The sequence below is a fragment of the Pongo pygmaeus genome, chromosome 18 (assembly GCF_028885625.2).
Source record: "Pongo pygmaeus isolate AG05252 chromosome 18, NHGRI_mPonPyg2-v2.0_pri, whole genome shotgun sequence".
Lineage (NCBI taxonomy): Eukaryota > Metazoa > Chordata > Mammalia > Primates > Hominidae > Pongo > Pongo pygmaeus.
Genome location: NC_072391.2, coordinates 81,605,692 through 81,834,460, shown reverse-complemented (window position 1 = coordinate 81,834,460; position 228,769 = coordinate 81,605,692). Strand labels below are relative to the sequence as shown.

General features: G+C 49.0%; 2 protein-coding genes across 8 annotated transcripts; one reads left to right on the top strand and one right to left on the bottom strand.

The window, feature by feature from the left end:
* The first annotated feature begins 62,825 nt into the window (after nucleotides 1–62,825).
* Nucleotides 62,826–94,072, top strand: MEAK7 (MTOR associated protein, eak-7 homolog). 4 transcript variants are annotated; one of them, XM_054452670.2, is made up of 8 exons: nucleotides 62,826–62,912; nucleotides 69,998–70,175; nucleotides 73,047–73,277; nucleotides 82,858–83,002; nucleotides 85,229–85,657; nucleotides 89,532–89,650; nucleotides 91,543–91,722; nucleotides 92,225–94,072. In XM_054452670.2, exons 2-8 carry the CDS (start codon nucleotides 70,023–70,025, stop codon nucleotides 92,336–92,338), a joined length of 1,371 nt encoding a protein of 456 aa, XP_054308645.2. In that variant the 5' UTR covers nucleotides 62,826–62,912; nucleotides 69,998–70,022; the 3' UTR covers nucleotides 92,339–94,072. The 4 variants fall into 4 exon arrangements, with proteins under 4 accessions (XP_054308645.2, XP_063510221.1, XP_054308646.2 ...); XM_063654151.1 differs by having other exon boundaries at nucleotides 62,903–62,970; XM_054452671.2 differs by lacking the exon at nucleotides 62,826–62,912 and adding an exon at nucleotides 64,624–64,788.
* Nucleotides 94,073–104,628: 10,556 nt separating this feature from the next.
* On the bottom strand, nucleotides 104,629–199,342 carry ATP2C2 (ATPase secretory pathway Ca2+ transporting 2). 4 transcript variants are annotated; one of them, XM_054452667.2, is made up of 28 exons: nucleotides 199,160–199,342; nucleotides 169,149–169,259; nucleotides 162,461–162,577; nucleotides 159,233–159,322; nucleotides 157,133–157,168; nucleotides 156,971–157,032; nucleotides 152,292–152,400; nucleotides 145,339–145,488; nucleotides 145,181–145,249; nucleotides 144,590–144,665; nucleotides 141,788–141,854; nucleotides 128,697–128,821; nucleotides 128,462–128,559; nucleotides 127,034–127,135; nucleotides 125,630–125,719; nucleotides 121,885–121,986; nucleotides 119,669–119,825; nucleotides 116,246–116,416; nucleotides 115,081–115,178; nucleotides 114,945–114,995; nucleotides 113,357–113,523; nucleotides 112,086–112,154; nucleotides 111,888–112,004; nucleotides 111,682–111,768; nucleotides 110,491–110,638; nucleotides 109,496–109,594; nucleotides 109,179–109,320; nucleotides 104,629–107,671 (listed from the first exon to the last, which is right to left on the bottom strand). In XM_054452667.2, exons 1-28 carry the CDS (start codon nucleotides 199,256–199,258, stop codon nucleotides 107,553–107,555), a joined length of 2,928 nt encoding a protein of 975 aa, XP_054308642.2. In that variant the 5' UTR covers nucleotides 199,259–199,342; the 3' UTR covers nucleotides 104,629–107,552. The 4 variants fall into 4 exon arrangements, with proteins under 4 accessions (XP_054308642.2, XP_054308640.2, XP_054308641.2 ...); XM_054452665.2 differs by lacking the exon at nucleotides 111,682–111,768; XM_054452666.2 differs by lacking the exons at nucleotides 111,682–111,768; nucleotides 127,034–127,135.
* Between the last annotated feature and the right edge of the window lie 29,427 nt (nucleotides 199,343–228,769).

The window sequence follows — 228,769 nt, the reverse complement described above, 5'->3', positions numbered from 1 at the left end:
TGTGGTCTCATCCCTGGCTGTGAATTAGGATCACTGGGAGTTTTGAAAATACAGATGAGGCTTCTATTCCAGACTAGTGAAATCGGAGTGCCAGACTCAACGAACGCCAGCTTTTCCTTTCCAGACAGCTGCAGAAGTGGCCCCGATCCCGGGCAGGAGGGGCCGGAAGGGAGGCCTGCCTCTCCCTCCATGGGTTCCTCTCGTGAGTGGAATCTTGTTTGTTTTTATTTTGTTAGTTTTGAGACAGGGTCTCACTCTGCCACCCAGGCTGGAGTGCAGTGGCACAATCACAGCTCACTGCAGTCTCCATCTCCTGGGCTCAATCAATCCTTCTTTCTCAGCCTCCTGAGTAGCTGGGACTACAGGTGTGCACCACCATGCCCAGCTAAGTTTTGTATTTTTTGTAGATAAGAGGTCTCCCTATGCTGCCCAGGCTGGTCTCAAACTCCTAGACTCGAGCGATCCTCCCACCTCAGCCTCTCAGAGTGCAGGGCTTACAGGCGTGAGCCACTGCACCCAGCCATGACTGGAATCTTGAAGGGCAAGTGCAGACAGGTTTATTGAGCACCTACTATGTGCCAGGCACTGGCCTAGGTATGGGATTTGATGATGAACAAACTCAGACAGCCCCCACCCTCAAGGAGGCTGAGTCTAGCAGGGATGGTGGATATTAATCAGCTTGTCCCACCAGAGGGTGTGTGTTTCCAGATGAGGATAAGTCTCCTTCAGAGAAAAAAGTCCAGGTTCCATGAGAGCTCACGAGGGCCCTGGATCTGTCTGGGGTATGGGGGAGGGCTTCCCTAAGGAGGTGGTACCTGAGCTCAGAACGCAGGGAAAGGAGGGGAGGAACAGGAAAGCATGGACATAAGCTCCATGGAATGTTTGCCCACGGGTGAGCCAGGGTCTGAAGCAGCTTGCTTGTGTGTCAAGGAGCTTGGCTTTAACTCAAAAACTGCAGCTTGGGCCTTTGCTGGGGATCCCAAGGGCTCATGAGACCACTGAAGGCAGAGAAACCTTGCCTTTTTTTTTTTCTTCTGAGACAGAGTCTTGCTCTGTCACCCAGGCTGGAGTGCAATGGTGCTATGTTGGCCCAGTGTAACCTCCGCCTCCTGGGTTCCAGTGATTCTCCTGCCTCAGCCTCCCCAGTAGCTGGGATTACAGGTGCCAGCCACCACGCCCAGCTAATTTTTGTGTTTTTAGTAGAGACAAGGTTTCACCATGTTGGCCAGGCTGGTCTCGAACTCCTGACCTTGTGATCCACCCACCTCGGCCTCCCAAAGTGCTGGGATTACAGGCGTGAGCCACCACACTCGGCCCTATTTCTCAGCTGTGCCAGGTGTTTATACCCCAGAGGTTATCTGCGGCTGGTGAGGGGGTCCAGGCCCAGGGTGCTGCCCTGGCTGGGGGAAAGTACCCCTGCAGCTCCTGCCCTGAGGATGGGCTGCCCTCATTGAAATCTTTCTGTTCCCCATTTCTTAGTGAACCATAAAAGAGAGAAACAAGAAGCAGAAAATGTGCACAGTCCAAGCGATGTAGAAAGAATTTTTTGAAAGAACCAGAAATGGCCACGGCCACCAGATGAGTCAGTAAGAGACAGTGGGCAGTACAGCCGTGGTTCAGAGCTCAGCCTTGGGCTCAGATTTGAGTCCGAGGTCCGTGGCTCACCCGCCAGATGACCTTGGCCAGTAGTGTCACCTCTCTGAGCCTCAGTTTCCCCCTCTAAAGATCACAGCACTTCCCTCATGCATTTATTATAAGGACTAAGTGAGCTGAGCCTTGCCAGGTGCTTAGCGTGATGTGATCTGTTAGATTCCGATGGGGACTCTGCACAGTCCTGGGGGACCATCCTCGTTTGGAGCAAGGGCTGTGGCCATGAACAGCTCAGGCCTAACCCCGAGGCAGTGATGGAGCCGTCTGATCCTTCTGCCCCTGCTTGTCAATGTCGCCGCCCGTGGGCTGCTGTTACGAATCTAGGGCTTGGCTGGCATCACTTTGAGTACACAAATGTCTCCACCTGGGCAGGGCTTGGGAGGGAGCAAAAGACATGGCTGTTCAATCCCTGTTGGGAAGATGGGGCTGGGACTGGGAGCCAGCACAGTGAGGGGAACGGTTGGAACCCGAGCTCCCCGCCTACAGACCGTGTGACCTTAGGCAGATGCTTGTCCCCTCTGAGGAGTTCCCAAGGTAAGTCACACAGCTACACGAGGTTCAGCCGGGCAGGGATGCACCAGTCTCTTGCAAGGGAGGTCACCAAGTGTTTGTGAAGAGAAATACAGCCTACCACACACTCCTAGGAAACAGCTGAGCCAGGATTTGAACCCAGGCAGTGCCGGATTCAAGCATCTTTTCATGAGGTCATGCTGTAGGATCTCACAGAAGTGAATGAATGAGTGAGCCCTAACATTCTGTGCAATGGAAAGAGACTGGTTAGTCTGCCGGGGTCCTCAGCTGCCTCACGGATCAGGACAACAGCACTCTCCAGCACTCCGTCGGCAGGTGCTCCCTGCAGGCTGGAGGAAGGATGGAGCAGGAATTTCAGTAATCCAGGTTGCTATCCAAAGAGGAGGAAGGACCAGGCGGTCAAACTTCACCATGGCCATGGTGTCCCAACAGCATAAAAACAAAAGCTAGCCAGGCGCAGTGCGCACACCTGTAGTCCTAGGTGCTTGGGAGGCCCAGGAGTTCTGGTCTGCGGTGCACTGTGCTGACCAGGTGGCATCAATACAGTGAGACTTTCTGGGAGCGAGAGAAGCTTGGCCTTGCCCGGGGATTGCTTTCAGCTCCGAGATTCCTCCCAGCCTGACAGATGAGGCACCTGCAACATTCCATTTTTGTTTGAATGTAAATAAATTCCTTTTTTTTTCTTTTCTTTTCTTTGTCTTTTTTTCTTTTCGAAGCAGAGTCTCCCTCTGTCGCCCAGGCAGGAATGCAGTGGCACGATCTCTGCCTCCCAGGTTCAAGGGAATCTCCTGCCTCAGCCTCCCAAGTAGCTGGGATTATAAGCACCCACCACCATGCCCAGCTAATTGTGTGTGTATGTGTGTGTGTGTGTGTTTTGTTTTGTTTTTTGAAATGGAGTCTCACTCTGTCACCCAGGCTGGAGTGCAGTGGCGTGATCGCCTCACTGCAACCTCCGCCTCCCGGGTTCAAGCAATTCTCCCGCCTCAGCCTCCTGAGTAGCTGGGATTACAGGTGTGCGCCACCACGCCTGGCTAATTTTTGTGTTTTTGGTAGCGATGGGGTTTCACCATGCTGGCCAAGTAGGTCTCAAACTCCTGACCTCGGGTGATCTGCCCACCTCGGCCTCTCAAAGTGCTGGGATTATAGGCGTGAGCCACCACACCTGGTCGAATAAATTCTTAAGTAGTGAAACTAAGGGAAAAATATTTTGTAGAGCTTTTTTTTCTTCAGGATTATGCCTTAATTTTGAGCCTTTCCTTGCCCATCAGAACAGTTCATCCTAAATTGAGAAGAGAATTTCACCTTTTTCCAACAGCAGCTCCATGTTAGCTTTTTGCTACCCCTCACCCACTCAGCATCCCGTGGTCAATGGCAAACTTCCGGAAGTACTGGAGGGGCTCTGCGTGTCCCTCTAGCCAGGACCTCGTCCACCTTCCTCCTCGCGTGCCCGCATCCGGGCCCTGACATCCTTCCTCTACTTTTCTGAAGGCTCCTCTCTTTCCCTCTAGAGAAAGACTGGTCTCTGCTGGTCTGCCTCTTCTAGAAGGTTCCCTGTGCCCTGTGAAGTGGGCTGAATGATGGCTCCCAAAAGATTTGTCTGTGCCCCAGAACCTGTAAATGTGATCTTATGTAGAAAAAGGGTCTTTATAGATATAATTAAACATCATCCTGGATTTAGGGCAGCCCCTAAATCCCATAACAGCCATCACAGGGAGATTTGAGACAGAGACAAGAGACAAGAGAGATGAGAGATGAGAGACAAGAGACATGAGAGACAAGAGGGACGGCCACGTGAAGGCAGAAGCAGGGATTGGAGTGAGGCCTCTGCAAGCTTGGAGCCACCAGGAGCTAGAAGAGGCAGGAAGCTTCCCCTAGAGTTTCCAGAGGGAGCATGGCCCTGCCCACACTTTGATTTTTGACTTCTGAGCTTCAGAATCGTGAGAGAATAGCTTTGTGTTGTGTTAAGCCCCCGGTGTGATGATTGGCTGTGGCAGCCATGGGGAATGAGTCCGCCCTCTTCCCTCCCTCCTCCAGTTGCTTCTCCCCTCCCCCACCAACTGTGCGCCTCTCTGGGGCAGGTGCCCCATCCAAGTGCCTGGCGTGAGGCCTTGCACACAGTAGGTGCTCACTAAGTGGTCAGTGAGTCAGCTTCAGTGGAGTTCCCCAGTCTGAAAGGGGAGGAGGTGGGGCCCTGCCCAGCTCTTAGAGCCACACCCAGAATCCATACCTGCTCAGATGGGGCTCGGACCTAGTCTGTGCTGAACTAGGCAATGAGACCAGAGGCCCTTCTGGCTTTCTCTGCCTGGGTGCTGGCTCCTGCCTCTGGTTCTGCCCCAGGGTTGGCCCAGGAGGACAGCTGTCCTGTGCGCCTGTCCACATGTCTGGCTCCTCCAACCCAGCGGCTTGACCCCGTTACCCTGAGTCCTCCTCCCTTTTAATCGTCTCTGAGGGAGTCTTAAGATACCCTACCAGGAGGGGGCTGTGGAGGCTGCCGTGTGCTCCAGGCTTCGGGTTCTGTCAAGTGCTCCCCAGGTGCCAGGTGTGGGAATTTGGCTCCCTCTGGGTGGGGCAGGAGAGGCAGGTGTTGCCCTAAGGCTAAAGGCACACCAGGGAGTCTGGGGCAGGGGCTGTTCTATCTGCCTGTGCTGGGAACGTGTTGAGGGAGCTGCCACTGCAACTGGGGGATAAGCGAGTAAAGGGGCGGTGGCTCATCCCTGCCATCCCAGCATTCTGGGAGGCTGAGGCAGGAGGATCGCTTGAGCCCTGGAGTTCGAGACCAGCCTAGGGAACAATGTGAGACTTTATCTCAGGGGGAAAAAAAATAGAGATGGGATCTTGCTATGTTGCCCAGGCTGATCTCAAACTCCTGGGCTCAATTGATCTTCCAGCTTCACCCTCCCAAAGCGGTGGGATTATAGGCGTTGAGCCACTGTGCCCGGCCGGAGACCCCATCTCTACGAAAAATAAAAATAAAATTAGCTGGGCATGGTGGCATGTGTCTGTGGTCCCAGCCAGTCAGGAGGCTGAGGTGAGAGGATTGCTTGGGTCCAGGGGGTCAAGTTTGCCGTGAATCATGATCGCGCCACTGCACCCCAGTGTAAGCAACAGCGCAAGACCCTGTCTCAAAAAAAAAAAAAAAAAGAAAAAGAAAAAGCCTCTTTGAACTGAAGGCTACAGTCCATGGGTTATTTCTGGTAAACCTGAGAGAATGAGAGAGCAGGCACTGAATTCTTTGCTCCTTGGTTCATCCCCAGCAGTTCCCACGTCTAGTGTCACTGCTGAGGACAGGCCACACCACTGCACGAATGCACAGACAAGACAAGCTGTGATTACGCTGATAAACCCCAGAACATAAAGGCAGGTATAAAAGGCAGCTTACAAAGTGATAGGGGTGCAGTGATAACACTTGTGCTAAATTTCCAAACAAAATCCTAAGACCTTGGTTTTGAGTAGGTTCACCTGAGCAGAGATGCATCGGGCACAATGAAAACGAGAGGTGAGCCCCGGGAGGAGGGAGGGAAGAGGGGAAAGACAGTGCTGGAGTGGGGCTTTGCTGTGTCTTTCTGGGCTCATGTATTTTTTAAAAAGCTGAAGGAAATAAGTAAGATGTTAGCATCCGCGTAACACACCTTACAGATGCATATAGTAAGATGTTAGCATCTGTGTAATGGGTAGGTGGAAATTAGATAATTTTCCCTATTTTTCTGTCTGTTTGGAGTACTAAAGTTAAGAAACGTTTTTTAAACAAAGAAGGGAATTCATGTAGTACATGTCAATCAGAGGGAGGAATGTCAAACTGCTCACCTGGAACAGGTGATTTGGTTTAAAGTACACCTGTTGGAAGAGTCGGCAGGAAGCTAAGAAGAAAGTAATGAGGGTTCTTACAACGGGTCAATTAAGAACAGAGAGGACAGATTGCTGCTCAGTGCACGAGTTCTGAGTATGAAGATTCAAACGCTACCACAGTGCGGCTGGTTGCTGCTGAGAACCAAATTCTTTGTCCGAAAGGTCAAGAGACTGAATGGCCCCCAAAGCTCCCAGTGCCCTCCTGTAGACTGCCTCCCTCAGCCCGGGAGCACTCACTGCCCAGGCCCTCATTTCCTGTACCCCTGTCCCCATCCCCCAGCCTCCTCAGATGCCTTCCACCTGGGGGCTGGCTGCGTCTGGCTCCCCGCAGTCCCCATCGTCCCTAGTAGAGCCCAGGGCTGCAGCAGGCGCATGTCTTATACATCTGTCCAGCTCCTCCAGCTCCTGGCCCAGTGCCTGGCAAACAGTGGGAGCCCAGTAGCTGCTCACTTAATGTATGGATGCCACCTAAATGAGCTCATACCACAAAGAGACGAGCAATCCCTCGATCCCATCTCCAGGTTGGCTTTTAGAGCAGTGCTTCTCAAAGCCTGTCCCCAAAAACCACCTACAGCAAAACCACCCTGTATATTTATGAAAATGCAGGTTCCTGGGCCCCACTCCAGACCCAGTGAGTTTCAGTCTTTGGGGATGGTCCCAGAACTACATTTTAAACGAGTTTACCAGATGAATCTTAGATATTCTTATGAGAATATGTTTACAGAGGATAGAGCCTAATAAGGCTTTTGTTCCAGTGTTTGGAATGCATGGTCTGGGGACCGAAGCACTAGCGTCACCTGGATACTTGCTTAAACAGCACATTCCACAAGACCTATCCCAGGCACAGCCAGGGCAGGTAGTAATCTGTGTTTGAGCTAACTGTCCAGGGCCATGCTGAAATACGTTGGAGTTTGAAAACCATTGCTTTTGGCCACAGTCCTACTCTCTTCCTTTTTGCTAGAAAACAAACTTTGATTTGATTTTAGAGGAATTATTGTTATTATTTTTTGAGACAGGGTCTCACTCTGTTGCCCAGACTAGAGTGCAGTGGCTCAATCACGGCTCACTGCAGCCTCGACTGCCCAGACTCAAGTGATCCTCCCACTTCAGCCTCCCAAGTAGCTGGGACTACAGGCGCAGGCCACCACGCCCAGCATTTTTTTTTTTTTTTTAATTTGTAGAGACGGGGTTTTGCCATGTTGCTCAGGCTGGTCTCCAACTCCTGGGCTCAAGCGACCTGCCCATCTTGGCATCCCAGAGTGCTGGGGTTACAGGTGTGAGACACTGCGTCCAGCCATTAGAAGAATTTTTGGAATGAACTTACATTTTTTAATTTTATAAGTATTTACATGCCGTCAAAAAATATTGAGAAAACACAGAGATAAAGAAGATGAAAATAAAATGACTTTATACCTCTCTGAGGTCACTGTTGTCACATTTGGGGGTGCAGCCTTGCAGGCTATTTTGAAAAATTTTAAGTTCGGGGGTACGTGTACAGGATGTGCAGGTTTGTTATATAGGTAAACGTGTGCCAATGTAGTTTGCTGCACCTATCAACCCCATCACCTAGGTACTAAGCCCAGCATGCATTAGCTCTTTTTCCTAATGCCCTCCCTCCTCTCTCTTTGCAGACTTTTTAATGCAACGTGTACGTCTTTATTTTCAAAAATTAAGATTATGCTCTGTTTATATTCTTGTAATGTGCTTTTTTCACATGTCAATATATGGTGAACACCTTTTCACATCTATGAACGCTATTCACTATTTTTGGTGGCTTATATTGGTTAGTTGAACAATAATTTCTCTAGCCAGACCTCTACGGCTGGATACTTAGAATTGAAATTGGCACACTGGTGACAAGCCAAATTCGGCCCCCTGACATTACAGGACTACACACATCTGGCTGCGCAGTGTGCAGTTTACTGCAGGGAGCACTCCACACTTGAACAAACATGAAACTGACGTCGTCGGAGTTGTGCAGCGCATGACTTGCACAACAGCGCCTGGAAGCCCCAGTCCGAAGTTTGGATTGGGTGCTCACATTTAAAGATGCAAAGGTTTCACCTAAAAATCTAGCTTTCAGCTTTTCTTGACAAACCTGAAGATCCAGTAACCTTGGGTTTACATTCCTGCAGAGTAACAAGGGGCTATGAGTGAGCTGCGGCTGCCTGCGTGGATGGTGGCAGGGGAAGGTGCACTATCCAGGGCCCTCCAGCTCCCAACTACTCACTGAACCTCCCTGCCGTCCTTTCCTTAGCTCCTTTACGTTGTCTGTTCGCTTCCTGTGAGCATTTGTGTTTGCTACCCATGGGTGACACTGTTAAATGTCTGCTGAAGGAATCATTCTTCAAAGTCACAATAGTCTGCAGAGAGAAGTTGCTTCCTTTATTTCATTTAAATAGCCCAGATGGGGAGTTGCTATGGCAACTCTGGGACCATATTGTAGATTGCTTCAGGGAGGATCACAGAGCATCCTCCAAGAAGCAGGCCCTCCTCCCCCGAGCCCGCCTCCCACCCTGGATCCACGGGTAGTAACTTCCAGCATGGATGCCGTCCCAGTTGCTATTGAACGGGGAATAAAGAGGCATGCTTGTAGAACAGAATGTTGGCTCTGAAATGGCACAGGGATCACTGAGTACCACAGGCTCCGGTTCCTTCCCTACAAAGCATTCCTTTTACTATTCACCTCCCCATGCATTTTATATTTTGGGACAATTGTCTTCCAAACAAACTTGATTTAGGAAGCACAGATTTGTTTTCTTATTTAAAAATAAAATCAAAATGAATAGTGGGGCAGCCAATGTCATCATGCGGTTCAGCAAATAGATTGTAATCCCGGCTCTGTCATTTACTTGCTGTGTGACCTTGGGCAAGTTATCAAACCTCTCTGAGCCTCAGTTTCATCACCTTCTAAACGATAATAGTAACAACAGTCCTAATCGTGTACGGTTGCTGCAAAATACCCGATGCACAGTAATGCACGATGCTCTCAGCGCAGTGCTTGGCAAGCAACAGCCACTCAAGGCAGAACAGCCACTAAGATTGTGATGATCAATAATTATCAGAGTGCGAGCTTCGCAGGAGTGAATCTGCTCAGCCACACTGAGGTTAAAGCAGAGAAACTTGACCCCAATACTATGTTTAAAGACCACGAGGTCACCCAGGAAACGTAGACCGGGGACCAGGTCAAGGTGTCAAGGCTTTCGCTGCAGCTGGAGTGGTGAGAAAGTTTGTATGCTTGGCCCTGCTCAAATCTCATGTTGAATTGTAGTCCCCAGTGTTGGAGGTGGGGCCTGGTGGGAGATGACTGGATCATGGTACTGGATTTCTATTTTTTTTTTTTTTTTTTTGAGACAAGGTCCCACTTTGTCACCCAGGCTGGAGTGCAGTGGCACCATCTCAGCTCACTGCAGCCTCCGCCTCCTGGGCGGGGTGGATTTCTCATGGATGGTTTAGCTCATGCCCTTGGTGCTGTCGTTGTGATAGTGAGTAAATTCTTATGAGATCTCGTTGTTTAAGTGTGTGGCACCTCCTCGCCCCCTCTTTTTCTTGCTTCTGCTCACGCCATGTGAGCTCCCTCTTTGCCTTCTGCCATGATTGGGAGCTTCCTGGCGCCTCCCCAGAAGCAGATGCCAGTGCTATGCTTTCTGGACAGCCTGCAGAACCATGAGCCAATTAAATCTCTTTTTCTTATAAAGTATCCAGTTGCCGGGCGCAGTGGCTCACGCCTGTAATCCCAGCAGTTTGGGAGGCCGAGGCAGGCAGATCGTGAGGTCAGGAGATCGAGACCACCCTGGCTAACACGGTGAAACCCCGTCTCTACTAAAAATACAAAATTAGCCGGGCGTGGTGGCGGGCGCCCGTAGTCCCAGCTACTCGGGAGGCTGAGGCAGGAGAATGGTGTGAACCTGGGAGGTGGAGCTTGCAGTGAGCCGAGATCGCGCCACTGCATTCCAGCCTGGGCAACAGAGAGACTCCGTCTCAACAACAACAACAACAACAACAAAAGTATCCAGTCTCAGGTGTTTCTGTAGAGCAGTGCAAGCGTGGCCCAGCTCAGACAGTGAACATGGCGTTGGACCTTGTAACTGGATTCTCTCCTGCCTCCTGGGCCCCAGTCTGAGTTCTTGGCCTCCCGTGGTGTAGTCCCCATCCTGGGTAGTGACTCTTGGTACTCAGCATCCGTTCCCACTTCCTTCCAGGGCTTTCAACACTGCAACCTTAAAATGAATTGCCTAGACTCTCTGACATCCGGGGTTTTGGGGGCACATTTGGTTGTGACAGTTAAGCATGTTCACATGAGATTTGGAAGACAGGAGGGAGGCAGAAGCATCTCTCAGTGGCCCGTTTTCTCTTGGCAGGCAAGGTTGTGCGGATATGAGTGTCCAGTCTCCAGCTTCATGGGTGCCTGGAGGCAGGTGCAGAGGCAGGCGCGGAGGCAGCTGTGGGGCTCCGATCCCTGGGTTGCAGCTCTGAGGGTGTGCAGAGGCAGGTACGGAGGCAGCTGTGGGGCTCCGATCCCTGGGCTGCAGCTCTGAGGGTGTGCTTGGCTTGACAGTCCCTCGGGCAGGTTTCTGATTCTCCATATTCCTGATCATGGCAGCCTTGCTGGTGAGTTGGTTCTGCAGCATCTGGGGGGTCCTTACAGCCCTCCATCCAACCCATCAGTTTTGTCAGCATCAAACAGCTTGTGCTCAGTTGTCTTCTGCCTGAAATACTTCTGTAGGGGAGGAAATTGTTCATTTTCCTCTACCCACCTTAGGTTCCTTGGCTGAGGCCCTGTGAAATGACAAAAGATTGAGGCTGCAATGAGCTGTGATGGTGCCACTGCACTCCAGCCTGGGTGAGAGTGAGAGCCTGTCTCAAGACACATTAACAAGAGAAAAACCAACAGAAGTTTATTAACATGTGTATCACAAATACACCCAGGATCACCCACTGACGAGTAACTCCAGGGGTAGAGAGAACTTGAACTTGCATTCCACCTCAACCAAAAAAGCAACACATCTGTACAGAAGGGACAAGACCAACAGAAAAAAAAAGAAGGTCTTGGGAGTTTCTGGGGCAACAGAAGATTGGGGGAAGGCAAAGATGGGGAAACCGATAGAAGATAAGGGCCAGTTAGCAACATTGGTTACGTAGATTCCTGTGGTGCCATCTGGGCAGTAAGGGTCTAGGGCTGTGTCTGGTGATGAATTTCTGCCCTTCCTGGTAGAAAGATGGCCAGTAGGCACTGTTAGAAATCTATGTCCTGCTTTTAGGGCCAGGCACGGTGGCTCATGCCTGTCATCCCAGCACTTTGGGATGCCGAGGCGGGCGGATCACTTGAGGTCAGGAGTTCAAGACCAGGCTGGCCAACATGGTGAAACCCCATCTCTACTAAAAATACAAAACATTAGCTGGGCATGGTGGCAGGTGCCTGTAGTCCCAGGTACTCAGAAGTCTGAGGCAAGAGAATCAGCTTGAACCCAGCAGCTGGAGGCTGCAGTGAGCTGAGATCGTGCCATTGCACTTCAGCCGGGGCAACAAGAGTGAAACTCCATCTCAAAAAAAAAAAAAAAAAAAAAAAAAAAAGCTGGGCATAGGGGTATGCACTTGTAGTCCCAGCTACTCGAGAAGCTGAGGCAGGAGAATCACTTGAGCCTGGGAGGTGGAGGTTGCATTGAGCTGAGATCGCGCCACTGCACTACAGCCTGGGCTACTGAGTGACACTCTGTCTCCAAAAAAAAGAAAGAAAAAAAGAAATCTATGTCCTGCTTAAATAGGGGAGGGCAGAGCTTTTCCTTCATCTGCTTCTTCTCAACTGTCTTCAGCTCAAAATAATCCTGATGCCAGAATGGCATATTTTGGGGCAGCCTAGTCTGTTACCCTCTGGCAGAATAGAATCATTCCTACTTTTGGCACCAAGCCTGACTTATACCACCCTGCTGGAAACCCATCCCTGCTGCCTGGTGTGTGAGCCCACCTGCTCCATCCTCTCCAGCTCTTGACCCTCAGCCTGACTCCGGTCTCAGGGGTGCTGCTGACCTCCAGTGTGGACAGTCCCTTTGCCCTGCAGCTGCCCGCAGAGAGGTATTTGGGCCCCTCTGAGAGAACAGAGCATCGGGTGTGGTTCCGGGTCCTCACCACACTCTGATTTCTAGACCTCTCACTTAACAATGAGGAAGTTCAAGAGTCACTAAGAAATAGTTCAAAACTGAAAAATAGCAAGTCTGGGCTGGACACAGTGGCTCACGCCCGCAATCCCAGCACTTTGAGAAGCTGCAGAGGGAGGATCACTTGAGCCCAGGAGTTTGACACCAGCTGGGAAACATAATGAGATTCCCCATGTCTACAGAAAAATAAAAGATTAGCCAGATGTGATGGTACGCACCTGTAATCTCAGCTACTTGGGAGGCTGAGGCTGGAGGATCACCTGAGTCCATGAGATTGAGGCTGCAATGAGCTATGATGGTGCCATTGCACTCCAGTCTGGGTGACAGAGTGAGACCCTGTCTCAAAACAAACAGACAGACAAAAACAAAACAAAAGACCAGCCTGGCTTGAGAATTTCTCCCAGTGAGGGGGAGGCCAGTGAGGGGGGACCAGCTTTCCTTCATGAACCTTAAAAATTTAGTGATTACATTGTGAGCTTTTTTTAAATTTAATGTTTTAATCTTTTTTATTTTTTGAGACAGAGTTTTGCTTTTGTTGCCCAGGCTGGCGTGCACTGGTGTGAGCTCACTGCAACCTCCGCCTCCTGGGTTCAAGTGAGTCTCCTGCCTCAGCCTCCCGAGTAGGTGGGATGACAGGTGTGTGCCACCATGCCTGGGTAATTTTTGTATTTTTAGTAGAGACAGGGTTTCACCGTGTTGGCCAGGCTGGTCTCGAACTCCTGACCTCAGGTGATCCACCTGCCTCAGCCTCCCAAAGTGCTGGGATTACAGGCGTGAACCACTGTGCCTGGCCCTTAATCTTTTTAACTGTGAAAGTAATACATATTCAATGTAACTAACTTTAATAATACAGAGTATATAAAATAAAAAGTGAAAATTCTGCTTCATACAACCTCCCTTCTTTGAGGTACTTGCTATTTATAGTTTGGTCTATATTCTTCCAGACTTTTCTTTGTGCATGTACACACACACACACTTGTACAAGTATGCATAGGTTTTTTTTTTTTGAGACAGAGTCTCACTCTGTCGCCCAGGCTGGAGTGCAGTGGCATGATCTAGACTCACTGCAACCTCTGCCTCCTGGGCTCAAGTGATCCTTGTGCCTCAGCCTCCTGAGTAGCTGGGACTATAGGCACCCACCACCATGCCCAGCTAATTTTTTGTATTTTAGTAGAGATGGGATTTCACCATGTTGCCCAGGGTGGTCTTGAACTCCTGAGCTCTGGCAATCTGCTTGCCTCGGCCTCCCAAAGTGCTAGGATTACAGGTGTGAGCCACCGTACCCGGGTCATGCATAGATTTTTTTTTTTTTTTTTACAAAATGAAATTTTATAAATGTAAGTGAAATTGTACATATACAATTATACATGATATTATATATATATAATATGTATATGTGTAGTTTTGCAATTACATCAAGGAAACTAATGAAATTGCATCAGTTATTTGCATGTCATTAACAACGCCTCAAGGAAAATGTTCATATAGAGATATCTCATTTATTGAAAAACTCTCCAGTATTTGAGATTATGGAGATGAACTAGTCCCCTATTGACAGACACTGTTGCAGGCTGACGTCTATAACCCATAGAGGATCCTACAAATATGATGGGGGTATCACTCTGTGATTAGATTAGAGTGTGTTTTATGACGTTGTTGACTTTGAGAATGGGAGATGACCCTCAGTGGGCCTGACCCAATCAGTCGAGCCCTTAAAAGGGCTGGGATTCTTTCTGACAGGGAGATTGTAAGTAGGAGAGGGATTTGACTTGAGGGAAATTCTCCATTGTTGCGGGGGTGGGTCAGAAGGGCCTCCAGGAGATAAGGATGACTCATGGCTCTCACAGTCGGGAAATATGGGAACCTCTGTCTTACAGCCACCAAGTGATCTCAGAAGAGGCCCTTGGGCTCCAGGTGAGAATGCAGTGAGCTGGCACCTTGATTTTGGCCTTAGGATGCCCTGAGCAGAGAATCCAACCGTGCTTGTCCAGACTTCTCAACTGCAGAACTGTGACATCACCAGTGACTTGGGTGTTTTTATGGGGAGGGAAGAGTGTTGTTCGAAGTCATCAAGTTTGTTGTACTTTGTTATACAACAAAAGAAAACTGGTAAGGCATTCCTATGGTTTCCAGCAATTGTGCTTTTAAGGAGCACTTCTGTCTTGAACCTCCTTTCACATACATCTTTATTTCAGAATTTCTGTGGGATGGATTTCTAAAAGATTTTTGGGCTAACCATTTAAATTATCGATGTGTGCTGCATGAGCAGTGGCTCATTCCTGTAATCCCAGCACTTCGAGAGGCCGAATTGGGAGGATCACTTGAGGCCAGGAGTTTGAGACCAGCTGGGGCAACAAAATGAGATCCCCGTCTCTACAAAAAATAAAAAATAAAAATTAAAACATGAAAAAGGAAATTATGGATGTGAATTACCAAATTGTCCTCCTGAAGCCACGTGTTGATTGACATTCTGCCCTGTTTCCCTTGCCTTCACCGACAATGGATATGAGTCATCTTTTTTTCTAACTGTGGTAAAATACACGCGACATAGGACTTACCGTTTTAACTATTTTAAAGTGATCCAGTCCGTTGCATTCAGCACACTCACAATATTGTGCCACCCCCGCTGCTCTAGTCCCGGAACTTTCCTGTCACCCCAAAAGGAAACCTCGTATCCATTAGGCAGTCGCTCCCCACCCCCTCCCTGGCCCCCCGCAGCCACTCATCTGCTTTCTGTCTCCTATCATTAATCTTTTACTTGTTGCCAATCGGATACACAAATAGGGGCATTTATTTCAAGCTGCTCTGATGACAGGATGTGCACACAGCTCTCTCTTCCTGGAGCTCAGACAAGCGCGTGTCCCAGTTGCCGACAGAACGGCCCCACCGCAGGTCAGGGCTCCGGACGCATGGACACATTCTCTTCCTTTCCTGCTTCTCCCAGCAGGCCCTGTCTCTGCCACCTCCCCATCAGCCCCGTGTTCTCCAGCTTGAGACCTTGGCATGTCCTTCCTCCAACCTCCTCCCTCTCCTCCTCCACCCTCTGTATCCCCGGTGGCTGATTCTAAGTGGGCAAGGCCTCCTGCATCTCAGCCTGCCTCCCTGCTCGGTTGAGACTCTCGTCTGGCATGGGGTTGGCTGCCCCGGGGCATCTCTGGGCAGGGGACTGGGGATCCAAGTCCTCCAGGGCCTGGCAAGTAAGGGGAGGAGGGCTGGAGGCTGGGCACCAACGAGAGAACAGGGAGAGGTGGGGACTGTGGCCAGGGGAGGGCACGTGTCTTTCTAAAGAGGGCAGCTGCATGGTGACTGTGTGCTCCCAGATCTTCTTATTTTCTAAAGGAGTCCTAAATATAGATATTTATATAAAAGTGATTGACATTTCATCAAAACAAGCACATTCTCATTACCCTGGCCAACCAACAGGGAGGAGTCGGGGCGGTGGAAACAGGGAGCTACTCGCCCCACAGGCTGGCTCCGTGTGAGAGGCGCGGAGACAGCAGGTCTCCAGGTTGCTGGAGGCTTGAAAGCCTGAATAGACGCACCCAGCTGCATCTCCAGGCCCCCTGGCTCCTGCCAGACTCTTTGTGGATTCTAGAACATTCTCTTCAGCTGTCTGAGCCCCTGTGGCTGTTTCCATGGCCCTGCAGGGTCTGAGGGAAAAGTGAGCCATGTGCTGCTTTTTTTTTGTTTTTTTTGAGATCGAGTTTCACTCTTGTTGCCCAGGCTGGAGTGCAATGGCACCATCTCGGCTCACCGCAACCTCCGCCTCCCGGGTTCAAGTGTTTCTCCTGCCTCAGCCTCCTGAGTAGCTGGGATTACAGGCATTCCCCACCATGCCCAGCTAATTTTGTGTTTTTAGTAAAGACAGGGTTTCTCCATGTTGGTCAGGCTGGTCTCAAACTCCTGACCTCAGGTGATCCGCCTGCCTCGGCCTGCCAAAGTGCTGGGATTACAGGTGTGAGCCACCGCGCCCAGCCGTGTGCTGCTGTCTTTAGAGCCTCTCGAGGCCCCCTTTTTGGCTGAGCACCCCCCCTCCCCACCTATGTGACATGGAGATGCCCCAGGCCTGGGATTGTCCCCATGGATTTACGAGCATCTTGGGCAGATGCTGTGGGAGGGCCTGACCTCTCCTGCAGGGTGAACTGTGTGTGTATGTGTGTGGGTGGGGGTGGTGCTGGGTTATTCCTGGGCTGAGAGAGAGACCCCAACCCCAAAGCCCAGCCTCTGGAAGCAGGCTCAGCCCACCAGCTGTCAGGGAGGGATCCTGGGCTGGGGGAGTTGGAGGGGGCTGTCAGACAGAAGAAAATGTTGCCTCCCACAAGCCCCTGGGGGCCTTCAAACCCGGCCCCTGCTGGGATGTTTTTCTAAAAGGCTCTTCTTGGCAATAACCATTAGGCCCAAAGGTCTGCAGTTGATATGAACTTAGGGTCTCAGGTTTCTTTGACATGTGGAAAGGCATTCCCACTGGGCCTCCATGGAGCCTACAGCCTAAACAGGGGCCCCTGGGCCACAGCACTGCTGCAGAGGAGTTGGCTGGGTCTTCTGGGGGACGGGGCAGGACAGGGGGAAGCTTTCATTTTCACTGGGGACCTACGGAAAAAGCGCCGTAATGGGAACTTTGGTGACATCATTCTCCTATGAGAGAGGCGGCATGGTTAAACCATTTTACACAACAGGAGACTGAGGCTCAGAGAGGCGAAGCTGGTTGCCTGAGGAGGTGGAGGAGCTGGGATTTGAACTCGTCAGTGAGCTGGACAATCTGGTGTTTCCCCTCCTCCCTCCTTGCTTTCCTCCCTTTCTTCCTTTTCTCTCTCCCTCTCTCCCTCCCTCTTTTCTCTTCCATTACTCCCAGAACCATCCACCGTGGCCTCTTTACATTCCAAGCTGGATAGTCTCCTGATCTTTCCAGTTCTGGAGGCAAAACACAAAGTCAACGCTACGCAACAAGGCCAGCTGTGGTTGTGACCCCGATGTCTCCCACACCACGGTCCTCATTTGTTCTGTTGCAGGCCCTCGGGTCTCCTCGCTGGGCCTCCTGCTCACACAGCACCATCCTGCCTCACGGGGACTCCTGCTCTGCCTAGAGCCCACTGACCTCTAAGTTCCCATGCTGGTCCCTCATTCATGCAGCTCCCTGCTCAATGTCACCTTAGTGGAGAGGCTTGCCCTGACCCCATTCTAAAACAGCACCTGTGTCTTTTCCTGAGCCCCACTTATCTTTCTTTGCAGCACTTATCACCACCTGACACCATGTGTCTATTCGCTTGTTCATTGCTGTCTTTCCCCGCCAGAAGCCAGAGTGTAATCTTCAGTAGAGCAGGGACTTCATTTTGATCATCGTTACTTGCTCAGCACCAAGAACAGTTCCAGGCATGGGGCAGGTGCTCAATAAAACTCATTGAATGCGTGACTCTGTATCTGTATCTATGTCTATATAGATAAATAGCTTAGCTTTATTTATTTATTTATTTATTTATTTATTGAGACATGATTTTGCTCTGCCGCCCAGGCTGGAGTGCAGTGGTGCAATCACGGCTCACTGCAACCTCTGCCTCCCGGGTTCAAGCAATCCTCCTACCTCAGCCTCCTGAATAGCTGGGACTACAGTTGTGCACCACCATGCCCAGTTAAGTTTTTCTATTTTTTTGTAAGGAGGGGGTCTCCCTCTGTTGCCCAGGTTGGTCTCAAACGCCTGGGCTCAAGCGATCCTCCCTCCTTGGCCTCCCAAAGTGCTGGGATTACAGATTAGAACCACCACACCTGACCAGCATTGTATTTTTTTAATGCATACAGTTCTGTAACTTTTTTTTCATGTATTAGTCTGTTTTGGAGATCTTTATACTTCACTGCATATAGACTGGCTGTTCTCAACCACTGGCAGTTTTGCCCCCAGGGAACACTTGGCAATGTCTGGATGTATTTCTGGGTGTCACACCAAGGAGGCTGGTGCCACTGGCATCTAGTGGGTAGAGCCAGGGATGCCGCTAAACCTCCTGCAATGCACAGGACACTCCCCCCGCCACAAAGAATGATCCAGCCCAAATGTCAATTGTACCCATGTTGAGAAACCCGGATATAGACATAGCGTTCTTTCTTACGGTAACAGATTCTGTAGTGTAAGTGTACCATCATCTAACCACTCACTTACTGATGAGCGTTTTAGGATATTTCCAATCCTTTACTGTTGCAAACAATGCTGCATGGAACATCCCTGCATAAGCATCCATGCCTCTTCATGCACATGGGCAGGTATTTCCCGAGGACAGAGGGTCAAAAGAGGATGTACACCATTTTTTATTTTTTATTTTTTTTGAGATAGAGTCTCGCTCTGTCCCAGGCTGGAGTGCAGTGGCGTGATCTCCACTCACTGTAACCTCCGCCTTCTGGGTTCAAGTGATTCTCCTGTCTCAGCTTCTAGAATAGCTGGGATTACAGGTGCCTGCCACCACGCCTGGCTAATTGTTGTATTTTTAGTAGACACGAGGTTTCACCATGTTGGCCAGGCTGGCAAACTCCTGACCTCAGGAGATTCACCCACCTCGGCCTCCCAAAGTTCTGGGATTCCAGGCGTGAGCCACCGCCCCTGGCCAGGACATGCACCTTTGACATGCAGAGAGCCTCTGTCAAGTCGCCCTTCACACAGGCTGTAACCAAAGCACACTTCCAGCACAGCATGGCAGGGGTGCCAGCTTCCACCATCTGCTCTGTGGGTGATGGCTTTGAGACCTTCCCCAGGGGCCTCTCAACACAGCGCACTTAATCAGAGGGAGACTTGTCCTGAGCATGGAGCAAAGGCAATCCACTTTTGCTGTTTCTTTCTGTGCCAGCTCCTCCCCACCCTCCTCTGTGACACTGAAGATCCCAGCTCTGCCACTTATCATCACCTCACCTCTCCGTGCCTTAGTTTCTCCATCTGTAAAATGGAGCTAACAATAGCAACCTCTGCTCAAGGAGAGTTGGGAGGATTACGTAAGTTAATACTTGCAAAAACTTTCAGGCCTGCTAAGCAGTCCTCGAACATGAGCTATTATCCTGTGACATTCCTCCAGAGACAGCAGCGTGCATCATCTATAGTGCCGAAAATTGGAAGCAGCCAGGTGTCCCCCCTGTAATGGAAACACCAAGTGCTTTGCACGGCACCATGAAGCAGCGTGATAACCAGGCTTTAAAAATAATCCCAGGATTCAGGCTCAGGGGTCAGCCAGGAGGAGAGGACACCCGAGAATAGTCCCGATGGAATGCAAATCCTGAATTTACCCAGGAATTGGCCAAAGGGGCTTTTGAGCCTGAACAAGGTCAATTATCCTAAAGTGCCACCATTCAGAGTTTTCTACTATTTCATAAGCACATGGAGTGCAGTTAGAAATTGAATTTCATTTTTGCACATTTAAACAAAATGATCCTGGGGACTCTGGGGCACAGAGGAAATGCCCAGATGGTGTGAAATGAGGGTGTGTGCAGCCCCTGATGCCCCCGACCCAGGTTCCAGGCCTCCAGGCCCCTTCGTCTGCTTTATTTTCTTTATAGGAGTCTCGGGCTGCAATGACATGATTTGCTCCTGGTTCTCCGGCGCCGCCTGCCTCCTCTGTCAGATGCTGGTGCTCGGGGGCGGCTTCGTTGGCTTCCTTCCTTCTCTGTTCCAGACCTAAGAGGATGCCTGGGCCCTCGTGGGCGCTCAGCAAACAGATGTTCCGTTCCCGTTGTAAAATATTGGCAGTGTGACAATGACTGCGAGGGAGTGTGGGGGCAATTCCGAACTGTGTGTAGATCAGGCTTCATGACATAAAAACGGGGAAAGCTGAGATGAGCTGTACACAGATTTCTTCAAAGGTCAAACTGGCACCTCCGCAAGTTACGTGTACAGAAGTAACAAGAATCTTTAATAAATCCAGAAAGGGAAGGTAGGGGACGGCTGAGGCCAGGATACCAGGTGAACAGGAAGGCGGTGTGAACGCTGTTTGTAATGAATGTTCCCCTTGGGGACACCTGGCAGGGAGGACCCTGTGCACACATCCCAGAGTGCTCTGGGAACCCCTAGGAATCCATCATAAGGACAAGACGGCTATTTAATTTCCCACGAGTCACATTTTTTTTCCAGTGTTTTTATAAGAGTTAATGTCAGAGGCTAGGCCAGGCGCAGTGGCTCACGCTTGTAATCCTACTCTGGGAGGCTGGAGCGGGAGGATCACTTGAGCCCAGAAGTTTGAAATCAGCCTGGAAAACACGGCGAAACCCCGTCTCTATGAAAAAAAATTTTTAATTAGCTAGGCGTGGTGGCATGCATGTAGTCCCAGCTACTCAGGAGGCTGAGGTAGGAGGATCACCTGGGCTCAGGGGTTCGAGGCTGCAGTGAACTATGATGGTGCCCACTGCACTCCAGCCTGGGTGACAGAGCGAGACCCTGACTCGTAAAAAAAACCAGAGAGTTAACGTCAGAAGGCTTTTCCACGGTTCCTTAGGTTTTGTTCCAAAACGCACATCTAGGCTGTGGTCACAGAGTTGCCGATTTCAACCCTGGGATGACCTAGTGGCCCCTTTACCAACACCACCTTTAGTGACCTCTCATTGGTAGCCTGAAACCAGCCACAATGGAAGTGTTTACACCAGGGAAATTGGAAATCAGTAAAGGCCTTCCCTGCAAGCCATTGTTAAACAGTTACCAGCACACCACTGCACGCCCAGAGGTGTTCTAAGAACTCTACGTAATTCACTCATTTAATCCTTTCGGCCACCCTGTGATATGTGGTATTATTATTATTCCCATTCTACAGATGGGAAAACCGAGGACCAAGAAGTTTAAGTAACTTGCCCAAAGTCACACAACTGTAGAGGACGCAGGCTTTAAACCTAAACATTCTGGATCCACTGTCTGTGTTGTTAACTGCTGAACTGTATAGCTCACTGAAACCCTGACATCGTGGACATTATTGCTTAGAGTTATGCTGAGAAAGGCAGAACAAAAAGTCCCACAGTAGGTTGATTTAAAAAAATATGGGCTGGGTGCAGTGGCTCACGCCTGCAATCCCTGCACTTTTGGAGGCTGAGACAAGAGGATCACTTGAGCCCAGGAGTTTGAGACAAGCCTGGGCAACATAATGAGACCCCTATCACTATAAAAAAAAATTTAAAGGCTGGGCGCAGTGGCTCACACCTGTAATCCCAGCACTTTGGGAGGCCAAGGCGGGCAGATCACCTGAGGTCAGGAGCGGAAGTTCCAGACCAGCCTGGCCAACATGGCAAAACCCCGTCTCTACTAAAAATACAAAATTAGCTGGGCATGGTGGTGCATGCCTGTAGTCCTAGCTACTCGGGAAGCTGAGGCAGGAGAATCACCTGAACCCGGGAGGAGGAGGTTGCAGTGAGCCAAGATTGCACCATTGCACTCCAGCCTGGGCAACAAAAGCAAAACTCTGTCTCAAAAAAAAAAAAAAAAAAAAAAAAATTAAAAATTAGCTGGGCATAGTGGTGCAGGCCTGGAGTCCCAGCTACTCAGGAGGCTGAGGTGGGGGGATGGCTTGAGCCTGGGAAGTTGAGGCTGCAGCCCCCACCCTCATCCCGAGCTGACTGCTGCCTGGACCTAACACCTGAGCTTGGCTTTGCTGGTTTGTTTTAACGTTTTCCACACAGGGTGGACTTTGTGTGTGGCTGCTTTCCCTCCCCATCATGTCTGAACTCCACGCAGGTTTTGGGTTTAGTTGTAAATCATTCTTTCTCAACTTTTGTACAGTTTTTTCATGGTTGGTTGTATACGTTTTGGGGAGACAGAAGACATCAATCAATACATGATTTTCACAAATTTACACCCCAATTTATTCACCCATTCCACTATGATGAGTATTGGGGTGGTTTCTTGTTTGGAGCTATTATGAAGAGAGCTGCTATGAACATTCTAGGACATTCTAGGCCTTTGGTGTGTACATTTCTATGGCGTATATCCTAGGAGTGGACTTGCTGGGTCATGGTAATACAAGCGTCCAGGGAAAGATGGAGTTTTATCTGAAATCTCCCGACTTTACAGTGACAGAGGCTAATGCATATATTTTTTTAAACAACAAAGACTCAGCCAAGCAAAACATTCTTCAGGCAAGTCGGACCTGCTAGTGGCCAATTTACAGCCTTTAGTCTAGATTAGACTTTGCTTTCTCTACTAGCCCAAGATCTGTTTCATTGTTTCATTTTGCTTTTTACATTTTTATAACTGTTTTCATTATAAAAGAACTATAACAGCATTATGAAAAATTCAGAAAATGGAGTAAAGAAAATAAATTCACCAAGAGTTCAGCCCCCTAAAGCAACCACAGTCATAGCTTTGTATATCTTGTTCTAGTGCTTTTTTCCTGTGCATACGTATTTTAAAATAAATTTGCAATATTGCTTCATATAAATTATATAAACTGCCATTTAATGTGATCATTTTTGCATTTGCATGTTATTACACAGTCGTCATATTCTACTACGGTCGGTTTTTGATTCACTTAATTTTCTGAGTAGAGAAAACAATTCCTGTCTTTCTATTTTAGACTTATTAAATCTATAAATAAAAGGCTGCTGGAAAGAGGGTGTTTTCTGCTATAATAATAAGGCTTTATTCAAGGCATAAGGAATGTGGTTTTAAGAGGATGAAGCTGGACACAGTGGCTCATGCCTGTAATCCCAGCACTTTGGGAGGCCGAGGCAGGCAGATCACTTGAGGTCAGGAGTTCAAGACCAGCCTGGCCAACATAGCAAAACCCGGTCTCTACAAAAAATACAAAAATTAGCCGGGTGTGCTGGTGTGCGCCTGTGGTCCCAGCTACTCAGGAGGCTGAGGTGGGAGAACTGCTTGAGCGCAGGAGGCGGAGATTACAGTGAACTGAGATCATGCCACTGCACTCCAGCCTGGGCAACAGTGAGACCCTGTCTCAAAAAAAAAAAAAAAAAAAAAAAAGGATGGAGCCTGCAGCCACACTACTTGGATTCAGAATCCCAACTCTACTCACTCCCCACTGAGTGACCACTCCAGGCCTCGGTTTGCTTCATCTTGAAAATGGAGATGATAAACAGCTCCTGACTCACAGGTTGTCATGAGGATTAAATGAGGTGATACCTGTAATGTGCTCAGAACGGGGGTTGGAATGTTACAAACATATAGCAAGGGCTGGCTATTGATTCCTAGGTACAATGGTCACTATTTTGTTCATCATAGAACGAAAACCCAGCAAGAACCCCTGTGAACATTTGTGGGAATATTCTGCTGGGCTTGTATTAGTGCCTATGTAATATGCACATGCAGACACCAAATGTGCAAATTCACACACGTATACTGTTTTGTTGCCTGTTTCTTAGTGACTCTAAATTTTTTCTTTTTTTTTTGAGATGGAGTCTTGCTGTGTCACCCAGGCTGGTGTGCAGCAGTGCAATTTCAGCTCACTGCAACCTCTGGCTCCTGGGTTCAAGTGATTCTCCTGCCTCAGCCTCCCAAGTAGCTGGGACTACAGGTGCACGCCATGATGTCTGGCTAATTTTTGTATTTTTAGTAGAGACGGGGTTTCGCCTTGTTGGCCAAGCTAGTCTCGAACTCCTGACCTCGGGTGATCTAGCCGCCTCAGCCTCCCAAATTGCTAGGATTACGGGCATGAGCCACCATGCCCGGCCTAAATTTTCTTTCTATGTCATTGTCGGGAGACAGTTCTCCATGGGTCTCTCAGGTTTCTACATGTCTTGCAAGTAGAAGAACTGAAAATATCTTTACAAGGATGTTTATATAGCAAACAACTTTGTTAGATAGAGATAGTGTGTCTCCTCAGATCAAAGGGCAAATTTGTTTTCTGTCCAATATAGATAGATGTTTGCCCCCATGGCAAGAATCAGGATTTCTTATAAGAAATTTGGGCTCCCTGAGCTCAGGGCTCCTCAGCTGTGAGAAATGCGCTGTGTGCACAACACCCACCCCCTCTGGGCCCCTTTGCATGGCCCCTGTGGGACTTGAGGACAAGGGAAACTGATGCAAACATAAAGCTCATGCTACTTGCTGTGTTGCGAGTAATAAAGTCACTTGTCTCTGACCCAGGAGGCTTGTGTCTTCTGCCAGCAGCCATGGCACTGCAGCAGGCTCACCTGGGGGCTTGCACAGAGGGTCAAATCCCAGCTCATCCATGGGCCTTGAGAATCATGAAACAGTCTTCCCCAGCATCACTTCCAGGTTCTACCAGAGTCCCCTCATTTGGCCCCTCTATCACTCTATAGGTTAATCTTCCATCTTTGGAGATGTAGCTTGCTTTCCATTTTGTCACTGTTTTAAACAGTGCTGAAGTGTGCACTTGCAGCTGAGCTTTGTTCTCATGTGACTACTGCGATACTGTAAATCAGAGATTCTGAGGAGTGTTGGCAGGACCCCTGATGCCAGCAAGTTCAGCCTCCTGATGCCCATCACACATTGAGGCCTAGTGGGTCCTGAGCCACTGGGAGTTCCCCTCACCCCTCATTCTCCACCGGCCTCTCTCCCTGGGCCTGTAGAACCTTCCCAGCCTCCCTCATCCTCCCGAGTCTCCCTGGGGGGGATTTAACACACTGGACTCTAATTGAGGGTTCCTTTCTCTCCAGATCCCGAGCTCTTTGAGGGCAGGGACTTCCTCATCTTTGTGTCCCCAGGACCTGGTACATTGGGTGCTCATCCAATGTTAACAGAACCTAAACAGAAACCATCAATAGATTCAAGAGGACATCCAGGCACCTCACGTCACGGCATCGAGCCTGCTGGTTCACTCTCGTACCTCTGTACTCCAGGAGGTATTCTGAGTGTCGCAAAATCACATCTACTATCAGGGAGCTGCAGTCAAAGGAAACTGAGGACTCGGAGGGAGAGTTGCATTGAGGAGGGGCAGAGTCAGCTCCTTAACCTCCCTAAGGCTTCTCACAGTGAGCCCTCTAGAAAGGTTTAATTTTTTTTGCTTTTACTTTTCGATTTGTATTATTTATTTGTTTATTATTTATTTATTTTTTTGAGATGGAGTCTAGCTTTGTTGCCTAGGTTGGAGTGCAGTGGCGTGATCTCGGCTCACTGCAATCTCCACCTCCTTGGTTCAAGTGATTTTCCTGCCTCAGCCTCTCGAGTAGCTGGGATTACAGGCGTGTGCCACCACACCCGGCTAATTTTTGTATTTTTAATAGAGACGGGGTTTCATCATGCTAGATATGCTGGTCTTGAACTCCTAACCTCAGGTGATCCGCCTGCCTTGGCCTCCCAAAGTGCTGGGATTACAGACATGAGCCACCACGCCTGGCCTTATTTTTATTTTGTAAGCCCCCATTCTGAGAAGCAACTGTTACTTTTTATTGAGATATAGTATATACAGAGAAGTGCACACATCTGAAGTGTACAGCTCCAAGAACACTCACACGCTGAGCACAACCATGCAATGGCATTCAGATCAAGAACACACTAGTGTCAGCTCCCAAGCCCCACTTCATGCCCCCTATTGAGTCACCCTCAACAGTAAGCGTGACTCTAACTTCCAACAGCTCAGAACCATATGCCGTGTACGCTGTTGTGTCTGGCTTCTTTCATTCCATATTGTTTGTGAGTCGGCCATATTGTGTGGGGTTTGGAGCCATTCTCCTTTCTCTGTGGTTTTCCATCACTTGGACAGACAACATTTATTTAGCCATTCTACTATTGATCGGCATTTGGGTGGTTTCCAATGTGGGGCTATTGTGAACAGTGTTGCAAAGAACATTCTAGTTCAAGTCCTTATCCACACACATCCCCTTGTTGGGTGTATACACAGTGAAAATGCTGGGTTATGGTGCAGATCTATGGTCTGCTTTAGTGGATGCTCTGAGATTCTTAGAAAAATGTTTATTTAATGAATAACTTTCCTGAGTCAAAGAATCAGGGTGATGGATAAGTTGCAATTACAGCTACAGTTGGGCCTAGCCTCGTGGGTAATTATCTCCCAGGGCAGAAGCCAAGGGCCCTGGACTCAGAAGGGCCTGTGCTTGGGATTTAATTCTTTGAAATTCCTAATAATTTTACTGATGGGACAACAGAGCATGTCCCGATTACCCTCCGCATCCCCCGGTGGCATCGGCAGAAGGCCTGGCTGACACTTATGGCTGAGAGGTTGTCAGTCCCCTGGGGCTGGCATGAAAGAGCCATGGGGGACACAGCCCTGAAGGGGCCAAGGGGTCTCCGGCAGCTGGGCAGCCTAAGGCTAGGGAGTGGCCATTTCGGAGCGTCAAAAGCTTGTGAAATGATCTTGAGGCCCAATTCATAATGCATGAGAGGTCGGGTGGGGGAGCCTCTCTGGACACAGGGCCTTTGTTCCTGCCGGGACTATGGGAGCACTTTCTTCATAATCGTCTCAGAGAGGAAGGAAGCGAAGAAGATTTATCTCCCAGAGTCGAATCCGCTTCCTTGGGAGAGGTGGCTATCTGTCCCTCACAGAACTGAGTGCCCCCAAGAGAATTCTTTGCAATGAGTTACAAAGAGCCAGACTTTGAAGGGTCAAAGATATATAGCTTGCTGACAGAGCCTTAGATAATATACATTGTGTGCATGGAGAGAGAGAGAGAAGCTTCTCCCCACACCAGCCTTTTTCACAGCTGTCTATATTGTTCGCCCTCCCAGCCTCCTTGTGAAGGAGTTTTGTTTGCTTTGCTTTGTTTTTAAACAGGAGAAAGAAAATGACAATAGAGGATAGGATTTTCTCTAAACCCCCAGCACAAAAGTCAATAGCTCAGCTAAAAATGGGCTTGAGGCCAATGGTCAATTAATCAATCACCAAATACATTTTGAGGGCATTTCTAGAAGGGGCGCCCATAGGATAGTCAGCATGAGATGGCTGGGCAGTGAGTTCAGGGCTACTGCAGCGGGTGGGGTGGGGCGTGGCTGAATGTGTTTCCTGGAAACTTCAAGGCGAATCTGTTTTTTGCAAACTGCTGTTTCCTGATTCCATATGGGCGCCAGGTTGGCACTATGGGACCCTGCCCCGTGGGGTGGAGCTGATTGGACCAGGGCTGGACACCTGACCCAAGCTGGGCTAATCAGAGTCTCTGTCTCATGAAATTGCCATTGGGTCTGATATCTGGGACAAAGGAGATGGAGTCTTGGGTGGGGCCAGCAGCCATGTTGTCTCTCTCAGAGAGAGAATAAGACAGAAATGGGCCAGGCACAGTGGCTCACACCTGTAATCCCAGCACTTTGGGAGGCCGAGGTGGGCAGATCACCTCAGGTCAGGAGATCGAGATCAGCCTGGCCAACATGGTGAAACCCTATCTCTACTAAAAATACAAAAATTAATCGAGGGTGGTGGCGTGAGCCTGTAATCCCAGCTACTCGGGAGGCTGAGGCAGGAGAATCGCTTGAACCTGGGAGGTGGAGGTTGCAGTGAGCCGAGATCACGCCACTGCATTCCAGCCTGGGCGACAGAGCAAGACATCATCTAAAAAAAAAAAAAAAAAAAAAAAAAAACCAGAATAAGACAAAAATTAAGCACAAGTAGAGACAGAGGGAGAGAGAGAGAGTGAGCGAGTGCCGGCCTCCTGGACTCTGGTTTTCCAGGCCCTGCTTCCAGCTCTCGCCCTTGGGTTCTCAGAGACACCCCTTGTCCTTCTCCTAAATCTCCCCTTGGTAATCCAAGTTACCAGAATGGCTTCATGCCGGGCCAACTACAGAACTTAGAGGCTTAATGCAAAAGGAAATGGTGGGGCCTTTTGTTCAAAATGTGTTAGGAATTTCAATATGGCAGCAGCAGAACCCGAAACAAAGCATGAAGCCATTCTGAGTGCGAGCCTGTGCAGCCGGTAGCTTGCATGCCCATGGAGGCCGCCGTGGGTTTATGTCGCCTGCAACCAAAAGAACCTTGAGCAAGACTGACCTGTTTGGAAAGGTGGCCTTCCCATGTGAAAGAAAGGCATTGAAATGGCTATGTTGCTGGGGTATATACCCTGGGGTTCTTTGTCTCCTGTGGAGAAAGAATTCAGGACACTGACATATGTGGGTGAGTTAAGGAGTGGAAAGTTTAACAGAAGAAAGGAGAGAGGAGAGCAGCTCCTTGAGAGAGAGAAAGTCTGAAAAAAAAGGGGAGGTGGCGGACCGCATCAGATTTTATAGGCAGGCTGGAGAAGGGGGTGTCTGATTTACATAGGGCTTACAGATTGGTTCGATCATGTATGACGTTTACGTAGTGTACAGGGAAGGCTGGTTGCCCCACCCTAATCTTATTATGCAAATGGGCTTCCCAGTTGATTGTGCCATCTTGCCTGATCCTTTGCACAGGTGGCTGACAAAGACAAAGGAAGATGGAGCCTCCATCTTTAATATGATTGGCACAACTGCCAGTATCTATGTCTGTAGCTCGATTTTACAGGCTGCTGTTTGTCAGAAAAGAAAATAATTTGGGGCTGCTTTTCGTTTAAAAGAAAAGCCTTACTGCGGACTCCCATACCGTTACTATCTGCCTGATTTCTTCTTAACTCCTATATCAGCATTTAGAAATCTTGCCTAGAATTACATCAAAGGGGCAGCTATAGGCAGTAAAACTTCAGAGGACAGAGAAAGTTCGGGATGACTAAACAATATGCAAGAAAAGGCATTCCTGGGGCGGGTGGTCAACAGAGAGCCTCTGGGGGGATGGGAGCAAATGCCTTTAAACTCCATGCTGCTGGCCCAAGAGCAGACAGGGCCCAAGGCCCAGGGATGGCTGTTCGTAGGGCCGATGGTACAGTCCAAGAATTCAAAAGGCACTAACACAGGCAGGATGATGAGGAGGAGTCCAGATTAGATCAGGACAAAGAGACAGAGATCTTTCTCTTCACCAAATGCATCAGCAATGCAGTGAGAGGGGCCAGGCAGGACCCTGGCATTTCTTGGTAATGTATCCAAACACTTGCAGCTTTGGCTATATTATGTTTAATTAACTGGAATTAACTGAATACTGTACTCATTCTCCATGGTGGCTTCAAATACCGCCCTCCAATTCTTTATAAACTCTTGGGTTAAAAGGAAGAAGAAGAAAAGAAGAAGGAGAAGGAGGAAGAGGAGGAGAAAGGGGGAGGGGGAGGAGTGGGAGAAGCAGGAGGAGGTAGGAGGAGGGGGAGGGGGATGGGGGAGGAGTGGGAGAAGGAGGAGGAGTTGGGGGAGAAGGAGGAAGAAGGGGAGGGAGGAGGAGTGGGAGAAGGAAGAGGAGTAGGGGGAGAAGGAATAGGAGGGGGAGGGGAGGAGTGGGAGAAGGAAGAGGAATGGGCAGAGGAGGAGGAGGAATGGGGGGAAAAGGAGGAGTGGGGAGGGGGGAGGAGGGGGAGAAGGAGAAAGAAGATGATGATTTTGGATTGGATAAAACCCATCTGTGTGCGGCAGCCGAGTTGCTGGGGCTCTGAGTGGAAGGGGATCAGTCAGCGGTGACCATACAGGGGGCTGTCTTAGCTGGCTGTGTCTGCCCAAGTCAGGAGCACGTTGCATCTAGGCACCATGCTGAGGGCTGATGTGGCATGGGGGTGTCAGAAATAGCCTGCCTCTCTGCCTCTTTCCAGATCGCTCATTAGACTGTTGGCCAGGACATGCTGAGCCCACAGCCCTGTGACATGTCACCCCCTTGGGTGGCCATCAGTCCTGCCCATGAACCAGTAGGTTCCCATTCAGGGCCATCTTGCAACAATTTGGAACCCACCTAACTGGATTAAATGTCAAGGAAATAATGAGAGACCTTGCCAGCCATCTCTGACATCCAGGTTCACTGTGTCTGTTGCCTTTTCCTGGTTGACAGCCTTTTGTAGCCTGTTGGAAATAGGTTGGTACGGTGCTCTTAGTGTCATGGAGATCAGGCTTAGGTTGTGAACGGGTCTAGATCTGAATCACAGCATCTCCACTTACGGGCTCTGTAGCCTTGGGAAAGTCCTTAACCTGTCTGAGCCTCCCTTTTCCTCAGCTGGAAAATGAGAATAATATTTCTTTATCCCCCAAGATGGCTGTGAGGCATACGGAGATAATTGGATCTTTAATGAATGGAAATCATTCGATAAAGTTGCCTGGCATGTAGTGATGCAAATTACTAATATTATTATTAATTCATGTGAGTTCGTCATGAACATGAATGATTTCTTTTCCAAGTGTTTCCCGCTTTCCAGGTCCTCCATTTAATAATCCATTCTAGAGTCCTGGCTGGGGCTCACATCAGGCTTGTTTGTTAATCACACCTGAAATAATGCTGTTTCCCCCGGCTCTTTAGTGACCAGAGCTCACCTAGTTTTTCAGGCTTGCACAGTAGGTGCATAAAGAGTGAACATCAAAGAGACAATCATGCACTGTAATAAATCACAGAACATCTACCGAAGGGAACCTCACCATTTAGTAAATACTGGTGGGATGCGTGCATGATTTCAACCACTAAAAGTTATGTTATGAGGCTGGGTGCAGTGGCTCACATCTGTAATCCCAGCACTTTGGGAGGCTGAGGTGGGCAGTTCACTTGAGGTCAGTTGGAGACCAGCCTGGCCAACATGGCGAAACCATGTCTCTACTAAAAATAAAAAAAATTAGCCAGTCGTGGTGGCACGCACCTGTAGTCCCAGCTACTTGGGAGGTGGGGGCAGGAGGATCACTTGAACCTGGGAGGCAGAGGTTGCAGTCAGCCAAGATTACACCACTGCACTACAGCCTGGGCAACAGAGTGAGACTCTGTCTCAAAAAAAAAAAAAAATTATGATATCAAGTGAAAAAAAGAATATAAAATTGTATAATTCTGTGTTGCTTCACTTCATATGACAAGATTATAATTAAGATGTATAAATAGTCACAGGTTAAAAAAAGGAAAGAAAGGAGGGCAATTCACAGAACTGCTAGGGGTGGCCGTATTCCAGCTGCATATATGTGGTTGTGCAGACAGAAGTTAGTATAGCAGGCTTGAGACTGCTATCTTTCGGAAGACCTGCTTGCTAGGTTGACTCTTGGCTGCTGTCTGGGAACTTGGCACTTGAGCTGTTTCCTAAATGATAAAAGTGGTTCACTGTGCCTAGACCACAAACAATGTAGTTCATGCTAAACACGTGCTTCCCTTCTGCGAGTCTGGAATTTGGTACCTGCTAAGGAGAAGGTGCCAAGTGACCAGCCCTTAGAAAAACTCTGGGGTGCTGAGTCTCCGATGGGCTTCCTTGGACAGAAGCCTTGCAGACACACAGCTGCATTTTTGTTGATGGGGATGGAATGTGCTCTGTGCAACCCTTCCTGGGGAGGGCAGGGCATGAGAGAGCCTCATATGGACGCCTGCAGACTCCACCTCTATGGTTTCACCTTTTGAGCTGATTGTGTATCCTTACTGCACTGTTGTAAATAAATCTTAGCCACAAATACAGCTACCTGAATATGCTGAAGCCCATATGAATTCTTTTAGAAAATCTATGAATGTGAGTGTGGTCTTCGGGACTCCCAGCATAGTGGTCTTCGGGACTCCCAGCATAATCTGTGTGAGGTTTCTTGCTTCTCTTTTCTGGAAGGTGGTTATGTTACTTTCATAAGGAAAAAAATAAACAGGCTTCTAAATTTTGCCAAATGAATGTGCAGCTATGATGTTCTGACAGTCATAAGGTTGTGTTCCTGGTGCCGCATCCTCAGCGGGAGTTTCCAGTAGCTGCTTAGCTGGCAGCTTCCTTCCCGCCCTGGCCTTGGCTCTAACATCCCTCCTATGGAGATTGTCAGAAGCCACCACTAACTCTCTTCCTACTGGACTGCAGGCAGGAAACGACCCAGATAGCCAGGAGCCGAGGCCTCACCCTGAAAGAGAACCGCATATGAATGCAACAAGACACAAGAACTCCCAAATATGGACATGAGATGTTAAGCAGCCAAGAATGTGCTTTTAGAAATGGTACCAAGTTCCTCAGCTGCTCCTGGGGAATTCCTCGGGAATGCGGAGGCGAATGGTCATTCTTTTCTGGAAAGGTCACTGCTCGTGTTAACATTCACCCTCCCAGTGAGTGCCCTGGCTAAGCTTGTGAATGAGAGAATCAGAATGGAGTGATTTCAGCAAGCAGAGGGGACTAAAGGGACATTTTGCCAAAAATGCAAACCCAGCAGCCAAGATTGCAGTCATTTTCAATAAATGTCAAGCTGCAATACGTTTTCAAGTTGCAATCAGTTTGGAAGTTGGTAACATTTTTGGGTTCCTTTGTTCAGGTTCTGGCTTGTCCGCTTGGAGGGTGCGTTCGTCTGGAGTGTCAAGACTGACCTGGGGGTGGGGGTGGGGGTGGCACGGGGGACTTGTTCACCTGGGAAGGATGCTGCATCTCCCAGCCTTTGGAAAGGAGTGAATGGATGAGCAAATGAATGAGCGCATGAGCAGGCATGATGCTTAGAAACGCAGTGAACCAACTCCGATCCCAAACTGCAGCAGGCTTCATGACAAAGGGAGCAGAACGTACTGGTGAGAACAAGGGCTGTGCCGTCAGATGGACTTGGTTTCCAGACCTGCCTCCACCACACTGAACTTGGACAATCCATGCATCTGACTTGTGTATTGGCCACAGAGATCTTGGGCAAGATCTCTGAGCATCTGTTTGCTCATCTGTCACATGGTGCCCATCATCTCTACTTTGAGGGGCACTGTGAGATGAAATGCAATCATGCATGTCAAGTGCGGGCACTCGGGCAACTACCAGCTCCTCAGGGTTTATCACGAGGGTGCATCAGGAGGAGGGTAAAGTTTCTACCTTCCAGCTGGGTGTGGCTCACACCTGTAATCCCAGCACTTTGGGAGGCTGAAGTGGGAGGATCGCTTGAGACCAGGAGTTAAAGTCCAGCCTGGGCAACATAGTGAGATCCTGTCTCTACAGAAAATAGGAAAATTAGCTGGGTGTGGTGGCACGCGCTTGTGGTCCCAGCTACTCAGGAGGCTGAGGTGGGAGGATTGCTTGAGCCCAGGAGGTTGAGGCTGTGGTGAGCTATGATCGTGCCACTGTACTCCAGCCTGGGTGACAGAGTAAGACCTTATCTCAAAAAAAAAAAAAAAAAAAAAAGTTTCTACATTATGGTGGGGTCAGAAAGGAAGAGTGGGGAAAGAAAATTAACCATTATTGAAATCAAAATGTACCAGAACTTTAAATTTTATTCAATCCAAACAGGAACTCTTTTCAGGTGGGGTTGGCCTTTTCAAAAATTAATGTACACGTGAATTCCTTAGAGATTTCATTAAAATGTAGACTCTGATTTAGCAGGTCCCAGGTTGGGGGCTGACAGTCTGGATTTCCTTTTTTTTTTTCCTCCCTGCCTGGCTGATTTTTAAATGTTTTATAGAGACAGGGTCTCATTATGTTGCCCAGGCTGGTCTCAAACTCCTGGACTCAAGCAGTTGTCCTGCCTCAGCCTCCCTAAGTGCTGGGACTACAAGTGTGAGCCATGCCACTCAGCCCCGCCTGCATTTCTGTCAAGCTGGAGGGTGATGCTAATGCTCCTGGTCTGTGACCACACTTTGAAAGACAAGAAGGTAGGCAACACTTACTGTGCCCATTGCATAGATGAGGAAACCGAGGCTCAATGAGGAAACCCAGGACTGTCTGGCTCCAAAGCCCATACTCTTTCTCTTGTGTGACTCAAGGTTTCTCAGTGGCTGATGACTGTCCGATGGGCATAGCCATCAGGGAAGGGTGACACACCCAGAGGAATGAAGAGTCTCTTCAGAGAGGATGGGCAGATCAGAGGGACCAAAACAGGATGCCAGAGCACCCAGCAAGCTGCAGCAGGGGTGAGAGGAGAGAATGACGTCTCTGGAGTTTGCGAGCCAGTGACGCAGCATGGAACGAGGTTTACGGACAGGAGCCAAGACCATAGCAGAAGAATGGAGCCACTGCCTAAAGCAAACCCAGTGTGAGTGGCGCTGAGGGGAGGGTGACAGGTGCCCTGGCCTCTGTCTCCTGCCAGCCTCTGAGCTCCTGCTAGTGCCTCCCACTGGCCAAATCCAAGGGAGCCCAGGGGACGAGATCCTAGAGATCAGCTTTCTGGGCTGGAGAGCAGAGAAGAGAAAGATCGAGAATGGGTGGGGAAGGGCACACAGGAAGTAGTTGGCATGTCCTGGAATCCCAGATCTGCTACTTACTAGACACGTGGTCTTGGGCCAGACATTATCATCTCTGAGCCTTGGTTTCTGTCATTGCAAAGTAGAGCAAATAATAGCACCTTTCCCACAGGCTTATGGCAAACATCATCAAGGTAGTACACGTCACCGCTATTTGTAATAACCCTGCTGATCGGGAAAGAAGTTTTGGGAAAAGAAACTCAGATGCCAAGAGCTAAAGACACAGTGGTTCTGTTAAAAGTGTCAAGAGTTCAAGCTGGAGTTCTGCTTTCCAAATAACAAGACCTCCAGGCCCTCTGTAATGTAGCGGTGGATCAGTCCCGAATCACCAGCACTCTGCTCAAGCATAGCAACTGTCTCCGAATTTTGTTGGTTTACACACAGTGCAGAGGCTTTGAAGATGCTACTTGATGCAGCTTTGGCTGCATCTGATGACTCTGGTGGAGAAACAACTGAGTGGACAGGGAGCTGCAAAACAACAACCCGTTCCTGTCACTGTCTCAATGAAGGACTCTGCTACATTCCCAGGTGCACATTCCAGAAACCCAGGAGGCATCTTGATGGCACCGAGTCTAGCTCCTTTCCACTTCCAGCCCTCTAGTCAAAGCCCCTGCCATCCTACACCTCCTCACTGGGTTCCGCTCTTTCCATCTATTCCCATACAGCAGCCAAAGTGGTCTTCCTACAATGCATATCTCAGCATGACACTTACTGCTGAAACTTGTGAGCACCTCCCATTGCTCTGAGAACACGGTCCTACAGGCTCCTCCTGAGCTGGTCTTGCCCACATCTGTCCTGGCTTGCTCTTCTCCAACGAACACCTGCTTCCTTTAGACTCTCAACATGGCTCTTTCTCCTTCCCCAGGCCTCCCTATAGCCTGGACTGATGTCCATTCTATCCCCTCATCCATCTTCTCCTCTCCATCTCCCAGGGCTCAGCTGGTCTTTCGCCTCCTCAGGAAGCCCCTCTTCTCCCTGAGTGGTTGCCATCCAGCTGTTATATACCCTGTGGGCCCTGTGGAGTTTTTCTCCTCAGCACTTGTGACTAAGGGATTATGTGCATAATATGGGGTTTGATGATATCTTCCCTTTAGAGTGGCAGAAACCGTGTCCATCACCACAGTTTGGCAGTGCTTAGCCTAGTGCCCAGCAAGGAGTAGGTGCTCCAGAAACATTTGTTGAATGAGTGAATGAGAAAATAAAGAAATGACAGCCAGGTGCGGTGGCTGTCATGCCTGTAATCCCAGCACTTTCGGAGGCCAAGGCGCGGGAATCACTTGAGCCTACGAGTAGCCAACATGGCAAAACCCCATCTCTACTAAAACTACAAAAATTAGCCAGGTGCGGTGGCGCATGCCTGTAATCTCAGCTACTCGGGAGGCTGAGGCAGGAGAATCGCTTGAACCCGGGAGGTGGAGGTTGCAGTGAGCTGAGATCGGGCCACTGCACTCTAGCCTGGGTGACAGAGTGAGACTCTGTCTCAAGGAAAAAAAAAAAGAAAGAAAAGAAAGAAAATGAAGAAATGAGACATGCTCTCCATAGGCACCTTCTGTCTCTAGCTCCTAAATCTTCACACTCATGGTTTCAGCACGGGAGGAGCCGAAACACTAGTTCCCTCTTTGAAGGCATGAACATCGAGGGTTTGGGTGTCCAAGTGAGCGAAGTAACCCGCAGAAACAGTCATGACCCCTTTATGACCTTTACAAAAGCCATAGGCAGAAATCACAAGCCCCCTGTGGCCCATATATGGATGGTGCTAAGTGAGCTTGACAGCTTCTGCAGGCGGTGCAGCATCCCTGCAAATTCACTCCAGCTTGCAAGGAGGGGTCAGGTGGGGGTGGTCTGGCAGGTGTATGGAAAGGGCAGAAAGACAGGCCTATGAGAGATGTTCTGTTGCGCCCTTAGGAAGAGCGGGCACTGTTCTGGGAGCACTTGTTCGTTAGGTGCCCAAAGTCTGAAGCAGGTGTCGCCACCCACGTCTTACAGATGGGGAGAGTGAGGCTAGTTAGATAGCTGGCCCAGGTCACACAGCCAGTGGGTGTGCAGAGCGTGGCTCCTTGGCCCCAGCTCTTTGTCCCCATGCTCTGCTGCCTCTGGCTGATGGGGAGCACTTTACAACAAGCTGCCCCACGCACAGGCCTTCAGGATTTTTGCTCTGTCATGTGATTCAGTGAGTTTGACCTTGGGCATCAGCCCAACCCACTTCTCTTTTCTTTGTGTCTCCTTTCTGTTCTCTGTGATCTAGGGCAGTGGCTGAGGACATCAATTCTGGAGTTAGATCCGAGGTGTGAGCCCCCAGCTCCTCCCCTCCTGTGTGATTTGGAGCAAGTCAGTCCACCTTTCTGTACCTTGATTTCCTTGTATGTAATATTTGCATAATACCTGTGCTCGCTTCATCGAATTGTGGAGATGATGACATGAGTCACTGCTGGTAAAGGCCCTAGAATAGTGCTTGGCACATACAGCAATGAGCATGCCTGCTATTAACATATTTTAAGGTAACAAATCCACATTTGCTCAAAGAACGGAACTTTGTTGGAAAATTCTCTTAATCTGTTCCTGGGTGCCCTGCCAAGCAGTCTGCTCTGCTTAGAGCCAGGAGGCTCAGCTGGAGTCCCTGCCCGCCCTGCCCGGCCCGGCCCCCCCTCGCTGTGTGCCCTTGGGCAAGTTGCTGCTTCTTCCTGAGCATCCATTTTCACACCTGTGAAATCAGGCGTCATTCTCCGCAAGAAGCCTCTGAGCATTCAAAGAAATACTGACTCAAAAGCAGCAAGTAGCTGAATCTGAGAGTCTTTTCTCTTCCTTCTAACCACGTCATCCAAGATTCACACAGGCACATCAAACATCCCAGGCCTCACCCTGCTTCTGTGAGCTTGGCCTCCTGCCACCATTGGAAAGCCCTCGGAGTCATTAATAACATAGTCTCAAAAATAATAGCCACTGTCTTTTCCTGTTTTCCAGCTTGTGGGCTGACGAGGGGCTGGAATTGTCATCTCCACAGTGGGATTGGCAGGGGGACTGGAAGGACTTTGGGAACTCTAAGTCCTAACAAAGAAAACAGTCCGCCCGGGGCTCTCCGAGGCTGTGGCCTCCACTGTGGGCGTGTGCTGAGGCTTGGACCTGTTTGCCCCTTCCCGAGGCATCACATGACTCTCCTGAGCGGGAGAAAGGTCCCCCTTCCTTGTTGTGTGTGCAGGGGGAGCCCTTGCCTGGTTGTGCTGACCGGGTGGATTTGTGCTTTCTGACGGGGATTTGCACGAAATCTGCTTAGACCCTTAGCCCGGCTGGTGCCGCCAGACAAAAGGCAGCAGCAGAGGCTGGGTCCACGTGGCTGCAGGGAGGCTGGGAAGGAGGTGGAAGAGCAGAAGGAAACACCCCTCCTCCAGTCTGGAGCGGAGACACTGCTCTGCACACAGGGCTGTGGTGGGAGGCCTGATCGCTTGCGGCTGTCGTGATTTTCAAGGATAGGCTCAGGGAAGGGAGATGGGGTCAGAGAGCCTTCGAGGCAGTCTCTGGAGGCAGGGGCTCTGGAAGTTCCCCCCTTAGGTTCTTCTGAGCAAATGGCCACCCGTTCCCTGGACCTTCATTTCCACAACAACCAAGGGATGCTTAGTACTAATGCAGAAAGTGAGTTGTGAGGGTAAAGGTATCTTAACCATTACGCTGGTGTCCTTGGTCAGGGACAAAAATATTAACAAACAGGCCAGCATGGTGGCGCACACCTGTAATCCCAACACTTTGGGAGGTAGATGTGGGAGGATCACTTGAGCCCAGTTCAAGACCAGCCTGGGTGACAAAGTGGGACCCTGTTTCTTTCTTTCTTTTTCTTTTTTTTTTTTTTTTGACTTGGAGTCTCGCTCTGTTGCCCAGGCTGGAGTGTAGTGGTGCAATCTTGGCTGACTGCAACCTCTGCCTCCTGGGTTCAAGCGATTCTCCTGCTTCAGCCTCCCGAGTAGCTGGGATTATAGGTGCCCGCCACCACACCTGGCTAATTTTTTGTATTTTTTAGTAAAGACAGGGTTTCACCATGTTGGTCAGGCTGGTCTTGAACTCCTGACCTCAGGGGATCCACCACCTTGGCCTCCCAAAGTTCTGGGATTACAGGCCTGAGCTATCACACCTGGCCATAACCCTGTTTCTAAAAAACCAAACCAAAACAACAACAACAACAACAACATTAGCTGTGTGGTGGCATGCACCTGTAGAACCAACTACCCAGGAGGCTGAGGCAGGAGGATCGCTTGAGCCTGGGAGATTGAGGCCGCAGTGAGTTGTGATGGTGCCACTGCACCCCAGCCTGGGTAACAGACCAAGACCCTGTCTCTGAAAAAAAATGAAAAATTAAAAAATTAAAAAATTAAAAAATTGAAAATTAACATGTCTTCCATGTCCTTCTCTGAGCTTCCAAGTAGGGCTGATGAATGGATGAATCCTGGTGGCTCTGATCAGGTAATGGGTTATGTTGACATCGGGGAGAGTGCCGCGGAAAGATCCATGGAAGAGGAGGTCATGCACGCGTGAGGAAGAGGTGTTGGAGGTCCACACTGGGCGGGTTGCTGCTTGGCGTGGGCCTCTGGGGCCATGTGTGAGCACGGAGGACACTTGTCACATGTCTCTGGAATCCCATTCCTAGATTTGGGGGCAAGCACACATTATGAGTTCTGAGCTAGAAACCACGTTGAACTGTATGCCGGTTCCAGTCTCATGGGAAGCAGATTCGAATACCGAGTGGGAGTTATATGTGCCAGCAATGTACTGAATGTAATGCCCGTGCGGGTCGAGGGGCTGGGGAGAGGAGTGGGTGCTGAAGGGCTTCAGCCGTGGGACGGGTCTGACACTGACAGAGCGGAGGGGGAGGGAGGATGGCAGTTTGGGAGCAGGGAAGAGCCTCAGCCTGCAGAGCGGCAATGAGAAAGTCGGGGAGCCCAGAACAAAGAGGACTGAGTGGAGGGGGCGGAGTAGCCGGGCTCTAGGAGAGGACTGAGCGGAGGGGGCGGAGTGGCCGGGCTCTAGGAGAGGACTGAGCGGAGGGGGCGGAGTGGCCGGGCTCTAGGAGAGGACTGAGCGGAGGGGGCGGAGTGGCCGGGCTCTAGGAGAGGACTGAGCGGAGGGGGCGGAGTGGCCGGGCTCTAGGAGAGGACTGAGCGGAGGGGGCGGAGTGGCCGGGCTCTAGGAGCCATGCCCTGCTCTCACATTGGCTGGGAGCAGGGACACCGCCAGATTCAGTCTTGCAGGGAGATCTGAGCCGTGCACCGCCGTGGCCACCACAAACCCAAGAACACAGACACAGTAGCCCAAAAAGAGGGATGGATTCTGTTATTGGAGCTGGGGTAAGGTGAGGAGGGGTCCCAGGCTGAGGGCTGCAGGGGGCCCCATAGGATGGAAGCAGTTTCAACACTGTTTCAAACAGGCTCTGCCGTGTGGCAACCACCTGGACCTGCAGGTTCCTAAAGCTGCCCTTTGGTGCCACAAGGCCCCATGTCTTCTTCCCAAAGCTCCCGCTGGGAGCGTATAGTTATATGCTCCCAGCTTATAGTTATAAGCTTATAGTTATAAGCTTATATGACAGCTTATAGTTACACACCAGTGGTTCTTGGTGCCACTGAGCATAGGAACCCCAGGTGCCTGCACCCCATCTCCCAGAGCTTGCCACTCAGCCGGTCTGGAAGCAGCCCTGGCAGCCAGGCTTGTCTAAGCATCCCACGAGATCCTGGCAGCAGGGCAGCGGGGCTCAGGGCTGCTGGCCGCAACAAGAGCAACAGGCGGTCTGATCTTTTGACTCAACTAGCTGTTGGCTGCAGTAGACAGCGTGTGCTATCAAAGTGTGTGCATCCATGCGTGTGTCTCAGCTCAGGCGAGCTCCGAGGCTGCCTGAAGTCTGCTCACCAGGGCCATGGACCCTCCCATCCTATGGGTCTTATCAACCCAACCCCCAGGTCCCTTAGCGTCGGGTGTTAGAGGTTTCAAAAAGCACAGCCAGATGAACATTCTTTTTTTTTCTTTTTTTTTTGAGACGGAGTCTTGCTCTGTCACCCAGGCTGGAGTGCCGTGGCGCAAACTCAGCTCACTGCAAGCTCCGCCTCCCGGCTTCACGCCATTCTCTTGTCTCAGCCTCCCGAGTAGCTGGGACTACAGGCGGCCGCCACCATGCCTGGCTAATTTTTTTGTATTTTTAGTAGAGACAGAGTTTCACCGTATTAGCCAGGATGGTCTCGATCTCCTGACTTCGTGATCCGCCCACCTTGGCCTCCCAAAGTGCTGGGATTACAGGCGTGAGCCACCGCGCCCAGCCAAATGTTCTTTTATTCGGGGCCAGGTCATTTCCTGGTGGCCTCTCCTGGGTGTTGGTGCCCCAGATTAGTCCGTGAAATCTGCAGGACCGCGGGTAGGGCTGTGTCTGAAGGCCAAAGGATGTCCCCCCAGTTCCGTGGGCCATCCGGCTGTGGTGCCCACATGGTGTCCTTTCGCCGGGGGAGCTGCTGAGCCCCAGCCCCCTGGCTGCCCCTCTCTGCCTTCTGTTTCCTGGTGAGTGTAAAAAGCTGTCACTGAGGTTGTCAGCCGGTCATGGGAATGCACGCAGCCTCCCCTGCCAGCTCGCAGAGGGCTGAAATCTCTTTAAAGGAGGACACAACCTTTCTTCCTCCCGGAGGAGAGAAGAGACCAAACAGATGTAAAACTGCCTGGAGAACAGTGACTTAAATACTCACAGGTGTGAGCCGCAGAGCAGGCCTGTCATGAATTGAATGGCGGACATGTCCAGTCCTAAGCCCTGCACCTGTGGCGTTATTTAGACAGAGGGTCTTTGCAGATGAGATCATCCTAGATTAGGGGTGGGTCCTAAATCCAACGACTAGTGTCCTTCTAAGAGGCAGAAGAGGGCCGGGTGCAGTGTCTCACGCCTATAATCCCAGCACTTTGGGAGGCAGAGGCAGGAGGATCACTTGAGCCCAGGAGTTTGAGACCAGCCTGGGCAACAAAGTGAGACCTTGTCTCTACTAAAAGTGAAAAAAAAAAAAAAAAAAAAAAAAAATTAGCCAGGTGTGGTGGGGCACCTGTGGTCCCAGCTACTCAGGAGGCTGAGGTGGGAGAATCACCTGAGCCCAGGAGGTTGAGGCTTCAGTGAGCTGTGATCATACCACTGCATTCTAGCCTGGGTGATAGAGTGAGATCCTGTCTCAAAAAAACCCAAAAAACCCAGCCAAAACAGAAGAAGCAGAAGAGAAGAAGAGATGGACAAAGCAAAGGCCACGTGAAGCTGGAGGCAGCGATTGGAGCAATGTGGCCACAAGCCAGGGACTGCAGGCAACCCCCTGAAGTGAAGTAGCGGAAAGGCTGGGCAGATTCTTCCTCACAGTGCACAGAAGGAACCAGCTCTGTGGACGCCTCGTTTGGACTTCTGGCCTCCTAAACTGTGAGACCAAAGACTTTTTGTTGCTTTCAGGCACCCAGTTGGTGATACTTTGTTACAGCAGCTACAGGAAACAAATACAAGATCCATTCCAGAAGAAATCAAGCTCTAGCCCCGGAGCTTGAGCTCTGATACTGGTCCCTGAAGAAGGGGCTGGGCAGATGGATGGCTGGGAGTGCCCACACCCGAGAGCACCAAGGGTCCCCTCATCACCTCCAAGCCTGTGTCAGGGACATCCCTGGGCAGCGCCTAGTCAGCTTTAAGGTGCTCATGAGTCTCCCAGGATCTTGTTAAAATGCAGATTCCCATCCAGTAGGTCCTGGTAGCCAGAGGCTGCCTTCTTAACAGGATGTCTAGCGACGTCAGCACTGCTGGTCCCGGATCGCCCTCTGAGCAGTGAGGTCTTAGATTGGTGCTTCTTCCTGGGTGTTCCCTGGTCCACATGTATCAGTGTCACCCAGATGCTGGTTAAAAATTGGAAAATCCGCTGGACGTGGTTGCTCATGCCTGTAATCCAGCACTTTGGGAGGCCACGGCGGGCGGATCACGAGGCCAAGAGATCGAGACCATCCTGGCCAACATGGTGAAACCCTGTCTCTACTAAAAATACAAAAATTAGCTGGATGTGCTGGCACACTCCTGTCGTCCCAGCTACTCGGGAGGCTGAGGCAGGAGAATCACTTGAACCCAGGAGGCGGAGGTTGCAGTGAGCCGAGACTGTGCCACTGCACTCCAGCCTGGCCACAGAGTGAGACTCTGTATCAAAAAAAAAAAAAAAAAAAAAAAAAAGGAAAATCCAGAGCATCATTCCTGACCTACAAAATCGGGCTGCTTGGGACTGAGCCCCGGACATTTGTGTGTTTAACCACCTCCCAGGACAGTCACATAACTACTGAGGTTTAAAGTATTCAGGGTTGGGCTGGGTGCAGGGGCTCATACTTGTAATCCCAGTGCTTTGGGAGGCCAAGTCAGGAGGACTGCTTGAGGCCAGGAGTTTGAGGCCAGCCTGGACAACATAGTGAGACCCTCATGTCCACACACACACAAAATCAAAACAATTAGCTGGGCGTGGTGGTGCATGCCTGTAGTCTCAGCTATTTGGGAGGCTGAGGCAGGAGGATCTCTTGAGCCCAGGAGGTCGAGGCTACAGTGAGCCATGATCACACCACTGCGGTCCAGCCTGGGCAACAGAGCAAGACCCTGCCTCAATTTTTAAAAAAAGCACTCAGGGTCTTGAGAACATAAAATAGACATGCCACATCTTTGTGGGTTTCTAGGATGATCAAGGCTGAGACAGTGGCCTTTGGAGGAACCTGAGCCTTTCTACTGGAAGGGGCAGGGGAAGGAACCACCCACGTGTTTAGAGCTCCTGTGCTGTGCCAAGCCCTGTGCCTTACATTCATTAGCGTATTTCATCCTCAGAGCATCCCGTGAGGCAGGTCCTATCCTTACTCCCATTTTACAGACGAGGAAGCTGAAGCCCAGAGAGACAAAATGTCTACTCAATATTGCACAAACAGAGGTGGCAGAGTCAGCCTTCCAGTCAGCTGCCTGACGAGGCACCACTGCCAGCTTCACAGTGTGACCCCTGCCCCCTTGCTTGGTATAGCTCTGTTTAAGCTGGTGCTTCTCAAACTTCAATGTGGACGTGAGTCACCTGGTTAAAATGCAGATTCTGGCTCCAGGTGATGCCAGCCCTGTTGGCTTGGGACCAGGCGTTGGTTGGTAGGGGGTTGTGAGCAAGCGTACCACTCCACAAACCCTCAAGAGGCACCTATGATGGAGTGGGGGCAAGTCCTGACCTGGGCAGCTCCATCCTGTTTTCCAGCCATGGTAACACCTGGGTAATAGGAACCACTTTGCCTTGGAATTGCAGAGCAATTGGCATTTCATAGGGCCGAGAAGTTTATTTGCTTGATGAGCACCTGCTAACAGATTTCTTTGAAAACCCAACAGCTGTCCAGTGGCCTGATGGTCTCATTAGGCACCTGGATGGAATTACCTTCTCCAAGCACCCAATGAGAATGGACACGCTCACTCTAAATTAGAAAAGCCTGGGAAATCAGGGCGGTATAATTGCAGACAGGATGGAGGGAGGCGGGAGGAGTTCCTCTTACAGAATGGTGCCCTTGGGAGGCGGGAGAGGGAGCAGCTGCAGCCGGTGGGGGCTCGGGCGCGCTACTAATCTCATCTCCCCTTTTCCTTTGAAGAACCGTGTTGGAGAGCTGCAGATCCCTGGTCACGTGAGAAAGCGATGTGTTCACTTTGGTTTTTTGAATCTGTCTTTTCCAAGGTTTAGGTTAAAATGACTTTATTTTGTGAAACAGGCAATGATAAAGGGTATTACTTTTTTTTTTCTTTTAAATGTCCTCAGTGGATGAAATAAGAGACAGCTTTGGATTAGTCTCTTGATGTTTTAACTTGCCTATGAAACCCACAGTCTGGAAACAATATTTAGCCATCTGTATGTAGGAAGATGTGCTTACTAGGATGTTAAACAAGTGTTGTACATAAAAGCAAAAGACGGAGCAGCCCCTCAAAGGGAATTGGCTCGATAAATTATTATCGACTTAGACAGTGGCAGGTTAGGAAAACGTAGATTGGTGTGAGCTCCTAATATATTGTTAAACGAGAAAAAAGTCAAGGTATAAGACAGTCATCTGCTTCCAGTGTGTCCATGTTTAAAGGCTGTAGGTGGACGTGAATGTGCACCTCTAGAACTTTGGGAAAATCCACGGGAAGTTTCTTGTGGCGGTTGCCTCCAGGGAGCAGGTCTGGAGGAGGTGGAGAGGAAGTTTCCTTTTTCTTAAGTCTTTAGGACTTTTTGAAAATGTTACTGTGTTCGCGGATGATGAAGGAAACTCCCAGGTCAGGGGCTGTGGTTGTGGGATTTTGTTTCTTTACACCTTGTCGTAGACAGAGCTGATCACACTGAAATCCCTGTGGGCTGGTCTGGGGGCTGGCTGAGTGCACGCAGCATGGGGCCTGCACTTCTTCTCCACGGGTCAGGCTGGGGTGGGGGTAGGGGAGAGGGGACTGAGGCTCAGATGTATCTCATAGACAAGGAACGGATCTATTCTCTAGCTCGGAACATGCATCCAGGTGCATCTGCCATCCAGGGTCATCCCCACCTTCTCAGGTACGCTTCAGTGACTGCCCTCAGGCGCCCTACACCATCCGGCTGCTGTTTCGTGGTTAACCAGGAGAGCAGCTCCGTGACTCCAGGCTGGCCTTGCCTGCAGTGTAGTCTCAGTTTTAAAAGCACCCACGTCTGAGCCCCGCCGAGACCTGGGACATCGGAATCGTTAGTGTGGGCTCAGCCGTGGGTATTTTTAAGAAAACCACAGGTGAACTTTGGATAGGGACTGTGGATTCATTTCCTAGGTCAGCTGTACCACACACTGCGGGCAGGGGGGTTAAAATCACCAGAAATCGACTTCCTCACAGCTCTGGATGCCACAAGCCCAAAGTCAAGGTGTCAGCAGGGCTGGTGCATCTTGAGGCCTGTGGATGCTGTCTTCCTGTGCGACTCTTGACAACACCTTCCCTCCGTGCATGTCTGTCTCTGTCCAATTAAAAAAAAAAGGCCACGCATGGTGGCTCATGCCTGTAATCCTAGCACTTTAGGAGGCCGAGGCGGGTGGATCGCCTGAGGTCAGGAGTTCAAGACCAGCCTGGCCAACATGGTGAAACCCCATCTCTACTAAAAAAAAATACAAAAAAAAAAAAAAAAATTAGCTATGTGTGGTGGTACATGCCTGTAATCCCAGCTACTTGGGAGGCTAAGGCAGGAGAATCACTTGAACCTGGGAGGCAGAGGCGGCAGTGAGCCGAGATCTCACCACTGCACTCCAGCCTGGGCAACAGAGTGAGACTCCATCTCAAAAAAAAAAAAAAAAAAAAAAATACCAGTCATACTAGATCATAGGCCCAGTACCCTGGTGTGACCTCATCTTAACTAATTCCATCTGCAATGACTCTATTTTCAAATAAGTCACATAGTCACATCCTGGGGCACTGGGAGAAAGACTTTAACACATAAATTTTGTGGAGGGACAGAATTTAATCCAATGAGACTGAATATACTGTTTGCTTCTGGGCTGGGCGGAGCAGCTCACACCTATAATCCCAGCACTTTGGGAGGCTGAGGTGGGTGGATCACTTGAGTCCAGGAGTTCAAGACCAGCCTGGGCAACTTGGCAAGACCCAGTAAAATAAAATAAAAAAAAATCAGCCAGGTGTAGTGGCACATGCCTGTAGTCCCAGCTACTCCAGAGGCTGAGGCGGGAGGATCACTTGAGCCCAGGAAGTGGAGGCTGCAGTGAGCTATGATTGCACCACTGCACTCCAGCCTCAGTGACAGTGAGACCCTGTCTCCAAAAAAGTAGTTTGCTCCTCCAACCATCATGAGTACGTGAAGGACTCGGACCTTGTGAAGGTGCGATTCTGATTCAGGAGGTCTGGGGTAAAGCCGGAGACTCTGCATTACCAACCAGAGTCCAGCAATTGACTCTCAGGTTCTATGATGAAATGATTGTTAATGTTGTTAGATGCAATGACAGTTCTGTGGTTAGTACAAAGGTATCATTTTTTAAAAAATGCGTCAAATATGTTGAAAGCTCAAATGTCAGAATTGAGTCACTTTGAACATTCCAATGAACAGTAGGAAAAGGCAAAATGTTAACAATGGCTGAATCTGGGTGGTGGGTATAAGAGGGCTTGTTTTTTTAGTCTGGTTTTCCGCATATTAGACGTTTTTCATAATCTCTTTGGAAAAGCTCTCCAGCACCTGGGGCTGAGTACCTCTGGGATGGGCCCTGGGGGATGGGTCGCGTGGGGCTTGGTATCAGTTCCCAGCTGGCGGTCGAGTTCTCTATGGGAACAGGGGCTGTGTGTAGCAGTATTTTTATTATTTTTCAACCGCAGTCGCTTCTTCCTGTTGCCCTCTGGGTACTGGGAGGCACTGGGGAAGGGCTGGGATTCTGGGATCCCCCAGTATGGTTTACCTGCTCTGGGGCAACAGGGACAATTTAGGTTTCTAAGCAACATTCTGGCCGGGTGCCGTGGCTCATGCCTGTAATCCCAGCACTTTCGGAGGCCAAGGTGGGCAGATCATGTGAGGTCAGGAGTTCGAGACCAGCCTGGCCAACATGATGAAACCCCATCTCTACTAAAAATACAAAAATTAGCTGGGTGTGGTGGTGGACGCTGGTCATCCCAGCTACTTGGGAGGCTGAGGCAGGAGAATCGCTTGAACCTGGGAGGCGGAGGTTGCAGTGAGCCGAGATCATGCCACTGCACTCCAGCCTGGGCGACAGAGTGAGACTCCATCTCAAAAAAAAAAAAAAAAAAAAAAAAATTCTTTGTTTCTGCTGTTTATTTGCTGACAGTGCATGCGTTTCTTTTCCTTACCGTGCGTGGGCAAGTCTGTGCCATGTTCTTAAGTCCTCTCCCTTGCTGTTTTTATTTAACCCCTTCTGGGTCCCCACCCTGCCTGGTGGTGCTGGTGGACTGACGCTTCTCACTGCCAGCCCATGTGTGAGCCTTTATGGGGCATCTCCTCTCCCTCTGGAGGACACGGTCTCTCTCGCTGCCTCCTGTGTCCCCTGCCCTTACGTGATGCCCAGCACATTACAGGCACTCAAGTGTGCCAAACAGTGACTCTTACAGGTCTGGTCTACTCCCACGGAGCCTAGCTTGGGGAGGTTAATTAACCCATCCAAACAGCCGAGCTGCGGTCTGAACTTCAGAGCCAGTGCTGTCCAACATCCAAATACAGACAATGGAGGTAGAACACAAGCCCTGTGTGCGATCCTAAGTTTTTCAGTGTTCATGTTTTAAAAAGAGAAATGGTAACATTAATACGCTTTGAACCTAATATAGCCAAAATACTATTTCTACATGGAATTTCAATTTCACAATTATTTTGGGGCAACATGGAAGAGATCATCGTGGTGATGGAATACTTCTGTATCTTCAGTATAGATGGAATAGTTGTGTTTTGTAGTGATGGTCACACGAGTCTACTACCCTCGTGGGGAAATGACAGAATTGGACACACACATTGTACCAATGTCTATTTCCCAGTTTGGATTAGGTGAGACAGAACCACAGGGAAACTTGGTGAAGGGTATATTGGACCTCTGTGCACTGTCTTTGCAACTTTCTGTTGAACCTATAATTATTTCTAAGTAGTAGTTTATTCTTTTGAGATGGAATCTCACTCTGTTGCCCAGGCTAGAGTGCAGTGGTGCGATCTCGGCTCACTGCAACCTCAACCTCTTGGGCTCAAGTGATTCGCCCTGCCTCAGCCTCCGGAGTAGCTGGGACCACAGGTGCCCACAACCACGCTTGGCTAATTTTTGTGTTTTCAGTAGAGACAAGATTTCGCCATGTTGGCCAGGCTGGTCTCGAACTCCTGACCTTGGGTGATCGGCCTGCATCAGCCTCCCAAAGTGCTGGGATTATAAGCTTGAGCCACTGCTCCTGGCCATAAAATAGTAGCTTAATATTTGAGCTTTTAAAATTTAAAAAAAATCAACCAAGTCTTTGAACACTGCTATGTCTTTCACTCTTTTAGCACATCTAGGTTTGGACCCGAGACATTCAAGCAGCGGGTGTGGCCCGAGGCCACAGTGTCAGACAGCCATGTCCCTTGCTCCCTGCCCCAGCACAGCGTTCTTGAGCTGGGATTGCAGGAGGCCTGCACTGTCTCTGCCATGGACTGGTTGCCTGGTAGATAAGCTACTGTCCTGCTCAGAGCCTCAGTTTGTGTATCTGTTAAGTGGGAAGGATGACAGTGCCTATCCCAGAGTGCTGGCTGCCAGGGTTAGGTGGGATGCTGCGTGTTCAGCACTGAGCATGGGCCTGGCCCATGGGTGGGCGAGTGTGAGCCTACAATTTGGGATTGTAATCATATTTACAATCCCAAACGGCAGCTTCATCTGGTTGTGCCTAGCGTTAGAAAGCCCTGCAGCCTCCCTCTGTTAATCTCCCTGAGACAGTCCATTCCTGGCCATCTCTTCTTCTCCTTTGAACTGCTGGGCAGGAAGCAGAATGACCTCTCTGCATTTAGCCTGGGCACCGAGTCCCTGGTTGCCCTCGATGCCTGGTGACTTCTGGAAAGGTGGCTTGCTGCCTGCCTGCCTGCTTGGAGGCCAGACCTTCTGTAAAGATCCGTGCAAAGCCTCTTTCGAAACTGAGGACTTCTGTCACCAGCCCTGGCTGCACGTTGTCACTGGGCCTGTTCACCATATAAGGCAATCCCTGCAGAGGCAGGGACCCAGGTAAGCAGGCGGCCCCACAAGCCTCGCTCCACTAAGCCACAAAGGCTCCGCAGCTGAGTGTGTGCACAGAGGACTTCAGCAACTAGGAGATTTTGTCACCTTTTATGGTGTTAGAAGAAGCAAAAGACCTGTGTACCACAAAAGCAGAAACACAGCCTTAGCGCAGTGAGAACTGTGGGTTGAACTCACAGCGACTCTTACTGCAAAAGCAACGTTTTGTGAGAGGCCCAGGATGTAGCTAACTCTGCAGGGTGCCTGGTGCCCAAGATAAAGTGACTCGAGCTGTGAGCCTGGGGTTCCTGTGCAGTGGCAAGACAGCAGCTGCAGGAATCAGCTGCAGAATTTAAGTTGGTGGGGCTTTTGGATGGGGCATAACCCTCCCCCACGACCCCTCCTTAGCCTTGCGGCTCACCCACGGGGTCTTCGCCCACACCGACCTCCCCCAGATCAGGCTTCCCCACTGTCCTTGAAGCCTGTACTATTGTCAAAGAATATCACCTCCCTCCACCCCCATTATTTTCATCCCAGTTCTGGGCTGGGGTCATGTAAGCCAAGGTGGGGTAGAGAGTGGGTGGGATGATCTTGGGGACACCTGAAGGGTGAGGGAGGGAAGAACATGGGGACATGTGTTCCAGGCAAAATGGAAAGGCCGGGGTGAAGGAGTCGAGCTGGGCCATGCGCGTGGGGAGACACCAGGCCCAGATGGTGGGGGCTGAGTGAGAGGTCAGCCTAGGGCAGTGGGCAGTTGAGGAAGGGTTTTAAAGTAGGTGAGAGGCAGGATCCCTTTTACCTGGGGAAATTGAGGGGGGCAGGAGCAACCAACCGATCATTTGTTCATTCGGTAGCCATTTCTTTTTCTTTCTTTCTTTTTTTTTTTTTGACTGGCTCTGTCACCCAGGCTGAAGTGTGGTGACAGAATCACAACTCGCTTTAGCCTTTATGTCCTAGGCTCAAGCAATCTTCCCACCCCAGCCTCCCAAGTAGCTGGGACTAGAGATGTGGGCCACCACGCCCAGGTAATTTTTGACTTTTTGTAGAGATGAGGGACCTCCCTGTGTCGCCCAGGCTGGTCTTGAAATCCTGGGCTCAAGTGATCCTCCCATCTTGGCCTCCCAAAGTGCTGGGATTCCAGGTGTGAGCCACCACTCTCGGCTGAGCAGCTGTTTCTTGAGCCCCCGCTGTGGGCCAGACCAGGCCCAGGTGCAGGGGACATAGATATGACGTCCCTGCACTCAGGCTCTGTGTCTCGGTGGCACTTAAAGGACAGGGTGACAGTCTCCCTCAGCCTTTTGGAAGCTGCTTTTCCTTGGCTGCCTTTTCCTGGATTTTTCTTGTTATCCGAAAGACCACCGGGGTAGCTAAATGGTAGAAAGGAAAGCTTGGCGGGGGTAATAGTTTGCAAACCGGAAGAGACGGTCTCCAATGTGTGCCAAAGATACCCTCTCTTCAAAGAGGGGAGGAACAGGCTGGGTTTTATGCCTCACAGGGCCTGCAGCCCACAATAGTTATACATATTCAGCAGGTTCGGGGGGAAGTGATATATATTTATGAAGGGAGCTGAATGCATGGGCAGTGGGTAAACACATGTAACATACATATAACATACATCACATATTCACGTTGGAGTGAGGTTAGCATTAAAGTGAGATGGAACTGGCTCTTTGCGTGAAAAGGTGAACTGTAGGGCACACAGTCTGTGGGTAGCTTCTGTAAGCCGCCGAAACAGGCTTAAGGTCTGTAATTACTTATCGGAAAAGAATGTAAGTCCATTCCTTCATCCGGTCAGAGTTGTAGCGGTTGGGATTGTAAATCAGAGTTAGGATAATTTGCCTGATAGCTCCAATTATTAGGGTGTTTTGCAAATGTGGTTTGTTTTTTTTTTCTTGCAGCCATACGGATTTTAAAATTTGCCATGCCAGGCCAGGTGCAGTGGCTCATGCCTGTAATACCAGCACTTTGGGAAGCTGAGGCGGGCGGATCACTTGAGGTCAGGAGTTCGAGACTAGCCTGGGCAATGTGATGAAACCCTGTCTGTACAAAAAAATATAAAAATTAGCCAGGTACGGTGGCACATGCCTGTAATCCCAGATTCTTGGGAGGCTGAGGTGGGAGAATCGCTTCAGCCCAGGAGGCAGAGGTTGCACTGAGCCAAGATCGTGCCACTGCACTCCAGCCTGGGTGTCAAATAAATAAATTTGGCCAGGCGCGGTGGCTCATGCCTGTAAACCCAGCACTTTGGGAGGCTGAGGCGGGCTGATCACGAGGTCAGGAGTTTGAGACCAGCCTGGCCAACGTTGTGAAACCCCGTCTCTATTACAAATACAAAAATTAGCCGGGTATGGTGGTGCATGCCTGTAATCCCAGCTACTCAGGAGTTGGAGGTGGGAGAATCTCTTGAACCTGGGAGGTGGAGGTTGCAGTGAGCTGAGAGCACGCCATTGTACTACAGCCTGGGTGACAGACTCCGTCTCAAAAAAGAAAAAAAATTAATTTCCCATGCCAGCTGGGCCCTGAACCTTGAACCCTGGAACTACGGGTAACTTTGTTTCCTTAACCTTATGGTCTATCTTAGCTGATAGAGAGGCATCTATTTTGGTCTCTCAGGTCATACTTCCTATCACCTCTGAAACGATCCTGACTTAAGTTTTACCTAGGTAATTCAGAGGTGGGAAGAGGCAAGAACCCTAAGTTACTATTTTGTGCCCTAACTTTGAAAACCGCTGGGCCCTTCCCCCCGGTTATAAGTTTCTACTTTGTTCTCACACCATGTGACCAGCACCCTGTCCCCCAATTCTCAACCCTACCTGCACTGTCCTAACTGAATTCAGTGCTCCAGTAGCCAAGCGGTCAGGAAATGGTTCCCAAAAGCAAAAAAACGATCCAAGAGTACAGAATAGAAGCGGAGTGGAAGGGCAGCCTCATAGCAGGAGAGGCGGACAGGCGCCACCTCAGCCAGGTGCTCAAGGGCGACATCGACGGCCTTGACCACACTGATAGTTCTGGCCCTTGACAAGATGTGACGAGAAGGGCCACTTCACCTCTGGGGTCTGTCTCCCAGACCCATAACCCCCGTCCGATCACGAGGAGACCATCAGCCAAATCACAATAGTGGGGGACACTTGACTGAATCCCTGACCAGGACTCCTCAAATTGTCAAGAGCATCAGAAACAAAGAGTGTGAGAAACTGTGAGAGGCAGGAGCAGCCCAGGGACACCTGATGGCTAAATGTCTCGTGGGACCTGGGTTAGGAAAGGACATTAGGCAAACACGAAGGAAGAGTGAATAAAATGCACGACTTACTAATATATGAATTGGCTCCTTCATGGTGACAGATGGACCAGAGTCATGTCAGATGTTAAGGCGCAGTGGAACAGGGTGCGGGTTACACAGGAACTCTGTATCATATTCTCAACAGTCCTTTATGTCTAAAACCATTCTAAGATTTCTTATTTAAAAACCACCACCGTAGCAATGTGTTTTGCAGTGATCGCGAACGCCCCCTCGTGGACACAGGACAGCATTGGCCGTGACCAACCTCCCTGGAAAGGAAGGAACAATTGCAGAGGATGGATGAAGGGATGAGCCGCTGTGATTGATTCCGGTCTTGGGAAATAGAAAAGGCCGCTTCCTGCCCTGCGGTGGCTCCCAGTCCGGTGGAGGGAAATGGTGCAAGGCAAATTCAGGACTCCTGGTCACACAGCCAGCATCTGTTCCATCTTTACCTGGGGTTAGGGACCAAGCTGACGGATCCCATCTTAACTCGTCCAAGGCAGCCTGGAGGGGTGCCACAATGCTGTCAGCCTTGTTTCCTGCTGCCCCTCAAACCTGCTCAGTGGGAATGGGGGAAGAGGGCCGCCCTCTTGTCCCTTCTTTCCCCGCTATGAAAAGCCTAGACCTTTCCCGTGATTTTTTTCTGTCTATTCCTAGGGAATTAGTTCCTGGTATCACTTTAGATCAAAAGCAGTCTCTATTCATGAATTTAAAATGTTCGGTCCCAGGTAGTAAAATGTGGACGTTGACTTACCATTAGTTTTCCCCCATGCCCTCAAGAGCCTACTGGGGCAGCAGGGACTGTGGTTTTTCTCTTCCCTGCTACCCTCCTTCCATGTAGCTGCTGTTTTTGATGAGGATTGCCAGATAACAGGATGCCAAGCTAAATTTGCATTTCAGATAAACAGTGAGCACTTTTTTAGTATAATTATGTCTCATGCAATATTGGGGTCTTTTTCTACTAAAAAAAAAAGTATTTGAAACTCAAACTTTGCTGGGCTTTTTTTTTTTTTTTTTTTTGACAGGCTCTCACTCTGTTGCCCAGGCTGGAGTGCAGTGGTACAATCATAGCTCACTGCAGCCTTGACCTCCTAGGCTCAAGTGATCCTCCTATCTTAGCCTCCCAAGTAGCTGGGGCCACAGGCTATTCATGAATTTAAAATTCATGCACCACCATGCCAGGGTAATTTTTGTCTAAGATACAAGGTCTCAATATGTTTTCCAGACTGGTCTTGAACTTCTGGACTAAAGCAATCCTCCTGCCTTGGCCTCCCAAAGCGTTGGGATTGTAGGTGTGAGCCACTGCACCTGGTCACTATCCTCTTTTTTTTTTTTTTTTGAGACGGAGTCTGGCTCTGTCACTCAGGCTGCAGTGCAGTGGCGTGATTTTGGCTCACTGCAAACTGCCTCCTGGGTTCAAGCAATTCTCCTTCTTCAGCCTCCTGAGTAGCTGGGATTACAGGAGTGTGTCACCACGCCTGGCTAATTTTTGTTTTTTAGTAGAGAAGAGGTTTCACCATGTTGGCCAGGCTGGTTTCGAACTCCTGACATTCTGATCTGCTCGCCTCGGCCTCCCAAAGTGCTGGGATTACAGGCGTGAGCCACTGTACCTGGCCACCTACATTTTTATTTTTGGTGTCTGACTGCCTGATTTGTGACCCCCTTCTGGCTTGGTAGGAGGGATAGGGCAGGGAAAGTTTTCACTTGCCTGGTGGGGTGAGATGTTGGCTTCCCATTGGTGCTGTAACAAATTACCCAAAAACTCTGGCTGAAGACACATTAATGGGCTCTTACAGTCCCGCAGTCAGAAGCCTAAAATCAAGGGGTCAGCAGCATGGTGTCCTCTCTGGAGGCTCTAGAGGAGATTCCCTCCCCTCTTCCATCTTCAGGGTGGTATCGTGGCACTGTCCAGTGCCTCCCGCCCCCACCTGCTTCCCTACTTCCATCACTGTCTCCTCCCAACCCTGAGCCTCCTGTCTTCCCCCATTAGGATTGCTGTGGTTGCCTGGGGCCCACCTGGGTAATCCAGGATAATCACCTCATTTCAAAGTCCTTAACTCAGTCACATCTGCGAAGTCCCTCTTGCCGTGTCAGGTAACATATGCGCAGCTTCTGGGGATTAGGGCGTGGACGTCTTTGGGGGCTGTTCTGTGTCCCACGGGGGTAAGCTGGCTTCAGGTGATCTGTGGCCCATGTTTCAAGTTGACTTTGAGCTTGTGGTCACTTGTGTGGATGTCCTTTGAGACTCTGCTAGCAGGCTGTGCCTGCTGTAGCCCTTAGCTGGGCAGTGCCTGGCCTTTCACCCTCCTGGTTCACCCTGGGTCCTAGCCCCGCAGCCCCTCACCGCTGGGCTCCTGGTGCTCTGCGGAAGGTCTCCTGTGATGTCTCCAGGCTGCTGTGGCCACCTGTCCCAGATGCCCCACCTCTGACCTGCTGCTGGGAGGCAGGGCAGTCAGTTCCTGGGAACAGACCTTGCTCTGCTGCCCTGGCCCCTCAGCTGCCTCATGTGTGACATGGCCATTGGCTGGAGCTCTCTGAGGCGGGGCCACTGAAGCCCCCGAGCCCTGAGAGGCTGACCCTTCACTCACTCTAAGGGGAAATGGAACTCGGTCCTCTAGCAGGTCTCCACAGCCTTGACCCTTTCACACCACCATCTGTGTGAGGCCTCAAAAGATTGTGCACTTTCCTTGAAAAAAAAAATCTTAGTATGATTCCCATTGCATAAAATTAAGCATATTGAAGTATATAATTCCATGACATTGAGGATAATACATTCACAATTGCTGTACTATTGCCTCTGTTTAGTTCCAAAATATTTTTATTACCCCTGAAGGAGACCCCAGAGCCATTATTAGCAGTCACTCCTCGTTCCTCGCACTCCAGCCCTGGCAACCGCAATCTACTTTCTGTCTCCAAATTTGTCTTTTCGGAACATTTTACATCAAAGCTACAATACGTGGTCCTTTGTGTTTGGCTGCTTTCACGTAACCACAGATTTTTTTTTTTTTTTTTTGAGACAAAGTCTCACTCTGTCACCCAGGCTGGAGTGCAGTGCGCGATCTTGGCTCACTGCAACCTCTGCCTCCTGGGTTCAAGAAATTCTCATGTCTCAGCCTCTTGAGTAGCTAAAATTACAGGCGCCCGCCACCACGCCCGGCTAATTTTTGTATTTTTAGTAGAGACAGGGTTTCACCATGTTGGCCAGGCTGGTCTGAAACTCCTGACCTCAGGTGATCCACCTACTTTGACCTTTGACCTCCCAAAGTGCTGGGATTACAGGCGTGAGCCGCTGCGCCCGGCTGTAACATCAGATTTTCAAGGATTATCCACGTTGTAACGTGTCAGTGGTTCATTCTTTTTTTTTTTTTTTGATTGCCAAATATTATTCCATTGTGTGGATATACCATATCTTGTTTATCCATTCTTCAGATGGGCTTTTATCTTTTTTCCACTTTAGGCTATTGTGAACAGTGCTGCTTGAACATCCAGTACCAGCGTGTGTTTGAATACAGGTTTTCAGCTTTGTGGTGTGTGTATCTAGGTGTGGGACTGCTGGTCCTATGCTAACTCTGTTTAACTTTTTGAGGACTGATTTCCCCCATGGCTGAACCATTTCACCAGCAGTGCAGGAGGAGAGAACTACCTCCTCTCCAACACTTGTTGTTTAAAAAACTTTAGCCCTCTTAGGCCGGGCATGGTGGCTCATGTCTGTAATCCCAGCACTTTGGGAGGTCAAAGTGGGAGGATCGCTTCAGCCCAGGAGTTTGAGACCAGCCTGGGCAACATCGTGAGGCCCCATCTCTACAAAAAATACAAATAGCCTGGTGTGGTGGGGTACGCCGGTGGTCCCAGCTACTTAGGAGGCTGAGGTGGGAGGATGGCTTGAGCCTGGGAGGTTGAGGCTGCAGTGAGCTGAGCTGTGATTGCACCACTGCACTCCAGACTGGGTGACAGAGCAAGACTCTGTCTCAAAAACAACAAAAACGTTAGCTATCCTAGTGGGTGAGCCATACATTTGTTTTTGATTTTCGATTTTGAAATGTTGCATGTGGTCCAGCAAGCACTGCACAATACAATAACTGCCTGCCACACGTGGCCATTCAAACTGAAAATGAGAATAAGTTCAATAAAATGAACTTGACTTCCTCTGCTGCACAAGTCAGCCGTGGCTTCTGGCTCCATGCTCACGGCACAGATGGATCGTTGCCTGCCTCACCGAGTGCTGCTGGAGGCTGCTGGTGGCGCCTCCTTGGGGCACAGCTGCTCCTGTGTTTGCTGCTTGGTGGTGGCCTCCTAACAGCCTGGCCCAGAAGGTGGTCCATGCAGCCCAAACTTGGGTTCCAGAGATGGGGAGTCGGGGGCAAGAAGCACATGGGGAAGAGAGAGTGGATGCTCAGCCACAATGGGGGCCCGGTGGTGGCTCAGCCTTTCTATGGAGGTGTCAAAGCTGGACGTGGAAAATTGGGCAGGGATGTCGCTAGCAGAGGCACCGCTGTGGATGGCAGGACCAGCCTGGTCAGGACCCCTGGGAGCCAAGGAGGGTTCAGTGCCCAAAGTCAGCATAAAAAACAGAAGCTGGTGCCCAGGGGATAGCTGGACAGCCCATGGACATTCCAGGGAGCAGCAGCTGGTTGAAATAGCATGATGTATATTTTTAAAAGAGACAGTCTCACTTTATATGCAAAATGTCAAGTAATATAAATCTCTTATTTAAAAAAATTGAGAATAGCCACGGGCGGTGGCTCATTACTGTAATCCCAGCATTTTGGGAGGCTGAGGCGGGTGGATTACCTAAGGTCAGGAGTTCGAGACCAGCCTGGCCAATGTGGTGAAACCCCGTCTCTACTAAAAATATAAAAATTAACTGAGTGTGGTGGCCCATGCTTGTAATCCCAGCTACTCGGGAGGCTGAGGCAGGAGAATCGCTTGAACCTGGGAGGTGGAGGTTGCAGTCAGCCGAGATTGCGCCATTGCACTCCAGCCTGGGCAACAAGAGTGAAACTCCATCAAAAACAGAAACTTTCCAACCAGGCAGGTGGGCAGATTGGAGTGTAGGCTGTTTCTGGAGGGTATGGCCACGAGGTGGCGCCACTTCGGTCGCTCTCAAACAGCTCCGCTCCGCATTTGCTCCTGTGGTTTTCTGGGGGATTTTGTTTCACCGTTTTAATAATAAGATCTCACTCTCCTGCCCAGGCTGGAGTGCAGTGGTGCAATCACGGCTCACTGCAGCCTCACCCTCCCAGGCTCAAGCGATCCTCCTGCCTTAGTTCCCTGAGTAGCTGGGACTTCGGGTGTGCCATACCACACCCGGCCAAGTTTTTGATTTTTTTTTTTTTTTTAGAGATGAGGTCTCACTATGTTGCCCAGCCTGGCACATCGGCTCCTGTTCGCTCCTGCGGACCCCCATTTCCTGCACCTGAGAGGCCACCATTGCTGTCCACCCCTGGTGTGCCTCAGCCTACAAAAAACGGTTGCTCTGTCAAAAATGCCACTACCTCGGATGGCACTGAAAAAGACACACCTAGTTGATGTGTGCAGGAAGTACAGGGGTGTGAAGGATGGAAACAGGGTCCAGTCCTTCATGTCTAAAGGCCCATGTGTCTTGGGCATCAGGAGTCTTGGCTGCAGTGACAGGCACCTACTCTAAGAAGCCGAGGTGAAGAGCTGGGGCTACTCACTTGTATCACTGGCGTCCAGGGCTGGGGGTACCCTGGCTGTAGATGCGTTAGTCTGTGGAGCTGCTTCTCCTAGGACATCGGCCTCGGATCTCAGAACAATTTCTTGGTGGGGGGCCCTACTTTGTGCACTGTCACCAGCCAGGCCTGCTGCCCTCAGGCAGAAAGCCTTCTATTTTTGTTCCAGCTTAAAAAATAAGAGGTGACCAGCCGGGTGCGGTGGCTACCCCCTATAATTCCAGCACTGTGGGAGGCCGAGGCAGGCAGATCACCTGAGGTCAGGAGTTCGAGAACAGCCTGGCCAATATGGTGAAACCCCATCTCTACTAAAAATATAAAAATTAGCTGGGTGTGGTGGCGGGTACCTGTAATCCCAGCTAATTGGGAGGCTGAGGCAGAAGAATCACTTGAGCCCGGGAGGCAGATGTTGCAGTGAGCCAAGATCGCGCCACTATATTCCAGCCTGAGCAACAGAGCGAGACTGTCTCAAAAAAAAAAAGATGCCTAGTTGGCAGGAGGTGAGGACACCTAGATGGGCAGTACATCCAGTCCTGATCAGCCGGTGTTGGAACCAGGGAGCTCCCCAAAGGCTGGCACAGCTGGGTGGGCACATGACAGGTGCTGTCATCCTGTGTCCCCGAATCGGGGTGGCAGGCTGAGACGCCAGCCTTCCCGTCGTTGGCTGGAATTCACCGGTTGAGCATGGCCACACTCACTGTGGAGCTCTTCTTGGCAGGTGCTGATGCTGCTGTTGCATAATCAGGCTGGAGTCGAAATGACGTCACTGCGAGTGGCCACCCTATCCTTTCCTTCTTGCAACGGATATTTATTGGCACCCACCAGGTGCCAGGCACTTGACTCTGTTAAGATAGACCTGGTGGGTGTGTTTATTAGGAGCCTGCATTCTGGGAGTGTGGTGGGGAGAGGAGGAAACAAACACAGCAAAATAAAACAATGGCGGAGAGCAGGGAGGGCCACGAAATCCGATCAGGGAGACGTGAGCAGGAAGCAGGCGGGCAGGGCGGCCTGAGGGTGGTGGAGACAGGCCTGCGGGAGAGCACGTGGTGAGCCCAAATCTGGAAGCTGAGAAGGGTGGGGCCAGGCCACAACCTAGCGGTGCCCCGCCCAGGGAGGAGTGAGCAAGAAAAGGCTTCCCAGAGGAGAGCACCTCCCGGTGAGATTAGAAATCGGGCGGCAGGTGAGATTAGAAATTAGGCAAGGCCTTGTGAACCATGGCAAGAAGGCTTTGAAGGGCTTTCAGAAGTGGGGTAATGTGATTTTCTGTTACTCTAGTGACCGAGTTGGAGAGAAGCAGGCAGCGAGTGAGGCAGCCGTGGAAGTCGGAGGCCAGGGGTGGTCCAGGCAGGCCACCTGTTGGCGGGAGAGGGAGGAGGCAGAGGGTAAAGACTCTTCCCCACCACTTCCTCACACCAGCTATGAAGCCCTGTGCCAGCATCACCTTACAGCGTGGTGGCTTCATGGAGTCCCTGTCAACCGGCACCTGTGGGCTGGAGGATAGCCCGTACCTACTCTGATCACCCGAGACTTCCTCTGAAATGAATTCTTCCCTGGGGCCTCTTGGGTTCCCCCTGCAAGTACAATGCCCACTGTGGGCTGACCCTGTGGGGTCTTTGAAACCCAGAGGCTCCATTCTCCCATTGCACAGAAATGGCTGCGGAATGATCAAACCAGGTTACTTCCACAAAAGCGAGTGTGCCACACCGGGAAGAGCCCCAGACTCAGACTTGGGGCCCAGAGTCCCTGCACTCTAGCTGTGTGTTCCTGGATAAGTCACTTAACTTCTCTGAACCCCACTGTTTTCATGATGGGAACAATGCCTCCCTTCCAGGGATGTTGGGAAGGTGGTGCAGGATTCTGATGATGAAAAGGCTTGGAAAGGCAGCAGACCCTTGACGCAAGAAAGGAAAATGTTCAGATGGCCCCTGAGTTATTTTCAAGCCTGGAGGTTCCTGTTTGTATCTTTAAATCCCACCTCTCGCTTTGCTGGTAGCCTCACCCTCAACCTTTCCGTGTCCTTGTTTTTTTCCTTATCTAATCCACAGCCATCCCCTCCCTAACCATCCCTCTCCCCTCAATGTACCCGTCATGCCCCACTTCTTTGGCAAGCGGAGACTGAGTGCTAGAGGTGGAGCATGCGAAAGTCAGAGGTTCTTGCTCACTGCTGGGTCACCGCTGCCTGGCATAGCACCTGGCACGTAGTAGGTGTGCAGTAGGTATTTGCAAGCCGTAGAGACAAATGCTGCCCGGTGGTCTTACAGTTGTGCCAGCCCAACTAGCCTGACACCACCAGGATGGAGCCTGTAGTCTGACAGTCAGGCCTGCTCATCTGTGGCCCCAGGGAACCCTGGGCAGCTCATGGGATACAGGTAAAGAGAGTGTTCCTAGGATCTTGTGGAAGGTTGGAGCTCAGGTGACGTTTAGATGAGGCAGCATTTTTTTTTTTTTTTTTTTTTTTTTTTTTTGAGACAGAGTCTTGTTCTGTTGCCCAGGCTGGAATGCAATGGCACAATCTCAGCTCATTGCAACCTCCACCTCCAGGTTCGAGTGATTCTCCTGCCTCAGCCTCCCAAGTAGCTGGGATTACAGGCACCCACCTCCATGCCCAGCTAATTTTGTATTTTAAGTAGAGACTGGGTTTCACCTAGTTTTACCAGGCTGGTCTGGAACTCCAGACCACAGGTAATCCACCCGCCTCAGCCTCCCAAAGTGCTGGGATTACAGGTGCCTGTCACCATGCCCGGCTAATTTTTGTATTTTTAGTAGAGACAGGGTTTCACCATGTTGGCCAGGCTGGTCTTGAACTCCTGACCTCAGGTGATCCACCTGCCTTTGCCTCCCAAAGTGCTGGGATTACAGGCGTAGATGAGGCAGGCTTCTGACAGGCTCAGAACAAGGCTAAGTGCGAGGCGGGCAGCATCAGGCCTGGTCGGCAAAGAGGCTCCGGTTTTTTTGGGAGCCCCCAGGTCATGATAGTTACGGAATACTGCACCTGGAAGTGGACTGTGTGGGACTCTTCCTCCAGGTTGGAAACCCAAGCTGCTTGAGTATCAAAGTGACTTACACCCTCCAGGGACGAGCAGGCTGTTTCCTTCTTACTGATTGGATTTCAGATAGCAAAGTTCTTGCAAATCAGTGATTTGAGAGAGCAAAGTTCTAGGTGAGTAGGAAAGCTGTTGTCCCTCAAAGACGGGGCGGGGCCATTGTGACATGTGCTAACTGCTGCAGTATGTCCTTGAAAAACAGGGTTCCTTGTTAACTTTGCGACTGGTTTTATCTGAGCCTGTTATTCCAGCTTGATGAGTGGTCAGGTGGACTTTTGTTGTTGTTGTTTTGAGAAAGGGTCTCACTGTGTCACCCAGTCTGGAATGCAGTGGCACAGTCACAGCTCACTGCAGCCCCAACCTTCCGGGGTCACGTGATCCTCCTTCCTCAGTCTCTTGAGTAGCTGGGACTACAGGTGTGCACCACCCCACCCAGCTAGTTTTTTTGTATGGATGGGGTTTTGTCATGTTACCCAGGCTGGTCTCCAACTCCTGAGCTCAAGCAGTCCGCCTGCCTCACCAGGTGGATTGTTATAGTCCCACTGTGGGGGATGAGCTGCAGGAAGGAAGGAGGCCATTACTGCCTTCCAGCCTGGACCACGGGCCCTGGGGACATGAAGGAGAGTGGGCAGATGGAGGGTACGTCCTGGAGGTCAGATGTGAGCACTCAAACATGGGGAGAGAGTAGGGAGGCTGTTCCACAGTGACCCCGGGTCTCTGACTCAGGCTGTGGAAGGGGAGATGATGCACAGAGGTAGGAGGTAAACTCCGTTCTGGAGGAAAGAGGCTGAGTTTGAGGCACTGGTGAAACAGCCTCGTGCAGATACCTGATAAGTGAGTGGACGTTGGCGGGCGAAGTCACGGTTTTCCAGGCTGGAAAACCAGCAGGTCGTGTAGGGGAGGGAACCGGTACCGCGTACATGCGGGAGCTGAATCTGCAGGAAGGTAGACCCCAGGGAGGATGCGTGGGGTGGAGAGAGTAGGGAGAAGCCGAGAAACTCCAGGGCAGAAGCCAGAAGGGCCCAGGGAAGACCACCAGGGACAGCGAGCGAGCCAGGGCCAGGAATGGGCGCCGGGGTGTCCAAGACAGAGGTCTGATGAGAGCATGATCACCAAGCGCCAAACGCTGCCTGCGAGGACCCAAAGCGCCCCTTGGATGTAGTGACCAGGCCCCCCGGACCAGGTTTCGGTGGGTTTGAGAAGGAACGCGCTGAAGAAGTGGGGTGACAGGTTCAGACGTCTTGGGGTGAAGGGGGACCGGCTGAAGAGGCGCACGTGGGGTGGAGGGAGTCTGTGTAGCCAGGCTGTGGAGCTGGCGCCTCATGGCTGCCGGGAAGGACCTGGTGCCAGGGAAGAGCCAGGCAGGGGCGGCTGGCAGAGGGAGGCCCGAGGGGAGGCGGACCCGAGGCTCTAGGCCAGGACCAGCAGGCCGGGGAGTCAGGGGAGAGTTGCCTGGGGCCCAGGAGGCTGCACTGCGGAGGCCTCTGCTGGGGAGGGTCCCGCCTCCTCTCGGCTGTCTCCACATGGGCCACTCTCCTCCCCCGGGTGTCTTCACCCCCAAGCTCAGCCTCTCCCCCAGGATCTCCCACACCCTGGCTACTCCGCTCCAGCGCCCAGTCCAGACACCCCTTCTCCCCAGGTACCACTGCTGGCCCTAGGTGCTGCCTGGCCTGAGTCATTGGCCGCCTTCTCCAGGCGCCTCCTCAGTAAGCGCGCGGCGGGACCGGCTTCCCGGGCCTGCAGCCGCTCCTCCCGCAGACCGCGGCCCCGCCTCCAGCTTCACCCTCCAGGTTCGGCCCACCGCCTGTGAGGTGCGTCACCATTGGCTGACTCCTCTCTTGGGTTCCGCCCCACACCTCCGCTACCACGATTGGGCCAAATGACTGCCCCTCAGCACTGTTGCCTGGCAACGGGGAAGGGGCGGCTCCCGAGAGGAACCCGTGGGCTGCTGGACCGGACCAGACAGCACCAGGAAGCCCGGCAGGGTAGGTACCTGGGCTGGGGGCCGCAGTGAGCTGACCCGGAGGCGCAGGCCCAGCTGAGGTGGGGACTGGAGCAGCCGGGTCCAGAGTAGGCCTGGGCCCTGCCCCTCCCTGGCCTCCCACGCCTCTCCAGGCCCTTGGGTCTGGGGAGGGAGAGGTGAAGGCTGCAGGGAGGTGAGGGGTGGGGACAGCTGGGAGGGATGGAGGGAGGGTTTCCTGGGGGGATCAGAATCATCCTGTACCTCCCGCTATTCATGTGGTCAAGGTAAGAGGGTGGGGAGGTACCTTCCCCAGGGCCAAGGCCAGCCGTGTTGAGGGGGGATTCAGAGCCTGTGTAGATGCGGAAAGGGAGCGGTGCCTCCGCGGAGGAGGCGAGTCTAGGGTAGACACTGATGTGTGTGTGGAGGGGGTCTTCCTTCTTGTATTCTGACCACACGCATCTGGGCTTTTCCAGGACAGTGAGCTGATAACTGTTCCCAGGCCATGTAGGTGGCCAGCTCAGGACAGGTCACCTTCTGGCCCGTGGGAACTTCTTGCCCAGGCTCAAGCTGCCCCTTCGCACAAGGGCCTCTGGGCTCTGAGACACAGACAGGACTTTGAAGCCTGTCCAGATGAGGCAGTTGGAATCTCCCCAGCTTGTGGGGGTACAGAGGGCCCCTTGTGTGGCTCTAGGGATGCGGGGCCCTTGGAGTAGAGAGTTGGGGCTTGGCAGGCAGGGTGGGAAGCAGCCATGTAACAGCCTGTTGGAGAAGCTCTGAGCAGGAGGTGACTGAGCCATTCCTAGGATACTAGTGGGAACCTTGGGGGCCGTCCTGCAGACAATCTGTCCGTGTCCACCCCTCCATCACGGAGGCAGAGCAACCTTCCGTTTCTTCCAAGCAGGACAGTTTCTCTTGTTCTAAGACGAGAACTCAAGGAGCCATTCTAGCCATTCTCTGTTGTCTTGGGCCCATTATTCTGTCTCTGACCTCCAGTAAGCAGATCAAATGCTCTGGGTTACCTTATGTAATCTTCTCAACCTTATGTTAAAGAAATTACTTAATGATGCTTATTAAAAGCACATTAATTATTCAAGACCATTGCAATGGGTATAGGGACCACAGCAATGGGATTTTGTAGTAAAGGAGAGAGATTGGGCTCAACTCTGATTATAGCATTGGTAAGTGGGAAGCCAGGGAGCAGGGTGGGGGATCAGTGGATGGAAAATGACTGAGGAGACATCAGGGTGCTGAGGTGGATTCTGGGTAAGCTGACCTAGCAGATTCTTACTGAAGGCAGGCCAGGGTGATCAGACGTCACCTAGGCAAGCTCGTCCAACCCGTGGGCCGTATGTGGCCCAAGACGGCTTTGAATGACATCCAACACAAATTCATAAGCTTTCTTAAAACATGAGTTTTTTTTTTTTGCCATAAATGTAGATATATGCGCTTATCAGTTATTGTTAGTGGGTTTTATGTGTGGCCCAAGGCAGTTCTTCCAGTGTGGCCCAGGGAAGCCGAAAGATTGGATATCCCTGACCTAAGTGTTAAACCTGGTTAGATAGCGAGTGAACAGATAATGGTGATCAGATATCAAGGATGGGTGGTTTGGTGGTTTTTGTTTTGTTTTTGCTAAAACCAGATTTTACAAAGAAGTACACAGATGGGCCCAGGAGCCTGACTAAAGTCTGGTCAAACAAAAAATCTTGGTCACTTATTATGGGCTGCTGGGACTTTTGTTTTTGTTTTTATGAGACAGGGTCTCGCTCTGTCACCCAGGCTGGAGTGCAGTGTTGTGATCTTGGCTCACTGCGACCTCTGCCTCCGGGTTCAAGCGATCTTCCCACCTCAGCCTCCTGAATAGCTGGGACTATAGACACTCGCCGCCACACCTGGCTAAGGTTTGTATTTTTGGCAGAGACGAAGTCTCACTGTGTTGCCCAGGCTAGTCTCAAACTCCTGGCCTCAAATGATCCTCCCAAAGTTCTGGGATTATAGGCTTGGTGATGGAAAGCTTTCAGTCCCTGGCAAGTTTTCTCAGTGTCTTGGGACTTTCAGAGTACACCTGGGTACATGGGGTGGCCTCTTCCCTGCAAAGTTGTGCATAACACAACCCTACATTGGCCTCGAGACTTCTCTGGGTTCCCTTGTATCAAGTTCACTTCCATTTTGTTCCACTGCCCCACATCCTCAGAAGCCAGGTTTTCTCACCTTCAGCCCTACCGAAGTGTGGGGTGGACACTTCCTTGTCGTGAGACCATCCTGTGCACTGTAAGATTTTTAGCAGCATCCCTGGCCTCTGCCTGCTAGATGCCAGCGGCACTCCCCTCCCCGAGTTGTGACAACCACACACTTTTCCAGTCATTGCCAAATGCCCCCTGGGGGACGAAAGTGCTCCAGTCGAGCTCCGCTGGTACAAGCAACCTTGACGTGTGTTCTCAGCCTCTCAGCACCAGCACCAGCGTGCATTGTCTTTTTTTTTTTTTTTTTTTTGAGACGGAGTTTCACTCTTGTTGCCCAGGCTGGAGTGCAATGGCACGATCTTGGCTCATTGCAACCTCCGCCCCCTGGGTTCAAGCGATTCTCCTGCCTCAGCCTCTCAAGTAGCTGGGATTACAGGTGTGCACCACCACGCCCGGTTAATTTTGTATTTTTAGTAGAGAGGGGGTTTCTCCATGTTGGTCCGGCTAGTCTCGAACTCCCAACCTCAGGTGATCCACCTGCCTTGGCCTCCCAAAGTGCTGGGATTACAGGCGTGAGCCACCGTGCCCGGCATGCATTGTCCTTTAGGAGAACTTGATACAAGGGAACTCACAGAAGTCTGGAGGCCAATGTAGGGTTGTGTTATGCACAACCTTGCAGGGAAGAGGCCACCCCATGTACCAAGGTGTACTCTGAAAGTCCCATGACACTGAGAAAACTTGCCAGGGACTGAAAGCTCAGGAACTTGGATTTAGAGAGAGATAAGAATGCATTAAAGGCCTTCATGCCTTCCTCCAAGTTAATTAGATGTCTGGCCTGGTGAAAGAGATTGAGGTGAGGATAGATGAACTGTGGAACACTTTGTATTATTGCCATTTCTTTTTTTCTTTTTCTTTTTTTTTTTTTTGAGATGCAGTTGCCCAGGCTGGAGTGCAATGGCACTCTCGGCTCACTGCAACCTCTGCCTCCCGGGTTCAAGCAATTCTCCTGCCTCAGCCTTCCGAGTAGCTGGAATTACAGGCATGCACCACCACGCCCAGCTAATTTTGTATTTTTAGTACAGATGGGGTTTCTCCATGTTGGTCAGGCTGGTCTCGAATTCCCGACCTTAGGTGATCCGCCCGCCTCGGCCTCCCGAAGTGCTGGGATTACAGGCGTGAGCCACCATACCATTGCCATTTCTTTATCTTGCCTGGCACGGGGCTCTCAAAGTAGACGGGCTGTCCTTGAGCCGTTCTGAGACGTGTCCCTTCACCAGCACTCTGCAGGCACTAAGAATGGCAGTACCGGGAACAGCGCTGTGTTCTTAGGGGCTGCCCACCTTCCCACCTCACTGGCACCAGCCCTGGGGTTCCTACTGGGGGCTCCCACGCACCCTCCTCTCTCCTGCTTGAAAAAGTGGCGTTGCCAGCCTGGCCCTGCGTCCAAGCCTTTCCTGTCATCTCCTGGGCCTGCGCTGGTCTGCGCCGCTTCTGTGCGTTTCTGGGCTCCTGTCCTGCCTGTTGGCACTTGCCCAGCCCTGCACCTTTCTCCTGGCCGTCTGCGGATGGTGAGGGCTGGCCAGGCTGCACCCTGCTGCTGTTCTCTGACCACAGTGGGGGAGTCTGTTTCTGGCAGAAAGCTGGAGTTGGGGTGGGGTGGAAGTGAGGGGCTGGGTGGAGTCAGGCCAGGGCCCCCTTCTGCTGCAGCCCTCTGCTGACCTCCCCCATGTGCCCCAAGTTCCACCCTTGCCTCGCGATCCCGACGCTCTTGCCTATGCCCCGTGCATGCTGTTCCCACTTCTTGGTGAACCACCTGTGAGTCTCTGAAGACTCGGCTGAAATGTGACCTTTGGGACCTTTTCCACTCTTGACTCTTCTTGTTACACCCCCAGGCCACACCCATCTCCATGCCCTTGTCTCTGTTTCCCCTCTTTTTTTTTTTCTTTTTTTTTTTTGAGAGGAGTCTTTGTCGCCCAGGCTGGAGTGCAGTGGCGTGGTCTCGGCTCACTGCAACTTCCGCCACCCGGGTTCAACCAATTCTCCTGCCTCAGCCTCCCAAGTAGCTGGGATTACAGGTGCACAGCCCCATGTCTGGCTAATTTTTTTGTGTTTTTAGTAGAGATGGGGTTTCACGTCGTTGGCCAACCTAGTTTCGAACTCCTGACCTCAGGAGATGGTGTGGCCCACCTTGCAGGCTCTTCGAGTTGATGCAGAGGGTGGGTCTGCTTTGTTTTGGCTGCTTGGGCTGTGTCCCTGCAGTGCCCAGACTCAGCCGGCGCAGCCCCTCTGTTTCAGAGCTGGGGACAGCCCCCTGCCGCTGGACATTGAGTCCAGGCTGGAGGTTTTCCTTCTGGGCTCTTCTGCTGCTGCGAAACTTGAGGAGTGGAAGCGGTGAGATCAGGTGGGGCGTGGGTGAGAACCCAAACGGGGTCGGGTAAGCCCTCATTTCCAGCCTGTCTCTGTGAAGTGCACCCCTGTCCCCTTCCAAGGAGCCCCCCACTGGAGACTTCCTGCACAGAGGGCACATTAGCAGTGAGGCCTGTCAAAGGCCCATCCGCTGCGAGGATGGCTGTCATATAAAAGGTGGAGAAATAACTCGCTTTAGTGGGGGTGTGGAGAGGTGGAAGCTCATGCTTTACTGATGAGAATATAAAGTGGAGAGCACTCTGGTGGCCCCTCAGAAGGTTAAACAGAATTACCATGTGACCCAGCAAATCCACTCCTAGCTGTCGACACTGGAAATTGGAACAGGGGGACTCAGGTACTCAGATGTTCATTGCAGCACTATTCATGATAGCCGGAAGGTGGAAACAGCTCTGGTGTCTGTAAGCTACTGATGGATAAGCAAAATGTGGTCCATCCATGCAACGAAATACTAATCAGCCATAACAAGGAGTGGAATGCTAACCCATGCTACAACATAGGTGGGCCTCAAAAACACGATGCTGAATGAAAAGAGACAATCACAAAAGGCCACACATCATATCATTCCATTTATTATTTTTTTAGAGACGGGGTCTTGCCCTTTTACCCAGGCTGGAGTGTAGTGGCACGATTGTAGCTCACTGCAGCCTTGACCTCCTGTGCTCACGCGATCCTCCCACCTCAGCCTTTGGAGCAGCTAGAACTGTAAGCTCATGCCACCGTGCCTGGCTAATTTTTAAATTTTTAGTAGAGATGAGGTCTTGCTATGTTTCTCAGGCTGGTCTCAAACTTCTGGGCTTGAGTGATTCTCCTGCCTTGGCCTCCCAAAGTGCTCAGATTATAGGTGTGAGCCACCGCGCCTGGTCATATAATTGCATTTATATGAAACACTCAGAATACAGAAATGCGTCAGGACAGAAAGTAGACGGGTGATGGCCAGGGCATGTGGGACGGAGGAATGAGAGGAGATTGCTCATGTACAGAGTTTTCTCTGAGGGTGATGAACATGTTTTGGAACTGTGAGGGTTGCACCATATTGTGAATGTACTAAATGCCACTGTACACTTTAAAATGGTTAATTTTATGTGAATCTCATCTCAATGAAAAGAAAGATGCTGACTACCCTGTTATCTCTTGAGGGTTTGAATTGTCAGGGCTTGGTGCAGACCATGACTCATGCTCCACCCTAGTAGCATGGCCTTTCCCCCTTGGCTAAATACCTTGGGGGATAATTTACTGCTGCAGTGACTTTGTTTATCCAGGTGCCTCTGCGGGGAAGGTCGTTTTCTCTCCAGCAGTCTCATTGACACTGGGTTTCTGGAAAAAGTCCAGGGCCAGGCATTAACAGTCACAGCACCTTACCTCTTGAGAGATTTTTTTTTTGTTTTCATTTCCAACCATGCTTTTTTGTTTGAATCCCCTGATTTCTTGGCGCTTGCCTTTTCCTATAATGAGGTTTGTGACAGTGAACAAGGTCCCAGGTCACCTGCTGTTGGTGCCAGTCTCTGTTAATGCTCCTCCAGCGCCTCAAACAGATGAGGCTCGTGGGCCGGGATCATACAGGCACTGTCAGTGCCAGGCAGGTCTCGGGCCTTTGCTTTGTTGACTTGGTTGATAATCACGGCAATCTTCTGAGGCTGGGCTGTGACTCCTCCTGCTTTACAAATGGGGAAATTGAGGCAGAGAGCGTTTTAGTAGCTTGCCCAAGACTACACAGCTAGGAGGAGGCAGAGCCAGGATCACAAAGGAAAAACTTCCCAACTAGTGTGTAGCAGTATTCTCAAGGTGAGTTTATTCAAATACATGTGATTGTTCAGCCTTTGATATATATTTTCTAACTCTGGTTTTAAAGAATGAATATTTAGATTGATTAAAATACAGACATTTTGTCCTGCCTTTGATTATATTAGCTTGGGCACTATGTTCTCAAACCCAGACTTTTTGACAATTATGGGTGTGTTTCAGTAGGTCATGGGCGTCAGGATGGGCTTTTCCAGCTTTATTTGTATCAGCTATTAATTTCTGTCACATCGAAACAATATTAGCTAGTCACGGGGGTTCACATCTCTAATCCTAACACTTTGGGAGGCTGAGGCAGGAGAATCACTTAAGACCAGAAGCTGGAGACCAGCCTGGGCAACACAGCAAGACCCCATCTCTACAGAAGACAAAAAAAAAATTAGCCAGGCATCCTGGTGTGGTCCTGTAGTCCCAGCTACTCAGGAGGCTGAGTGGGGAGGATTGCCCGAGCCCAGGAGGTTGAGGCTGCAGGGAGCTGTGATGGCACCACTGCACTCCAGCCTGGTCAGCAGAGTGAGATCCCGCCTCAGCAACACAAAACAAAAACAAAACCCAAAACCCAGTATCATGTAGCTCTGATGTGTTTTAGTTACAATTTGTGGCTAAATCAATGTATATTAACTTGACCATATAATTATCAACATTTATTTTCTGTGATTATTAAATTTTGATTTTTCTAACGTTGTGTCTTTTCCTTCTGCAGAGAATTCTGCCAGATATCAGGACAGATGGGGAACAGCAGAAGCCGTGTGGGGCAGAGCTTTTGTTCACAGTTTCTTCCTGAGGAACAGGCAGAGATTGATCGATTGTTTGATGCTCTGTCATCGGATAAAAACAGCCCGAATGTCTTGTCCAAATCCTTCTCTCTGAAGGCACTGCAGGCAAGAGTAACAACCCGTGGTTCATGTTTAGTTGGGAGCGGGGGTCTGCAAACTGTGGCCCTCGGGCCAGAATCTGCTTTCGTGTTTTTGTAATGCAATGGATGGCAACACTAAAAAGTTGGTTTTCTGTAAAGGGCCAGATATGACCTAGTTTTGGCTTTGTGAGCTATGTGGTCTCTGTTGCAGCTCCTCTGCTCTGCCGTTACTGTGTGAAAATAGCCATAGACAGTGTCTAAACACATCCCTCCCCCTTTTTGAAATCAATAGTCTCTTATCTGTACTAAAGAAAGGAACCTGGAGTAGATAATGAATGATTCACACGACGTTTTGGGGACATTTCTAACTTGAGATGAACATCAGAGGAGATAGCCTGCCTCCTGTGTCTCTTGAACCACGTCCCTCCTGACTGTCCTCCCAGAGATGGGGAGACAGACTGGGTGACGGGTCTGCCCTCCTGGACTCGTCGGTCCAGGAACCATGACGTGTCAGGTGCACCTTTGCCTCTAGAATGTGTACGTGTTTGATGGCTAGGAATTTCATGATATTCCTAACAAAATAATTACATTTTGGATTCAAGGTTCATCTTGCAGGGAGTTAAAATTGCCCATTTGCCCATGTTTTTCCCCGTTCCATGGGGCTCTCAGCTGCAGGTTTGAGTGCTCAGACTGAGGCAAGACACTGACAAGGAGATGCCGTCAGCTTATCTTCCTGGGACTCCAGGCAGCCATCCTAGCAGCCTCCTTCCTCTTCTGGAATGTGCAGCGTGGGAGCAGATGAGGAAATTGGCCAGGGAGTTACATCCAGTGAGCTGTGATTGAGCCACCACACTCCATCCTGGGTGACAGAGGGAGACCCTGTCTCAAACAAACAAACAAACAAACAAAAAAAACCTAAATTTAAAATTTAAATAAAAATGAATGAAAAATGCATATTGAGCCCAAGGAACATGGACAGGAAGTAAAAGCTAGTATATTTGGAAACCCCTAATATAGAGACACACAGGCGTGTGGTTGTGTGTGCATGTGTTGTGCACATGTGTGCATGCGTGTGTGCAGCACCACTAGATGAGAAGCACCCCGGGAGGCCTGTGGGAACAAGCAGAATCAGCCAGGCCCATTTCAGACTTGACTGTAGAGTAGGTGGTAATGTTCAGATAAATACAGTTAAGAGTTGACCAGAAGACCTTGGTGATGGAATTAAGTTTCCTTGTGGAAAGGATGAAAGGTTGCTTTTCCAGTAGAACTTTGCAGACACTGACTGAAATAGGAGTGCTCTTTTTGAGCGGCGAGGGCAGAGGCCTGCCTTACAAGAGCTGCAGAATATTGATCCTGGAACAAGCAGTGTCCGCCCAGCTGGTTGTTACAGGAGAGCCCAGCTCGCAGACCCTGCTGTGCAGGATGTGATTGGCTTGTGATTTGCTCGCTCTCTCCATTTAGTTGTAAATCCAGGAGCAAAGCAGATTTGATGCTGGAACCAAAAAGGAAAACAATATTTCATTAGAATGTTATCGTCCAGGCATTAAGAATTAAATTTGCTGGGTACGGTGGCTCACGCCTGAAATCTCAGCACTTTGGGAGGCCAAGGCAGGAGTATCACTTGAGCCCAGGAGTTTGGGACCAGCCTGGACAATACAGCAAGACCCCATTTCTACAACAAATACAAAAATTAGTGTGGTGGCATGTGCCTGTAGTCTCGGCCACTCAGGAGGCTGAGGTAGGCAGATCAGTTGAGCCTCAAAAAAACCCTAAATTTAAAATAAAAAATGAATGAAAAATGCATGTTGAGCCCAAGGAACATGGACAGGAAGTAAAAGCTGGTATATTTGGAAACCCCTAATACAGAGACCAAATTAGCTGTACACAGACATATGTTACATGTGTTAATAAATTCCGACATGCAAATGGCAGCTGCTAGAATCTAGAATGAAGATGATGTTCAAAGTAGAGTGAAGCTCAGATGGTGACCAGAGGCAGGAATGATGAGACAGGAGAGTTTGGAAGCAGGATGGGAGCAGATTGTGGGAGAGTCTGATGGCCAAAGTGAGCTACACCCAGGATGCTTAGGTGGTGTGAGGCCCTTAGGTGAGAGAACGTCCTGCATCCTGGTGATGCAGGAGCATTTGGGAGCTGACAGCAGCATTGTGAAGTGGCCGAGGTTGGTCTGGGCCCCCTACTTATTTTCTTGTGATACTACTGATACGGCTCACGATGAGTGGAAGAACACCAGCGTTCTTGGTCCTCATGCCAGTTTAGATAAAATGACATGGACACACGTGGAGTGGCTTTAGGGAGCGGAGAGTTTAATAGGCAAGAAGGAAGGAGAAGGCAGAAGGAAGAGGCTCCCCTGTACAGAGACAGAGGGAGGGGTAGCTCCAAAGCCAAAAGAAGAGGTCCTCAAGTGCGGTGGACACCAGCCAGGTATATGTGCAGAGGCTGGAGGAGGCGATGTCTGATTTGCATAGGGCTCAGGATTGGTTTGACCAGGTATGTCATTCATGTAGCCCATGAAAAAGCTGGCCCTCACACCCTAGCCTTTTAATATGTAAATGCAGGGCACCATGGATGTTCTACACACATGGGGATATGTGGAGGCGGCCATGTTGCCAGGAACATGTGGGGAAAGGGCAAGAAAGCTGTGGGAACCACGGGGTTGGGTGGACCCAGTTTCTAATGGCCCGCATTTGCATATCAAAGGTTGCCGGCCTGGCTCTAAGAGACAGGGCTTTACAAGAAACTTGTTCAGAGATGCTTTAAAAAATGAAAACTTCCCAAGGACCCGTTTTCCTATCTGCCTAAAATAATTTAATAACTCCTAGTAACCAAGTTCAACTCATGCACTGTCTAACCATTTTTTTCTGCTTTTCCCCGGCAGAACCACGTCGGGGAAGCTCTTCCCCCAGAGATGGTCACCAGGCTGTACGATGGCATGCGGAGGGTCAACCTGACAGGGAAGGCGAAGGGACCCAGTGAGAACGTGTCCCAGGAGCAGTTCACAGCATCCATGTCCCACCTGTTGAAAGGAAACTCCGAGGAGAAGAGTCTCATGATTATGAAAATGATTTCTGCCACAGAAGGTCCCGTGAAGGCCAGAGAAGTCCAAAAGGTAGTGAGGCCGCGAGGCTCTTTGCAGCCTCCTCAGCAGTCTTGGTGACCATCAGTGGGGGGATGGAGGCCAGTTACACGGCAGACGGAGGTGTAAACCAAAAAGTATTTGAGATGGGTTTCAATTAATTGAAGTTTATTTTGCCAAGGTTAAGGGCATGTCTGGGAGAGAGGCCTGTGCCTTTCTCCAAAGATTTTGAGGGCTTCAGGACTTAAAGGGGAAAAGCAGACTGCAGGGGAAAGAGGGAGGGTCTGGTCCCATTACTGAATCCACATTTTGTAAGAGGAAGGGAGCAGGTAGGGAAATAGTCAATGTGTGTTTGTCTTGCACTGAGTAAATCAGCACTTTACATATGATCAGGTGAGCATAGTCACTACCTGTGGAGATTTTATTTTATTTATTTATTTTTTGAAATGGAGTCTTGATCTGTCACCCAGGCCGGAGTTGAGTGGTGCGATCTCGGCTCACTGCAACCTCCGCCTCTCAGGTTCGAGTGATTCTCCTGCCTCAGCCTCCTGAGTAGCTGGGACTACAGGCACGCACCACCATGCCCAGCTGATTTTTGTATTTTTAGTAGAAACGGGGTTTCATCATGTTGGTCAGGCTGGTCTGAAACTCCTGAGCTCAGGTGGTCCACCTGCCTCGGCCTCCCAAAGTGCTGGGATTACAGGCGTGAGCCACCATGCTGGCCACCTGTGGAGATTTTAAACCTTTTATCTGTAGCTCTCTGCTTAGAAACAAAAGGAAAGGCAGTTTCTTGCAAGACTCAGCTTTTAGCTTAATTTTTCCTTTTGGCAGAGTGAATTGGAGTCCTGAGTTTTTATTTTTTCCTCCTTTGTCTTTCAAAAATCTTTTGGAGAAAGGATTTTAGAGGAAAATGAGTCTCAGGGCTTGGGTTTTGTCTGATCTGTCATGTCCAGAATGGTTTATTCCTAGTCATATAGTCCCATGTTTTTAGGTAAGCTCATTTTTAGCAGGTTGTGAAGTCTCATGTCCCATGAAGAAAAAATAGTGGGGAAGGAAGAGAGAAAAACAACAAACAAAAAAGGGAAGACAACACTGGAAAACTGATACAGGCCATATTATTCTGAAGTCCATATATCAGCAGGCAGTTATGAAAATGGTTCTGTATATAAATAGGTTGCAGTTACTCCAGAGTTTAAGTTGTCTAGCTTTAGTTCTCAGAGCTTTAAGAAGAGCACAGCTTATTTTTTAATGATTTCAAATCAGAAAAATGGGGGAAAAAAAAGGAATAGAAGGAAGGAAAAAAATTGGAATGTTATTTTAAAGACTTGTAGCCAGGAAAAAATTTTAGGATTCAGTCCAAATTGTAGAAAATAATAAAAATTGAAAAACACTGGTCAAGGCTAGAATCTAATAACAGGTGTACTATGGTTTATTTTGAAACATTTTTCTCTCTTCAATTCCCCACTTTTATTAAAGACAAAATCATAGTAGGACCAACTTATTTGGAAAATAAGTCACCCATGTGACTTGGGTGAATTCCTCTTTTTGAGGTCTCAAGAAAACTTGGAGTATTTGGGCCTGTCAGAAAGTGACATCCTTTACTTACAGGTCAGGACCCTGTAAAGGACAGTGTGAGGCCAGTTTGTCCAGTGGCTTTTATCAGCTCTTATCGGTCAGCTTTATTTTCTCAAGGTAATCTGAAAATGCTATTCCAGTCAAAGCCTTCATGAAATAACCAGTGTTTCCAATTATGTCCTGTTATAAAAGAAAATAGATTTTTATTGAATGTATGCAAATAATTATATTGCCATAAATTAAGAATACTCACAAATAGTTTCCAAATTGTGGAGAAATTAGGTAGAGAGAAAGGGATTATGTTTTGAATTTTGCTCACTAGAGTATATTTTAATTGTTAAAAGCTGTAAATAGCTTAAAAGAGAAAGCTTTCTTGACTCTTGGAAAAAAAAACACCTAATGTTGTAAACAAAATGTCGTAAAAGATTATTTCGGTCGTCTATTAGTTCGGTCCACGCAATTAACTTCTTGCTTGCTTGATACTGGATCAGCAATCCTTATGAATACATCAGCCCCCTATGAGTCCTGGAAGTTTTCCTTTCTATTCCAACAGCACAATCTCTAAAGTTATCAGAACTGATATTTAAGAGGAGTACTCAGAGTTCTATAGCTGATTATAAACTTCCCTATGAAAGGATCAAAGTAAAACAATTGTGGATGTCAAAAGTCTTAGAACAGCCACGGTTAAAGACACAATTGACAAGGAAATTTGGGTACTTCTCTGGCATACAGCAACTTTACATAATAGTAATTACTACTGATAACATATACTAAGACACATCAGAATCACAGGAATCTCATACAATTTTGGAACACGTACTAATAACACACTTACAAAAATGTGGTCCAAAGATGGTTAAACACCATTTCATATTTGACAGTGCTTCCTGTATGATTGTATTATACCAAGTAAGCCCAATATGTCTCCCTTGGAGCTCAAGGGACCTAATATCAAAACAATAATTGAGGTCAAAAGGACTGAATTTTGAATTTGATTCTGGAAAGTTTGTCAAATATCAGAAGTTTAAAACACTTGGTATAGGCCAGGCACAGTGGCTCACACCTGTAATCCCAGCACTTTGGGAGGCTGAGGCAGGTGGATTATCTGAGGTCAAGAGTTCAAGACCAGCCAGGCTAACATGGTGAAACCCCGTCTCTACCAAAAATATAAAAATTAGCCAGGCATGGTAGCACACACCCGTAGTCCCAGCTATTTGGGAGGCCAAGGCAGGAGAATCGCTTGAACTCAAGAGGTGGAGGTTGCAGTGAGCCAAGATTGTGCCACTGCACTCTAGTCTGGGTGACAGAGTGAGACTCCATCACCAAAATAAATAAATAAATAAATTAAATTAAGTAAAACACTTGATATCACAAAATAAGATCACAGGTCATTGTAAAATAAGTCATTTAGCCAAAGCGCTAACTCAAAGGTTTTGAAAAAAAGGCTAAAAACCTTTATTTTTTTTGAGAGAGGAGACTTAATTTCCCAAACAATAAGCCCTAATAAAGACAGTATGAGGCCACTTAAATCTCTGTCAAGTCTTATAAACAAATCTATTAAATTTTAATCATCTTGACCGTACGATATAATTTGTATAAACCTTTTTATAACCTTTTATAATTCTTTAAATTAAAAAGTGGGTTATGCTCCAAGAAAACCTTGTTAATCTGACACAAGGACCCAGATGCTGGTGTTGATCAGTGTATGTTTGATATTAATATTTAATTTACAGAGAACCTGTGAACTAATTTTCTCTCTCAGAATCGGCCCTTACAATCTCATACATCCACCTCTTCCACAATAGTCCCTGGGCCTGGAGGGGTTAAATATTTTAAATTTCAGGGCCTGTGTCTCGTGAACACAGTTTGATTGTCATCTTTTCCTGGGTCTCAAGATGAGGTTTTAATTGTTTTCAGTGTTGAAGATTTAGCAGGATTCAAGTCTCTTTTAGCCCTAGGAATCACAGCCCTGTAACTTAACAGCAGAAGGACTTTAAAAGCAATACAAAATGTTACATGGATATGATAACCTTAATTTAAAAAAATTTAAATCTGTTTTCTTTTTTCTTTTTTTTTGAGGCGGAGTCTTGAGCCTTTGCCCAGGCTGGAGTGCAGTGGCGCGATCTCATCTCACTGCAAGCTCCGCCTCCCGGGTTCACGCCATTTTCCTGCCTCAGCCTCCCAAGTGGCTGGGACTACAGGCGCCCACCACCACGCTGGGCTAATTTTTTGTACTTTTAGTAGAGACGGGGTTTCACCATGTTGGCCAGGATGGCCTTGATCTCCTGACCTCGTGATCCACCCGCCTCGGCCTCCCAAGGTGCTGGGATTACAGGCATGAGCCACCGCGCCCGGCCATTTAAATCTGTTTTCTAAGCAAATAACTTAATAATGGGATGGGAAGTATTTCAGTAAAACATAAAATCTGGCCAGAGGCGGTGGCTCACGCCTATAATCCCAGCACTTTGGGAGGCCGAGGTGGGCGGATCACAAGGTCAGGAATTCGAGACCAGCCTGGCCAATATGGTGAAACCCCGTCTCTACTAAAAATTACAAAAATTAGCCAGGCATGGTAGCACACGTCTGTAGTCCCAGCTACTCAGGAGGCTGAGGTAGGAGAATCGTTTGAACCTGGGAGGTGGAGGTTGCAGTGAGCCGAGATCGCACCACTGTACTCTAGCCTGGGTGACAGAGTGAGACTCCTTCTCAAAACAAAAACAAAAACAAAAAAACAAAAACAAACAAAAAAATCTGTTTGTTAGGCGAGTTACCTAAAGGCACAGAACAAAAACAAAAACAAAAAACTTTCTTGGTGTAATTGCTTTGCCTTATGGGGAGGGAGTCTATTTAGGTAACCTGCAAAACTAATGAAAATGGTACTTGAATTAATCAGACATAGGAAGAGTGTGTTCTGGGTCATAAATAAAGGTTTTCAGTTTCATAGAACAATTTAGACATATTTAAAAAAGGCAAGAGCACAAAATGTTACATTAGAAGAAAACATTTCTTTTGGATTTTTAAAAGGAAAACATTTTTGGCATCAGGCCACAATAGCAGTTAGAACTTGAGGGGAAAAAAGTTCAAGAGCTGACAGAAAAAGTTGAAGGAGGGAGTTATTATCTCAGGTCTTCTCAAAGAGAAAACAGCTAGATGCAGTAAAAATTGAACTTTTGGGTTAAAAAAATTAAAACCTCTTGTGATTTTATTAATCAGTATCTTAAAAGAATCTTGTTTTAACGAATTCTTTAGTGTGTTAGTGTATTTTTAATATCTAAGCCTAATTTCTAGAAAGACTTATAATTTCCTTTTAATTACAGCCAACTTGATTACAAAAATTTTTTTCCCATAAATCATCTTTTTTTGTTGTTGTTTGGGTGACGGAGTCTTACTCTGTTGCCCAGGCTGGAGTGCAGTGGTGTGATCTGAACTTAATACAGCTGCCGCCTACCGGGTTCAAGAGATTCTCCTGCCTCAGCCTTCCAAGTAGCTGGGACCACAGGCGTGTGCCACCATGCCCAGCTTATTTTTGTATTTTTAGGAGAGACAGGGTTTCACCATGTTGGACAGGCTAGCCTTGAACTCCTGACCTCAGGTGATCTGCCCACCTCACCCTCCCAAAGCATTGGGATTACAGGCGTGAGCCACCACGCCCGGCCATGATTTCAGTGAATCTTAATAAAAAAGATGGTTTTAAAATTATTTGTAAAATAAAATTAGAAATGTCTTTAGAATTGTCAGCATACATTATTGTTTACGTTTATTGGTCAAGCAGTTTTATACTTATCTCTGCTAGACATTATAACATGTCTACTAAAAATACAAAAATTACCTGGATATGGTGGCATGTGTTTTTAATCCCAGTTACTCAGGAGGCTGAGGCAGGAGAATTGCTTGAATCCGGGAGGCAGCGGTTGCAGTGAGCTGAGATTGCACCATTGCACTCAACTCCAGCCTGGGCAACAAGAGTGAGACTTGGTCTCAAAAAAAAAAAAAAAAAGAAAAAATCCACTCAAGTCATGAACTTGAAAAGGCATTTGGGCTTAAAGTTTCCATTTTTCTGATAAAGTATTTGATTTAAGCACTTTTGCTTTTTTCTTTAAGTCAATTAATTAGAGCTCATATTTTTGGTAGTGGAACATTGTATACACAACACATAATTGATTAGATACACAGATAGACGTAGATCTTATAGATTCATAAGAACCCCTTTTATTTTATTCTATTTGAGACTTCCAATGTCTTGATAACCTGTTTCATGACTCCAGGCAATTGTCAGCTAGATAGCCCTAAATTTGCACATTAAAGGAACAACTCAGGTGAAAGATAGTGAAATTTATATCTCAAAGTAAAGAGAGAGCGATAGCGTTTGTGGGTGTGTTAGAAGGAGATTTAAAATGGTTGCCGAGCCAAACATCAAATTATAGAAATCTACCATAGGATTTTATAAGAAGACCAATTTTATTTAGATAGGTAGTTTTCAATTTAGTCTCTTTCTTTTTCTTTCTTTCTTTCTTTTTTTTTTGAGGTAGAGTTTTGTTCTTGTCACCCAGGCTGGAGTACAGTGGCGTGATCTTGGCTGACTGCAACCTCCGCCTCCTGGGTTCAAGCGATTCTCCTGCCTCAGCCTCCTGAGTGGCTGGGATTACAGGCACCCATCACCACGCCCGGCCAATTTTTTTGTATTTTTAGTAGAGACAGGGTTTCATCATGTTGGGCAGGCTGGTCTTGAACTCATGACCTCAGATCATCCACCCGCCTTGGCCTCCCAAAGTGCTAGGATTACAGGCGTGAGCCTCCATGCCCAGCCTAGTCTCTATCTTTTAACTGGACCTTGGAACTCTGGGAGGAGCCCACATTGAAATCTGGGTCTCCAGAAAAAGATCATGGGCTAGGCCACGTAATGCATTTACGGTGCATTTTGTAATGAAGACATTTCTGTACGTGTTTAAGCTGCGCCCTTATCTTAAACATGCAAGGTGCCGGTTGCCCAGCTGCTCTCTGAGATGAAGCTGCAAGGCAAGTGTGCGTATACTCGGTGATTTAGACTTTGTGCCGTAGAGTGGTACCTGCTGTCTTCATTACTGTAGCTGTATAGTTAAGCTTTGAAACCAGAAAGTGTGAGCTCACGAACCTTCTATTATGTAGTTTGTTGGTATATTTAAAAATAATCCTTATTTTCCCAAAAGCAGTAATGATGTCCCCACTTCATTTTCTTTTCTTTTCTGTTTGTTTTTTTTGGAGACAGAGGCTTGCTCTGTCGCCCAGGGTGGAGTGCAGTGGCGTGATCTATAACCTCCACCTCCTTGGTTCAAGCAATTCTCCTGCCTCAGTCTCCTGAGTAGCTGGAACTACAGGCGTGTCCCTCCATGCCTGGCTAATTTTTTGTATCTTTAGTAGAGACAGGGTTTCACCATGTTGGCCAGGCTGGTCTCGAACTCCTGAGCTCAGGCAGTTCACCTACCTTGGTCTCCCAAAGTGCTAGGATTGCTGGTGTGAGCCACTGCGCCTGGCCCCCACTTTTATTTCTTTTCTTTTTCTTTTTTTCTTTGTGTGTGTGTGTGTGTTTTTTGTTTTTTGTTTTTTTTGAGACACAGTTTCGCTCTGTCACCCAGACTGGAGTGCAGTGGCACAGTCTTGGCTCACTGCAACCTCTGCCTCCTGGGTTCAAGTGATCCTCGTGCCTCAGCCTCCTGTGTAGCTGGGATTACAGGCTCCCACCACCACACCTGGCTAATTTTTGTATATATTTTATTTAGTTAGTTATTTTTATTTTATTTTATTTATTTTGAGATGGAGTTTCACTCTTGTTGCCCAGGCTGGAGTGCAGTGGCATGATCTCGGCTCACTGCAACCTCCGCCTTCTGGGTTCAAGCGATTCTCCTGTCTCTGCCACCCGAATAGCTGGGATCACAGGCATGTGCCACCACACTCAGCTGATTTTGTGTTTTTAGTAGAAACGGGGTTTCTGCATGTTGGTCAGGCTGGTGTTGAACTCCCAACCTCAGGTGATCCGCCCTCCTTGGCCTCCCAAAGTGCTGGGATTACAGGCATGAGCCACCGCACCCGGCCCTATTTTATTTTTTTTTAAGACAGGGTCTTGCTCTGTTGCCCAGGCTGGAGTGCAGTGGCACGATCTTGGCTCACTGCAACCTCTGCCTCCCATGCTCAAGTGATTCTTCTGCCTCAGCATCCCAAGTAGGTGGGATTACAGGTGTGTGCCACCATGCCTGGCTAATTTTTGTGTTTTTAGTAGAGACGGGGTCTCATCATGTTGGCCAGGCTGGTCACGACCTCCTGACCTCAAGTGATCCTCCCGCCTTGGCCTCCCAAAGTTAATTTTTGTATTTTTAGTAGAGAGCTAGGTTTCACCACGTTGGCCAGGCTGGTCTTGAACTCCTGACCTCAAGTGATTCACCCGCCTCGGCCTCCCAAAGTGGAGGGATTACAGGCGTGAGCCACTGTGCCTGGCCCCCCACTTCAATTTCTGATTTGAATAATTTGAGTTGTCTCCCTTTTTTCTGTTAGTCTAGCTAAAGGTTCTTCAAATTTTTGTTGATCTTTTCAATGAGCCAACTTTTGGTTTCCTTAAAGAGTAGCCATGTAGTAATAACTTTTTTAGACAAAAAAAAAAAAAAAAAAAAAATCAGATAACACAGTAGAAAAGCAAGCAGCTTAAGAGCTGAGAGGAACTGGTCTGTTTATACTTTTGGGGTTCCATAAAGAAACACAAATTTCCCTCAGAAATGAGTGTGGCACCTTCTCTGTTTTCTTTAAGGAATCCCAGACTGTTAGACATTATTTTAGGTCCTTCCTACAGCGGAGGGTGCAAGAGGAAGGAGAGACGCGCAGAAGCAAATGGGGAAGACAATTCAGTCAACTGAGAGGGAAATAAATCTTTTTTTTTTTTCTCAAAAAACACCCTAGGAGAGACAAAAAAGCATTATGTCCCTTTAAATATAAATACACACACACACACACACACACACACACACACACACACGCACACATATCTTGGATATTAGCTTTTAATTAAGCTGACTTTAACCATTGAGCTCTTTAAAAAAATCATTTTAAATCTCTTCCTACCATCAGTTTGGGCCTGGCTAGCAAAGGTTATGTAAATAAAGCCCCTCAGGCAGTCAAAATCTTTTTTTCCTTTTGCTGGTCTTGTTCTTTCCTTCTTTTTTTTCCCAGCTGTGGGAATTTAGCCAATTCAGAGGCCTTGTTTCCCCCATAATTTGGAACGTTCCCGCAGATTTGACCAAGTCAGGTAGAGCTGATCAATCCAAATGGGAAAAAGACTGAAACAACAAAAACAGAAACCACAAATAAAAACAGTTCAGCAAAAGAAACACGTGCTCACACAATTGGTACAATTACTGAGTGCTCTAATGGTAAGCAGAAATGAAGACCAGTTGGTTGTTAATCTTAAGTTTTAGTCATCAGGAGAATTTTTAAGACAAAACCCCAATTCAGCTACTTTCCTAGGAATGGGGCGCAGGCTGCAGACCTCCCTCTGCCATCTTAGAAGCAGGAAAACCTCCAACTCCCCTTCCCTGTTGGAAGTGAGTCGCAACTCCAGAAAGCCGTTGCCTGCCCTCTATCATTATGGAAACAGGAAGACTTGCCTTCCTTTTTGGAAGCAAGTAAAACTCAGCAAAATAAACCTTAGATCTCAACCAAACTTGGGGAGATCAGGGATTTTCTGGAGGGGGTAGCCCTGGGCCTCAGCAAATCATCCTGTTGGTTTGAGCAATGAAGACAGCAGGCATTGTGGAGCTGTCCATCCTCGGGGAGTCCTAAACCCCAATACTGTTGGGATGAGGTCAGAACTCCTGGACAAAGGCTTTGGGAAAACTTCTAGGCCAGCAAAGTGCATCATTAGAAAAATGAGTAACTACATACATTGCACGCCGTTTCCCCACATTGCGGCCCATCATAGTTGGCGTTAAAGAAAATTGCCCTTCTCCATGTGGACATGACATAGGACTCAGGATACGGTGGAACTGTTTTTAATGGTAAAATTGTGATCTTAAAGTTTACAGAGGATCTGGTTGGCTCTGTGGTGCACGTGCTAAGCCACAGACAGGAGCTGAGAGGCTGGACTGGGAAGGAAGCCCCAGGGCCCACCCCCCGGGTGCAGGTGCTGGCTGCTCAGCTGCTCTCTGAGATGAAGCTGCAAGGCAAGTGTGCGTGGACTCGGTGATTTAGGTCTTTTGCTGTAGAGCAGTACCTGCTGTTTCCATTACTGTAGCTGTGTAGTAAAGCTTTGAAACCAGAAAGCGTGAGCCCTGGAACCTTCTTCTAGGTTTTCTAGTTTGTTGGCATATTTTTAAATAATCCTTCTTATTTTCCCAAAAGCAATAGGGATGTCCCCACTTCCATTACTGATTTAAATAATTTGTGTCTTGTCCCTTTTTCCTCTTAGTCAGTCTAGCTAAAGGTTTTTCACATTTTTGTCGGTTCTTCTTGAAGAACCAGCTTTTAGTTTCATTAATTTTCTGTTGTCTTTCTGGTTTCTACTTTATTTTCCCCTAGCTTTTATTTTCTTCCTTCTGTTTGCTTTAAATTTGTTTGGTCTTCTTTTCCTAGTTTCTTAAGATAGAATATTAGGTTATTGATTCGAGATCTTCTTTTTCAAATAAGCATTTACAGTTGCAGATTTCCCTTTCAGCACTGCCTTAGCTGCATGCCATAAGTTTTGATAGGTTATGTTTTTATTTTCATCGATCTCAATATTTTCTAATGTCCCTTAGGATTTTTTCATTTGGCCTATTGGCTATGTAACAGTGTGTTATTTAATTTCTCCATGCCTGTGAATTCCTCAAATTGCCTTCTAGTATTGATTTTTAATTATATTTCATTATGTGTAGAGAACATACTTTGTATTATTTCAATCCTTTAAAATTTGTTGATGCATCATTTATGGCTTATAATATGGTCACTTCTGGATAATGTTTAAAGCACATTTGAGAAGAATGTGTATTCTGTTGTTGGGTGAGAAGCAGTATATATTTAAATTTAATTGGGATTAAAAAAACACCTTGTGGCAAATCACTTTGCAAAGCAGACTTACTTTATAAATATGTTGCCCTTTTGTTTTAAAGCCAGATTTTAAAGTACAGCTTGAAAATAGGTTATATTTCAGAAGTTAGTTTAGATGAGGTATTTGGAACTTGGAAAGAATTTTAAAAGTAAGTATCAGTAATTCATCTTATGGGTAAACTGTTCATCCATCTAGAATTAGTATGTTTTAAAAGAAGAATCATGAAAATAAAAATTAAAGTTGTCATTGAAGTAGAGAAAGTTAATTCAGATGATTAAAATTATCCTTAACATTTCAAGTAATATATAGGTAATGAGAAATGAAACTGTTTGAAAAATAAATAGAAATGATAGGAATTTCGAATTATCAGAAGTTGAGAGTACTTTTACATTTCCTGCTTAATAAAATGGGCCTGAGTTAGACAAAATGTTATTTCAGCTTAGTCAAATTTTCGCTAGGTTGGGAATTATAATCTCTGTAAATGGGGCCTTTGTGTCAGCAAGAGCTTAAGACATAAAAGCTCCTCTGGTCCTTGTAGTAACTGAGCGGGGCAGGTTCTGGCCTTACCTCCATTTTACACCTGAGGAAACTGAGGCACAGAGGTGCAGACCTTGGCAAGGTCATGCTGTTCCTGAGCTCGGGTTTGAAGCCAGCTGTTGGAGTCCCAGGTGTGTGCTCCCATGCTCTTACTGTCACCTCCACTCCTAGTGGGTGAGGGATGGAAAAATAGGACTCCAAGTGCTGTATGATTAAGCCTGATTAGTGGCGAATGAAACCCGCTCTTCCCAGATAAACTGCAGGAGTCCCAGGAAGTGCCCTACCAGCCCCTTGACTGGCTGGGAACAGTCCCCTTCCAGTGACCTTGGCAGGACCGACGCCCTCAGATGAGCGGCTCCAGGTGTAGCTCAGGCATTTATTCCAGCCCCATTGCCAGGGCACTGCCATCTCGAGGGGCTCTGAAATGCTGCTTGGAGAGGAGAGAAAAGTGTTGAAGTCGATTGTTTAGATCAGTGCTGGCCAATAGACAAAGCAAGCCCCATGTGAAATTTTCACTTTTCTAGGGACTATGTTAAAAGAGTAAGGAGAAACGGGAAAACTGATTCTAATACTATGTCCTAAATACAATTTTGAAATGTAATGAATATTTAAAAATTGAGATATTTTACATTCTTTTTTCATACCGAATCTTTGAAATCAGGTGTGCCTTTCACACTGACGGCACCTCTCAATTCACACGAGCCCTGTTTTGTGTGCTCAGTAATTGCATGTGACTCGTGGCTCCCACACTGGTCAGTGTGGGTTTAGATAGTAGCTAAACAGTGACATAACAGCCCCGCTAATGCTGACCATCCCCTTCCCCTAGATGGCAAGAGGCTTCTGGGGCCCCAGTGGCTGGACTGTGATTGTGACCGAGCCGTGATCGAGGACTGGGTGTTCACGGTCCCCCATGTGGCCATATTCCTGAGTGTGGTCATTTGCAAGGGCTTTCTCGTCCTGTGCCCGTCCCTTGATCTGACTACCCTGGTCCCCGAGCGTCAAGTGGACCAGGGCAGGGGTTTTGAGAGCATCCTGGATGTCCTCTCTGTCATGTACATCAATGCCCAGCTGCCTCGGGAGCAGCGGCACCGCTGGCACCTGCTCTTTTCATCTGAGCTCCACGGACACAGCTTCTCCCAGCTCTGTGGCCACATCACTCACCGGGGGCCCTGTGTGGCTGTCCTCGAGGACCATGACAAGCATGTGTTCGGTGGGTTTGCCTCCTGCTCCTGGGAGGTGAAGCCTCAGTTTCAAGGTAAGACTTGGTGACCTGAACCTTGACGAGTGGCACAGCACGGACAAAGAGCTCTGGAGAAAGGGAGAGGGCGAGGGTGCTAAATAGGGCTCTCCCATCTTCTCCAAGTGTTTCTCTAGACGCAGTCGGGGCGATAGGAAAATTATGCTGCTCTGTGGTGTTTATCACATCACATTTCTTCAGGATAGGCCGTGTGACCCCCAGTTTTCAGGTGAGGACATGGGCCCCGTTATTACACGGTGCCGGATCTATGGGGCGTGGGAGAAGTCAAGCCACAGATGCCTCGGAGGGGACCAGGAGATGCTGATTGGTTCAGATCAGACATTTTCCTTCCCTGGGCCTTCCTGCCCCTGCCCCCACTGCCATGCGTTTGCTTGTTGGAATTTGGAAGCTTTGTGCATGATGTTGAATGCACTGGATGAAAAGCTCTAAGTAAATTCTTCTCCTTCCCTCAAGGAAGAATACTCTGATGAAAACGGTCCTTTAAAAATATTGAAAACACAGGCCAGGTGCAGTGGCTCACACCTGGAATCCCAGCATTTTGGGAGGCTGAGGCGAGAGGATCGCTTGAGCCCAGGAGTTTGAGACCAGCATGGGAAACATAGTGAGACCTTTTCTCTATCTTAAAAAAATAAAATAAAATAAAATAAGGCTGGGTGTGGTGGCCCAAGCCTGTAATCCCAGCACTTTGGGAGTCCGAGGCAGGTGGATCACTTGAGGTCAGGCATTTGAGACCAGCCTGGTGAACGTGGTGAAACCACGTCTCTACTGAAAGTACAAAAATTAGATGGGCATGGTGGTGCACGCCTGTAATCCCAGCTATGTGGGAGGCTGAGGCATGAGAATTGCTTGAACCTGGGAGGCGGAGTTGCAGTGAGTCGAGATCATACCACTGCACTCCAGCCTGAGCAACAGAGCGAGACTCCATCTCTAAATAAATAAATAGATAGATAGATAGATTGATTGATTTTGAAATGTTTACAGATGTGTCGCCCATCAGTGGGCTGTCCTCTGTACTTGAGAGTGGGCCACCATCCCCAGGATTTGCCTTCGTCATTCCCCCGTACATCCTGTATCTTACCCCGCACCTCTGGAATCGTCATCTCTCCACCAGGCAGAGGTTCTGAAGGCCGGGAACTGTGTCCAGGGGGAGTTGCCCTTGTGGGAGAGCTTTCAGCAGAGGCTAGGTGGCATCTGGCTGGGACAGGTAGCAGGGGTCATCAGGTTGAGGGTTGGGCACCTCTATCTCCTAGATCGCATTATTTCTAGGGTTTGATTTATATCTAGGTTTCAGGATGTTCTAGATCTTTATCTTAGTCTGGGAATGGTGGGAATTCTCCCCAAATCAAAGTTTCCAGGTGCCAGCCCAGGGCCGGCCCTGCAGGTGGGCCTTTCTAGAGACGGCAGCCTCAGCCTTGCCACGGCTAGTCTTTTCTGCACACCCACCTTTCCCTGCCTCTGTGCCACAGGCATAGGGCATGTGCCCACTAGCCCAGCCTCGGGCTCCGGGGAAATTACACATTGCTCTGCCTCACTGCACAGCTGAAGGCTCGGCTTTAGGATATGAAAAGACCCTGAGCATCATGATCAGGGTAAAGCTGCTGCTCCCTCCAGTGCCTTTAATGTTAATTTCAGATGGACTCTGCTGGATCTTTATGTTTTATTAACAAGCAGACTTAATTTTGCTGAAGCATGTGGGAAAAATGCAGTGGCCGTGTTTTCAACCGAGTTTATTCTATTGCAGTAAGCGTCCGTACTCACAAAATAACAGCAGAGGGCAGCCTCACACCACGCATGGTACAAATCCATGGACCGTGGGTCAAGTTCAGAGAGCGTGCTGTCCACTTGTCCTGGAAATAATGACCTCTAATATCTGAGCCTTTAAGTGATTTAATAGCTGTGGGGCAAACAATGAAGGCAGATGCTGGGGAGGGTGGCCCCCTCCTTGAGTACGGAGGATCTTTCACTGCGGGGCGATGCGGCTTCCTAAGCATTTTTAAAGGACTGTTTTCATCAGAGTATTTTTATTTGAGGAAAGAAGAATTGATTATACTTATAGCCTTTTTGCTTGTGTTTTCTGTGCAATAGTTGAAAAGGCCTAAGGCTTTGGGTTGAACACAGGATTTTGAGTCCCAGCTCTGGCCCTGGGCAAGGTGATTGATTAATTTTCTGGGCCTCAGTTCCTCAGAATTACACGAAACCATGCTGTGTGGGCAGGCAGCTCCTCAGCGGCCGAGCATCAGGTGGTGGTGGCCGCATGCTTGAGTGTTGTTTTATGGGAATGAGATGAGGAGTCCTTGCTGTTGGCGTGACTTTTTTTTGCAGATAATCATAACTCATCAGGTCCTTGCCCTGTATCCTGGGGAATGATGCTTCCCCCTCCTGGCCTTCCCCATGGAGAACAGCCCTTGTGGGTGGACTAGGATCTGGGCCCATCGCAGCTGAGGCCTGAGCTCTGTGGCCCTGCGATCTTGCTCCGCAGCAAGACAGGCTCAGGATTGCAAAGCAAAGGGCCGCTTACCTGAAGTCCACTGCGGGAGGGTGGGGCGGGGGCAATGCAGACAGGCGTGACCGAGCTGTTCATGGCGGTGTCTAAACCTGCCCTCAAGCCTCTGGGGCTGTGGAAACCCAGTGAAGCAAGCCTGAGTCTGTAGTCCAGAGTAAAGCCCTTCTCTTAGCTGGTTCCAGTGGAACTTTCTAGCCTAACTATCCTCCTTCCTCCATCCGACGCTCTCAAGCCCCACTGTTCCCTACCTGTCCCACACCTTGTCCTCATGGGATCCCTTCTCCATGGGGGCTCTTGCCCCAACCAGCTCTGTTTCAGGGCCTGCCTCTTGACCTCGGAAGCTGCCTCCCAGAGCCTGATGGCAGAGGCCCCCCGGGGATCTTTCTAGATGGGAGGCCTTGGGCAGTGTCAGCCCACACTCTACAGACCGAGCCCTGTTGGCTTGCTCGGGGCCATCATCCTCTTCCAGCCTCCTGGTCTTGGTGCCCCCTTCTTATCTGTGTTCCGTCATGGTGCCTCCAATTTGCTTCCTTTGACTTCTTTCCCACCTGATGAATAGCCCAACCCCAAATTCCCATGAGCTTGTTTCTCTGCAGCCTTCAGGCTTGTTGTGACAGTTGTGTATGCTGGTGTCGAGGCGGGCAGCCCTTCCAGCTAAGTCCTCAGAACATGGTGGGAAGTGCCCCTCGCTGGGAGCTCCGAGGACGAGGCCTGGCCTACGGCCCTCTCCCCAGTGCTGAGGTGCTTATGGAGTGAAGGAGTCTCTGAGACTGGGGACCTGTAGTTTCCAGAGTTTTGACTGGTACCTTTCTTTTAATGGCCTGTGTGCCCACCCCATGCCTTTGGGCGAGGGTAAACTACTACCTTTCCTAGGCCGTGCCCCTGGGGACAGCTCTGCATCTGCAGGTTTTCTCTCTCTGCATGGTACGTTCTTTCAGGCCGGGGTCAGCACTATGCAGCATCACTTGCCTGCTCAGGTAGGCTGTGCTGGAGGCCTCAGTCTCTACAGAGTGACCACCTGCCCGGTGCTCATAAGCTAAAGGAAGCCTGCTCTTTTCTGGCTCGGATGTGCTTGGCCAGCCTGAACTGATTCCAGCAGACAGTGGGCAGAGTTCTGATCTCTGCTCCCCTGGCCAGAGCTAAAAGATGTCCCATTCCTTATTAGCTGTCCCTCTAATCCCTGCATCCCCAGCTCATCCACCTGGGTCCCTAGCAGCTTGTCCCAAACCCTGATCTGCTGACACCTGGACATGGGTGAGAAGGGTCTTGGCCATGTTGCTTCCTGAGCTGCAGCTTACTGGCATTTCCAGCCCTGTGGGACCAGCTCAGACACCGACCCTGTTTGTTTTGTTCTCTGGCTACTTTCAGGGGACAACAGATGCTTCCTGTTCTCCATCTGCCCCAGCATGGCTGTGTACACACACACGGGCTACAACGACCACTACATGTACTTGAACCATGGACAGCAGACGATCCCGAATGGACTGGTGAGCCCGGGCAGAGCATGGTGGTCTTGCCTTGGTGATGTCCCCCAGCGAAGGTGTCGACCCCGAGGCTCAATTCCACAGATCAGGGCAGGGCGCGTGGCATTCAGCTCCTCACGCACGCCGTGTCCAGTTCCTTCTGCTTCCAGGGCCGGTGCTGGGGGCAGTGACAGCTGGGCCAGGATTTCCCTTAGAGAAGGATGTGGCCTCTGCTGGGGCTTCTCAGTGGTTTGTGTGCAGATGGCACACTTGGCCCATTTTTCTGGCCCTCAGATGATTGGTTTGTAGCCTTTGTGGCTAGGCATGGTGTCAGCACCAGACCCTTCCCTGCGCGTCACTGGCCTGCCTCATACCTGGGAGTGCTGGACCAAGGGGAATGGACGGCTGGCAGCTCATGGGACAGCATGTGGGGCCCCAGTTGGAGTGACTGTGGCTCCTGTCCAGCCCTCGCTTCAGCTTGGTGACGTGGCACAGGAAGCAGGGGGAAGTGGGGGAGGCCTAGGCCGGGAGGGGGGCGGGGCGCGCAGGGAGCAGATGGGCACAGGTCCAGGCAGGCCTGAGGGCAGGAGCTGGGGCAGCATCCACGCCGAAGCTCAGCTTGCTCCTGCCAGCTCCCCTGCTGATTTCTTTCCTCTGTTGCTTGACAGAAAGCTCTTTTTTTTTCTTTTTGAGATGGAGTCTCACTCTTGCCCAGGCTGGAGTGCAGTGGCGCGATCTCGGCTCACTGCAAGCTCCGCCTCCCAGGTTCACGCCATTCTCCTGCCTCAGCCTCCCGAGTAGCTGAGACCACAGGCACTCGCTACCATGCCTGGCCAATTTTTTTGTATTTTTAGTAGAGACGGGGTTTCACCCTGTTAGCCAGGATGGTCTCAATCTCCTGACCTCGTGATCCGCCCGCTTCGGCCTTTCAAAGTGCTGGGATTACAGGTGTGAGCCACCGCGCCCGGCTGACAGAAAGCTCTTGTTGGGAAAATCCAGCCCTGTGTCTGCAGAGCTGAGGGCAGGGAAGGCTGGTCTGCTAGAGGGGCCAGTGTCCTTCCCAGGCTCACCACACTGCTGCCCTGGAGAGAGGGAGGGGCGTGGCCGGGTCACCTAGAACACCTGGCACCTTCTGGAAAGGGCGGTCTGGTGGCGGCAGGAGCGAGGGTGCCAGCCTCACAGGCAGCACCCGGCAGGCCCCGTCATCGCTCGTCATTGGCCCTGAGGGACAGAGCGGCTCCGAGTGTCAACTCTGGACAGTGTGCTCGGGTCTCTGGTTGCCCAAGGTCAGAACTAGGGCGTGCCAGGTGTTCCAGTCCTACCAGGGACCAGAGGAGGTTCTCGGCAGGGCAAGGTTGAACAGCTCAGAGCCCAGCCGTGTGACTGGGGATGGAAGGCACAGGGATTTGCTTCCGCCTCCGGGTCTGCCTCCGCATCCTGTAAGCCACACACTCAGAGCTGAGTTTCCCAGCCTGTCTCAGGGTGAGGATGGCTGCCCGGAAGCGGAGGCACTGGGGCCCCGACATGGGGGGTTTGCAGTATCAGCTTCTGTCTTCACCTCTCCCCTTATCTTAACTGGGCGGAGCCCTGGGCCCTAGAGGTCTCTTTCTGTATATATATTTAACATTTTTAATTCTCTGACGTCACTTGTGCTTTCAGCCAGCAAATCCTCTTGAGAAAGAGCCATGGGGTGGGTGTCTGGAGACATAGATGACTGTTCTAGTAACTTGGCATGGGATGCTTAAATGGCAGTAATTGATATATTTCACAGTTAAGGAAAACAAGATGATGGCTTTCACCACTCACCCGCCCTGTCTCAGGCTGGTACTTAAGGCGAGAGGCTGGCTTGTGGTATTTGATGTCCGCAGACCCTGAGGAGTCGCTGATGCTGTTCTCTGTCCTGGCTTCCTTTGCAGGGTATGGGGGGTCAGCACAATTACTTTGGGCTTTGGGTGGATATTGATTTCGGGAAAGGACACAGCAGAGCCAAGCCCACGTGCACCACGTACAACAGCCCGCAGCTGTCGGCTCAGGAGAACTTCCAGTTTGATAAGATGGAGGTGTGGGCGGTTGGAGACCCCTCAGAGGAGCAGTTGGTGAGTGGAGCCGTCCTCTGCATCCCAGGATGGACCCTTGAGCCTGGGCGCCTTTCTGCATTTTCTTACCATTACCCCTTTACTCTTCTGTCTGTAGATAGTTTATCCCAGATTTGATCCTGGCAGCCGATGCTGGCTTGGATGCCAGGAGATACATGGCTGGAAGTCTTGTCTGGGATTTGTGGGTGGCTTAGTAGAGCAGCCCTGGGAAGGGGGAGTCCCCAAGTGCGAGCCCAGGTGGCCCCTCATTCTCTCTGCCCACCTGCAAGAGGAGGAATGTCTGGGGTTCCTTGTCCTTCCCTGGTTCTGCGCCTGAGTTGCTGTTGGCCCCTGAACCTCTTGTAATACCTCCTACCCACCCAGCCATTGAATCCCAGAGTGGGAGGGCCCTTAGGGGGAACCGGAGCCCGATTCCACCCAAGGAGGCTGGACAACTAGCAGGAAGCTGCCGCCTGTTGTTGGGCCATCATGGAACACACCCACCCTTTCTTCTCTTCTCAAGGCCAAGGGCAACAAGAGCATCCTGGATACAGACCCTGAGGCCCAGGCCCTGCTGGAGATCAGTGGGCGGTCGCGCCACAGTGAAGGGCTCCGGGAAGTCCCGGACGATGAATGAGGAGCCGCCTGAGCCTTCCTGGAGCCAGGACCTGGATTCCTCTGGGTAGAGGGCACCACCTGCAGCCCCTCTTCCCTCCCGAGTGGTCTAACTGTAATAGCGTGCTGCACAGGTCACAGCCACGTAGTCCCAGATGTGCCAAGAGGACGCCCTCTGAAGCCATGTCCTGACTGATGGGTGGATCTCCCAGAAATAGATGTTTTTTAAATTTTCTTTTTTGCCCTACAGGGTCACTCTCAGGATCTCTCCGAGAAATCTTAAGTGTCAAATTAGTAACTCAGTCTTATACTTTGTTCTTTTTTACCAATGAAATCCTAAGCAGCTGAGACCTTTCAGACCCCCGCTGGCATTAGGGAATTCCGCTGGCATTAGAGAATTCTGCTGGCATTAGCGTTGCTGGGAGCGCAACTTCTCTATTGAGGAGTGGGTTCCTCCCGCTGGGTTTCACATGGCCTCACTCAGGCCATCCCTGTTAGAAGCTGGTACCTGATGGTCTGTTCTGACGGGTGAGGGACAGAGGCATCTGGATGAAAATCTCGACACTTTCTGGGAACAGCTTCCAGTGGCATGGTAGTTCTGTATTTAAAAGCATGAACTGTGTATAAAATGGGGAAATGGAGGCAGGAGACTTTGAGGTAACATGGTTTCGTGGTGGCATGAGTCCTCAGAAGGTGTTTGTAATTAAGGTTCCACACCCAGCTCTCTCAGCTGTTTTTAAATGAATGTGTGTGATGAACAGATGGGAAAGTTGGGAGATCTGTCTACAGAGAAGCAAAGTTGTGGTTCTCTTGCTAACTTCAGGGTGAGGGACACCGGGCACACTAAGTTTGGGAACTTGGTTGATAAATACGTATATGGTCCCTTCCATAAATCAGTGGTGAGTGACTGGCCTGGGTTCTAGACCTCTGGGAACCAGCACCTGAGTCACAGCTGTCTAGGCCTCGGTGCTGGCCTGGGTTCTAGATCTCCGGGAACCAGTGCCTGAGTCACGGATGTCAGTACAGCTATTTGCTCAGGGCTGCTCCCAAGGGGGTGATGGGAAATTCGGCAGTGTGGACTCACTTTAAACAAGCTCCAGTGATCCTGAAACGCTGAAGATCATGTAGGGGGGTTGTGGGGTCAGCAGAGCTGCCATCTGCCCACGTCTGGAAAACAATACACAGTGAGTCACCGGTTGGCCACGAGAACTCCCCACTTAAAGGTGCTGTGAGCTTGTCTCTAAGATACATACCTCTTCCTTTTGTCTTTTGCCGTAAGCTTTGACCTTTTGCAGATCTGATGAAAATACAACCTCTTATTGTATAGTTTGCCTTGATTATAAGCCATAGTAAATCTAGCTGTTCGCGTTTTTGCAGGCCCTGCATTTTCTACTAGGAGGTTCATCAAACCTTCCACTTAGCAATAGCCCTGACTCAGGCAGAATGCCTCGTAAATTAGCCTTCAAAAGAAAAGTGCGCGCTCAGACAGTGTGTGGAGGGGCAGGAGCATGATGCAGACAAGGACTTAGTCATGACTGATTTTCCTTAGCCAGTTTTTTTAACGGCTTATGGGGAACATTGTGATCGTCCTACCTGACGTGTTAGCAGATGTAGAATATGAGGATCCTCAAGCATCTCTACCATAAGTCTAAGGAATTTAGGTCCCTATTGTCACTTTGTTTTGGAATGTTTTTTATAAAAATGCAATTAAATACCTCACTATTAAACTGCCATGATGCCTCAGTTAAAAAAAAAATTAAATGTCCGTCAGTGTCAGTGCCTTGATGACCATTCACTGCTGCTTCTGCCGAGGCCGCCGCCAAGGTTAGGACTTGGTCCACTCACATGCTTTCCACCCTGAGCTTGCTCTAAGGAGAGTGCAGATCACGAGTGCACCTGCTTCCAGGCGGTGCACTTAGAGAAAGGGCACTGGCTCGGGCTCGGGAGCCTGGGGGATGCAGCTCTCTCCGTGGGCTTCTCTTGGTGCACGGTTCTGCCTCTGGACGCTCAAACCTTTTCAGGGTGTGTGCAGGGCTGGGGCCAGTGGACCTGACAATACCTTACCTGGCTCTGAGAAACTCGCAATCCTAGTTTGCACACATGAATAGTTCGTTCTTTTGTGAAACCAGAATGAGAATTCAGGTTCTAAGGACTGGAGGTCTCCCTACAAATGAAGACTTACCAGGGCCCTAGAAAGTGCTAGAAGGAAGAGGTTAAAAAAAAAAAAAATTGTCCGCGTTGCAAACTATTATAAGTGATTGCCACATTACAAGCTATTATTTTTTCCCACCATATTTTTTAATTAAAAAAAAAGGCTGGGGCCGGGTGCGGTGGCTTATGCCTGTAATCCCAGCACTTTGGGAGGCCGAGGCAGGCAGATCACCTGAGGTCGGAAGTTCGAGACCAGCCTGACCAACATGGAGAAACCCCGTCTCTACTAAAAATACAAAATTAGCTGGGCGTGGTGGCGCATGCCTGTAATCCCAGCTACTCAGGAGGCTGAGGCAGGAGAATTGCTTGAACCAGGGAGGCAGAGTTTGCAGTGAGCTGAGATTGTGCCATTGCACTCTAGCCTGGGCAACAAGAGTGAAACTCCGTTTCAAAAAAAAAAAAAAAAAGGCTGGGTGTGATGACTCATGCCTGTAATCCCAGCGCTTTGGGAGGCTGAGGCAGGCCAATTGCTTGAGCCCAGGAGTTCAAGACCAGCCTGGGCAACATGGCCAAAACCCATCTCTACAAAAAAATACAAAAATTAACCAGGCATGGTGACACATGCCTGTGGTCCCAGCTACTTGGGAGGCTGAGGTGTGAGGATCATTTAAGCCTGGGAAGTTGAGGCTGCTATAAGCTGTGATTGTGCAACTGCACTCCAGCCTGGGCAACACAACAAGACCCTATGTTTAAAAAAATTGTGTACCTGGTTTAGAAAAAAAAGATAAAAGGATACAACTTAAAGTCAGTCATCTTCCTGCCTCTTCTCCAGCTATTTTCCCTCCTGACAGGCAAAGGCACTGATGCAAAAATCACTCAGGTCTCCTCCCTGTGACTTGGTGCATACCTGAGCATCACCGTGTTTTACACACTGATGTGTCCCTCGCTTTCTTTTTTAAAGGGAGGTCCGTAACCACCCACCTGCCTCCCTCTTGTGTTTATGGACTGCGTGATGTCCCACCATATGGATGCTCTCGGGCCTAGCAGTCCACCCTCCGCAGCTGGGGAACATTTTGTTTGCAGCTGATCATTGTCATGAATATCATTTATGTGTGCCTTGGTGTGATGGTGTCTGTGGGATAAACTCTTAGAATTGGAATTGTTGGATTGAGAGGTATATGCCTTTTGTTTAGATATAGATGAATTAAAAAACCTCTTGAGCTCAATTTATACTCAATATACCGGGGTGCCTGTTTGCCATGTTTTCAGCAACACTATATTAAAATATGTTTTTTTAACCTGATAGACAAAAAACTATGTTTCGTTGATACATAATATTTACATACTTATAGGGTACATGTATTCACTACATACATAGACTGTAATGATCAAGTGAGGGTATTTGGGGGTGTCCATCATCTTGAGTATCCTTTCCACATTCCAAGCATTTCAAGTCTTCCCTTGTATGTACTGTGAAATACACGGTGTATTGTTGCCGACTATGGTCACCCAGTGCTGCTATGGAACATGAGAACTTATCTCTTCTAACTGTATGTTTGTACCCACTTGTGGGGCACCTGGTTCTGTTGCTGTTCACGGTGCAACTAAGTAAGCCCCACAGACCTAGGGGGACTGAACAAAGGGGGCGAACACGGGAATAAAAGACGAGACAAAAGAGTATATTTGGAAGAAGGGGTCGGGGGCACCTTGCCTCTAGTGGACAAGGCCCTCCGTATTTATTATGCAAAAGAGATAGTGAGAAACGGAGTGGAAGAAGGGGTCAGCTGCTCAGTCCGGAGTAGGCTTGCAAGACTGCATTCCTCAAACAACAGGCTCTAGATGTCGCAGTAGATAACCTCGGTGACAGGGAGTGATGGCCTCCAGCAAACCTTCTGTCAGCAGGCGCAGTCGTGAGTTTGCTCACATCCTGCATTCATGATAAACAGTTTGCTGTTTGATCATATAGCCTCCAGTGGAATGCTGAGTTGGTCACATCCCACGGGCCTTCGGCTCCCTGTACCCACTAGCCAACATCTCTTGCTCCCTCCCTCCCACCCATACATCCTTCCCATCCTCTAGTATCTATCGTTCTTTTCTCTACCTCCATGAGATCGCCCATTTTTTTTTTTGTTTGAGATGGAGTCTCGCTCTGTCGCCCGGGCTGGAGTGCAGTAGCGCGATCTCGGCTCACTGCAAGCTCCACCTCCCGGGTTCACACCATTCTCCTGCCTCAGCCTCCCGAGTAGCTGGGACTACAGGCACCCGCCACCACACCCGGCTAATTTTTTTGTATTTTTACTAGAGACAGGGTTTCACCGTGTTAGCCAGGATGGTCTTGATCTCCTGACCTTGTGATCCGTCCACCTCAGCCTCCCAAAAGGCTGGGATTACAGGCATGAGTCACTGCGCCTGGCTGCGTTCCTGTTTTTCTACAACCTCATCAGCATCTATTGTTTCTTGACATTTTAATAATTGCCATGCTGACTGGCATGAGATGGCATATACCACGTTTTCTTTATCCGTTCATCCATTGATGGATGTTTAGGTTGTGTCTGCATCTTTGCTATTGTGAATAGTGCTGCGGTAAGTGTGGGCATGCAGATATCCCTTTGACACACTGATTCTTTTCCTTTGAATAAATACTCAGTAGTGGGATTGCTGGATTGGATGATACTTAGTGATGTTGAGCTCTTTTTTTTTTTTTCATATAGCTGTTGGCCATTATATGTCTTCTTTTGAGAAATGTCTATTCATGTCCTTTGTCTACTTTTTAATGGGATTGTTTATTTTTAAATTGTTGAGTTCCTGAAGTGTTTTCCCTGTTTTCTTCTAGTAGTTTTATAGTTTTGGGTCTTACATTTAAATCTTTAATCCATCTTCATCTGGTTTTTGTAGATGGTGAGAGGTAGGGTTTTCATTCTTCTGTGTATGGATATCCAATTTTCCCAGCACCATTTATGGAAGAGACTGTCCTTACCCCAGAGTATGTTTTTGGCAACTTTGTTGAACATAAGTTGGCTATAGATATGTAGATTTATTTCTGGTTTCTCTATTCTGTTCCATTGGTCCATGTGTCTGTTTTTTTTTCAAACCAATACCATGCTATTTTGGTTACTATAGCCTCGTAATAGATTTTGAAGTGAGGTGGTGTGATGTCTGCAACCTTGTTCTTTTTGCCCAGGATTGCTTAGGCTACTCGGGCTCTCTTTTGGTTCCATATGAACTTTAGGATTTGTTTTTAATTTTGTGAAAAATGACATTTTGATAGGGATGGCATTGAATCTCTAGATGGCTTTGGGCAGTATGGTCATTTTAATGGTATTAGTTCTGATCCATGAGCATGGGATGTTTTCCATTGGTTTGTGTCCTCTTCAATGTCTTTCATTAGTGCTTTGTAGTTTTCCTTGTATAGATCTTTTACTTCTTGGTTAAATTTATTCCTAGGGTTTTTTTTTTTTTATAGTAATTGTCAATGGGGTTATTGTCTTGAATTCTTTCTCAGATATTCCATTATTGGTATGTAGAAACACTACTGATTTTTGTATGTTGATTTTGTATCCTGTAACTTTACTGAATTTATGAGATCTAATAGTTTTTTGATGGAGTCTTTCTAGATATAGGGTCATATCATCAGCAAAAAGGGACAACTTGAGTTCCTCTTTGCCACTTGGGATGCTTTTTATTTCTTTCTCTTGCCTGATTGCTCTGGTCAGGACTTCCAATATTACGTTGCATAGGAGTGGGAAAAGTGGGCATCTTTGTCTTGTTCCAGTTCTTAGAGGGGAAAGGCTTTCAGCTTTTCCCCATTCAGGATGATGTTAGCTGTGGGTTTGTCATATACGGTCTTGATTATGTTGAGGTATGTCCCTTCTGTCTAGTTTGTTGACAGTTTTTTTTTCAGGAAGGAATGTCGTATTTTATCAAATGCTTTTTCTGCATCAATTTATTAATTGATTATATCTGATCATATGGTTTTTGTCCTTCATTCTATTAATGTGATGTATCACATTTATTGATTTCTGTATGTTGAACCATCCTTGCATAACTGGGATAAATCTCACTTTATTATGGTGTATTATTTTTGTTTTGTTTTGCTTTTTGAGATGGAATATTGCTCTGTCACTCAGGCTGGAGTGCAGTGGCACAATCTTGGCTCACTGCAACCTCCGCCCCCCATGTTCAAGCGAGTCTCCTGCCTCAGCCTCCCAAGTAGCGGGGATTACAGGCACCCACCACCACACCTGGCTAATTTTTGTATTTTTACTAGAGACAGTTTCACCATGTTGGCCAGGCTGGTCTCGAACTCCAGGCTTCAAGTGATCCACCTGCCTTGACCTCCCAAAGTGCTGGGATTACAGGCGTGAGCCACCACACCCGGCCTATTTTCTTTTCTTTTCTTTTCTTTTTTTTTTTTTTTTTGATGTGCTGTTGGATTCACTTTGCTAGTGTTTTGTTGAGGATAGCTTGCTTGGATGCTAAATGGCAGCAGTGGGCCAGGTGGCTGGGCTCTTGGGCCCCTGGGCAGCCAATGTGGCATAGGAGATGGCAGTGGCAGTGGCAATGGCAGGGTAACCCTCTGGGTCCCTAGTAGTGTACGCTGGTAGTGGTGGTGGCTGTGATGAGCTGGGTGGGCCAGTCTCCAGGCCCACAGGTGGCACATGCAGGTAGATGCCAACTAGTGCAGGTAGTGGCAGGGTGGGTGAACCCAACCTCAGCAGTCTAGGAGGAGTGCTCAGGTACCAATAGTGGTGGCCTCGGCTGGGCCATCCACAGTCGTCTAGACTGTGTGTTCCAGCAGAGGGTGTGTGTATTAGTCCGTTCTCATATGCTGCTAATAAAGACATATCTGAGCCTGGATAATTTCTAAAGGAAAGGAGTTTAATTGGCTCACAGTTCAGCATGGCTGGGGAGGCCTCGGGAAACTTACAATCATGGCAGAAGGGGAGCAAACACGTCCTTCACATGATGGCCGGAAGGAGAAGTGCAGAGCAAAGCAGGAGAAAAGCCCTTTATAAAACCATCAGATCGTGTGAGAACTCACTAGCATGAAAACAGCATGGAGGTAACCACCCCCATGATTCAATTACCTCCCCCACCCAGCTCCCTCCCATGACACGTGGAGATTACGGGAAGTACAAGATGAGATTTGGGTGGGGTCACAGCCAAGCCATATCAGCATGTGTGGCAAAGCCAGGCTGGGCAGGCTTGTTCTGAGGTCCCTCGATGGCATACGCAGGCATTTCCTGTGGTAGGTGGGGAGGGGGCAGTCCCCAGGCCTCCGGTGGAATGCTTGGGTGGGAGGTAACAGCAGTTGTGCTGTGACCTTGCCACTGGGGAGGGTGAGGCTGCCTTCAGTGGCAGCAGCCCATGCCAGCGAGTGGGAACACGCACCCCACTTGCACCTTGGCAGTGGCAGCCCGCACTTTGCTGTGCCTCTGCCCTGGTGCTGCTGAGCCCCAGGCTGGTGTGCAGTCTCTTGTGGGCTGGGCTCCCATATGGTGCCTTGCTCAAAACTGTACCGTTTAAATTTTTCTTACAAGTGACAATGAACAGCCTCATTTTCCAAAAGCTTTCTGTATCATCTTTTTCTTGGTTTTCTAGGGTGTGGGTCTTTTTCTTATCGATTTGTAACAGTGCTTTTAAAAAATAAAGTAGAAATGAGGTCTCAATGTGTTGCCCAGGCTGGTCTTGAACTCCTGAACTCAAGGGATCCTCCTGCCTCAGCCTCCGAAAGTGCTGGGATTACAGGCGCAAGCCACCACACCCGGCCAGCAGTGCTTTTTATGAATGAAGTAGCATTTCCCATGTATGGTCAATGTTTTTTACAGTTTATTTGACTTTGTGGTGTTTTTCTGCCCATAAATTTTACAGTTTCTGTCATATTTGCCAGCATTTCTGCTTAAGGGTCTTAGGATTTGCCATTTGTTTAGGCAGTCTGTCTCTACTCTGAGTATTAAAAATATCATTTTCCTCTACTGTGGTTTCTGTTTTTACCTCTTAAATCTTTTATCTATTCAAAAGGCATTTATATATATATATGTGTGTGTGTGTATATATATATGTATTTTTATGTGTGTGTGTATATATATAAAAATTATATATATGTGTGTATATATGTGTGTGTGTGTGTGTGTGTGTATATATATATATATGTATATATATATAAATTTATTTACTTTTTGAGATGGAGTCTCACTCTGTCACCCAGGCTGGAGTGCAGTGGTGGAATCTCAGCTCACTGCAACCTCCGCCTCCTGGGTTCAAGACATTCGCCTGCCTTAGCCTCCCGAGTAGCTGGGATTACAGGTGCGTGTCACCACACCTGGCTAATTTTTGTATTTTTAGTAGAGATGGGGTTTCACCATGTTGGCCGGGCTGGTCTCGAACTCCTGACCTCAGGTGATCCTCCCATCTTAGCCTCCTAAACTGCTGGGATTACAGGCATGAGCCACCATGCCTGGCCTTCAAAAGGCATTTAAACATATACCCCTATCTTAGCCCAAAATAAAGTCCCATTACCTTGTATATTAAGTGGTTTGTCTTTTTCCCATTGACTTCTAATGATACTTTCTCATCAGCTGAGTTTCTGTATGAATTGAGGTCTCTTTCTCATGTTGTAATTGCTGGAGTTTGGTGATAAAAATATGTAAGAGCTGTTTTTCTCTTACTACTGCTTTTTGGAATTTTTCTGCAAATGCTTGGCTGCTTATTTTCTCCGACCTTGGCACTGTGACCACTTCTAAAAAATAGGATAGTACTTTCCAAATGGTTCTGCGTATGTTAATGTATATTTAATGCTGACATTTGGCTAATGTTGATGCTTCTATCCAAGAACAGGGACATTGAGCTTCTTAGGTAAATTTTTATTGTCATTTCTGGGACTGTCAGTGGACATTTTTCCCTAAGTGATGGTTATTTTAACATAGGAAGCTCTTGATTTTTGTAGTTTTATTCCCAGTTACCTTACTGAATTCTTTTTTTTTTGAGATGGAATCTTGCTCTGTCATCCAGGCTGGAGTGCAGTGGTGCAATCTTGGCTCACTGCAATCTCCGCGTCCTGGGTTCAAGCAATTCTCCTGCCTCAGCCTTCCAAGTGGCTGGGACTACAGGCATGCAACCACCATGCCTGGCTGATGTTTTGTATTTTAGTAGAGGTGAGGTTTCACCCTGTTGGCCAGGATGGTCTCAATCTCCTGACCTGGTGATCTACCCGCCTCAACGTCCCAAAGTGCCAGGATTACAGGTGTGAGCCACTGTGCCTGTTTTTTTTTTTTTTTTTTTTTTTTTTTTTGGAGACAGGGTCTTGCTCTATTATCCAGGCTGGAATGCAGTGACATGACCTCAACTCATTTCAACCTCCGCCTCCAGAGTCAAGCGATCCTCCCACCTCAGCCTCCCGAGTAGCTGGGACTACAGATGTGCACCACCACTCCCAGCTATTTTGTGTTTTTTGTAGAGATGGTTTCGTCACGTTGCCCAGGTTGGTCTCAAACTCCTAAGCTCAAGCAATCCACCCACCGCAGCCTCCCAAAGTGCTGGAATTCCAGGCATGAACCACCGTTCCAGGCCTCTTACTGACCTCTTTTATCCAATAGTTCTCCCCCCTTGAGCATGCATCAGATTTGCCTAGAGAGCTTCTTAAAATGCAAATTGTGGGTCTGCATTCCTGCTTCTGATGATGTAGGTGAGGATGGGATTAACTCTTGACAACCTTATTCATTTGTTTTACCATTGGATTGTTTTAAATCTCTGCTGGAAGTCTTCAAATTACTTTATGTAATATTGACCCCAAAGTATTGAAACTCTTTTGTAGTTATTTTTTTTTTTCCTTTTCTTGTGTTTTCATTTTCCTAGATTGGATTCAGTTACTAATTTTGCTTTTATATTATTTCTTCCTGCTTTTCTTCAGTATTTTTTTTTTTCAGTTTTTTGAGTTATTTTACTAAATAAAAAATAATGGAAGTAAATGAATACATAAAGCTATTACTTTTTTCTTGGGCCCTGAGTTATTTTGCAGTATTGTATAGATACTGATAGGTGTGTGTTGATCATAAGCTTCTAGATTTTCTGTGGCCTTCATTTTGATTTTCTCTTGTACCCAAGAGTTTTTAAATTTTGGTATGCTAGAGAATTTCCCCTAGTCCTGTCACTCGTCTTTAATTACACTGCATAATGATTAGAGATGTCATCTGTATTATTATTTTTTTGAGACAGAGCCTTACTTCATTGCCCAGGCTGGAGTGCAGTGGCATGATCTCAGCTCATTGCTACCTCTGCCTCCCAGGTTCAAGCGATTCTCCTGCCTCAGCCTTCTGAGTAGCTGGGATTACAGGCGCCCACCACCATGCCCAGCTAATTTTTGTATTTTTAGTAGAGATGGGGTTTCACTATGTTGCCCAGGCTGATCTCAATCTCCTTACCTCAAGTGATCCAGCTGCCTCGGCCTCCCAAAGTTCTGGGATTACAGGTCTGAGCCACCATGCCCGACCAAGAAGCCATCTATATTAGATGTATTCTTTGGAATCACTTTGAGGTTTTGTGGCCTTTCATGTGGTAAGTTAATCTCCTAATGAATTTTCTGTATCCTTTGCCTGAATTTCCCATACTGTTTCCTCTTTAAATTTGAATGTCGTGTTGGTACATAGTCTGGCCTATGGATTTTTCAGTGGTGATTATAACTTGTTAAATTTCCTTCTTGGTCTCCCTTAATGCTTTTGGCCTTTCTTTTAATCTTGTCTGATTAGACTGTGTCACCTTGGTCGTGTGTGGTGTTTGCCTTTACCTGGTGTATTTTTGCTCTATGAGTATATCTTATCTTCTTATACACTTTGAAATAATTTTAGATTCATATAGACTTACAAAAATTGTACAGGAGTTTCTGTCACTCCATGAGTGAGTGGATAAAGAAATTGTGGTACATCCATGCAGTGGAATACTAGTCAGCCATGAAAAAGAACACACACAAAACAACTTGAAGGGACCTTACAGGTATTATGCATAGTGACAAAAGCCAGTCTTAAAAGGTTCTATACCATGATTCCATTTATGTAACAGTATTGAAGGAACAACATTATAGTGATGAAGAAGGGATTAGAGGTTGCTGGGATTAGGAGGGTGTTACTATAAAAAGTAAGGAGGAGTTTTTCAGGGGCGATGGAAGTTTTGCCTCCTCATCGTAGCAGTGGTTACCTGAATTGATGTGTGTCATACAATTTCATAGAACTTGTGTTGTGGGGGGCAGGCAACCACCCTCAGACCCAGTGATTTGCTAGAAAGATTCAGGACTCAGAAACCGTTGAGCTCAGAGGGAGAGGGTGACCAGTCTCTGCAGTTGCAGCCCTGGGGCTGTTCTAATCTGTATCTTTTCCTGGTAATAGACATGGCTGTGAGCATGACAGGTGTCAGTGAGCTCTGTGTGCCTCATCAACGAATCATCCAACCTGAAGATGGTTTTGGGAAACTCTTGGACCTGCAGTCAGTATCAGAAGGCCTGGGCAGACTTGGCCAGCCACCTGGAGCACTGTGCCCTTAAACTCTGGTTTGCCTAACATCAGGTACTATGTAAAAACCAGTGAAATTGAAATAGGTCTGCTGATAACAATATCATACCAAGCTTGTTAGAACAAGTTTATCTGTGTCTTAAAAAAAAAAAAAAAAAAAAAAAAAACCTGGGATTTTGATGGTAATTGTGTTAAACCTAATAAAACAACCTGGGGAGAATTGATAGTTTTGAGACAGGCAAATAGTATTCAATTTTAAATTTCAGTTTCCAGTTGTTCATTGCTAATGTATAAAAATATGACTGCTTTTTGTGTGTTAACCTTGTATCTTGTGGCTTTACTAAACTCATTAATTCTAGGAGGGTTTTTCTTTTTTAAAAAGATTTGTTGGGATTTTCTGTGTGGACAATTATGTTATCTGTGATTTTCTCCTTTCCAGGCTCTTTTGTAATGCCTTTTAACTTTTCTTGCCATATTACACTGGCTAGGACTTCTAATACTATGCTGAATAGGAGTGGTGAGGCTGGTCACCCTTGGACCTTATCCTGTGGGGAAAGAATTCAGTTTTTCATCATTAAGTATGATGTTAGCTATAGGTTTTTTGTAGATGTTCTTTATCAGGTTGAAGAAGTTTCCTTCAATTCCTAGTTTGAGAGTTATTACAAATGGAGATTGAATTTTATCACATGCCTTTTCTGCATCAATTGATATAACCATGTGTTTTTCCTTCTTCAGACTATTAATATAGTGGGTTATATTGGTTTTTGAATGTTGAACTTTTGAATGTTTGAATTCCATTCCTCAATTAACCTCACTTCGTTATGGTGTCTTATATTCTTTGTACCTGGCTAGATCTGATTTACTAATATTTTGTTGAGGATTTTCGTGCATATATTCATAAGGGATGTTGGTCTCTAGTATTTTTCTCTAGTTTTGGTATCAGAGTGATTGTTGACCTCATAAAATGAGACGTGCTCGGTCCCCTTTTATTTTTGGAATACAGTGTATAGAATTGACATTTCTTTACAAGTTTTAGTAAAATTCATCAGTGAAATCACCTGGCTTCAGAAACTGCCTTCTTTGGAAGGGTTTCAAATTCAGCTTATCTAGTTCATCTTCAGTGAGTTTTGGTAGTTTTTGGTTTTCAAGGAATTGGTTTATTTCATCCAATTTGTTGAATTTAGGTACTTAAAGATGTACATAGTATTATTTATTATTATTGTTGGAATATCTTGAAGGGTTTGTGGTGATACACTTTTTCATTCCTGACATTGGGTCATTTCTCTTCCCTTTTTTCTTTGATAAGCTTATTGCAAGACTGATAGTTTTATTGATCGTTTTGAAGAACTAGGTTTTGATTGATTTTCCTCTATTTTTGCTTTTTCATTTGATTTCTGCTCTTTATTTTGATGACTGTTTCTATGCTACTGTGAATGGGGTGTTCTACAAGTGTAAATCAAGCTAAGTTGCTTAATGGTGGTGTTCAAGTCTACTGTGTCCTTAATGAAAAGAAGGTCTTAGTTTTATTGTAGTCTAATTTGTTTTATTGTTAGCATTTTGTGTCTTATTACAATTTTATCCCTAAAGTTTTACATGGTATAAGCAAGAGTTAAGAGTAATTTTTGTTGTGATTGCAAATATCAATCAACCCTGGTTTTTTGATTACTTATTTTTAAATGGGAAGTAAATTTCTTGGGCCAGCAGTGTGCCCAAGGATCCTGTAAAGTAGAGCCGGAAGTCTCCCTGACTCAGGGGGAGGCACTCCTTAGCAGACTGTGTAAGTGGCACAATTCAGCCTTGACCTGTTAGTGGTTCCAGGGGTGGGCAGCTTCTGGGAAGACAGCCCCACGGCTCGAAAGGTTTCTTCTCCAGCCAGCCCTGTGTCTGTGTCTCACTAGGAATGGCCTGTCTCTGCATCTCCTCCTGTGGCCCTGGTGTCACAGGTTGGGCCGGAGAGGGGCTTCTTCCCAGGCTGTGAATCCTACCATGGAGGACTTTGGACTCTGCCTGGAACCCTGGCGGGGGTCCACTCTGACCTTCCTTATCTTGGTCTGACCCAGCTGTTACCACCCCCGGTTAGCCCTTTTCATAGCTACTGTGGCTGGGTGCAATGGTTACTTTTATCTGACAACTTGGCCAGGCCAAGTTGATTTTTGTCAAACACTGGTCTAGCTGGTGCTGTGTAACTAACATGTAAGTCCGTAGACTTGAAGTAAAACAGATTATCCTTCATAATGTGAGTGGGCCTCATCCAGTCAGTTGAGGACTATAAGAGGAAAAGTCTGAACTCCCTTGAGGAGGAGGAAATACTGCCTCCAGCCTGCATCCCCAGCTCTTCCCTGGGTCTCCAGGATGCTGGCCTGCCCTCAAGATGTTAGACTTGCCAGCCCCCAGAATCCTATGAGCCAGTTCCTTAAAAAAAAATCTCTGCATCTCCCTGCATCCTATTGGTTCTGTTTCTCTAGTGAGGCCTGACTAGTAACTGGGGGTTCTAGCTCTGGCCTCATTTCCTGAGAGATGGGGACGGAGTTCCCCTTCTGGTTCTCTTTGGTGGTTCTAGTGTGGCTTCAGGCAGAAGAACAGCATGGAGACCTCTCTCCTCTGCCATCTTTCACGTGGAAGAGCAGATCGGTTTTTGGAAGTCTTTGGGGCAGTGGGAAATCAAACTTGTCTGCAGGCAGCAGGAGATACTGCAGTTTCTGGTTCTGGAGAGAAGGGCCACTTTTTGAGAGAGAGTCTTGCTTTGCTGCCCATGCTGAAGTGCAGTGGTACAATCTCCGCCTCCTGGACTCAAGCTGTTCTCGTGCCTCAGCCTCCCGAGTAGCTGGGATTAACAGGTGTGCATCATCACACCTGGCTACTTTTTTTTTTTTAATTTTTAGCAGAGATACGTTTTGCTGTGTTGGCCAGGCTGGCCTCAAGTGGTCCTCCTGCCTTGGCCTCGCAAAGTGCTGGGATTACAGGCGTGAGCCACCAGGCCCAGCCCTACTCTTTATCTCCAAAAGCCGAGGCCTTCCTGTAGGCCATTCACAATGGATTGCTGCTTACCCCACGTGGCCATTAACACATGGCTGTGGGTTTCCAACCTGGCCCCTTGTATGAAAAACCCTAGGTAAACACATCAAAATAATAATTAGTCCCCGGCATAGCACTTTATTTAAAAAGCCCTCATTTTATGATGAGGAAATGGGGCCTCCAGGAGGACAATGGGCAGAGTGTGACCATCCTACCCACTGCCTCTCAGGAGCCCCTTGTATCTGCCACGACTGGCCTGCCTCACTGCAAGCTGTGGCACAGATACGTAGATAGACATGGTTAATAAAAATCACTGTGATTTAATAAATAGTGTGATGTTTCTGTACAGGCCCCTCCCTGTCTGTCCCAGAGCCAGCGGGAGTGCTGGAGGGATGTGGGCCTGGGTCCCTGGAGCCCACGAGATTCCTGCAGCTTTCCCAGGAGGAAAAACAGATCCGGTGACAGAAGGCTGCGGCATCCTAAAAGTCTCCCCTGAAGAGTAGACACGGCAGGGCCCACAGCCACATCCAGATCGAGATGATTAGGGAGGGTGCCGCAGAGCGAGGGTCACTACACATCTTCAGGATGCGTCTGGACTCTCTTGGTGCTGCAACAGTATTTTTCACATAGTTTGAGGAGCTCTGACAAAATGAAGACGGATGAGGCCAATCCAGTTAAAAACAGCAAATCTGCCAAAGGGGAAAACAGAAAAGAGTCAGGACATGCTGCAGCTGTGCTGCGCCAGCAGGAGGTGCCTTCCCTGCCAGTCCTCCTGATAAAGTGAGAGGGGCGGAGGACCAGCCCTTTTCATTCCCCTGAAGGCAGGGAGATCTTCCTAACCCAGGATCCAAAATGCTGCAGTTCCAGAAGGGCTTGCCTGTCGTTCCAGGCAAAGGCCAGGCAGCTCCAGAGCACAGGGTGGGTCTGGCAGGCAGCTGGGAGCATGTTATGGACTCGGGCTGGAAGGGGAGTGAGTTTCCTTTCCTGACAGCAGCTGTCCCAGCGCTCTGCTGCTTGCAAATGGCCCGAGTGACCAGTCCGGGCTCCCTGTCCTGTGCACCCCGACACGTTCCGTGGGATGAATTCCCAGCGTCTCCGTCTGCTCCTGTCACATGCTATTGTGAGGAACGATCCCTGGCTCCCTGTTGATGATTCCTGATGTACGGGCTACCCAGGCACAACCCCTTCAGCCGTGGGAAGCCTACTTCCTTCCCGGCGGGTGGAAACAGCCAGTGAGCAGAGTGTTTTGGGGGGTCCTCTTGTCTGTTCCTACAGGGCATTCACTGGTGACCCACACTGACACTGCTTTTTGGAGGACAGGGCAGAGTTGACCATCCCAGTCTTGCCTGGAGGTCATAGGACCGTTGTCACTGCAGCCTCAGGCCTGATGGATAATCCTATGACCCTCCAGATCTGAGCCACGACCCACTCTGGGCCCTGCCGTGGGGGAGGCGGTGGGCCCGTGGGGGCTGCCTCACTGGCCTCCCTCGTCCTCTATTCCGGGGTGGGGGTGGCTCTCAGCACCCTGGGGAAAAGGGTGGGGTCGATGACTTGTCCCTGGCTCCCTCTTCCACCCAACCCTCCCCTCACCCCATGCCTGCCATAACCGCAGCTTCAGAGAAAGGTGCCACACTCGCTTGGCTGACAATGTCGGGGAGTCCCCTGGGCTCCACACCAGGGCGTGTGCCGTTGGAAAGCCACAGTGACTGAATCATGTCCTTTTCAGCCAAAACTGGAAGACAGCCCAGCTCCCTGTCTTCAGGTGACCAGATCTCTAAGTCACACTACTGGCCCCAGGGTCAAGTCCAGGCTCCCCAGCTGGGGCATATCCCAGGCTGAGTCCAGGCCTTGCACAGCTCCCTCCTTCCTCCCTGCACGTGCTCTGAGCCTCCAGCCCGATGCCTGGGATGCCGATGCCCCTTGGGCCCCAGACCCTACTACTCTTGAGTGACAGGCCTCTTCCTGGGGGTTTCTGTGTATCCTCTGTGCATCCCTCACATCACCCACATTAGAGTCCCTTCCTGTGAGGACAGAAGGGCCCTGAAGAGAGAGCTGGGCCCTGCAGAGAGAGCTGGCCCCTGGTGAGCTCCGCTTTCCTGCACTGACCCCTCCTGGGCTGCAGCTTCCCACCTGGCAGCTGCTGCCCCCCACGGCCGTGGTCCGAGGTCACCTGTCGTTCCTGTCCCCGCCACTCACCAAGCGCTCCCAGGTTCTCCGTCTGGAAGACCCTCTGTAGCGGGGGGATGTAAATGACTGCCAGCTGCCCCAGGATGGACCCAAGGACGGAGTAGAGGAACATGTGGTTCCTGAGAAAGCCGATCTCAAATATCAGCTTGGTCTGCGGGGAGAAGGTCACACAGGGGATTGTGTGCTGTCCACACCCCAGGTACAGGCAGGGGAGCTCTGGCTGCCCGTGCTGAGCCAGAGCTGCTCAATGCTGTGGGCAGGGCCGGGGCATTGCTGTTGAGAACACGCTGCAGCTCTGCAGCGAGGAGGGTCAGCCCGGGTCTCACCTGAGAGCGGCAGCTCAAGGCGTTGAAGAGATCAAAAAACACAAAACAAGTGAACGTCATCGTCGTGGTGCGGGGAGTGCTTGCTCTGTCTTCAGGCATCTGGAAGGTGAGTACAAAGGTGAGAGGTTAGGCAGGAAGAGCCATCCTCCATCCTGAACCAAAGGGCACATGCCTCACTGCTCCTGGGGCATGGCTGGGGGCCACTTATAAGCTCATGAATCGATCACACAGCTTCCTCCAGGTGTGAGGTCAGTGGCTGCTACCCCAGGGTCTCCCCAGCACATGCCACCATGAGGATGGGGGCAGGGCACCTATGGGTGGAGGAAACACCACCTCCTCCAGGAAGTAACTGTCTCCCAGGAAGGTGATGCCACTCCAGTTAAACCCAGAGTGAATGTCATTTCCTACAAGGAAGGCTGAAGGATGGCCTTCAGTAGTAGAGGGAGAGCTGGAGGGAAAATGGAGGCAGGGTACCCGGCCAAGGTCCCCTCCCGCTTCCTGCACATGTGCGATCTGCGGTGCAGTCACATGGCTCACCTGCCTCATTTCCCACCTAGGTCATTGCCCGTCCTGGCCCAGAGCTCCCTGAACCTGCAGGCCATGAAAAGGTGACCCAGGCCTAGATCCAAAGCAAACAATCACCTCTAGAGCGTAACACAGGAGGATCTTTAGCAGATTTCAAATTGTTTCCTGGGACAAGGGAACAGGGGGTAGCCTGTCCTCATGTACATTTCAACTCCCGTCTCGGCAAAGTCATCCCCACCCCGCTGGCCTCTGCAGTTCCCAGGCACACACCTGGTGACCTCCCTTCTTTCAGTGGTCACCCAGTCCCTTTGCCTCACGCACCCCACCCCTCTGATGGCATCACATTGTCCGGTGTCTGTACATGTTTGCCTCTCCCAGATGTGAGCTGTGGCAGGAGGGCAGGGACTGCAGTCCCCAGCGTCTGCACCGCACCAGGGCTTAGAGAACAGGCCGGGGTGGCCCTCGCTCACCTCCTTCCAGAAGATAAAGAGGGTCCCGCTGATGATGACGGCCGCAGACATGAGGATCTTCAGGATGAGGGCTCTGCTGAGGATGGTGTCCTTCACACTCCTTGGTGGCTGCCTGAAGGCGTCTTTGTCAACGGGCTCTACCCCCAAGCTGCTCCGAACAAGACATGGACACTTTGAAATGAACCAGGAATGAAATAAAAGACCCTTGAAACAGCTGTGCCTGAGCCTCCCAGGCCAAGTTGGCACAGGTGACAGGGCCAGGCATTTGCTGAAAGCCCCCAGGCATCGCACCTGCCCTCCTCGGCACCTTCCAGAAGCCCCAGAGCCTGGGTCCATGGGCAGCTGTGCCCCTCCATCTGTCTGGCAGACAGTGAAGGAAGACCACCCGGTAAGGCCAACCACACACAGTTCCTTACACCCAGGTGATCTTCATCACCCCGAGGGGACCCCCCACGTTGAGCCTGGAGAAACAGGCTCCAGGCTCCACCCTCCGCAGGGCCCCTCATTGGCCGAGGGAGACCTGCCTCCAACCAACTCCACACAGCAGGGTTGAGGCTAGACCAGCAGTGGGCGGTATGGTGGGAGCGGCCGGGTGAGGCCCCACTGCTCAGACACAGCTGAGGCCAGCTTCGTGGTCCCACTTCTGCTCCCAGGGAGAGCTGGCAGGAGAGGTAACCCTCACACTTGACTTTGGGGACACAAATGAGGACTCTTTCCCTTGGCAGCTGTCACTGGTGATAGCAGCACTGAGCTCCAGCGGAAGCAATGGCTCTATGCTCACACGGTTACGCACGTGTGGCCAGATGGCTCCCCTGACTTCAAAGCGCATTCCTTCCCCCACACCACTTGGCCAGCTTGTTGAAGGGGATATTAAGTCGCGGAGCGGGTAGACTCCTGAGCACCTACTGAGTGGCAAGCCTTTTATCTCTAGACATCAGGGATGAAACCACAAACTCCGCCTCCATGAAGCTGATGTTCTAAAGGGGGGACAGATCACAATCAGATCCATAAGGAAAAGTGTGTGTGTATCTTCCTCTCTAGGGAAAAATACAGCAGGGTGAGGGGAGTGAGTGGGAGTGCAATCAGGGAAGACTTCCTGAAGGCAGTGACTGGAATGAAGAATGAGAATGAGCCATGCACGTTGCCCAGAGAGAGCATCCAGGCAGAGGGAGCAGAAAGTTCCATCCTCGCCAAGCTCTGCTGGTCCAGGTACTTTCTCCTCTGCCTTCTACTCCCAGTCTCACTCCAGTGCAACACACTTCAGTTTTCTGGGAACTCCTAATGGAAAGTGGCTGTATTTGTTCATCCCTATAGCATTGGGGCACAGCCAGCAGCCCCTGGAGGAAGCCCCGCAGGTGGGTAAGGAGACACAGGGCTCCCAGCCGGCCCGGCCTCACCTCTGTGCTGGTGGCCCATCCATGATGATGTTGATCCACAGGATCTGCATGGCGTTGAGGGGACTGGGCAGGTTGAACACGGTGGACAGAGTGATGAGACTCAGGGCAGAGATGCTCCTGCGGGGCACACGCAGCCAGTCAGCGGCCGCCCGCCAGGCGTGGTGCTTAATGACACTTGGAATGCTGGCCTCTACTTACGTGCTCAGCTGGAATCGGACAAAGTTTTTGATGTTGTAAAAAATCCCCTTGCCTTCCTCCACTGCATTCCTGCAAGAGAAGAGAGCCATTTACTCACGGAGCGGGCTTGCGGGAGGGCTCAACCAGTGCATCGGTTGCTGCAAGGGGCAGTGGTGACTCGCCCAGATGGACGTTGTACTTGGGACCCTGCTGGTTCCCCTTGCTGGCATTCTTGGGGACACGTTTGTAGGAGACGGTGGTGTTCCAACAGGTGCCCCTCAGCCACTGGGAACTGATCCTCGAGCCATGTTCGCCCTTCTGTGCCAAGGGTACACTTGATGCCTCCAATTAGACCATAAATTACTCCTGCCGAGCCCAGGGACCCCATCCCTGCCCAGACTCCCGAAGCGGACCGTGCATCTGAGCCATTTACCAAAGAGAAGAGAGAGACACAGCAAAACCAGTCAGGCCTAAAAATGAGGTCCGGAGGACATTGAGGAGGGAGGGATGGGGAGGCCGAAGGACATCGCCTGCTTCTGTCTCTAGAAGGCTCTTCGCGGAAGCCCTTTTAAACCTTAACCTGGGGTCACTAATGTAGAAAAACCATCTATGCACCGCACCCGCCCTCGCCGCCAGATTTTACTAAAATATTTTGCAAAAGAACTATAGAGCTGATATTATGACTTTTTTTTCTTTCTAAGTGTGTTAAGGTTCCTATGGTGAATCAATTGTGGAGACACCTTTGTAAAGTGCACGATCACACCTAGCCTCAATATTTGTTCATTTGGATTTTTTTGTATCAGGCTTAAAAAAGTTTTCCCTCACCCCTAACTAATTACTGCGATTTGCTTATGAGGAGAGTCTTAGAACTAATTGAAGATGTTCATTTTAATCCTTTCTCACCCCACACTCAAGTGCGAGCACGTATTTGGCCACAGGTTTTCCATACAGACTCAGCTGCTGCCCACCAGCCCGAGCCAGGCAGGCATTCCCGATAACACATGAAATGCACCCACAGGCAGCAAATCCCATCTCTGCTTCATGTCCGTAACATTCCCCTGGGGGCAGCATGCGACTAGCCCCAGGGGTCATGGACCCCATGACCCTGCTATGAGAGGCTCTTGGTACTTGGAGTTGGGGTCATCTGCCACACTGACTAGCCCCCAAGATTCAGCTCTCCCTGGGGACTCTGCGAGACCCCCCCCCCTCTATCTCCACAGTAGCAGGTTCCAGGGAGAAGCTGGTGACCCAGGCATTTTTGCAACTGAAAAACTACCAGAAGGGCAGCTTACATGATGGCTGAGAAGTCATCGTCCACCAGGATCATGTTGGCAGCCTCTTTGCTGACGTCCGTCCCTGTCTGCCCCATGGCGATCCCGATGTCTGCAGACTTCAGGGCCACTGCGTCGTTCACCCCATCCCCAGTCATGGCCACGATCGCCCCTGACTCCTGCAGAGCCTTTGGAAAGAACAGGCAATGAAGGCCTGCAGCCTGAGGACCACGTCCCAATGCCCGGCCACGCACACCCTGTGGCCAGCCACAGAGACCTCTGTCTGGAGGGCACCCAGAGTTCGAATCCCAGCTTCACCCACATTAGCTGTGGGAACTGGGCGAGCCCTTGACCCTCTCGACCTCACTTTCCCCATCTGCAAAGTATGAGCAACAGTTTCTTCTTCCCAGGGCTGTTGTGAGGCCCAAACTGAGATGACGGATGTGACGGTGCCCAGCATGGTCAGTAAAGGCTCATAAAGGTTATCCAGTCCCAGTAATAAACAGTAATCAACAATGCAGCCCTGGAAACCATGAGGTACCTGGTAAGTATTACTACCTTCTTTGAGGAGTAACTCACATAGGGATTTACTCTGTAGAGCTAAAAATAACAGGAAAGAAGAAAACCCATCTACTAAAAGACCTCAAGAGCAAACTTTCAGAGCACAGGTGAGAAAACCAAGCACATTTTCTACCTTTTTTTCGTATTTAGAGTCAGAAAAATCACATCAGCTCTTTACTGGGCTCCTGCTGTGTGCCAAGAGATTCATGGGCCTGGCTTTGTTTAGTCCTCTACCCAACCCTGTGAATTAGCTGACGGCATTAATAGTTCCCCCATTTTACAGATAAGGAAACAGAGGAACAGAGTTGAATAACAGGAATAAAGCCAAAAAGCACCCAGCACTTTGGGAGGCCAAGATAGGCGGATCACCTGAGGTCAGGAGTTTAAGACCAGCCTGGCCAACGTGGCGAAACCCTGTCTCTACTAAAAATACAAACATTAGCCGGGTGTGCTGGTGCACACCGCAATCCCAGCTACTTGGGGAGACTGAGGCAGGAGACTCGCTTGACCCTGGGAGGCAGAGGTTGAAGTAAGCCGAGATTGTGCCACTGCATTGCAGCCTAGGTGACAGAGTGAGACTCCATACCTGCAACCCCCTCCCCCAAAAGAAAAAAGATAGCTTCTGTTGTAGTTTTCCCCTTTCCATTATCTAATTACAGCTCCTAGTTTTCAGTGTAGGTAGCAAAGGTCCCCTAGTTCTCCCCTCTTCCTTAAAATGACCCCCAGGTTTAGTGGGGCTCGTGTCTGCCCAGCTAGAGATGACACTTCCCAGCATCCCTTGCAGCTAAACCTGGGCCCGTGACTGCGTTCTGGCCAAGGGGCTGTGAGCGCAAGTGATGCTGGCAACTTCAGAGCCTCGTCCTCTCCAAGGGAGCCGCCCATGCGCCCCTGTTCATCCTCATCCCCTCCCCCTGGGGCAGCTGCCCTGGACCTAGAGAAGGAAGCCACCGTCGGGCCCTACACTGTCACCCGACAGACGCATGAGCTCCTCGAGCCACAGTGTCTCTGGCCCCAGCAGCGCAGCCTGTGCCCGCCTTGCCCAGCGAACCTTGATGATTTTGAGCTTGTGCTTTGGGCTGGTCCTGAAGAACACGGACACCTGGACATGGAGACCGGGAAGACAAAGAATCAGATTTCAGAGCTGCGACCCAGCCCCGCCGCCAGCCGAGCCTCCGGGGACCCACCTTCCCCACGCGGTCGGCCAGCTCGCCCTTCTCCACTCCGTCCACCTCCTCTCCGGACATGGCTTGCAGCTTCCCGTTGCACAGGCCGATGTTTCTTCCTTCAGAAGAACCTGTTCTGAGGGCCTGCTCCGAGGCCCCCATCCCCACCCCTCACTCCCGGCCCTACCTCGGCCATGGGGAATACCAAGAATAAAACCATGCTGGAGACTGTTTACTGAGGACCTACCATGCTGCATGGCCTCGGTTCTATCCACAGGATTAACTTACACCAAACGCCTCATTGTCCCCACTTTAAAGATGGGGAAACAGAAGTGACTTTGCCAAGGACACACAGCTGGTAAGGAGTAACACTGGAACCTGACACGGCTCTGATTCCAAAGCCCGTGAACCTTTTCCCAGCACCAGGCTGTGACCACCCATATAATAGTAACTAGAGGGGCTGGGCGCAGTGGCTTATGCCTGTAATCCCAGCACTTTGGAAGGCTGAGGCGGGCAGATTCCCTGAGTTCAGGAGTTCAAGACCAGCCTGGGCAACACGGTGAAACACTGTCTCTACTAAAATACAAAAAATTAGCTGGGCGTGGTGGTGGGTGCCTGTGATCCCAGCTACTCAGGAGGCTGAGGCAGGAGAATTGCTTGAATCCAGGAGGTGGAGGTTGCAGTGAGCCAAGATTGCACCACTGCACTCCAGCCTGGCCAACAGAACAAGACTCCATCTCAAAAAAAAAAAAAAAAAAAAAAAAAAAAAAAAAAAAAGTCACTAGAGGAGAACGGCTGCTAGCCCTGTACTGATGAAGAGACTGAGGGTCAGAGTGGTTCAATGGTTTGCCAAGGGTACACAGCTAGAGGCAGAAGGCAGACTGAAACTGTACATGGCCATGATGCTGCCTGTGAAGATAGTGGATGAAAAGCCCCTGACACACAGTAGGTCCTCAGTATCCATGAGGACTTTTTCCCTTTTGCAGAACCTGCCAACATTTCAGAAACAGGAACACCTCAGAAATTGGAATGCTGGCCCACGAATACTCGGCATCTTTTCTAAGCCCATAGGGCTAGGCTTGAGCACTCCTGACAGAGTTTGCTGAGTCTTCCCTTTGGTAGCAGCCCCCCATTGTAAAGGATGGGTGGGTCCTTTCATCCTCACCCCCGACCCTGTCCCGGTTACCTATGGCCAAGGCCGTCTCCAGGGCATCTCCCGTTATCATCTTCACGGACACGCCAGACTCGGAGAGAACCTGGACTGCTTCCTTCACGCCAGCCCTCGGGGGGTCGATGATGCCCACAAGACCCAGAAACGTCAGCCGCCCCAGCTCGGGCCCAGAAGCCAGGGCCAGCACTAAGGAGAGAGGGGGAGTAAGGGGGGGTCACCGGGGGCTTAGGGGCCATCGTTTTTTTGTTGTTTCTTTTTTTTTTTTTTTTTTAAGAGAGAGTTTTGTTCTTGTTGCCCAGGCTGGAGTGCAGTGGTGTAATCTTAGCTCACTGCAGCCTCCGCCTCCTGGGTTCAAACAATTCTCCTGCTTCAGCCTCCTGAGTAGCTGGGATTACAAGGCATGCACCACCAGGCCCAGCTAATTTTTGTATTTTTAGTAGAGACAGGATTTCACCATGTTGACCAGGCTGGTCTCCTGACCTCAGGTGATCTGCCCACCTCAGCCTCCCAAAGTGCTGGGATTACAGGTGTGAGGCAACGTGCCCAGCCCTTTGTTAGTCCCCAGCCAGCCCCCACCATGGCCCAGATCCTCCTCGGTCTGCAGAGGGCTCGGGCAACAAGTCCCTAGACTGAAAGGGAGGGCAGAGATGCCTCTAGCGGCTCTCAGGCCTGCGCAGATGCACAATAGAGAGAGAGGCCAGAAACAGCTGCGTAGCGGAAAATACCACTGCTGTCCGCTTGATATGGTATGGCTGTGTCCCCACCCAAATCTCATCTTGAATTGTAGCTCCCGTAATTCCCACGTGTTGTGGGAGGGACCTAGTGGGAGATAATTGAATTACGGGGGTGGTTTTTCCCATAATGCTCTGTGGAAGTGAATCAGTCTCATGAGATCTGATGGTTTTATGAGGGGTTTCCCCTTTGGCTTGGCTCTCATTCTCTCTTGTCGGCTGCCACGTAAGACGTGACTTTCACCTTCCGCCATGATTGTGAGGCCTCCCCAGCCACATGGAGCTATGAGTCCATTCAACCTCTTTTTCTTTATAAATTACCTAGTCTCAAGTCTGTCTTTATCAGTAGCATGAAAATAGACTAATACACCACTCATGGTATAAGACCCACCCCACTTCCCAACAAAAGTGGCCGCAGAAACCTGTGAGCTGGCCCAGAATGGGACATGTGAGGGGCATTTCTGACAGTTCTTGCCCCCATTTGCTCTGTGCTAACTCATCTTGTCATCTCCAGCAGACTTGGTGGGGCGGTTCAGAGGTGAAGAGAAATTGACAGGGGAGCAATCCAGCTGAGGGGACTCTTGCTGTGAGCTTGCCCTGGGCCTTGATTCTCTTCTGGTGGCACAGAAGCCAGGCCCAGCTCCTGCCACCTGCGTGATCTGAGAGGAGGTGGTGTACTTGTCACCTCACTGACACCAAAGACAGGGCTGGCATCCCTCCTGCAGTCATGATGCTGCACCAATGACACTGGTGCCCTTCCTCCCCTTTTCCAAGGGTTCCCTCCCCTCCCTGAACCTGGGCTTTGCCAAGCCAGGAGCATCCCCTGCTTCTAGTGGCCATCTAGCAGGGCTCTATCCCCAGAGGATACTCCTGCCTCCGTGCTCCCCTCACCCTGACTCTCCTTCCCGCTCCGTGGGGTTTGTCATCTTCCCCTGGATGCATGTGGGGTGGAGGGTCTCAAAGCCCAAGACGGGATTCACCGACTCTTCCAATCCCCACAGCAATCACTCCAGGGGATCTAGCAGGTTGGGGGCTTCTCCAAGTCACTCGGGCACTGCCCCAGGCCTGCCAGGCAGCAGGCATCAGTTCACGGTCACCTGCTGAGGAATAACATCCCTTCTATTCTCAGACCAGACATGGGTTAGAAAAACGCACAGGCCTTCTCTAAGGCCAGTTCCCAGGTTGTAGCTTTCCCAGCCACAGGTGGGAGACAAGTCCATTTGTAAACACAAAAGGACCTGCATGTGGACTGGGGGAGACAGGAAAAGGTCTCACTGCTCCTCCGCCACTGACCCGTTCTCATTACGCTCTCCCGCAAGGTCTGGAGCAAGCCCCTGGAATGCGTCATCATGCTCCGCAGCAGACATCCGGGCGAGGGCGCTGGCTGCACTAGGTGGGGCTGTGTCACCTGGGCCGGCTCCTCTGCCCGGTGGGGACTGAGGGTGTGGCCTCACACAGGCACTTAACCTGGTGCCCAGCACGCAGGTGGGGCCCAAGTGCCAGGAGCAGATTTAGAGGCCAGTGCCACGCGGGATGTTTACTTACTAACGTGTCCACTCTTAAGTGAGCCGTTTCATCGTCAGCAGAGGCACGATGTGACCCGAACAGGGAGCTACTGAATGGCTTGGTCGTATCAACCATGACGAAAGCAGCTGCCACCCACGTGCCAGATTGTCTCCCAATCCCTCCGCTGTGCAGGAGGGATGCCACAGCCCCGTCTCTGGTGTCAGTGAGGCGAAAAGGACCTTCTTACACCACCCGCTCTCAGATCACCCGGCTCGCAGAAGCTGGGCCTGGCTTCTCTGCCACCCAAAGAGAGTCAAGGCCCAGGGCAAGCTAAGATGGGATTCACCGTCTGTTCCAATCCTCACAGCAATCAATGAAGTCACTGCTCTCGTGCCTTCCTTACGCATATGGGGAAACTGAGGCACAGTATTTACCTGTAAGCCTATTGTAGACCCAGCGCTACACAAACCATTTGGGGGGCAAAGTGCCCATGCTTTGGGGAACGCTCCCCTCACTCGGGAAGAGGGGACACGTGCTCGGCGCTGGCTTCACCGTGCCCCAGAAAGCCGCAAGGGTCTCGCCCCGTACACCTCTGAGCAAGCTTGCCAGCAACCTACAAACTCTGTTCCCCGAAGGGGAAAACCAAGGCTCCTGAGCCAGTAAGGCCAGCCCAACGCCTCTCACTTTCCCCCGAGGGAACATCAGTGCTCAGAGCGCTTCTAAACACTTCCTCTGTAACTGGCCAGGGTGACAAATGACACCAAGGGAAATGTGAGATTTAATGTTCAGCCCATCAGGGCAGGCACTGGCTCTGCTACAGAAAATTGAAAATGGCTAAGGGAGAAAATATGTTCCTTGACTGAAAAGAGCTTCGGGTTTTCCTGACGAGGCAATGAGCAAAAAGACCTACTGGGAAAATCAATGTTTGGGGTGCAGCCCATTCACCTGCCTTAGGAAACTCAGCAAGGGAGGGTCCCCCTCTTCTCTGGATTAATGGGGGTCACTGAGGAACTGGGATGAGGTGGGGACCTCTCTGCTTTTCACGTGACCATCAGGTTCCAAGCACACGTTATTGCCGTCAGCATGCTGCCTGACTCCTTGGGATGGGTGACCTCCTTGACTGGGGACCCTGCTGGAATGCACTTAAAAGTCAACATTACATGCAAGCTTAAAGCTCTGGGCCGGGACCACAGGCACTGACCCCGCAGACCGAGTGACCCCATCCTCTTCTCTTCCTGCAGGCAGAATGACCTCTGCTGGGGCGTCAGCGGCAGGGAGATGCCTCCGTTGTTGTACATGGTGCAGTAGCGGATCACCTCTTCCAAAGCCCCTTTCATGAAGTAAATGTCTTCCTGATCCTTAGAAAAGACAAAGGGAAGAAATCCACTATCACTGGAAGCCTTGGTTCATAGTGACCATCACCTCACTCTGCACAAGGTTACAAAGACACACACGGGGATGTTTGCAGCAGAGTTATTTATAGTGGTGGGCTGGTGCTGTTCACGGGTGCTGGACAGGTTCACTAAGTTCTAGAATCCATCCATGGAATGTTTTGCAGTCCAGAGAAAGAACAAGGCCAATCTTCAACCTGTACCACCTTGTTCTTTTTTCAGTTCCCTTGTTACGGTCACTCAGAGCGTCTTGTATGTTTCAAGCACGGGAGGTATCATCCCACTTTGGACTATGCCTTTCGGGGTGTGATTAACTGGGAATATTTCCATTAGACTGTTGCCTCCCTAGGGCAGCACCAAGTCTATTTTGTACCCACCCCCAGCACTTGGCTTGTAATAGTGAACCCACATGAGTAGCTGATCATTTTTCCTGTGTTTCTGTTAAGCTCTGTATGACAAACATGTAGACTATAAGCTCCATGTGGGGAGGCCCTGGGTCACTGACAGTCACACTGTATCCCTAGCCTCAATACCGGACTCACCTGGCTCACGTGGGTGCACAGTGTGAATATAACACTGTTATAAAATAACATAATATTAATTATATATGTTATTAGTTAATACATTAATTATGATACATATGTATTGTATTATATGCATGTATATTATTTATATGTATTATATTACATTCTATTATTTATATGTATATTATGTTATATATTATATATTACATATAATTATTATATATTACATAATATATATTAAATAATATATGTAATATATGTAATATGTATTACATAGTATATAATTAATATGTTAATATAACAAGCTTATATTAACCAACACAGGCATCTAAGACATAATATTAAAAGAAAATCTTAAGGGGAAAAAGCAAATTACACACACTGTAAACAGTGAGCTTGTTTTGAAAATACCATCCAGATGTTGTCATTTGCATATTTAGAATGTGCAATGCTCCATCCCAGACTTAAAACAGAATTACCTCTGGGTGGGTGGTGGGGAGGGAGGGAAGAAGGGTGGAATGAAAAAAGCTTTCATTTTTATGTCATATTTCTATACTTTTTCAATGAGAATATATTACCATTGCCTTGCAGGGAAAAAGATTTAAAGGTCTAAAAGTTTTTTGAAAATCTATAATCCCTTCTAAGCCCCTGAAATGTACATGTGACCATCCACGTACAGCAAGGGCCTGGCACGAGCTGGCTGAGCTGCCCATAGCCCTGAGTGGGAGCTGAGCAGTCTGCATGGGCAGACACGGAAGATTCTAGAAAGAGTGGGAGGGAAGAGGAGGGGTGGAGAAAAAGCTAGAAGGCAACAAAAACTTTAAAAAATAGCTTTTAAGGAAAATCTGAAAAGCCACAACAAATCTGAAAAGAAAATTTTAAAAATCAGCTGTAATGTCCACCCGAGGTGGCCATAGCTTGGTATGTGTTCCTCTAGTCAGGGACAACATGTGTGCACACGCTGATGCACCACGCGGACACGCCTTCCGTACTGAAGGATTTGCTCCCCAGTATGATGGGGAGATGAGCTAAGAAGTATAAAAAACTTAGCACAGGGCTGCAAAGAGAGGACTGGCAAGTTGGCGACTGGTGTTAGCAGCAGGGCCTCAGTCATTGGATTGGATTACAGGCTGGTCAATCTCAACATTCACACCTGCATCAGAATCCGCAGAAAATGAAGATTACTGGGTCCCACCCCTGGACCATCCGACTCAGGAGGTCTGGCATGGAACCTGAGATTCTGCATTTCTAATAAATTCTCGCGTGATACAACCGCTACTACTCCAGGGACCCTGCTTTGAGAACTTCTGTTTTAAACAAAAAGCCAGAAGCAGACCCAAGAGAATCAAAGGTTTGATGGTGACTAAGTTTTTCCATGTATTTGGAATGTCACAGAAGCATCCAGGAACTTTCAAATTATCCTTGAAGTCTGCATTTTGCTTTATTTCTGGGTGGGGGCCCGGGCAGAAAGAGAGAAGAGGCTGAAGATTGAAAGGTCTCACCTCAGTCTTCAGACTGCATTTCACCGCCATCCACTTCTGCTCTGAACTGAATGGAATCTCTTTTTTTCTTATATATGAATTTTTAATATCACTTAAGTCCATCTAGCATAATAAAATGACACATTTTTAGTGAGTCATCCAAAGCCAATTTCTATACAAAGCTCAGTCCATTTAAATTATTCATTGTTCAAACCACCTCTGGCAGATAAGAAATCCTAGCATTTAGCACACAGAAGAAAGGCCATTTCTCTTGGAATGTCCCACCTGGAAAAAAAAAAAAGAGTCTCTTCTCTTGGCTGAAGGGCAGACCCGACGTCTTTGCAACAGCCTCTATCTGAAATCTGCTTAGAAACAAACCTGCAGTGTTTCTGCTGGGAGGAACGTTTCAGACTTGAAGGTGTAGCAATTTCTCAGAAGGAACCCCCTGAGTCAGTGAGACAGCCCTGCGTCCACAGCCTGGGGTCCTTGCCAGCCCTGCCGTCCACAGCCTGGGGTCCTTGCCAGCCCTGCCGTCCACAGCCTGGGGTCCTTGCCAGCCCGGCCCTTTGTTGCTCTTTGATGGCTTTTGGATCAGTGATGTGACAACTCAGAAGCTCAGTTTCCCCAAGTGTAAACCAGTCATGGCCCATGCATCCCACAGGGGGTGAAAATGGGGTGCAGCAGGGGCACAAAAAACTACTCCTTTTACGTATAAAGTACGGATATGCGTACAACACTGTATCTGCAGTATTAAATTTCAGGGGGAGGGAGTGGGGTGATTAGGGAAGAAATGCCTAAAACATCTCCTTAGTGGGGTTGAATTGTACCCCACAAAAGATATGTTGAAGTCCTAACCTTGGAACCTCTGAATGTGATCTGATTTGGAATAGGACCTTTGCAGATATCGTCAATTTGAGGCTATTAGGGTTGGCCCTAAGCCAATATGACTGGATATAAGAGGAGGAAGGCCGGGCATGGTGGTTCATGCCTGTAATCCCAGGACTTTGGGAGGCCGAGGCGGGCAGATCACAAGGTGAGGAGATCAAGACCATCCTGACTAACATGGTGAAACCCTGTCTCTACTAAAAATACAAAAAGTTTTAGCCAGGCGTGGTGGCGGGCGCCTGTAGTCCCAGCTACTCGGGAGGCTGAGGCAGGAGAATCATTTGAACCTGGGAGGCAGAGGTTGCAGTGAGCCGAGATCAAGCCAATGCACTCCAGCCTGGGCAACAGAGCAAGACTCCATCACAAAAAAAAAAAAAAAAAAGAGGAGGAAAACGTTGCGCATAGCCATGGCGGGGAGCACCTCGTGACAGAGACAGAGCTTGGTGTGAGAAGCCAAGGCAGGGATGCATCTGCGAGTCAAGGAACGCCCGGGCTGCCAGTAACACCCAGAAACTGGGAGATGGAGCCTGGCCCTGCTCACACCTTGATTTCAACTTCTGGCCCACAGAGCTGTGTTTCAGTGTGTTTTGGTTACTCTAAATCACCAGCCAGTGGTGTTTTATTTCAGTAACCCCAAGACCGTAATCCAGGAGCAATAATGGAAGAAAAGTTGGGAACCAGTGGCCTGGCCTCAGTGCCATTTAGAGCAGGCGAGACAGGTAAGAACCACGAAGTGCTTGCCCCATGCCTGTCACACAGGCAACACTTCCTACATGCCTGTGTTTGTTCTATATTCCAAAATCTTAAGCCAGGCCCCAGGGAAGAGGAAAATTATAACACATCAAGGAAATCTCCCAGCTTCTGGGTTCTGGAACCTCTCTCCTCTCTAGGCTGCAGGGATGGCTGGTGGCGGGAGCAAGGTGACACATAGGTGTCATTCCTGCCAGACGGTCAGGCCGGCACCTTCCCTTCTGGGCAGCAAGGAGTTGTTGAATGGGGCGGACTCAGCACTATTTTAAAACGGGAAACAAGCTCCATTCACTATTACAGACATTGCAGAGGGAATTATCTTCTGTGAATGGAAGAAAAATAATACGATGTCATGATTTCTGTTTGTTTTTTTGAGACGGAGTCTTGCTCTGTCACCCCGGCTGGGATTCTCCTGCCTCAGCCTCCCGAGTAGCTGGGATTACGAGTGCGCACCACCATGCCCAGCTAATTTTTATGTTTTCAGTAGAGATGAGGTTTCACCATGTTGGCCAGGCTGGTCTTGAACTCCTGACCTCAGGTGATCCACCCGCCTCGGTCTCCCAAAGTGTTGCGATTACAGGTGTGAGCCACTGCTCCCAATCTTTTTTTTTTTTTTTTTTTTTTTTGAGGCAGGATCTCTGTCATCCAGACTGGAGTGCAGTGGTGTGATCATAGCTCATTGCAGCCACAGACTCCTGGGCTCAGGGGATCCTCCCGCCTCAGCCTTCTGAGTAGCTGGGACCACAGGCATGCACCACCATGCCCAGCTAATTTTTATATTTTTTGTAGAGATGGGGTTTCGCTATGTTGCCCAGGCTGATCTCAAACTCTTGGTCTCAAATGATCCTCCCGCCTTCGCCTCTTAAAGTGCTGGGATTTGAGCCACTGCACTCAGCTTGTAATGACTTTCCAGCACTCTTAAGCTGCGGAAAAGCACCTGATCTACTGTCATGGGGGCTTAAGAGAGGGCGACCACCTCTCCCCCACCCAGCACCAGCTTCGGGAAGGCAGTGGTGTGGGAGGTCAGAGTCTTGCACTTGAGGGAGGGACAGGTAAGCTGATAACAGAAGGCAGTGAAGTGAGCCCGGGATGAGAGGTGTCTGCTGGGGTGGAAACTGGAGTGAACTTGAAGAGAAAGTCAGCGCTCACCAGTGAGGACAGGCAGGAGTGGTCAAAGCCCAGGAGGAAGCAGGAAGGGGGATGAGTGAAGGGGCCAGGCTGGGCGGCAGCAAGGGGTCAGTGCTGGGGGATGAGTACCCTGAGTCGGGCTTTTCCCTTGACCTTGATGGAGAGGGGTCTGATCAGACCCGAGTCAGAGACAAGTCACACAGCAGAAAGCACGGAGCGGGTTGGGGAGAGGAGCTCCCACAGTGTCCAGGGGAGCCCCAGCTCTGGCTGAAGAGGAGGGACCCAGGCCAAGTGGCCATGGAAACAGATGTGGGAGCTGACCGGGGCCACCTTCCTCCTTCCTTTGTTCCCTCCTCTTAACCTCTGCCGGCCCCTCCTTTCCCATGTCCTTTGTCCTCTCTTCTCCTTGCTTTCCTGTCACCTGCATTCCCAGCCCATGTTTTCTGCTTCTCCTTCTGCTAACTTGTCCTCTTGAGCATAGAATGCAGCAGGCCCCCATCAGCCCCCACCCATCCCCTCCACACTGCAAGCAGCCACTTGGTACCTGGTGCTGGGTACAGAATGGCCTGGGGCAACCCTGCACAGCCACAGAGCTCAGGGTCTAACACTGAGCCCCGGACACAATCGAATGCATTCCCAGGAATCAGCCCCTCCCAATGGTGCCTCGGTGAGCACAGGGTAGTGCTGGGCACATAGGGAGTCTCGTTCCACTGTCTGTCGCCCCAACACCTGACCAGGGCCTGAACCACAGGTGAGCTCATAGGATTCTTTTGGAATCGCTGGTGGAGGGATTACAGACCTGCAGAACTTGCTGCAGTCCCGTGGAATCTCAGAGCTCACCTCCTCCACCACCAACAGATGGCCCAAGGCCAGCTTGGGCCATTTTCTTCCATGATTACCTAACATCTCCAGTCCTGTTAGCTCAGACAGGAGCTGGCTTTCTACCAATGAATCCAGCCCCGAGTGAAAGAATTCCCCGCAGAGACACCCCAGGACCTCCTACCTTCATCGCCAGGGCCATCAAGGCACCCTCGGTGGGCTGCCCCATCACGGCGTTCTTTCTGATGACTGCGTTGTTGGCGACACAGCCCGCCTAAAAGGGGATTGTCCGGACATCTGTAGTTAGTACTGGGCTCATGAAAAAGTTAGACACTGTAGGCTTGGCCCACTTTTACAGCTGGGGCTGTGGGGACAAGACTTGCTCTTTAAAACAACTCAGCGTCCCGGCTTTTTAAAAGAAACATCGTGACTATTTCTTGGCTGTGCTGAATGTTGGTTCCCACAAAGTTATCATGAGGGAACCCAGCAGGGAGGCACACGGGTGGTGACAAGTGTGGGGTAACAGGGAGTGACCGATAATGGGGATGATGGCGTTTCCGCTTGGGGTGACAAAGTGTTCTAGACAGTGGTGAAGGTTGCACAACTTGTGAACATATTGAAACCACTGAATTGTGCACTTTAACGGGGTGAATTCATGGTAGATGACTTCTATCTCAATTTAAAAATAAATATTTAAAAAATGAAATAGAGACAAGCAAAAAGAGTGGGATTCCCGGCACTCTTCCTTCCCGGCCTGGTGAGCCTGGACACTCGCATTACTTCTCTGCCTGTTTCTTTTATTTTTTATTGATACTAATTTTGCATATTTTTGTTTCATTTATTCATTCATTCGAGACAGAGTCTCAGTCTGTCACCCAGGCTGGAGTGCAGTGGCATGACCTCAGCTCACTGCAACCTTTGCCTCCCTGGTTCAAGGCAATTCTGTCTCAGGCTCCTGAGTAGCTGGTACTACAGGTATGCGCCACCATGCCTGGCTAATTTTTATATTTTTTAGTAGAGACGGGGTTTCACCATGTTAGCCGGGCTGGTTTTGAACTCCTGACCTCAGGAGATCCATCCACCTTGGCATCCCAAAGTGCTGGGATTACAGGCATGAGCCACCACACCTGGCCATATTGTTTTTAATCTGCAAAACCGAGACAGTGTTCGCTGTGATATTGAAGTAGCCCCTGGAGGCAGGTCCTTCGCAGGCAGCGCTCACTGAATGGTACAGAGGAAGAAGGGTGCATGCTACAGAGGCTTCTAGCTCTTCTTTTTAAATAGTTATTAAAAAACATAATAGAAACAGGGTCTCACTATGTTGCCCAGGCTGGTCTCGAACTCCTGGCCTCAAGTGATTCTCCTGCCTTGGCCTCCCAAAGTGCTGGGAAAACAGGCATGAGCCACTGTGCCCAGCCTAGCTGTCCTCTTACCTCTGATGTCTCCATCAGTTTTGGGGCCATTTTTTCAGTGCTGTGACAGCCTCACCCCTCACCAGTAGGTTCAATGGCTGTTTCCCTTTTCAGAGAGAAGCCCCAGAAGCCTCAATGTAAATGCCTATTTCCCCCATGGCGCTTTTGACACCTACCTCCACTAACTTTCCCACTGAGACATTGGAAAATTCCTTAATGACTTCCTTGGATGGTAGAAGACACACAGTCCCTTGACCGTCATACCCAACTCCGCTGACCTGCAGGGCGAGGCAGAAGAAAGGGTGTTGCCAAGAGTCAAAAACATGCTCCCCCAGTTGGCCCACAATCTCTGTCCTGCGGATCCATTCCAAGGACATAATCCTAAACATGGACAGGGCTTTCAGTATGAAGATGTTCTCCGAAAGATTATTGATTAATTGGATACGTCACGGGTGGACACAGCGCCGGGCATTAGTAAATTGCGGCAAGTTGACTCAGTGGGATACTCTGCAGCCAGTACAAGTGATGGTTAAGAAAACTAAGAACTAGCATAGAAGAGTGCTTCTATTCTAAGAACAGCACTGGGCAAACGTGTTAGCCTTTGCAGCCCATATCACCTTTGTCGTGGCTACTCAGCTCTGCCGTTGTGGCACACTGAGGCATGAAAGCAGCCATTGGCAACATGTACACAAATGGGTGTGGTGGTACACCAAGAAAACTTTATTTTCAAACAAGCACTGGCCCATGGGCCATCATTTGTTCACCCCTTGCTTTGGCCAGTTTTGTAGAAAAAATATCAGGATAAAAAATTGCACATTCAGGGAGCTTCCAATCGCACCAAGCGCACAGAAGACACTGAAAAACACGCGAGGACTTGGGAGGCTGAGGTGGGAGGATCCCTTGAGCCCAGAAGTTAGAGGCTGCAGTGAGCCATGATTGCACCACTGCACTGCAACCTGGGCGACACAGCAAGACCCTGTCTTAAAAAACAAAACAGGCTGGGTGTGGTGGCTCATGCCTGTAATCCCAGCACTCTGGGAAGAGGCCAAGGCGGGCAGATCACCAGAGGTCAGGAGTTTGAGACCAGCCTGGCCAACATATAGTGAAACGCTGTCTCTACTAGAAAATGCAAAAATAAGCTCGGCATAGTGGGGCATGCCTGTAGTCCCAGCTACTTGGGAAGCTGAGGCAGAAGAGTCGCTTGAACCTGAGAAGTGAAGGTTGCAGTGAGCCGAGATCAGCCACTGCATTCCAGCCTGGGTGACAGAGCGAGATTCTGTCTCTCAAAAACAAACAAATCACAAATGGACTAATCATGGTTAATCATGGGAGGTATGGAAGATTTTTTCTAGGTTTTAAATTTTGTAATGTGCTTATAATTAATAAGCAACTAAAAGAGGAGGCTACCTTAAATTGGTCATATCTATTAAAAGGAAGTATGGGATGATTAAAAACAAAATCAGTCATGCTAGCAAGGAGATTGTAAGATGACCCCAATTTATTTCTTCCTTATTGTGTTCTAGAAGACATTGTGTGCTTTGTCTAGAAAGGAGACAGCCTGGCTGGGCGCATCTTTAAGGCTTGTAAATTCCTTTGGGACTCACCTCGGCACGAAGCCCATCTGACGTTACAAGCTGGGTCACTGTCATTTCATTGGCAGTCAGAGTCCCCGTCTTATCAGAACAGAGAACGCTGCAGCAACCTGGTACAACAAACATCAGTTTATAGAAAAGAGAAGTCATCACCCTCAGGCTTGTGAAACCCCAGGCTGGACTGCCCTGACAGCCAAGCCCCCATTCAATTCCACGTGTAAGAATTCCACCAGCCGGAGTCCCTCACCTAAAGTCTCCACGATGGGTAACTTCTTCACGATGACCCGCTTCTTGGCCATCCGCAGAACTCCCAGGACCAGCGTCACCATGACGACGATGGGCAGACCCTCTGGAATGGCCGCCACAGCCAGGCTGGATCGAAAGGTCAAATGAGTCCCCTCTAACACACATTTAAGGAGTGTGTGACTCTCAGCTGGGGCTGGCAATGCTTTTGGCTGGTGAAGCTTGTCTTAGGTGTCCCCAATGTCCTGGTTCTATTCTCCATTCCCAATCCTAAGGTGCACCTGCCTCCTTCTTCAGCACCCACTGTCCTGAGCCCTCCCCTGCAGACCCTGCTCTTGGGAAGCGACCTCTCCTGTCAGTCATCCACACCTTAGTGTGAATTAGTCTGTCAGCAGTTTTGCCTCTTTAAAAGTATTTTGTATTTACATTATTCTCATTTATTAGAGAGAAAAGGCTTTGGGTTCCATAAAAGGAATTCCCAAAATCAGACAATAAGTGGGATTAAGAGTTTTTGGTTCCAAGGGTCCTCGAGAGTCCCTTGAATTTCACTTTTCATGAGTGTAGGGTGTAGACACTTCCTATGGGGAAGCCAGACAAGGAAGTCCAGGTCGGGTGAGGTGAAGGGCCACAGCAACACCCTTGCCTGCTGCGTGGATCTGTTTCGGGGTGTCTGCTCACTTCTTTCTTACCCCTCCAGTTCTCCCTGTACGGCACGACCCCACTCTCCCGTAACCAGGGTTGACTGGATTTGAGGGGAGCGTGTGACCCAAGCTGAGCCGGTGAGATGCTCTCTTGGAAACGAGACTGGGGCTGCGGCACATGGATGCCCCTTCTCTGGGTGTGTCAACAGGTTAGAGCATGTGTAGAGGGGGCTTTTTTGTCCCTTTTGGCTGAGACTCCACAACATCGGGGCTGACTGGCCCCACATTCCACGCTCCTGAAGTGGTGGAAAAGTATGATGCCTGGTGCCTGGTGTCCAGTTTGACATAGCCAGGGGTGGGCTGTAGAAAGGGCAAGAGTGTTTGCAAGTGGGCCACTGTTGAAGCTGGGTAGTGGCTACACAGGTGTTCACTTTATCATCCTCTCTGCTTTTGTACATGCTTGAAATTTTCCTTTAAAAAATGTAAAAATAAACATGAAGAAACCATGACAACCCAAATGTCCATCAGTGAACAAATGGATGAGCCAAATGTGGTCTATCTATACAGCAGAATACGCTTTAGCCAAAGAAAGGAACGAGGCACTGGTACACGCCACCATGTGGGTGAGCCCGGAAAATGTGCTGCTGAGTGGAAGAAGCCAGACATAAAGGCCACTCAGTGTATGAGTCCATTCAAAAGGGATGTTCAGAATGGGGAAATCTACACAGAAAGGAAGACGAGTGTTTGCTTAGGACTGGGATGCGGCATAGGCGGGAATGTAGAGTGATAGCTAAAGGGCACAGGGTTTCTTTTTGAGGTGATAAGAAAATGTTCTAGGCCAGGGGTGGTGGCTCACGCCTGTAATCCCAGCACTTTGGGAGGCCCAGGTGGGCAGATCACCTGAGGTCAGGAGTTTGAGACCAACCTGGCCAACATGGTGAAACCCCATCTCTACTAAAAATACAAAAATTAGCTGGGCGTGGTGGTGTGCACTTTTATTCCTAGCTACTCAGGAGGCTGAGGCAGGAGAATCACTTGAACCTGGGAGGCGGAGGTTGCAGTGAGCCAAGACTGCGCCATTGCACTCCAGCCTGACGACAGAGTGAGACTCCATCTCCAAAGACAAAAGAAAATGTTCTAAGGCCAGGCACAGTAGCTCACACCTATAATACCAGCACTTTGGGAGGATCACACTGGCAGATCATTTGAGCTCAAGAATTCGAGACCAGCCTGGGCAACATTTTTTTATTTCTACAAAAAAATATATATAAAAATTAGCTAGGTGTGGCAGTGTGCACCTATAATCCCAGCTACTCAGGAGGCTGAGGTGGGAGGATCACTTGAGCCTGGGAGGTCAAGGCTGAGGCTGCAGTGGGCCGTGATCATGTCACTGTGCTACAGCCTGCGTAACAGAGTGAGACCCTGTCTCAAATACAATAAAATAAAATAAAATGTTCTAAAATGGACTGTGGTGATGGCTATGTATATCTGTGAATACACTAAAAACCATTAAACTGTATGCTTTAAATGGATGAATTATATATGTGAATTATATCTCAATAAAGCTGTTTAAGAAAGAAAAAGGCCGGGTGTGGCGCCTCATGCCTGTAATCCCAGCACTTTGGGAGGCCGACGCGGCTGGATCACCTGAGGTCGGGAGTTCGACACCAGCCTGGCCAACATGGAGAAACCCCGTCTCTACTAAAAATACAAAATTAGCCAGGTGTGGTGGTACATGCCTGTAATCCCAGCTACTCGGGAGGCTGAGGCAAGAGAATTGCTTGAACCTGGGAGGTGGAGGTTGTGGTGAGCTGAGATGGCGCCATTGCACTCCAGCCTGGACAACAAGTGTGAAAGTCTGTCTCAAAAAGAAAAAAGAAAAAAAGAAAAGCAGCCTTGGCTGGCGATGGGGAGGGGAGGAGAGATTTTGAGCAGGTGAGGGAGGCTGGCCGGATCCTCCCCACCAAGCCTTCACCCGTGGCCAGGCTGAGGAGTGGGGAGGATGTGACTTAAATGGAGCTCCAAGTGCTGTCACTGCATGGAACCACTCTGTACAATTTCTAGAAAGAGACTATTTAGGGAACTAGAATTGATGAGGAATTTCTGTTATCTGAAATACCAGAAACATCCTGGAAGAAGGGGGCCACTGTCTCTCACCACACCTGCAGCCCACCCACAGCCACTGCCAGGGACCCTGCAGAAGCCCCTCGAGACAGGTCCAGGCCCTGGGGCCAGGCTGCCCAGGAAATACGTGAAATCGGCCAGGGTGAGCAAGACCACGTGGCGATCCCAGAGCCCAGGCCCTCCTCTAAACAAAGAGCCACCACGAAGTCACCAGGGACGACAACAATGCACAGTGCTGCCGGGCCTCCCATGCTCCCAAGAGAAGCTGGAAATCCAGTATCTTTTTCATGCAAACTCCCAATTTTTAAATGTTGGCAACAAATTCCAATGAAAAAGATACAGTTCAAACAAAACACATTTTCTGGCTATATCGCACAAGGGTGGCTGGGTTTGTTTGAGATGGAGTCTTACTCTGTCCCCCAGGCTGGAGTGCAGTGGTGCAATCTCAGCTCACTGCAACATCCACCCCCCACCTTCATGCAATTCTCCTGCCTCAGCCTCCCGCATAGCTGGAATTACAGGCATGTGCCACCACACCTGGCTAATCTTTGAATTTTTAGTAGAGATGGGGTTTCACCATGTTGGCCAGGCTGGTCTTGAACTCCTGGCCTCAAGTGATCCACCTGCCTTGGCCTCCCAAAGTGGTGGGATCACAGGCGTGAGCCTCTGTGCCTTGCCTGTTTTTTACTTTTTTTTTTTTTTTTTGAGACAGGTTCTTGCTCTGTTGCCCAGGCTGGAGTGCAGTGTCGCCATCAAGGCTCACTGCAGCCTTGACCTCCTGGACTCAAGCAATCCTCCAGCCTCCGCCTCCCTGGTAGCCGGGACACAGGCATGCACCACTATTTACTCCCTAATTTAAAAAATTATTTGTAGAGACAAGGTCTCACTATGTTACCCAGGCTGGTCTTGAACTTCTGTGCTCAAGTGATCCTCCCACCTCAGCACTCCCAAGTGCTGGGATTACAGGCATGAGCCTCCAAGCCTGGCCAGGTGGCTGTTTTTATCCTCTGCATTAGAAAACCCAGCAGAGCAAGGAGGTATACATGAAGAAGTGGGTATAACAATGCTTAGGCCTGCGCTGGCCTAGCACACAGAGAGCGCTCTACCTGGGTTGGCTGATAGTCAGAACACCTGGTGAGAATCCATTCAACCAGGATCACACAGGGAGACCGTATTTCATCAGAGCTAAGATAGTTGACTGTGAGGGGCACCATTATTTTGTGCAGTGCTCAGAAAAGAAAGAACACTGCCAATTAATCAGTAACACCATACTTTCTAATTACATCGCTTATTAGAAGTGATCCGATTTCAGCGGAGTTGAAATGTGAAAAACAATGTACATCTCAGAATCAAAGAAATACGGTACATTAAATGTTGGCAACAAATTCCAATTACAAAACAGGCAGTTTGAATAGAATGGTTGTGAATGGTGACCTTTCACCCAGGGACAATAGAACAGGCATGGACAAGTCATATAAACCAAGATTACAGAATTTGATCAAGGGGCTGTGCCCGGTTTCTACAGTGACAGCCAGAAGGCTTCGTTGGTTTTATGGCACAGGCTGTGAAGACCAGCTAAGCAAACATTTATGGAGGGTTACAACGGGGACTTTCATCCCATATGGCAGGGGAAGGGCATCTTTGTATTACTTGGATGAATTCATAATAATAAATTAATCCACAAACTAATAAAGATTAGAAAGGGCCGGGTGTGGTGGCTCACACCTGCATTCCCAGCACTTTGAAACGTAGAAGCGGGTGAATCACTTGAGGTCAGGGGTTCGAGACTAGCCTGGCTAACATGGTGAAACCCCGTCTCTACCAAAATACAAAAATTAGCCAGGTGTGGTAGCGAGCACCTGTAGTCCCAGCTACTTGGGGAGGCTGAGGCAGGAGAATCACTTGAACCTAGGAGGCGGAGTTTGCAGTGAGCTGCGATCACATCACTGCACTCCAGCCTGGGTGACAGAGCGAGACTCCATCTCAAAAAAACAAAAACAAAACAAAAATTGATTAGAATGGACCAGGAAAAGCAAGTGCCTTGGATCATCTAGAATGTCACTTAACATATAGGGAATTCTTTTTTGTTTTTTGTTTTTTGAGATGGAGTCTTGCTCTGTCGCCAGGCTGGAGTGCAGTGGTGCAATCTTGGCTCACTGCAACTTCCGCCTCCAGGGTTCAAGTGATTCTCCTCCCTCAGCCTCCCGAGTAGCTGGGACTACAGGCGCCTGCCATCACACCTGGCTAATTTTTGTATTTTTAGTAGAGACGGGGTTTCACAATGTTGGCCAGGGTGATCTCAATCTCTTGACCTCATGATCCACCCACCTCGGCCTCCCAAAGCACTGGGTGGGGAGAGAATCAGCGGATTTGGGGCTTGAGCGCAGAAGCCTTTTTTGCTTTTTCTTCTGGAAATATTTAATCGTCTTTCTTGCCTCATGAAGCTTCTCATGGCTTATAAGACAGGGATTGGATGCACCATTATTTGCAGGAGGGTGTGTGTTTGTGTGCGTGTGTGTGTTTTGTTGTTGTTGTTTGTTTTGTTTTGTTTTTTGTTTTGTTTTTGAGACAGAGTCTTGCTCTGTTCCCTAGGCTGGAGTGCAGTGGTGAGATCTCGGCTCACCACAACCTCCACCTCCCGGGTTCAAGAGACTCTCCTGCCTCAGCCCCTGAGTAGCTGGGACTACAGGCGTATGCCACCATGCCTTGCTAATTTTTGTATTTTTAGTAGAGATGGGATTTCATTGTTTTGGCGAGGATGGTCTCAAACTCCTGACCTCGTGATCTGCAGGAGGTTTTTTTGTTTGTTTGTTTTCTTTTGTTTTTGTTTTTTAAGATAGGGTCTTGCTCTGTTGCCCAGGTTGCGCAGCGGCAAGATCATGGCTCACTGAAACCTTGACTTCCCAGGCTCAAGCAATCCTCCCGCCTCGGCCTCCCAAGTAGCTGGGGCTACAAGCATGCACCACCAAACCAGGCTAATTAAAAAACATTTGTTTTTGTACAGACGGTCTCACTATGTTGTCTAGGCTGGTCTCAAACTCCTGGGCTCAAGGAATCCTCTTGCCTCAGCCTCCCAAAGTGCTAGGATTACAGGTGTGAGCCACTGTGCCTGGCCTACTTGGGGAAGTTTTTAAGCATTCTGTTTTCTGAGAGTCCTGTGTTCTCTGGCAGCCTCCTTGAGGCTCAAATGTCTCCCTCCCTGCCACCACCCCTGCCTCCAAAGGCTCAGTCACCTGAAAACGCTGTTCAGGTGTCTTGGCCTCTTTCCTGGTCCTGTTCTTGCTGGAGCCCACTCTCGGGGGATAGTGTCGAATCACAGCCTCACGCTCAGAGGGTGCTCCCTGGACCAGCTGTGTCAGCACCCTTGAGAGCTTGTTAGAAATATGAGTCTCAGCCAGGCACAGTGGCTCACACCTGTAATCCCAGCACTTTGGAAGGCAGAGGCAGGCAGATCACCTGAGGTCAGGAGTTTGAGACGAGCCTGGCCAACATGGTGAAACCCCACCTCTACTAAAAATACAAAAATTAGCTGGGCGTGGTGGCGGGCACCTGTAATCCCAGCTACTTGGGAGGCTGAGGTAGGAGAATAGCTTGAACCCAGGAGATGGAGGTTGCAGTGAGCCAAGATCGTGCCACTGCACTCCAGCCTGGACAGAGCAAGACTCCATCTCAAAAACAAGCAAGCAAATACTGCATGTTCTCACTCCTAAGTGTGAGTTGAACAATGAGAATACATGGACACAGGGAGGGGGACATCACATACCCGGGCCTGTCGGGGGGTAGGGGGGAGAGCATTAGGCCAAATGTCTAATGCATGTGGGGCTTAAAACCTAGATGACGGGTTGATGGATGCAGCAAACCACCATGGCACATGTATACCTATGCAACAAACCTGCGCGTTCTGCACATGTATCCTAGAACTTAAAGAAAAATTTAAAAATAAAAAAGCAAACAAACAAAACAAAGGTGAGTCTCAACACATTGGGTACAGTGTACACTGCTCAGGTGATGGGTGCATGAAAATCTCAGAAATCACCACTAAATAACTTATGCATGTAACGAAACACCACCTGTTCCCCAAAAGCCTATTGAAATAATAAAAAGAAAGAAAGAACTGTGAGTCTCAGGCCCCACCCAGCCCTGAGTTGGGGGAGTGGCCATCCAGGTTTACCAGCTCTCTCAGCTCAGTCGGAGACCTCGGCTCTCCGGTGCCTGCTGCTGTAGGTGCTATTCCACTGTCCCCAGCACAGCTCGGCGTCCTGCTCCAGGGCCCCCTTCCTCCCAGCCCCCACTTCTGTAATAAGCTGGGGCTCCCACCTCCCACTTCCTTCGGCCTCTAAATCAAGGGTGACCAACACTTTTCATCTCTCTGCTTCCAAAGTGTCACAGAGACGGCCTGGCGTGGCGTATTGGGAAAGGCTCTGATGATGAGGTTAGGAATAGGAGAAGGGGCCATGAGTTTCCCCATGATCTAAGCCACTCCATCATCTCGTTCTGCTCACAGAACTCAGCTGTGGTCCCCCCCCAAATGGCCCTTGGACACGTTCCCACCCCCAAACCTTTGCCTGTGCTGTTCTCCCTGCCTGGCACACCCTTCCCGCTCATCTCCTGACTCCTCAACTCTCCACCCAAAACCCTCCCTGGCCACCTCTTCCAGTCCATCCCCTTCTACCTTCCTTTTTTTCTTCTCGAGACAGAGTTTTGCTCTGTTGCCCAGGTTGGAGTGCAGTGGTGAGATGTCGGCTCACTGCAACCTCTGCCTCCCGAGTTCAAGCAATTCTCCTGCCTCAGCCTCCCTGAGTAGCTGGGATTACAGGTACACACCACCATGCCCGGCTAATTTTGTATTTTTGGTAGAGATGCAGGTTTCACCATGTTGGCCAGGCTGTTCTTGAACTCCTGATCTCAAGTGATCTGCCCACCTCAGAGTCCCAAAGTGCTGTGATTACAGGCGTGAGACACCACGCCCAGCTGGCTTCTACCTCCCTTTTAATCTCTTTCTCCGCAGTTGTTTCTTTGTAGCACTCATAAGTTGTAATTATTTTTATTAATGTGTGCTTAAATTGTTAACATTCACTTTTCTCCCCAGCCAGAAAACTCCAGGAGGGCAGAGATCTACCTGATCCAGCTGGATCAGCACTTCTGATGTAAACAGAGAGTCAACAGATGCCCAATACATATTCATGGGGCAAACAAACTCGAGCCCATTGACAATGGCTGCCAAGGATAGGGAGTGAGGGGCAGTGGCTGGCAGCAGAGTCCCCATCCTGCCGAGTGTGGGGGGCTGGGTTGCTGACAAGGAGCCCGGTTTTGGATCAGGCTTCAGTGGTTTGAAGTCTGTCTCTTCCATGCCCTGATCCCATAAGTTGTGTTAGCCTAAGCCTGTTTCCCATTCTGTAAAAAGGAGGCCAGACTTACCCCATGGGCTGTGTAAGGATGAACTGGGATCACATGTTCTACTCCTGCTCCTTCTCCAGCACCAACAGACCCTGGTCCCTCCTTCTTCAATTCCTTGAAGTTTCTAGAACTGACTTTTTTTTTTTTTTTTTTTTTTTTGCGACAGTGTCTCACTCTGTTGCCCAGGCTGGAGGGCAGTAGTGTGATCTCAGCTCACTACAACCTCTGCCTCCCGGGTTCAAGCAATTCTCCTGCCTCTGCCCCCCAGTAGCTGGGATTATAGGCACGCGCCACCACGCCCGGCTGATTTTTGTATTTTTAGTAGAGATGGGGTTTCACCATGTTGGCCAAGCTGGTCTTAAACTCCTAACCTCAAGTGATCCGTCTGCCTCAGTGTCCAAAAGTGCTGGGATTACAGGCGTGAGCCACCGTGCCCGGCCCAGAACTGACTCTACTGTGTCCACCTGCAGGCTACTCTTGGCAACTTTGCCATTCGCGTAGACGGGTCTTCCCAGCCCTGGCTCAGGCCTCTTTGTCCTCATCTCTTTCAATGAGCTTGTTGTCCACCCACCCCCCTCTCCCGGCAGCCCACTGCTTGCTGCTAAGGGATTGAATTGTTTCCCTCCAATAAAATATGTTCACATCCTAACTCCTGGTACACGTGAATGTGACCTTATTTGCAAATAGGGCCTTTGCAGACGTCATCAAATAAAAATGGGGTCATTAGAGTATCCATCCTAGTCCAATATAACTGGCGTCCTTATAAAAAGAGAAGAGATGCAGAGACAGAGGAGGAGACCATGTGACAGACAGAGACTGGAGGCAAGATATCTATGTGCTAAGGACTGTCTGTGACACCAGAAGCCGAGAAGCATTCGGCTGATTCTCCCCCTAGGGTCTTCAAGAACAGCATGCTCCTGCCACACCTGGACCTCGGACTCCTGGCCTCTAGAATGGTGAGCATAAGCTTCTATTTCCAGCCGTGCAGCCTGTGGTGCTTTGTTTTGGCAGCCAAAGGAATCTGCACACCCAGTCTCCTTCAAGGCCTCATCGCATCAGCCACAGCTCCTCCAGATCTCAGCTTCACGCTCCCTCTCCCACCTGCCTCTGCCTCTCTTCCCATCTAGCCCTTGATTCCCATCGATTCTCCATCCCCACTGAGACCTACAATCTCTGAAGGTGGGAACCATGACTGTCTTGTTCACAACCTCCCCCAGTCCCAACACTACATGAACATGAAAGGGATTCAATGAGAGTGATACAAACAGATCACACAGTCACGTGCTATATACAGTAACACTGAAGGATAAATGCCCCCCAAAAGCTCCACGAAGGCTGGAAGCGTTGGCTCACACCTGTAATCCCATCACTTTGGGAGGCTGAGGCAGGTGGATCACCTGAGTTTGAGACCATCCTGGCCAACATGGTGAAATCCCATCTCCACTTAAAATTTAAAAAATTAGCTGGGCTTGATGGTGCGCCCCTGTAATCCCAGCTACTTGGGAGGCTGAGGCAGGAGAACTGCATGAATCTGGGAGGTGGAGATTGCAGTGAGCCAAGATCGTGCCATTGCACTCCAGCCTGGGTGACAAGAGTGAAACTCTGTCTCAAAACAAACAAACAAACAAAAATGCCATGAAGATCGTTCTGTTCAGGATATTAAGCCAGAAAGCCCCAATTCACTAGAGATCAAGACCATCCTACATTCAATAGACCCCCTTGGGTTTCATTATCCAGAGCCTAAGATGCCCTTTCGCAGGGCCATTAGCAAAACAAACCGAGGACCTGGGCATATTCTTAGGGAAAAAGGGCTGCAACCCAGCAAAGACACCTGTACAAAACCACTGCATCATTTTCATGGTTCCAAACAGGTCTGGGGGGAAAGTCCAAACCCTGGCATTCGTCTCCGCTCATTTATAGGTTGTTTAAAGCTAAAACCTAAAGACTATTATCTATTAGTACAGCTTTTTTTCTTGTTCTTCTTTTCCTATTGAAAACTATCATTTAAGGGTATTCTGATGTGGTTTGAATGTCTTGTGTGTCTCATTACAGGATTTTTTTTTAAGGGAAGAGATGAACTTATTATGGCTTAGAATTTATCTGGGATGGGGTTTTCCAAGTGTCTGTCATTTGTATTTTGCTTTTATGATTTTATCACATCTGTGTGCCCACATCATCACATAATATTCCAACTCCTGTTTTTTTTGTGTGCTCTCAGCATTTGGTGTTACTAAGATTTTGTTTGTTAAATACACCGAGTGACAAAGTATCCAAAGCCAGACACAGTATTTCCAACTCCCATTCACTCAAAAAAGTTATTGAATGCTTTTGTCATTGATTTTACCGCCTGCCCCTCAATTAATGCGTACCGTGCAGTGTCGTTGAAAAAATAAGGCATTTGGAATCTCTTATACTACAAATTACCAGATAACTGTGTACATTCATGTATATACAGGCAAGCCTGACTATGCACCAGAGCCATGTACACCTGATACTATGTACCTGATACCATGTACCAGACCCAGTACGCTCAATCCTTAAAGCAAGATTCTCTTGCCCACACTGGCCAGCAGGACAAACCTCTGTGTCCCAGCACACACTGGGATGCCTCAGTCCACCAGGAGTTTGTCTGTGTAATTCACTGTAATGATTATTATGGCACACGTTTGCAATAATGGTTTACTCTTCATATATAAATTAGAAAGGCTCCAAGGACCCTTTCAATAACAGCATTCTTAGTTGCCTGTTCTATACCTTTCTGGTTTCTTTATTGGTATATAATTTGTATATGACAAAATCCACTCCTTTAACATATATAATTGAATGGTGGTTAGTGTATGCAGAGTTGTGCACCTATCCCCACAATCAATTTTAGAACATTTTCTTCACCCCCAAAGGAAACCCCATAACTGTTAGTAGTCACTACTCACTCCCCAACCCCAGGCCCTGGCAAACACTAACCTACTTTCTGTTTCTATGAAATGACCTATGTTTTGGTTTGTTTCTTTTTTTCAGACAGTGTCTTGCTCTGTCACCCAGGCTGGAGTGCAGTGGCGCAATCTCTGCTCACTGCAAACTCCACCTCCCGGGCTCAAGTGATTCTTCTGCATCAGCCTCCCGAGTAGCTGGGATTATAGGCGCCTGCCACCACACCCAGTTAATTTTTGTATTTTTAGTAGAGACAGGGTTCCACCATGTTGGCCAGACTGGTCTAGAACTCCTGACCTCAGGTGATCGTCTGCCTTGGCCTCCCAAAGTGCTGGGATTACAGGTATGAGCCACCGCTCCTGGCCGAGTGACCTATTTTTGAATATTTTATATAAATAAAATCATATAACATGTGCAACTGGCTTCTTTCACCTAGGAAAACGGGTTCAACATTAATCCATGTTGCAGTATGAATCAGTACTTCATCTCTTTCTGTGGCTGAAAAATATTCCACTGTACCTAAGTTGTTTATTCTTTCTTGAGCTGACGGACATCTAAGTTTGTTTACATCATGGGTTTGATGTATTAATTACATATATATACATATGAAGAGACACTACAATAATTTTCCACACATCACCTAAAAGCATCTTGCAGACAGCAGCTACATGTGTGTTACCATCTGGGAACCAATGGGCCTGACGTGAGCCTAGACATGGGTTGGTTCCTCCGTGTCCTGGAACAGCCCCTAGCCTCCCTTCCAATGGAACTTACCCAGTTAGTGACAATCCCCGGCCTCTGCTTCCCTTGCCCTTGGCAAATAGCTGTGGAAGAACTACTGACAAAGTCACACCGCTGCACGATGCTGGGCTGCCCGTGCCTCTCCCTGTCTCGGCCACCAGGACCCAGGGGCTTGGGATAACTTATGAATCACTATGTAGAAGAAGGGCGGGTCCCCTCGGCTTAGCATCATCAAGTGATGATGACTCCCAGCCCTGGTGTCCCTGTGTGGCCTTGGGCTCTACATCCATTGCTGCTGCTCTGATAGCCTCCTCTGTAAAACAAGGGCTTGGATCAAGTTCTAAACCAGTAATAAGAGCCAACGCTCACTATGCCCTGTGCATCATGTGGGTGCTTGCACAGACTAACTCCTTTAATCCAGACAGTCACCCTAGGAGAGGGTATACGAGCATTCCCATTTTTCAGAGGAAACCGGGGCACAGAGAGCTAAGAAACGCTGGAGGTCACAAAACCAGCAAGTGGCAAGTGTAGAATTTAAACAGAGGCAGGCTGGCTCTGGGGTCCTTGCTCTTAGCCAGAAAGACCCAAACCCACAGGCAAACAGTGACAAGAAAGCTGATACAGTTTGAATGTGTGTCCCCACCCAAACCTCATGTTGAAACATAAGCCCCAATGCTGGAGGTGTGAGGAGAATGGACGATGGGGTGGATCCCTCATGAATGGTTTAGCGCCATCTCCTTCGAGCCGTTCTTGCTAGAGTGAGTTCCTGAGAGATCTGATTGTTTCAAAGCATGTGGCATCTCCCCTTCCTCCCTCTCCTGCCCCTGCTCTTGCCATGTGACATGCCTGCTCCCCCTTCCCCTTCCGCCTTGATTGGAAACTTCCTGGAGCCTCCCCAGAAGCTGAGCAGACACCATGCTTCCTGTACAGCCTATAGAACCGTGGGCCAATTAAACCTCTTTTCTTAATAAATTACCAAGCCTCAGGCATTTTTTTTTTTTAGCAATGCAAGAACAGCCTAATACAAAAGAGACCCCCTCCCCCGCTGCCCGGATCATTTGCTGTCATTCATTTTGCAAGCATTCACCGGGCACTCTGTACCTGTCGGAGAACGTGCTACTGGGAGGCTGGAGTTTGGGTGATGGGGCTGCACGTTTCCCAACCCTTCCTGTTCTACAGCCTCCCCACCTTCTCTTGCTGCAGGGAAGGGCTCAGAGCCCATTGACCACCCTGGCAAGGCAAGGGGCGGCCACTGCACTCTTACCTGACCCCGATCGTGAACATACTCAGGAGCTGTTTCCCTTGCAACCAGCCAATGAGCATGATGAGACCTGGGGAAGAGAGAAAAACATCCTTATCTCCATATGCACTACACACGCCGATGCCTGGAGGGATTCAAACCCACTTCCTTAGAGAGTTTACAGGAATGCATGCACAGAGGAATGCCTGATAACCTCAACCACTTTCAACCGTCTCTTCTTTTTTCTAAGGGAGATACGTTTATACCTACCAAAAACTGGTTTTACTTTCTCAGGAAAGGTCCAAGCCAAATTTAAGTTAAAGTCTCAATCAGTTTATTTTGGACTGTTTGCAAGCATTTACATCTTATTCCCAAAGTTTACCAAGTGCTATGTGTATCCAGAACATCCCCCCATGTGGTGTTTGGTGTGGCAAATGCAGCTGCTCCTGTGATAGGCAGATGGGTCACTGTTTTTTCAAATTATTTTATTCTGTGGTACTCATGATTAAATATACTCCATTTCCATTTTCCTTCATTAATAATTTACCAAATATTTACTGCACACCAGTTACTGCACTAGGTGTACGAGACAGGGAGGTGGTTACGGATAGACCATCAAGGCACAAATGGCAAGAGCTGCCCTGGGGCCTGTGGAAGTTCATGAGATGCTCTGGCAACAGGGAAAGGTGCTCGGGTTGCCTGGTGCAGCCTGCGTCTCCTCATCTGTAAAATGGGGCTCATGGCCGTGCACCCCTCAAAGAATAGTTCCCTGGTTTAAGGTGTGACAGTCTGTGCTCAGCACACCTCCCGGACGACAGCAAACACAAGCCTAATCGTTAACTCTTGTTGCCATCATTATCGGAAGGAGTGAGTAGGGACTGGGAAGGTGGGTGGTGTTGCCAGGTGACACCCTTGGAGAGCTTGCTAAAGAACGTTAACTTTGCTTTGCAGGGGCCAGGGGGACAGGGATGTTTTCTGATGGGTGGTAGTGGGGTGTGTGTGTATATGTGTTGAGGGGGGCAGCTGCCACAGTATCTGTTAGTTTTGTTTTGGGCATTCTACTATTGGCTACTAAACTCAGTCATCAACTGAAATCTTAGCTAGAACCCAAATGAACTCAAATGAAATAGATTAGCAAGGGGAGCTCTATCGGAAATAGGGGTGAGGCAGTGAGCCTAGAGCCACCCCCACTAGGAACTTACTCCACCCTTGTGGCATTCCCACAGTAGAAGGCTGGAGATTCCTCACAGGAGCTCACAAGAATCAACTAGGTACATCTCTTCCGAAATCCATGTTCAGTGTCTATACATTAGTGGCTTGAAAACGGCCACACTGAGAGTATTTGCACCATGGGAACTGGCAAATGCTACTTTCCTCTTGAAGCACTGACCAGCATGGTGTTGCTTCCCTGCACCTGCCCCTTGGGCCTTCTAGGGGGTCCATGGGACTGAGTGTCAAAACTCTTCATCTGCTAGAGCAGTTCTCAAAATGTTAAAACAAAACAAAACAAAACAAAAAAGCCCAGTGTGGTGGCTCATACCTGTAATTCTAGCACTTTGGGAGGCCAAGGCAGGCAGATCACTTGAGGCCAGGAGTTTGAGACCAGCCTGGCCAACATGACAAAACCCTGTCTCTACCAAAAATACAAAAATTAGCTGGGCGTGATGGTGCATGCCTGTAATCCCAGCGACTCAGGAGGCTGAGGCAGGAGAATTGGTTAACCCAGGAGGCAGAGGTTGCAGTGAGCTGAGATCACGCCACTGCACTCCAGTCTGGGCAACAGAGTGAGACTCCATCTCAAAAAAAAGAAAGTCTGAGTGATATCATGGGTCTTGCTGTGGACATGTCAATTTAAGTTCTAATTTAACTTAAGAAACATGGGCTTACATAAGCTGTTTCTCTCAAGACTGTTCTCTGGCTCCGCAGTTCTGGCCACACTCACCAGCACCTCCGTCATCACTGGATGTGCTATAGGCAGTGGCTTGTTGGTTTATTCCTTGATTAAGTTTTTCACTCAACAAATACTTACTGAGAATCTATTAGGGGCCAGGCATGGGTTGATCCTAAAGGCTGGAATAAAGGACACAGAAGTAAGGCCAGAACTGGAAAGAGCAGGAAGAAGCCGGTGAAGGGACCGGGATAGCACTATGGGGATGTTAAGCCTTAAGATCTAGATTCAGGACTGCAGCATCATGTCAATGCTGTTTGTTGTGTTACCAAAGGTCAGGAAGTCCCAGTCCAGGCACAGGCTGCTTAGAAGCATAGAAATATGGTTGGGTGCACAGTTAAACTATATTTCTCAGTCTCCTTTGCAATTATGTAGGCCATGTGACTCCATTCTGGCCAATAAAAGATGGTCAAATTGATGATTCCACTTCCTGGTCCATGCCTTAAAAATGTCCCCCACAAGCCTCCATGTTTCCTCTTTCACCATCTGCTGGCTGAACAGAAATACGGCCTCCAAGGACCCAGAGGAAGATAAAGCAGCAATATAACAGGGGCCTGGGCCCAAGTCACTGTTTATCGGCGAGCTATCCAGGAGAGCCACTGGACCAGGAATACACCCACGGATTCTGGACTGTGGTGTGAGCAAGGAACAAGCGTTTACTATGTTAAGCCAAGAAAATGTAGTGGCTGCTTGTTACAGCAGCCAGCCTGGTCCAACTCTACAGAAAGCTCTTGTTGCTTTTGGAGAGCCTCTGATCCCAATCCCCAAGCCTTATGCAGCTGAGTAGCAAGATATTTGAGAAACGGCCATGGTGGCCCCCCTATGGTGGCTCCCCTCCACCTGCAGAACGAACCCAGCATGGAAACTGCTTCACTCACCAATTATGCCAAAGGAGAAGAGTGTCAGTTGCTTTCCTAGCCTGTCCATGCTTTTCTGCAAAGGAGTTTTAGGTGTCTGAAAGGGCGAGCACAATGGGTTAGTTGGACAAGATCCTAGCTTCTGCCTGCCTTTGTTCAAAATGTCTTCACTTTGCCATCCTACAGCTTCAGTGATGATTACACAGGGGTACACATATGTCAACATTCATTGACTTCTGCACTGAAGATCTGTGCGTGTTACTGTCTGAAAGCTGTATGCGAACATCATAAAAGCTGTTCGCATTTATGAAAATGTGAACAAATGTCTTACACGTTTAAAAAGAGGCCAGGTGTGGTGGCTTACGCCTGTAATCCTGGCACTTTGGGAGGCTGAGGCAGACAGATTGCTTGAGCTCAGGAGTTTGAGACCAGCCTGGGCAACATGGCGAAACCCTGTCTCTAATAAAAAAAAAAAATTAAATGTTTAAAAAGTATACTCATATTAACCACATGCCACTCATTCCTAAGGAGTAGGCAGGGCTGGTATTATTTGCCTGTAATAATCTCAAACTCCAGCTTACAAAAGTCCCGAAGCCCCCTCTTGCCCCTTACCTCTTCAGCCTGCATCATCTTAAACACTTCTCCGAACTGAGAGCTTTCCCCTGTTCCAATCACGACCCCCTGTGTCCAGGAGAGAGAGAAGTATGACATCTAAGGGCTGGGAGCCTGTGGGTTATGGGAGCCCAAGGCCTCGGTGCTCCAGGGCTTACCTGGCCCCTCCCATACTGCACCAGGGTCCCCATGAAGACGATGTTGCTGAGGGTGGTGAGGTCCCCACCGCCTGTCAAGGGGCTGTCTGTTTTACTGCATGGCTCGGCTTCCCCGGTGAAACTGGATTCATCCACCAAGAGGTCCGTGACCTAGGAAAGCAAGGGGAAAATGCTGTGGAACCTCCCTGTCACCCTGAGAATTGGTGTTAAAAGCACAAAATGGTACCAGCACCTTCATGGACATGAACTCAAGAGCGCAGTGAACCTACAGAATGAGTGTCACAATGACGGCCTCTGGGGCCTCCAGGATCAGAAAAGCTTTGAATGAGTGGCCTCTCTTAAAAACATTGAAGTCTCATATCTTCGCTTAATATTGTTTGAAATTTTGATACAATCTAAAAAAAAAATGAAAGTGATGGCTATTTTAGGATATACCTTTCAAAACACCTGTGTGAGTCTCCACATACGCAGTCCACTCTTCACCTTGGAGATGCCTGTACAATCTGTATGGTTCCCACACAATCCCATACAATAACCGACCCAGGTTATTCAGTGAGAATCTAAGGCAATAGTAACACCAGAAACACAGACAGGGACGCAGAGACACTCACACACCCTGGCAAGGGGAAGGGAGGTACTGACATTTGTAGAACACTGACTATGCACCAGGCCCTGTGCGCAGCTCCCCACAAGGCTTAGCCCTCAGACCTCAACACCCCCAATGGAAGACTCTACTATCTTCTCCATTTTGCATATGGGGAAACTGAAGCATGGAAAAATTAAGTAATTTGTTCAAGTTTCCATAGCTAGTTAGTGGCAAAACAGAGATTTGAACCGAAGCTCTGGTTCCAGAAACTATACTCTTAACCATCTCGCAAAACCGCAACTTGACCTCAGACTTAACACATCTCACTCCCGAGGTGAGGCTCCCAGGGCCAGAACTGTGCCAGACACCTCTGAGTTCATAGAGCGGGGCTGGGTGGGCCTATCCCTAGGGACCTGGTCATGTAAGCATGTAACACCAAGCTAGAGAGAAGCCTTCTTCCACAAACCACCAGAGAAACACAGCTAGATAAATGATTCTCAAACAGGGACCTGCGACTTCTCTATAATTTAAAACTGTTTAAATTTAGTAGTCATCTTTTAAAAATATGTGCACTGCCATAGGATCTCAGTCCCCAAGAACAACAGCGGCCACCACTCACCCAGGTAATGCCCGTCTCCCCCCTTCCTTCCCAGTGGACCCCACAGCATAGGGAGGCGAGGCCTCCTGCTGCACTACCACATTTCCGCCTCCCCGTGGCTCCCGCGGCTCCAGCTCTGGACAATGAAGCATAAGAAGTCACTGAGTGATGCTGGGGAAATCTTTGAAGGAGGCTCGAAGAAGATTCTGGAAAATACCTGGCTGGGGCTCCTCAAAACTGTCAAGGACAGCCGGGCGTGATGGCTCACGTCTGTAATCCCAGCACTTTGGGAGGCCGAGGCAGGCAGATCACTTGAAGTCAGGAGTTCGAGACCAGCCTGGCCAACACAGTGAAACCCTGTCTCTACTAAAAATACAAAAATTAGCCGGGCATGGGGGCAGGCGCCTGTAATCCCAGCTACTCAGGAGGCTGAGGCAGGAGAATCTCTTGAACCCAGGAAGTGGAGGTTGCAGTGAGCCGAGATTGCCCCACTGCACTCCAGCCTGGGTGACAGAGAGAGACTCTGCTCAAAACAAAAACAAAACCGAAACTGATAAGGTCAAGGTCAAAAACAAGGAATATCAGAAAGTGTCAGAGCCAACAAGAACCTCAGGAGACATGACCACTAAATGTCACTTGGGATCCTGGAGCAGAAAAAGGACATTAGGGAAATCTATGGGGATCTGAAAGTGGCACGGACTCAAGGTAACAAGAAGGCATCAATACGGTTTCCTTAGTTGTGACTGATGCACTCAAGTGAGCTAAGGCATTAAAAACAGGAAGGGAACCTGGGTGAGGGGTAGATGGAAATCCAGAGCTGAATTTTTCTGCAAATCTAAAACATTTTTAAACAATGAAGTCCTTCAAAAAAAAAAAAGAAAGGGAGAGATCAAAGGTGACCCCCACCCCCGGAAGGCAGCTAGGAAGAGAAAGAGGAAGGAGGAGGAGGCGTTTGGAAGAGAGGAGGCACATGGGGTGGGGAGTGAGTGTGGGTTTGGACAGATTGGAAATCTGCCCATCCATATCCTCCGATAGGCCAGGGACTCCTCTGGTAGGCCAGGGACTCCTCCGGACACTGGGAATACCGCAGTGAATCGGATACAGTCTCTGCCTCAGGAAGATGATACTCCATGGAGGGGGCAGGGGGGAACTGACGATAAACAAGCACTGGATCCAACACCAGGGTGTACAGAGCAGGGAGGGAGGCCCCTGAGAAGAGGCTGCTGGGGGAAGGCCTGGGAGCAGGGACACGGAGCGGAGACCTCTGGGATGAGATAGGTTAAGTCACACGTGGTGGGGGAGGGTTTTAGGTGCCCCCATGGCGGTTGAAAGCAAAAACTTATCAGGCTTCTTGGTCAGCATGAGACAAGTAGCTTGGGCCTCCTTTGCCTAAAACGGCTGTTTTGCGCCAAAAGCTGCTGTCTCCAGGAAGCCCTCCCTAACTGCACCAGGCCAGGCAAGTCTCTCCCATTTGGGAAATCCAGGATTCCCAGTACTTCCACTCATGGGTCCCTTAGCAGTCCTGGAACAGTTCTTGTCACTAGTAGATTTAGGTTAGTCTATCACTCTGGGCTATAAACTCATGAGTCCAGGGACCAGGTCTGCTTCCTACGCAGTGTCCTCGGCACCCAGCCCAGGGCCTGGTACGTAGTAGGTGCTCAGCAAACACTTGTTGAATGAATGAGTGATGGGGATGGGGAGTGGGGTGGGGGGCCCCAAGGCAGGAAGGGAGGAGGGAGGGGGCCTGGAAAAGGGCCGGAGTGTGGCCCGCTGAATAACGTCCCCCCGCCCCCAGCTTTCCCACGATGTCCGCATCCTAATCCTCAACTTGGGAATGTGTTCTCTGATGTGGTGACAGAGACTTTGCAGACGTGACTAACTGAAGGGCCTTGATATGGGGAGAATATGGTCTGGGTGACCGGGGTGGGCCCAGTGAGGTCACAAGGGTCCTTATAAGGGAGGGGAGGAAGGATGGTTGATGTGTCTGACGTCAGGGAGATGTAACAGGAGCAGGTGGTGCGGGAACATGGAGCCACAAGCCAAGCAATGTAGGCAGCTTCTAGAAGCTGGGAAAGGCCAGGAAACGGCTTCTCCCCTGGAGCCTCTGGAGGAGCATGGCCCCGATAGCACCTTTTTTTTTTTTTTTTTCAAAGATGGAGTCTCACTCTGTCACCCAGGCTACAGTGTAGTGGTGCAATCTCGGCTCACTAAAACCCCTACCTCCCAGGTTCAAGCAATTCTCCTGCCTCCGTCTCCCGAGTAGCTGGGACTACAGGTGCACGCCACCACGCCTGGCTAATTTTTGTATTTTTAGTAGAGACAGGATTTCGCCATGTTGGCCAGGCTGGTCTCGAACTCCTGACCTCAGGTGATCCACCCACCTCAGGCTCCCAAAGTGCTGGAATTACAGGAGCGAGCCACTGCGCCTGAACCCTGATAGCACTCTTGATTTCCACCCAGTGAAAACGATTTCAATTTTGACCTCCAGAAGGTCAGACCATACCTTCACCTTGTTTTAAGCCCCTAAGTAAGTGGTCATCTGCCACAGCAGCCATAGGCAATGGATACATGGAGGAAACTCAGGGGGAGAGGCAGTGCCAGGAAGAGTCTGAACAGCTGCTCACAGGGAGAGAGAACATCCTGGGGGTAAGGACACGGGCTGTGGAGCCAGAGGCCCAGGGTCACGTCCCCCTCTACCACCTACCACCGTGTGACTGCGCAGGGCCACGCAACCTCTCCGGGCTGCTGTGTCCGTATAGTAAAATAACGCAGAGGAAAAATAACAGTGCTGGTCTTTTAAGAGTGTTGGGAGATGAAATGAAGCAATTTTCATACGGTGGTTAGCATAGACCTGATATACTGAAAAATATTTGTTGTCTTCATATGACAAAAATAAAGGCAGGTATAAGATCAGATGGCACCTCCGGACCAAGAAGGAGCGAAGCTGGTTGTGTGTGCATTCAGCAGGTGGGCAGGAGGGGCTTCTCGTGACCTCCCAGGCTCCCAGGGCACAATCTCAGGTAAGGGACAAGGAGGGGTGAGGGGCAAAAATAGAGTCGGGGGCACAGAACCCATGGCCACCAAGGAGGCCGCGGGCCGAGCCTGAAGACAGAGGCACAATCGCGGGCTCACCTCCTATCTCCCACACACAGGGCTTATGCCCACCCGGTGCCTCCACCTCCAAGACGAAGCGTCACTTGGAATCCCGTCACCTCCGACCCAATTCCCTTTTTCTTTTAGACATGGTTGGGGAGAAAGAGTGACCCAGGCTTGCTGGCTGTACCAGCTCAGCCTCTGACTGAGGGCTTCCTCTGTTTTAACTCTGGGAAAGGGAAAAGAATGTTCTGGGACCCCCATATACTGTGCAAAAAGGTCTATTACTTTAAGAGTTTTCTTGAACTTGCTGCTTCCTGCTGAACCTGCTAGACCGAAATGGTTTTAAAGTGTACACTTGAAGTACTCCTGGATCTCAGAGCTTACTAGCTGATAAGGATTTTCCACTGAATAGACAAAACTATTGATCGTTTAATGGAATTGCAAAGTACCACCAGGAAAATCCATAGAGTGTTCACAGCCAGTAGCCTTAAAATAACCTTCGTGGTATCAATACACAGGTACAATAGTTTTTGTACAGATGGGGTGTCACTATGTTGCCCAGGCTGGTCTTGAACTCCTGGGCTCAAGCAATCCACTCGCCTTGGCTGCCCAAAGTGTTGGGATTACAGGTATGAGCCACTGTGACCAGCCACAATTTAATTTAATATAAGCAGGGCAGAGAGAAAGCCAGCTGAAGCAGTAAGGAAGTTATCTGGGGTCTAAAAAGTTGTTTCAAAGAACTGTTGTATAGACCGATGATAAAAAATAAAAGCAATCACCAGTGTCTGGTGACTGTTTACCCCACGAAAGGCACGTGCTAAGCATAGCATAGGTCACAGCTTGTTTCAACTTCACAATAACCCTGTGAAATGGAAACCAACATCAGCCCCTTTTAGAGATGTGGAGATCGAAGCTCAGAGAGGTGAATTCCTTCCCCGAGTCACATCCTAGGAGCTACAGGGCCCGGGGTTCTCTGACTCCCAACACACACTGCGGTAACGGCAGCCCCCACACTTGCCTCTCACTCACCTGTGCCAGGCACCGTTCTGAGCACTTTTGGCATCTCTGAAGATCTGTAATCTTCACAAGTACCCTATGGGCATCACCACCCCCCATTTTGCAGATAAGAAAACTGAGGCACAGAGAGGTTAACTAACTTGCTCAAGGTCGCAAGGCTTTAAATGATGGCCCCAGGGCTCAAGCCCAGGCTAATGCCCAGCCCCAGGTCACTGGCCACCTCTCATACGGCCTTTCTCTGCCTCTGCACCAGCCCCTGTGGTGGACCTGGGTCCTTCTCACGGGCTGCCTGGCATCTGGAGCATCCCCTGTTAGGACCCCCCATCTCAGGAGAAGGAAAATGTGGAAAATGTGAGACCAGCTTCCCCAGTCCTCCTTGCAGGCGGGGATTGGCCACAGACAGTAGTTCCTCTGACCGGATCCATGCACCCCAGACTTGGGGTCAGACGCTGACTGCTGGAGTTGAACACGGGGAGAGGCGGGGGCCACAGAGGATCTATTTCTGGTGTTACAGAGGGCACCAGCCTGAGCCCGAGGGTGAACCCTCCTTTACTTTGGTACCTGAACATCTCCCACCCTTATCCCTGCCCTGCCTGGAAATCTGAAGGTCACGGCAGAGAGGTTCAATGTCCGAGTGGCCACACATAAGCCCTGGCCCCTGCCTCCTATTTCACAGACAGGCTAGGAATGTTGTAAACACAGGTCCCAGGGCATAGCTTCCAACCCTTTGTGCTCCTCTCCATCCCCTTCCCTGATGCTGCCCTCTTAACAGCCGGTCCTTGATCCTACAGTTCCTGAGAATGCACCCTATCAGTAGATAAATCAGGCAGATAATCTGTGTCTAATTCTTTATCATGCAAAGCTTTGAACAGTCCTTACACATTATTGGAAGGATTCTTGAAATAGATTACTCACAGCAACAGATCGTGTTGAACTTGATGGAACCTCTCGGGAACCCAGGATAATCTCAGCACAGTGCCTCAGGCATGGCTCTGTGAAGCTGTGACACCCAGCGACCCACGAAGCTTGCCCCACAGCCAATATCCCCAAACCTCACTACTCTAAAAGCGTGTGCTTTTCACTCTGTTGCCCAGGCTAGAGTGCAGTGGCATGGTCTTGGCTCACGGCAACCTCCGCCTCCCGGGTTCAAGTGATTCTCCTGCCTCAGCCTCCTGAGTAGCTGGGATTACAGGCGCATGCCACAACGCCCAGCTAATTATTGTATTTTTAGTAGAGATGGGGTTTCACCATGTTGGCCAGGCTGTTCTTGAACTCCTGACCTTAGGTGATCCACCCGTCTCTAATACCACTTCTTTCTAACACTTGTGTGTCTGTTTTGAGAGGCAACTCTCACATCATTCCCCAAGCCCACCTTGGTTTAATTTGTTATTACAGCCTGCTTTAAGCTGGAAAATCATATAGCCAAAAGTTGTTAGGCTTAAAGTGAGAATGACAATTTATGAAATATGGTTTGAGGGGCTCTATGCATAGAACACGCTTGTCTGCTAACTTCCTTCCTGTCTTGTGTGCATGCATGTACATGTATGTTTGAGCATGTGTGTATGAGAGAGACTATAATGCCTACAATAAGCTAAGTGTCTGCTCCTTGACCAGCCCCATCAAATACCCCATTGACAAGGGTTTGGAACCACTCACCTCAGTGAGTCGGATGTCTGCAGGGATCCTGTCTCCGATCGAGAGAGATACGACATCACCAGGAACCAGTTCTCGAGCAAGCAAGTGCTGGAGTTTTCCTTCTCTTAGGCTGCATTTGACATGGTAAAAAGCAAAAGCATCCATGCTGACATTCGTTTTTATGCACTTTGATACATTTGAACAAGGAGAATAGAAACACACTTTTCTCTTTTAATACACACCAACCCTGTGCCTTTAGGGTGTTATTATTTTGAAATTAACATATCCTATAAGACTTTAGGAAAAGTATGTGGTTTCTGGGCATCCCCGGGCCACATCTGAAAGGTGATGCCATTGCTGTTTACCCTGCCTGGAAACCAGGTGGACTTCATGCCCCAGGGAGGCTCCTAGGGTCAAGGTCAGCAGTTCTAAAGCCTCCAAATGCAGCCGGCAGAGTTTTGCCCTCAGAGCACACAGCACTCAGGGTGCAGGGTCTGTCTCAGGAAGTCAGGGATGGCAGAGCGTTATCACAGCTGGGAGGAAGCCCAGGACCTCCGTTCCCGCAGGGCCATGACCAGCTGCCCTCAGACTACGGATGTGCTTCCGTGCAGGCTCCAACTGGAATCCCCCACACCACCGCCCCTTGCCTGTCCCAGCTAACTCCGACCTCCGACCTGGCGCTTTCAACCCATCCCGCATATGGCAGCTGGAGCGCTCTTAGAACCCCAAACCAGATCCCAACTCCCTCCTGCTCCAAACCCTCTGATGGCTTTCCCATGACCTTGGTACCAAACTCAAAGATCTCCTCCGGGGCAGGCCAGCCTCCTGCAGCTCCCATCTCATTCCATCCAGCCCCCTTAAACACACGGGCTCCTTCTGGTCTCAGGGGCTTTGCAGACCTCAAATGCAAGAGCAGAAATTCCCCTCTTCCTTGTTAATGGAATTTGATCTTGTTCAGGTATCCACCCTCTCCCCATAGCCACGTGCTCTGGGGAGTGGGTCATGCCTGGCTAAGACCCCTGCCCTTCATTGGCTTAGGTATCAGCACATCATGTAACACTGGCCTGAGAGACATGAGTGGATGTTTGCTGGGGGCTTGTGGGAAAAGATTTCCTTACTGTACGTGCGTGTGCATGCACACCCCCACCCCCCCTTCTTCTATAAGGCGTTTGTGTGTTTGGCTGTGATGCCTGGAGCTGTGGCAGCCATCTGGGACCATGAGGAGAGCCAGCCAAGAACGAATGCAACCCCAATGAGCTCAAGGTGGCAGGGTAAGGAGGTGAAAGGGCCAGGCCCTGGGTGCTCTCCTGAATTAACTAACCCCCACGGCTCCCACCTCAGATCCCTGGCTATGAGATAATATACTTTTCTTGGGGTTTGTGCAATTGGACTTTCTGTTCCTTGTAGCCAAGAGCACCTGCCAGAGATATACCTGTTGCTCCCTCAGCTCCTCCCATGGCAGGCTCCTCTTCCTCAGGCCTCAACTTAAATGTCACCTCCTCTGTAAATGTCAGCCTGATCGACAGCTATTTAGGGTTGTCCTCACCCTTCCACCAGCCACTATTACATCTCAGTGGGGTTTTTTATTTGTTTTGTTGGCCTTGGGTATTTTTTGGCTTTTGTGTACCTGGACAATTCCAAAGTCATCTTGTTTCTTCACTGGCTTATTATGTACTCCCTTGGTAGGAATGTGAGGTCCCCAAAGGCCAAGGCCTCCCCATTTCTTCCACTTGTATAACCTCAGTGCCCTTTCTCCAGGCATACAGTAGGTGCTCAATAAATATTTGATGCCTGCACCAGGGATGGAGTAACACAGGGAGGGGGTCCCGCACGGCAGGGTTTCCCCTGACTTGGAAATGGGTCTCAGAGACTCAGAGGGTGGGCTTCACCTCTTCAGCGCTCTTTCAACTCTACTGGGCTGCCTGACACCGCTGCTTTTGTACATAAAACCGTCTTTTAGAAGTGACCTCCCGGGAGACATCAATAATGCATGCTATTCACCTGAAAGGCCAAGACTTGATATTTAAGCTTAAGATCGGATCATCAAATCACATAAATCATTTATGCTTCCGTTTGCTCAGTTAATGGTGTCACATGTCTGGATTTCTGACAGCGTTGTTCGTCTGACCAGTGAGCCCAGACGTTTCCACTGCTCCTGTGGTCTTTCTACAATTGACTCACCCTCTGTGATGTAAGTCAATTCTGTATCATCCTCTTCTTGTCCCTATTTGGTCCTTCATCATTCTCCGCCTTGTATTATACACACACACCCCTTGAATGCTGACTCTTTGAGATGCGGGACCGTATCTCACTAGGGCTTTCTATCCCAGCCCTATGGCTCAGTTGCACAACATGTGCCTGGGATATATACTAAAGCTCTCCCTGAAAATTATCCTTCAGAAAATATGGACTTGCCATATGTTGCCAAATGTTAGAAATGGGTCTTGGAGACTCAGAGGGTGGTCTGAGTTGTTCCCAGTCACCCCAGATCATGAGATACTTTTTTTTTTTTTTTTGAGACGGAGTTTCGTTCTTATCGCACAGGCTGGAGTACAATGGAGCGATCTTGGCTCACTACAACCTCCACCTCCAGGTTCAGGCAATTCTTCTGCCTCAGCCTCCCAAGTAGCTGGGATTACAGGCACCCACCACCATGCCCAGCTAATTTTTAAAAATTTTTAGTAGAGACACTATCACCATGTTGGCCAGGCTGGTCTTGAACTCCTGACCTCAGATGAGCTGCCTACCTCGGCCTCCCAAAGTGCTGGGATTACAGGTGTAAGCCACCGTGCCTGGCTGATCACAGGATACTTTCTATCACTTTGAGCAGCCAGGTATGTTCGGGAAAGACAGATCAGCCTGAAACAACCTCAACCAATGTTAGCAGGGATGGGGAGAAGACTTCGGCCTTTTTTGAAATCATTTCTTCTTCTACAAGGAGAACGAGCTTATGGACCACTGCTATGCTAAAAGTTAAGCTTAGAATGAGCTGTTTTCCCAGCCTGAGCAACATAGTGAAACCCCGTCTACACACACATACACACACACAGACACACATACACACACGCACATACAGATACACACAGATACACACACACGCACGCACAGACACACACATGCACACACAGACACACACAACATACACACACGCACACATACACGCATACACACACAGACACATATGCACGCATGCACACATGGTCGCACACACGCAGGCACACACACGCACACACATGCGCACACACGTGCACACACATGCACACACACAATCAGGTTTAAAAAATAAAAATGCAAAAAATGCAATAACTTTTGTAGCAGCTGATACAAAAAAGTAGTCAGGTGTGGTGGCATGGCATGCACCTGTATTCCCAGCTACTTGGGAAACTAAGGCGGGAGGATCACTTGAGCCCTGGAGGCAGGCACAGGTTGCAGTGAGCCGAGATCCTGCCACTGCACTCTAGCCTAAGCAACAGAGCCAGACCCTGTCTCAACAACAACAAGAAAGAAAGAAAGAAACAGAGAAAGAGAGAAAGGAAAGAAAGGAAAGAAAAAGGAAAAAGCTGTTTTCCCTCCTGGGCTTGTCAGCTTCCTCCACCAATGGCAGCTGTTCCTAGAAGGGCCCCCGCAGATGTTCTAAGCTGAGCTGCCCAATATGGTAGCCACTAGGTCCATGTGCATGTTAAAATTAAAATTAAAATTAAATAACATTAAGAATTTAGTTTGTTGGCCGGGCACAGTGGCTCACACCTGTAATCCCAGTACTTTAGGAGGCTGAGGCAGGCAGATCATCTGTGGTCAGGAGGTCGAGACCAGCCTAACCAACACAGCAAAACCCCATCTCTACTAAAAATAAAAAAATTAGCCAGGTGTAGTGGTGCATGCCTGTAATCCCAGCTATTTGGGAGGCTGAGGCAGAAGAATTGCTTGAACCCAGGAGGCGGAGGTTGCAGTGAACCGAGATCGTGCCACCGCACTCCAGCCTGGGCGACAGAGCAAGACTCCATCTTAAAAAAAAAAAAAAAAAAAGAATTGTCAGATGCCATATTGGACAGGGCAGATGATATTAATAGAACATTTCCTGCAAGTTCTATCGCACAGAGCTATGCTAGACAGAAGTGGCCATGTGGTACTGGCAGACGTTTTAGTCTTTTCTCTTTCCTTGTTAAACGTCTTTGGTAAGAGCCGTGCAATAACCAATGGAAAGCTCTGGGCAGGAAAGAGTCTGTTGCAGCTGCTGAGTAGTTACTCAAATTCACTCTCTCTATACCCTATGCTGCAGCCAATGTTCTGATGGCTCCGCTTGTTAAAGACCTGGATCTTACTCTCCTGAGTCCATTCATTGAGAATTCAAATAAACCTCCAAACCCTCTCCCTAGAAAAAATGCACAGTTCTGCACACTATTTCACAGGCTTTGTGGGCTACCCTCTTCCCAGAGTCACTCCTGCTACCTGTGGCCCTCAGGCTAGGCACCTGATTTAGACACTGATGATGGAGCTGAGGCCCAGAGAGGTTGAGTGACATGCCCAAGGACACACAGCAACCTGTTGGCAGGCGGAGACCAGGCCTTAGAACTCCCAGTGAGATGTGGTTCTCTTGTCCGACACTACCAAGGATACAACTTTCACCAAACATTTGCCAAACTCTCCAGCTCACTGGCTCCTCCAGTGAACCAAAAAGTCCCAGGGAGGCCCTGACTTACCAGTTACATTCTGGAGGAACCAGCTTGGTCAGCTCTTCCAGAGATTTCTCCGACCTGTACTCCTGGCAGGAAGCACATCAGATGTGCTGTTCAAAGGTGGGGACTCCATGAAGCTCCTGTCCTGCCCGGGTTACCCTGACTGGGACCTCAGGAAATACTCACCTGGATGAAAGCCACAGTGACCACGATGAGCACTGCCTAGACAGCAAACGGAGGAGGGTGTCAGTGCCAGAGGCTCAGTGGGTGGGGGGACAGGGCGGGGCAGGCTAGGGGCTTGTCTTTAATGATTGATTTCCTTTCTTCTTGCAAAATAAGTGCACAGTACAGAAATTTAGAAAATATACTAGCCAAAAGAGCTAGTATTGACACTATCTGTTACTGCCCAGAGGTGCACATTTTGGAGCACCCATCTAGATTTTTCTACGTAGACATACTTAAGGCACCGCATCTTTTAATACAAATATATTCTTTTACAAACTGCCATTTTCACTGAACATGCTGCAAACACCCTTCTCCATAGCAGATATGGATCTTACCCCAGCCTTTTTTTTTTTTTTTTTTTTTTTTGAGATGGAATCTTGCTCTGTCACCAGGCTGGAGTGCAGTGGTGCAATCTCGGCTCACTGCAACCTCTGCCTCCCGGTTTCAAGCGATTCTCCTGCCTCGGCCTCCCAAGTAGCTGGGACTACAGGCACACGCCACCATGCCCTGCTAATTTTTTTTTATTTTTTTGTAGAGACAGGGTTTCACCAAGTTGGCCAGGATGGTCTCGATCTCCTGACCTCATGATCTGCCCCCCTAGGCCTACAGGCATGAGCCACCGCACCCGGCCTACCCCAGCCTTTTAATTGGAAGTAGCAAATTCCATCGTGTGGAATGAGTCTGTGTTTGTATTTTAAAAGACCAGCTGGAACGAACAGAAAGAAGTGGGGAATGACAGCCATCAAAAGGTGCTCAGGCCAGGCACAGTGGCTCACGCCTATAATCCCAGCTACTTGGGAGGCCAAGGCAGGTGGATCACCTGAGGTCAAGAGGTCGAGAACAGCCTGGCCAACACCGGGAAACCCCATCTCTACTAAAAATACAAAAATTAGCAAAAATTAACCAGGAGTGGTGGCGGGCACCTGTAATCCCAGCTGCTCAGGAGGCTGAGGCAGGAGAAGCAGAGGTTGTAGTGAGCTGAGATTGCGCCACTGCTGTCCAGCCTGGGCGACACAGCAAGACTCTGTCTCAAAAAAAGAAAAAAAAATGTGCTCAGGAGAAGCCAGATACGAAAGGTCATGTATTGTCTGAATCCATTTTTTTTTCTTGTTATACTTTAAGTTCTAGGGTACATGTGCACAACGTGCAGGTTTGTTACATAGGTATACATGTGCCACGGTGGTTTGCTGCACCCATCAACTCGTCATTTACATTAGGTATTTCTCCTAATGCTATCCCTCCACCAGCCCCCTGACCCTATGAAAGGCCCCGGTGTGTGATGTTCCCCGCCCTGTGTCCATGTGTTCTCATTGTTCAACTCCCACCTATGAGTGAGCTCATGCGGTGTTTAGCTTTCTGTCCTTGTGATAGTTTGCTTAGAATGATGGTTTCCACCTTCATCCATTTCCCTGCAAAGGACATGAACTCATCCGTCTGAATCCATTTCTGTGACATATCCAGAATAGGTCATTCAACGCACAGAGATAGAAACAGATTGGTGGTTGCCAAGGGCTGGTAGGAGGGGAGACAGGAAGTGACTGTCTGGTGAGCAAAGGGTTTCCTTCCGGGGTGATGAAAATGTTTTGGAACTAGGCAGAGGTGGTGGTTGCACCATGTCACGAATGCACTCAATTTCACTGAATTGTTCATGTGAAATAGTCAATATTTTATTATGCGAATTTCATGTAAATAAAAAAAAAAGAGTGCTCAGTGGTTATGTCTGGGTAATGGATCAAAGGTGTTGTTCTTCGGAAGGCAAATGTGCACAGCCCAGGCTCTAGTCCCCCCATCCCAGGGTCACGGGAAAGGAATTCCCTGCAACACTGCTCTAGCAAAGACCCAGAAGCACCTGTGTGTCCACCAAGCAAGCAGTGGCCAAATAAACCAGGGCACCTTGATATTAGGGTAAAGAAGGACGTGGATTTGCTTTCCTTTCTTTCTCCTGTATGTTCCTTTTTCCCCCCTACAGCAAACTCTTTTTTCTTTGTATACAATAACAAGCAGAGACTCAGCAGACCCTTGGCTGCCCGCCTGGGAGCCGAGCGCTGTCAGGGAACTCACCGTGGCGATGCTGATGGCGTCCTCATACTCCTTGGTGAGGACACTCACCAGGGCAGAGCCCAGCAGCAGCAGGATCAGGGGGTTCTTAAACTGAAGAGGAAATAACAGGGTGGGGCACGTTCTTTAGTCTCAGGAACCAGAATGGGTTTCTTACTGTGCAGAAGCTTGTGTGACAGGGGTCTCAGTTCAAGGCCAGGCCTCCAGGTCAACACCATGGTGACCAAGGGCTGGGGAGGCCACCCCCATGCAGTGGTCCTCCTCTGCCTGGAACTCCACCCCATTGACCCTCCCGGGTCCCAATACTGACCCCCTGAAGACACCGGCCTCGGCCCTGCCTTTGAGTTCTTGGTCTCGCCTCTCCACATCTCCATGATGCTCCAGGCCAGGACTTCGGCAAGATGCCAGTCCTGGCTCAGAACAGCCAAGGATCCTCTCTCACCACACCAGCTCCCCAAATCCTGCACATCCCACTCAGCAAACTCAGTACCAACCTGCTCCTGTAACAGCCTCTAGGGACTGCAATGATGTCCCTCTCTAAAACAGCTGTTCCCAAAACTTTCTGAGAAGATTTTTACTTTATTTTATATATCTGCCCTTTCATTTCAGAGACATCTCATGGTAGCTCATGTTACAGAGGATTGAAAAGAAACACAAACACATAAAACCGGATTCAGAAGGCAGACCAAAGATCAGGATAAGGAAGAGAGCTAAAATATCAACAAGGGCTGGGCACAGAGGCTCACACTGTAATCCCAGCCCTTTGGGAGGCAGAAACGGGAGGACTGCTTGAGCCCAGGAGTTTCAGTCCAGCCTGGGAAACACAGCAAAACCCCATCTTTATTAAAAAATGGAAAAATTAGCTGGGCATGGTGAGGTGCACCTGTGGTCCCAGCTACTCAGAAGGCTAAGGCAGGAGGATCACTTGGGCCTGGGAAGTTGAGGCTGCAGTCAGCCGTGTTTGTGCCACTGCACTCCTGCTTGGACAGCAGAGAAACCCTATCCCAGAAAAAAAAAAAATGCACCAGGTCTGGGCACCTTGATTCCCAGGCTGCCAGGCTCCTGTCCCCTCAGGGACTTCTGCACCCTGCCCTCCAGCGACGCCCTCCATCCACATCCTCACACGGCTTCTTTTCTTATTTTACTCAGGTCTCTGCCCAGATGCCACCTCCTGAGAGCACCAGCCTAGTGCCTCCCTGCCATCCCATCCAGAGCCTTAGGTTGTGCTAAGGTAGAAGTCCTAATGGTGACACTCCCGAGACAGAGAAACAGGGCTGCCTTGTAAGGTGATGAGTTCCCTGTCACTGGGGGAAAGATAGGAGAATCGCAACACTTGGCACGCAGCAGGAACTCAACACATGTAAGGAATTAATAAGGGAGTGCAGACAGAATCTGTATATGCAAGGGCAGGAAAACTCAGCCGTCAGGAGCTCCCGTCCAGTCCTACAAGGATTCCCACAGATGCATTGCTGAACCGACAAGCTATAAGATGAATGAGCAGGTCCTCTGCTCTCAAGAAATTTAAGAGATTTCATTCTGGGGAATACCCTGGCTGGAGGCTGGAAGAGGATCCTTGGTGTGAAGGAAGATGTTCACGGTGGGTTTTGACAGGAATAAGGGGAAGGAGGACAACCAGGGGAAGTGGGGGAGCAGGTCCTAGTGGAAGGGGTGCAGCGCAGAGCAAAGAGACCTCCAGTCGCAGAGGGGAGCTCCTCCTTTCCTGAACCCCAACTTCCGGGAGCCTCCACTGCCTCTTCTCAGCCCTGCAGTTTTAGGAAGCTTCTGGGCTAGCCAGAACCACCTACATACCCAGAAGCCTATTTTGGTGCCAAAACGCATCGATGAATAACATTCCCAGAACACTGAGAACTGAGCCGTGATCAGGGAGGGGACCTCAAGGAGAGTGGAGACAGAGGATGCTGCACGGAGGACTGTGATTGGTTCTGGAATCGACCAATGGAGGAAGCTGTAAACATAGAGCCAATAGGAAGGCGGCTGAAGCCTGGGGCAGCCCAGGGGCCAGAGAATGAAGAAAGGGATGTCAGGGATGGGGCCAAGAGCATGCAAAAGGCTGGAAAAGGGGATCTAAGGCCATCTAAATGCCCGCAGGCACCTGGAAAATTCTGCCTGTTCACTGGGCCTTTCTGAACTGGTCCTGCAAAGGTGGCGGGGACTGCCGACTTCTAGAATGGAACTTGGAGCCACGTCAATTGCAGTTTTTTCTTTCCTCTTCTTAGTGACTTCCAGGCATTTGATTGTGTGCCATTCATTCAGCACCGCACCAGCACCGACGGCAGCAGCTAGCAAGGGAAGGGGCTCTGGGTGCAGCTCCCTGGCTGCACTTCTCTGCACTGCTCCTCATGGCTATGTGACTTTGGGCTCAGGTTACAGATTCTATAGGACACCCAGTTAAATCTGAATTTCAGATAAACAAGGACCTTTTTTTTTAAGTATAAGCATGTCCACTGTATTGGGACACATTTATAATAGAAATTGCTTCTTGTTTATCTATCTGAAATTCATTTTGTTGTTGTTGTTGTTATTGTTGTTGTTGTTGAGACAGGGTCTCACTCTGTTGTCCAGGCTGGAGCACAGTGGCACAATCTCAGTTCACTGCAGCCTCCACCTCCCGGATTCCAACAATCCTCCCACCTCAGCCTCCTCAGTAGCTGGGATTACAGGCATGCACTACCACATCTGGCTAATTTTTATATTTTTAGAAGAGACGGGGTTTTGCCATGTTGGCCGGGCTGGTCTTGAACTCCTGGTCTCAAGCGATCCACTCGCCTCAGCCTCCCAAAGTGCTTGGATTACAGGCGTGAGCCACCACGCCCAGCCTGAAATTGAAATTTAACAAGGCATCCTATATTGTTATTTGCCAAACCTGGCAACTCTGGGGAAATCTTTCAACCTCTGCACTTCTCCTTCCTCATGTGCAAAGCCGGGATTAGGAGGAGGATTAGTAAGTGCATGCTTACCTATTCACTTACTCATATAGCGTGGGGCCCGGGGCCTGCTCAACTGTCTACGAAAGTGATCACTGTTTTTCCTAATCGCGGCTGCCTGGGAGTTGGTGATTTGCTCATGATTGATGCTCAGGCTGGCTGGGGCAGCGCAAAAGGGGCGGGAGCTGTCCAAGGATGCCTTCCATCAACACTGAAAGATGGAATGGCTGCCCCACCCTCCCTGGATTATGCTTGTTAATGCAAAGAATGACACCTCTGGTCCTACCTGATCCAGGTATTTCTTCCACACAGGTTCACTGTTGTCAGCAACAAACTCATTCCAGCCATGGGCCAGCCGGCGCTGCGTCACCGAGAACTCCGACAGCCCAGTGTGTAAGTCCACCTGGAAGGAGAGGTCAGGCACAAGCTCACCGATGGGCACAGCAAGGAATGAGGCAACAAGGTACAGACTCCCACTCTGAAAGGCAGCGGCTTCCATGATGGGCCAGGGACATCGGCTTGTCCACCAAGATGCTGGGACTTGTTCAAAGACCCCGTGCAGATGGGGCAGAGAGAGGAGGAAAAGGCACAAGCCAGTGACCGTTATAATTACCGCAGAAAAGATGACTCTGGTCTTAAATTTCAACAAATGGAAATGCAGCATAGACTTCCAGAAATGCAGAAACACATCTTTTCTTCTTAAAAAAAAAAAAAAAAAAAAAGGTCTTGGGAATGTAAAATGGTGCAGCTGTTATGTAAACTGTGTGGCGATTCCTCAAAAAATTAAAAAGGGAGCCACCAGATCCAGCAGTTCCACTTTGGGGTATATACCCAAAGGAACTGCTAGTGGGGCTCCAAGAGATGTTTGTACAACCACGATCGTAGCACTGTTCACAAAAGCAAAAATGAGGAAACAACCCACCAATCTGTTGAGAGATGAATGAATGCATGAAACGTGGTGTACACACACAATGAAATACTATTTAGCCTCAGAACGAAAGAAAATGCTGACACGTGCTACAACATGGATACACCTTTAAGTTGAACCTTGAGGATGAAGTAAAATAAACCAGTCACAAAAAGACAAATTCTGTTGATTCCACATATGAATTACACAGACTAGTCAAATTCATAGAGACAGAAAGTAGAATGGTGGGTGCCAGAGGCTGGAGGGACAGGGAATGGGGAGTGTTTAATGGAGACAGATTCAGTTTTACAAGATGAAAAGAACACTGGAGATGCTAATGTAACCCGCTTTGCTGACTGTGGGTCTTAAGACCCTCCCACGAGAAGGTCCCACCCTATAATCTAGGGGAAGGAATGATGTCATGAAGCTTCCCTAAAAACCCAAAGATAGGATTCAGTGAGTTTTCACGTAGCTGAACATGGGGATGTTCCTGGAGAGTGGCATCCAGGGAGATGTTTGAACAACCGTGTTCATAGCAACATTGGGCACGGAAGCTCTGCACCCCTTCCCCCATTACCTGCCCTATGTGTCTCTTCATCGGTATCCTTTGCCTTTATAATAAACTGGTAGGGCTTGGTGTCTCAGGCCTATAATCCCAGCACTTTGGGAGGCCAAGGCAGGCAGATCACCTGAGGTTGGGAGTTCGAGACCAGCCTTGTCAACATGGCGAAAGCCCGTCTCTACTAAAAATACAAGAATTAGCTGGACGTGGTGGCATGTGCCTGTAATCCCAGCCACTCAGGAGGCTGAGGCAGGAGAATCGCTTGAAGCTGGGAGGCGGAGGTTGCAGTGAGCTGAGATCGTGCCATTGCACTCCAGCCTGGGCAACAAGGATGAAACTCCATCTCAAAAAAAAAAAAAAAAAAGAATTCTGGAGATAGAGAATGGCGATGGTTGCGCAACAGTGTGAATGTACTTAATGCAACTACAATGTACACTTCAAAATGGTTAAGGCCAGGCACAGTGACTCACACCTGTCATCCCAAAACTTTAGGAGGCTGAGGTGGGGAGATTGCTTGAACCCAGGAGTTCAAGGCTAGTCTGGGCAATATAGCACGATCTTGGCTCTATAAAAAAATTAAAAAAATTAGCCCATTGTGGTGGCAGACTCCTGTAGTCTCAGCTACTCAGGAGGCTGAGGCAGGAGGATTGCTTAAGCCCAGGAGGTGGAGGCTGCACTGGGCCTTGATTGCAGCACTAGACTCAAGCCTGGGCAACAGAGTGAGACCATGTCTTGGAAAAAATAACATGGTTAAGATGGTAAATTTTATGTTGTATATTTACCACATATCAGACATTTTTTTAAATAGGCCTGTCTTAAGAAACAAGAGTATTTTTTGAAAAGATAAACAAAACTGACAAACCTTTAGCCAGGCTAAGAAAAAAAGAGAGAAGAACCAAATAAGTACAAACAGAAATGAAAAAGGAAACTTTACAAATTATATCACAGAAAGTCAAAGGGCCATTAGTGGCTACCAGGAGCAACTATATGCCAATAAATTGGAAAATATAGAAGAAATGGATAAATTCCTAGACACACAGAACCTACCAAGATTGAACCATGAAGAAATCCAAAAGCTGAATACACCAATAACAAGTAATAAGATCTAAGCCATAATAAAAAGTCTTCCAGTTAGGAAAAGCCCAGGACCCAGTGGCTTCACTGCTGAATTCCACCAAACATTCAAAGAAGCGATACCAGTCCTATTTAAATTATTCCAAAAAATAGATGAGTAGGGAATACTTTCATTCTACGAGGCCAGTATTGCTCTGATACCAAAACCAGACAAAGACAAATTTAAAAAAGAAAACTACTGGTCAATATCACTGATTACTATTGATGCAAAAATCCTCAGCAAAATACAAGCAAATTGAATGCAGTAACACATTAAAATGAAAATTCATCATGACCAAATGGGATTTATCCCAAGGGTGCAAGGATGGTTCACGATACACAAATTAATGTGACACATCAACAGAATGAAAGACAAAAATCATATGATCATTTCAATTAATGCTGAAAAAAAGTGACAAAATTCAACACCTCTTCATGATAAAAACCCTGAAAAAACTAGGTATAGAAGGAACATATCTCAATGTAATAAAAGCCATATATGACAGACCCAGGGCTAGTGTCATACTGAATGAGGAAAAACTGAAAGCTTTTCCCGTAAGATACCCACTTTTACCACTATTATTCAACAGAATACTGTAAGTTCTAGCTAGAGCAATCAGACAACAGTAAAAAATAAAGGGCATCCAAATTGGAAAGGAAGAAGTCAAATTATTCTTGTTTGCAGATGATATGATCTTATATCTGAAAAAACCTAAAGACTCCACCTAAAGCTATTAGAACTCATAAACAAAATCAGTAAAATTAGAGGATACAAACTCAAATTATAAAGATCAGTAGCATTGCTATATGCTAAGAGAAAGCAATCTGAAAAATAAATCAATTAAGTAATCCCATTTACGACAGCTACAAATTAAATATCTAGGAATTAACTTAAAGAAGTAAAAGATCTCTACAATGAAAACTATAAAACATTGATGCAAGAAACTGAAGAAGACACAGAAAAATGGAAAGATATTCCGTGTTCCTGGGCTGGAAAAATCAATATTGTTAAAATGTCCATACTACCCAAAGCAATCTATAGATTTAATGGAATCCCTATTAAAATAACAATGACATTCTTAACAGAAATAGAAAAAACAATTTAAAAATTTATATGGAACCACAAAAGACCCAGAATAGCCAAAGCTATCTTAAGGAAAAAGAACAACACTGGAGGAATCATATTACCTGACTTTAAATTATACTACAGAGCTTTAGTAACCAAAATGGCATGGTACTGTGATAAAAACAGATACAGAGATCAGTGAAACAGAATAGAGAACCCAGATATAAATCCATACATCTACAGTGAACTCGTTTTTGACAAAGATGTCAAGAACACCCACTGGGGAAAGGGCAATCTCTTTAATAAATGGTACCAGGAAAACAAAATCTCCATACACAGAAGAGTGAAATTTCACCCCTATCTCTCATTATCAATAAAAATCCAATAAAAATGGATTAAAGACGAGGTGGGCAGATCACCTGAGGTCAGGAGTTCGAGATCAGCCTGGTCAACATGGCAAAACCCCAGCTCTACTGAAGATACAAAAATTAGCTGGATGTGGTTGTGCATACCTGTAATCCCAGCTACTACAGGAGGCTGAGGCAGGAGAATTGCTTGAACCCAGGAGGGGGAGGTTGCATCGAGCTGAGATTGCACCACTGCACTCCAGCCTGGGCAACAGAGTGAGAATCCATCTCAAAAAAAAAAAAAAAAAAAAAAAAAAAGATTAAAGACTTCAATCTAAGATCGCAGACTATGAAACTATCAAGAGAACATCGGGGAAACTCTCCAGGACATCGAACTGGGCAAACATTTCTTGAGTAATATACTACAAGCACAGGCAACCAAAGCAAAAATGGATAAATGGAATCACATCAAGTTAAAAAGCTTCTGCACAGCAAAGGAAATCATCAACAAAGTGAAGAGACAACCCACAGAATGGAAGAAGATATTTGCAAACTACCCATCTGACACGGGATTAATAACCAGAATGTATAAGGAGCTCAAACAACTCTATAGGAGAAAACCTAATAATCTGCTTTTAAAATGGGCCAAAGATCTGGATAGACATTTCTCAAAAGAAGACATATGAATGGCAAACAGGTACATGAAAAGGTGCTCACCATCACTGATCAGAGAAATGCAAATCAAAACTACAATGAAGTATCATCTCATCACAGTTAAAATGGCTTTTATCCAAAAGTCAGATAATAACAAATCCTGGATATGAAGAAAAGGGAACCCTTGTACACTGTCGGTAGGAACATTAATTAGTATGACTCTGGTGAACAGTTTGGAGGGTTCCTCAAAAAACTAAAAATACGCTGGGCGCGGTGGCTCATGCCTGTAATCCCAGCACTTTGGGAGGCCAAGGCGGGCAGATCATGAGGTCAGGAGATCGAGACCATTCTGGCTAACACAGTGAAACCCCATCTCTACTAAAAATACACAAAAAAATTAGCCAGGCATGGTGGCGGGTGCCTGTAGTCCCAGCTACTCAAGAGGCTGAGGCAGGAGAATGGCATGAACCCGGGAGGCGGAGCTTGCAGTGAGCAGAGATCGTGCCACTGCACTCCAGCTTGGGCGACAGAGCAAGACTCCATCTCAAAAAAAAAAAAAAAACTAAAAAATACAACTATTATATGATCCTCAATCCCACTCCTAGATACATAACCAAAAGAAATGAAATCAGAATATTGAAGAGCTATCTGCACTCCCATGTTTATCGAAGGAGTATTCACAATAGCCAAGGTTTGGAAGGAGCCTAAGTGCCCATCAACAGACAAATGAATAAAGAAAATGTGGTACATATACACAATGGAGTACTATGCACCCATAAAAAAGAATGAGACCCTGTCATTTGCAACAACGTGGATGGAACTGGAAGGTCATTATATTAAGTCAAATAACATAGTGACCTCCAGACGCAGAAAGGCAAACTTTGCAGGTTCTCACTGATTTGTGGGAGCTAAAAATTAAAATAACTGAACTCATGGAGATAGTAGGATGGTTACCGGGGCCTGGTAAGGGTAGTTGGGAGCAAGTGGAGAGGACTATGGGTGCAAAAAATATAGATAGAAAGAATAAATAAGACCTAGTATTTGCTGGCACGACAGGGTGACTGTTGTCAAAAATAATTTAATTGTACATTTTAAAATAACTAAAAGAGTGTAAGTGGATGACTTGTAACACAAAGGATAAATGCTTGAGGTAATGGAGACCCCGTTTGCCCTGATGTGACTATTACACAGTGTATGCCTGTATCAAAGTATCTCTGGAACCCATAAATATACACCTACTATGTACCCACAAATTAAAAATAAAAAAGAAACAGTAGCTAAAACAATTATATTGTGCTCAACACCATTCAAGCTCTTTCTGTAAACAAATTCATTAAATACAGCTAATTTATGAGTCAGTCATAATGGAAGGAAACTTTGTTGCTCTTGTCACAACAAAAGTGTCCTTGTTTTTAAAAAGCCAATAACAAGAAAACTGTACTTGCTGGTAGAGGAGACAGGGAGAACAGAATTGATTTGTAGATTCTTTTGAATAGTGAAAGAAAATCTAGCTCATATTCTAGGTAGGGATAATGTTCAGGCAGAGAAGAAATACTTCCTCCCCCTCTCCAAATACTAATACACAGGACTTGAATTTAAACAGACTTGAGTTATTCTCAAGAAAAGACACTGGCTTCCAACTTCCTGAAATTGTTAGCATGTGCCCTTTTCCTGGGGGCTTTTTATTTGCTCTCCCAAAGTGTAGTGGTTATGAGTGTGCACGTGCACACACGTGTGCACACACACACTTGTGTGTAATGCAAATGTTTCTTGTCTTGCACTGGCCAGGAATTAATTCATACTCACTTGAGAAACTTGGGAGAATTTGGTTTTAGTACCTGGCAACTCCACGGATTATAAAAGACGACGGTGGGAAGACTGGATGATGAAGAGTTTGGGCTTTGATGTGAAACAGCTGGACTCCACGCTGGGCTGTGCTACCTCTAACACTGGACTGTGCTACTTTCTGTGTCTCAACTTCATCTTCCATCCCTTTATGTTTTTGCCAAGAAATGTGAGGCTGAAGAGAAGCAGCGTACACAGAGTGTCTGAAAGGACGCCGTCTTCCAGTAAGGGCCTGGTGAAGATGAGCTCTACTGACAAGTACTGATATTCTACCTGTGGAATCTGAACCGTTCTCTACTGACAAGTACTGATATTCTACCTGTGGAATCTGAACCGTTCAACATCAACAATATTTTCCAACCTTGATGATAAAATTGATTATAACACAGAATTTCAAAGCACTGTTCAGGGCTTTGTGTTGCTTTCTTTTAAACATAAAACCTTATCACAATTAGCACCAGATGCAAATTCAATTCTTACACAAAACGCTTTGGCCAAATCCTCTTTCTGGCACTTGCATGCTTCCCTGGGGGGCAGGGCTGTCACCTTCTTCTCTTTCTCGATAGCTTTCAGCTCACTCTGTTCATCAATCTGTGAAAAGAGCAGGGTTGCTGTTGAGCAGATTGAACTTTTGTACTGATGCATTTTTAAATTTATTTATTATTTTTATTATTTTATTTTTTTGAGATGGAGTCTCAGTCTGTCACGCAGGCTGGAGTGCAGTGGCATGATCTCAGCTCACCACAACCTCCACTTCCCGGGTTCAAGAGATTCTCCTGTCTCAGCCTCCCAAGTACCTGGGATTACAGGTAAGCATCACCACACACGGCTAATTTTTTTTGGTATTTTTAGTAGAGATGAGGTTTCACCATGTTGGCCAGGTTGGTCTCAAATTCCTGACCTCAGGTGATCCGCTTTCCTCGGCCTCCCAAAGTGCTGGGATTATAGTTGGAGCCACTGCGCCCAGAGGCATGTGTTTTTTTTAAAGCATAACACACACACAAAAAGTGTGCATACGTGTACAGCTCACAAACTAACCCTTATAACCAGCCCCCAAATTAAGAAACAGATATGACTGATCCCCTGATGCTCCCTCGGCCAACCTACCTACCTGAGGGGTAACTGCTGTCGTGGTTTCAATCCTCATAGATTAGGTTGGCCAGGGTTTGAACTTTATGGAAATGGTGCCATGCAGTATACACTCAGACATGCTTTCTTGTCTGATTTCTTTCACTCAACATTGTTAGTGAGATTTATACAAGATATTGCGTGTAGCAACAGTACGCTAATTTTCACAGCAGCTTAGTATTCCACCGTATGAGTAGATCACAATGTATTTGTTCTCCTGTTGATGAATATCTGGGTTCCAGTTGTTAGTTGTTGGCTAATACTGATGCATCTATTTTTAAGCAAGTTGTTGTGTTTTTTTTTGTCACCCAGGCTGCAGTGCAGTGATGCAATCATAGCTCACTGCAGCTTCAACCTCCCAGGCTCAGATGATCCTCCTGCTTTAGCCTCCTGAATAGTAGGACCACAGGTGCATGCCATTGTGCCTGGCTAATTTTTTAGTATTTTGTAGAGACAGGGTCTCCGTATGTTGCCCAGGCTGAGCAAACTTATTTTACAGAATTGAAACTTGTAAGTGGACAGAGTAGGGCAACAATATACATATTTAGAATCCTGAACCTCCAACTTCCAGGATTCTCTATCAAGTATGCACCATATTGCAGAGAGTGCCTCCTACTGATGATAGGTGGTATCACAGCCTGGTTCTATGGGACATTTTAAATAACCCAAGAAAAGGGAAGGGGAAACACAACCAAGTTCTGGAAGTCCCAGCACTCTGTGTTGAGACCCACGGGCCTGGAAGGAAGCCACGTGAAACACCTGGAGGCTTCAGGAGGCTTTGCTAACACAAAGGAGACCTCAGAAACAGGAAAGTGTGAGGTATTTTTGCAAAACCATTCCTAGCATCCTGATACCCAGGATGTGATAATCATCTTTTCCTTTTCCACCAGGTTATTGGAAACTGGGAAAGAGGAAGCAGGAGAGGTATTGAGTAACTTCCTCCTTTAGCTGTAACAGAGATTGCAAATCCCACTTTTCCTTCTTGCCAGTGGCCCTCCCCAACCCCAAACCATCTCCTCCCAAATGCCTGTTTGCTTAGAAAAGCTGTGCTAGCCACCTCGGTTTCCTGGGGCTGCTTCTCAGTCATGCCCAGTGCCCAGGAGCACAGCAGCGATTACGCAGATCTTTAAGCAGGCTTAGCCATCCATTGGGAGCCCTCCTTAAGTCAAGATTGCATTCTTTGTAGAGTTACTTCAAAGAAAAATGTGGATTGCACGAGACTTTTCCCCCCATTCTCAAGATCTGCTTCCATTGTACCAAATAAAGTGCTTGATTCTTGCTCACACCACAGGTAGAGGCAGGCTGGGGGCTGGGCATTCCCCCCATCCCCCACACTCCCTCAGCTGCCCTCAGCCTTGCCATTTCTGACTCACTACATCGAATTCACTTTTCCTTTTTTTTTTTTTTTGAGATGGAGTCTTGCTCTGTCACCCATGCTGGAGTGCGGTGGTACGATCTCGGCTCACTACAACCTCCTCCTTTGGGGTTCAAGCAAGTCTCCTGCCTCAGCCTCCCTAGTAGCTGGGACTACAGGCACGCACCGCCATGCCTCGCTAATTTGTTTTTGTATTTTTAGTAGAGACGGGGTTTCACCATGTTGGCCAGGCTGGTCTCAAACTTCTGACCTCAGGTGATCCACCCACCTCAGCCTCCGAAAGTGCTGAGATTACAGGCGTGAGCCACTGCACCTGGCTCAAAACACATAAATCCCATCACACACACACACACACGCACACACACGCACACACACCCCATGCTTCAAAACACTTGCAGAGATTCCAGTGCTCTCAGGATAAGAGCCCAATTACCTTCAATGTGATTGCCCAGAACCCACACATGCTACAACATGGATGAACATTGAAGACATTATGCCTGGTGAAATAAGCCAGACCCGAAAGGACAAATCCTATAGGATTCCAGTTACAGGGGGTCCCTAAAATAGTCAAACTCACAGAGAAAGAAAGGAGAGCAGAGGTTACCGGGCTGGGGAGTTAGTGTTTAATCACTACAGAGTGTCTTTGGGAAAGATGAAAGAGTTTTGGAGGCAAATGTTAGTGATGGTTGCAAAACAATGGGAATATACTTAATGTCAGCAAGCCATACCCTTAAAAATGGTTAAAATGGTGAATTTTATGTTATGTATATTTTACCACAATAAAAATCCAGAAGAAAAGCGCCAGACACTGTGGCTCATACCTGTAATCCCAGCACTTTGGGAAGCCAAGGCAGGCAGATCATCTAAGGTCAGGAGTTCTAGACCAGCCTGGCCAACATGGTATTTCGTAAAAATACAAAAATTAGCCAGGCATGGTGGCAGGCATCTGTAATCTCAGCTACTTGGGAGGCTGAGTCAGGGAGAATTGCTTGAACCTGGAAGGCGGAGGTTGCAATGAGCCAAGATTGTGCCACTGCACTCCAGCCTGGGCAACAGAGTGAGAATCTGTCTCCAAAAAAAAAAAAGGATCAAAGTCACCCATTCCCTTGCCTTTGAGGGCAGGACTAGCATGTGCCCCCAACCTTTCTCAGGTGCTCTGGACATTTGAAGGCCCAGGGCTGTCCACCCACATGTCCCTGGAGAATGAGCTAGGTGGATTGAGGAGGTCATGGGGTGACAGGGTACCATGCTGGAGTGACACTGGAGGGGAGACGGGGTTGGCTGCAGAGACCTCCCTCACTCCCCTGTGTTTTGTGACTGGGGAAGCAGAGTCCAGAGCACAAAGAAGAGAGGACCCAGCCTCTGACTTCCCTCTGTGAGTAAAAGCCACCTACACACTCCCAACTCTGTAACCAAGGGTACTGGATACAGGGACTCTGCTCACAGCAGCACAGTTCACTAGACCCAAAAGTCAGACACTGCCCAATGTCCATCCTTGGATTATGGAGAAGCAAAATGTTGTCCATCCAGACAGTGGAGCATCAGCTCAGCCTCGAACGGGAATGCAATATTGATGCACGCGTATGTTGTTAAACTGTGGCCTCTGCAAAACCGTTCTTTGAAAGCCTAACACCTGGTACACAAGAATGTGACTTTATCTAGAGGGGGTCTTTACAGAAGTGATCAAGGTCAGATGAGGTCAAATATGAGCGAAGTTCTTGCAAAAAGGAGAATTTTGCAGAGATAAACATGCACACAGGGAAGTCCATGCGGAGACACAGGAGAAAACCCTGTGATGATGGAGGCAGAGGCTGGAGTGACGTGTCCATCGGTCAACAAATGCTGAGGATTGCTGGCCATGCCAGAAGCTTGAAGAGAAGCGTGGAACAGATTCTCTCCTGGAGCCTCCAGAGAGAGCACAGCCCTCCTGACTCCTTGAGTTTTGACTTCTAGCTTCTAGAACTGTGAGACAATACATTTAAATTTAAGCCACCACGTTTTTGGTACGCGGTGACCACAGCCCTGGGAAACACACTTGCTACAACACAGATGAACCTGGAAGACATCCCGCTAAGCGGAAGAAGCCAGACACAAAAGGCCACACGGTATATGATTCCACTCACAGGAAATGCCCGGGACAGGCACACTCATAGGAGCAGAAAGCAGATTGGGACTGGGGAAGGGGGAATGGGGAAAAACTGCTAATGGGTACAGGGTTTCTTTCATATGTTTCAGGACTGAATAGAAGTGGTGGTAACATGACAGTGTGAGTGTACTAGATCCCATTACAATGTTTACTGTGAGATGGTTCATTTTGTTATGTGAATTTCACCTCAATAAAATAAGAATTTTGTTTTTTGTTTTTGAGGCAGAGTCTTGCTCTGTTGCTCAGGCTGGAGTGCAGTGGCGTGATCTTGGCTCACTGCAACCTCCGCCTCCCAGGCTCAAGCAATTTGATTCTCCCACCTCAGCCTCCTGAGAAGCTAGGACTACAGGTGTGTGTCATCACACCAGGCCTTTTTTTTTTTTTTTTTTTTTTTGTATTTTTAATTGAGACAAGGTTTTGCCATGTTGCCCAGGCTGGTCTTGAGCCCCTGGACTCAAGTGATCCACCTGCCTTGGCCCCCTACGGTGCTAGGATTACAGGTGTGAGCCACCACGCCCAGCCTTTTTGTTTTTTTAAAGCCATTTACAAGCTACAGGCAGGAACTCCCTCCACCACCTAGAAACTGTCCTCCTGACTCTCTCCTGGGTCCCACCTGTGTCAGTCACAGCCCCCTCCACCCTCACTCCGCCCACACCCATAGCCTCTCATCCACTGGCCTCCCATCCTCTAGCCTCCTCCCCTCTTCGCTGGCTCCTCCCATAAACATCTCCCCATGGGTTTCCACTCTAAACATAACCTCTTTTCTTAGCCTTACATTGGAAATACACACGCTCCTTCTTCATTTGCTAACATCGAGCTTTTGAAGGAGTGTCTACACTTGCTGTCTCTATCTTTTCATTTCCCATCCACTTCTCAACCCACTTCAGCCAGATCTCCAGGTCATTCCGGTGTTTCAAGGCCACCGGGACATAGCCCTGGACCCAATACACTGTGAGTGAGGGCTTGCTCTGCCTCACTCCAGTATCATGACTCTCAGGAAACAGAGCCCCTGGGTTGGTGACTGAGCTCGTAGATTCTGCCACTCCTCGCCCTGCATTTGGGGGACTCCTACCTGGGATGCTCACCTGGGCACCCCCCTCATCTCCTTCAGAATGAATAGGGGTCCGGGGGCCTAATCTGCCCCAGGTTGATTCCAATCACACAGCTCCGTAATCTAAATGGCACTTAATGTATCCTCTGTTGAAAACAAGATTGCCCACTCTGTTTCCAGAAACTGCAGACTCAGGTATGGCCCCCATCCCTGTAGCCAACCCCAAACACACACTCACTTCTCTCCAAGTGGGCCCATGCCCGCTGCTGATCAGGACATTGCCATGACCCAGAATGGCCCACCTTGAAGCTGAGGCACTCAAAAACTGGAAACAAACTCAGGGTAAATTGTGAGGAAGGTTGATCAACCATGATGCACCTACGCTGTCAGGCAGCCAAAAACATCCCCTGAGTTGCACCAAGCCTCCCGTCTAGGCCCACCCACCAGTTTACAGGAAATACTGGAGATAATAGACACATTGAATGACACCATGGGGACATGATCACTAGACTGTGGGAACTGTGGGACACACAGCCCGGCCTCCCCAGCATGTAAACTACAACAAAAACACAAGAATGGTCCGGGCGCAGTGGCTCACGCCCGTAATCCCAACATTTGGGAGGCCAAGGCAGGCAGATCACCTGAAGTCAGCAGTTTGAGACCAGCCTTGTCAACATGGCGAAAGCCCGTCTCTACTAAAAATATAAGAATTAGCCGGGCTTGGTGGCGGGCACCTGTAATCCCAGCTACTCAGGAGGCTGAGGTAGGAGAATCGCTTGAACTCAGGAGGCAGAGGTTGCAGTGAGCCGAGATCACACCACTGTACTCCAGCCTGGGCAACAAGAGCAAAATTCCATCTCAAAACAAAACAAAACGAAAAACACAAGGATGAAACGTGCAGACGCAGAGAACCATCAGAGACCCCAGCCAAGCGCAGGCTGGGACTTCACTTGAGTCCTGATTTGAATAAACCAGCGTGAAGCCGTGTTTAGGAGCCCACCAAGGGAACCTCAATATTGGCCAATATTTGATTTTCTCTAATTGTTAATATTTTATGATATGCTAATGGTAATTGTGATATTTTAAAGAGTTCTTATCTTTAGCCATATATATGCAGAAATATTTATAGATGAAATGTTAGGAAGCCTGAGATTTGTGTCAAAACAATCTGGGGTAGCAAGGAGTCAAGATTGGCTCCCTTCATTGGCACTGGGTAATAGAGTCATGTGGGCTCATTCCGTTATTCTGTCTATTTCTGCATATGATTGGAATTCTCCAATACAAAATACAAAATTAAATGGTATAAAATTAAAGAGAAAAGAGGTGTTATATGATTTGACCTAAGAAGACATCACTGATATGTCATCAAATTAAAAAAAAAAAACCTTTTGCAGAACAATCGTCATAATATAATCCTAGTTTTGTTTAAAAAAAAAAAGAGGAAGGAAGGAAAGATGAAGGGAGGGGAGGGAAGGAAAGTCACATAAAAGAAATTGGAAACAGTTTCAATTCAACTTTGTGTGTGAGTTTCCCATGGCTGCTTGGTCTCCAGGGCTGTAACAAACAACCAACACAAACTGGGCGGCTTAAAACAACCGAAATTTATTCTCTCAGTTCTGGAAGCTAAAACTCTGAAATCAAGATGCTGGCAGGGCCACGTTCCCGTTGAACTCTGCAGGCAAGATCTTTCCTTCCTCTCCCCGTTTCTGGCGGTGGCTGACAATCTTCCGCGTTCTTGGCATGTGCACGTATCACAGCAGTCTCTGCCTCCGCCAGCACTTGGCTGTATTCCCAAGCGTCTCTGTCTGCTCTTCTTATAAAGACCCCAGTCATTGGGTTAGGGCCCACACAACTCCAGTGTGACCTCATTTTAATCTGACTGCATGGATAAAGACCCTATTTCCAAATAAGGTTGCATTCACAGGTACCAGGGGTTAGGGCTTCAACATGTTTTTGGGAGGACACGCCTTGACCATAACAGCACGTATGTGCGTCCACAGAAGACGGGAGAGATGGCAGTAGCTGCCCCGGGGCTGTGGGGCTGAAGGGTCCGAGGCTGTAGCTTCTTGTAACTTTGTAGACAACAGTCCACTGTGAATCCCAAGTGTTCCTTTTGTAATGAGAGTGGCACATCCTGGTAAAGGTCGGAGAGTGTCCCTAATTCTCCCGCTCCACACACCTGATTTGGGCAGAACCAAACCTTCCCTTCTTCTTTTTTTTTTGAGACTGAGTCTCACTCTGTCACCCAGGCTGGAGTGCAGCAGTGTGATCTCGGCTCACTGCAACCTCCGCCCCCCGGGCTCAAGCCATTCTCCTGCCTCAGCCACCCGAGTAGCTGGGATTACAGGTGCCCACCACCACGCCCGGCTAATTTTTGTATTTTTAGTAGAGACGGGGGTTGGAACATGTTGGCCGGGCTGGTCTCAAACTCCTGACCTCAGGTGATCTGCCCACCTCGGCCTCCCAAAGTACTGGGATTACAGGCATGAGCCACTGCGCCCGGCCCCCTTTTCTTTTGTGTTTCCTTTTTTTAAAGCTTTTTATAGGATGAAATCCACATAACAAAAAATTAACTGTTTCAGAGCATAAAGTTCAGTGCATCTAGTACCTTTGCAATGTTGTGCAAGCACCACGTGGAACTCATCCCCAAACACTTTCACCGCCCGCCAGAGGAAATCCTGTGTCCAGGAAGCAGGCGCTCCCCACGCCCTTTCCAGCCCCCGGAACGACTCATCTGCTTCCACTCTCTGTGGACATCATGGTCCTGCCTACTTCACATCCATCTTCTGTGTCGGTGCCTCCTTTGGAACCCCCAAGATGTTATTTGCCTGCTGCAGACAGACCCACACGGGCGATGGTGAGCGGAGCCTCCCTAGCCCCAAGGAAACGGCCTAGAAGAAAAACGCTTCTGAAAGAAGCTGCACCAAACAAGCGTAGCTCAGGACTGATGTTTAACCTACCAGAGGCTCCCGAGGGGACCACGAAGTGCACATATGGCCCTTGCTGAAAGGTGAGTTGGAGCTGTGAGCTCACTCCAGAGCCAGGGAGCCAGCGGCACCTCCGGACGAACAGCCTCCCTCAGCACAGCCCCGCTGTGACGCCCTCCCGTCCAGCCCTGGGATTCCGTCCATTGCGAACTTGGACTGCGTTAGACCCTAATGATGTTCCCTGTTAGAGGGCTTATGCAGACATGCATTTCTTCAACATATTTGACCAAAGCCTAGCCCGTGCCTCAGTTTCCTCCCCTGGAATGTGGGGGGCTAAGGGTATAACAGCCGGGGTCCACAGGGCTGCCGTGGGATAAAGGAAAGTGAGACTGGGCATGGTGGCTCAGGCCTGTAATCCCAGCAATTTGGGAGACCGAGGTGGGTGGATCATTTGAGGTCAGGAGTTCGAAACTGGCCTGGCCAACATGGTGAAACCCTGTCTCTACTAAAAATACAAAAAAGTTAGCCAAACGTGATAGCACATGCCTGTAGTCCCAGCTACTCGGGAGGCTGAGGCAGGAGAACTGCTTGAACCCAGGAGGCAGAGGTTGAAGTGAGCTGAGATAGCACCACTGTACTCCAGCCTGGGTGACAGAGCTAAACTCCGTCTCAAAAAAAAAAAAAAAAAAAAAAGGAAACAGTGAGAGTGAAGTTTCCAGCACAGTGCGTAGCACCAGGGAGCACTGAGGGCCTTAGGGTGACAGCAGTGACCAGAGGTGGCGACGGCAGGAGTCCTCGTCCTTAGAGGACACCAAGGGGCCCGAAGAGGGCTGCCACATTTAAGAAACAAAAATACAGATGCCAGTTACCTTTGCATTCTAGATAAACACCAGATGATTTTCCAGTATACACACACACACGAGTACCGCGTGGGACATGCGTGCACTAAAATTATTTTTTGAAATTCAACCACGACTGTGTGTCCTGTGTAAATCTGACAACACCAGAGGCATGAACAAGCCGAGAGATGCTCAAAACTCGCGTGGTGGTGCCCTGCTGGGGTGCAGCTAACCACGAAGGAGATGGGTGGGCCCCAGTGCAGATTGCAGGGGATCTAGAAAGGTACCCAGGAATTGTGAGAAAGCGGTTGAGAGAGGTACTGGAGTGAGGGGGGCTTCTGGGCTGAGGGAAGAACAGGCGTGAAGGTGTGAGAAGAAAAAGAAAATGGCTCATGTGGGAATCGCAAATGCCTTAGGTTGTGGAAAGCACTTGGCCCCTGGGGGTTTCAGAGAAAAAGAGGCAGAGAAAGCCCTGGGCCTAGTGAATCCTCCAGCCCCAATCCTTCAAGAATTTCACAATATAGGCCGGGCGCGGTGGCTCATGCCTGTGATCCCAGCACTTTAGGCGGATCACGAGGTAAAGAGATCGAGACCATCCTGGCTAACATGGTGAAACCCCATCTCTACTAAAAATACAAAAATTAGCCGAGCCTGGTGGCGCCCACCTGTAGCCCCAGCTACTCAGGAGGCTGAGGCAGGAGAATCGCTTGAACCCAGGAGGCGGAGGTAGCAGTGAGCCAAGATTGCACCACTGCACTCTAGCCTGGCAACAGAGCGAGACTCCATCTCAAAAAACAAAAACAAAAACAGAAACAAAACAAAACAAAAAAGAATTTCACAATATAGGGCATGTAATTATTGGGATCGATGTCTTTGGAGAGAATCAATGCAAGAGTCACAATCACACGAGAACAAAACAATCGAGTGGGCTTCCTGACAAAGGTGACATTGGAGACACACACCCAAATAAGCCACACTCAGGCAGATGCTTCCTTCTTGCCAAGGCTCCTCTATCCTTCTCTCCCAAGGCACAGATCTGGGTATTCTCTAGTTTTATCTTAGTCCAGGATTCTCAGAGTATGGGCCTCAGGCCAGCATCACCTGGAAATTGTTAGAAATGCAGAAACTCAGGCCCTACCCTGGGCCTACTACCTCAGAAGCCCTAGGGGTGGGCAGACAGTCTGTGTTCCAGCAAGTTCTATAGAGGGCTCTGACTGATGTGTTCAAAAGTTGATACTAGTTTTTCTTTCTTTCTTTCTTTCTTTTTTTTTGAGACAGCGTCTCGCTCTTTCACCCAGGCTGCAGTGCAGTGGCATGATCTCAGCTCACTGCAACCTCTGCCTCCTGGGTTCAAGCCATTCTCCTGCCTCAGTCTCCTGAGTAGCTGGAGTTACAGGCGCCTGCCACCAGGCCCAGCAAATTTTTGTATTTTTAGTAGAGACAGGATTTCACCGCATTGGCCAGGCTGGTCTCCTGACCTCAGGTGATCCGCACACCTCGGCCTCCCAAAGTGCTGGGATGACAGGTGTGAGCCACCGCGCCCACCCGGCCAAAAGTTGCCGCTGGTTCTTATAAAAACACATCTGCTGTGGGCTCGCCCAAGACCAGCAGAGGAGTGAGGCCATCAGCGCTCCACAAGCCCCGAGGTGCTTCTATTTAAAAAAAAAAAAAAAAAATAGGGATGAGATCTCACTATGTCACCCAGGCTGGCTGGCCTTGGACTCCTGGGCTCAAGCAGTCCTCCCACCTCAGCTTCCCAAAGTGCTGGGATTACAGGCATCAGCCACCACACCCAGTCCCCCAGGTGATTCTAATATTCTAAAATGTACCCAGAGCTGCCTGAGACGGGCTGTCTTGGGAGATGCACTCAAGGGCCAACCCAGCAAGGTCCTATTCTTGAGGGGCTGCAACCTTGGAGAAGGGAGAAGACCGTGAGCTTCACTGGTGCCTTTCCATGAATAACTGCCACTCATTCTCTTTTGTTGCTCTATAGTATTCTAAGTATGCTGCTTCATGGCTACACCACAGTTTATTTAAGTACGTGCACGTGGCTGGCATTTTGTGTCCAGTTTGATCTTTTTTTTTTTTTTGAGACGGAGTCTCACTCTGTCGCCCAGGCTGGAGTGCAATGGCGCAATCTTGGCTCACTGCAACCTCTATCTCCCTGGTTCAAGTGATCCTCCTGCCTCAGCCTCCTGAGTGACTGGGATTACAAGCACCTGCCATCATGCCTGGCTAATTTTTGTATTTTTAGTAGAGACGGGGTTTCAGCATGTTGTCCAGGCTGGTCTTGAATTCCTGAGTTTAGCTGATCCACTTGCCTCGGCCTCCCAAAGTGCTGGGATTACAGGCATGAGCCACTGCGCCCGGCCCAGTTTGGGCTTTTATATAGGACACTACTGCGGCCATTCACATGCACACCTTCCAGGACATACGAGTGCCCAGATGTGCTCAGAAGTGGAACTTAGTCTGGGGTTAGCTCAGTCTCGGGTTCTCAGAGCGTGGCATGCTTGTTCAGTGATAGTCATCACTGCCAAACAGTTTTTCCCTCAGATCTGCACCCCCAACCCCACTGCCCACAGATGAGTGGTGACAATCAAGCTGAAGACCATGTGTGAAAATGGGGAAGAACACTGCAAGAGAACTCAGAAGGGCCTGCCTGAATATTTTTTAATGTTAGGGACAAAAAACAAACAAAAAAATCCTAAATGCAGCCAACAGAGTAGAGGAGGCATCACCAGGCCCAGACTCGGCCTAGTCTGGCTGCCCCCACCTACACTGTGTGACCCTCAGCAAGCCCCTTGACTTTTCTGAGTTGCAGTTTCCTCCTCTTTAAAATGGGAATGATGATACCTCGCTCCTAGCATTGATGTGAGGAAGGGCTTCTGAAATTTCAGCCTCAGGTCAAGAGGGGCTTCAGAGATGTTTTCCAGCCCCTGAAGTCCTTTCTAGGTAGTATCTGTGTGCGTCTGTGTGTGCATACGCAGTGGGAGTGTGACACCAGTGAGCAAGGAGCTAGCAACAGGACAAAGTGAGATACTTGGAGCATGAACCTTGCTTAAGGGTGGCCAGTGCATTCGGGCCAAGAGGAGACGGCTAGGCAGAGTGGTGGCCAATGCAGTTGTTGGCAAGGTGAGGAGATGGGTTACATACAGGGAAATTGTGCAGTAAGGAAATATACTAATGGTAATGGTAGCCGGTGTTCTTACTGTTGGTGAAAAGAGTTAAAAATATACAAAGAGCTGGCACAACCCCTGTGGTATTTGTTGGACTGGAAGAGATGGAGATATAGAGAGAGACAGATATAAAACTAAATATAGATCTTGCAGCATATGCACACTTACACCCCCTCCACTGAGAGGGCCCAGGAGCCATGGCACCCAGTAACAATGAACACATACTACCAGATCTTGCTTTCTAAATATAATTCTTCTGGTAAAAAGAGCCAAGGATCCTGGGAGAAATGGCTTTTTCCAGGGCCAAGGTACAGAAAGTACAAAATGAAGCTGAAGTTTCTCATTATGCCAGAAAGGGAAGTGCTCAAAGGATAATGTAAAAAATGTCAAGAGGACATGGCAGCCACCTTGAAGGGGTTCCCATTGGCCAAATTAAGGCAATCAAGCATCAAAATAAATATTGATAGTAACAAATCATAACATATTTAATCAACCAGGACTCTGATATGGCCTGGCTCTGTGACCCCACCCAAATCTCATTTTGAATTGTAATGTGAAGTGTAATCCCCGCATGTTGGGGAAGGGACCTCATGGGAGGTGATTAGATGGTGGGAGTGGTTCCCCCATGCTCATGATAGTGAGTGAGTTCTCACAAGATCTGAGGGTTTCATATGGGGCTTCCCCCTTTGCTCAGCATTCATTCTCTCTCCTGCCGCTCTGTGAAGAGGTGCCTTCCGACATGACTGTAAGTTTCCTGAGGCCTCTCCAGACATGTGGGACTGTGAGTCAATGAAACTTCTTTTCTTTATACTCAGTCTCAGATATTTCTTCATAGCAGCATGACAGTGGACTAATACAGAGTCCTTGCGTTCCTACTGATATCAATGAATAAATGACCAAGTTAACAGGGAGAAGAGAAAGCTCTTCCTTATAGAAGACCATAAATGAGGGAGAATGATGATGATGGTGATATGGTTTGGATCTGTGTTCACCCCCAAATCTCATGTCCAATTGTATTCTCTAATGTTGGAGGTGGGCCTGGGGGGAGGTGACTGCATCATGGGGGCATATATCTCATGAATGGTTTAGCACTATCCCCTTAGTACTGTCCTCACGATTGTGAGTTCTCATGAGATCTGGTCATTTAAAAGCATGGAACACCTTCCGCTGCTCTCTCTCTTGCTCCTGTTCCCACCATGTAAGACACTTCACTCCTCCTTTACCTTCCACCATGATTGGAAACTTCCTGAGGTCTTCCCAGAAGAAGCCACTGTGCTTCCTGTACAGCCTGCAGAACCGTGAGCCCATCAAACCTCTTTTCCCTATAAATCACACAGTCTTAGGTATTTCTTCTTTTTATGTGTGTGTTTTTTGAGACAGAGTTTTACTCTGTCACCTAGGCTGGAGTGCAGTGCTACAATCTTAGCTCACTGCAACCTCCGCCTCCTGGGTTCAAACTATACTCCTGCCTCAGCCTCCCAGGTAGCTGGGATTACAGGCATGCATCACCAAGCCCAGCTAATTTTGTATTTTTAGTAGAGACAAGGTTTCACCATGTTGGCCAGGCTGCTCTCGAACTTCTGACCTCAAGTGATCCACCCACCTTGGCCTTCCAAAGTGCTGGGATTACAGGCATGAGCCACCATGCCCGGCTTCAGGTATTTCTTTATAGCAGTGTGAGAAGGGACTAATGTAGGTGGAATTAGAAAATCACCATTCAGCAAACATTGTGATAGTAATCCATTCAGCCAAGCATTGTCCATGCATGCCGAACTTAATGAGTGAAAATAAAACAAGAATCAGATACTGACACAGTCTCAACGTGTCTCTGTAAAATACTTAATCATTACAAGGGAGAAAATAATAGCTTTAATTAAGGGAAACCTGGCAGACGTTGTCTTAACCAAGGGGCAAAAGTTACCCCCACCAGTAACGAGACAAACAGCTGGATGGGCCTCCCAATACGATGTACTAAGGAGGACACAGTATCGTGCCACAAGGCTTTCTCCAGAAGTACGTAACCTGAGCCAAATCCCAAGGAAACATTAGACAAACTCAAATCAAGGGACATCCTATGATGTCCCCGAGCCTGGAATCTGAGCCCGGAATCTCTAAAAAGGTCGAGAATACAAAAGACAAGGAAAATCCACAGGAGTATTCCACACAGAAGGAGACCAGGGGGATGTGGCAACTAAGAGCCACATCCTTTCCCTGTTACTGGGACAACGCTGATTGGAACTTGTGGACTGGATGGTCATGTTGCATAGATGTTCATTTCCTGATTTTTGGACTCTGTTGTGATTAATGAAGACTGTCACTTAAAGAAAATAGGCTGGGCACAGTGGCTGACACCTGTAATCCCAGCACTTTGGGAGGCTGAGGTGGGAGGATTGCTTGAGCTCAGGAGTTTGAGACCAGCCTGGGCAACAGGGTGAAACCCAGTCTCTACAAAAATACAAAAATTAGCTGGGCATGGTGGCACATGCCTGTAGTCCCAGCTACTGGGGAGGCTGAGGTTGGAGGACCGCTTGAGCCTGAGAGTTGGAGGCTGCAGTGAGCCGAGATTGCACTACTGCTCTCAGCCGGGTGCCAAGAGTAAGATGCTGTCTCAAAAAAAAAAAACAAAACAAAAAAAAAAGCAAAAAAAATCAACACCCCACCCCCAACACACACACACACACACACACACAGACACACAGAGCATCATGTCTGCAATTTATGCCTAAATGGGGGCGGTGAGGCTGAGGACAACGCAGCCATTGTCGAAATATACTAACGATGCTGAGAGACCCTGGAGGAAGGATGTGCTAAAGTGTTTGTGCTAAAGTGTTTGTGCTATCATCTTCCTACAACTTTCCTGTCCATTTGAAATTATTTCTAGACAATAAGTGAAGAAATGATTCCAGAATAATGGTATGGCTGGGAAGAAACAGGTTCATTCCTATATTCAGGTTCAACCTGCACTGGCTGAGCACGTACTACGGACCAGACATGGCTGCTTATCATCACGCGCACCTTCGCTCCTCTATCTGACCAAAATTCAAGTTGGCAGGTGTTGTGCCCATTTTGTTGGATGGGCAAACCAAGGCCCTGGATTTGAGAGCTTTGCCCAAGGTCACGGCAGGTGAGTGTGGAGTGAGGGTTTGATGCAGGTTTTCCTGGCAGCCCACCTCTCTGCCTCTAGACACAGCTGGGCCTCCTTGGCACTGATTCACACTCAGTTTTGGGACAGTGAGGCTGGTTCCTAGTGGACCTGCTTGTGGCCTGAGCAGCAGAAAGCAGTAGGCCACTGAGCTGTGCCCAAGATGACAAGGACAGTGGCTCCCAGGAACCCCCTAGCTTTGCTCCAGGGCAGGCCCAGCGCTAGATCCCAGCATGTCCCTGGGAGAGGAGGCACACCTCTGTCTCCAGCTGTAGACTCTTGCCTGTCTCTCCTAAGGCTGCTTTTGCCTGGATGGTCCAGGGAGAGGGGCAGCTCTTCCTCCTGGCTTGGCCATTTCTTTCTTTACTTTTTTTTTTGAGATGGAGTCTTGCTCTGTCGCCCAGGCTGGAATGCAGTGAAAACATCTCAGCTCACTGCAACCTCCGCCTCCTGGGTTCAAGCGATTCTGGTGCCTCAGCCTCCCAAGTAGCTGGGACTACAGGCGCCCACCACCATGCCTGGCTAAATGTTTCACATTTTTAGTAGAGACAGGGTTTCGCCATGTTGGCCAGGCTGGTCTCAAACTTTTGACCTCAAGTGATCCTCTCGCCTTAGCCTCCCAAAGTGCTGGGATTACAGGTGTGAGCCACCACATCTGGCCATGGCTGGGCCATTTCTATGGTCAGCCTTTGAGCCCTGGCTGCAATGGTGTTGAGCTGAACAGATCAGCCTCCATGCCAGGAGGAACCTGGCTGCCCATCCTGTCCCAGGACTGACCCTGAGAGACGGCAAAAGGCAGGGGATTGGGAGGCATGAGTCAAGTCAATCCAACTGTTCTTAAAAGGGGTTGGGGAGGTTTCTGTGAAGAATGTATTTGAAGCTCAACAATGATAGACTGGATAGAGAAAATGTAGCACATGTACACCATGGAATACTATGCAGCCATAAAAAAGGATGAGTTCATGTCCTTTACAGGGACATGGATGAAGCTGGAAACCATCATTCTCAGCAAACTAACACAGGAACAGAAAACCAAACACCGCATGTTCTCACTCATAAGTGGGAGCTGAACAATGAGAACACATGGACGCAGGGAGAGGAACATCACACAACGGGGCCTGTCGGGGTGTGGGGCTAGGGGAGGGATAGCATTAGGAGAAATAACTAACGTAGATGACGGGTTGATTGGTGCAGCAAACCACCATGGCACGTGTATACCTATGTAACAAACCTGTACGTTCTGTACATGTATCCCAGAACTTTAAGAAAAAAAGAATGCATTTGAAGCGGAGGTATTCCTAACACTGACAAGGAGTCCAGGGGGCTCGAGCTTAGAATTCAGGCCGCCCTGGGTCCATTCCATGAAGAGCTGTGCGACCCTGGGCAAGTTACTTCATTTTCTAAGCCTCAGATTTCTACAGGGATTTTTGTAAGGATTCAGAACAATGTGGTATAGCCATATATGTTCATTATAACATTGTTCTAAAAATCAAAAAAGGAAACCAACTAACTGTCGGCAGGAAACGGGTTAAATACGAATGCCTACACCGCCATTGAAGATGTGTTGACCCACATGCACTGCAGGAATATGGGAGCATGGAGTGGGCAGAATCGTGTGCCAAGCATGAATCAATGAGGGAAAAGACACTTATGTAGTTGTATAATTTTTTTTAAATATTTTTTCTTTTTTTCAAGACAGAGTCTTGCTCTGTCGTCCAGGCTGGAGTGCAGTGGCATGATCTTGGCTCACTGCAACCTCCGCTTCCCAGGTTCAAGCAATTCTCCTGCCTCAGCCTCCTGAGTAGCTGGGATTACAGGCGCATGTCACCACACGCGGCTAATTTTTGTATTTTTAGTAGAGATGAGGTTTCACTGTCAGGCCTCTGAGCCCAAGCCAAGCCATCGCATCCCCTGTGACTTGCACATATACATCCAGATGGCCTGAAGTAACTGAAGATCCACAAAAGAAGTAAAAATAGCCTTAACTGATGACATTCCACCATTGTGATTTGTTTCTGCCCCGCCCTAACTGATCAATGTACGTTGTAATCTCCCCCACCCTTAAGAAGGTACTTTGTAAGATCCACCCCTGCCCGCAAAACACTGCTCTTAACTTCACCGCCTATCCCAAAACCTGTAAGAACTAATGATAATCCACCACCCTTTGCTGACTCTCTTTTCGGACTCAGCCCGCCTGCACCCAGGTGAAATAAACACCCATGTTGCTCACACAAAGCCTGTTTGGTGGTCTCTTCACACGGACGCGCATGAAATTCACTACGCTGGCCGGGCTGATCTCAAACTCCTGATCTCATCATCCACCCGCCTCGGCCTCTCAAAGTGCTGGGATTACAGGCGTGAGCCACCACGCCCAGCCTGTAGTTGTATAATAATAATTACGTATAATTAAATAATTATTGCTAATAAAAATCACCATGATCAGGTGCTACCCTACGTGCTTGATACGTATTAAATGACTCCATTCCACAATAGACCCCCTGATGTATGTACACTTAGTTACTACCCCATTGTACAGAAGAACAAACAGAGGCAGGGAAAAATTAAGTTTGCCCGAGGTCTCACAGCTGGCAAGTGGCAGAACTAGAATTTGCATCCAGGCAGCCTGGGCTGTAGACTTCTGTGCTCTTAACCACAATCCTGCAGCCTCTCTAGACGTGCACATAAAAGGGGCCAAGAACTCCCAAGCAAACAGTGACCTGAATACCGCAAACTGATCAGAAACAAACAGGACCTTCCTCCCTCCGCCTCCCCCAACCCCAAGTCAAGGGGAAAATAGGATCCATAAAGTAGGGGAGTGAAGGAGGAATTTTAAATTGTGCCAATTTTTATTTATGGTTTATGAGAAAAAATTAAGACAAGTTTAGACAGGAAAAGAAGGAAGGAAAAAGGGAAAGAAGAAAAAAAAACCATACAATTCCCGGTTCACACAAGATAGTAGATAAACAGCAACTACTATTAGCAGAGTTCAATAATAAGTGAAGGCAAAACTGTCACTCAAATTTCAATATGCTGATATCTGGGGGAGGGGGTAGAAGGAGGAGAAGGCCTGGTGAGATAGGTGTTGCTGAAGGAGACTGGCTATTTATAGACTTTCCCTGGGGAACAGGCACCTCCCAGATCACAGGGAAGGGAGGCCAGCTTATCTTTCCTGAAATCTCCTGCAGGTCAGGCTGTAGGCTCCAGGGTGCGCCAAATGTGGCTGATATAAAAAATAAAAATAATAAATGCAGGAGCACGTGTAGCCCAAATGCAAGGCTTAGTTCTCTGAGTTCTTACCACCTCCTCCAGGAAGTCTTCCCAGATGGCACTGGACTTTAACAGTAGCATTCCCACCCATCCCCCACACCCAGGCCATGCCTACCTTCTTTCTTACATGCTCTGCTTTCCTTCCTGGGGTTTATCTCAGTGTGTAATTATGTACTCACTGGAGGAATTATTTGACAGACATCTTCTTTCCCCACCAGAACATGAGCCCCACCCAGTAGGATCAGCGCTTTGCTCACTCTTTTTTCTCTAGTATCTGCAAGAGGGCCTGGCAAACAGGAGGATGGATCTGAGACACGCAGAGAAGCTAATCATCCAGAGCAGCAGTGCTCAAACTCCAGGGAGCCTCAGAACCCCCCGGCGGGCTTGCTGAGTCTCAGATTGCTGGGACCCAGCCCAGAGTTTCTGATTCTGTAGTTCCAGGGTGGAACCTGAGATTCTGCATTTCTGGCAAGCTCCCAGGTGATGCTCACGCTGTTGGTCCCCAGCCCACACTTGGAGGACGTGATCAAAAGAATCAGCCAGGCACAGTGGCTCACGCCTGTAATCCCCACACTTTGGGAGACCGCGGTGGACAGATCTCTTGTGCCCAGGAGTTCAAGACCAGCCTGGGCAACTTAGCAAAACCCCATCTGTTCAAAAATTAGGCAGGCATGGTTGTGTGCTTGTATTCCCAGCTATTCGGGAGGTGGGAGGATCACTTCAGCCCAGGAAGATTGAGACTGCAGTGAGCCATGATTGCGCCACTGCACTCCAGCCTGGATGGCAGAGTAAGACCCTATCAGGAAAGGAAAGGAGAGGAAAGGAGAGGAAAGGAGAGGGAAGGAGGGGAGGGGAGGGGAGGGAAAGGGAGGGGAGGGGAGGGGAGGGGAGGGGAGGGGGAGGGGAGGGGAGGGGAGGGGAGGGGAAGGGAGGGGAAGAGAGGGGAATGGATGCTGGGCTTAATTCCTGGGTGATGGGATGATCTGTGCAGTAGACCGCCATGGCACATGTTTACCTATGTAACAAACCTGCACATCCTGCATGTGTACCCTACACCCTGAAACTTAAAAGTTGAAAAAAAAAACAGTAGGTGAGGGCCAGAGGAGTGCCTGGAGTAGAGGCTGAAAAAGAGAACCCCAAACAGCAAGAGCTCACTGGTGTCTCCAGCCAGGGACCTCGCGACGGTGAGCCCACCAGGGCTGGCTCCACGTTCATGGCTTCGTGTGTCCACGGCAGCCTGCACTTTGCTCAATCTCTGCTGCCCCCTTTTTGGGATTCGTAGTCATTTTTCAAGGAGGGGGCCATTTTGCACTGAGCCTGACAATCACGTAGGCGGTCCTGCCCCCACCACTGAGCGCTTTCTATGGACACAGTGCCTAGCACATGACCCAAGGACAAAGCAAGACAGGGCTGGATTCTTAAAAACAAGATCATCTTGTGAACAAGGCATTGTGCAGAGAGTTTTAAACATCTTCCCTCACTTACTCTTTTTTGATTACTAACATTCACTGAGGGAGGCGTAGTGAGGGGAACTTTGTAGATTGCTTAGATCTGTTACCCAACACAGCTTCCAGAAAAAGCCAGGGGGAGGAGGAACCTAGCAGTCAGAAGGGAAATCCAATGCTGCCCTCCATTCTTGCACCCAACACCTCCACTTTCACACCAGGACACATGAACGTGGAGAGATCACACCTGCCTAAATCCACGTGGCTGGCGACAGATGGGCCCTGTCTGCCCTACACCAATGGCTCCTGGTTAAGAGTGGCCACTCAGGCCAACACTCCTTCCCCTACACCCAGAGCCCCCAGATTCGGTCCAGCTGGAGAGACAAAGACAGAGAGGGTCCTGAGAAGTGCATGGGGGTGAAATAAGCAGTTCTAGTTAGCCTGGGAGTCGGTGTCTGTGGTTTGGCTTAGGAAAGTGAGGTGCAGTGCCTGCCTGTCATCTCTGCCCCCTGGGTCTCTGGAATCACAGATCTTGGGCGCTTCTCTTCCCTGTCTCTGTTTGCACTTGAGTTTCAAGTTGGGCCAAACAACACATCCTCTGCTGAGCTCTCTTCTCTCCAACAGGACACAGGGAGGTCTTAGGGAACGTCATAGGAATATGACCCAGCTAGGGGGCACCATGCCTGCATCTCCTGAGGACTTGGGGCAGACAGCAGAGGTGATAAGCATTTCCAGAGGGGCTGCAGCCTCAAGACACAATTACACATTTTCTCCTGGTGGCCCATAGCTCCTCAAAGAAAAAAATACCTTTCAAGTCAATTTCTACACAGAACATGGTGTTGGACTAAGTTGTCCAACCCCCCTACCATTCCCAGGCTGAAGCCCTAAACCCCCCATCCCATATCCTCAGAAAGTGACTGTATTTGGAGATGGGGCCTTTAAAGAGGTCATTATAGCTAAATGGTGTCATTGGTGGGGCCTTAATCCAATACGACTGGTGTCCACGTAAAAGGAGGATATTAGGACGCACACATGCACAGAGGACAACCGTATGAAGACACGGGCAAGGCGGCCATGTGCAAACCAAGCAGAGAGGCCTCCGGAGGAACCAACCCTGCTGGCACCTTGCTCTTGGAGTTCTGGCCTCCAGAACTGAGACAATGAATGAGGTGTGAGGAAGTGGAGTCTCTAGCAAGGGCAGCTGGCTGGACACCTTTGGGATTCACATTCATTGACAACAAAGATGCCTCTCCGGCCCACTCCACCTTCCAGGCAGGGAGAGGGAAGACAGGTGATCTGGACTGAAAGCTCCCACCAGCTCCCGCTTACCACATGACTTCCACTACTTGCTAAGACTTAGCACATGACTTCCACTACTACTAGGACTTAGCACACAACTTCCGCTACTAAGACTTAGCACACGGCTTCCACTACTCGCTGAGACTTAGCACACGGCTTCCACTACTCTCTGAGACTTAGCACACGGCTTCCACTACTTGCTGAGACTTAGCACATGGCTTCCACTACTTGCTGAGACTTAGCACACAGCTTCCACTATTCACTCAGTCTTAGCACACGAGTTCCACTACTAAGTCTCCCGTGTTCTTATCACCATCATGTGAGATGCCTTAGAGACCAGAGGTGCTGGGATTATTAGCCTCTGAAGTGTCCACAGATCCAGGCTAACCCCACGACAACTCAGAAGAATCGCTGACAGTCCACAGGGGAGGTATCAATTGGATGTTTCCTCTCCGACAAGAACCCTTCAGCAGGGCTAGCCTCATGGGCATGAGGCCAGCACAGTTGCACAGAGATCCCCATGCAGGACAGGTATTGGGCTTGAGGCTTCATGCTCCACAGCTGCCATCTTGAAATGCATAATCATTGGATCTGAATGTGTATGTGGAAATTTAGCCCCATGGGACGATGTATGCCCGGGGCTTGGCATCTCCCCCCCTCCACCCAGCGGCCATGACTGCCCTCCCCAATGGGGGATGCCTGGCAGGGTCTACACAGGGGTGTCCAATCTTTTGGCTTCCCTGGGCCACATGTGAAGAATTGTCTTGGGCCACACATAAAATACACTAACGCTAATGATAGCTGATGAGCTAAAAAAAAAAAAAAAAAAAAATTGCCCAAAAATCTCATAATGTGTTAAGAAAGTTGATGAATTTGTGTTGGGCTGCATTCAAAGCTATCTTGGGCTGCGGGTTGAACACGCTTGGTCTACACTCACCCGGTAGTAATCCCTTGTGTGATGGAGACCAATAATCTACAGCAAGTGGAACTCACCAGGACAGTTGAGGGAGAAATCATAGAAGACAGAAGCAAGTGTCTTCCTGCTACTGGCAGTCTGCCCCATGAATTCTGTAGCCAGTCCTGCCCTCATGGCAACCTCATCGCCTCACCTGCCTTCCTTGAACCAGAGACCTTTCCTCCCTGTCCTTGTTCATTCCACACTCCCCTGTGGAAGTCTCAAATGTGCTCACCCAAACTACTTATCTCTGTGTTGGGAAGCCCCAGGGGGTTGCGGGAGCCCCCAAATGGCCATGTACAGACCCCCGTCCCATCCACCTCTTTCTCCCACTGGCGCCCGAAGCGCTGGGCTGGCACCGCTCATACACCGCCACCCCTGGGGATCTGGATTCTTAGCTAATAATGCTGTTTACAGTACCACTCCCACCCAGCTACGCCCACCCAGCTACGCCCACCGAGCCCAGAAAGGCAACACAGACCTAAAAACCCACAATCCTTTCTCTCCCCTTCTTTTGTTCAAACTTCCTCTTTATTTTTCACATCTCCTTTTTTTCTGGCTACAAAATTAAACCATATTTGTGGCTGGAAATTTGGAAAATGCACAAGATTACAAAGAAGAAAATTTGTCATCCCAAGATAAAAATACTGCTCAAAATGATCTTTTTCCAGATTTTATTCTCTGCACATTGTAAAAGTTTGTTTTCTTCCAAAAGAAATTACGACCACCTGTTTCCACTGAATGAGGCATCATGCGGGGCAAAGATGGCAAAAGAATCGTGGAATCCATGTGGGTGAGCGGACAGCCGTCTAGTCCTTCTGTTTTTCTGTATGTTTGACATTTTTCTTTCTTTTGTTTTTTTTTTTTTTTGAGACAGATTCTTGCTGTCACCCAGGCTGGAGTGCACGGACATGATCTTGTCTCACTATAACATCTGCCTCCCCGATTCAAGTGATTCTTCTGCCTCAGCCTCCCAAGTAGATGGGATCACAGGCACGTGCCACTACGCCGGGCCAATTTTGTATTTTTAGTAGAGACGAGGTTTCACCATGTTGGTCAGGCTGGTCTCGAACTCCTGACCTCAAGTGATCTACCCACCTGGGCCTCCCAAAGTGCTGGGATTACAGGCATGAGCCACTGCGCCAGGCTGTGTTTGATGTTTTTCATGTTAAAAACATTAGATAGAATCATAGCCGTCCACTGTGTCATTACATATGCTTCTACAGCAACTGTTTCAGTGTCTGTGAGAATTCTGCTATCTAGATATCCCAGAATATGTGTAAACAAACCTCTACTCATGGGCATTTTTTAATATTTTGAATATCTCATTTCTTGTTTTAAAGTATTTGTTTTCATCATACCTGATACGAGACAAGTCCTTTTTACCAGGTGTCTATATTAACCCTCAAACAACCATCCAAATACCATCCTTCTCAACATCTGACTTGGACAGGTTCATCTAAATACTCTATGTGATTTTTGAAGTCCCTGAATAAGCTTTCTGCTAATTCCCTTTCTCTCCTTTTTGATAGATTATTAGGTGGGGTGGGAATAAAACCCAAACTCTTGGGTCTTTCATAACTTGTATTTCTTTGTCCCTGAAAGAGAAATAGCAGCTGAATGTCAACCCTTGAAGATATAGCAGCTGCCTGTGTTCTCATCCAGATGGCCTCTGCTTTAGGAGAAATACCAAATCTACAAACAACTTGTGTGCATACAAATGAAAAACAAAGGACCCCCTATCAGCTCCCAGTCCCCACCCCTAATATGATGGCCACCAAGCAGCAACCATTTAACACACTGGAAGTTCCTTCTAGTTTCCTCTCCCTAGGAGTTTGGGACTCTAGGATTCTTTATGATTATTTAAAAAAAAAGCTTGTGACATTAGGATTGGGGGCAGGGTTTCCGGGATGCCATCTTCAGACGTATTCTCAAGAGCCTTCAAGTTTTCTGAGAACTTATTAACCTTGAATGTATGTCTCAATGACTGTCTGATCAACACAGACCCTCCAGGGTGGGGGGCAACTTACAACTAAGGACTGTGACATAACACCAGTGTGCATATTTGCATCCATGACAATGATCACAGCACACACTGTAGTGTCCCAGTGAAGGCTGACACACACTGAAAGCTTCAATGGCTCAGAGAGAAAGGTTAGCAGGAGAATTGAGTCATCACACAGCGCACAATTGTGGAATCAGTGAGAAAACTCTAAGATACCTAAATATTGAGAAGTGTAGTCACGGTGCAAGCAGGTGCCTTACATGAATCCAGTCTTTGTACATAGCAGCTGGCACAGTCAATGAGCACTAAGCGTAGTAGTAAATACAAATAGATACCAAATGAAGAAATATTCTTTCAACAACGCCCAACACTAACATTATCTTCAAGTGAACGAGCCAGTTCTACGGTTATCAGATGACAGCCTTAAAATTGGCATTCGCAGGCTGCTTGCTGGCAGTTGGACTTGAGTTTCAGTCTGATTATCCTAAACTAGCAAACAAAGTCCTGACAAATGTAAATGTCATTTTGTACATACACACGTTAGCAGACATTCTTAGCATCAGTATTTTCAAAATCAAAAGTTCAAAAGAGTTTAAAGAACAGAACTCATGATGAATGAAAACACTAACAAAACTAGATAAGTAATGAGCAGATGACATGTCAGGTGTGGTTCTAGGGTTTTTTTTTTTTAACGTGAATGACGTCATTTAAGGAAATATTTCTTTCTACTATTCCAATGGGCAGCCTTTAAGGCAGTCCCCAGCCATCATTCCTTCCCAGTACCCATGGCCAGTGGAACCCCTTCCCTTTGAGTGTAGACTGGACCTAGACTTGCATCAAATGAATAGAATATGGCAGAGGTTATGAGATCTCATTTCCGAGATGTGATTCAAAAAAGGCTTTGGTTTCCAGTCTCTTTTTTTGTTTTTTTGAGATGGAGTCTCGCTCTGTCACCCAGGCTGGAGTGTAGTGGCGCAATCTTGGCTCACTGCAACCTCCACCTCCCACATTCAAGCGATTCTTCTGCCTCAGCCTTCTGAGTAGCTGGGGTTACAGGCACCTACCACCACACCCAGCTAATTTTTTGTATTTTTAGTAGAGATGGGGTTTCGCCATGTTGGCCAGGCTGGTCTCGAACTCTTGACCTCAGGTGATCCGCCTGCCTCGGCCTCCCAAAGTGCTGGGATTATAGGCATGAGCCACCGTGCCCAGCCTGATTGAGTTTTAATAGAACATCACCAGTATATCAAAATAAGTTTGTTCTATTTGTACTTTATAATTTTATTATAAATTTGACTTGATTTTTTTTTTTTTTTTTTTTTTTGAGAGGGAGTCTTTCTCTGTCTTCCAGGCTGGAGTGCAGTGTCGTGATCTTGGCTCACTGCAACCTCCGCCTCCTGGGTTCAGAGGATTTTCCTTAGCTCCCCCAGTAGCTGGGATTACAGGTGCCTGCCACCACACCTGGCTAATTTTTGTATTTTTAGTAGAGAGGGGTTTCACCATATTGGCCAGGTTGGTCTTGAATTCCTGAACTCAAGCGATCTGCCCACCTCAGCCTCCCAAAGTGCTGGGAAAACAGGCGTGAGTCACTGCGACCAGCCTAAATTGAACTTGATTCTATAGTTGAGTTATAAGCAAACAGTTATGTTTATTACAAGTTTTATGCTTATACTTACTTGAAGTCACTTTTGTACAAATCATTTAAGACAACACTGGCCAGGTGTGGTGGCTCACACCTGTAATCCCAGCACTTTGGGAGGCTGAGGCGGGCGGATCATGAGGTCAGGAGTTTGAGACCAGCCTGGCCAAGATGGTGAAACCCCGTCTCTACTAAAAATACAAAAATTAGCTGGGCGTGGTGGCGGGTGCCTGTAATCCCAGCTACTCGGGAAGCTGAGGCAGGAGAATCTGGGAGGGGGAGGTTGCAGTGAGCCAAGATCGTGCCACTGCACTCCAGCCTGGGTGACAGGGTGAGACTCCGTCTCAAAAAAAACCAAAAACAAACACAAAACAAAACAAAACGCTGTGGGGTTGCAGTACATTTAAGAGGATGCCCACGTGTTGCTAAATTCTGAGAAACACTAATGATTTGTGAGTTTCGGCAAGCCTTGGGTTAAGGTTGTGTGTGCATGAGCTTCAGAATTCCCACGCATATACTCTTTTCCGGTAACCGAGTGTAATCTCTTAAAAACACAAATCTGACTGTGCCTGTTTTATCACAGTTCTAATGTTTGGCCCATCTGGGAATAAATGAGTGACTGTCATGTCCTGACTTAAAACCCTTCAACGATCCCCCACTGCTCCCGGGATAAAGCCCACACTCTGACAAGGCTCCGTATGACCCTCCTCTGCAGCCTCGTCCTACCAACCCCAACGCCTCTACCTCTTTTGTCTAGAACTTGCTGTCAACCCCCGCCCTTCACCCAGCTCACTCTTTGCCACTCCTATTCATCTTAAACATCACGCCTTTCCCCCAGCTCTGACACATCGGCATTAAACAGTGAACCGTGACCTGTTGTTGGGTGCCTGTCTCTGCCTCCCGGATGGGATACCTGAGGGCAGGAAGCTGCGCATCCTTATCAGCCCCAACTCCAGCAGGTAGCACTCACTTGACACACAGAGGGAGCCCCCTCCGTGAATCTAGGTTGAATGGATGGGTGGCCACTACATGCGTCTGTTGGGATCCAAGCCTCACCCTGGAGAGCCCAGAAGGATGAATCTGCTCACCAGCCAGGAAGGCAGTGGGCTGGGGGCTATACCTGCCTCAGTTAAGAGATGGGAGCCCTGAGGGTCAGAGACAGCTTCCCCCAGAGTCGGCGCGGAGTCACCTGGGAAGCAGGAATTTCTGGTCCAATCTCTTCCTTACCTTAATGTTCAGGTCAGCAGTGAGAAGCTTTTTCTAGTAACTAAATTAAGGAGGCCTCTCAAAGCCTTTTTTGTTGTTTTGTTTTGAGACAGTGTCTCCCTCTGTTGCCCAGGCTGGAGCACAGTGGCATGATCACAGCTCACTGCAGCCTTGACCTCCCAGGTGCAAGCAATCCTCCTGCTTCAGCTTGGTGAGTAGCTAGGACCACAGGTGCACACCACCACGCCTAATTTTTAAAATTTTTTGCAGAGATGGCACCTGGCTATGTTGCCCAGGCTGATCTTGAACTCTGGGGTTCAAGCGACCCTCCTGCCTCAGTCTCCCAAAGTGTGGGGATTACAGGCATGTGCCACTGCGCCCGGCTCAAACACCTTTCTTTCCATTCCTGGAAATGCTGAAATCCAGTCTCCAGTGCTTCTAACATGGGGTCGTCTCCAGTTCCCCTCTCAACCACCAATCCTCTGTCTGGTCCTCTACTCTTTGATTCTCCAGTGCACCTAAGACCACTGGATCTCAAATAAAGCATCTCCTGGTTTCTCAGCTGACCATTGGCCTCCTTTATGAACTTTGTTTTGTACACATCTGTATCCTCAGTGCCTGGCAAAACTGGCTGTCAGGAAATGCTCACTGAGCAAACGAACGTGGCCCCACTAGGAGCCTCACATCCTCGTTGATCACATGACGAGAGTAAAACTTACCTTGGAGGTAAGAGGCCCAAGAGAAGACACAGCAGGTTCTCAGTAACAATCACTATTAGAACTGGGGTAACTGGTCAAAGTGGCTGGGGGAGGGGAGGGCTTAGAGGCCTCCTACAGGCATCCTGGATGTGGCATATAATTAGTGCTCATAAAAAACGGTTCTATTGAGGAGTGAAAATGGAACCCCTAAATAAACTAGTATGAAATAACGCAAAAAAAAAAAAAAAAAAAAGACAATTCCAACTATTGTAGAAGTGATCACCTCAACACACATTGCCTCCTTTCCAAACCCTGGGAGAAAGGAGTTCCAACGAGAGGACATGAGTGTGACAGCAAAGGAGGTGTTCAGGTCTCAGCCAACTTGGCAGGAAGTGAGTGCCTCGCCCAGCCTCCCGGCCTCCCCACCTCCCTCCCTCCTCACACTTCCCATCGATCTTCATTGTCATTTCCTGGGTTTGCACAAGGCTGCCTCTGGAGACAGCATGCCTTCTTTCTCAGCTGGCCTTTGGTGCCAGTGCTGGTATCACCCGCCTCCTGGCTCTGCACACTGCCCATGATCACGCACCCAGGGCCTCAGGACGCTGCTGAGAGCACCCCAGTCCACAGTCAGGTGGGAGAGCACACTGACAGACCGGCTGAACACCTGTCAGACCTTTGAGAACTCTTCTGCAAAGCTTTGGAGGGATGAGTCCACCTGGCACAGAGATCAAACTCTCCCCAGCATCTCCCTTGAGGTTACATCATCCATGCACCTGCATTCCTGGACATCCTATGAAACCTGATGGTAACCAACTACACATCAGGAGTGTTTGAAAAATACCTGGCCTGATGCAAAAATCGAAAAATGGAAAGGAAAAAACAGGAATGGCAACGTAGGAAAGGCAACCTGTGATGGCAAATGAACTTCAAACTACTTTAGCAGAACGTATCACACAAGCAGAGAAATGGATCACAGCAAATTAATTGAACTCTATATCCTATCAATATTAACATGTCACTTCAGAAAAATCGAGATTGTTCAAAAACTGCTAGTTACGTGGTCCTGTGGCCTACCACCCTAACACCAGAATTCTTACATCAACAGGGATGTATAAAACACTATTTTTAAAAAGCACAAAACACTATTTTTAAAAAAGCATGAATACTTAATCTCACAAACAAAATGTTTTGGCCATTAGTATTCTTTGGGAGAAAAAAATAAAATTAAGTCAAATATTTTTTCAGCTAATTTTTATTTTTAATTAAAAGGTAAGTTTACCTTTGAAGTTTCCTTTCACTGGTCAAAAGACCATCGCCAATTCATATTTCTCATTAGCAACCCAGGGGACTCGTTCAGAAATGTTATTTTTGAATGACTGCTTAAGCGTAAATGAAAAAAAAAAAAAAAAAGTGCAACGACCCTCTGGCATGCAGAGAAACGCTTCTGCAGAAATTCAGTGCCTCCCTGACCTTAAAACATGCAAGGAGTTCTGTTTGCGAAGCCAAAAAGAAGGGTGTTGGGTCACCCTCAAGCCTGGCTTCACCCCTGGCTTCCAAGAATCCAAGGAACAGGAGGGGCTTTATTTGACAGCTTTGCCACTTTGTTCCCTCACGAACCGCCCTGCCCTGGCACCCTGCTGCTTTATCCCAGAGGGTCGGTTGCAAAGCAGGCATACAGCTCTGAGTGGCTTTCTAAAAGTGCCTGACTGTAGCAAGTGAGGCTGGGAGGTCCCTCAGCTCCAACTTTGCTTTCTATTATTGCTACAACATTTCAGCAATCTTTTGTTTTTTGCAACCCTCTAATTTTATTTTCCAATTTAAGTTTTAAAAATCCATAAAGCAGCCCAAGTCTGGAGACCCAGAATTTTAATTCTTTGGAGTCAGAGAAACCTAGGTTAAGTTCCCAGCCAGGTCACTTCCTAGCTCCGTGCCCCTTAGGGAATATACTTAACCACTCTCGGCCTCAGTTTCTCATCCGCAAAATGGGTTCACGTGAGGGTTCCATGCTGAGCTCCCCGCGCCAGAGCGCAGATGAGAGCGTGGTTGCTGTGAGGACGGCTTCTTTCCAGAGCCAGGGGAGGACGGCGAGTTCGCGGATCGCAGCGCGAACGCGGGGTCTCGGGTCGGGGACGGTTACGACGGAGGGGATGGGGGGTCGGGTCGCACGCCCGGCGCGGGGTCGCCCGGACTCACCAAGGCTTCCTCCTCGTCCTTCTCCAGCGCCTGGTACTGGCGGCCCCCGCCCGAGAAGCCGAGTTTCCTCAGGAACTTGGAGACGCGTCCCTCGACCATGGTGAGCGGGCGCAGGCGCTGCCTGCGTCCCTCGGTCCCCGGCGAGGCCCGGGGTGGCTGCGCGCGCCCAAGCCTCCTGGGCCAGACCCGGTTACCAGGTAGCTGTCTACCTGCCCGCGGCAGGTGTGGCCCCGCCTCCGGGGCGGGGCTGCGCACAGGGAGGTGCCGGCTCACCCGGCCCCGCCCCGCGAGCTCGCCTGGGACCCCAGGGCCCCTGGGGACAGCGCCGGCTGGCCATGGAAGGCCCAGGGAGCGGCTGCGTCGCCTCAGGACTTGGGCTGTTTCCCAAACTTGCAGATCCTAAGAATCACCTGGAGTGGGGGAGGTGGAGGAGCAAATGCTGGTTTAAAATCCGGATTCCCACACCCCTCCCTGCCCAGTCACTGGGTTTGGAGCCGCCGGGAGCTGGGTTTTTAAGGAGCCCCAGGTGATCCTCTTGAGGAACCCAGGGTGGGCCGCTCTAAGGCGCCGGGAGCGAGGTGGCTGGAGCTGACTAAGACTCACACCTGCGACTGTGCACTCTGGATGGGTCACGTGGCCTTTCTGAGCCTCGGCGACCTAGCCTGTCTTTGAGCGGGGAGCAGCAGAAGGCTAAGACCCCCACTCCAGGGCCCTGGGAGTGAGTCCAGGAACAGGAGCCACTGAGAGCCCTGCTGCCTTTGGCGCTTGCATGATCTCGGATGGTCAGGGCCCCTGCCCTCGACTGCAGGATGAGCGCCGCTGTTGCTCATCCTGGGACCTGAGCAGGTTTCTTACATTTTTTGCGCCTTGGTTTATTGCTCTGCAGAATGGCCACCACGTAGCGCCTCCTTCACAGTGACATTGAGAGGCCCCAGCGGACAGTGCTGTACAGGAAGGTCTGGAGCAGGGCTTGGCGTAGAGAACATGCTGGTGTCCCCATGACACCATCCTCCTCCTCATCATCATCAGAAGGTGCTGGGCTCAAATGGCTCCCAAAGTATGTGAGTCCATACGCAGTGTAGACAGTTGCCAGCCGCCAAGTGGGTGCTTTGAAGTGCCAGGGCTTTCTTTGGCTTCAGGTAGGACTAGATCCGTAACTAGACCCACCACTTAGCAGAGGGGGAGCTCTGGGGAAGGCCGTGCCACCCGCCTTTCCACTGGCTTCCTCATCTCTACGGGGAAGTTACTTACCGGCTACAGGAGGTGGCCTCTGCATTTGTCCATGAAATTCAGCCACCCCTTTTGAGCAAATATTTGCCACCTACCTCAATTGCTCCCGAGGGTTGACTCCAGCCCACGAAAACCTGCAGGGCAGTTCCAGTGCCCCTTCTTGTATCTCCTGCATCTTCCTCTTTTCAGGAAATAAAGGCTACGGTATCAGCCTGCCCCCACTCCCCAGTTTCAACAAAGGTGCAGGAATAATGGTAACAGCAAACCTCTGATGTGAGTGAGTCCAGATTTGAATCCCAGGAATGTTCCTTTCAGACCTTGGGCAACTTTCTTCACCTCTCTCCACCTCAGTTTACTCATCCATGAAATGGAGATGTCACTACCTACCTTTATGAGTCAGGGTCCCAGTAGGAAACAGTAATTTGAGGAGAGTTTGAGAAACAGACTTTTTACAAAGGTGTGGGTATGATGTAGAGAAACCAGATGCGCTTGTGCCATTAACGAAGACTAGCAAAGAGTGAGAAGTGGCTTTATTCCCACCCAAGGCCTGAAGGGCCAGATGAGAGAGGAGTTACCTGGAGGGGGGAGCTCTGGGGGGGCTGATAACTTCTGCAGAGGGCAACTGCTTAGATCAAAAGCCAGAGAGCAACAGAGCCAAGGATGCAGCCTCCTGGGCAGAGAATCCAAAGAAGGGTGGAGAGTGGTGTAGAGGAAGCTGGGCAAGGTGGCTCACACCTGTAATCCCAGCACTTTGAGAAGCCAAGGTGGGCGGATCACCTGAGGTCAGGAGTTCAAGTCCAGCCTGGCCAACATGGGGAAACCCTGTCACTAGTAAAAATACAAAAATTAGCCAGGTGTGCTGGCGTGCACCTGTAATCCCAGCTACTTGGGAGGCTGAGGCAGGAGAATCACTTGAATCCGGAAGGTGGAGGTTGCAGTGAGCCAAGATTGTGCCACTGCAGTCCAGCCTGGGCAGTAGAACAAGACTTCATGTCAAAGAAAAAAAAAGAGTGTTGTAGAGGAACAAGGAGGAGACAAGGAGACATCCCGCAGCCCACCTCAGCATCCTGTGGTTCAGGCTGAGTGAATGCTTGCACAGGTAGAGTACCCAGTAGTATGACGTAGTAGTACTCGACATTGCAGGCTCTCAGGCACTTCTATATTATTAATATAAAAGAACATATGGGAACTTGGCTCAGTTATTTCTCAGGTCCTTCCCAACCGGCATTCTGTGATTTTAAGATGATGTTGGATCCAGGGAAGAAGAATGCCTTGTTGGCATCTTCATGTTTTTCCAAGCTGTTAACCAGATGTAATCTCTCCAGGCAGATCAGCATCCCCGGAGCAGAGGATTTGAAAGCCCAGCCTTTCAGATCCTATCACCATGGCTTCCGCTCCAGCCCAGAGATGTCAAGGCTGGAATTCCTGGGCTAGGTTGGAAAATGCCCAGGGCATTCCAGAAGGAAACTCTAGGTGGTGGATATATATATGTACATTTTAGAGACAAGATCTCACTCTGTAGTCCAGGCTGGAGGGCAGTGGCGCGATCATAGTTCACTGTAGGCTTGAACTCCTGGGTTCAAGCAATCCTCCCTCCTGAGTAGCTGGGACTACAGGTGCACAGAACCACACCCAGCTAATTTTTTAATTTTTATTTTTATGTAGAGATGGGGTCTTTGCTATGTTGCCCAGGCCTATAAATTAGATTTGTGGTGTGTAAAATTAGGTAAATTAGGCTCCACCAGTGTTGGTTATGGTAAATGATGTGCCTGAAACATGGCAAATACTCCAAAAATTTTTTGAATGTCTCTCATAAACAGCAGATCATTAAAATTTATATTTAACAGAACTTTCATATGAATGATTTGCTTTATAATAGGGAAATGTAGGCCGGGCACAGTGGCTCATGCCTGTAATCCCAGCACTTTGGGAGGCCGAGGCAGGCGGATCATGAGGTCAGGAGATCGAGACCATCCTGGCTAACACAGTGAAACCTCATCTCTACTAAAAATACAAAAAATTAGCTGGGCGTGGTGGTGGGCACCTGTAGTCCCAGCTACTTGGGAGGCTGAGGCAGGAGAATGGCGTGAACCCGGGAGGCGGAGCTTGCAGTGAGCCAAGATAGCGCCACTGCACTTCAGCCTGGGCGACAGAGCGAGACTCTGTCTCAAAAAAAAAAAAAAAAAAAAAAAAATAGGGAAATGTATTGTGTCTACATTGTTATAGTTGTCATTGTTAGATTGACTTCTGTCATCCTCTTTCATGTTTTATTTCTGTGCCTTTTGAGGCAAGCACTCAATTTGCTGTCAATTTTTACTTTGGTTTTGGAATAAACATCTCATTAAAAGTTCTATTGGGAGCTACCTGAAAACACTTCAGAAATACAGATGAGTATTTACAGTCTCTTTTGGTTTCCTTTTCCAAATTTAAAGAAATTTTCCAACTTTAATTTTTGTTTTTCTAACCTCTGCATCCTTTTATATTCTAAGTAATTTAATTATCCAAACTCTCCATTCTTTTTTTTTTTTTTTTTTTGAGACAGAGTCTTGCTCTGTTGCCCAGGCTGGAGTACAGTGGCACCATCTCGGCTTGCTGCAACCTCCACCTCCCGAGTTCAGGCGATTCTCGTGCCTCAGCCTCCAGAGTAGCTGGGACTACAGGCGTGCGCCACCATGCCCAGCTAATTTTTTTTTTTTTTTTTTTGGTAGAGACAGGGTTCTGCCACGTTGACCAGGCTGGTCTTGAACTTCTGACCTCAAGTGATCTATCGGCCTGCCTCAGCCTCCCAAAGTGCTGGGATTATAGGTTTGAGCCACCATGCCTGGCCCAAGCTCTTACCTTCTGAGTTGGTTGTTGTTGTTGTTGTGTGTTGTCCATTTCCCTGTCAGTTACACCTGCTATTTATGTTTGTCTTAAACGACCTTTCTGAGCTCTGTCACTTTGTTTGGATTCCGTGATCATCCCTACAGACTTCAAGATTCTGTTTTTCCAAGTTTTTTGTTTATTTTTTCTGCCTTTAGCCTGTAAAATGCTAGAGCCCACTTGCAAAGAATCTAACAAGACAGTTGGCTGGAGAACTTTCTGGGGTTTGCAGCTCAACACCTCAGAGTGATTCTGCCACATTGGCCAACGACGAAAGCCAAGGGTGGGACCCAACCAAAGGCATCCAGCCTTTCTCGAAATGTCTGCTCTGGGTGCCTTGAACAATGAGGCCATGCTCTGCAACTCCCATTCACTCTCTATATCAGAGTGGTGTCTTTTCACTGCCCACAAATTATCCCCAGCAAAGCGCCCTGCTGGGAGCCATGGTGCAACCTCAAGGCACCTGTATTTTGTTTGGTAACAGACTTCACTCAGAAGTTCTCTAAGAGTGGCATTGAAGACATCCTTTTTGGAAAGGGTACACTGTACAAAAGTATATTTTGTACAATTTGTTTCTAATGTTAAGAATTAGGTGGAAGTTACGGTTCCTTGCATAAACCCTCGATTCTGTTTGTTTTGCAATAGCTGTGCACACAGGCAATAATCATTTTATAGACGGGAACATTGGGACTTGGAAAGATAAAACCATTTCGTTCACTTAACAAATATTTTTCAGCACCTGCCCTGTGGGAACACAACAGACTCTTTCCCTGCTTTCCTATATCTCATCTAATGGTGGAGACAGGCTGCGGACAAAGCCATGTGGAATGCAAAATCAGGCAGTGCATGTCGTGGGTTGAATAATGTCCCCTGCAAAAGATATGTCCATGTCCTAACTCCTGGAAACTGAATGTGACCTTATTTGGAAAAACATCTTTATAGATATAATTAAGGATCTCAAGATGAAATCATCCTGAATTAACTGAGTGGGCCCTAAATCTAGTGACTGGTGGCCTGATAAGAGACAGAAGAGAAGGCCACCTGAAGATGAAGGCAGGGATTTGACCACAAGCTGCAAAACACCTGGGTCCATGAGAAGCTGGAAGAGGCAGGAGGAATCTCCCCACACCTATCATGGAGCCTCCAGAGGGAGCACAGCCCCCCTCACACCTTGATTTCAGACTTCTGCCTCCAGAATGGAGAGAGAATAAATTTCCACTGTAGCCACCCAGTTTGTGGAGCTTTATTGCAGCAGCCCAGGGAGACTAGGACAGTGGGTGACACTAAGAAGAAAAGTGAGGCCAGGTGCGGTGGCTCACGCCTGTAATCCCAAGACTTTGGGAGGCTGAGGCGAGTGGATCACCTGAGGTCAGGAGTTCCAGACCAGCCTGGCCAATACGGTAAAACCCCATCTTGACTAAAAATACAAAAAGTTAGCCAGGCATGGTGGCGGGTGTGGTGGCCTGTAATCCCAGCTACTCTGGAGGCTGAGGCAGGAAAATCGCTTGAATCTGGGAGGAGGTTGCACTGAGCTGAGGTTGTGCCACTGCACTCCAGCCTGGGTGACAGGGCGAGACTCAGCCTCAAAAAAAAAGAAAAGAAAGGAAAGAAATGAGCAGGATGGGGCCTCTTGTAGCTAGAGGAGTCAGGAGAGGCAAGAAGGGACCTCTGTGGGTACAGGGGGAGGAGGGAGTATTCCAAGCAAAGAGAAGGGCAGGAGCTAAGGCCCGGAGGGGGAAACAGCTCTGCTGCCACCACAATAGTCAGACCCCCTTATGTGAACTGGTCTATGCATTTGCACCAAAATGAGGGTCACGCTCACACGCTCCCCACACACAGCCTGTTTCCAGGCACTATTCACGTCTTACTTTCACTGTTTCATAGCCATTATTTGCTGAATGACAGGCAAACGTTGGTTGAGCACTTCCTGCAGCTGTGGGCACTGCTGGGCTTCTAAAGGGCTTAATTCCAGCAGAAGCAACAAGGCACTGCCCCTTGGAACATGACACCAGGTGCCAAATGAACACGGCTCGGGACTTGCTAAATTCCAGGAGGTAAACACACAGCACAGATGCCTCTGCTCCTCCTCCCTCTTCTGACACCTGTAGCAGGCATCAGTATTTGGTCACCGGGCAGCATTTCCCCCTTGGCTGGGACAGGCCTCCGAATCCTCCTTATCAAACTTCAAGTAGCCACTGACAATTGTTTGCACCTGGCAAATGAATAAACCCATTTACCAAAGGATTTTCAGAATAAGGAATGATGGGGACAGGGAGGAGTTATGGAACCTTCTAGAAGATAGTGGGATGGCTGAAGGAGAGGCTCTGTCCATGTGGAGAGAAAAGTCAGGTGGGGAGGCAGAAAGAAGACCCAGACGGAGAAAGACTGACCTCAGAATTCCCAAACTTCAAGATCTTTACTCTCTCTCTTTTTAAGCCTGCCTGCTTTAAAAAAGAAGAAAAAGTTTTTTAAGAGACAACTTCTGACTGTGTTGCCGAGGCTGAATTCCGACTCCTGGGCTCAAGGGATCCCCAGCCTCAGCCCTCTGAGAGCACCCCCACACCCGGCTCTTTTCTTTTAATTTCTCCAAGATCTCTTTTCACAATTCTTTCCCAGGCCAATGGATGGTTGTCCAGTAGGATTTTGTCTACCAAACACCATGGCAGTTATTAAGTATAAAACTGACTCCTTTTAAAACAAACTTTGGTTTTGAGAGCAGAAAAAATTGCACAGAAAATAAAGAGTCTCCATGTGTCCCTTCTCCCAGACCCACTCCCACCCCGTGTCTCTTGTGACTAACATTGTGCATTGGTGCGGCACATTGATACCACTGATGAGCAAACATTGATTTATTATTAACTAAGTCCCTTTTTTTTTTTTTTTTGAGACAGAGTCTTGCTCTGTTGCCCAGGCTTCAGTGCAGTGACGCGATCTCGGCTCACTGTAACCTTGCCTCCTGGGTTCAAGTGATCCTCCTGCCTCAGCCTCCTGAGTAGCTGGGATTACAGATGTGCATCACCACACCTGGCTAATTTTTTTGTATTTTTAATAGAGACAGGGTTTCGCCATGTTGGCCAGGCTGGTCTTGAACTCCTGGCCTCACATGATCCAGCCACCTCGGCCTCCCAAGGTGCTGGGATTACAGGCATGAGCTACCGTGCACGGCCGGTCCATTGTTTACAATAGAGCTCACTCCTGGAGTCGTACGTTCTGTGGGTTATGACAAATGTATAAATGACATAATGACACAGGTCCACCATGGTGGTGTCATGGAGATTAGTTTCACTGGCCTAAAAACCCTCTGAGTGCCATTAATTCATCCCCTACTTCCCTAGACCCCTGACAACCACTGATCTTTTTACTGTCTCTATAAGTTTTGCCTTTTTCAGAATGTCACACAGTTGGAAATGTGACTCCCTTTTCAAACTTACTCTCCTTTCAAAAATTCAAACGCATCCAGGCCTGTCACTCAGAGTCAAGAGAACTGCGATCCAAAGCAAAGAGGCCCAGGGCCTTCCATGTTTAAACTCACCAGTTTGTGCCTGCCATGGTCACTCACGGAGGTAACCACCCTGATTTGGCCAAGATGGTCCCAGTTTTACTGTGGCTGTCCTGGTATCTTGAAACTCACAAGAGATGAGGTCATCCCGTTGGTTTAAAATCCAGACTCCTTCATAGGCCACACCAGGGCCCTGTAGCCCTGACGCCTGACTCTCTCTCCATCTCTAGACTTCCGCCATTCTAAACCTCCTTCCTTGTCTAGGCCCCAGGTATGTGCTCTCTCCCTGCCAGCCTCTGCTTGACCTCTTCCCTCTGTCTGGAACACGCCCCAGAGGCCCCAGCACCCCTAAATCTCACCCTGCCGACTCCTGCGCATCCTTGAAGTTGTAACTGAGTTGTCGCTTCTCCAGAGAGGCCCCTCCTGATCCCTGGACCAAATGAGATCTCCTGCAGTGGGGAGCCCCACTGCACCCATGGTTTCCCCAAAGTGATGGCAACTTTATCAGTTATGAGTTTAAAAGAGGGCGCTGAATGCAAACAGCGCTAACGTCCAACAGAGAGCAGGTGAACAGCACGTGGCATACCCAGAGGATGGGACAACGTTCAGCCATAGAAAGGAATGAGACACTCATCCACACGACAGGATGGATGGGCTTGGGAAACATGATCCACGTCAAAGAAACCAGTCACAAAAACCACATCCTGTGTGACACCACTCAAGTGACCTGCCCGGAACAGGCAACTGCACACAGACAGGAAGCCGATGAGTGGTCGTCAGCGGCTGCGGGGAGGGGGCATTGGGAGCTGTTGGTGTTTCTTCTTTGGGTGATGGCAATGTTCTGGAATTAGAGGGAGGGTTTGCATGACCTTGTGAATATACTAAAACCACTGAATCACGCTTTTAAATGGTGAATTTTGTTTGGATTGTGTCTCGATACAGATATATTTTAAAATAGGCCCTGAAGACATACTTGTTGAATGGAAAATGAATGAATATTTTTAACTGGGAAGCCTGATCAGAAGTTAAATCTATGATTTTTGTTGGCTTTTGGATACAATAGAGTTCAAAGTTCCCAGTTTCTCTCTTTGCAAGTTCCTAGAACCCTGGGTTTCCCAAGTTAGGTTGTGCCTGAAGGGGTGAGGTCAGTTCTCAGGAAAGCAGCTCTTAGAAATGCAGGAGGGGCGGGGTGGACAGGGGGTCTGCGGCCGGATCTTCCTTTCTCCTCATCTGGTGTAGCCTGTTCCCTAGACTCAGTTGCCTGTTGAGGAATTCAGATGGGCTTGGGATCCCCTCCAAGCAAGGGCACAGGGTGGTGGTAGCCTCCCCTCCCACAGTCGATTCTCAGTAACACAGAGAGGTGGTAAAAATGAATGCCAGAGCACATCCCTCCCCATCTCAAGCCCCCCATAGCTTGCTGTAGCAGAAGCTGCTGCTCATAGCCCCTCTCCACTCACCCTCAACAAGGTCTGCTTACTGAAAACACCTGAGGCTCTCTGCTTGAGGGATTTTATTTTGGCACCTGGGCCAGAAACAAGGCCATGTTAACTACCCCCTCCACTTCCAGGCATTCCCCCTGACTGACCCCAGGGGATGGGTAGACGCCCCAGCTTCCGCACCCCTGTGAAGTGAGGTGCCTCCCTTCCCCACTCCTCTACAACTGTTTCCTGGGGTTACCTTGGGGAACCCTGGGAACGTGGAGAACCCGAGCAAAGACCTTGCCATCACCCTTGTAATACAATTAGATTTCTTATTCTGGCCCCAAGAGGCCCCATCTGTCAACTCCCCTCCTCCTGCCCCAACCCCAGTCTCCTGGCTATTTGTCAAACGAGCTGAGCTCAGTGCTGCCTCCAGGCCTTGGTGCTTCCTGCGCCCCTTTGCCAGGCACGCTCTGCCCCCAGCTCTTCCCTGCTACCCTCCTTTCAGGGAGGCCTTCCCTGAGCACCCCACATAAAGTGCACCCTCCTACTGCCCTGCCGCTGTGTTCCCTTTGTAATAACCCATTGAGCGGAACTTGCAGTGTGTGTACTTTTCTCTAGGTAAGTTTCGCTTCAATTAAATGCTCTGAAAACAAAGCAGGTCAAAGTTTAATGAGAAACAGGATATTTGAAGCTCTCAAAGTATGTCCCTACCAAAGGCTTATTCATTGCAAAGGGAAAACAGTCACTTTACAGTGGAGAAACGTGGCAGACACCAATCAAGCCAGGGGATCAACATGACCGTCACCAGGAATGGGACAAGCCACATCATGTGCCCCGATATGATTCGCAAACGAGGACACGGTGCCGCATTTGGGGCATTCCTGCAGAGGCTCAACCTGAATCTCATCAAGACGTGCATCACACCCAGGTGCAGGATGTCCTGGAGTTTGACTGGCTTGGATTCTTCAAAAATAACCATGCTAGGGAAGTCAAGGGAAGGCTGTGGAATGTTCCAGATTAAAGGAGACTAAAGGCCAGGTGTGGTGGCTCACGCCTGTAATCCCAGCACTTCGGGAGGCCAAGGCAGGTGAATCACTTGAGGTCAGGAGTTAGAGACCAGCCTGGACAACATGATGAAACCCCATCTCTACTAAAAATACAAAAATTTATCCAGGCGTGGTGGCAGCTGCCTGTAATCCCAGCTACTCGGGAGGCTGAGGCAGGAGAATCGCTTAAACCTGGGAGGCGGAGGTTGTAGTGAGCCAAGATCACGCCACTGCACTCCAGCCTGGGTGACAGAGTGAGACTCCGTCTCAAAAAATGAAATAAAATAAGGCCAGGCGCGGTGGCTCACGCCTGTAATCCCAGCACTTCGGGAACCCTTTGAGGGGGGTGGATCACCTGAGGTCGGGAGTTTGAGACCAGCCTGACCAACATGGAGAAACCCCATCTCTACTAAAAATACAAAATTAGCCGGGTGTGATGGTGCATGTCTGTAATCCCAGCTACTCAGGAGGCTGAGGCAGGAGAATCGCTTGAAGTCGGGAGGCGGCAGTTGTGGTGAGCTGAGATCACACCATTGCACTCCAGCCTGGGCAACAAGAGCAACACTCTGTCTCAAAAAGTAAATAAATAAAAATAAAAATAAATAAAAAAGGAGACTAAAGGGCTCCCTGATGACAATCAAATGCAACTTGCAATTTTGGGTCAGATCCTGGATTGGGGGAAAAAAGGTCTTTCTCTTTTGCTGCAAAGGACATCAGAGGGACATTTGGTGAATTTGGATAAGGTCTGTAGAGAATTGTATTGTCTGGTGTGAACTTCCTGATTTTGATCACTGGACTCTAGTTATGTAAGAGAATGTCCCTGTTTTTTTTGAAAATGCACCCTGAAGATTTTCAGGGTAAAGGAGAGGGAAGAGGAGAGGAAAAGGGAGGGGGAGAGAGAACACACAGACCTGGGGAATCCGGTGAAGAATATATTCAGATCTCAAAAGGTCACATACCATGTGATTCTACTTATATACCATGCTTGAAATGACAAGATTATAGACAAGGAGAACAGATGAGTGGATGCTGGGGTTAGGGATGGTGTGGATGTGACCACAAAGGTTGTGCAAGGCAGACCTAGGCGTGATGGAATCGTTCTCTTCCCTAGCTCTACTGGTGGTCACATGAATCTGTGCAGTGATAAAATGATTAAGAAACCATACACAGTGGCCCTCCCTGCATCCGAGGTTTCTGAGGAGCCTGCAGATACTGGGAGGGCTGACTGGGGGACTTGAGCACCCTGGGATTTTGCCATCCTGGGAGACAGGGTCCTGGAACCAATCACCGTGGATACCAAGGGACTGCTGTGCTCACATTGTAGCTGTGCCCGTTTCCTGGCTTAGATTTGGCACTGTGGTTATGTAAGATGTAACCATGGGAAGAAGCCGAGTGAAGAGTACCCTGGACCACATCCTGGGAATCTGTAATTATTTGAAAATACAAAGATAAACACACCTCTGTCCCTCTCCATTCCTTACTCGGCTTTATTTTCCCCCAAAGCCCTTCTACCACCGAGTTGGTCTGTTTGCTTTTTGCCCGTGCCCCCTGGACTGCCAGCTCTCTGAGGTCTGTTATCTTTCCTGCTTTATTCCCAGCACCTGGAAGTGTGTCTGGTACATAGTAGGGGCTTGAATGGAATGTTTGTTGTGTTGAATGAACAAGAGAGCCCCAGCCCGAGGCAGCAGAGTGCCTTGGCCCCAGTGAACCTGAAGGGAGCCAAAACCCAGGGACAATGACTACATTCAGGCGCCCACCCCAGGAAGCCTGGGGAGCCCCCAGGGCGATGGGACTAGATGCCGCAGCTGGCTCTTTGCATTGGGTCTGCCTGTCATTTTTACCAGCCAGCCTGGACACAAAGGGACTTTTGATCAACAGTTTGGGCGGTACAGGGGTGGGCCCCATGAACCCAGTTAAACCAGTAGGAAAGCTGGTTAATTCATTCAACAAATATTTAATGAGAGCCAGAGGAGCTTGTGGGAGGATAAGAATAGTCCAGTGTGAGCAAGTGATACCGCTGACCTGCCCCCAGGCCCTGTGCTCAGATTTTGCCCTCACTTCATCCTTGTAACAATTTGCTTGCGCTCAGCAACCCCATTTTGCAGAAGGGGAAATTGTAGCCAACAATGTGGTACCCACCCAGATCCCCTCAGACCTCTTTTTCCCCATGTGGTGCCCCCCTCCCTCAGTGTTGAGGCTTCCTCAATAACCCCCAGCACCTACAGATTTTGAAGGCCAGGTCTGGGCTCCTGGGCTGCTTTGCCTGGATGTGCAAGACTGGAAGTGCCTGGAAATGTTCTCACCCCCAGGCAACTGGCTAGTGTGAGGCAGGAGGTTCTAGCTTTTGGTGCGACAAGGCAGAGTCATAACTCGCCCTTCACAGCTCCCAGTGGGGTGAGGCCAGGCCTGGGACTTGGCCTAAAACTGCACCCATCCACACTGTGTTCCTGCACTCCCTTGCCGGTTTCTGTTGCGGCACTTCCTTCATAAATCACTGGCATGTGGCCTGGGATGGTGGCTCACACATGTAATCCCAGCACTTTGAGAAGCCGAGGCGGGAGAATCGCTTGAGCCCAGGAGTTCGAGACATGCCTAGGGAGAGCCCATCCTACAAATAATTTTAAAATAAGCCAGGTGTGGTGGTGTGCTCCTGCGGTCCCAGCTACTCAGGGGGCTAAGGCAGGAGGATTGCCTGAGCCCGGTAATTCCAGGCTACAGTGAGCTGTGACTGTGCCACTGTACTCAGCCTGGGTGAGAGAGTAAAACTCTCTCGGTGGGTGGGGGGGAAATCACCCACATGTGAGTCTTTGTCTCGGGATCCGCTTCTGCAGAACCTGACCCGAGACACAATCCGAGACACAGGGTGGTTGAGTCTGTTGATCACAGCCACACAGCTAAGAGAACAGGAAAAGCCAGGTTCTGTGTTCCTAGAGTCAGATGCCCAGGAGTCAGATGCCAGAACCTGCACTGCTATCATGCTGCACTGCCTCCAGCTAGACCACCCGCCCACCCACCTGTGTACCCACCCATCCATCCATTCATCCATCCACCTACCCACCCACCCATCCACCCATCCATCCACCCATCCATCCATCCAGCCACCCACCCATCCATTCATCCAACTACCTACCCACCCATCCATCCACCCACCCATCCACCCATCCATCCATCCACCCACCCACCCATCCATTCATCCATCCACCTACCCACCCACCCATCCACCCATCCACCCATCCACCCATCCATCCACCCATTCATCCACCCATCCATCCACCCATTCATCCACCCATCCATCCACCCATCCACCCACCCATCCACCCACCCATTCATCCACCCATCCACCCACCCATTCATCCACCCATCCACCCACCCATCCACCCACCCATTCATCCACCCATTCATCCACCCATCCATCCACCCATTCATCCATCCACCCACCCACCCATCCATTCATCCATCTACCTACCCACCCACCCATCCACACACCCATACACCCATCCATCCACCCATCCATCCATCCACCCACCTACCCATCCATTCATCCATCCACCTACCCACCCACCTATCCACCCATCCATCCAGCCACCCACCCATCCATTCATCCATCCACCTACCCACCCGTCCACCCATCCACCCATCCATCCATCCATCCATCCATTCATCCACCCACCCACTCACCCATCCACCCTCCCCTCCACTCCTCCACCCACCCACCCACCCATCCACCCACCCAACCACAAACTTATTTTGACCAGCCCCTACTGCTAGGCATGGAGGAAGGCTGGGGATCAGGACAGATGAGGGCGATTATGACTCTCAGGTCCCTCCCTGGAAGCTCTCAGCCTACTTAGGAAGGAGACTCAACCTCATCCCTCTGATCACTCACTGACTCAAAAGTCATGGACTGAGTACCTACTGTTTGCCTGTGCCACGCTAGACGTCAAGCAGAGAGATGACTTAGGGTCTCTGCCCTCTAAGAGCTCTCAATCCAGAGGAGGTGCAAAACCACATGGTACATGTTATGATGACACCATGTGCAGGCACAGTGGGGACACGAAGGGAACCTGTAGGTGAGGCTCAAGGAAGGCTTCCAAAGAGGTGATTCAGAGCCGGCGCTAAAGATTGAACAGAGTCCTGGCAGGAGAAGGGGGTGGAGACATGCTGCCTAGGAGAGCAGCAATGATTGCATAACATTCGGGGTTCCTGATTGATGCTGAAATGAGGGCTGGGAATTGCAGCAAGCTTGCTCCTGGCCCAGCTCTGCAGGCAACGCCTTTGGAGGTGGCCCTCTGCCTGTCCTGCGACAAGGGTCTTGAGTCACACCCTCCCATGGGAAAGCTTTAGTGTGGGGCTGAACTCCAGGGCCCTAGTTTGATCCCTTCTATGCTTTGGGACCTTGAGCCATATATCTTACCCTCAGAACCTTGGCCTCTTTCATCTCTAAAACGGGTCAGTTACACGTACCTTACAGGCGGTCATGAAGGCTACACAAGTATTGCCTGGCTCCAAGGAAGTGCTGGATAGATCCAGCGGGGCCCAGGTGTGCTTCGGCAGGTTGGTGGATCTCTAGGGAGTGCCACTGACACGGTTGTGATTTGCATATGCTGATGGCAGAAGATGGGGCCCCCTTCTCCAACCTGCACAAAGACACTGAAGGGGGTTGTGAGTGCCCATGGGTGCACTGCTGGGGCCTGCCTGGGGAGGGGGTCCTTGGTGCCCACATGGGAGTCCCGCCACTGAGAGCTGTTCACCAGAGCCCAGGAGCTTCAGGCCCCTCCATGGGTCCTTGGGGCCAAGTCAGGTGGGGGAGAACACAGGGTGGGAACCCTTTCAACAGAGGGTAGGTGTGGACATTTAGAAAACTAAATTCACTCTGGGTCAATGCTTATTTTACCTGTGACTTCTGGGAGTTCTTGACAAATTGCCTCACTCCCTGAGCCTCATTTCTTTTCTTTCTTTTGAGACAGTTTCGCTCTTGTCGCCAAGGCTGGAGTGCAGTGGCGCAATCTTGGCTCACTGCAACCTCCGCCTCCTGGGCTCAAGCAATTCTCCTGCCTCAGCTTCCTGAGTAGCTGGGATTACAGGCGCCCACCACCATGCCCAGCTAGTTTTTGTATGTTTAGTAGAGACGGGGTTTCACTATGTTGGCCAGGCAGGTCTCGAACTCCTGACCTCAGGTGATCCACCCACCTCGGCCTCCCAAAGTGCTGGGATTACAGGCATGAGCCACCACGCCCGGCCTCATTTCTCACAAGTTGGAATGGAAGGAGAATACTGCCCCCCACTCAGGGCTGCTAAGGACTGAATGGGCCCAGAATACACGAGGTCAGGTGAAAACTCCCAGCCTAAGGCTGCTTACGACCTCGAACCCGAATGCTGAACTGGGATGCCCAAAAACAACCCCTTCTCCTGCGAAAATTCTACCCTCCTGAAGTTATTGCATTAGTTTCTTTATTTTGTTAATGTTTTAAGTGTTTCATAAATGTGTTTTCATTTCAAAATACAATTCCATTTATTTCTCAGGACCTGGCCAGCATCAGATGATATAACTTTTTTTTTTTTTGAGATGCAGTCTTGCTGTGTCGCCCAGGCTGGAGTGCAGTGGCATGATCTTGGCTCACTGCAACCTATTCCTCCCAGGTTCAAGCAATTTTCCTGCCTCAGCCTCCTGAGTAGCTGGGACTACAGGTGTGCACCACCACGCCCTGCTAATTTTTGTATTTTTACTAGAGGCAGAGTTTCACCATGATGGCCAGACTGGTCTCGAACTCCTGACCTCAGGTGATCTGCCCGCCTTGGCCTCCCAAAGTGCTGGGATTACAGGCGTGAGCCACTGCATCTGGCTGAATAGAACAACAACAACAACAACAAAAAAAAAAACCAAAAAAAGTGTTTCTCTCTTCTCTCGTGATGAACTGTACCCCAGCTGATCTTCCTCCAGGCTTTGGGACTTTGGGCCATGTACTGGAGCCTTGGCCTCTCTTATTTCTAAAACGGTCACACACACCTTACAGATGGTGATGAAGGCTACGTGAGTATTACCTGGCCCCAAAGAAGCCCTGGATAGATAGAGTTTCTCCACATTGGAATTGTGTCTTAGCTGTCAGGACACTCGATGCTCTATTTAACATTCAGTACCTGCTGAGCTTCACGTTGCAGTATCAGTTAGAAATCGCTTGGTTACAAGCAACAGAACTGACTGTGGCTCTATTAAGCAAAGCCAAAAAGGGAATTTAGTGGAAGGATCAGCACCTCACATAATGAAGAGGAGAAGGGCAGAGGTTCAGGTTTGGAAATTGGGAAGGAAACAAGGGAACTTGAGGTGAGGGTGGCCAGAAAGCCAGAAGCTCCACCACCCTCACCTGGCCAGCAGCCTTGTCAGGACATAGGGGCAGGGAGAGGAAAGACCTGTCTTTCTCAACTTCTCTTTTTTTTTTTTTGAGACAGAGTCTCAAACTGTCACCCAGGCTGGAGTGCTGTGGCTCAATCTCAGCTCACTGCAACCTCCGCCTCCCAGGTTCGAATGATTCTCCTGTCCCAGCCTCCTGAGTAGCTGGGACTACAGGTGCATGCCACCACACCTGGCTAATTTTTGCTTTTTTAATAGAAATGGGGTTTCACCATATTGGTCAGGCTGGTCTCGAACTCCTAACCTTCGGTGATCCACCCGGCTTGGCCTCCCAGAGTGGTGGGATTATAGACGTGAGCCACCACACCTGGCCTTTCTCAACTTCTCTAATGGGAGGTGGGTCACTGTCTTTCATCCATCCACCTGCCCATCCAGCAAAATAGTTACTAAGTGCCCATCAGGTGCCAGGTACTGTGGGAGGAGCTAGGGATGGGGCGGTGGTGGCGGTAGAAGCAGCCAGGTAAAGGCCACAGAGGTTCTCTGTGACTAGGTGTTCTATATTAATCATCTGGCTGAGTGCGGTGGCTCATGCCTGTCATCCCAGCACTTTGGGAGGCCAAGGTGAGAGGATTACCTTAGAGGATCAGTGAGACCCTGTCTCTACATATATATATATATATATATATATATGCATATGTATGTATATGTGTATATATGTATGTATATGTGTATACACACACACATACATTTATATACATATATATTAACCATCTCCTCCCATCTTATTATACTTTTAGTGCCTTGTTTTGGGTTCCCCAGAGGCAAATCCTGAGAGGAAGATTTGAATGCAAGCAGGTATATTTGGGAGGTAACCCTGGCATGAATTATGCTCCCCACAGAGGGAGCATCACTGAGCCCATCACCACTATGGGCAACAGGAGCTCAGTCTTGTGGGGGAAGTCTGTGAGATGGTATAGAACACAGAGTTATCCCTACCAAGGGGTGGGGAGCCTGGGGTATTGATCCCCAACTTCCATCCCTCCCAGGTTGAGGGCTGCTCCTCAGGCACCGCCTCTGGTCTGCCATGAGGTACACGGGCTGGGCCTGCTTCTGCAGCCAGAAAGGCACCCCTCAGGCAGGGAGTCCCGGTCTCATATGACCTCAGGAGGCCGCCTTCTTTTTTTTTTTTTTTTTGAGATGGAGTCTAACTCTGTCGCCCAGGCTGGAGTGCAGTGGTGTGATCTTGGCTCCCTGCAATCTCCGCCTCCTGGGTTCAAGTGGTTCTCCTGCCTCAGCCTCCCGAGTAGCTGGGATTACAGGCACCTGCCACAATGCCTGGCTAATTTTCTGTATTTTTAGTAAAGATAGGGTTTTACCATGTTGGCCAGGCTGGTCTCAAACTCCCGACCTCAAGTGATCCACCCTCCTCGGCCTCCCAAAGTTCAGGGATTACAGGCATGAGCCCCTGCATCACCGGCCTGGAGGCAGCCTTCTGCAAGGAGAGATGAATGGGTGCGGGGTGGAGGGGGTGCCTGGCTCATCTGACACACTGGGCTTTACATTTTTACGCTGGGCTTTTACAAAACATTGCACACCCCATATTCCATTTGGGGTGAGCCTGCTCTGCCCACTTCTTTGCAGAATGTAAGTCATGAGCTCTGAAGACCGGCCTTTCTTTTCTCTCTGCACTGATTCCTGTGCTGTTGCTGCTGCTGCTGCTGCTGCAAGAAATCTCAGATCAGAAGAAAATGTTGCTGCTGCTTGTACAGCTGCAGAGAGAGAGAGTGAGAGGTCCTATTCTACACCCTAAAACTGTCCTTGCCACGATTACGATTTTTACCTTGTTAAATGTAAAATCAAACAGTCATTGGGAACACCCCAAACAAAGGTGCAGCTTAATGAACCCTGGAAGCCAGCAGCCAGGACAAAGAGGAACTTTGCCCCCATCCCTGCAAGCTCCCTGCAGGCCCTCTCCCTGCCCCGCAGCCTGCACCCTCCTCCGAATGTGGCCATTCTCCTGACTGTGACATTCACATGCTCATCCCTTCCTTGCCTGCCTACACACTCTAGTTTGGCTGTGCCTGTTTTGTGAATTTGCCATGTCTGTTACTTGTCTTTAGCCTATAGGTTTCCCATCTGTCTTAGTTTCCGTTGCTGCTGTAACAGATTATTAGAAATTTACTGGCTTAAAACAACACAAGTTGGTTGTCTTACAGTTTCAGAGGTCAGATATCCAAAACAGTCTTACTGGGCCAAAGTCGACGTGCAAGGTGTGTCAGCAGGGCTGTGTTCCTTCGGGAAACTTGAAGGGGGGGGAATCTGTTTTCTTGTCTTTTTCTGCTTCTAGAAGCTGCCTGTGATACTTGGCTCATGGCCCCTTCCTCCATCTTCAAATCTCTCTTCCTCCCTCTCTCCCTCCCCCAATCTTTCTGAACTCAGTTTCTGTCACCCCCTCTCCTCTCTGACTCTAACCGCCCACCCTCCCCACCCACAACCCTTATAAGGAGCCTTGTGATGACATTGGACCCACCTGGCTAATCCAGACTCCTCTCTCCATCTCAGGATCCTCAACACAATCGCACCTGTGAAGCCCCTTCTACCCTGCAGAGGACACATTCCCAGGTTCTGGGGATTAGGACATCGACATCTTTTGGGAGCCATTATTCTGTCTAACACACCATCCATCTTTCTTGCTTACAGTTTATCTGTGGAAGAATCCTGGCCGTTTGACCTGTGCACTCCTACAGTCTGGATTTTTTTTTTTTTTTCGAGACGGAGTTTCGCTCTGTTGCCCAGCTGGAGTGCAGTGGTGCGATCACTGCTCACCACAACCTCTGCCTCCTGGGTTCAAGTGATTCTCTTGCCTCAGCCTCCCAAGTAGCTGGGATTCCAGGCGTGTACCACCGAGCCCGGCCGATTTTGTATTTTTAGTAGAGATGGGGTTTCCCCATGTTGGTCAGGCTGGTCTCAAACTCCCACCCTCAGGTGATGCGCCCACCTTGGCCTCCCAAAGTGCTGGGATTACAAGTGTGAGCCACCATGGCTGGCCACAGTCTGGATTTTTCTGGTTGCATGTTGCCAGTGCCGTTCTGCCTATCCCTCTGTCCTCACTATTCCCTGCAAATTGGGATCCAGAGGGTTGCCCAGCCTCTGGATGGATGGCTTTGGTTCTGTGCTCCTGCATCAGGAGACTCAGGATGCCTGGGGAGCGTCTCTTTTTATAATGTACTTGTTGTTGCTGAAAGCCTAGATTCACTAACTCATTGGGGATTGCAAAACTGTACTACTCCACCATTGCTTTTAAATTTATTGATTGGAATACTTCTATAAAGAGAGGCATTTCTTCATCTGCAATTTTGTTACCGATTGGTACAGGAAAGGCAGAATAATTGCTGGATTCCTTCCCTTTATTAGCCACTTTTCAAGATAATGTGTTGGTTTCTCATCATCCTCTGAAAGTGATCAGATAGTCTTTATATTTTTTATTTATTTTTCTTTTTTTAATCACATGTACATATGCAAGTTTTAAAAATACATTTGTGAACTCGTGAGTTTAAACATAGGTGCATTTCTATCCATTGCAAATATTATTCATATTGAAGCTCACACGGTCACACAGCTTTGGCTGGTGGGAATGTCTTCAGATTGGCCCTGAGTTCTTTGGCATAATTCTTTGCTATCTGGTGTAATAAGATAATCCAGCCTTGTCTTGTACACTGGCTGGCACCTTTCCAGTCCTGGAGTCAGCTATTTCTCCAAGACACCGTGCTTTTTAATTTTAGTGTTTCAAATGAGAAATGGCATTTCAAGACCATAATTTGTGTGTTAGGCTACTGAGGCGACTACTTTTTCTAGGCCTTTTCGGTGGTCAGGGCTACCTGATATAAATATAAAATAAAAATTTTTTAAAATAAAATATCTTGAGCGAGTGCAGTGGCTTACACCTGTAATCCTAGGAAGCCAGGGCGGAAGGATCACTGGAGCCCAGGAATTTGAGACCAGCCTGGGCAAAACAGCGAGACCCCCCGTCTCTACAAAACATAGAAAATTAGCCATGCATGGTGATGTGAACCTGTAGTCCCAGCTACTTGGCAGGCTGAGGCAGGAGGATCGCCTGAGCCTGGGGGGTCGAGGCTGCAGTGAGCTTTCCTCACGCCACCGTACTCCAGCCTGAGCGACAGAGTGAGACCTTGTCTCAAACAAACCAACCTCCTGAGTTCATATCATGAAGCTCTGAAATGTCTGCATTTGGATCAGCCGTCTCATTTCATAACTCGTTGCCTTATTCAGTTGGAATTTCTGTCCTTCCCAAGGTGTAAAGCCTATGAGTTTTCTTTGCTAAGACGGACAACTGGGGAGGTTTCAGTGTCTCCCTTGTGCATGGGTATAAAGGAGACAAGGTGTCTATCACTCTGCTAGACAGAGTTTGAGAGCCCATGTCCTTTTTATTTATTTATTTTTTATTTTGAGACAGAGTCTTGCTCTATTCCCCAGGCTGGAGTGCAGTGGTGCGATCTTGGCTCACTGCAACCTCTGCCTCCCAGAGTCAAGCGATTCTCCTACCTCAGCCTCTCGAGTAGCTGGGATTACAGGTGTGTGCCACCATGCCTGGCTAATTTTTTTTTTTTTAATTAGAGACAGGGTTTCACCATATTGGCCAGGCTGGTCTCAAATGCCTGACTGCAGGTGACCCACCTGCCTTGGCCTCCCAAAGTGCTGGGATTACAGGCATGAGCCACTGTGCCCAGCCCCATGTCCTATTTAAATCACAGTACACAACTGGTTTCCTGAGGCTTGGGGACAATCAAACCTGGGACAATGGTGGCACTGGGGTTTGCTCAAAACCCAGCCCTGACCTCCTGACCCTCTGCCTTCCCGGGTGTCTGGGGCACCCCACTCTCCTCAATTGCTTGAGTCTCTCGTCTCCCCACTGGGCCTGGGGAGGACAGAGCCTTCTAGAGACTCCTGGAGGCATTTCGGCTCTTCCAGCTAGTGGGCCCCCTCTCGTCCTCTCCGGGATTTTGGGAAGCAGGTCCCCAGGAGTTGCTTGTGGGGCATCTCAGGAGCATCGCTCCGGGCAACCCAAGCTCAGTCCTCGCCACCTCCTGCCAAGTCACCACCTGCAGCCTCCCCACCTCGGAGATGCCTGCTTTGCCTGGATCCCTCAGGTCGAGGGCACCCTTTGAGCCCCTCTTTAATCCTGCACTCCCCAAAGCTGTAAAAGAAGCCCCTAGTCTCCTTCTGTTCTCTCCCAGCCCCTCCCTTGCACGACAGACTCCTAATCACTTGCTGTGACCTCACTCCCGGGGTCCTATGGCAGCCTAGAGATCTGGCCATCTCCGTTTTGGTAACAGACATCCCCGTTTTGGTAAGAACAGGACATCTTTGCCTTAACGAACACTTTCTATGCACTAGGAACCATTCTAAGCAGTTCCGATTCCTTAGCTGGTTTGCTCCTCATGAGCAGCGTGTGAAGCAAGTGCTATTATTCGCACACATTTTATGAAAGAGGAGACCAAGGCACAGAGGTCACCTGGGTAATGAGAGGAAGAGTCAGGTCTTACTTGCTGACGGTGGGCTCCAGGGCCAATGCATCTAACTGGAGGACAAGACTGCTCAGGACTAGTCCTCAGCATCCTTTGGAGAAGAAGCCAGAACAAGCACAAAGAATAAACTGATTGAGGCCGGTCATAGTGGCTCATGCCTATAATCTCAGCACTTTAGGAGGCTGAGGTGAGCAGATCACTTGGGGTCAGGAGTTTGAGACCAGCCTGGCCAACATGGCGAAACCCCATCTCTACTAAAAATACAAAAATTAGCCGGGTGTGTTGGTGCGCTTGTAATCCCGGCTACTCTGGAGGCTGAGACATGAGAATAGCTTGAACCCTGGAAGCGGAGGTTGCAGTGAGCCGAGATCACACGACTGCACTCCAGCCTGGGTGACAGAGTGAGATTCTGTTTAAAAAAAAATAAAAAATAAACATAAAAGAATACCCTGAATGCAAGAGTGGAGCCATCTCTTTGTGTCACCTGTTTCTCTCTAGAGCAGCAGTTCTTGAACTGGCGTTGGCATCAGGATCAGCTGGAGGGTGAGTTAAAACACAGATTGCCATATCCTGTTTAGGCATGATTAGGAAAAACACAGAAACAAATGAGGATTGCCAGGTCCAAGGCTGGAGTATCTGGCTTAGCGGGTCTGGAGTGGGCGTGAGAATCTGCCTTTCTAATGCGGTCCCCAGTGACATGGATTCTACTGGGTCTAGGAACCTCACTTTGGGAACTGCTGCTCTTATAATTTTTTTTGAAACAGAGTCTTGTTGTGTTGCCCAGGCTGGAGTGCAGTGGTGCCATCACAGCCCATTGCAGCCTCCATCTCCCAGGCTCAAGCAATCCTCCCACTTCAGCCTCCCAAATAGCTGGGACCACAGGTGAGTGCCACCACACCAGGGTAATTTTTAAATTTAATTTTAAATTTCATGTAGATATGGGGTCTCCCTCTGTTGCCCAAGCTGGTCTTGAGCTCAAGCAATCATTCCACTTTGGTCTCCTAAAGTGCTGGGAGAGCAGGTGTGAGCCACCGTGCCTGGCCTCTTGTGAGCTTTTGACCATTGAAGGAGACTAGGACTAGGCTGGTACTGCCCTCGTCCCTCCTAGGATAAAGTTGTGGTGGTCCCAGCTGGAATTTCCCAAACCAAGTGGTCTTGTGATAATGACCTCATGGTTATGTTAAGAAAGAGAAATGAATACATCATCCTCATGTGTTCAAGATGCATATTCTGATGCATTTACAGGTGACATAAGTGATATCTGAGATTTGCTTTAAAATATTCCAGCTCCTTTCCTGCAAAAAGTTGAAGGTAAAACAGTGGCAGCTGGTGAGAAGTGCAAAGCCACCTAGCACACTGTTTTTGATGCATTGTTTATATTTTAAAATGTTAATAATAAGCCTTACTTCATGTAGAAACAAAATGTTCTGGCTCCTTCGCTTAGTAACTGTTTGACCTAGAGTAAGAGGCTGACTTATTAGGATATCGAAGCCTTGGTTCTTTCTCCCATCCAATGGGGATACTGGCATCTTCCCAGCTGGGCTGGTTGTTGAGTGGCACTCAGCCTGGTGGGTAATTAATGAAGCTGTAATTACCCGAATTTGCTCCTTGCTCACACATTCTGCAGTCCTCATCTGGCCAGGGCAGGCCTCCTGTGCCCAGTGTGTAGGGGTACTGCCCATTTCAAGGCACCTGCTCAACGGGTTCCTGGGTTGAGTGTGGAACTTGCCAGAAACCTGCCCATCTGGGAGCAGGAGGCGCGGGTATGGGATGCACGACAGAAGGCCTGTCGGCGGGCACAACCAGGAGGGCTGCCTAGGAGCTCCCGTGGCTGCCCCACACCGAGGCTCTGGCCTGCTGGGTTTTTCTTTACGTGGTGATGGGGCCTGGGGCAAGAATTCCCTAGCATCCAGATCAAAGGGGTTTCCAACAGAGTTCATGGGGCTCTTGGCCTGCCAAACTGTCTCAGTCGAAGTGTTTTTTGAGTGTTGGTTTGGTTTGGTTTTGGTTGCAAATAACAGAAATCCACATGTGCTAGCCTGAGCCAGAATCAGGGGTGCTGGCTACTGGGGACCGTGGACTCATTGCCTGGAACCCAAGTTCAAAGAGGGCAGCCCCGTCTCCTAACAACTGAGCAAGTCCTAGAAAACTATCATGGCGGCTGGGAAACCAAAGAAAACGGAGAAGGCGGCTTTTCTTTCTCTGTCTCTCTCCTCTCCCCTGCTCCCTGTCTGTGGGTCTCTTTCTCTCTCCTCTTCCTCGTCCTCTCTTGGTTTCTCTATCTCTTTCTCTCTCCCCCTCCTCCTCATATCAAAGATTAAAGGCAGGAGCTCCAAGCTCCATCCTCTCTGTTCAGACAGCCAGAGAGGATGTCCTAACCAGGTTAGGACTAAGGTTTGCCCAGCCTTTTCCAAGTGCCAAACCTACGGCAGGAAGTGTCACCAGTTCCACCATAAGTGGAACACTAAGTGTCCCTTAGTTCCACCATAGGCCGGGAGGAAAGTGCTGGTTTCATCTTTCTCACTTCCAGAGAAGGAAATGGAAGCAACACAGAGAGGTTCACAGAGAAGTGGTAAAAGAAGCTGCCTGAACCCACGCCGCTGAGTGCCTCAGTCCGGAGCCAGGCTCTAAATCACTTGCCCTGTGCATCACCTTCCAGCATCAAAGACTCAAGAGAAGACCAGGCACGGTGGCTCACACCTGTAATCCCAGGACTTTGAGAGGCTGAGGTGAGTGAATTGCTTGAGCCCAGGAGTTCGAAACCAGCCTGGACAGGATAGCGAGACACCATCTCTACAAAAAATACAAAAATTAGCCAGGTGTGGTGGTGCGCACCTGTGGTCCCAGCTACTCCGGAGGCTGAAGCAGGAGGATCACTTGAACCCACGAAGTCGAGGCTGCAGTGAGCCATTATTATGCTACAGCACTCCAGCCTGGGCAATAGAGTGAGACCCTGCCTCAAAAAAAAAGGAAAAAAGAGCCGGGTGCGGTGGCTCACGCCTATAATCCCAGCACTTTGGGAGGCCGAGGCAGGCAGATCACGAGGTCAGGAGATCGAGACCATCCTAGCTAACACAGTGAAACCCCGTCTCTACTAAAAATATAAAAAATTAGCTGGGCATGGTGGTGGGCGCCTGTAATCCCAGCTACTCGGGAGGCTGAGGCAGGAGAATAGCGTGAACCCAGGAGGCAGAGGTTGCAGTGAGCCGAGATCGCACCACTGCACTCCAGCCTGGGCAACAGAGCGAGACTCTGTCTCAACAAAAAAAGGAAGACTCAAGACTCAAGAGCACATTCTTGGAAGGGAAATAGAATTGGCTCAGCTTGAGTCAGGTGACCTGTTTCTGGACCAATCAGCTGTAGCCAAGGAGGTGGGTCTCATACAAAGACCATGAGGGCCCCGGGCCCAGCATGATGGGATGGTGGGCCTGGCACCCAGTCCCAAAAGCCTTGCTCCCTTCCTTTCTCCTGGATAACCCACCTCTGCCTGCCACAGACACCCAGAACCCTGCTGCCTCCATCTTGCTACTCATGCAGTGAGATGAGAGGCCTGAGCTCCAATCCCACCCCTGCCATTTCTCCAGCCATCCGCTCTTGGGCAAGTGACTTCACCTCCCTGGGCCTCAGTCTCCATTTGTGAATGGGGCCATAATTCCCACCTCTCAGGGGTGTGGGGAGAGTCAAGTGACATAATGACCCAGGTAAAACTTCCAGCATCTCCACATCATTTTCAGGGGTGAGAAAAGAAAAATGGCTTGGAGTCTGAGCTTCCTGGGATGTGCAGAATTCATAAGGCTCGGAAAGACGAGAGTGTGGGACCTCAGTCATGCCGTCACCCCCAGGCCTAGGGGCAGTTAAAGGCATTTTGTTCCTGACTTGCTGCCTCACCCGCTATCTTCATGTTCTGGGAATTTGTGACACAAAGAACAATGCCTAGCCAAGCAATAGTTTCTATTATTTTCATATAAATTCTTGGTAAACAGCTTGGGAACTGCCTCTCCTTTTTTCCTTTAAAAACCTACTTGTAACTGCTGCTGAGTGGACTGTATATTCAGAGCAGCTTGAATCCATGCTCTCAGGTTGAAATCTTCAAGCTTGGCCCAAATAAAGTCTCTACTTAATTTAACTAAGTAATTAAGTCATTTTTTCCTCCGTTTTTTTTTTTTTTTTTTTTTTTTTTTTTTCCCTTTAGGTCAACAGGGTCAAGTTCAAACTCAGTGTGTGAACCGGCTGGCACCTGCTTAGCTTTCTAGCCCCACATCCTCTCACTCTTGGGTGACCCCTTTCCCTGGCCACGCCCACCTGCTTGGAGGTCCTTGAACTTCTCTGCTCCATGCCTTTGTCAACGTTCTTCCCTCTGCCTGGAATGCGTTTCCCCCTCTTCCCTCTCCTGACCTAGCCGCTTGCTCCCTGCTGGGGGTTCAATGATGTCTCCTGAGAATGCCCATGTCCTAACCCCCAGAACCTGCGGATGTGACCTTATTTGGAAATAGGGTCTTTGCAGATGGGATGAAGTTAAAGGTCTCAAGACGAGATTATCCTGGACTTAAGAGGGCCCTAAATCCAATGACAGGCGTCCTTCAAAGAGAAATCAGAGGGAAATCTGGGACACAGAGACAGAGGCGAAGGCCACGGGAAGACGCTGCAGAGATGGGAGCGGCACATCCTCAACGCCAGGAGCACTGAAATGGCCGGCTGCCATCGGAAGCCGGGAGACAGGCGCCGGGCAGATTGTCCCTGGAAGCCCGGAGAGAGGCACAGGGTGGATTCTCCCTTAGAGCCTCCGGAATGACCCAGCCGTGTCAACACCTCGGTTTTGGCTTTCTGACCCCCAGGACTGTGTGAATGCGTGACTGTTGTTTCGAATCACTCGGTGTGTGGGCATTTGTTGCAGCAGTCACAGAAACTCATACTCAGAAACTTCACTCAAACATTGCCTCCTCTGGGAAGACCTCCCTGACTCCTCACCTCGACTAGATGCCCCAGAGCCCAGTATGTCCCTCTCCTACCTCTTACCTCGGTGGCCACTATCAGCGACGCACCTGTGTGGCTTCACTCCAGAACGTAAACTGAAGGGCAGGATTCCCTAATGGCTTAGATTACAGCAGCCTCTCCCGGAGAAGTCCACAGTCTAAAAGGCCTCGCAGCTGTCAACAAAAGATGGTTCTGTAACGGTGGAACTTCAGGCAGCTCACAGGGGGCCTGTGGGAAGGATGTTTTGGGGTCTGGGCTCCTTCTTACCCAGGCTCCTACTCCAGGCGTCAGCACGGGAAGAACATCTGTGGGGGCTGCAAGATCAGGTTTGTCCTGAAAGACAGTCACCTGAAATGGACCCACCTACCTTCTCTTTGGACCAACTTACTGATCTCTATGAGAATGTTCTAGAAAAAAGGCTCAGGGTGTGAGCTTATACTGGCAATTCAGATGGAAAACAACCTGGGAAGGAATGCGGCCACATCCGAATAACCAAAGTCCAAAGGGATTATTATTATTATAATTGTTATTCTGAGACAGGGTCTTGCTTTGTTGTCCAGGCTGGAGTGCAGTGGCACAATCATGGCTCACTGCAGCCTCCACCTCCTGGGCTCAAGCGATCCTCTCACCTCAGCCTCCTGTGCTGGGACCTGAAGTTGTACATCACCAAGCCTAATTTTTTTTTTTTTTTTTAAGAGACAGAGTCTCACTTTGTTGCCCAGGCTGGCCTTGAACTCCTGGGCTCAAGCAATCCTCCCACCTCGGTCTCCCAAAGTGCTGGGATTATAGGCAAGAGCCACCACGCCCGGCCCAAAGGGATGATTTAGTTAAGTTTGCCCTTATGGAAAAAGCTGCTTTCAGGGGCCTCGGATGGCGCGAGGTGGTTTGTCTCCAGCAGGCCTGGAGTGGCCCCATGGGCTTGCCCACTAGCTTCCAGCATCCTGGTCTTGCAGTGGGGACCCAAAGCACCCAGGGGCCCATCCCGCAGCCATGCTTTGTTTGAGACCCTGTTTGCTGTCAGGAGGGACAAAGTCCTCTCAGCCCCTGGCCACCGCTGCTCCCTGTGGCTGTGGAACCATCCCCAGGTGATTAGAGAGGTGGCTGCAACTGAGAAGTTGCTTCCTCAATACAAGAGAACTTGTGCCACAAGAGAGAAAACTCCAGACAGGGATTCAGAGAAGTGGAGCTGGCCTCCTTCTCTTCCTGGAAGAGTGGGAGAACGGGAGGTGGGGCTCTGATGTCCCAACAACCTGCTCCGCCAGTTTCTAGCTGTGAGGCCGTGAGGAGATTGCCACATACTCCTGTCTTCCTCATACTCCATCCACACGTGGGGAGATTGCCACATACTCCTGTCTGCCTCATACTCCATCCACATGTGGGTAATGAAACCACCTAGTGAAGAGGAGGCGACAGTGCAGTCAGGATCTTTTGAGGGTGATGGTTGCTCGTGCAGCAAGATCACAGAGCTACACACACACACACACACACACACACACACACCCCCATGCAGAGTGGGACACAGATGAGTATGCTCCATGGAGACTGCCAGCGTCACCTTCACAGGTTTGATGTCATGTCATAGCCGTGTGAGATGTTACCACGGGGGAGGAGGGGTGGAGGCACCAGGACCTCCCTGTATATTTCTTTGCATGTCTTGTAAATTTATCAGAATTTCAAAGCAAGAAGTTTTTTTAAAAACATTTTTTTAAAGAAAAAAATCCAGCCAAATGACCTTAGTATAAAATATAATTTGACTTTGACAATTAATGGCAATAAAAGGGAACAAATTTGTTCTTCTTTCAGAGCCAGGTCTTGAACCCCATCGGCCCAGGACCACACCCCCTCGCCACCCCTACACACAGCCCATCCTGCGGCCCTATCTGCCCCGACTGATTCCTGTTGGGTTTCTGTCATCATCACCAAAGTGCAGTGGTCATCTAGCCCCTCAGGGCCCTTGAGTCCCTGGCTGGGGTCTTCAGTGAGCCTTCTGCGTTTCTTTGCCTCCCAGCCTTGCAAGTTTCCTGACCATTTTCACACTCTCATCTCATCTGGTCCTGTGGAAGGCACGGCAGATGTTACCCCCGTTTCAAAGCAGTGGAAACTGAGGCTCAGGGTGGCTAAGCTCTTTGTCCAGGGATACCCAGCTAAGAACCAGCAGGGCCACCATGGAACTCAGCTCCAGTCCAGAGCACTCCAACATCCTGAGGCAGCCAGGTGTCTGCTCAGATTTCAGCTCAGGAGAGAGACACTGTCACCAGTCCTGTCTCCAAAACAGTCAGGTCCAAGGGAGGCTGTCAACGGGAAACTGTACTAGGTTCAAAGCCAAAAAAATACAGCTGCTTCCCAGACGGGCCGGGCACACACCACCTGCCTGCGATCACTGATCCATCTGTGTCTCTCCTCCCAGGCAGAGAGGAAGCAGGAAAGGGCAGGGAGGAGGGAAGGGAGGCTCTTTAGCCATCCCAGGGGCAGCATGATGAAGGGGAGAGCCCCTGGGAATTAGCAGGCCATGGTTCAAATCTCTGCTTCTCCATGTACCATGTCCCTCTAGACTATAGGCAGCAGGGGCAGTTTCTAGGCTGTTCCAGGCTGGAACAGCAACAGGCAGCAGACACCACAACTCATGTGCCACTTTATACACAATTAAAAGAAAAAGCACCACTAACCAGTCTGATATTATAAT

What these genes read in the sequence shown, in the direction of transcription:
- MEAK7 (XM_054452670.2), top strand. Translation starts at nt 70,023, where the DNA reads ATGGGGAACAGCAGAAGCCGTGTGGGGCAGAGCTTTTGTTCACAGTTT. An exon ending in CTCTGAGATGAAGCTGCAAG is followed by an intron (nt 83,003 to 85,228) that starts GCAAGTGTGCGT and finishes CCCTTCCCCTAG; the next exon opens with ATGGCAAGAGGCTTCTGGGG. An exon ending in GGTGAAGCCTCAGTTTCAAG is followed by an intron (nt 85,658 to 89,531) that starts GTAAGACTTGGT and finishes GGCTACTTTCAG; the next exon opens with GGGACAACAGATGCTTCCTG.
- ATP2C2 (XM_054452667.2), bottom strand. Translation starts at nt 199,258, where the DNA reads ATGGTCGAGGGACGCGTCTCCAAGTTCCTGAGGAAACTCGGCTTCTCG. An exon ending in AGGACGAGGAGGAAGCCTTG is followed by an intron (nt 169,260 to 199,159) that starts GTGAGTCCGGGC and finishes CTCTTTTCACAG; the next exon opens with ATTGATGAACAGAGTGAGCT. An exon ending in CAGATGGGCTTCGTGCCGAG is followed by an intron (nt 127,136 to 128,461) that starts GTGAGTCCCAAA and finishes CTCGCCCTGCAG; the next exon opens with GTCAGCGGAGTTGGGTATGA.